The sequence below is a fragment of the Pyrgilauda ruficollis genome, unplaced genomic scaffold (assembly GCF_017590135.1).
Source record: "Pyrgilauda ruficollis isolate IOZ18807 unplaced genomic scaffold, ASM1759013v1 scaffold56, whole genome shotgun sequence".
Taxonomy (NCBI): Eukaryota; Metazoa; Chordata; class Aves; order Passeriformes; family Passeridae; genus Pyrgilauda; species Pyrgilauda ruficollis.
The window spans coordinates 4,754,403-5,031,262 of record NW_024527266.1 but is presented as its reverse complement, the minus strand read 5'-3'; the positions used below and the strand labels follow the sequence as shown (position 1 = coordinate 5,031,262).

The 276,860-nt window shown below is 49.5% G+C and overlaps 18 protein-coding genes across 27 annotated transcripts; 9 read left to right on the top strand and 9 right to left on the bottom strand.

Annotated features, from left to right (window-relative positions):
* Positions 1–19,522: 19,522 nt before the first annotated feature.
* On the top strand, positions 19,523–29,068 carry LOC121361070 (cytochrome P450 2D17). The gene is made up of 9 exons (XM_041481402.1): positions 19,523–19,918; positions 21,924–22,095; positions 22,822–22,974; positions 23,586–23,746; positions 23,880–24,053; positions 25,815–25,956; positions 26,529–26,716; positions 27,580–27,721; positions 27,850–29,068. The coding sequence occupies exons 1-9, from the start codon at positions 19,706–19,708 to the stop codon at positions 28,026–28,028; spliced, it is 1,524 nt and encodes a 507-aa protein (XP_041337336.1). The 5' UTR covers positions 19,523–19,705; the 3' UTR covers positions 28,029–29,068.
* A 594-nt stretch (positions 29,069–29,662) lies between these two features.
* NDUFA6 (NADH:ubiquinone oxidoreductase subunit A6) lies at positions 29,663–31,504 on the top strand. Of its 4 annotated transcripts, none has more exons than XM_041481412.1 (3): positions 29,663–29,845; positions 29,944–30,135; positions 31,091–31,322. In XM_041481412.1, exons 1-2 carry the CDS (start codon positions 29,719–29,721, stop codon positions 30,132–30,134), a joined length of 318 nt encoding a protein of 105 aa, XP_041337346.1. In that variant the 5' UTR covers positions 29,663–29,718; the 3' UTR covers position 30,135; positions 31,091–31,322. The 4 variants fall into 4 exon arrangements, with proteins under 4 accessions (XP_041337346.1, XP_041337345.1, XP_041337342.1 ...); XM_041481411.1 differs by lacking the exon at positions 31,091–31,322 and adding an exon at positions 30,256–30,369 and having other exon boundaries at positions 29,665–29,845; XM_041481408.1 differs by having other exon boundaries at positions 29,675–29,845; positions 30,020–30,135; positions 31,308–31,504.
* A 1,930-nt stretch (positions 31,505–33,434) lies between these two features.
* SMDT1 (single-pass membrane protein with aspartate rich tail 1) lies at positions 33,435–35,961 on the bottom strand. The gene is made up of 3 exons (XM_041481413.1): positions 35,739–35,961; positions 35,079–35,219; positions 33,435–33,733 (listed from the first exon to the last, which is right to left on the bottom strand). The coding sequence occupies exons 1-2, from the start codon at positions 35,892–35,894 to the stop codon at positions 35,082–35,084; spliced, it is 294 nt and encodes a 97-aa protein (XP_041337347.1). The 5' UTR covers positions 35,895–35,961; the 3' UTR covers positions 33,435–33,733; positions 35,079–35,081.
* A 210-nt stretch (positions 35,962–36,171) lies between these two features.
* On the bottom strand, positions 36,172–42,686 carry PHETA2 (PH domain containing endocytic trafficking adaptor 2). 2 transcript variants are annotated; one of them, XM_041481406.1, is made up of 3 exons: positions 42,552–42,686; positions 41,490–41,585; positions 36,172–40,972 (listed from the first exon to the last, which is right to left on the bottom strand). In XM_041481406.1, the coding sequence occupies exon 3, from the start codon at positions 40,962–40,964 to the stop codon at positions 40,164–40,166; it is 801 nt and encodes a 266-aa protein (XP_041337340.1). In that variant the 5' UTR covers positions 40,965–40,972; positions 41,490–41,585; positions 42,552–42,686; the 3' UTR covers positions 36,172–40,163. The 2 variants fall into 2 exon arrangements, with proteins under 2 accessions (XP_041337340.1, XP_041337341.1); XM_041481407.1 differs by lacking the exon at positions 41,490–41,585 and having other exon boundaries at positions 42,552–42,628.
* A 139-nt stretch (positions 42,687–42,825) lies between these two features.
* On the top strand, positions 42,826–48,762 carry NAGA (alpha-N-acetylgalactosaminidase). The gene is given in 10 exon segments (XM_041481403.1): positions 42,826–43,019; positions 43,022–43,067; positions 43,069–43,269; positions 44,228–44,402; positions 44,545–44,722; positions 45,000–45,094; positions 45,751–45,912; positions 46,373–46,570; positions 46,778–46,921; positions 47,181–48,762. Coding segments are annotated over 10 exon segments (1,440 nt in total). The 5' UTR covers positions 42,826–42,961; the 3' UTR covers positions 47,364–48,762.
* A 673-nt stretch (positions 48,763–49,435) lies between these two features.
* WBP2NL (WBP2 N-terminal like) lies at positions 49,436–59,117 on the bottom strand. Of its 2 annotated transcripts, XM_041481404.1 has the most exons (9): positions 59,005–59,117; positions 56,024–56,132; positions 55,324–55,459; positions 54,928–55,023; positions 53,758–53,850; positions 52,754–52,972; positions 52,256–52,384; positions 51,844–51,920; positions 49,436–50,987 (listed from the first exon to the last, which is right to left on the bottom strand). In XM_041481404.1, the coding sequence occupies exons 1-9, from the start codon at positions 59,061–59,063 to the stop codon at positions 50,940–50,942; spliced, it is 966 nt and encodes a 321-aa protein (XP_041337338.1). In that variant the 5' UTR covers positions 59,064–59,117; the 3' UTR covers positions 49,436–50,939. The 2 variants fall into 2 exon arrangements, with proteins under 2 accessions (XP_041337338.1, XP_041337339.1); XM_041481405.1 differs by lacking the exon at positions 54,928–55,023.
* A 1,846-nt stretch (positions 59,118–60,963) lies between these two features.
* SEPTIN3 (septin 3) lies at positions 60,964–67,957 on the bottom strand. Of its 2 annotated transcripts, XM_041481495.1 has the most exons (10): positions 67,772–67,957; positions 67,403–67,531; positions 66,597–66,678; positions 66,086–66,223; positions 65,606–65,723; positions 65,068–65,163; positions 64,153–64,252; positions 63,633–63,684; positions 62,278–62,402; positions 60,964–61,973 (listed from the first exon to the last, which is right to left on the bottom strand). In XM_041481495.1, the coding sequence occupies exons 1-10, from the start codon at positions 67,932–67,934 to the stop codon at positions 61,789–61,791; spliced, it is 1,188 nt and encodes a 395-aa protein (XP_041337429.1). In that variant the 5' UTR covers positions 67,935–67,957; the 3' UTR covers positions 60,964–61,788. The 2 variants fall into 2 exon arrangements, with proteins under 2 accessions (XP_041337429.1, XP_041337428.1); XM_041481494.1 differs by having other exon boundaries at positions 60,964–62,402.
* A 21,355-nt stretch (positions 67,958–89,312) lies between these two features.
* Positions 89,313–96,288, top strand: CENPM (centromere protein M). Its single transcript, XM_041481581.1, has 6 exons — positions 89,313–89,442; positions 89,597–89,676; positions 92,265–92,363; positions 93,393–93,472; positions 94,502–94,593; positions 95,350–96,288. Exons 1-6 carry the CDS (start codon positions 89,386–89,388, stop codon positions 95,473–95,475), a joined length of 534 nt encoding a protein of 177 aa, XP_041337515.1. The 5' UTR covers positions 89,313–89,385; the 3' UTR covers positions 95,476–96,288.
* An 11,912-nt stretch (positions 96,289–108,200) lies between these two features.
* TNFRSF13C (TNF receptor superfamily member 13C) lies at positions 108,201–110,785 on the top strand. Its single transcript, XM_041481695.1, has 3 exons — positions 108,201–108,402; positions 108,768–108,929; positions 110,472–110,785. The coding sequence occupies exons 1-3, from the start codon at positions 108,258–108,260 to the stop codon at positions 110,783–110,785; spliced, it is 621 nt and encodes a 206-aa protein (XP_041337629.1). The 5' UTR covers positions 108,201–108,257.
* Positions 110,786–132,405: 21,620 nt separating this feature from the next.
* On the top strand, positions 132,406–141,817 carry SHISA8 (shisa family member 8). Its single transcript, XM_041481639.1, has 4 exons — positions 132,406–133,051; positions 140,207–140,331; positions 140,435–140,575; positions 141,097–141,817. Exons 1-4 carry the CDS (start codon positions 132,504–132,506, stop codon positions 141,408–141,410), a joined length of 1,128 nt encoding a protein of 375 aa, XP_041337573.1. The 5' UTR covers positions 132,406–132,503; the 3' UTR covers positions 141,411–141,817.
* A 679-nt stretch (positions 141,818–142,496) lies between these two features.
* SREBF2 (sterol regulatory element binding transcription factor 2) lies at positions 142,497–167,378 on the bottom strand. The gene is made up of 19 exons (XM_041481478.1): positions 167,195–167,378; positions 162,582–162,968; positions 161,495–161,676; positions 160,204–160,344; positions 158,208–158,429; positions 157,001–157,115; positions 156,625–156,806; positions 155,647–155,839; positions 154,516–154,697; positions 153,540–153,813; positions 153,033–153,202; positions 152,667–152,835; positions 151,982–152,102; positions 150,398–150,507; positions 148,984–149,116; positions 148,307–148,475; positions 146,979–147,164; positions 145,990–146,101; positions 142,497–145,354 (listed from the first exon to the last, which is right to left on the bottom strand). Exons 1-19 carry the CDS (start codon positions 167,274–167,276, stop codon positions 145,134–145,136), a joined length of 3,351 nt encoding a protein of 1,116 aa, XP_041337412.1. The 5' UTR covers positions 167,277–167,378; the 3' UTR covers positions 142,497–145,133.
* Positions 167,379–167,827: 449 nt separating this feature from the next.
* CCDC134 (coiled-coil domain containing 134) lies at positions 167,828–175,643 on the bottom strand. Of its 4 annotated transcripts, none has more exons than XM_041481705.1 (7): positions 175,556–175,643; positions 171,419–171,536; positions 170,500–170,621; positions 170,206–170,290; positions 169,792–169,973; positions 169,478–169,549; positions 167,828–169,138 (listed from the first exon to the last, which is right to left on the bottom strand). In XM_041481705.1, the coding sequence occupies exons 2-7, from the start codon at positions 171,519–171,521 to the stop codon at positions 169,013–169,015; spliced, it is 690 nt and encodes a 229-aa protein (XP_041337639.1). In that variant the 5' UTR covers positions 171,522–171,536; positions 175,556–175,643; the 3' UTR covers positions 167,828–169,012. The 4 variants fall into 4 exon arrangements, with proteins under 4 accessions (XP_041337639.1, XP_041337640.1, XP_041337641.1 ...); XM_041481706.1 differs by having other exon boundaries at positions 175,493–175,612; XM_041481707.1 differs by lacking the exons at positions 171,419–171,536; positions 175,556–175,643 and adding an exon at positions 170,838–171,174 and having other exon boundaries at positions 169,833–169,973; positions 170,500–170,736.
* Positions 175,644–176,143: 500 nt separating this feature from the next.
* Positions 176,144–214,048, bottom strand: MEI1 (meiotic double-stranded break formation protein 1). Its single transcript, XM_041481573.1, has 31 exons — positions 213,896–214,048; positions 213,528–213,651; positions 211,128–211,178; positions 209,260–209,333; positions 208,388–208,496; positions 207,679–207,882; positions 206,356–206,486; positions 205,729–205,843; positions 204,819–204,935; positions 204,201–204,300; positions 201,577–201,711; positions 200,918–201,032; positions 199,264–199,382; positions 198,071–198,212; positions 196,594–196,705; positions 195,888–195,948; positions 194,561–194,658; positions 193,674–193,848; positions 193,424–193,571; positions 192,597–192,869; positions 189,403–189,568; positions 187,303–187,407; positions 185,511–185,621; positions 184,753–184,934; positions 182,305–182,386; positions 181,638–181,843; positions 180,838–180,919; positions 178,718–178,824; positions 177,763–177,894; positions 177,483–177,592; positions 176,144–176,245 (listed from the first exon to the last, which is right to left on the bottom strand). The coding sequence occupies exons 1-31, from the start codon at positions 214,010–214,012 to the stop codon at positions 176,200–176,202; spliced, it is 3,849 nt and encodes a 1,282-aa protein (XP_041337507.1). The 5' UTR covers positions 214,013–214,048; the 3' UTR covers positions 176,144–176,199.
* A 38-nt stretch (positions 214,049–214,086) lies between these two features.
* Positions 214,087–217,536, top strand: SNU13 (small nuclear ribonucleoprotein 13). The gene is made up of 3 exons (XM_041481491.1): positions 214,087–214,174; positions 214,980–215,100; positions 215,664–217,536. The coding sequence occupies exons 1-3, from the start codon at positions 214,172–214,174 to the stop codon at positions 215,924–215,926; spliced, it is 387 nt and encodes a 128-aa protein (XP_041337425.1). The 5' UTR covers positions 214,087–214,171; the 3' UTR covers positions 215,927–217,536.
* Positions 217,537–218,851: 1,315 nt separating this feature from the next.
* On the bottom strand, positions 218,852–232,575 carry XRCC6 (X-ray repair cross complementing 6). The gene is made up of 12 exons (XM_041481490.1): positions 232,447–232,575; positions 232,233–232,342; positions 231,995–232,133; positions 228,811–229,065; positions 227,767–227,950; positions 226,240–226,426; positions 224,893–225,061; positions 223,585–223,746; positions 222,555–222,684; positions 221,755–221,855; positions 220,065–220,178; positions 218,852–219,338 (listed from the first exon to the last, which is right to left on the bottom strand). The coding sequence occupies exons 1-12, from the start codon at positions 232,535–232,537 to the stop codon at positions 219,142–219,144; spliced, it is 1,839 nt and encodes a 612-aa protein (XP_041337424.1). The 5' UTR covers positions 232,538–232,575; the 3' UTR covers positions 218,852–219,141.
* A 246-nt stretch (positions 232,576–232,821) lies between these two features.
* DESI1 (desumoylating isopeptidase 1) lies at positions 232,822–249,022 on the top strand. Its single transcript, XM_041481449.1, has 6 exons — positions 232,822–233,127; positions 242,134–242,155; positions 243,088–243,157; positions 243,808–243,917; positions 244,654–244,776; positions 245,920–249,022. The coding sequence occupies exons 1-6, from the start codon at positions 232,854–232,856 to the stop codon at positions 246,011–246,013; spliced, it is 693 nt and encodes a 230-aa protein (XP_041337383.1). The 5' UTR covers positions 232,822–232,853; the 3' UTR covers positions 246,014–249,022.
* A 3,079-nt stretch (positions 249,023–252,101) lies between these two features.
* PMM1 (phosphomannomutase 1) lies at positions 252,102–263,351 on the top strand. Its single transcript, XM_041481652.1, has 8 exons — positions 252,102–252,312; positions 252,409–252,526; positions 253,392–253,468; positions 253,636–253,727; positions 255,940–256,039; positions 256,838–256,913; positions 259,576–259,691; positions 260,461–263,351. The coding sequence occupies exons 1-8, from the start codon at positions 252,244–252,246 to the stop codon at positions 260,581–260,583; spliced, it is 771 nt and encodes a 256-aa protein (XP_041337586.1). The 5' UTR covers positions 252,102–252,243; the 3' UTR covers positions 260,584–263,351.
* Positions 263,352–265,336: 1,985 nt separating this feature from the next.
* CSDC2 (cold shock domain containing C2) lies at positions 265,337–271,990 on the bottom strand. Its single transcript, XM_041481640.1, is given in 5 exon segments — positions 265,337–265,499; positions 265,768–265,890; positions 266,134–266,399; positions 271,833–271,868; positions 271,871–271,990. Coding segments are annotated over 5 exon segments (708 nt in total).
* Positions 271,991–276,860: the final 4,870 nt, after the last annotated feature.

Below are 276,860 nucleotides of genomic sequence, written 5' to 3'. Positions count from 1 at the left end.
GCTGTTATTGCATTGATTATCTGTTGCTGAAGAGTCAACTCTGTATGTAGCACTGTGACAGCAGAACAGCGTGTGCTGGAACTGCTGAATTTGACACTTTCACTTTGGCTCTTCAGGGTGGTGTCACAGCAGAGGCAGAAGGTTTTTGGGTTGCTGGGAGGGAGCCTTGGAGGTTTTCCATGTGGGAGCTTGTGGCAAGTATGGAGATTCAATATTTCCTCGTGCACCATGGCTGGAAAGTGGTGGCAGTTGTGCAGAGCAAATAAAGCAATGGTACCACAGTCAATTCCGTGGGAAGTATTTCACGGTGGGAAGTGCTTAAAATCCTTCGACTCAGTTGTGGCTTAATCCCCCCTGTGCTGTGGTCAGAGGTGAGGGGTGATCTCCAGTAGAGCAGGATTGTGCTTGGTGGTCAAGTCTTTACAGAAACCAGAGCTGTCATGATTCTAAACCCGAGCCAGGAGGAATTCAAACTGTGTAGTGGCTTCCTGGGAGAACTTGGAAATTATCCAGAAGAGTCATACAATCCTGTTGGAAATAAAAATTTCTTTTGGCTGAGAAAATACAAAGTGCTGAGTGGATTTTGAAAGCTGTTTTACGAAACATTTACCTCCTCCATCTTGCAAAAGCAATTAACAGCTCGACATTGTGGATACCCCAAACTGGAAAGAAAGAAAAGGTTTGGAAGTCTTGGCTAATTTGGAATTTGTGGAGCAGAAATGACCTGCAGCAGAACCTTAAAAGAGACTGTTTATAGATGAGAATGGCATCCGTTTGGGAATTACCTGTTTGGATGAGGAATGAACTAACGAGAGCTTGGATAAGGCAGCTCATTTTCAAAGTGTTTCTCCGTGCTGACTTGAAAGAGACTTACACCAGTGTGCTGGAATTGAATGTGATGGTTTAGCAGCCTTTCCAAGCTAACCAGAGTGAGTCAGCACTGCTGCATGGGGTCGAAGGAAAAGATGTTTTCATATCAAGAATAGGGAATGGATTCAGCATGAAAAGGATGTTGGTTGATATGACAAGGATAAAGGGAGCTCTGCAGGAGCTGGTGGAAGCCCCGGGATGTGTACAGAGCAGGTCTCGATACCAGGAGCTGCCCATCGATAGATTTGTTGTTTGTATGTATTGCATGTGAAATCCATGCTTGGGAATCCGAGGCGCAGACCGCTGTGGATCGTGCAGCACAGGAGAAAGCCAGCTCAGCTGCTCCTGCAGAGGGCAGTGGCCAGCCTCACTAACTGTACCACAGAGGTAGGAGAGCGAGTTTTACTTGGGGTTGTGACATGCTTGAACCTTTTGAATTGCTTAGAACAAGACAAACTGATGATGTTCAATGGTATTGAAATAAAAAACATTCAGGGGTTCAGGATGCAGGATCTGCTGAAGAATGGTGCACATCTAGTTCATGGAGTCCAGCTAATGGCAAGCTAAAGAAATGCTTTTTTGGTGGGACATGAGTGTAAAAAACAAAAAGTTTGTTGAGATATGGGCCACTGAATGACAGCTCTGGAATTTTGACTGTTTAAGGTGCAGTAATGTACATAAAAAGGAATATTAGGAAAGATATTACCTTAAACTGGCACAGTTACAGTGGGAACTGATTTGGGGGCTGATTTGGATATAAACTTTATAAACTATCATGCCTATTAGCTGAGTTATTATGTAAGGAATTACCTGTGCTGTCCCAAGTGCAGTGGGTGTCCTGGATGTGATAGAAATATTTAGTAGAAGGATACAGCATTGGTTTGTCTGATCTAGTCCCTGACTTACCAGAATGACTGAAAGAAGCAGTCCTCTATCTCAAAATGTAGAAAATTAAGTGTAAATATCATACTTTTGGAAGTGGAACAGGATATTTAGATGGTTGAGGATGAATAATTCACCATTGCTGTGGAATTTTTAAAATTAAAAGTTACATGAAAAGGAACAGGGCACAGCTAATCCAGGTTCAGTTACAGATCTAGAAAACACAAAGATATGGTTTTACTGACTTTGCTATGAGATGCTGAAAGAGTAGTTGTAGTCTTGGCTTTGGGTTAGAAATTCCTGTTGTGAAACAGGACGAGATTCTTGTCTGGCTGTGAAGTTCCAACAAACAAGTTTAGGTTTGGGTTTAGTTTTTCGTTTCACATTTTTTAAGATGGAACTCTGGCAGCTTATTAAAGTCAGAGAATTTAGTCAACAAAGGTAGAGGACAAAAGTAATTACTAGAAAATTGTGGGAGACCAGTAACACTCTGGTGCTTTCTCCTGGCATTGCTACAGGCCAGTGAGAGCTTGGCGAATGCACATCACTGAAAAATTGTCTCCATACGAATATCATGCACCATGAGCTCCCTACCTGACCTGTGCCATTCAGCCAGAAATTACTATGTAAAGCTCTGAAGGAGATTATGAGGTTTTTCCTTAGAGTGCAAAGGTCAGTGAAATAGTTGCTGTTATCGTCCCTACATGTGAATAATTGTTTGTTCTGTCTGTACTTCTAGCAGAATCCAAAAGGTTTACTCTGTAATCCAGCTGGAAAGTGAAGAGTGCTGCTTACAGAATCTTTTTGTAGGATTTAATTTCTTAAGTGGATCCCTCTTCCTGTTTAGTGTGTTTAGCCTGAACTGGAAGGAAAGCATCCCTTGTTTGTTGGCTTCTTCCACAGGGCAATACCGAGAGCTGAGATTGCTTCTCTTCCTCCTTCATCCTCCAGAGGTTTCTTGCAATTTATTGCTTAACTCAGTTTTACAGCTGTGGTTTCAAGGTTCTGGCCTTACCTGGCCAGCTTTAGAAATGCTGATATTTCTTAGCAGCCCCAGAGAGACTTAACTCCCATCCAAATAATTTGAAAAGGAAAAATAGTCTTCTAGCTCACAGCAAACCCCCTGTGAAATAAACGTTCCACTCTAGCTGGCCTTCAGGATTCACACTGACGTGTTCTCTGCATGATAAAAACGTCTTGCATGTGCTACTGAACATGAGCATGGTCCTGCAGGTTACCTGCAGATAGCACCTGTATTGCATTAGGGGCTTTTAGGTTGTAGCTACCCGTGCTGACAGACAAACTTGGGTTTCACAGTAGATTTGGAGGTAGGTGCTCCCTGGCTTTGAGATACAGCATGGCAGTGGTTTTCTGAGTTTTATTGAAATTGCTTATTTTCAGTGCCACATCTTTTAGTGGGGAGCAGCAAAGAATGGCAGAGAAATTCCCAGAGGAAAGAGCTGGGAGGTTTTTACACTGAAAATAAAAAGGTGGTGTTAGGGTATGTTGCGGTGTGATGTCATGGCTTGCCTCAGTTACCCAGGTCCTTCCCCAGGTGTCAGTCACCTCTCCTTTGACCCACCTTGACTCCTGCTGGGCACAGTCTATCATCCCATAAATTCCAGGGGAGCATCGAGTGATTGGCAGGTTCAAAGGATGCTCTCCATCCCCTGGGGGGTGATTGGCCCATCCAGGTGTCCCTGTCACCTGAGACCCCCTCCCCCCGTACCTGGTTGTGCTCCCTGTGTTCCCCCTCCTCCCCCAGGTTAAAAGGGTGAGCACACCATGCGCTGGGGGTTCTCGTGGAGCTGTTCCTGGATTCAGAGGCCATGCGGCCCAGAATAAAAGCTCTGGATTAAACCCTCCATCAGCACCCACTCCTTCCTTCACCATCACCTTAAAAGGTTTCTCCAGCTCAGGGAGGCCTGAGGAGTGACCCTCTTCTACCAACAAGCTCCAGCCGTAAGCACTGGAGCTCGGGACATGCCTGGACTCGTCCCCACGTGCTCAGCAGCAACTCACAGCGAGCCAGAGCTCTCTGGGGTGCAAAACACCACAGGTGCCGCTGTTCGGCTCTGCAGCAGGGACCAGGCAAGCCAAGGCAGTCCCGTTCAGTAGTACTGGTAAAATCCAATAAGGGTAAATTTGCATTGTGTAGCAAGAGTCCTCTGAGCTGAAGCCAGTTCATCAAAGAAATGTCACCACTTCTCATGGTTTTATTAAAAAATGAGAGTCTGTACACTTCACAGCATTTGTATGATAAAAACTTAATTGGACTTTCACCCAAGTTCTTGCCCACCGGAACTGGGTTTCCTCTCAGAAGAGAAATGGAATTATCAGATCCTTACAAATTGTAGATTATTTTGAGGACATTACTTTGAAGGCTGTTGGAATTACATCAACCTGGATTATGGGGCATAACAATATCTACTTGTGCACTTTTTCATCACCTTGGGTTTGAAGTAACTTGCATGCAAGACAGATCTCACAGTTCACATTTGTAGTCAGAAGAAATACAGACGAGCGAACAAATTACTGTTTAGTGTTGTACTGTGAAATTCAGAACTGGCAGGTGGCAATGGATTTCAAAGAGGCAAGAAAGCACCGTGTTGTAAGCAGAACAAGGACCAATTTAATGTTACACTCCTGGGTTTTGTAATATTTTGCTGCTTTGGAAACCAATGTGAGGAAGTCACTGTATAAAGTGGACGTTGCAGTCTCTCTGTTCACCTGGTGTTCTGTTGTGGCTGAAACTTCTGAGGAGGAACCACTACCTGTACAGGTGACAGATGGCAAAAATACAACTGCCCATTTGGGAATGAAGCCAAAGAGCTGCACTCTGCAAGAAAATAAGCCAGTAAAATAAATACTGCTGATAGAGACTTTTCCTGCAACCCAAAGCAGAGGCCATACAGAATGGCCCAATTTTGTAGCTTCTAAGCAGGTTTCCAGGGTTGTGTTTGACTCTGCTCCAAGTGGGAATCATTCTTGGCTTTACATGACAGGAAAGTTTGCCAGGAGAAGAAACAGTTTCCAGAGCTGTGAGATGGAAGTGGGCATTTGCAGCCTTAAAGAGGACAGCAAGGTTTGCAGGCCTCATGACTGACTCCAGCTGCACCACTCATTTCTACTAAAACCAGCAGCATCACGTTGCCACAGGAACACCAAAGACTTGGAAAAGATGCTGTTACAGCAGAAGTGTAAACATTCCTTATGACACATGTGAAAGGTGGACTTAGCAAACATCAAGTTTTTGTTCTGCTGCTTCAGAAGAGGGAAAGAAGGTGCATCTTTTTAACTGTGCAGACTTGTTGCTGTCTAGAGGATTAATGGATCAGAAGATACACAAATTATTATTAGGAACACTGCTCATCAGCAGCAGTGACTGTAAGACTGCCAGTAACTGGGAAAAATTCTGCTTTGGAGCACGGCCCTTTGGCCCCAACCACTGCCCCTCACCCACGTTGGATGGATTCACCCCTGAGCTGAGCATGGCAGTTCTGTGATCCAAAGTTCCTATTGAAAATAAGGAGAGGTGAGAAAACCTTCTACAAGTGGCCCAGTCATGTGCAAGAGTCATGGAGAAACAACAGGTCAGTAGAAGTCTGGGAAGGTTTTTTCCTGAGGCTCCTTCTAGGGAATGCTATGCCCTGAGATCACTGGAAAGGTGCTTGAGGGCCCCACTGGTGGAGGTGGCTGTTGCTAATGACCTTTTCTGTGGGGAGCTCTGTGTGTGAGTTTTGGAAGAGCAGTCCAGGTAGGTACCTTGCCAAATCCATTCTGTGCCATTTATTAGACATTTATTAGAGCAACAGGCCCTGAAATTTACCCTTTAACGTAGAAAACCCTTTTTGCATCCAAATGGTTGTTCCAAATAGGGGATAGTCTTTGTTGTGCTTTGGGGGGACTGTTGTCACCAGGGCTGGTTGGTCCCTCTTCATAAATGCATCAATATAAGTTTCTACCTCCAGTCAGTGGCATGCCACGGAAACTGGAACACAACAGCTGATGTTCATTTTCTAGGGTTTCATTTGACCTCTTTGAAAGAGCTGCTTGAGACAGACACCAGAAGTCTTTGCAACCTGTATTTACCATTTTTGCAGAGACAGAGAGACAGAGAGAGAATGAGATTTGCCCTTTATTTTTAATATTTATTTGAGTTACTTGGACTTTAGGAGTAGCAGATCAAAAACCTGAGCAACCTTTCCCAGTCTGCAGCTAAGTGTGCAGTGGTGCTTGGTGGAACTTCTTGTTCCTTACAATGCAAGAGAAAGAACAAGTCAGGGGCTTGTCTGAGCAGCCTCTTCATGTCTGTTAGCCACAACCCCCTGCAAAAAAGCCACAGCCTTTTTTTGGCCTACCTGTGTCTTCACTAGGTGCATTAAGGATATACCAACTGGTAGTTTTTAAGAGCATATGTTCTTACCTTTTTGATATGTAAGCCTGTACATATGTCTGGAAATACATAAGGGTTCAGAAGTGGAGAAAAAATGTTCACTGACCAACTTTGTTTTTTTGTTTTCCAAAACTGAAGAAATTTTCTGCAGTGTTTGCAAAGGCATACCTGCTCTAGATTAAAAAAAAAAAAAAAAAAAAAAAGAATTCAAACTGTGATCAGGAATGCCATCCAGCATCCATGACTATTATAAACAGGACACACATGACATATTTCCTTGTCATCTACATTGCTGTTTTAAAGCTCTCCAGAAATCCTGTTATAGAACAGACTGGAAGGCACCTTTCAAGGTCTTTGGTCCAACCTGATAGCTCTGTGAAGGTCAGCCTCAGAACTATACCAGCCTGCTCAAGGCTTTGGATAGTCAAGGTTTGAAACCTCCAGGGTAGACTCCACACTATCTCTGGGCCCGTGTTTCTATGCTGAGCTGTTCTTTTGGAGCAGCAATTTTTTGTATCTAGTCACAGTCCTGATTGTTGCAGCTTGTGATTTGCCATTTGGAGAAGAATCTGACTGCACCCTGCCTATAAAATCTGCAGTTCATGGTGGTATGACAGGTTAGGACATGACGTCAGGCTGCTTGAATCCCTGAAAATATTTAGCAGTGGTTTTAATCCCAAAATCCAGCACACCTGCAGGGCTTTGGTGCAACTGTCCAGAGCAGCTTGGGGAATTGGGGCAGCAGCGTGTGTTTATTGTGGATCCAGTTCCTGCAGGGAGCTGTGCCTCAATCCAATCCCTCCCTCCACAGCCAGGGCAGGGGGCTGTAGATCACTGCCTGCCTTCCGAAGCTCTTTCCTTTGGGAAAGAGGTACCAGAGCGTCAAAGACTCGAGTCTTCAAAGCTTTACTTCTGACTGCAATTCCCTGCTACTTCCCTGCTTGCTTTTTTCCTACTTTCCCGCAAACCTGATGCTGAGGTGAAGACCAAGGTCTTCATCCTGACTCCAGCCAAGCCTAGCCTGCTTTAGGGGAGCGGGACCGAAAGCCCTTTCCTTCTTACAGCCCCGAGTTTTCGCATCCTCCGCTGCCTCCCTGCCCAGCCGCCCCTTCCTCAGTCGCTGCCGCCTCGCAGCCCTCGGCGCTTCTGTCCTTGCCGAGCTCCTGGCGGCGGCCTTGAGCGCTGTCTGCTGCTGCCACCTTAAGGCTGTAAATTCGTACTCCAGCAAAACCCTGCCCGCCTTCCCCGGGGACAGAGGGCGGGGAGCTGGGGACCGCCAGGGGCCGTCTGTGGCAGCTGGAGGTGACACGAAGCCCTCCGGCCGCTCTCGCCGAGCCCGCTGCCTCCTCCACCGCCTCTCAGGGAAAGTGCCGCGGGGTTTCACGAAAGTTTTCGCGTGCACCTCCTGATTTAGTGGCTTGTGAGAAACCATCCTTTGTAATGTGAAGGGCAGAGTCGGAGCAGATGAGGCAGGAGATGAAAGTTTCTCTCTCAGAGGTTCTTACAGCCTGCCTTTGTGGCAGGGATGGCATTTTTGATTCTGAGCGCAAAGGTTATCCCAGGTATTAGGCTTTAGGTCAAAACTAAGTGAACACAAATCAAAAAGCTTTTGATTTTGAACTAGGCAATAAAGCGTCATTAAGTAAATGAAGCAATTGAGGATTTTTATGAGGTCTTTCCTTCTTTCTGGATATGAGCCAATATGTTTTATCCTGGAGTAGCACAGATGAGAAAGGAGCTGCAGAAAGGCTTTAACTCACATACACAGTGCCTGTGTTCAGCCCACAGAAGAATGAAGGTTTTTCACCTCCATCTGTGTCACGGCTTTGAAAATTTTCACCGTTTTTTTGGGTTTTTTTAAGCAACCCAACAGAAAGTTTTAAAGTGTTATTACCCCAAAAGTGTTGTATTGCATTAAATAGTTTATCTAGTTGTTGTTTTTGCACTAGATGTTTGGTAATTTGCACTGAATAGTATGTTTGTATCCTCTCTTATCAGATGGTCTTACCCCCCCAAGCCCTAGTGGTAACGATTTGTCCCAGGTTTACCCCTCCCTTTGCCCCTTCCTCACTTGTATCCCATTGTCTGTGGCCCCCTTCCTCTGCTCCCCTTCCCCTGAGCTTAAAAGCCCGTCTCTCTCTCTTTTTTCCCTGGGACACCACCTGAATCCTGAGGTGACTCCTCTCAAGGAATAAAATAGGAATTTTGTCCTGAGGAGGAGAGTGCCTCGCGTCTTTTACTTTTATCCTTGTAAAGGCTGCAAGGGGCCAAGGGTCCAGAGCTGGCTGGATTGGACCCAAACACCCAGGAGAGATTGGCCTTTACACAAAATCATTCCTTTTTCTTGGCTAGCTCAGCCCTGCATGTTGCTGGTTCTCAGGGACACCTCATTCTGAGCTGCAGGTGCCGGGCCACGCAGCCATTCCCAGGGAACCTGGGATGCAGCAGTTTTAGGAAGCTGCTGCTTCTGTGCAGGTGGGGAAGCTGGTTATGTCAAGGAGCTTGCTGTTTTGCCATCAGAAGGAAAGGAGCAGGCCCCAGCACATCCCAGGGTGCTTCCTTACCGCTCACCTACTGCATTACATTTCAGCATCAACCTGGTCTTTTGTTCAGCTTAAAAATCACAAAAATACTTTCTTAGTTTCCCTTGCAGCCACCATCTTTGATCCTTCCTCCTTCCTGTGGAAACCTCCTGAGTAAAAGAGAGCGAGTATTTTTGTTGACACAAAACCACAATTACAAATGAGCACAGAAAATCAGGCTTGTTACGTACGGTTGCTGTGAGAGTGTAGCAAGTACTGTTGGCAAAAGGAACCTGCAGATCATCTGGTGTGGAGCTCCAAAGGCAACTGACAAACTGAAAGCCCAGTAGTAAGGTCTTGCTTGCACTTCCGTAATTTCTATTTCACTCCATATGCTCCCACTGTTACTAATTCGTCTGTGAGCACAACTGCGCCAATATTTCAAATCAAAAGTTATTTGAGGGTTTTCTATTCCTACAGAAATACAAAATACACATTCTGAGTTCCAATGCACATTTGGATTTGTGAAGCATAAACTATCATTGGGAACATCACACAGAAATAAAATACAAACAACCCCCATTTCACTGTCAGTAACACACAGCAATCTTCTATTTCCAGCACACTGAGAAAAACTTCTAAATGCTGACTTGTATTCAAGTCATTGTTTTTCCTGACAGAAAGGGGTTTTTCAGATAAAACCATGGAAAATTGTTAATAAGAGCTTGATGCTGCATTATATGTGAAAATAATAAACTCTGTACTCTACCAAGCATACTATTCTCTCAGAAATTATTAACAGAGGGTTTAGATAATCAAAATTGTATGTTTGAATAGTTTCATTTTAGTGCATTAATATCATCTGATATTAATGATTAATGAGTGAAAAGATAGAGAATTATTGCTGAAACCTGAAATCTGATTTTCCTATGAGGAGAGAGAATCACCCAAGGTTATTCTGCCTGCTCCTGAGAACCATAAGCACAGGAGAAAAATGTCATTCTCTTTTTAGCCAGATTTGCTTCCCCTCTTTTTATTTTTTGATTCATAAATGACTGAACTGAGGACCTAACTGTGAAAAAGCAGCGTCCCTGACTGTCTTTCCAAGGCATGGAAACAGCTGCAGAATGCTCCCTGTGAAAAACTCCCTCTGCCAGAAGAAAAAGATCCTAACTAGACACTTCCTGGAACCAAAGAGAGTTTTCAGGTTAGTTCTTTATCTATTGTAATCTCCATTTGAGATCATTACCAACACATATCTTTGCTTTGTAATGATTCTGGTATCAGTGCTCATCAATGCCCTTTGCACCAGGATTTGTAGATTCTTTATCACAACTGAGTAAACAGCTCCACTAAACACATTATGCAAGCAGGGCAACGGAGCCAGCAGCCAGCTGAGTGCTACCCTCTAAGGCACAACCACTGAGGTTTAGGCTTATGCTTCAGGTTAGGCTTGTGAAAACCACAAAGCCCAGACCTTCAGGAATGTTTCAACTCCCAAATGCATGCAAAGTGGAGTACTTCATGTCATCTCATTGCATTTGATTACAATCACTTCATTTCAGAACTTTATTTCTTTAAATTGAATTTTGATTAATTATAAGTCTACTGTGCTCAGATTGTTTCACTTTCTTCTCTGATTTCAAGATGTCAGTGAGTGGCAATTCAGCAAGGTTTGGGCCATTTCCATGCATTTCGTGTCATCCCAGACCATTTCATTGTTTTCACTTTGTTTCAGAATTCTCTCTTTTATTTTTAGCATTTCACTTCATCCCTTTCTTCTCCTGTCCATTCATGTCATTCCCTGATTTCAGGATTTCAATCAGTATAATTTTCAATGAGTATAATTTTGGCAAGTTTTGCTTCTTACACTGCACCTAATTCCCCGAAATCAGGGGAAAAAAGGTAAACAAAGAGACAGGAGAAGAGATTGAGGGAATGAAATGCTAATAAAAAAAGAGAGAAAATTCTGAAAAAACTGAAAGCAGTAAAAGTGACTGGGATGACCTGAAGTGCAGGGAATTGGAGCAAAGCTTGCCCAGTTGAGCCTCATTGAAATCTTGAAACCAGAGAACAAAATCTAACAAACCCTCTGGAAATGAGATATGATGAAATAAAATGCAATTGAAAAAAAGCCAGAAAATTTGCAAATGGAGTGACTACAACCAAATGTACTGAGATGAAATGAGGTGCAGTGAAAACACTGAAACTTTCCAGAATTATTCCCATTGAAATCCCAAAATCTGAGAAGAAAGGTAAACAAAGACACAGCAGAAGAAATGGAAGAAATGAATTCCAAAAAAAAAGAGAGAAATTCTGAAGCAAAGTGCAAACAATAAAAGTGAATGGGACGACTTGTCCATTCAGCAGCAGGTTCACATTTCCCCTACACTTCTTTTCTGCACAGTGGTGCTACCTCCAAAGCATCGTTCATGCATCTTCTTAAACTGTGCAGCCAAAGCCTGGTAGCGAGGCCACAGTCCTAACAGATGGAAGCTCTGGTTTGATTCCCCGTCATGCTGAGCAATTCTTACAACTTTGTATTCTGACTTGGGGCAAGGTTCACTATCTGCTCAGGCTTTATAGAGAAAGTGGGGCAGAGCCTCTTCTTTCTATATTCTTTTCAAAAAACAATAGCTCTTACCAAACCTCGCAAGGTTCTTAAATCAGCCTCCATTTCCCACATGGTCTGAAACTTCCCAACATAATAAGCCTCTCTGAAGAGTGAAACACTCTGAAGTTTAGTCTCTAGATATTGAACAGACCAAGCATGAAATAATTATCAAAACTACTGTGTCCATGTTAACATTCACAGCATCTGGAATCCAAGACAGTAAAAAGCAAAAGAATTATAGTACAATGGAGAACCAAGTACATGCCTACCTGGTAAGCAGATAATCAGTTATGCCTCCAGACTTAGAACTTTTGATCTCTGCACCCAAATTCCATTCTGGGTTTCTACTGGACCTGCCTCAAGACATTTCATGTAACATCCCTTTGTTTATTCACATGGATACAGAAAGGAAAATGTTAGTCCACTCTCAAACTGCAATGTTTTCTAAAACTAAATTAGTGTCTTAAGCCACTTTGAGGCAAGACAGACTCCTTATATTTATATTACACTTCAGATGATACTTAGGTAAACAATATCTTAAAAGCAGAGTGTCATTGCTTTTAATATATAAAGCACTGAGTAAACAGCAAAACTAGAAGAATTTAACTGGAAGCTAGTCTCCAGTATTTGCTTGAAGAGTATAAAGAGAAGAAAGATTTATGAAATAACAGTTTTACTGGTAACAAATTTTTTCTGCATTGCTAAGTAGTGATACCTTGCATTTGAGGATGGACACCATGCATTTGAGGATGGTAAATCACCAATATAATCTAATGTTTGGAGAAATGCAGTTGCATTTATCATTCTGGTATCTGAGTGCAAAGAACATCCTAAACCCAGGAAAATTATCTGACACAACAACCACTCTCTGCTGTCCATGTTCCCAGAAATGTATCTGGTAGAAATATTAGCCTTTTTCCATCTTCTGCATGTTGGGTTCATGAACATTGCTGTGGGAAAGTTAGTGCTGGGAAACATTGTGCTCTTTCCTTAGAAAATACTAATATTTAGACCAGGTATTCAATATTTCCCAGACAGTCATGAGAAAGCCCAGCTCTGTGCCCTGGCAAGTCCATGTAGTTCTCCTGGCAACTTCAGAACCTTTAAATAGAAGAGTCTTACAGGATCACATTCATGGAAGAGGAAATTACTTGTGCCAGGCTAATTGAAGCCATAGAAAACAGAGAAAAAAGAACCTTAAAATGCATTCTGTATTGGTCCAGGTCTCAGAGAAAGTGTGTTCCAGCATCAATCTGCTGGTTTGCAAAACAAGTTTTCTATTGCTGTCTGCATTTTCCATTACATACATGAATTTGTAGGCTTCATATACAAATTTGTAGATAGGAAAGCTGTTAAAAGTTTACTATATTCTGGTACTAAATGACACAATTGAAATATGCACAAATCACAACCAGGGCATCTCCAACTCAAGAAGTTTAGGAAAAATATAAGCAAATGAAATTATTATTAACTGAACAGTGCCATAGCTCAGTGTCACAGGGCAAATCAATGGCAGAAACTAAACCAAGATGCTTTTGTTTGGCTTCCAAAAGATGGATTGAATGACACCATTCTGTCCAAAGGTGTCTGTTGATCTCACACTTTAGAAAAGCAGGATGAGTTTTTCCAGACAGACTTAAGTGCATCTCTTATGAAAAAAAAAAAACAATAATAAGAGGGTTTTAGCCAGTAGCTGTGTCCTGAATTCCCCAGGATGCTCTCATTACAGCAAAGAAAAACCCCAAGGTATCAGTATTAAACCAAAACTGAAAAGAATGGCAATATATTCACAGCTCTGGAGAAGCTTAAAAAGCAGGAAACCAAAACCAGCAGCGGAGAGAAATCAGCAGCCTATGGTATCGGGGGCGTAAGCCATGTTTTTCTGACAGTTTCACAAGAGAATGTGAGTCAAGGCAACTGCTGCCAGTCATTTTCCAAATGAGCAGGCATCTTCCCAGAGCTCAGACACATCACAGAGGTTTAATGGAATCTTCAGGAGGCATTTTGGACCAGTGCTGGAACCACAACCTGTGCAAAGCAGCCCCTTGATTCATTACCTCCCTGTAATGAATCAGAAATTGCACGTGCTGAGCTCTGTTTGGCTAGCTCAGATTGAAGTGACAGTGGGAGCATTTTAGCCTGTGAGAGAACTGAATTTGGCCATTAAAACCAAGCCAGCTTGCTTTGACCTCTGCTTAACCCCAGTCAACATGACAAGGATGCTGTGGTTAGGGCCCATAACCACAGCTCTGGGCTTGCTGAGCTGGTGGAGCCATTGCTGGGCAGCGTTACGTGTACATGTGAGCTCAGCCCTGGATCATCTCAAGCTCTGTGAAACGTCAAGTCAAAATAAAGCCATTCCGCTCTTGTCATTTTGATTTTTCAGCCCTTACTGTCCAAGGCTTTTCTAGGGGTGACTTCATCTCAGTGGCTGCTTTATTCATCCAGATGTTGATGCTTGCAGCAACTGCACAGCTCACTCTGCCAAACTGCTCACAGCATCCCTGGAGCCCGTCTCTTTGACATCTTCCAGCACCAGCACAGAGTTGTCTCTCTGAGGCGAAAGATGGGACCCAAGACATGCCTTGCTTTTGGTACCCAGCTCAGAGTCATTGCTCTTTCAGGGCAAGGGACATGGATGGGGAAGGGATGGCACAGGGGGTAATGGCATGGGCAGGATGGGTGAAAGAAGTAATGTTCAACTATAACTCACTTTGGTGATAAGTGAACTGCTGTGACTGCTATAGGAAAAAGGGTAGGAAGCCTTGGGGAATTTAAGGGAGAAAAGCCTGAAGAACAGATTTCCTTGCAATGTGGGAAGGCTGGCAGTAAGTCATAGTAACAGTATCTATGAAAGACTTGGCTATTTCAGTTCTGCTGATTGCTTTCTTATGAACAGGCTGTTAGCACAGTCCATCTTAAGGCTGTAGAAGTATTTCTAATGTTTAAAACCCCCATCTGAAGGTCAAGAAAGTCACAATGAACCAGCTGAGACTAAAATTTCCCGAGTTGGGGTGAGGCTTCAGGCTAAATTTGTTTGGGAACATTCAGCCAAAAGTTTGTTCATGCCTTTCTAACGGCTGACATCGTTCTTAGAAATCCATTGTTTATCTGACCTTCTCCTAACCCGTTAGGAATCGTTCTGGTGCTATTTTCCTTTCTCAGTTGAATGCTTTGAAGCATTACACACCAAATTTGGCAGTAGGCAGCTTGCTGTTAGGAAGACACATTGCAGCAGCTCTCTAAAACTGTGCTCAAACTTGGCTCTGCTACAAGCACTTGAAAACCCAGTTTGCGTGCACCTGATGGAGCTCTCAGTTTTTCATCTAGAATTCCCCCGAGATGTCTGAGTGGAGCAGGTGGTGGTTATTGCCAGCTGCCAGGGGCTGCTAAGGGCAAATGACAAGTGTGAAGCTGGTCTCTGCCACGCACCCCTTGCCCCTTCCAGCACCAAAATGGTTGGGGAGAAACCATCTGAGGGAAGGCATAAGAGGCAAAAGAGAGACTGTGGGCAGAAAAAAGGAGGTGGAGGAAGGATCCAAATAAAGGCCTGGGTGGGACTAGGTGGGAGACCATGGTTTTTTGCCTTAGAAGAGGTCACCAAAGAGGAAAGGTTTCTGGGATCTTCACCAGCCCCAGCTCTGCTGTAGCCTGGGAGATGGATAGCCAGGGAATGAGAACAGCAGGCGTCACACTAACCAATGTTGTTGCAAGAGACTTTGCTTCTCCAGAATGAAAAATTGCTGAGGTTTGTGTCCATCTACATCTGAGGTGTTAATGGGAAAGCAGTCAGCCTGCTGGGATTTGGACAAAAAATTTCTTAAAGCACACGGAAATATTCATTCCGTGCTATGTGACCAGTGCTTCCTGGTTGGCTCCAGACTTGAAGCAAAGAGGGAGGGAAGGTGGAGCGTTTCTGTGGCCATTGTCAGGGTTTCACCCCACCGTTGTGGAGAGAGAAGTATGTGATGGTGGGTAATTACTGAAACAGCAGTTTTCATAACCAGGCACTAATCTGTGACCTCCGTGTCCAGGGTGCCAAAGCTGTGATCCCGCAGGAAGATCTGCAGAAGCTGCTTGCAGCCTCAGCTGGGAGCTGGGCATGTGCCATGGACAGCTGTGTGTGGCACCTTCTAGACTTGTACTCTTGGTTCCAACACTTAGAAGGTCATTTGCCTCCACTGGTGGCATCTCTGAGGGGTGCTTTGGGGACAAATGACTACCTGCTCCTCACCCATGCAGGCACTGATGACCACTGTGGAAAAGCCCATCTAAACCATCTTTGTGGGCAGGGTGTGAAGAGTAGGTGGCAAAATAGACTTTGAAGAAAAATGCTGTCATTAAATCTACATTAGTAAAGGATCATCATCTATTCTGTGCACTGAATAAAAGGAGGGTCCTTCAAAAAGGAGATATAGCATGTGATTATAATTAAATATGATCTTATGGAGAATATGGGCAAAAAGGCCCAACTAAAATTGCCTAAAAGAAATTTTTAAAAAGTCCAGCATTATCTTGCTTCTGGATGCTTTGTTTTGCAATATTAATAAGTTTTTTCATAAAGCTGCCTTTCTGTTTGTATTTCAGTGTTTTCACTCAAAGAATGGTGATGTCTGCATGCAACTTCTGTAATTCCACTCAGCTTGTCTCTTGCCATGGCGGGCGTTGTTCAGAGTGCTGTGACCTTCCCAAAGAAGCGTCTTGAAAAAGACCCCTTGGGGGCACAGGCACAGACGTGATTTCAGCTCTTCTGTGATCTGGGTGACCCAGAAGGACAGACGGGGTCTTTGTGTGGGGTTCCAAGGAGAGCCTTCATTGACCTTCTTCCCCACAGGGGTCCAGGGCCAAAGTGCCGCTCAGGCAGGGAAAGCGGGGGATAGATAGGGATCTTGAGGGGCGGAGCAGAACACCAGGACCAATGGGATGAGGGAACAGGGGTGGAGTGAGGGGCAAGGGCCAATGGGAGACATCCAATCTGCATGTCACAGCAAGGCATGCTGGGAGAAGCCTTTTGCCTCACCCTAAACTGAGGTTGTGCCCTGAGGGGTTTTCCCTCGAGGGAGGGCAGTGAACTCTTTCCATGTTCACCCACAGGCCTCCACAGTCTCTAAACTGACTGTGCACAGCCAAAGACATGCACCCAGCACAGCAGGGCAGCAGTTAGCTAAAATTAATATGTATGGATTTGGAGGATTTTTTCCCTGACTTGAAAATTGCTCAAAATATTACTTTATTGAAAAGAAATGCAAATGAACAGCTTTCATTCTTCAGAAGAATAATGACCCTTTTATTTTTGTCAGAAAGAGATTTGTTGTCTATTGTTTCTTTGCTGGCTTTGAAAACTGTTCTTTTGCAATTATGAAGCTATAGCACTTGTTCCAATCCTTTGCAGGACTGGCCATCCATGCTGCTAGCCAAAAGTGGAGGAGCTGTCAAGTTTGCAGGAAAGGATCGTTTACCAAGTGGCCTTTTGGAAAGATGTCAGTTGGGAAGTCAGTGTCAGCATAGGAGTTTTTTTCTTAAGCTGATGCATTTCTCAGGTTGCAGCTTTGTCCCTTTATGTCAAGGCTGAGTCAGACAAAGCAGAGTAGCTGGAGAGTTCTTATTCTGATGGCCTTCCATCAGAAGGGTGATGTTCATTAGAATTTAATCCACTTCCTGAACTCTGACCAACTATCCTTGTTAGAGCCCACAGGTGGATGATGGGAATCCAACAGCCTTTGGCTCTAGCCAGGGTAAGCAAAACTGAAAGGACCTAGGTGAATATTTTTCAGCAGAAGTTCACTAGGGTCAAGATTAAAATAAAGTGAAACAAGCAAGGTAACATCCTTTTACTGGTGGGGTGATGAGGAAATGTCCACTGGCATTCTTGAGACCACGTTTCCCATCTTTCCTCTGTCATCTGAATTCATGGGTCATGAAAATCGATGTGGGAGGAAGCCCTTGATCACCTTTTACCATTCAGCCATCTCCTGCTCAAGCCAGCCCACTGAGTAGGGAACTGTTGCAGCTCAGTCTCCTGAGACCTCGCACTAGAGCTGTTTGAAATGTGGAGGGTACTCAAAAGCCAACAAGCTCCCAGGCTACACCGCAAACAGAGTTCAGCTCTGGCAGCTCTCCCAGGCCAGACTTGCCCAGAGTGCTCTCTGTCCCGTCAGCCACGTTGTTAATAACATAAACTTTATCAGCCCCAGTAGAAAGACCTAAGGGACATCACTGGTGATCATCCACCAGCTGGACTCTGTACTGTTGTCACTGTCTGTACTCTGTCACTTCTTCCAGCCCCACAATCTGAACAATCATCCACCCACTTTATCAGCCACCCTGCCAGTCTGAATATCATGGATTTAGCCAAGAGGGTACTGTAGGAAATGGTGCTAAAAGCTTTACAGTGTCCAGGAGATAAATGAGACACACTGATCTCACGCTTTGAGGAGTTTGCCCTCGACGAGCAACCAGCTCTCCTGGGCCTCTTCACTCTCCAGGGCAGCTCCCTTTGGGATTCTGTCAAGGAGATCCCTGGATGAAAGGAAACCTGTTCTCCTGCAGGTAAGGGCAGTAATGCTGTTGGTACTGCTGATTTCTTGTAGGATTTAGTATTTCACAGTTTCATGGTTGCTGCAGGCAAACTCACTGTTGACTATCATATCCTGATTCAAGTCTTCCTATTTTGTGAACAGCAAACCCAGCAGAGCGTCTCCTCCTGTTGTCTTTTCAATCTCCAGTGTCATGAAGGTGTCTTGAGCACACTCGAGAAACCTCCAGATTGCGCCTGACCACGCAGCCCTTCAGTCAAGGCACACTGTGGGTTAGCCCAAAGGCCTGTGATTGCGTGGGATGGCTCTATTGACTTTGTCTCCTTTCCCAAGAAGTCTGTAGTGAGTGCCTGGCACAGCACTGCCCATAGCGCTTTGCCACCTTCTCCTTGTCCACAGGCTCTCAGATGGCCCACCACCTCTGCCATGGCCAAGTTCTGGGCACTCCTCTGCACAGCACACAACCTCTCCTCACTGTTTCCAGCCTGTCCTTCCTGAAGACACTGTGCCCTTTGGGGCAGCTCTCCAGGTGTGTGAACCACCCCGGCATGTCTCTGTAACTCAAAAGAAATCATAATTCTGCACTGGTCTGGGAGCTGGTAATTCCCTCAGTTGTTTCCCATTCTACATGTTTGTTTCAAACTACTTGAGACAAACCGTGAACCCTGAGTCATGATGCTTTCAAAACAGGACTCTGCTGTGGAGACTCCAGCAAGGTAAGGTCAGCACACAGATAATGAGCATGGAGGTGCCTCCCCTGGCAGGGGAAAGGCCATTGGAGGCCCTGGCCACACACCAGCGCTGCCTGCACAGATTTGCAGGTGCATTGCCTTGCAGCCTGAGCTCTCCATCACTGCTGCAGCAACTCTTCCATTAGGAGTCATTCCTCTGACCACGCTGAGATCACAGATCAAGCTGTGATGGGTTTACTGCTTCTTTTTATCTAGAGCTGACTGTCCTAAGGGCAAGGCTTATTTATCGCCGGTGGCAGGGATGCCAGGAGCACACAGCTGTGCTGCTTTAGGAAATACTTTGACTAACTCCATAACTGTGTTGGCATCACCGCTGCCCCAAAGGCTGCATATTGGAGGCACCTCGTAATAAGTGTGACTTCTTCCATGTACCTGAGCTGCCTTTTACAAAAGCCAAGGTCATTGTGCTGACTGACACTTGGAGTTTGATAAAAAAATTTAATCCTAGAAACAAATTATTTTTAAAATCTCAGGGGACTGTTTTAAGCTAATTTCTGTAGTACGTGCTTTCTGTAAGGGAATGTTTGATCTAACCTGGACTTCCTTAAGTTCCAATGGAACCCACCCTTAGCCTGCAAACAGAAACCTGTATGATCTGTGTTTAGGAACTGCTTCTTCCTTGACTTGCCCGTACCAACAAGAAAGTGACTCAAATTTAAACAACCTTTTTCCAAATCGCCCCATGAGAATGCAGCAAGACTGGCTGCTTGTGAACTTCTCCTTGTCTGTGAGAGAAGGCACCCAAACAGCCAGGGCTCAGCCAGCCCTGCCCCACTGAGGGCACTGTCAGCACCAGCCACCACTTCCAGCAGCAACAGAGCCCTCTGAGCTCCGGCCTTGGGGAATGAAGAGGGGGAGGAGGAAAGGAGGGGGGATGACCTTCATCACCACTCCCCGAAGGCTGAACTGAGCAGAGGAGGAGCTTAGAAGTAGAGCCAAGTTTCACAATCAAAAGCCAGCCAGTGCAGGGAGAAGGGAGCAGCAGAAAAAGGCAGTGTGGGGAAGAGGCAGCAGCAAGGAGAAAGGGGCAGCTGTCAGGGCAAGAAAGTGAGAGAGGAGAAGAGGAAAGGCAAAAGTTGGCAGTGACAGTCTCGGGTCAAAAGAGGAAGAACAAGGAGTAGACAGTTTACAAAATGGCATTGCTCCTGTGGCTGGGGTCCCAGCTGTCATCCATCTGGAGCAACATCTCTGTCCTGGGAGTTTTTCTTACAGTCTTTGCTTTACTGCTTGACTTCATGAAGCGCAGAAAGAAGTGGAGCCGTTACCCACCAGGCCCAACCTCGCTGCCGTTCGTCGGGACCATGTTCTCCATTGACTTCCAGAAGCCCCACCACTCCTTCAGCCAGGTGAGTGGCAGCCCCTGAACAAAACACTGCACATTCAATCCACCATGGGCCCGGGAGGGATGGGTCACACCCTGGCACCAGCTACAGTTACATAACACAGAGAACAGGAATTTCCATTTCCCCGGAAAAGCTCTAGATAGAGCTTTAGACTAACTAGCAAAAAAAGATAAAAGAATGTAAAAGTATGCACACAGGATGATAAACATAGCTAGAAACTGTGGATAAACACATAATGAGGAATGTGGTGGGCGTTTTGGCAAGGTATGTAACAAGAAACAAGAGCACATGACCAAAGAAAAAGTTCAAGGGAAGGTCACCTGTAATATTGAAGCACTCAGCGAGTCTGAATCCCAGAGACAGCTTTCAATGACCCTCTAGGACCATGAAAGGACTTCCAGTAGGAGGCAGATGCGTGCAGGTAAGTCCTAGGAAAAATGGTGTTTATTTAGTACTTGGGAAGCACACTGCTATGGATATGTATGATCATGATGGAATAAATACCCTGTTGTAAAGGGTATTTCATGACACCCATTCAGTGAGAGGAGTCCAGTGCTACAGTAAAGCATACCTGCTTTGCAATACTTCAAATTATGTTAGTTTATTTTTGGCCAACTTCAGTATCACTACGCTCTCCAAAGTCCAGGATGAAGCAAGTCACTGCTCAAGGACACTGAGCTGGCCCGCACAGCCCAAGAGATAATCGTGCACCAACACTTCCCAACCTCTATCTCCTCATCTCTGTCTGAGCTCAGTGGGAGACCACGGCTGTGCCCCCAGTGAGAGGCGCTGCTGCTGTAGAGCTGGCTGCCAGCCTGACCTGTGGCCAGGCCTGGAGACAAAGGAGCAGGCGTTGTACAAACAAGGGAGACAAATATCTGTGCGCTGGGAATGTGGCTGCAGGAATGACAGGCTTCCCTGGGAGCTAGTGAAGCACGCCTGCAGGCATGTGACAGTTTGAGTTAAAGAGACCAGCCTGTGGGATTTGCCCCTGCAGCAATGCCCAAAATCTCAGTAGGTTCCCATTCAAACTCAGGGCTTAGCTTTTCTGAAAGGGAAGGCAAGGCTTTCACAGCCTGCAGCATATAAACCAGGGGTGTTTTGTGCTTCAGCTTGCAAACTCTAAAGACCTCTTTTCTAGTTCAGCTGCCTGTCCAAAACCTGCCAAGTGGAGAAACTAATTTAGCATTTGTATGATTTGCTTGCATGTAGTCCAAAAGCTTACCATTTTCAAATCACATCACGTTAGAGTCATGCTGACCACAATCTTGACCAGTAATCATTTTTAATGATCTGTCTCTAGTGCCAGTGAAGTGCTAATGCCCTTTTCAACCCTACTGCAAATACAGTATTATGTACTTCAATTCCTTGCAATGGTACAGTACAGAAATAAAGAATCTTCACTTTTAAACAAAGAAAAAAAAAAAAACGGGAAAAGAAAGTAGAAGAAAACTGTGGGGTATTGCTGCTCTTGCACTGTCTTTAAACAATGTGCTTCTGAGCTTTGCTCAGTGCTCCTGACTAGCAGGGGAGCTTTGACCTGCCTTCACAGGAATCCATGTCCCATTAAAGGGCTTACATATCACCTTATTATCAATATTTCCTTCAGCAGAAGTAAACTAACTCAGAACTTGCTTAGTCTTTCAGATCAAAATAAATAGAAACATTAGGAAATAATTCATTATTGAGCATGCAGTCTTTAAAAGTCCCCAAAAAGGTTCTTGACAACATTAAAAGTACTTGCATAATGTTGATGACAACAGTTTGGCTAGGATAGGGGCATTCTAAATTTTTCCACTTACAGGGCATTGATCCCTGCTACAGCTGCTGCTTGGCACTGTTTGGAGCTGTTGCACTGCAAAGATAAAGGTCAAAGATCAGCTGTAGATCTCTGGATAAAAGTACCTCAAAGGTCACTCATTAGTAAATGCCCTCAGGAAGGATACGATGATAATTTCTGACGTTACACTCAGCTCATTTTCAGGAACATGCTTTTTTATCTTGGCAGCTCCAGAAGAAGTTTGGAAACATCTTCAGTCTCCAGAACTGCTGGACCAACGTGGTAGTGCTGAATGGGTACAAAACAATGAAGGAAGCCCTGGTCCACAAATCGGAGGATTTTGCTGACCGGCCGCCTTTTCCAATATACGAACATATGGGCTACGGAGAGAATTCTGAAGGCAAGTCCCATGGAAATGGACGTTCCTTGATGGCACCAGCATGAGAAGGATTGGGTAGAGGCAAGACTTTCTCAGTGCAGTGCACCTTTGTGTGTCCTTCTGGTCAACCTCCTTGCATGTCTGGCACCCTTTGGTGGTGACAAACTCAGATTTGATTAAATGGGGGCTCCCCTTAGTGGTTGTAGTACAGCTCCAGCAAGCACACACTTCTTCAGCTGTGTAAGGACACTGTAAGTGGTACAACCTTTCTGCCAACTCCCAACAGCCCCAAATTAGTGCTTATGGTGCTTATGTAAGACAAAATGCTGATGCAAAATGTCACTTGTAAGCTGTAGTAAAAAACCATGGTGACTTTCGTTCAAGACAGAGTATTTTCCTGCATCCTGCCCACATCACATCCTCAGCTGCTGTGTGGTGGCACAAGCTGCTACCCAGTTCACACAAGCTATGGGAACAGTGCTGAATGGTTTGGAGGGTTGATTCCTTTATCCTTAGCAGCCTTTTTGTTCCCATTGCATCCCCCTGTACCTTTGCCAGCCACACACAGGCAGTAGAAGGTGCAGTGATCCATTTCTGAATTGCTGTCTGAACAAGCTGCACAAGGTCAGACTGTTTCATCTATCCATACAGACCTGTGCCTCCAGACTCACAACTGCTGTTCTCTAGCAAAATTCACTTGATGTACAAGTCAGATATCTGACATTTCTTGCTCATCTACAATTCCAGGGATTATTGTAGCAAGATACGGGCACGTCTGGAAGGAGCTAAGGAGATTCACACTCTCTACGCTGAGGAACTTTGGGATGGGAAAGAAATCCCTGGAGGAGCGAGTGATAGAGGAAGCTGGATTTCTTTGTTCTGAAATCAAGTCTGAAGAAGGTTTGTGACATGCACAAGGATGGGGAAATCACAGAAAAGGCAATATGGTAATGCAGGGAGAAGCAATACTACAGCCACTCCTGTTTGCATGCAGTGCTCTCTTCCCATGCAAATGCAGTGTTTCCAGTCTATGTGCCCTCCTCGGAGCCACTTCTGCTTTACACAGTGGGGCTACCGTAACACTAATCCATTTGAAACAGTGAACAAATAGGAAATTCAGAATAGAGAGGTAAAATGGAATGATTGCCAGAGCTCAGTAACTCTAACTTGATGAAGTTTAGTGAAACATATTGATATTATCACATGCAATAAAAGTGCAGTTGGAAGTTCACAGCCTGTCATCTAGACGGAGAAAAAAGTGTTACGTGTCAAGTCACAGAACAACCCTGCAGCTCAGTTTTTCTTGGGAGTTTTCTTCTATAAACATAGATAACCAAATAGTAGTAAGAATGAGATGATCATCTTTTCATAGTGTGATGCTTTGAGTAGTTTGGGGGCTTTTTCTCCTGGTGTCATCGAGGTGGCATTTGTGTATTCTCATGGCTGACAGATGAGGTCCAGCAGTTTGGTGTTGCTGAGCTTCATGGCTTGGTCTCAATTTCCATTTCCAGGTAAATCTTTTGATATACACATTCTCATCAATAATGCTGTCTGCAACATGATCTGCAACATTGTCTTTGGAGACCGTTTTGACTATGATGATGAGACATTCAAGAAGCTGTCACCATTATTTCAAAATTCCTTGGATGAAGAAACTGGATTCCTGCCTCAGGTAAACCACAAGCTGTAAGAAGCTGCCCTCTATTGCTTGAGAGAATTGTGTTTTCATAATTTTTCTTTTGTTTTGCATCATGTAATATCTTCTCTCTCTTTCTTTGTCGCTCTCTTTGGTTCTCACACCCCAGCTTCTTAACGTGGTGCCCATTTTGGTGCGCGTCCCTGGAGTGGCACAGAAAGTCTTTCGAGCGCAAAAGGAGTTAATGGACTTCATAGATGTGGCCTTAGATAAGCATAGGAAGACCTGGGACCCTGCTTACACCCGAGATATCACGGATGTGTTTTTAAAGGAAATGGAGAAGGTAGGGTGACACTAGCAGACCCTCCAGGGTCAGGAGTAGTTTCTTTGCCTGTTCAAGCTTGTGAAGCTGACTTTCCTCCTAGAGCTGCACAAAACCTCTTACCAACTAATATCCTATTTTTTCATTCCACGTTGTATCTTGAGAAGAAAGGTATCCTTCATGCTGGAACCTCTTTCATTGTCTTAAGACACCATGTTGTCTGCTGATGTTCTTGCTTCCATTTTCTGCCTTCACATTTCCTTCAGAATCTAGGAACTTCCTTCTTTCCAGCCTACCAAAATTTGAAGGCTTTTAAAAGGCAATGATTGAGAATTCACTAATTGTCCTAAGTTTGTACCAGGGAACAAGTCAGCATGCAAGATTCTGTGTAATGTCAGTGCCTCAGTGACTGATGCCTCAAAATCAGTCACAAAACTGGAGCAACAGACTGACGTTTGGTGTCATTGTCCCATCCGTAGCCTGCCTTTAAACCAAGTTATGATTTGAAACTATTGTCTCCTTTGGGATATATAATTTTGAATTGTTTGCTAGATATCAGAGGAAGGCCTAAATCTGAACTTCACTGAAATTAAAAGGAGTCTTTCCTTGAAATCAGTCATGCACAAAGGTATTTTGGTCAGCCTATCCATCTGCCATATGTTTCTGCACATGGATTCACTAAATTTCAAGTGCCAGATGAGCAATATTAGCAAATTCTGCTTGCACATCGCTTCCACCATTGAAGTCCTCAGGCTGGGCTGCTGCTCTGCATAACAAACCCTGCCATGCTGTGGGGGTCGGGCACCTCCAGCCCATGGGCAGAGCAACGTGACCCACCTTACTGTGCGCTGAGCACTACAGCCTGGGGGTGGGTGCTGCCTCTTGTCTCTCTTGTGCTCACTACCATTACCTGATAGCCAGTCTGATAAATCCCTCTCCTGAGTTAACTTGGGTCAAGTCCGTCCCAAACTCCCTTGTCTGAGATCTTTTATTTGAATAACAGTTGAGTCTTAAATGCATTATTAATTGCTACCCATATTACAACAGCATCTAAATATACCGAATAACTTAACAGAAGCTAGTCCCAAGGAAAGGGAAGCATAAAGAGGATTAGAAAAGACAAGCAGATGAACTCATGCAGAGAGCTTGTCATATCTCATATGCTAACAAATTTGAGCTCAGTTAGCATTTGGATGAGAGACCACTTTTGCTAGAAGTGGTGTTGCAGATTAATAGGCAGCAATAATCCTTTAACCTGATAACCCTGATTTTTTTTTTTTTTTAATTGCAAGGAAATACCAGGGCAGGAGCAGCAAGAACCTGTAATGCATAGCTAGAGATAATGCCCTTAAAATAATGCCAATTTTTCATTTGCCACATCAATGCAGCTTCCTCTCTACTCTGTGGCTTTTATCATCTGATCAAACATGCATAACTGTGTTCCACCTCCTCTGTGGGAAGATGTTGCAGTGAGTGACAAGGGCCTGCTGTCTGTTTGAGCTGAAAGCACAAGGTGTTTGCTTCTGTCCTGAAGGCAGGGGTAGCATTCTTCTCTGAGTATATTGGTGGTGGTTGAGGACCTTCAGATACAGGCGGTAACAGGGTTACAAAGTACGTCACTCAAGCTCAGACTGTTGCTTGTGCTGTGCTCTACTCTCCCAACAAGAAAGAGGAACACATGCTAAAAAATGGATCTAGTGTTTCTCAGCACTTCTCTGGGCAGTGGTCTTATTGCCTAGCAAATTCCTCAGCTCCAGTCACCCACTTTTTTGCTCTCCACAGGGTAAGGAAGCTGAAGAGAAGGGTTTCCACTATAACAACCTTCGTCTGGTGGCCTTGGACTTGTTTACAGCTGGTTCTGAGACCACCTCCACCACTCTCCGGTGGGCATTGCTGTACATGATTCTCCACCCAGAAATACAGAGTAAGTCAGAAACTTACTTACAGAAGTGTAGCCTCTTTCCTTCAAGACTCATTTTTCCACAAGGATTTCACAATGAGGAACAGCTTTGGTGATTGTTGGTCTCGCAGAAACAGAGGAGAAACACTTCCCAAACAGCTGTTCTGGCAGGGGGGTTGCCACGATAACAAGACTGGAGTTCGAAGGGCAGGTTCACTCTCACCTTCATTTTGAGGGCTTCCCCTGGGGAATGGCCGTGGTCAGTGTACCCTCTTCCAGTATTTGCAATAGATGCTGATTGGTTAAATTCTCTAATGCTGCTTGACCAGGTATCCTTCAAGCTGCTTAGAGGAGGAGTAAGGTAGCATATCAAGTGGCAAGGCCTTTATTAAGGATGCTTTGAGCAAAGAACAGTTACACAGAGTCACCAGTCAACTGAGAAGCGCCTTCCAGTCTGGTTTCTGTTTCTGTCTCTAAGTGCCTGTCCTGTTCTCACCCAGTGCCTACAATCTCATGCAGCCAGTCTCCCATCAGCAAGTACCAGCTGCATCTGGTTCTCTAAGGGTCCTCTAATTCTTTATCTCTTCTGCTTTCAGGTAAGGTCCAGGCAGAGATTGATAACGTGATTGGCAGAGAGAGAGCCCCCACCATGACAGACCAAGCAAGCATGCCTTACACTAATGCTGTGATCCACGAAGTCCAGCGCTGTGGGGATATTGTTCCAATTGCGCTACCTCACAGGACATACCGGGACACCGAGTTGCAAGGCTTCTTTATTCCCAAGGTGACCAGATAAGCAACACAGCAGCCTCTCCTTGGTGCAGATGCCAGGCATGGGGTGGGGATGATCCCGTCCAACCCTGCAGTGTTGCACTTCCAGCCCCAATTTCAGTCACTGTTGAGCACTAAAATAGGACATTTTTAAGTGCTGAATCCAGGCAGACGGTCCTATCTGTGTTCTAGGCTTCCGCTTGTTGTAAGGGAATGCAACTGCAGTGGCAGCTCAGTGCAAAGGCTTCCTTTCCTCTCAATGAGCTGTAATATTCACTGCCTGTCAGAAGAAGCCTAACAGGCTCTCTGGAGGCACTCAACACCAGCTTACTGGCTTTCCTGAGATGGTAGCAGTTAAATTCTAACCTCTGAAGCTACTCAAATGCCATTGGCATTCAGACCAGTTCCTCTGTGACAAGCAGCTGCCCTGGCAGCAGTGGCAGAATTCAAGTCTGGGATATTTTTTGTAATTTTTTTGTAGCCGTGTGGTATCTCCTCTGATTTAGAACCTTGACAAGTGATTTGTGATTTTCCATGCTCCCTGCGAAAGCTGGCCTTTGAAGTCTGTCGGTCAGCTTCTTCTCTGCAGCTATAGAACAAGTCCAGGAGGATCTGAGAAGCAGAGGCTGTTTCCACTGTGGAACCGTGAAATTGGCATTTGCATGCAGCAGCCTTTGAAAGGCTACAAATTGCAAATATTCTGGTGCTTCCGAGTGTAGGGCCGGCACCAAATGCCATTGGAGAAGGGTCCTGCTTTACCTCTGCTTCAAATAAGATGCAGAAGTGGAAATGGTGCTGGTGGTTTGCAGACAGGGACTAGAGAGGGACAGGCACTGTTCTGTTGTGCCGAGATAATGCTGCTGTTCTCTTCTGCAGGGGACAACAGTCATCACCAACTTGTCTTCCGTGCTGAAGGATGAGACAGTCTGGGAGAAGGCAAACGAGTTTTACCCCGAACACTTCCTGGATGCAAAGGGGCAGTTTGTGAAACCAGAGGCCTTCCTGCCCTTCTCAGCAGGTAAATCTGAGGGGAGGGTCCAGCTGCAGGTCAGAAGCACAGCTGGAGGGTGATCTGCTCCCCCTGTGGCAATTCCAGCATCGATTATTGCCCTCTTTGACAGACACTTCCTCTTCCCTCTCCTGCAGGTCGCCGTGCCTGTCCGGGAGAACAGCTGGCCAGGATGGAGCTCTTTCTCTTCTTTACCACTCTCCTGCAGAAATTCACTTTCGTGCTCCCTGAAGACCAGCCCAGGCCACGGGTGGATGGTCACTTTGGAATCACAAACTCTCCACACCCATTCCTGCTGCGAGCTCTCCCAAGATAGGAGCACACCACTCCTTTCACTGACAGACCACCACCCCCCAAACTCTGTCAGGAACATTGCAGGTCTAGGCAGGATCATGCCAGGTTCAATCTCCAGGCTGTGCACAAGGCCACGTCTGAGTAAAGTGAGGATCTAGGCCAGTATCTTGTTGAGCTTAATTCTAGCTGTGTAAAGTAAGGATCTAGGCCAATATCTTGTTGAGCTTAATTCTAGCTATGGTTCTTGAATCAGACAAGAGAGCTTCAGCTTGAACAACAAGGTGACAATAAAATGTAGTTTCAGAGTAGTGCTTCTGGAAAATCTTACCGTCCAGGACATATGTGTCCCCTTCATTTCTTCCTGTTTATTACACACTTCTCTACGTTGAAAAAATATTGCATTGTCTTCATTTATAGCCTCAAAGAAAGTACGTTTTAATGCTGACAACCCTTATGTCACACTATGCCTCCAGCAGGAGTAAATACCAAGGAGTACATAAACAATCCATATGGTGTTTCAGCCACAGAAGAAGGTCATTTGTGAAATACAGAAATTTTGATAAATACATTTAAAGAGAAATCCTGGTGTTTAGATTTACTATCTCCTCCAATTAAAACTTTGTTTTATTCTTGGCATTACATCAAGTCAGCTCTTGGGCAGGTTTGGAACTCACAAAGGGATAGAGTTACACTGTTTGAAAGTGTGTGGCCATAGATTTCAGAGCTACCTTTCTCTTTCTTCCTGCAATATTCCTGACAAATTGTTTGCAAGTTGCAAAGGTATGTTGATTTTTAAATTAGCAATAGTTCCTTTACTACATCTAAAGAGACAATAGCACAAAGGAGTTCCTATGTATAATCCCCACTAAAAAAAATAATCTGAAATTAAGTGCACGTGTACAGTAATAATTTTGTGTAATATTAATTTTGGAAACTATGAAAGCTATTGCATGATGCAAATACTTACTTATGTTACTAAGATTTGAACTGCAGCGGGAACTGAACATTTACGCTTTTCATCAACAAAATAACTTGAAAGAATAAAAGTGATGTGAAATCTTCTTTCTGGCCCCTCCTCTTTGTGGTTGCCTCAGTCGTGCTGTGCTCCTGCCTCAGAGACTCACCTGACGTTTCTCTCCTCACATCCAGCACCTGCGTCTTTCAAGATCACTGTTCTGGTCCGTTCACTGACACCGAACTGCATTTGTTCGGATTTATAGGGGCCAGCACATTCGCCAGTGTGTTTAAAGAGAACTTAACTTCGGAGCGGTCCTGGGACCCGTGTGTGTGGATAAAAACTTGGGTATAGCTGAAGTAAGGGAGTGTCTTTTCTAGCATGCAAGAATGTACCGGGAGAAAGTCCAGCTGGCAGACCGAACAGCAGCCGATTGCGGCGATCCAGGGCAAAGGGAACAACTGGATCGCTCCAAAGCACAGCCCAGCCCTGCCCTGCCCGGCCCTGAGGGAGGAGCGGGCTCTGAGGGAGGAGCGGGCCCTGAGGGGCGCTGCGGACCCACGGCCTCAGGAGGCGGGGCCCGCCCAGCAGCTCCGCCCCTTGCAGCGCAGTGATTGGCGTTTCCTCCGACCAATCGGGTGGGAGGCGGCCGGCTCGGAAGGCTGGAGTGGCAGCTCGGCCGGCCAATAGGAGAAGTTGCCGTGCCCTGCGCGTTCCCGAGGGCGGTGGGGACGGCGGTGGCGGCGGCGGCATCAAGATGGCGGTGGCGGGCAAGGGAGTGGTGTCGGCCGCCGTGAAGCCGATCTTCAGCCGGGACCTGGGCGAGGCGAAGCGGCGCGTCAGGGAGCTGTACCGGGCTTGGTACCGCGAGGTGCCCAACACGGGTGGGTGAGGGACGCCGGGCCTGCCGCGCGGGCTCAAGGTCGGAACGGCCTTAATGACATTGGTGAAGCCGAACGAGTGACAGCGTCGCGATTTTTAGGGTTGAGTCGCACCTTGCCGGTGGAGCGAGGGCAGAGCGCCGTGGGTGACCGCAGTAGGTGTTGTGTTTCTCGTAGTGCACCTGTACCAGCTGGACATCACGGTGAAACAGGGGCGGAACAAGGTGCGGGAGATGTTCATGAAGAACGCTCACGTTACGGATCCACGCGTGATAGACATGCTGGTTATTAAGGTACACACAGTTCCTTCTGCTTTGTTGAAGCTGCAGAGAATGCCATGATTGGTGGCGAGTGTGATGGAGGAGAGGGACAACTTTGTACCAGCCTGACTGTGGAGTGGTTGTCTCTTGCAGTTGGATTGGTAATACCTATGTCAGCAAACCTGTGGAGAAGGGATCAGGTGGCTTTAGAATTCAGCAAGTGTATGTCAAGCAAAGCGACAATTAAAATACGAAGTTTGTTCCTTATTTTTCTTGCTTGCTTGTCTTTTTTTTTTTTTTTTTAACAACAGCAATCAAAGAGAAAATAGGTGCTGCTCTCTAGTTTACTATTAAAAATGAACTTTCTACCCTCTACAGTACTTCATTGGATTGGAAAATTATTTTCTTTACTGATTCTGAAACATGTATTACAGTGTCAGTGCTCGGTGAGAAGCTGTTTTTGGGTGGCAGAACACTCCAGCTCTGTAACACACCTGGTGAGACCTGTCTGCTTCAAAGCAATAATCAGCACCACAGCCTTCAAAATGTGTCTGAGCAGCAGTAACTGACCTCTGCAGTTCTAATGCATCAGAAAGCTTCCAAACAAGGACTGCCATACTCACCCGTTTTATTTCTTGCATTTCAAGACAATTACTCTGTCTTTACATGATGAAAAAATCTGATAACAAAATCTTTGTATGCTAGGTGACAATTCTAGGCAGTCTCATTTTGCTCTGTGCTACCATCCTATAAAACCCGTACAAAGAATGAAATAGTGAAGAAGTTGCACATCTCAGTGGCAGTGATACTGGTGCAAAACACTTGGCAGCAGTTAATTTTACAGCTGAAGTGTTGCTCTTCACCCAAATTCAGCAGAGGTGGTCAAAAGTTAGGAATGTTGTGTAGAATTTTATGGGAGATGCGGGTCAGGAGAGAAACAAAGCAGGTTTTAAGAAGGGGACAGTCTTTTTTTTTGCCTGTTTCACAGGGCTGGGAAGCTGTGCTGCAGAGAAATCCATGTAAGTGCCAAGGCAGGAACAGTATATTTGTGTCACAGTGCAGATGATGCATGCAGGCTGTAGGAGAACAGAACTGCTGATGCAGCTGTTATTTTTGTAGGTGTTTTTAAGTTCATTCACAGTACTGCGTGCTTAGTCTTGGGCTCTAACTGCCAACTAGTCTAAAGTTCTTTTGTGTGTGTGCAGGGGAAAATGGAGCTTCAAGAAACCATTCATGTCTGGAAGCAGAGGACTCACGTCATGAGGTACTTCCACGAGACAGAAACCCCGCAACCTAAAGACTTTCTGTCCAAATTTTATGCGGGCCACAATCCCTGAGGAACTGACTCTGTGTCTTCCTGCCTTATATTACAAATAAAGTTCTGTACAATAGAAAAAAAAAATCCATACAAAGAGATTCTCTAGCATCTTAGGAGCCTAATGGTGAATCCAGAGCATGTGCAAGTGATTGTGATCTGTCTGAAGAGCTGTCATTTCCTAGTTTTGCCAGTGTGTATTTTCAGCGGATGGCATTTATCCCATCACTTGCCCTGGGGTGTCTGCTGAATAACCACAACACAGCCTGGCTGTGGGTCTTTGTGCTTGGCCTGCAGCCCCATCTGTAGATGTTAGCTCTGTGAGGAAGAGGGCAGGCCTTCAGAAAAGCCGCTGTACTCACAGAAATGTTCTTGTGCTTGAGGGACACGTTTATTCATGCAGTGTCTTGCAATTGCATCCCATGACTTGTGTTGACCTTATGTTTTTTATTGGACGTTAGTCTCCTTTGTTTCTCACAGAGAAAATATCAAATCAAGTAGGCAAATAAATCCTTGTGCAATAAAACATCAGCAGAGTCAATTTCTCTGCTGTAAAATGAATTACCTGGAAAAGGGGGATTTGTACTGTTTTTTAGAATAGGAAAGCTCTGTAAGAGCTTCTGAAGCCTGTCAGGAGATGGTGTCCCACCATCACCTCATCCACTGAACCAGGGATTACTAGTTCCCTTTTGAGAGGGATAAGGAGAATTTATTCTCTCAGCAGAGAACAGGTTTTCAGCAAGTAACTGGGTACTGGAGCTCTTCCAGATGTGACCAGCACTGGATAGTTGTAGTGCACTCAAAATTATTTTTTTTCCAGCCTAAATAAACATCGTTTTATCCTGTAAGTGCTGGGGCTTTCTTTCCCATGAGGACTGTAACACAGCACTCCTCAGGGATGTGTGCATAGGTACCTTGGAGCTCCAGGCTTGGCATGTTTTTAAGGACAGGGCTGACGGAGTCAGGAGGGGCCCAGGAGGGACTGTGGGACAGCATTGAAAAGGATTTTGGCAGCATATAAAACAGAAGTAGGTAGATGTTTGGCTCCCAAGAGCAGATAAACTGGAACAACTGCTTCTCAGGTGGCTTTGGACAAGGAGGGGGCAACTCAAGTGCCTCAAGAACCTGACAGCTGCCTTTAGCTGCAGCTCTTGGGGTTACTCAGATTACAGGCTCCCTTTTCTCTCAGTAGCCATGCTGGAGAGTTATTGAGCAAACATTAAAAGCTGTGCCAAAGAATAAGGGAACAAATGTCGTTTTGGAACTATACACTGCTTCTAATTCAACAGCAACACCAATTAGGAAGGAAGAAGTGGGCAGTCAGGAGGCCAGATCTAGTGACCAGAAACCAAGAGACAGTGGGGCAGTGCTGGCTGAAGAAAAAGAAACAACTGACCAACCTCTCAAGGTTTCATTTTGAGAGAACAGCTGGTCTGCTGTGACTAAAGATACTCTTCCGTGCCATAACAGCAAATAAGACCTTTTAAGTCTATGACACAAGGATTTAAGTGCAAGAACAAACACTTTTATGAAAAGAGGAGTTGAAGTTCATACAGTGAAGAAAATAAATACCTTAGGACCCTTTCAGAAGGAAGTACTGAGCTACCTAGGAAATATTAGATACTTGGAGCCAGTGTTCAGAGATGAAATGCTATAAAACACACGAGCAAGTTCATTTGCAACTTGTGATCTCAGCCTTTACCAAAGCCACTCAAAGCTTTAACTCTGTGATGATAATACTGTCTTTCATCCTCACTGAGGTGAAGTTAATGACACAGACCCCATCAGATACAGCTGCTACGTTGTTGAACAGTGCCATTGTCAACGTGCACTCCATTCTTTAACAGGGCTGTGTTGTGGAGCTGCTGCTTCCCCTAGGATTCCACATGTCCTGTAGATCAGTACTGAGTTACTGAAAGGACTCAGAAGAGAAAATAAGCATGAGGATGTTCCCTACTGTAACAGACACCCAGAGATAGAAAGGTTAAGACAGAAAAAGAAAACCACGGGACCAAAGTTGCACATGTCAATCTCTTGATCTTTAATTAAAGTGTTTCCCATGTTGCTAATTAAAGGCATCCCAAGCAGTCTTTGATGAGGTGAGCATCAAGGTGTGTGCAAGGACGCAGGGCCTATCACGCACTTCCTTCAACCCTGATCTACAGATTTCCAGCATACAGAGATGTGCAGGACACTCACTGGCAAAAGGGGATACAAAGACCCCTGTCCCCTTTAGGAAGGACAAAACACAGGTGACAGATGTTGGAACCATTGTTTTGTCAATGGCTTTCTCCCTTCTGGTCTTCTGTTCCAGTGCTGCAAATAGAAGAACAAGCTGTTACAGATACACCACTGAGCTGCAGCCTGCATCCTCCTCCCAAAACTACACAAGATGGGGTTTACATAATGGGAGTTTCCAACAGGCCACTGCAGACTTTGCAGTATTTTAAGTCTTAGCTTTTAGCTGCACAGTGCATGCTGGAAAACCCCTTATCAACTGGAATACATCCACCAAATTGACTACAAATCTACATTATTTACAACAACTCTAAAACAGTTTCTTTGTTCTATAAAGAATCAAATACACCTAAACTCAAATCTTTACACAAAAACAAGCTAAACAGAATAACAGAAAAGGGTAGAAAGTGTAGCACAGTGCAGATAAAGGTGAATTATTTCCATTCTTCCTTTCTGCAATGAGTCTGAATGGTCTTACTACTCCAGAGATCAGTGTTGTAACACCCACCAGACAGTTTGTCCTGATGGGTTCTGGAATGCTCTTAAATTGTTCATCTATATCAGAATTTCAGACAGTACATGATTCTGTTTTAAAAGAGTCATTCTGTGAGTTAGGAGAAGACTTTTAAACAGATAAACAAGTAGAACAAAATAATGGAATAGTTTATGTTGGAAAAGACCTTCAAATTCATTGAGTCCCAGTTGCTAACCCAGCACTGCCAAGTCCACTGCTAAACCATGTCCTTAAGTGCCTCATCTGCACCTCCTCTAAACACCTCCAGGGCACCACTTCCCTGGGCAGCCTGCTCCAGTGCTGGACAACCCTTTCCCTAAAGAAATGTTTCCTAATATCCAATCTAAACCCCCCCTAACACAACCTGAGGCTATTTCCTCTTGTCCTGTTGCTTGTTATTTGGGAAAAGAGACTGAACCCCACCTGGCTGCAGCCTCCTTTCAGGTAGTTGTAGGGAGTGATAAGCTCTCCCCTGAGCCTTCTTTTCACCAGGCTGAACAGCCCGAGCTCCCTCAGCCACTCCTTGTAACAGGTGTGTTCAGACCCCTCAGCAGCTCTGCTGTCCTTTGGATGTGTAATGTAGGAACACTGAATTCTCTCTGTTGTCTGCAGTACAGACCCTCACTGACTACATTTTATTTCTGATTCAGCTGGCAAGATCTAGAACACCATCACTTTTTCCAGTCTCTAAGAAATGCATGGCGTGGAGATTGCACAGACACAGTGTGGCCTACTCTGGTAGGAAACAAAAAAGTTCATAGCCAAAGGCATATCCGTGTCCATGCGTTTAACTGCAAGTGTATATTTTAAGCTGTTGCTGGCTGTATTTCCTTGTCTGAGATTCTCCTCCCTGCCCCAAGCCAAACGGGAAGCACAATAATTAGACTGCTGGTGTAGTTAATGACATACCCTTTAATCATCGTCATCGTCATCCTCTGGGACAAAGATATCGTGTTCTTCAAGTAAGGCTGCAAAGTTCTTACTGATCTGAGTGCCAACATACAGGAAAGGGATCACGACGCTGAACACTCTGAGGAGGCCGAAGGGCGTCTGCAAGGAGTCGATTGTAAAAAGTGGGTCTTTACATCCAAGCAAGTCGCGCTTTGGCTGAACCGGCGCACTCCCGGCTCCACAGGCGCGCGGAGGGCCCGGGAAGCGGCCGGCAGAACGATCTGCGTTCCTAGTGCCAAGTCCCGGTCACCGCACCGTGCTTTGTTACCGTATTGCAGCGTTACAAACACTCCCGACAGCGAGCGGGCAGCCCGGGGCAGCGAACACCCGTGGCTTAGGGAGGGGGAGGCGGGTATTGATCTCCCCTTGCTTCGCAGCGCTGCCTCGCTCGGGGGGACGCGGGGGACGCGGGCCCGGCGAGGCCCTGACGCTCGGGGGGCCGCTCCCGTCTCCCTCCCGCTGCCGAGCGCTTCCGCATCCCCGCCCGCAGCCCCCCGCTCATTGGTCCCAGGCACTGTCACTCAGCCCCACCGCCCCGCCCACAGCAGCTGCGCCCGCACCGATTGGCCACCGCTGCCGGCCGTTGCTGCCGCCTCCGCCCGCTCGCCCCTCACTCACCTTAACCGGTTTGGGCAAAATGGCGCCGCTGCGGGTGACGGTTGCGCCCCGGGAGGGCACCAGCGGCACGGCCGGGGCCCGTCCCGGCTCGCCCCAGCCCGCACGCCCCGAGCGAGCCACGGTCGCCGCCAGGAGCCGCCCGGCAGCCGCTGCCATCGTCCCGCCTGCCCCGAGCCGCGGCCCAGCCCAGGCGTCAGCTGGGGTCTCGCGAGACTTGTGGGGAGGCGGCGATGTCTGCACTGCGCACGCGCGGGGCGAGGCCGCGCCCCCCTCGGGGCCTGAGGGCGTCTGTCGGTGGCCCGCGGGGAGAGAGGGCCCGGGCCGGCTCCCGCCTTCCCGATCAGCGGAAAACCGCGCCGGGCGGGAATGGGCAGGCCCTGCAGACACGCCAGCAGACACGCCAGGGGGCTTCACGGCTCCATTAACAACGGGCTACAAATCAAACCGGTTTATTCGGCTTCGCGGCATAAAATACAAACTCTAAAGAATGTAATGAGATGCGTAATACAAGTTCCGCGTGTAAAACAAACTCTAAAGAACGTAATGCAATGTATAATACAAACTCCGCGGGTAAAACAAACCGAACAATGTAATGCAATGTATAATACAAGTTCCGCGTGTAAAACAGAGGCGCATGCAAAACCATCTCCTAAAAAAAGGACCACGCCCTACCTAAAATAGAAGCGCTTGGAAAGGCAGGAGTCGCCCGTAGTGTTTTAATTGTGCGGAGAGAACACCAGGCTGGTGCTGCTGGTGGAAGATGCCCCCGTGCGTTGCCCTGGGGGTTTCTTTTCAGCAAAGGCAGCCGAGAGAGGAAACACGGAGGGGCGGCTCCCCCAGGCACGATCTGTGCAGTAGCTCCTGTAACACAGAACATCTCGTCTTGGCCACCATTGTCCGCCACGTGGCTAAGAGTGGCCACGGGTAAAACCTTCAGGTTACTCTTCACCTGGACTCCGTGGAAAACAGCACAGTTTTACCAAAAAAGATGTGCAGAAATTATATATCACTGGCTCAAACCTGAAATGCCAGCCTCAAAAAAATGTAAGGATTTAACAAACTATTTTAGCAGGATTGGGAGCCCTTCCTGGCACAGCTCACAAAGGCTATGTCAGAATTGCTCTTCCTCTTTAAATTTCTTTTAAATTTTAGCACCTTTCTCTCATCACTTGTGCACTAAAGAAAACTCTTAGAAGAGGATCTTACTTCAGTATTTTAAGACAAGTACCCATTCAGCTCCAGTGTTTAGCTCCCCCTTTGCCTAGGAACCTTTTTAGATAGACATTCTCTATTTTTAAAAACAAAAGGGGAAAGTGGAGGCAGGAGGTAACAGTCCAAACCTGAACGACTGGAGAAAAACCCTGGGTGGCAATCAGCCTTATATTGCTGCCAGGGACAATGAGCAGTGAAAACTCTCTGCCTTTGCTGTAATAATCTCTGCCTGCAGCAAGACAGACAGGCTGCTCCATGAGCCAGCTGAATGCTCAACCTCAGGAAGCTGAAATCCCGACCTCCTGCCCGGGGCTGCTTCAAAGGCACTGCCAGCACAACCAGCTCAGCTGGGCTGGCTGGGCAGCCTCCATCTCTGAGGAGGCAGTGCAGCACCCAGGGGCTTCCTGCCTAATGAACCAAGTGGCAGTGGTCATTTAAAACCTGTAGCCCCGTACGAATTTGGGCAAGGCTCCAACGTGGCTGCTACAACAGAGGGATGGTGAGGAAAACCTGATCGAGCACATCCAAAGTCACGCAGTGCTCTGGACACCTAGCAAAGGCCCAGGCATGGATGGCTGGGCTGAGCATAATGTGGATCAGGATTCAGCCATTTTCAGTCAGCACTGCAGAATAAACCACAAAATTACTCCAAAGGCGATCAGATGGAAAGCAGAGCGCAGTGCCTCATGCAGGATTTGGGATTTAGCTGGGATATGGGCTAACGCAAAGGTAGGTAGCGTGGAAATTGTGCTGTTTAATGGGACAGATTAAAGCATTAAATGTAAGCTCTTTAGTAGTGTTATGAGCACAATCCTGGCTTATTAAAACACACTAAGCTTCTTAAAAGTGAAACTGCCCTTAAATGAATAATACTGTCTCAGTTTCAGTTCTGACACAACTGGCTTTGTTAATTTATCTTCCTTTTCAAGCCACTCCCAATTCTTGGGTCTCATGTAGGAACTGCTACTACATTTTGATTTGTTTTGGAAGTTGAGTCTTTACTGTCAATCTGCCTTATGTTAATCTGAGACATCAGAAATATTGTCTCTGTATTACATTTTAAAAAATAACCACAGGAAAATGCTTGACAAATTTGACCTTGGTCCCAAAATACCCATGCTCAGAGCAAGGAGGCACCAGGTAGTGCAATTCCCTGATGCTGCTGCTCTGGCATGGGAAAAGGGACACATTTGCAGCCAGGAAAGCTGCAGTACTGAACTCTTCAAGCAGCAGGCTAGGGAGGCAGAAATGGCCCCTATGTCCAACCAACCAAGCTGCTGATGAAGCCAGGGCCTTGCCCCATGGCCACCTGCTCCCAATTTTTCTGAACTGTATTCACAGAAGCCAAACAAAAACAATCCTCCCAAACTTGAAGACCCTTGCTGTGAAGTAATACAACCACGAACTGCAGAGGACTGGATTGTGTTACTCACAAGTGAACGGTACATTCTCACTGCCCAAGGTCATTTGTAAGATCTAATTTAAGATCTGATTTCCTGCAATATACCATTGAGCCATAATTAGGCAGGAGGCTAGAAGCTCATCATCCAAAACTACCAGAGACATATTTTAAAAGGCACAAAGAGTTAACAGAATTAATTTGATTTCTGCAGTGGCTATCTCTACAGGCTATTGCAAAGTAGGAAGCTGAACGTGTTTAAGTCCAGAAAGGTTCCAGCCAGTCACGATCTGAAATGGGCTTTTGCTTTCTTAGCAAAGCTCTTTAATAAAAAAGGACAATAAAAACAGGTTTAATGTTTTTAGATGGAAGCATGCAACTAGATAAGGGAGATTTTTAAATCCCATCCCAAGGGTGTTCTAGTCCCTGGACTTGGCACCCACCTACTTGTACCGTGTGCCTTGTGGCCAAGGTTTCTGACCTACTGATGGACAAGTCTGTTTCCACAGTGAGGTGACAGGCGTGCCCTCCCCGCAGCCCTCCCAGCCCGCTGGGAGGATGGGATGTGCTGCAGGGATCAGCCAAGCAATGCTGACATGAAATCAGAGGGAAGCGCGGGCAGGCCAGGTACAGGCTTGGCAGAAGGCAGCAATATGGCTTTGACACTGGAGAGGTGAGCCCAGCCACTGCCAACGCCCCTAACTCACTCCCAACCTTCACTTCTCCTCCTGAGAACAGGCCTCTCTCGCTCCCCACCCTTCAAAGCCTCTGCTCCAACTGCACAGCACTGCTGGGAACTGGGCAGAGCCACAACGCTGAGAGAGGCCCTGCAGGAGGGTGGCTCTGGACAGCCCGATGAGCTGACTGAGCCCTACATGGCACTTTGCAGGGGCTGTGGTCTGAGCAAAGGCTGACAAATTTACTCCTGCCCAGGCAAAGAGGCTTTAGCATCCCTGTTTAGGAACGGGGAAACCTTGAGCCAGAGATATTAGCAGGCTTGGTTACTGCTTGACAGAGTCCAGACCAGCCCTGGGGAGCTCCTGGTGTCCTTGCTGTGGCTTCAGGCCATGCTCTGTGTCTCCATTTCAGGCTTGCTGCTGAGTATGAGCACACAGAGAGACAGTTGCAAGACCATGATATCCACATCCTGAAGGATTTAGCTGAAAGAAGGGTTAGTGCAGATGAAAGTAAAGAAGCAATGCAAAAGCCCCAGCTGCTGGCCAGCAACAGCTGCAGTGGCTCACATGTCCTGTAGTGAGAGAGGCACAAGGCTGGAGGCACGCGCCGGGGCCAGTGGCCTGTCAGAGGCACTTCGTAAGAGCCCAGCCTTATCTGCGGCAAAAGAACAAAGGCAGAAGGACTTTGGCACAAGACCACAGACAGTAATAAGCACTGACCAAAAGCAAACTTCCACACTGAGAAACAAAACAAACAAAAAAGTGGTGAAGAAGAGGTAGGGGATGAAACACCCAGAGCGTCCACCATGTCAGGACAGCAAGTGGCCAAGCCTGTTGGCTGAGGTTCATTGCATATGTGCTGATTTGGGCAGCACCTATTTCCAGCAGAGAGAGTTTAAATAAAGGTGGCTCCCCTGGTGTTACACTCTCTGGCTGTTTAAAGCCTCATAGAAATTAAATGTGAGGTTTAGAGGAGACTTGAGTCCCTCCTATGTGAAGCATACACACATCACACACTCAGCCACACATGAGGACGGGGGGCAAGCAGCGTCCCTCATTTCACTCTTCCTGCATGCAGGACAGGCTGCCGGGCATCAGCTGGCCAGTGACTTGTGTCCTGTGGTCCTGTGCCCCCAGTCACGGGTGTCCCCTCTTCTGCCTCTCCTGCCACTCCCGTCTCAGCACTGCGATCTCCTGCCCGTACCAGTTGTGCAGCTTGGAGAAGCAGATGGTTTCTGGTGGCACTGGGCTCTCCAGCATGGCTGGTGAGACGCCAGGTGCTGGGGATCCTGTGGCACTGCTGGCAGCCGAGCGCCGGCGTGGAGGCAGGGGTGGGGGCTTCGTTTGCCCCCCATCATGGTCAGTGCAGGTGGCTCCACTGGCGACACAACCACCACTACTCCATGTGGAGTAGCCATTCTCCAGGGTGGTGGGCTTCTCCTGGAGAGGCTGCAAGGCAGGGTTGGAGAGATGCCTCTTCCTGCCAGAGCACGAGGACCTCCGTGGAGACTTATGGCAAGCAGCCAAGCTCTTGCAGGCCTCCTCCAGCTGCTTCTCCAGCTCTCTTACCACGAGCCGCATGTAGTCGAAGCTGGCCCGTGACAGTGCCTTCACCCAGGCCTCCATGGCAGCCTGCCCGTCAGCCACCAGCACGTAAGCCCTGGCACCAGCATCGTCAAAGCGGATGGCAAAGGCGAACTCCTCAGCGGCCTCGCACAGCTCCACGGTGCAGCCCTCCAGGACCACCAGCCCCACGGGCTCCCGGCTCTCCCTCTCCTCGAAGTAGAAGAGGAGGTTGCCCTTGAGGACGAACCAGCGGCGCTGGTAGGAGGTGCCATGGTGGTGGTGCCGCTCCACCCGCTTGCGCAGAAAGCCGGTGTGGTCAGCAGGCGAGTCGCAGGTGGCGTAGTGGGCCACGCTCCGCTCATTCAGCTTCATCGCCCCACCTAGGAGCAGAGGAAGAGAGGGGGAAGAGGTTGTCTTGGTGTGAGGAGCATGTCACTAGCCCTACTAGAAGAGGCCTGATCCTGCTCCCAAGGAAAAGCAGCCCCCACTCCAGCAGCCACTGATACAGGACAGCATCTAACCCAGCACGTACCCCTAAAAGGGCAGGCTGGTTCCTCGCTGCTGCAAAGAGGAGGTCACTACCACAGCCTCACCACCCACACACCTGCCTTCCCTGCGAACGCCAACACCGCTGTTTCCTCTCTTATTCCACAAGTGACCTACTTTGCTGGTTTTTAATGGAGCACTTCAAAGAAATTTGCCTCTCTGCCTGCAAGGCACTAATTTTGCTCTCTATTAGAAGGCAGGATAAGGAGAGTGTTTCAGACCCAAGGGCTCTGGAACATCTGTCCCCTTTCCCTACTCCCTGTCTCCATGCACCCACCCCCACCAGCCCTCCTGGCAGCAGAACTCCCAGCTCCAGCAGGTTCACCAGCAGTGGGGTGCAAGGTGCCGTACCAGCTGTGCAGGTCAGACTGCAAACCCTCGCTGTCTTCCTTGGCCAGCCTGCTCCCTAGCCGAGGGTGTCTGAGGCTTCAACGTGATGAGCACCATCTTTGGTGGAGGAAAAGGATAAAGAAGGAGTTACGAGCCAGAACAGTTTGGGACTGACAGAGCTAAGAGCTGTGTCACTCCCACCTCAGAAATCCAGGGTCCTCAGTGCAGGCAAGCTGCACTGGAAACTGGGATAGCAAAACTGGGGGAACATGCACTTGCTTCAAAGCCTGAGCCCCATCCCAGCTCAGGCCAGTGCTCCTGTGGGTTTGTTTTCTGGCTCCTGGGTTTGTTTTCGGTTTATTAAAAGAAAAAAAAAATGTTTTGCAGAAGCTGTCACTGCCCCATTTGTGGAGGCCTTTTGGCAGGCGACTCAGCAAGTCAAGGAGGACAGAGCCTTGAAGGACACAGCCAGCACCTTTGTGGATTGTTCAATTGCAAAAAGGATTTCCAACCGCTAAAATTCCACACATAGAAATATGCAGAAAACAAACCACAGCCACCACTTCCAGAACAGATTTGGGCGCTAGGAGCTTCCCACTGCTGAGCAACATCCAGAATCCCTCCCGGAGCCCCTCTCCCCCATCAGGGCTTGTGAAGCACAGCTGAGGACATGGGGGCACGGACCCCAGCTGAAAAATGCCCAAGACACTGATCAGACACAAGGAAAGGCTGTTCCCTGGAGGTGTTCTGCCCTGGGGAGCTTCCAGCCTGGCACACTGAGGCTGCGGACAGCCGGGCGGCCCAGGCCGGCCCTGACGCGAGGGGGCTGCGGGGGTCCCGCGTGTGCCGCGCTGGGCTCTGCGTCTTTGTGTGCGGGCGCACGCCCGTGCGATGGGGCTGCGTGTGTGTCTTTGTGTGTGTCCGTGCCCCTCCGTGTGTGAGTTCGTCGTGTGCCGGCGACCCCCGCGGCCCCGCCGCCACTCCCGCCCCGCCGCCGCCCTGCCCCGGCGCCACCTGGCCCTTGCCCAGCGCCTCCCCTGCGACGGCGGGACCCCGGCCCCTGCCCGGCCCGGCTCGGCTCACCTCCGGCCGCTGCTGCTCGGCGGTGCGGGCCAGCCCGGCCCTGCCGCGGCCGGGCGGGGAAGGCTCCTGCGGCCGCCGGGGCCGTCCCGCCGCGCCGGCAGCACCGCCCCGCCGGCGGCCGGGGGGAGCGGGGGGGCCGGGCACACCGCAGCCAGAGCGGAGCCGCGTCCTCCCGCACCTTCGCTCAGCCCGACACCTCTGCGGGGTCGCAGCCTGGGGGGGATCTAAACCCCCCGCTCCCAGTCACTGCTGGGGCGCAGCAGGCACGGGGGCGGCAGTGGCAGGGTGCCGGCAACGGGGCTGCAGTGGGGCACAGTGCGGGCTGGGGGCAGTGCTGATGGGCACCGGCCAGGGGGTGCAGCAGCAGTGGGGTGCAACACGGACGGGGTGCAGCTGGGGCAGCGACATGAATGGGCAGGCACGGCTGTGGGCTGCAGGAGCGGCGGGGCGCGGTGGGTGCGGGCGGGAGGCGTGGGCGGTCAGTCAGCTGATGCAGACGGCATCATGTGAGCGGGGCCGGGCCGGGAGAGCCGCTCTGTGCCGCGGCGGCGGCGATGGAGGCGCTGGTACTGAGCGGGCTGGCCCTGGCCCTGGCCCTGGCGCTGCCCTCCGTGGCTCTGGAGAACGGGCTGGCGCGCACTCCCCCCATGGGCTGGATGTCCTGGGAGAGGTTCCGCTGCAACGTGGACTGCCAGGCGGATCCCCGCAACTGCATCAGGTCAGTGGATGGGGCTCGGTCAGGTCGAACTTCAGGCCCGGGATGGCTCTGGCACCGTCTGTATCCCTGGGACCCCGGGGTGGGTGGTGCATGGGGGGCGGGAGGCTCAGACGCGCCGGTGCGGGGCTGGAGAGCCCCCAGAGCCGAAGGATGTGGCCGGGCTTTTCGGGCAGTCGGGGAAACGCTTCCCCCTCGGTGAGGTCAATAAACGCGGATAGGGTTTAAATGGGAGCGCTGGAGACCCTCCTGTGGCCCGGACTGTAATAAACAGGGCTAGGAGACCAGCTCCTTTAAAAAGGCCTTTACTAAGAACAGCTCTTGGGTGGGGAAGCCGAGGGGTCGCGCACATCGCCGCTGCTCCCACAGGGTGACGCTCAGGAGGAGGAATGCAGCTTTGTCTCTCGGCAGAACTGAGACAATGTTGGCTCGTAGTTTAGGGCTGTCATACTATTAAAGTTATGGTGACAGGACAGAATCCGGCTCTGGTCAATGGTGGGTGATTCCCTGTGGTGCTGCCAGGTTAAAATCATAGTTTATGTGCTAGTTTGTTGTTTTTGAGACAGTCCATATAGTACCAACAGCCCCTCATTAAATTCAGTCTGGGTGTAAGTCCTTCTGGGAGCAGGGGAAGTGGTTCCCCACGGAAAGAGATACAAATACAGGGTAAGATAGTAACACTTAACTGTGGCAACCAAAGGCAAGTCCCAGAACTCTAACATTCAATATTCAACAACAGACCAACAGTTCAAATTAAGACCCTATCAACTTCATCAACATTAACTAACAATTACTACTCTGAAAAAGAGCTCCCTTCTCCAGGGTTTAATTTCTCACACGGACCAGCCCTCCAGAGCCCCCAGTTAACCCCCAATTCCCTCTGCTACCTCACCTGCTGAGGGTGCAGGTCACCTGTACAAGGGTCGCAGGGTCTCACCTGCCATGCCTCCTCAATCCACAGCGAGCAGCTCTTCTTCGAGATGGCAGACCGGCTGGCAGAGGATGGCTGGAGGGAGCTGGGCTACGAGTACATCAACATGGATGACTGCTGGTCTGCCAAGCAGCGGGATGCGGCCGGACAGCTGGTGCCCGACCCCAAGAGATTTCCCAGCGGAATTAAGGCTCTGGCTGACTATGTGAGTGCCTGCTGGGGGCCACTGGGGATCTCTGTCCCCATGCCAGTATGGTGGGAGAGCTGGGAAGGAAAAGAGGACTCTGGTACTTGGGAGACACCTTGGATCCCTTCATTTGCTCCTTGCAGCTCTGTTCTCCCCACAGGTCCATGCCAGGGGCCTGAAGCTGGGCATTTATGGTGACCTGGGCATCTTCACCTGTGGGGGCTACCCAGGCACCATGCTGGAAAATGTGAATCAGGATGCCCAGACCTTTGCAGCGTGGGGTGTGGACATGCTGAAGCTGGATGGGTGCTACTCGTCCGCAGAGGAGCAGGCAAAGGGTAAAAGTTCACCAGCCTCTGGCATTCCTCCCCTACTGCTTGGGTTGGGGCAGCTGGCCCTCTGCAGCAACACTGGGCCAGCCAGTTCTTCCCTTGTGCCTCCTATTGCAAATGTTGAGAAAAGAAGCGGGAGTTCGTGTGCCCTGGAGCTGGTGTAAGGAAGGAAGCCAGGCTAGCCTGGTATTCCCCTTGCTGGGTGGGCTGGGACAAAGGCTGCTACTGGGACATGGGCTGCTGCCAGCACCCCCTTCACTGGTTGATATCTTCTCTCCCTAAGGATATCCAGAAATGGCGAGGGCCTTGAATGCCACAGGCCGCCCCATTGTCTACTCCTGCAGCTGGCCAGCATATCAGGGGGGTCTTCCCCCCAAGGTAAGGGTTTTCCCATCTGTTGGCAAGTTCCCGTGTCCCCTGTGCCCTGGAGGAGCTCTTGCTGGAGCACCACAAGCCGGGTGTTACACCCCACTTAATTTTCCACCCCTGGGTGGTGCTGCAGGTCCCAGAGGGAATGTGGCCTTCCTGCCAGGCACCTGGGGACACTTGGGGGTCCCAATACAGCTAGGAGATGGGAGTTTGTGGGAAGAAGGCTCTGGAGTGTATCCTCTCTACGCTACTCAGATGGTGTGGGGTTGGTCCTGACAGTCTTCTTGTGAAACAATCTTGTCTGGTTTCAGTGCTTGAAATAGGATAATCTTCCTGGTATATGTTTCTTGAGAATTGCTTGCACTCACGTATTTCATCTTTCATTTTTTGAGTCAGTCCTGAGCTGCTCTCATTCTTGTAGCTGATAGGTTATCAGATTTCCCCATGGCCTCTGTGGTTGTTTTTGCCAGACATCCTATAGTACTGGGGTGTGCCCAGACATAGTGGGATATGACTCTGTCTTGCTTCCTTGCCCTTCTGCAGATTCCTCTGTCTGTTACACACTTGCTGGACAGCTCTCAGCAATTCAGCAGTGCTGCCCTGCCTCTCCCACCTTGCAGAACAGTTCTTTTTGCTCTCGTGCCTGACACTGTTCTCCTTGTCAGGTGAACTACACCATCCTGGCAGAGATCTGCAACCTGTGGCGTAACTATGATGACATCCAGGACTCCTGGGACAGTGTACTTTCCATCGTGGACTGGTTCTTCACAAACCAGGACGTGCTGCAGCCGGCAGCTGGCCCCGGTCACTGGAACGACCCAGACATGGTGTGGCTGGGTGATGGGTGCTTTGACCCTGTCTGGGGATGAGGATCTTCAGGGATCCCCTTCTAGGGGCAGAGCAAAGGAAGAGCTCCAGGAGCAGGAGCCCTGTTGCTGCAGAGGCAAAGCTGGTGTTGCCCTTGGCTAAGCTGTGGGAAAAACCAGAGTAATTGCAATGAACTGTTCACCACTTGAATTTACCTCTCAAGTTCTTCAGGTGTTCTTGTCCTTCCCTGCATGGCCCGAGGGCAAATAGTGGTGAAACAAGGGGTGTTAATGAGCGTATTTGAGTGTAAGTTGCTGGCAGGGATGAGATCTCCAGTGGCTGTGGTAGACTACTTAAGGGGAATGTGAGGTTTCCCTTGTGCATTCCGTCCCAGTAGGAAGCAGCATCACCACAGGTGACAAGCAGACAAGTTTCTAACCTTTTTCTGCTACTTCCATCTTTTCACCATCTCCCCTCCAGCTCATCATTGGAAACTTCGGCCTTAGCTACGAGCAGTCACGCTCCCAAATGGCTTTGTGGACAGTGATGGCAGCTCCGCTCCTCATGTCCACGGATCTCCGCACCATCTCCCCCAGTGCCAAAGAGATCCTGCAGAACCGCCTGATGATCCAGATCAACCAGGACCCCCTGGGAATCCAGGGGCGCAGGATTGTCAAGGTTAGGGGGAAAGCAGATGCCTTTGGGAGAGCAGACAGAAGTAGCACAGAATATCAGAATAAGGAGGGAGAGGGAAGCGATGCAGAGAAAGAGGAGCAAGAGAGCTGTGGGAATCGTGGGCCTGCTGGTGTAGCAGCCCCACAGGGCAAAGTCAGAAGTCACACTGCTCCTGGCAACTCTGCCTCACACACCTATCCCCACCCCTAGGAGAAATCCCACATCGAGGTGTTTCTGCGCCCACTGTCGCAGGCTGCCAGCGCCCTTGTGTTCTTCAGCCGGAGGACAGATACGCCCTTCCGCTACACCACCAGCCTGGCCAAGCTCCACTTCCCTGAGGATGCTGTGTATGAGGTGAGCCTCACTGACACACTGCATAGCACGGCAGTCCCATGGCACATGGGTCCCCCTCTTCCCAGATCTCTATGTGTTCTGGGAGGGTGAGAGGGGGTACTTTCACTCCATGCCTCTGGGCTGAAGGGGCAGCTGCCCGTTGGGTCACTCTTCTGTTGCCCACTGCTGTGCCCCGGCCCACTATGCCATGTCCGTGACCACAGCTGGACCCCAAGATGAAAGGTCTGGAATTGCTGGTAGCTCCATCTCTCTCTTTCAGGTACAAGACGTGTACGCCGGGAAGATCGTTGGGGCCCTAAGAACAGCAGACAACTTCTCAGTTGTTATTAACCCCTCGGGGGTGGTGATGTGGTATCTCCGTCCCACGGAACTCCCGCTACAACCCTGGCATGCTGTCAGACAGCAAGCCCCCGGTGAAGGTTTCCGCCCAGCCCTTCTGTGACAGGGCCCAGTGGATGGGGTGTGGAGCAGTGCCAGGGTGAGCCGTGAGACCCCAGGGCACGTGGCTCTTCACTGCACAAGTGCCTTTTGCTGCTGAGCCCAGCAATGCTGGGCACTGACCATCCCCTGCTACCAGCTTGATGGTGTCTGCTCCGTCTGCGTAAACCAGGAATTCTTGTTACCCACTGCCTAAGGGTGTGCAGAGCGTAGTGCCTCGGTGATTGCAAAGCCTTTTGAGATCCTCCTGTGGAAGATGCCATATAAGTAGAGTCCACCACCACTGAAGTTTGTCAGCTCTGACACCTGAGAACTTCATTGCTTTGAGCTGGGTACTACTGGCTGCTGCAGGGGCTGTTTGAACTACACGTGTAGAAAGGCTTTGGGTGCTTTAGTATCTCCTAGGGTTGTGACTTTCCCTTTTTCCCCAGATGTGTGATGGCATTAACCTCAAGGATCAGACTTGGTCACCTTCTTTCTTTTGCTATAATCAGCTTGGTTTAGGATGAGGAGCTGTCAGCTGGGCTGCATCCCTCCCACATATCCCCACCAGGACCAAGAGCTCTTGGAGGCATAATGGCGCTGTGCAGTGAGGCTTTTCTTGCAAGCCTGATCCTGCTGCCACGATTCTAGAGGCCAGCACTACTAGTGTGCATGCTAGCATTGTATTAAAGTCCCTCTGGTAGATGTTTACAGGAGAGCAAAAATCTCCATGAGCCATGCACAACCCCAGGAGCTGTGCTGTGGTACACACCAAAAACTGCAGAGCCATAGCACATTGTGTAGGAGTGCTGGCAGGAAGATGCTGATACTCAGCTGAGGTTGGGAGTTGGTCACAGGTGCCTCCAAGCTGAAAGTTGCATCTTTCTTTCTCTAGAAGAAAATTTCTGCTAAAAGGAGGATCAGATCCTACTTCAGCAGGCTGAAAACTCAGGGTGTCTCAGGAAAAGGCTTCTTCTCCCAAGGGCCCTTGCATCCACAACTCTTATCCTGAGGAGGAGCCTGCACTAATAAACTGGAAGTGAGTGTCAGGACACTCTAAAGCCCTCAACTGCTTCACCTTCATAGAGCAGACTACCCATGGAAGAGTTCTAGGTGACACAAGATTAAGCCTCAGAATGGGGAAATACCACATTTTAGATTAGGAAAAAAAAAAAAATCTCTATCTCTATTTCTGTTCAGCTGTGGGAGGTTTCCTGGTCATCTGTCCACTCTGCTTCCTGAAGGACCAAATGGTTGATTCTGGACCCTTCTAGAAACTTTCTCTGAGGTGTAGGGTCAAGATACTGAACACAATGCTTGCAGTTCTAATAAGGGAGGACTTGCCAACAAAACAAGGAGCTGGCTTTGTTCTTGGGGAGTGATTGAGGCAAATTGATTGAAATAAAAGGAAGTAGATCATAGACTGTTTCATGTGTTGCTAGCTATATCTGCTTGGTTAATGTAGGATTACAGGGTCATTACCTCAAAACAGGAACAACTATCCTAGGAAATAGATCTGGTTCCCTGTCAGAAACTGGACTGCTGCAGAGTAGGAAATGGCTTTCCAGTAGTTACATCATGTTCAGCAGGGCAGCAGTATTTCTTGGCACAAGGGGAAACAGATTTTACAGTCTATAGCCAAATGCCATTTTCCTTATTATATATTAATTTTTCCATTGCTGGAACAGAATTGCAGGTGAGGAATTTCTTTTAAAGACTTCAAAGGCTCCCCTCTGGTGTAATGTACACAGACGAGGTGCTACGAACGCAGCTGTGATGAGCAGCAGCGTGACACAGCCCCTGCTACAAGGAGTGATGGAACATGAACATGTGCCACTTCTGCATACCTGGGCAAAATCACAGGCACCAGCCACCCTTCCAGCCTTCCCAGGCAGCAAGGGAATAAGCCCCACCTTCTTCACTCCCCCCAGTTACTTGATTCCAGGTCCAGCTTAGCCACACACCAGGGAGAGGGATGTACTGACCCATAGGTGACCCAAGGGAACAGCAGCAGTGGTTGTAGTTCATTCCAGCCTTCTGTGCCGTATGCAAGAATTAAGGTCAACACAACACACACAACACTGAACTAGCAGATAAAGGTATCAACACTCCTGTATTAAAGTGCAATTCAAAAAGTTACAAACATTCATGGTTGATTTTTTTTTTTTAAATACGGAGTTGTTAGAATATCTCTAAGTCAGAAAAAGTGTTTATAGATGAGGAAACTTACTTCCCCCCATGTGGAACTGCTTTAGGAATTCATACTTTTAAGTTGTGCAAACCTGAATTGCAGGAGAGCCCTACCACAAAGGGGGGTGAGGCAAAACACTCCTTCCCCCTCCTTGTGAAGGTACAGAGGCTGTAGGAAGAAGTACAGTCACCCTATATGTAAAGAATCACAAGGGTCTCCACCAGACTAGAGACTCTTCAGAGCAGGTTTAATGGCACTATGTCCTAAGGAAAAAGGAAAGCTTGTGGCTGAGCAGCCAGAGTCTCTGCAAGAGAGCCAAGCACTAGTAACTCCCACCCAGACAGCAGTTCCCAGCCAAGGGCATTGCACCTGTAAGCAACCAGCTCTAGCATTACAGTGCCCACCTGCCCACACTGCTGTGTGTGCTGGGCACACACAGCCTGGCTCCAGCAGCTGAAGGAAAAGATGAAGGCCAGTTTTCCCCTGTGGAGGTAGCACACAGCACAGATTTGCTCAGCAGAGGGAGCCAGGGCTGCAGGACTTGTCTCCTGACAAGGCTACTGCCAGGTCATCTGCCTAATGTAACACATTTTGCTCCAAGACAGGCAGCCTCCTGTGCAGCACTTGACTCCATTATGCTCGAGGCATGGCTGCTTGACACAGGATCATTGCACAGATATGGAGCCTGCCTGGGCAGGGAAGAGACAGACTGATCCTCAGGCCTGCCAGTCTATGAGCTCACTGCCCTGAGGCACACCTTTGTTTGCTTCTCTATTCAATGGCTACAAAGACAGGGACCCATCCCCTTCCCTCTTTCATAGCCAAATGTTTCAGCATCTCTTCAAATGCACTTCCCAAGGTCACGACCCCTCAACTGTTAGTTCAGAATGCCACACACTTCCAACACAATACAGGATGTCCAAAATCCCATCTCAAACTGAACTGCCCTAGAATTTAAGGAAATTTAATACCTGTCTAGGACACCAGAGGATCTGTGCAGGGAACCTCATAGCTCTCCACACCTTTCCTCCTGGATGGTGCTTCAGAAGTCAAAAGTTTGGCATTCCAAGTTGTTTCACTCCAACAAGATCCCAGAGCCTTCATATTTTAGTCCTAGATTAGTCATGTGATACAGTTTAATAAGTCCATCTCTCTCTTCAAGCCAATGGCAGGGCAAAAGGTTAGTCCTTCGACCCCATGAGATAAAGCAAGTAAGTAGGAAAGTGCTGTTGTCCTGCCTCGTGTTGCCACTGACTCAGTGTTTAATGAGGGCAGGTGCTCAGCTGCCCAGCACTGTATCTATTGTAGAGAAACAGAGATCTAGAGATATGCTAACTTCAGGAGTACTAACAGCCAAGTTGTCTTCAGGGAGAGAGAATGTGGGAGGCTGGCTGCAATTTCCTTCTGCTAGTTGTTCTTCTTATCCTCAGGAGGTGCATAAGGAGGTGGCTGATCCTGGAAAGAGATACAGTAGAGTCAACAGCCATGCCTGTTTTAGGACCAGCTCTTTCCAGGCATTCCCAGGCTTGGCTCACCAGAAATGAGTGCCCTGCAGTGAGCTACAGACAGAACCAAGTTCTATGGTTTAAGCTGTCATTTCATCACACCATTCCTCTCTAGTATCAGCTATATTCCATGACAAATGCTGTCTCCGTAACATTTCTAGGAAAAGTCCCCTCAAAACCAGGTAACAAATGGTCTACTGCAAATGGACCATTTAATCCATTCTCCCTTCCCTTCCAGGGCTTTGTCCCTGTTGAAGCTCATAGCTCTGACCCAGCAGAGAGCAAACCCTGGGCTGAGGGCCAGCTTTGCTGCTCCATCAGTCTCCAGTCTGCCAGAGCCAAGCAAGGCAGCGAGGGGCACAGCCAGGCTGCCATGTACCAGATGGAGGCTACAGACAACCTACTGGCTGCCACTGACTGAACAGTAGGAAACCTAGCCCAGAAAGAAAGCAAAACAGAAACCCACATGCCATCACCCTCAAGTGACCTATTCTGCTTTAACTCTCCTCATTTTCAGGCCTAATGGATGCAGAGAGCTGTGTTTTCTATGTGGCCTGCAAGTCTGTTATGGCTTTAGGAGTAAGACAGGAAGTAAATGGCTGTTAATGAATCAATCTTAAGGCCTTCCTCCTTTCCTGACTGAAAAATTCACCAGTCTTCCTCATGGGAGCCTCCCTCCCATAAAAATGCATACTTTCTGTGCATGTTCAACATGAAGGTGCATTAGACTTTGTAAGAAAGCAAAGCACATCTCTGCTAGTGACAGAGGAGGGAGTAGGCACATGAAGACCAGGCATGGTACTCACCATGGGCATGTACACATTGTGTGGGTTGGCAGGGTTGTAATATGCACTGGAAGCTGCTTCCATGGCCTTGCTGCCTCCTGGAAAGGAAGGAGAAGAAGTCTCCTTAAATATCTGAGGCAATGGCCCTAGCCCCAGAGCCTTCTCCCCAGCTTCACCTCTTCCAAGGAGGCAACAAAGGCCCGAGGAGCCAAGAGGAACTGCAGCAAGCTGGATTAGAACTCAGAGCAGCTCAGCAAAGCTGGCTAGGGCTGACCACAAGCTGTGCAGTGCAAGGCAGAGCAGATCCCTACAGAAGACTTGGAGCTCTTGCAACAACAGCTTCTCCACCCCATGCTGTGCCCATGCCATCCTCAGCCCAAGCCCCCAGGCACCATTTGCAGCCAGACCCTGACAACCACCCAATCCCATTTACCTGGCATTCCTGGGCTCACCCAGGCTGGGGGAGCTGTGGGGGCTGAAGATCCTGCAGGAGGTGCCCCAGAGTAGGGTGGTGGGGGTGGCATGTACATGGGGTTCATGTTTGGAAGTGGTGGGTAAATACCTGAAAAAGACAACACCAGGCTGATGCTTTGGACACAGACCATGGGACAGAGAGCTCACAGGCCTGACAGCACATTAGCTGGGGACGAGAGCAGTGGTAAAGGAAGCTCTCCAGGCTTCCCAGGGATTTAATAATTTGCTAATGCCTGTCATGTCAGCAGGCAATAATTCTCTACCAAGCAGCAGCACAATTTGCAAACCACAACTTCACGTAGCTACAATTACAGCGACACATGGGTGTGATCAACAGCACGTGACAGGTTTCTGCAAGGACAAGGTTCCTCGATGGAGACAAAACTACAGCAACCCTCAGCGTACCACTGTCATTTCCTCACAGCTAGCATGAGACATCATTACACAGCTTCCAAACCTGGAGCCTGGGCGTAGGGATAGCCCATGGGCTGTGGAGCAGGTCCGTAGGCATTCACTGGGGGCGGTGCGTAGGGATAGGCTCCGCTGGGGGGCGGAGGGGCAGCGTAGCCTCCCGGCACAGGCGAGTAGCCCCCGGGGGCAGGCGGGCCCGGTGCATATCCTCCGGGAACAGGGGTGTATCCATAGCCAGGGTTCTGCAGAGGAACGCCACTGGAAGCTAAGGAACACACCTTTAGTTTAGTTTTAGTTCTTAAAACTGAATGTAGAGTATAAAATGAAAACAGTCCTGTTAACGCAGCACTGTTTCCCCTTATGTAGATTCACTATATAGTCCTGGCATAGTGCTGTGCCTGAAAGGCACTAGACACAGAGTGCTGAAGGAAACCAGCTGCAACAATACGACCTCACAGGTCCCAGTCCCACCACAGAGCTCCCACTGCTTGAAGGAAAGACCACTCTAAAGCAAGCAGCAGTACAGCATGTTTTCCTTTTTATAAATACACTTTCGTTCTGAAAACAAGTACGTTTTAAAACACCCATTTTTTTTAAAAAGAAAACTTCATCAGAAAAAGAGTTCTTGTTCCTCCATTTGAAAATTTAAAAATAATTTGTTTTTTAAAACTTATTTTTCCCCTCTCCAAATGTGCACGTTAGCTTTCCCCATCTTACTGCACTAGTTTAGAACTGAGAGTAGCTAAGTGAAGCAATTTTTCACCATCACATATTTCAACTTTTTTTTTCCAGTAGAAACAAGGTTCTGTACAAAAAGGTGGTCCACCTCAGAAGCCCAAACCCCACAACATTCTGACTGCACAAAGCACTAAGATGAAATAAAGAAAAAGGATTGAAAGGGAAACCAAAAGCTCCCCTGGAAAGAGAAAAAATACTTTGCTGTGGAAGAGGGCCTAGGGTTTCCCTCTTTCTATGGAGTTCAGAACGAGCACAATTTGCTTACTAGCTCAGCCAGCCATGGGGGAACCACAGGATCTGAAAATCCCTTACCACTAGAAGCAGCTTTCAACATCAGCTGTCCAAACTCAATGGCTCCTCCACTGTTGAAAGTTAGTTTAAATGTCCCCTGTCCTTCCCAGCCACCTAGGAGAGAGAATTAGAATTGAATCCAAGACAGCAAATTTGTTTATACTTCAATTATTATTTTCTTCTTTATTTCAAAACTATTTTGCATCATATTACCAGGAAGAAAGTGTTATGGCACTGCTATCAGAGGTACCCCAAAATAGTATCTCAAGAGGATCAGGAATTTATTGTTTTACCCTTTGAAAGGTATAATCATGTAGAAGCAGCCTACTCTAGATACAAGGCTGCTTTGTTCTTTCCTGAAAGGTTTAATGGAACCTAATAAAGAACAGTGTGAAGATGGAACATTTATTTCACTGAGGATATTAACTGAAAGCCCTCAGATGAAGTTTTGTTGATATCCTCGGTGAACTACAGACCAGGACCTGCAACTCAAGCTAGGATTTAAATCAAATGCAACATCTTTAATCTCACTGACACAGAGAAGCTCAGATTATTAAATGCTGATGTATAATAGCAATTTCTCAGGGAAAAAAATAAAGTAGGCACTGTCTTAAAAGGCAAGTAAGAGTGCTTTGTTTTCCTAGGGCTTTTAGGGATTTGGTGGTTTTTTTGGTGGAAGGTGCTTTGAGTTTTGGTGTTTTTAACAAAAAATATGTGTCATTTAAATATAAGATTTATCTTCCTTGTCTAACAATTAAATTAGTATCAAGAGAGATAGTTTCTTGGGGACACAGTAGAAATAAAGTATAGAAATATAACAAAAGAGTCCATCATGGATAAAGTCGATCACTTGGAGATTCACCTCTACAAAATCACTGTCTTAGTATGACTTCAGCCCAAGAAAGTGAGCCGATCCACAATTCCCAGACAACTCAGTCACTTTAAAATATTGTTATAAACAGGAAACAAAAAGAATAAACACTTCAGATGCCATGAAAACACACATGAAAAGGCTGAAGAGGGAAAAAATTTGAACCAAAAGCCATGTTCCCAATCCCTGTTTATCTTTTGCAATTCCCCATGTCTGGTCATAAACACCTCTGTTAAGTGTTACTGCGGCTTCATTATCAAATTGGGATCAAAGTTAAATCAGTGATGGACAGCAGACTCCCAGATCCATGCAAACCATACCCAAGGGGCTCCTGACGTCCCAAAGACCAACAGTGGTGGCTAATTCCAATTCTGTGTAACAACAGCATGCGCTGGTGCCTTGGTCATTTACCCACCCTTTCAGGTCAAAGAAAGGAGAAAAACAAGCACATTGGGAAAGTGAGTGAACACAATACACGAAGTTAAAGAATTACACAAAAGTCATCCTGGGCAAGTCAGTCCCTGGCCTGAGGGCAGGAATTAACGTGGCAGCAGTGCCCTAAAGTGCAGGAGAGGGGAGTTAGCCCAGTGTGGGCGCACCAGCTATACCATGACAGCTACTCTGCCATTCCTGTGCACATAAGCTGGTCTGGTGCTCAGCAAAAATGGCCTTGTGATGCTTGGGAAGAGTTCCATTTGCAAAGCACTGGCACGTACCTCCGGCCTCGGCCTGGATCTGTCCTTTGATGTAATTGGCAGAGAAAACAGGCTGCTCGATGGAGCACCCTTTCACCAAATAGAACGGCATCATGAAGGACAGCATAGGATCCTTGCCCTTGGTCACAAAGATCATCTGCAAGACAGCAGGGAATGCTTCTGAATGACTTGGATTCAACAGACAGAGTGATGATGGAGCTCTCACCGTATCAGCATTCAAAAAGAGGGTAACTTAACCTCTAGTATGAGTATGCATTGAATTATTTCACAGCTTTAACACTGGGGAGCCCCAACAGATTTGACGGCACATGGCTCACTCACCTGAGGCATGTACATTCCAAAATAATAAACCACTTAAAACACACCTGCACATTTATGGAGTTTTACTGTTCTGGTCTTTAAGGATAATCTAGGAGACTTTGCAAAGGAAGTGTCATTGACTGACACATTATGTGAAATATATTCTCTAGACAGTGATTTCCAGGACTGCATGTGCCTTTGTAGGTGACTGGGATTGTGGCATAGGTATCTATGAATAGGTATCTAGAACTATCCCATTTCCACCTTTCCTTCTCCTATGTAGTGCTGTCAGTGGCCCCTTCCACAATAAAAATCCTTTCTTCTGTCATCAACTACATTTCTGGTTTAAAGTTTACAAGCTCCTGTGAGAAAGAAGCAACCCTGCTGGCATCAGACTTACCCTGTAAGGGGTGAGATACAGCATTCCTTTTTTGGTGCCTTTGAAGATTTCAGGCTTGCCTGTCACGTCACTGAAGGAGAGCTCCACATCTTTGCACTGTTTGAGGACACTGCAGGAAGAAATCAGACAAATTGGAGAGACAAACTTGGTAACACATACCCTCATCACACAGGGCAGGGAATAGCACAGCAGAACTCTGAATATTATCCCAAAGTCCTGCTGTGGGCCCCGCGGTTTTGACTTTGAACAGAGAGGGATGATTTATGCAGACTGGAAGAATTCATCCTCTCATCTCAGACAAGCCCTGCTCCTCCTTCAACAAGGGCACCTTTAATATACAGGGAGGTTTCTATCTCCAAAGGTGTCACACTGAGGAATTCCTCTACACACGAAGACCCTCAGCCCAAAAATCAGGGCACAGACAGGGCTGAGGTGTCAGAAACCATCTCCTTGATGCCAAGGTGTAATCTCAGAGCAATTCTCCCTCCCCAGTCCATGCTCAAATCAAGTCCACTGCACTGGAAAACAGCACTGCTGTGACACCACACCCATTGCACACTGAGGAAGTGGCTGCACTGAAACCCTCACTGCTGACCCTGCCTCACGTGACTGAAGCAAGCTTTTGTAGTAAACAGCACCACGCTGAGGAATGAAGCAATGAGTCGGCAGTGCCAGCAATAAAGATATTATTGTTGGAGATCCACGGGAACATTAGCAGAGTTTCCTAATGACACAAACCCAAATGAGAACTGTGAATGCTGCAGGGTCAGGGGTATAGAGCTGCATGAAAAATTAAATATATTTTCAGAAAAAAAAAAGAGTCATCTTGGGAAAGCATGTCACTGAGTCTATGGTGCAGATCTAAACATACCACACAGTAGGAAAATCTGCAGAATAAACAAAAGAACCCTGAGGGTGATAAACCTTCAGCATGTTACAGTGGCAGAAGACTCCAAGGTGAGCATGAAAAAACAAAGTGACAAAACCCTAAACCAACACAATCCAACCACAATCCCTGAATGGGCTGGATCTAAAATAATCCTTATAAATTCTGCTCAGCATACTGCAGAAGTCAAATTCAGGAAACTGTACAATTATTTGGGGAAAGGAGGAATATTCAGGGCCACCATATGGAAAAACAACCAAATGCCCTATAGTCTCAGGTATTCTGCTCTTTAGGGAAGAGAAGAACACTGCAGATGTATGAATGAAGATGTTGAGAAGTCTAGCTTTGATGAGAAAAAACAACCTGACCAAGAAATTCTACTGGGACACTACTTCATAGCTGAGCTAGATGCAGATTCTCAGACTGGCTGGAAGGGACAGATTTATGAGACAGCAGAGCTCTTTCCATTTCCAAAATGCAAGTGGGAAACATATTCTAAGCTAAATACAACCAACTTTTTGACAGCTTTAATCTTACCAGAACACTCCCTCAATCATGTCTTGGAGCAGCATTGCACATAATTTTGCCTCACTGGGGAGAATTTCTATGCAGTCATTGTAATGTTTACTGCTTTGCAGCCACTCACACGAGCAAATACCACGCAGCCAGCACCACAGAGAGTAACGAGGCTGCTGAACCGGTCTGCACCTGCATGCCTGTCCAGGGCTGTCACGGGAGGCTGTGCCCCTGTGGAGCCACCTGTGACTGAGCAGCACCACAAACAATGTATGGTTTTATGATCTCAAGCCAATGTTAAGGCTTGGAAGGGATCTTAAAGATTATCTGGTCCCAGCCTCCCTGCCATGGCCATGGCCACCCTCCACTAGATCAGTTTGCTCAAGGCATTATCCAAGCCAGCTCTGAACACTGCCCAGGCTGGGGCATCCACAGCTCATCTGGGCAACCCATTCCAGTGCCTCACCACCCTCAGAGTAAAGAATTTCTTCCTAATGTCTAGCCTAAATTTCCCTTCTTTCAGCTTGTGCCCATTACTCCTTGTCCTAGCACTGCAGGCCCTGATGAAGAGCCCCCTGCCCCTGCAGGTCCTGTTCAGACACTGGAAGGTTGCAATAAGGTCTCCACACAATCTTCTCTTCTCCAGGCTGAACAGCCCCAACGTTCTCAGCCTGTCTTCATAGAGGAGTGCTTCATTCCTCTTACCAACTTCCTGGCCTCCTCTGGACTTGCAGGTGAGGTCACACCAGAGTGGAATACAGACGTAGAACCACCTCCCTTGACCTTCTGCCCACGCTGCTTTTGGTGCAGCCCAGGATTCAAGGAGAAATCTCCTTTAAACTGGCATGAGCTCAACACATCCGAGGGCCTTCCTGACTGAAGCATTAGGAGTCAGCTCCAAGCTCAACACAAGATGGAGCACATTTCTCGAGTGTAATTTTCCTATTGATCACCAGACTCAAACCAACTCCTCTGATCCTTTTACTTCGATCCTTTACTGGGCCTCGGGTTTCTAGGATTTCTCTTGCCAGGACGCTGGGAGCAGCCAGCAGGACCGAACTGAAGCCCCAGTCTGTTCAGCTGCTCTGTCCATCCCCGCCCGGGGCGAGGGCAGGCGTCGAGCAGCCGGTTGTGCTTCCATGGAGAGGCGCTTCTCCGCGCCGAGGAACTTTGAATTCAAGTGATCAAGACTCCTACCTTAAATAGTTGCTGCCTCTCTGGCGTCACTAAATGCATGACCTTAAAAAAACCCCAATTCCTTGACTTTTACGAGCGATGGTAGCCGCAGTCTGCACCCAGGACGCCCGCGGGAGCGGCTTTAAGGACCCCCGAGCTTCCGCGGTGAAGACGGGGCAGCCCTAGGGACTGCAGCCAGGCCTGCTCCCCACTGCCCCCAGCCCGCCCCCGCCCTGCCAGGGAGCCCTCAGCGAGGCAGAGCCCAGGCCGAGCCGGGCCAGCGCGGCCGGGCAGGAAACGGGCTCGCCCCAGCGGGACCTCCCACCACCGGGCCCCGCCGCCCGGCCCTGACGAGGGGACAGGGGGCGAGGAGGACCCGCCCGGCCCCGCGGCCCCCCGGTACCTCTCGGCATTGGGGATGACGACACCACCCTCCTGCGAGTGGTTCCTGTTCAGCGCCATCTTTGCCCCGCCGGCCCCGCCCCTGACCCGGTGACGGCAGTGACGTCACATCCAGCGTGGCCCCGCCCCGAGGACGCGTTCCCGCTGGCCCCGCCCCCCGCGGCGTCGGCGGCCGGCGGCGCGCGCGAGGCGGAAGTGAGAGGGAAGCGAGGCGGCGCTGGGTGCTTTAATGGCCGCCGCTGCCGGCGGGGACGCTCTGAGGGGCGGCCCGCCCGGCCCGCGCAACGAACCGCAGACACTGGTGCCTACGCGCCGCCCTGCTCGCTCCTCTGGCTCTCTCTGCTCAGTGCACCCACGCCTGTTCGCTGCCGTGGTTGCCTCGGTGGAGGTTGTCCAGGATTTGCCGTGCTCAGCAAAGTTTTTCTGGCGAACGGCTTTTCTGCTGAACAGCTTGAGAGCCTCCGAATGCGCCGAGTGGGCATCTCTGGTGTAAGGTTTAGACTCTGCCCCTCTGCAACACCCCTCGGGATATCTCAGGGGAACAGCGGACTTGCTGTGCCCATCCTGGAGCTCAGCTGGTGGCGCTCGATTCAGACTTTTCCCGGCTTGTCCATTCACAGAGGCTTCTTCCCAGCAGTATCTCCCGTTGTCGTGCCGCCTGGGATTTCTTTTCTTTTTTGTATTTGCCGTTTGTAGACTTCCTGGTAGGTGCACGGGATGTTGGTAGGATATTTGGCACAAGCAGATGGCAGTGAGGAGTACCTGAGCGTGTTTTTGTCACAAGCTTTTACGGATCCTTTAGATGTAGTCTGTGATCCGACAAGAAATTACAGAGCAGGGTGTAAAAACCACGTTATTACAAAGAGATAAAAGTTCCTAAACCTATAGGGCAAAACACACAACCTTGTCCTTGAAATCCACATTACAGGCAAAGGAAAGTCTCTCTCTTCTGTTGCATGGGTCTGCTTTGCTTTCTTTGGGCAGGGCAGCGTTGTGTCTCTGCCCTAATGCTTGGCTGGGCCCAAAAGTCATAAAGATTACTGTTCTCTAGCCCAGGGTGACAGCAATGGGATGTGGCTTCGTGCTTCAGCGCTGTGAGAAGCAGGGCCCTGGCAGTGTCTTTGATGAGGGTCACGTCTTCAATGTCCTTGGGCTGAGCAGGGCAGGATGGGTGGCAGCGTGGCAGGATGGGTTCTGCAAGGGTCCGTGGTACGGCTGCTGGCACCGGTGACAAGGCTCCTGTTCCCTGCAGGACTGAGGAGCCTGGTGCAGGGGGAAGGTGTGCCAGGCTGCACGCACACCCTGCACACAGGAACATCGGGAGCTGGGAACGTGGCTGGGGAGAGGACTAGGGAGTGCTGGAATGGCCCTCACGTCCTGGTGCTGCTGAGAATGGCTGATGTGTGTGGACAGGGGGGAGTGGGAGTGAAGAGAGCCTTTGCTTTGCAGTGACAGCACCAGAGAAAGCCACAAGACGGACAGATGCTCCTGACAGTTCTGCTAAGGCATGGAGAGCCCTATTGCAGCCCTGGCCCCCATGCAGCTCCGTCAACCAACATCAAGTTGGGCTGAAGTCCTCCTCTGCTCCTCATTTGCTGTTTTCCTCTCTCCAGTGCCAGCCTTTCCAACTCCCATCCCAAGCTCCTGCACTTCCCCTTGCTGGCAGTGCTGCCATGCCAGGCCATGGCATTCCACATGTGCGTTTTAAGTGTGGCTGGCAACTCTCCTGGAGGGGACAGCCCCTGCCAGCCACGTGACATGCAGAGACAAGCTCAGGACATGTCTGGTCTTCTCCCCTCCCTGACACTTTTGACCTCGCTCAGGGACACCCAGAAAACGGCTGACACACCAGCCAGACACAAGCACGTAGTCTTCAGTGAAGCTGTGCCTCTTTCTGCTCACAGGTCTTTACCTTCCCTCCCCATCCCCTCCAGGGAAAGGTAAAACAACAGCTTCTCAACAGGACACAAAAGCACATTGTTAAGAAGGTGTTAGAGCTTGGGAGAGGGAGGAAACAGCCTGAAGAAGAGGAATTTTCAAGTTCTTTGAGAAATGAAGGAGAGACTTAAAGGACCAGAGAAAGTGAGACAGGAAAAGAAAGGATGGGAAAAAGCTACAGAGGTCTAAAAGGGAATGAGGACAAAAGCACAGGAGTGGAGGAGGACATGGGACAGTAAGAGAGCAGAGGAACAGCACTGCTGCAGTAACAAATGCAGCCATTTGAGGAGAATGAGGAAGAGGTATCTCCTGTACCCCCACCCCAGCCCAGTGTTTCTCAATCCATGGCTGTTTGCTCTCCTCCAGGATCCCCAAGGTGCTGTGCCGAGCGGAGCTGTCCCTGGGGGAGGCCCCAGCAGGACCCCCTGTGGCAGTGTCCCTGTGCTCGCACAGCAGAGGGCCCATCTTGTGGGGAAGGCTTGGCCAGGACCTGCTCGGTGCTGGTGGAGAGAGACCACTGCACTGGGGGATTGCAGCAAGGGCATGCGGTGACCCCAGCAATGGGGCAAATGCACCCTCTGCAGCAGGAACACATTCTTTCCCCCTGGGTTTTGCTTCTTTTGGAAACTATATCCATTTTCCCCCAGTACTCTGATGCTTTTCAAACAGATGCTACAGGCCAAGAACTAATTCTGTCTCCTCCCACGAGTCACTTGCTCTGAACCACAAAACGTGCCAGTCTTCTCTCATCTACCCTATTCCAAGCTGCCATTTCCCCTTGGGAAGCCACAGCAAGAAAAGGGGATAAAATACCAGCCCACCATGCCCTCAGACCAACCAGCTGCCTTTACACCCATGGAGATCCAAGAGAAATCTCTGCTGACATCTCTTGAAACATGCATGCATTGACTCCACCATCTCTCCCAGAGTCTCTCCTTGCCATGTGTCCAAGTGATAAAAACAGGACTACAGCATGCCCCACACCTCCCCCCTCCAAAATCCATGCCCCTAGAAATCCTTCCCCCCCCAACACTATTTCCCCCAGGCAAGATACACAGCTGAGACACAGAAACGAGGGAAGGGAAGCTGACGGACAGTCCACTGTGCAAAAACAAACCGAGAATGGGGACACTCTGGGAAGGACGGGGGAGATGCCCCTGTCCCTCTCCGGCACACAGGGAGGCACACGCACGCCTGCACTCACACTTGCATCCTCTCCCTCCACGGAGCACATGCTGCAGAGACAGGCCCACGGCTGAGTCAAGGGTAGCAGGGGTGGGTTGTCTAGCCAGAGTCACCAGGTGACCGTGGAGGGGGAGGGTCTTTCACAGGTTACTCTCGTGGTTTTCCTCTGTCTCCACAGTCATGGGGGGCAGCCCTCCGTTGTCATTCAGCCGTTTGGCCCTGTAGGTCTCATAGTGGATGTTGTGGGTCACTTCTTTTAGGTCCTGAAGGTGGGTCCTGCAGGGGACAAAGTGGGTTGGGAAAGAGGACACGATAGCCAATATCAGCTCAGTAAGTATTATTCTTCTGATGATAATTTTATTCCCCAAAATAAATGGAAGATTTTTTCAATCAGTCAGTTTAGCTAATTATTGTTACCCCTCTTTCATGCATGGATAGCATGGGTGCCATCATACACAACTGAGAGCTAGAGCATCAGCATTTGAGAACACACAGGCAGGATGCAGGACATGGGTTGAAATTCCTGGCTGTGCTTGCCAGTGCCCTGCCCTTCTCTCACCTGTGCAACTGGCCCAGCCACTGGCCATCCTGGTGTGTCACAGCAGACTGGGGCTTATCTGAAGCAGTGGTGAGGCAAGGAAGCACCAGGAGGTGTATCAGGTTCATTGCAGAATACTGCTGTGAGCATCATCCCTAACCTCCATACACAGCCTGGGGGCTTGGATTGTTATAGGCTTTGTGATGATCATTTGGGTAGGATGTTTTTACTGAAAGACTTTGGAAAAGCACCTCTGCTGCAGAAGGTATTACAAAACAAAAATAGGAAAGTAGGGTGATGTCAAAGCATTGTACCTGGCCAAATGTCTCAATAGCACCATACCCACAAGTGGAATGAGCCACAGGGCTTTGGTTTTGAACTGTGTTTCTGTTATTTTCTTATTTTTTGTGTTGTTTTTATAGAGGCAAGAGAGGTCACTCTGGATCTACAGCACTCCTGCAGAATTTGTGCTGAGTCAACTTCATGAAACAGAGTAGAAATAAGACAGGACAATGAAAGCTAATTGAATAGCTTCCTTTTCACTTCCAGCTCATATGTTCCAGCACATCCTTCAACCTGGAAGGAAACACAATCTAGCATGTGGTAGTAACCTCTTAATTACTGACCTGTTGTCAGCAGCAATTAAAAGTTTTTGCAACCACAATGGGATTTTTTAAAACTCCCTTAATGGCAGTTTTTGCAACCTTGAGAGGGGTGGTAGTATCCTGCTTTTCCCCAGGCATCCAGCTCATACATGAAAACTAGCACCTACCTGACACAGTGGTCATGTCTCTAAGAGAGGCACTATAGTATCTACCCTTTAACTCAATCCAACCCTACACCATATAAGCTTTCACTGACTGAAATTTACTTTATTTCTCTTTTAATAGGGGCTATTTCATTCTGACTGGATCTCAGGAAGACTCCCAGCTCGTCAAGAGCACACTAGTGCATGACCATGACCTTACCTGATGACAAAATCTCGAAGTAGGGCAAATTCACAGTGATTGAGGTTTTCCACTGAAAAGAAAGCAAGCAATTATTACATTTGATCTTTTTCAACAGCCCCTTTGTGGTTATAGAGCATGGGACAGTCACTGCCATGGGGGCAGGTTCCAAGTACTTCAGGAAGGACAGGCAGTTGTCTGAACGCCACGCTGCTGAGCATTGAGGAGATACACTAAGACATGCTGAGCAGTCACACATTAATTTTCACTTGAAAACCAAGGCAACCTCAGGAGCTTAGCTTCACACACCATGGTGTTCAGAGTGGCTCCAGCTTCTGCCAGGTCGTGACAGTGGCACCATATTGACCATGGCAGTTCCCTCCTGGCACAACTATTTGAGAATTCTCCTTTTGCTTGGTTTCAAGCAGTTTGTCACAAATGGGATGGGAAGGGTAGCCACAGGACATGCTATCTGGACCCTTGTCTATTACTGTGATCTGCAGACAATGCTTCCAGCTCCCATAAGCAAGAGGTCTTTTACCTTCAATGATTCCCCAAGGTGTTTTCCTGCCCAGGACTCTTTTGCCATTCACTTGGTACTCCTTGTCACTGCCCACTACTGCAAAGGGCATGCTTTCCTGCTGGGGAGAGACACGTGGAAAGATCCATTGAACCCATTCCAGACACCAGCACCACCATGGTTCCCCATCCACCTTTCCACCTCTCAGCTCAACAAACACAAGGCCTTCTCCAAGGGAAGAGATTCTCCAGAGCAAAACTTCACTGGCTGTCCTTTTCACCCCTCAGTGCTATCCCTAGAATTCTGGACTCTTGCTTTCCTGGTGTCCTTGCACCCCAACAAGCTGCGTGGGTAGCTTGCAGCAGTGCCAAGGGGTCCAGAGCTGGGGCACAGCTTTTCTGCAGCATTTCTGAGGAGGGGGATGACCAGAGAAGAAGTACTTTAGCATAACCAACAGAGAGTCTATCAGCCCAGAGCTGCTCATATGGATAGTTTGAGGTGAATATTTCTTGACAGATTTGTAGTTCTTTACAATAGAAAGGGACTCAAATAATCCTTCCCCATAAGCCACATGAACATTCATCAAGTTTAATGGCTGAAATTATACTGAGGAAAGCCAGAAATGGAGTAAGTGTGCAGCTTTTCAGGGAAGTAGGACAGTAGGGGAAGGTATTGGGGACCCAGTTATCTCTGGGAGAAACTATCTGTTTCCAGAGCACAGAGTGCAGGAGACTCTGTGATTCACAGGGTTGTGCAGCTGTTCATAGGTTTACTCTGCTTTACAGATATCCCTGGAAAGAGACTGCAATTACCACAGGAATGGAGATTAAAAAGCAGTTTATTTCTTATGTGTGAGGGCAATAATGCTGAAGTGTGGAACAAAATGTGGTGCCCTCCTCATCCACCCTTCCCCTCCCACAATAAAATGTTTCCTACCCTGATTTTGTCATTCTCTGTTTTATCCTCCAAGTCCTCATCAAATTCTTTCTGGGGATAAAATTCGATCCCATTTACTTCTAGTTCCTTGCGCACCTAATGAGAAAGACATTTTGGAGCACAAAGCAGCACAAACCTGAAGGGAAGGCAGTTGGCAAGGCCAGGCAAACACATCTGGGACACCCTTCCAGTGGGCAGAAGCTGGAGGGATTGTCCCAAGGAAGTGCACAGTAAAGTGAGGACACAAGGCAGCAATGATGAGTCTTTCTTCCCAACCTCAGTTACTTGTCTGGCTCTCCAGTTCCCATGACAGAACATATCACAAGACATCACAAGGACACACACATTTCTTCCTTCTCTAACAGATGCCCTCAGAGATATTAACAGCTGCATCTTCAGGACTTAACCCAGCAACCCAGCACTGGACTTTGTGCACACCCTGGGGACTGCACTGCAATCCCAGGAAGAAGGATACCACTCATTTCTCCCACCTCCAAGCCAGGGCAGGGAAGGATCCCATCCAGAAGAGGAGACTCACTCTTTGTTTGAATTCAGTCTTCTCCTCCAAGGTCATGGTGTCAGCCTTAGCAATAACTGGGATGATGTTCACTACCTTGCTGAGATGTTTCATGAACTCCAGGTCCAAAGGCCGCAAGCTGCAGCCCAAGAAGGAACAAGAGGGAACAGGTCACTTTTTACTGTCCTTGCCTTTCATCCTAATGAGTGTCCAAGCACCAGGGCACCAGTGAACCCTCCCTTGTACATACCCTGCTTGCTGCCCCCACGTTCTCATCTTCTTCCCATCCATTCTGTCCTCTCCCAAAAAACACTGTGGCATTTCTCCTGCTCTTGTAAGCTTAGACCCTTTCAAGCCCCACAGCTCCCAAAGTTAAGCTAAACAGTGCCCAGTCCTGGTGGCAGGATCCCTGGATCCATGTCTGAGGTGCAGCAGTGTAGGGTATATATCTGGCACAGAGGTACCAAGGGCTGGAGGAAGGACAAGGGACTGTGTACATACGAGTGCCCCGTAGGGGAGATGAAGTAGAGGCAGCAGTGCACACGCGTGTCTGGAATTCGTTTCTTCCTTGCAATATTCACCTCCTCTTTCAAAAACTTTTCATATTGCTCATTGATGTATTTCTCAATAGGCTCCCAGCTGTTAAAGTGGGAAAGAGGGATGAATAGACAGGTACAAATCTCCTCGTGTTCCTGCCTACAGTGATCCCAGCTCTGACAGCAGCAAAGCAGTCTCAGGTAATAAAAACAAAATCCACCTGAAGCATCTCGCCATCAGCACAGGTGATTGAGAGATTCTGTAACTGGCCACAGAAATAAGCATTCACCAAGTAATATGTGCATACCCCCAATCACACAGACCCATGGTTTCACAGTCCCACAGCCCCATTATGGGCCCCCGAGTGCAGTAGGATCCCAGATGCTTTCAAGGGCCAAGCAGATGACAGTCACTCATACACCATCCTAACTTCAGCCCTTTCTGGGACACAAGGCCTTGACCTTGTAAAACTCACCAGTTCTCATTGTTGATCTGGTCCCCAAATCCTGGTGTGTCAATGACTGTCAGCTTCATTTTGACACCACCTTCTTCAATGACTGAGGGAAAAATTGCAAACAATCATACTCCTCCCTGGGGACCTGCTCTGATGTGAAACATGTCTTTGTGTCCCACAAGGGAACAACAGAGCTCTGCCCTCATCCCTGCCCAGCAAGCATAACCAGACCAGCTTGTGTCATGCCTCAACAGTTATGGCCCTCATTTCCATCTGTGATCCCAAATTTTGGTAATATCTACACAAAAGCCACCTTACACCAGTCTGTCACCAGAAAATGGATTTGTGCTTGGTCTGTGGCCCAAAGGTAGTACCTACCCTAACACAACTTCCCTCTAACACATCCTCCTGAATCTGAGATGATGCTCATTACCCTGCACCACCACAGGAGTTGTGCTGCTGCTCTGTGAGAAGGTGTGCACCACCAGGCTTGGGATGGGACACAACAATGCAACTTGTGTAGCTTATTAAATGTAACTGCAGGTGAAAATTACTTACAGCAAGGCTTAATCCACAACTGCAGACTAATGCCTTCAGTGATGAAGTCTCTCTATTTGTCTACCCCTCACTTTTGGCTGTGGCATCAGGGGCCTTTCAGATTAAGAAAAGCCTTGTTTGTCTCTGAGGCCATCTTAAACTGTCCTTTAGCTTCCTATGGAGAAAGGGCTGCCTAATACCAAAGAACTATTTGCGTGGACTGCTGGGATCTTCTGCAAAACTATGCTGAGGCATCAGTATTGCTTCCACCCCAGCAGCCTGGCTCTTACCATGCCCAATGGCTTTGATCTCCACTGTCTTGGGGATCTTCTCCTCCCGGTTCCAGCCTGAAGATTTGCGGCTCACCTGGGATTTGAAGAGGGTGTTTACCAGCGTCGACTTTCCCAGTCCACTCTGACCTGAGGATTGCAGAGAAGAAGCTTGTGAAAATTCCCACAGCAGGCCCAAGAAACACAGCCAGGCTGGCAGGGGAAGGGGCTGGAGGTGTCTCCTTGCCTTGTGCAGGCTCTGTTTTCCCTCAGAGCAACTTCTGTCTGCTCCCTCATGCCCTCCCAACAGGGCTTGCTCTCCCACCTGGCCTCAGTCCCTGGGACAGTCCCTGGCCATGGTTCCCAGTTCCTCAGCTGGTCTCTGCCTACCTACGACCATGATGTTGAAGTCGAAACCTGTCTTCATGGTTTTCTTGCGCATCTGCTCAATTATGGTGTCAATACCGATGTAGCCCAGCAAGCTGGTGTTGATGCCCACGGGCTTCATTGGTACGACTGGCTTTTGTCGTGGCTCTGGGACCAGCTCAGACATGGCTGCTTCGTTTTTGCCCTCCACTGATCCTGCATGGGGACAAAGATTGAAAAACCATCATTGAGGTGTAACAACAGCCTCCTTGCTGACCTGTCACAGGGGCTGAGGGCAGCATTGAGCAGCCTTTTCAAGGGCTATGGAGGTTAAGTGAATGTCAAGATCTTAGTCGTAACACTCATCATGGAGCAACATCTACTTGAGTTTCCAGCACACTCTGCTATGTCCCACTCCAGATGAGGAGGTGAAGTGGGGCTCATTGAGAATGCAGCGTAATGATGGCTCCCTCCAAACAGCAGGAGCAGGGGCAGCAAGGCCGGCTGGGCTGATAATCGGGTGCCCAATGCTCCAGGTGTGTCTCCTTATTTTTGTCTCCCAGTTCTCAACAGGATGACCAGTGTTTTGCCTCTCCAAGTTCACCATAAAATTTGTGATGGAACAGACTTTAAAAAAATCATGTGTCAAGTCCTAGCATTGAAACAGAGTTTGGGATGTACCATGAGGACTTGCATGCTTGGCCATTGCCACGGGTGGCTGCATTACTGACTGTGGTGCACAGGCTGAGCTCCTCAGAGGAAGACAGTGGTGGAAGTAAAGCATGGCCATAATCCTTGCGCTTGCCTCCCACCCACAGACCAATGTTTTTTGTCATGCTCAAGAAACTAATCATCATGATCAGAAAATTAATTATCTGCATCTTTCCCTCCTCATCTTGGCTTCCCTCCTCACTTCTTCCATGTAAAACAATTGGGTAAAAAGAAAACCCTGAGGGCTTTCCAGCCTCCCTGCCCCTTTTTTTGGTGATGGCACACATTGCTAGGGGCAGGCCTCACCCATTTATCTCTGTCTCATTAATGAGTAGCTCCCACCCGCTGGGAGGAAGCGGAGGTTGGGAGAGGACAGGACATGGAAGAAAAGCTCTAATTGGTGGGGAAGGCAGGCATGAGGGATGAATCTGGAAAGGAAGATGAAGGGGATAGGAATCAAATACCTTTCATATCCAAGCCAGCTGCAAACTAGAGGTTCTCCCACTCTAATTACTTGACTCCCCCGTGCTTTGTCTCATTAGAGGGTTATTTTTCCAGGACAGAGACAGAATGCATTTTTGCTTGGTAAGTACTTCATTTGTTTTGGATGCCACTTCAGTTCAAGTACCTCACACTAAATTATCCCTTTCCATCATTTTGGCAGAGTTTTTTTCTCCACTTATCAGCATCCACTGGCAGCAGAAAAGGACATGAGCAGCTAGGCAGGCGACTGCCATTTGGCGGTGACACATGCCCCTCTTCACAAGGAAAATGATTCAGAAGTCACTGGACTGGTGACATTGATGGCACCGTTGTGGGGCTCCTGTCACAGCTTAGTCAAGCCAGGCAGAGACAGACTGAGAAGAGGTCAGAGAGATTTTGTTCAAGGACAGGGCTAGACTGGAGCAGGCTCCATGGCTGAATGGGGACCCTGCCTGGCACTCCCACATAAAAGCTCCAGTGCTGACACAAGGGCTGCTCTACACAGCGAAGATTTTACATTTTTTATAAGCTATAATATCCCACTATCACGTGCTAAGGAAAGGCCTTGTGAAAGGGCCACCCTTGGCAGGGAGAAGGGTGCCTCTACCCAGCTCCTTTTCACTGCTTGGGAAGTCTTCTATATTAAACTGGGAGAAGGAGTTTTCCCGTGTGTGAGATGACAGTAGCACAGCCACTCATGTACAGCACTGTGGCTAGTATCTGAAGGCTCTTGTGCCACCTCTGTTCCACCTTGTCCACACAGGAGAGGTCAGTGGGAGGATGGCCCCCCTCCTGCCTTTCCCCGCTGAGTGAAGGCATCCTGGACTATCATCACCCTCTCCTGAAGTAGCGAGCAGCACCCTGGGGGAACCAGAGCACAAGATGGACCATTGCTTGAGTCAGACTGGCAATTTGGAGCCCCTCACACTGCCAGGCAGCTGCTGGAGGAGGCAGCCTGCCACACCAAGTGCTTCTCAGCTGCAATCCTCTCTCACACCCATCACAACTAGTATGTGCCTTTCCTGCTGACGAAACACCCCTTGAGGCTCCCGTTGTCTTTTTTCAGATTTATCAAAGCTGATGTGAGCCAGGAAAGCCCATCTCTCTGCTACAGCACAGGGGGCCAGGCCAGCCAGTTCTCCTGCACCCCAGCCTTCACTCCTCTCCCAGGCTGCCCCCATCACCTCTATCATGACTGTGCTGTGTCCCTTATGCTGCTGCAGCGTTCTCCATACACACCCCACACAGCCCTGCTGGGGTCCTACCTAGCCCTACGAGTGGGAGAAGAGAGAGAGAAATGGAATGATGAGGGAATTAGGGACAGGGGGCTGTGGGCCCAGTGAGGCACTTGGCTACTGGAGAAATGGGGGCAAATAAACCCCAAAGGTAGAAGGGAACAGGTCAAGATGGGAAGAAAGCCCAGCTGAGCAGCTGCATGGGATGGGTGCAGAACATGGGCCATGTGGGCTGTGACCCTTTCACTGCCTGGGGGGTAGCTTGTCCTCAGGGAATCTGTTGCCCTCTCCTTTATTCCTTCAACCCTTGTTCTTAAACAGGGAGGAGGAAGGAGGGAATTTGCTGTCAGCCTCAAGGTTCACTAAGAGGCTCATCATTCATCCCTCAATCTCACCAAGGAAAGCCTTGCCCAGAGCCAGTAGATGTTGCTAACTGCTGTGGACATCATAATACAAGACCATTCCTTTGCAAGCTTCATTGCTGGAGCCTGGAGCTTGCAGTGACTAGGGCAGATATTTCAGATCCAGGTTCTTGGGCAGCTATAGAAAACCCTGAGACCAGGAGAAAGCCACCTGCTTTTCTCCTCTAGGTCACTTGCCTTCTTCTCTGTGCGGGGTTCCTTCCCATACAGCCTCAGCAGGGAAACCCCCATTTTGCAGAAATTTGCCTGGGGTTCATCTTTCTGCACATGACTTTTCACTTTTTGCCTCCCAGAGATGAATTCAAGGACCCAGCTGAGGAACAGCCTGCTGGAGTTTGCAAAACCAGGACCAGAGCCATAAGAGGCACCCTGAGACATGAAACATGCCTGCCTGCTCTCCTGGGAGTGGCTCTGTTTTATGTGCACTACAGCTAATCGTGCTAGGAAGCCTCCTGAGCACACTGAGTGGCTGGTCAAGGGGTGGCATTCTGTGTCCTGGGCACATCCCCTAGCCCTCGCAGCTGTCCCCTGCAATGAATGAGCGAGAGGGCACTACAGCCAGTACAGCTGATAATGAACAGAGGTATAGCCAAGGTTAACCACCTGCATCTGCTGTTTGCAAGGCCCCCCTTTTCCCTGCTGCTTTGTTCTGTGTGCTAAGAGAAGCTACTTTAAGAGGGCTGTAGCTGGTGATATCCCCCAGCTGCCCAGATCTGGCAGGAGGTGGCCCTGGGCTGGGCACTTAGGGAATAATGTCTGGCTCACAGGAGATGCTCCATGTGACTGGACCAAGGGAAGGCACAGCTTTTGAGGGAGGGACAGGTAAAATGAGAATGAGTGCCCAGAGAGGTCCCCATGGTCCCAGCTAGCTCCTGCTTCTGACACCACTGAGCCACCCCAGAACCTCTTCCTGGAAGGCCAGCATATGTGGCCAGCAGCAGACACCACTAGTGCTCTACCACCCTTCATGCTCTGACGTTCCCAGGACCTGTGTGGGGACAGAGGTGGCCCTACAGGTCCCCTGGGAGCTCAGGTAGTGGGGACCAACATCTACTATGTCCTGATAACCCAGATACAGTCGCATCCCCTCCCCCTGCCTTCCCATCCTTTGTCTGGCAAGAGGGAGGGAGAGCTGCAAGCAGTGCTCACCACAAACCAGCTTCCAGCAAGGAAAAGCTATTTAACCCCCATGTAACACATGGATGGCCTTGCTGCAGCTCTCCTTTGGTCTAGCACAAGGCTGTCCCTCTGCAGGTGGACGCAGTGATCCTCACACACATCTGACCCCAGCCCCCTCCACCCATACGGTCTTGGACCCACAGTCCCACTCCCTGTAGACATGGAACAGGGAGGAGGGATGGGTTCAAAACCTAAAGGTAGCTGGCAGAAGCAGGCCCTCAAAGGGTGATGCCCAGTTCCTAGGAAAGCAAGCAAGCAGCTGCTTTAGCAGTACAGCCTCCCTGGAGCTCATGGCCATCAGGACCTGCTCCTTGCTTCTGATCTGCAGAGGTGCTGGACTGAGCATCTCTCCACCGAAAAAATACCTTTCCCTCCTCAGCTCCCATCATGACCCCAGGGCATTTCTTTCAGCTGTGCAGGGCAATGGCTGAGCCCTGCCGGATGTACTGCCTGACATCAGAGTACAGTACAAAACCATTCTTCTTACCAGATCTTTTTCCCGGGCTTGAAGATCATCCCAATCCTCTGGGCTGCCGCAGCCTTCCTGACAGCAACCTTTCTTTCCCTCAGCACTCTGCAAAGGGCTTGGGCAAGAGCCCGGCTGCAGTGAAATCTAGGGCAGCGTGTGCCGAAGCCTCTCTGGAGATGCAGAAGCTGGAGGTGAAGGAGCTGGGCACATCCCAGCCCAGCCACCACAGCCCCAGCCGTGGCCTTGGTGCTGCTCTCCAGCCGTACAATCCTTGTCCCGTGTCCCAGTTCACCCCTGGGTAGCACAGCTGTATCACAAGGCGAGAGGATGCTGAGCACCCCTGGACCATGGTAGCCACACCACCTCAGCTGCCTGTGCCCTGCCCGCATGCCTGCTGGCTCCTGTGCAGATGCCCAGGGAGAGGCACAGGACATCCCCACTGCCTGTCACTGGCAAGGGACAAGCCAGGTGCCGAGGAGTTTGTGGGCACTCCCTAGCTGGATTATCCCTTCCTTTCAAAGCAGTGCCTGGCACTAGCTACCCCCCATCAGCACCACGACCAGCCCTGCTCCCTCTCCTTCATACAAGGAAAAAAAAACAGAGGAAAGACAAAGCCAGGACCGATTTCCCCTGCTGCCCTCCGGGGCTATCCCTCCCCCCTTCCCAGAGCTGGGCAGCGTGGGGGCACGGCGGAGGATGCCTGCGCAAAAAGCCCCAGCGGTGTCCCTCTGGCGCTGCCCAGCCCTGCCAAGCCCGGAGCATCCTTCCTACCTTTGAACATGAAGCTTCCTTTGTCTCCGAATCCTCTCCCAAGGGGGTGGGTCTACCCCCACTTTTCTAGCCTGACGCTGATGAAGCAGCACGGTGGGCTACAAAGCTCCACTTGCTTTTACCTTTGTCTTTCTTCCCTGTGTCCTCTTCTCCCCCCTCTCTCCTTCCCTTCCTTCTCCAGTGGCTATTTCAGCAGAGCGGGGATGCTGGTGCTGCTCCTGCTGCCATCGTCATGTGACCTGAATATTAAACATCTCCGCAAAATCTCCCCCCGCGCACCCTCCCCCGGCTCCATCCCAGGCCCCCGGCTCCATCCCAGGCCCCCGGCAGCCTCCCGGACTTGCGGGGGGGGCATGGCCTCGGGTTTGGAGAGGTCGCTGCCGATGGGGCCCCCATGTCCTGGAGGGGCCCTGATTGCACACCCACACCCCACAGGCCTTTTCCTGCCCTTTTCCCTCCCAATTCCCCAACCTTTTCAGCACCTCCGCTTGTTCAGGGAGGGGCATATTTAACCCTTCACCGCTTAGTTCCGGCGGGGCTGAGAAAGGGTGCTCTTTGCCCCTAGGTGTTTCGTAGGATCAGGTGATTGCAAAATCTCCTTCGGCTTTCCCAGAGGGAGGAAACTGAGAATGTTTTGGTTCATCAAAAGCGATTTGCCCTTCAGCTTTGCTGTGAAGGTATGAGAAACCTTTTCTCCTCCAGCACCATGATTCCTGGCTGTCAGCCCAAGGCGCAGAGGCAGAGCCAGTGCTGTCCCCTCTGCGTGCGTGTGTACAAACGTGTGTGTGCCTGTGTGGGGAGAGCAGGGACAGATCCTCCCACTTGGACCAGGTTGGGATACACAGGTCACATCCCCATGTGCTCTGGCAGGCACCTCCATGTGCCCTGTGGATGTGCCTGTGCCTGGAGAGCCATGTGGATGCCTCTGGCTGCTTGTATCTTTGCATGGGGATGCCCTTTCCCTGCTTTGCATTTCCTTCTCCTGCTTCTGTGAGCCCTGGCCCCAACAGGAACTGTGTCCCTGTCATGCTGTGCTGGGGCACCAGCATCCAGGAATGCTCTGACCCTCCAGTCAGTGGGATGACAGGAGCACCATGTGTTCCTCCACCACAAGACAACCCCCCTGCGTGGGGGCCAGGCTGTGGGATGCCTGGCAGACTTGGCAAGGGTTTGGGGTTCCTCCTTTTGCAGTGCTCTGGAACAAAAAGAAAACTGCACCCACTGCAAGTTACAGGAACATGTAGAAGTAATTGTCAGCAGCTACCCCGGGCTAGGCTGAGCAGTGGACAGACTGGTTTCTGACAGACAGACAGACAGGCATTCTGTCACCCAGAAAATCTCCTGACACGGTGACCACAGTTGCCTGTCTCCCTGTTGGCTGCCAGGCTCACAAACACACGGCCTGTCCTCGCACCAGCTGCTGCCCACCCGTGATTCTGGTGTGGGTCAAGAGGAAATCACCCCAAGGGGAGGGAGCTCTCATCACCCTACCTCTCCTGAAGGATCCTGCCCCATGCTGGGCTCCATGTCATCGCCAAGTGACCCCTTGGTGCCTCCCTCCCTCCCTCCGCCCAGCCCATCCCGTCAGCGGAGACCCACCGGAGCGTGGTGGGGCGCAGGACACCCCCATCTTCGCCACCGGGGTGGCCTCGGTCCCGTCAGAGCTGCCGTGTCGCTGGGGCCCCTCGGCCGCCGGGGTGCCAGTGCCCGGGCCCCGCAGCCGCTCCCAGGGCAGCGGCCCGCCGCCCCCGGCAGCCCGGCGCAGCGTGACCGACAGGCAGCTCCGCTTCGTGCGGGCAGCCACGGCCCGGGGCATGTCCCGCCGCCGTGCGGGGCCCGGGCTGCGGCCGGGGCCGCTGGGGCTCCCTGGGGCGGACAGGCAGCTGCGAGGAAGGGCGATCTCCTCCTCCATGCGGCGGCAGAGGTGCGAGGGCAGGGCCGGGGGCGCCAGGCCGGGCTGGGGCCCAGGCTGTCCCTGCTGTCCCTGCGCTGTCTCGGGTGCAGGGCTCCCCGCGCCTGCTGTCATTCCCGTGCTTGAGCCCCCACCTCCAGCCTGCCCGGCCAGCCCGCCTCCAGCCGCGACAATGCGGCTCTTGTGGCTTGCATGGCTCGCTCCCACGCTGGGTGCCATGGCCACTGCTGCCCCTGCCCAGCACTTTCCTGACCTCTGCCACCAGCAGCCCCTCAGCATGGGCAGCTCCGCAACATGAGCCTGTGCCCTGCTCCATGGCAGGAGCTGGAGGAGTGATGCAGACCTGCCAGGTCAGGCCTGTGCTGCCTGCTTCTAAGGACACTGGGTGCGATTTAAAAAAAAAAAAAAAAAAAAAAAAAAAAAAAAAAAAAAAAATTTGAATTTTTGAAATGCTTTCCCTTCCTCTCTTAGTTTTTTTCCCCCTCAAATGGCATATTCCAGTGCAACAATTTATATCTCACCACGCAAGTTCAGTGATCACTTGTTGTTCATCCAAGTTGATGCTTATTCTTATTCTGATTTTCTTTTGCTTCTTCATTATCATCATTATTATGACTGTTTTTTACTTTTGCCAGCTTTGTGGCATTTTCAGGATCAAGAGGGATTCAGCTTGCCACTTTACACCTTCCTCACTGTAAGAGACTTTGAAGGGCAACACAGTAAAGAAGGGGGAAAGGAGAAAGGTGTTTTGGTGGGATGGGATGAGAATATGAATGGTTTGGTGGGCAAGTGGGAGAAAAGAAAAGGAGAGACAGGCACCCACAGTACCTAAGTGTGACAGGGACAATGATTGCTTGATCTCAGGTGACCAGGGCTGAGGGAAGTGGAGGAGGAATCACCATCCAATGACCCACATCAACTCATTGGAAATGCTGGTAGAAGGTAGAGCTCAGGACAGTGTGAGTTCCCTGCTTCCTTAAGGGCAAAGAGACAGAAAACATGAAAAAAACCAACCTGATACTGTGTAGTATTTCCAGCAATAAGTACCTTCTCTGATTCTTTATACAGTTTAATTCAGTATCTGTGACTATTTCTTTCTCCCCTGAGGTCTTTCTGGCTGCACAGATCCCACAGAAGAGAAACAATCTCAGTTTTCAGGCAGCATTTGCCTTTAATTATTCCCAGATAGCCCGGCAGTGTAGCTGGCACAGGAGCCAGGTAGATGGAGACCTACTTTGTTGTAAAGGAAACCTCACTGCAGACTGCTCCTTGCTGCCTGCCCAGTGCTAGAGGGAGGCAGCTCCCAGGGGGAACAACAGGAAAACAAAGCATCAGCCATGCAGTTTGTCACACACTTCCACTGGGCAAGCCTTTGACACTGCTGACAATAAAGTCCTTCATAGCCACGGAAAATACCTGGCTTAATGCTGAATGTGTCAGACCAAACAGCACAAAAAGTAAGCCAGAGGAGATAACAATTAATTTCTCTCTAATCCAACCCTCACCTGGTTGCTATCTTCTTTTGCTCAGTTTCTGTGTTGAGTCATGGGCAGAGTGGAGCTCAACACAGGCACGGCAGCATGCAGAGGAGAACACAGAGCAGGGGAGAGGGCACCCCTGTGACTGCAGGCCCCCCTTCCTCCAGTTTAACTTCTTCCTGACTGCTCCAAGCCCCTCCAGTGGAGAGGTTTTTATGCTACCCCACAGCTCAGCTGTGTTCGTTTACAGGGCAATCCCACCCATCAGGGAGTTGAGGTGAGGAAGCAGGTTTCTAAGCTGTGTTTGGAGATATGGCTGTGATGTGCCAGAGGGCAGGGAATGTGAGCCATGCAGCCGAGGGTGGCACATCATACCATGCAACCCAGCCCCTTGTCGTTTCCATTTCACAGCCCCAAGTCAGGAAAATGTATCTGTTTGAGACTATACCTGCTCTTTTGAGTCTTTGCTTGCCTGGGCAAGTATAACTTTGGGCACAGCAGTAATCCTATTAACTGCATTTCCCTGCTGAGTGAGATTCCCCAGTTAGGGTACTTGCATCACAGTCTCTGTTACGTGGCTGAATGAAAGGACTCTTGACTTGTCCTCTGTCTGAAACAGAGCCAGAAAGCTCCTGCTTGGGTGGCTGGTATTGGTGTGGAAAAGAACGGTGATGCAATTGCAGTCTGGGAGATGAAATGTCCCAGGAAGACCCAGGATATTTGCAGGATGTCCTGATCTATTCCTTAGAGCTAAAAATTAACTTGGATCCCCAGAGAATTACCAACTTTCAGGCTGCACCTGTGCTTTGAGCCTTTGCTTGCCAGGGCAAGCAAAACTTTGGGTGCAGAAGTAATCCCACTCACTGCATTTCCCTGCATAAATCACTCCCAGCAGTCCAATGAACGCTCCTTTTTTTCTTTGGGAATGGAGGAGAAAACTTCCTGCTCCCAGGTTCACAGGTGAGGCTGAGTGACACAAGCCAGGAGCTGTGGCATAGCTGGCCTGAGGAACCCCTGCTGCTGAAAGGAGCCACTGGGGACTAGAGCACAGAGCCATAACAATGGAAGGATGCTGTAGATGTGGGTTGCCAATATCTTGGCTGGTCCAGGTGACGGCACAGGATGCACAGACACGTGCACAGAGGATGGTGGCACCAGCTAACATACCTGGGATATGCAGGAGTGGGGCACACAGAATCCCTCTGTGCATTCACAGGTAGCACCATTGCACCTGCATGCATGCAAAGGGTGGATGTTGGGGTGGGAGGAGAGGAGACACAACCTCCTGCCACAGGCTCCTTGCTCTCTCAAACCTCCCTGTACACACTGGGCATTGCACTGGGCTGTCAGGGAGAGAGAGGATACCCCTCTCAGCCCCACTTTCACAGCTTCATACAGCACTTTGGTGGCTGGTCATCCCTGTGACAGTGCAGAAAGTCTATTAACATGGGATTTTGTGCCAGACCCACATTATATGGCTTGGGTCCAGGAAGAAAAGGTGGTACAATGGGCCCATTCAGATGGCAGGCTCAGTGTTCCCTCTCAGAGGCACACAGGGAGAAAAAGCGCTGAGGGATGCTTCACAGCTTTCATTGGGAAACAGTTAAGAAAGAGAGCCTATCCAAGCTGTAGGGCTCTGCAGTGCAGGGGACTGAACAAGTGCAAGTAGCTTCACAGACTATCCCATCTCCCTCCATGACAGAGGAGCAGAAGGTCAGGCAGATCAGGAGCAGCTGATGTGTTAAGTCTGGCAGCACCCCTGCATGGAGAGCGGCAGAACGTTCTCAGCTTGACACAGGACTTGAACCAACCTCTTTAATAAAGACCTTTAATTTGCATGTGGTGCATCTGGAATGGATGTTCTCCATCTCCCAAACAGACACAGAAGGGGTGTGCATTTAGCAAGGATAAAGGTGCTCAGTCTCTGAGGCTCACTGAGCCCTTGGTCCCTCTACACAGAGCTTCAGCAAGCTCACCATCAAGGGCGGTGCTGGGAAGAGCTCACCTGAAGCAACAATTTGTATTAAAACCCCATTTATTTTCCCCAAAATACCCCTTGGACTTAGACTGTGTTAGATTTAACCTAGGGAATAGGAGTACATGGTTCTGTACCCCTTTGCAAAACCTGGTATGTCTCCCACTGAAGATCCTGTCAAGATGCCAGGCAGCTCAAACTCAAGTGATTAACAAGGGATACTTCATTTGAGTGGTTCATCAGTCTTGGCCACAGGAAGGAGCAGAAGTCCTTGGCTGGCTGAAGAGCTGTGAGCACATGGGAAGCCCAGCCAGACAAATCTTGACTAAGAAACAAAGGGGCAGAATGGTGAGTGATGAGTACAAGACCCACATCAGCAGAGAGCAAAGTGATGACCAGCCCCACTTTTACCAGGGCAGGACTGCCATCCCTAGTGAGGATTGTGGTCTGTTGCCTACCCAGGAGAGATTCCTCTGGCTGCAACGGGCAGCTTGTCAGACCTCAGGCACCCCAAAGGCCAGGTTGTCCCGAATCATCAGCGTCTTCCGAAGGTCTCTCTCCATGATTGGCCTCTGTGTTCGCCACTTATGGGCTTCCTGGAGTCCTGGTTCAAAGTAGTAAATGCAAGCTCCAAAGCCCACCAGGATGAGAATGGAGATCATCAGATACACGGGCACAAACCAATCCAAGAAGTGGGGCATGGCTGCCAGAGAAAAGGAGAGAAAGCTCATGCAGTGGGAGCACCCAAAACACACCTCCACCACCCAAAACCACCTCCTCCACCAAGACTGATCATAGAACATCTGCCTCATCAGCAGTGCCCAGTCCCTCCTCACAGCCCTGCTGCCCCTGGTTCATACTTGGTTGCACATTAAGGCACCTCATCCACTGTGAGAGGTCAATGCTTTTGGGGTCATTGCTGGGACGCCTCCACAGAGTGTCAATCCTACTCCCTCCCCACAGAGAAGGTTGAGCTTGCTTGCCCCCAACCCTGCTGCCAGTGATTAAAGGTAGGCAGTGGGTAAATACAGCTGCTTCTCACCTCCTGCTTGAGGGAAAATCTGCTTCCCCTGACACTCCATTACCCCTTTGAATTCCTAGTCTGAGCTGGTCTGGCTCAGGACTGAGTCCTCCCTTACTGCACCTCTATTTCAGGTCCTGCTTTGCCAGGGCTCAGGGTCCTTGGTTCAGCACTAGTTTGCAAGCAGACCTGAGATCCCTCCACCACATCAGCCACTGTGCAGTGGGGGCACTCACCGGGAGCAGCCGATCTGCCTTGCCAAGAACTCCTGGACAGCCGGGTGCGAGGTGAGTCCGGAGCAGCGTTGCCCTGGGGAACACAAAACAACATCACACTTGATTGCTGCTGGCCCAGTGCTAAAAATGGGAGAGCAGGAAGGAGCAAACATCTCCTTGTTCAGATGTCAAGGCTGAATATTTCTGGAGGGGTGAATAAACGGGGTCCCAGCCCCATAACCTGCTGGTTCCCTGGCACATTATCTCCCCACCATTATGGCCCTGCTGATGCCATGCTTAGGGCATGCACCCTAACTTAGGGCCATTTAAATCTGTAATGGCATCACATTTGATCCCCCCCTTATTCCCATCCTTTGTGAGGGAGATAGCAACCCACATTGCAACCCATAAAGGTGCCTGGCCTGTTCAGCTCTGCTGCTTGCTCTGCACCGAAGTGACAGCCAAGGTGTGGATCATGCAGGGACAGAAAAGGGGATCAAAAAGCATTCCACACAAAAAGCATGGCTATGACTTCGCCATGCACCAGATCTTCTGGGTTTTCACAGCGAATGTGCTGCTTGTTAAAGGCTTTGGTGGATTAAACCTGGCACCCTCATGCTTTGGGAGAGGACAGTGGTGCCAGATTTGGGCACAAAAACACAGTCCTGAAAGGGGGCTTTCCGTAACTCTCACCCCTTGGTGGGAGTGATGAAATGCCCATTGACTTCAGTGGGGACACAGTGAAGTGCACCCTCATCAAACTCCTGCTCCTCCAGGCAGATGAAAGCTGTCACATCTGACCATCGCTCAAGTCATCCCTCTGCAATAACCATATATCCCCAAATTCCTTACCCAGGGCGGGTTAAGAGGAGGTTGGGGAGAACTCTGAGCATTTCCATCCTCTTCCCTGCTCCTGGCCCATAAGGTTGGTGCATTTTCCACACCAGGGGCTGGGCTTTTTTATTTTGTTTTTTTAATACCACAGCCATCAGCTGTTTCCAAAGTGCCCAGCAGCATTTATCTGCTGGACACCTCTTGTCCCAGGAGGGCCTGTAACAGCAAGTTTTTTGTCACAGGGTAAGATCTGAAACAAGTTGCAATTCTTATTACCATAAGAAGGAAACTGCAGGAAATGCCTGATTTCCTCCCACTTATTGGCATGAATCTGATCTGGGCACTGCTGCTGCCTCTTCATGGCTGCCTGTGCCTTCCTCAGGTGAACAACTGCTGAGGAAAGCTCCCACCATAACTTGCAGCAACATCACAGAGGTGTTGTGAGGAGTTGTGGGGCTTCCCTTAACGCACCTTAGGGGACTATGTAAGGAATTAGGCATGAACCCCTTCCGCAACAGGAGTTGGGTCTGAACTCTGGGCCAGAAACCCCTCAGCACAGCTTTCCTACACGCTCTGCAAAAGTAGCTCCTCTGCACCCCCTGCACCCCCCAGCTGCAGCTAAGGACATCCTGGGTATCTCGGGCTGCTGCAAACCCCTTTTTCAGAGGTGTCTCAGCAGCTGGTATCTGCCCCTGGCTGGCAACAGCAATGGGCAGGATTAGGGACACTGTGAAGGTGTGTTCAGCTTGGACCTCTTGGGCTGATGGGAGGAAAGCCAATAACCTCACTCCCTTCCCTGATCATCCATTTTCCAAATGTGTGAGTGAAGCTGCCATCCAAAAAAAGCACTGCAATAAAAAGCAGCCCTGCACACTTCCCAATTCTTCCTTCCTCCATCACTAGTAGAGCCAGCATTTCCTAGCTCCTCGCCAGCAACCTATTCTTCAGTCTACTTGCTATGCAGCTCTATCCTGCTGTGTCCCCATGCTGCTCACCCACCCTGCCCCCTCAGGAAGGATCCTCATCATGGCCAAGCTGAGTGCTGGATGAGGTGTCAGAGCCCCCCTTCCAGCCTCTGCAGGGCTGGCCTGCAGAAGCAACTTGCTTTTGTCAGGCAGGTGAGCAGATTTTGGCTGCAAATACTGAAAAGAGGGAGTTTCCTTTAAAGACGTCAGCTTCCTGGAGCAGTTCTGCAGATATAAAATGTGTCTTAACCTTGCTGGACCAGTTGATCTTCAGCACCTCATTTTGCAGTGGGACATCCATGTTCCCCCAAGGACACAAAAGAGTTCTTGGTCTTCCATCCAAAACCGTGTCTTATACAGATAAGGTGTATAGCATGGGTTTAAAAGAGGTGTCTGACCTCTTTTAAACCCGTGCTACACCTCACTCCAGCCTCTTGCCTTCAATGTCACCCGTGGATCCCCTATGCCACCTCCCACTGCCCCCGAGGTGCTGTGGGTACACTTGTGACAGGAGCCCCAGGGGCCACGTTGTTAGTGGCAGGGCACAAACTGCTTGGGGGAGGCTGGGAGCAGCCCACAGGAGAATCTGGGTACAGAACCCTCCCGTGTGCGTGGCTGGGAGCACAACTCATTTTGCAGCGTTACAAGCCGTGGGCTCACCTCGATCACAGGAGAGTCCCCCAGACCTGGGCACCCTGGGGCAGGCTGCAGCTTGGGGCACAGAGCTGCCGGTCACTGGGGACCCAGACATGACCTCGCTGCCATGCACCGCATCCCAAACAAGCACGGCTACATGCCCTGACACCTGTCACCTACCTTCTTCCACGGGCGCAGGGCGACGGGATGAGACTGCTCCCTCCGGCATCTGCCAGGTCGCAGCCGGGATGAGTCAGGCTCCTTTCCCGGCCAGGCAGTGCCAGGGAGAAGGGACCCCGCTCCGGGAGAGCTGAGCGACAGCGGGAGGCGACAGGCGCGGATGGGCGGGAGGCAGGCAGGGAGGGAGGGATGGCGGGAGCAGCTGCGGCGGGCGGGGGAAGGACAGGCAGCCAGCAGCGTGGCCTCATTGCCCAGCGGGACTCCCGGGGGCTTCCCCCACCGCCTCCCCGGCAGTGTCAGCCCCGCTCCAGCCTCCCCGGGACACCCCACCGCCGGCCTTCCCCCACACACGCAAGAACGACTGTCTGCAACGGGCTGCATCCCGGCGCGGAGAGGGGGGAGCATTTTAGCCGAGGTCGCTATGGCAACGAGCATCCCCAGCTCCCCCGCACATGGTACCCGGGTCAGAGCCACGAGGGAGCTGCCCGCGGGATGCTCTCCCTCCTCCCGCATCATCCGCAGCCCGGCTGCAGCCCCGGAGGAGGAGAAATGCTGGGGCACACGTGGGTGAGCTCGAGCTGATGGAGATGGACAGAATCTTCAGCCTCCACAGATTTACTGGCTGTGCAGCCCAAGGACTGGGGCTAGTGGTTTTTCATCAGTGGGTGGGAGGCAGAGAAAGAGAGAGGGGTTAGAGGCAAAGGGGGGTTAGTACTCCCTTCAGGGCTTTTATATAAAATTAAAACAATTAACACTTTGACCAAAAGAATCTTCCATCAGGAAACATAAAAACAATGCTGTCTGAAGTACTAGTCTTGCTTTCAGTGAAATACCTTTTTTCTGAATCCATACCTAGTTCTGTCATTGCTGCTGCTAAGAGATGTTTTGTTAAAACATTTTCAGCTTTTCAGCAGCACAAAAATAGGAACATGCAAACTGGGTTTTTGTATTTTTTTTTCATATTGAGGTTGTTTTGTTGTTTGGTTTTTTGGTTTTTTTTCTTTTTTTTCACAAAGGGAAATTTTCACCAAGACCCAGAAATTGTTTAACACAAAAGAGTTTTAGCAAAATCAATCAGACAACTGGCTCCAGCCTGAAGAGCTGCCTGCTCTCCTGCCTGTGCTGTCCAGCTCCACCCACTTAGTTTTTGACACTTACAGCCCTGCAAATGTGCCACAGTAGGTTATTGTAAAGGTTTTCAGGATTAATAGTATCCACTGAAATGCATGAGGCACGAATTTGTGTCTGCTACACTCCAGGAGCTGTGAGATTTGAGGTCTTAATTCCCAGTAGGTTGTCTTTCAGGCACAAAGGAGTTCATCCTCTCTTCAAGCCAAGCTGAGGATGGTGACAGAGCCCATGCACACTTGCCAGCTCCAAGGGTAATGCATGATAAGGATCTGTCATCTGGTCTGTGCCAGGGTTTCATCCACCAGTGCAGAGATGGAGCCGTGGGAGCTGACTGGTATGCTCTGTGACTTCCTCTTCATCCTCTTTAGGTCCTCCTGAGCCTCACTTCTTCTTGATGTAATTTCATAACAGCTTAGAAGCATTAAGTATAGGCCTTGCAAGCCCTCCGTACCTAGCAGGATATCTGCATGGAGGATCAGATCCATTAGGTTTAGCTAGCTGCTTCTTGGTTTGCCCCAGTAAGGTGGGCACTCCAGATGATTGCCAGAGTGGAGTCTGCAATCGTGCCTTAATTTTAGCCTCAATGAAATTTGGACATGACACCTTGACCATCAGCACAGTTACTGCTTCACTAATCTCACTGCAGGGGGCAGAAAACACAAGCCCCACAGCTTTGACCATACTAGGATAGAAACCTGTGGTTTGGATAAAAATATTTTTAAAAATAACTTTGGAAGGATATTGTTTATTGCATCCTCAGAGCAAACCTTTAGGGCAGGCAAAGACAGTCCATTTGAGATGGCAAAAGGCAAACCACTTTCCAGAGAAAATGAGAGCGAGATCAGTGGCACAAGGTAGGAGACTATCAATTTATCCAGGTGACTAGTCTGTGGTGAAGATGCAGGCACTCAGCAGAGCCTACCAGGCCAGGTATATTCATGCCACAACGTGTAAGCTCCTCCCACTGTCCCTAGCCAACTGTCCCGACTCTCTGTTCTAGGTCACCTCAGGGGCATATCAGAGCCAGTGTGTATTTGCCAGTCTTCAACTTATTCCCAGATTTAAGCTCGGGCTTAATGCCAGCATGCTGCTCATGCAGCCAAAACCCCAGAACAGCAATAGTTTTGACTCACGAGGTCATTTTTTCCTCTGGCTCACTTCCCTGCCATGCAAACACTGGGAGGACGTGACAAGGAATGGTGATCACGTCTTTCTGCAGCCACCACCACAGCAGCAGGCAAGGTCACGACATGGCAGCCTCTCTTGCTTCAAGCAGGAAACCCCCCAGATGAGTCTGAAGCACCCTTGGATGCAGCAAGAAAAAACCACAGGGCTTTGTGCTGCTGGAGCTGGGACATGCTTGAAGACCCTGTGCCTCTGACTCAGCTGCTTGCTGCCTGTGACCGGGCTCTCAGGTGCTGTCACATCCTTTGGTTTCCAACAAGAGCTAAAGCTGCGAGACAGCTCCAGGCATTGATGTGCCAGTGCAGCTCAATCTGCATGGAAACACTTCAGCTGCAGCTCAGCTTCCACCTCAGATGAGGCAGCTGTGTGCCACTCAGGTCTTCCAGGCATTAACTTGTGCATATCATCCTGCCTGGTGCCTTGGGGCCTTCCAGCCCCCTTCACCTGGCTTGGAGGAAGCCTCTGAATGTCTGTGCACACACTGAGCCCCTCAAAGCCATTCATCCCAGGACACCCGCCTATCACCAACCCCCTGACTCCCTCCATATCTCTGGGCAACCACAAATTCACCTGCAAGATCACGGTGAACATGGGGTCAGGTTTGATGTGAGAGGGCCACCCAGCCAGAGCAGAAATCATGAAACCTTTCTCAAAACCAAAGAAAAAAGTCTTGGCTGGAAGAAATGGACATGGTCAGGCAACCTCAGTCACATTCTTCCTGCTTGTAGCACGTCCATAAATCACAGCATAAACAATGTACTGAGCTCAGCTTAATCCCAGGCCTGCTTAAGTGTTATTCCAGTCTTTCTTAACAAGTTTTTCCACTGGGCTTTAGCGTCTTTTAGCCTTTCATCAGCATCATTCTGAGATGACCAGACTCAGGTCAACGCCTATCTTTAAAGCAACACCAGTCTCCCAATACTACTCTCCCGATGTAGGTAGAAGCATGGGAGAAGATGGAGTTTATCAAACTTGCCTTCCCCAAGGTCTGCAGTAGAGGACAAAACTTCAGCAAGGGCCACAGAAATGCTTCCCTGCTTAGCTGCAGGAGGTGAGGGAGCTACAGCAGGATGCAGAAGGCACATGGGATGCATGGCAGGGCATCAGCTGGGGATAGTCTGGTGGGAAAGCAGACTAACCCACCTTCTGGGTGCTACTGCAACTTAAAAAAAAAAAAACAAAACATTAGAGAAGCTTTGCTGAGTTGATCAAAAATGAAGGAAATGTGTATAGTGAGTTAAATTAAAGAGCAGAATGAAAAAGCTGACTTTGGATCTAAATATAGCTGTGAAGAGCTTTTGCCAAAGGAAGCAGAAGTTGCCAGCAACATATGTGAAAATGTCATTAATTTCTCTAATAATCTGCACTTGCTGCAAATGATATAATTTTTGTCTATTAGTGAGAGAACAAGTGCAATCAAATACACACGAGCTCTATTTTGCAGGCTTCCCAGGAGGGATGGCAAGAAGTCAGCTGGAGCAGTAATGCATGAGCAGGTGACATCTCCTAGAGCTCCTCCTGAATGGGGCTGTCAGGAGCTGGGAGCCGTCACTGAGACAGCTGGGACCATGCTGGGGTCAGTGCTCCTCTCCAGACCGTCTCCAAAACCTGTCTCCTGTGCTCCTCTGGCTGCTCAGAGAGAACCAAGGGAGAAATCAGAGAGAAAATATCTTGAGATGCAGCCACTGGATGAATCATACAGCAAATTGGCCATGGATACATGGATACATGAGGACAAGGTGTGCTTTTTAACATTTTCTGTACTGGCTGGTGCAGTCCTGCTGCAGGAGAAGCTACCCCACTCATGATGGCCAGGCCAAGTCTTGCTGATGTCAATTGTGGTTTTTTGGCAGCATCAGAACATCTTCATGTTGACTGCAATACACTTCTACCCATTTGTGGAATGGTTTGTGCTACCAGAGCAATGTACAATGGCCCACAGAGTAAAATCAGGAGCTCTCTCCTTCCATATCATGCCCTGCTCTTGTCCCTTCTGCTGACACTCTGGGCCAGTGTCCTGACACCCATCTCAGCTCTCCTGCACCACTCAGAAGAAGAGATCAACTTATTACTCCCACTTTGCAAACTGGAAATGGGGCAGCAAGAGGTGAAGCAACCTGACACAGTTACTCAGGGATATATGCAATACACCCTGGCTTCCAACACCAACCACATCTCATCCCTCTGCCCTCCTCTCCTTGCCAACCTACAGATCTAGGCAAGAGCTGCAGGCACAGTGCCAGCCTGAGTCTCCACTTCCTTACAATGCCCTCTACCATGAAAAATAATTTTCTAACTGTGGGATGAGTGGTAGCTCATCTGGATCTGCTGAATATCCATAGACACCAGCATGGTGAGAAGACAGAAGCCTACAGGAGCAGGGCACAGCAAGCGTGTCCCTGACCAGACCCTAAAGCCACCCAGGTCCTTCAGTGGGCCAGAGAATAAGTAATAGGGGACAGAAAGAGGGCAAACACCTTTTAGGTGGGTGCCAGAGCTTTTAACATATTTGCACACCTTCAGCAGCCCAAAAGGAACATTGTTCTATTTGCTCTCTACATCCCCCCAGCCTGGGAGCTGGCTCTTGTTATTTATTGCATCTGCTTGTCTCCCATCTTTAGGACACGTCTGCCCTGAATTCATCCTCCCTTCCCCCCACCAAACTCAAAAACAGCCAGAAATATCTTGCAATCTCTTCTGCTTCACCTGTAATTTGTCTCATGCTGGCAATGAGGGAAACCGTCTGCCTTTGTCAAGATCAAAAACGCCACAGTGGCCATGTGATGTCAGCTTTCGTTAACCCCGTCTCTCTCCCCTTCGCCCGCCTCTCCAGACTGTTGCAGAGTGGCAGACGTGTCTTCATTCTCCTGCAACCTTCTTTCTGCCCTGGCACATCTCCTGCCTTTTGGAGGTACCCTGGTTCAAAGGGCAGGGAGAGCCAGCACCAGCAGGCAGCAGAATGGGCTCTGGACCTCCTTCCACACCACAGTGGAGCCAAACTCAGGGTTGAGGCAAAGATCAGGAGATGCAGCAAGGTGGACACTAGGCCACTGAGGTACACTGGACCTCTGAGGTTTTACATAACTGCATGTCATCCTCCTGCTCTAACCTCGGAATGAGGAAAACTGAGCCTATCTCTGTCCCTGCAGTGCCTCTGCCCAGGCCCCTTCCTGCCTGTATCACAGGCAGGGGAGCACTGGGCTGGGGAGAGGCTGACCAGATTTGGGGGGTGAGGGGGAAGGCACCCAGGAAGGGGCAGGATGGAGGTCGAGCCTGCTGGAGCTGCTGCAAAACCTCATACAGGATAATTCAGTGTGCAAAGCCAGTTTCTACTGCCACACAGTGTTAGGGAAATTCCCTTCCCTAGCTATGTTATCAAGCAGTCTTTATATTATGAAAGTGTATTAACTATGTTAACATTTTCCCCTCATACTTGGTACTGGTGAGGCCACAGCTCAAATCCTGTATTCAGTTTTGGGGCCCTCACTACAAGAAAGACATGGGGGTGCTGGAGCATGTCCACAGAAGGGCAGAGAAGGAGCTGATGAAGTGTCCAGAGCACAAGTGTTGTGAGGAGCAGCTGAGGGAGCTGGGGTTTGTTTAGCTTGGAAAAAACGAGCCTCAGGAGCCTTATCACTCTCCACAGCTCCCTGGAGGGAGGCTGTAGCCAGGTGGGGGTTGGTGTCTGTTCCCAGGTAACAAGCAGTAGGATAAGTTGCTCCAGGAGTGGTTTCTACTGGATATTAGGAAACATTGCTGCACTGAAAGGGTGGTCAGGAAGTGGAACAGGCTGGCCAAGTGTGAGTTGGAGTTACCATCCCTGAAGTGTTTGAAAAGGTGTGGCATGTGGGGAAAAGGTTGTTTTGAACATGACAGTGTTGGGTTAATGGTTGGACTTGATGATCTTAGAAGTCTTCTCAATCTAACGATTCTATGATTCCATGTATTAGTGCACATTATAAATTGCAATGTAAGGAGGCAGTGGAATTTTACTGAAGTCTTTGCTGTTGTTCAGGCTTGAGTAAACAAACAGGCAACAGCTCATGGCAAGGGCCATGGAGCAGCACAGCCCTGGAAATGGGGCTCTGCTTCTCAGAAGCTAAAGGCTGTTCATGATCCCCCTGCACAGCCAAGGCAAGGCCAGTGTCCTCCCCTCAGCATCCCTCCGGTATTACCGGTGGGTGCCTCAGGCCCAGCTGATCCCTGGGATGTCTGGATGGCACAGGAGCAGTGCTGCTTTGCAGGGTTTTATGGTGCCTGGCTGTCCTTGGTGGTCTGTCACACCCGAGTGCTCAGAGGGGCCCCACGCTGCACCCCTGCATCACTGCAGTCCACAACCTCCTCCTGAGGGAACCGCATGGGCAGCACGGGTCTCTGGCAACCAGCAAAAACCCAGGGCAATGGCCTCAAGCACTGTCAGAGGAGATTTAGGCTGGATATTAGAAAAAGTTTCTTCATCCAGACAGTGGTCAGGCACAGCAACAGGCTCCCCAAGTGGTCACAGCACCAAGCCTGACAGAGTTCAAGGAGCATTTGGACGACACTGTCAGGCACATGGTGTGACCGCTGGGGCCTGTGCTGTGATCCCTGTGCAGGGCCAGGAGCTGGACGCGACGATCCCTGCGCGTCCCTCCCACGCGGGGACAGCCCGTGAGGCGATGGCCGCCAGCCCCGCAGCGCCCCCTGCCGCCCGTCGCTAACCGCGCCCGCCCCGCCCCGCCCCGCAGACCCCGGCCCCGCCCCGCAGGCCGCGGCCCCGCCGCTCCACGTCGGCGCGAGGCGGAGCGCGGCTGCCGTTTGAATTCCGGCGGGCCGGCGGCGCCGTCTCCCGCGGGGATGGCGGTGCTGCGGCCCTTCAACAAGCTCCCGCCGCTCAACTCCGGCGTCCTCCTGGTAGGTCCGGCGGTGGCGCCGCTCCGCGGCCCGGCCCCACCGTCCCTTCTCCTTCCCTTTCCCGGCGCGGCCCCGCTCCCTCTGCCGGGTCGGGCCTGGCTGGCCGGGGCCGGTATGCGAATGCGCGCTGGCCGCGCTCTCCCTCTGCCCGCAGCTCGTGGGCTCGGACGAGGCGCTGCAGCAGAAGCTGGCGGAGGCGATCCTGCAGGAGAACAAGGACTTCAACATCAGCATGTGAGTGAGTGAGCGAGCGAGCGAGCGGCGAAGAGCGGGATGCGCCGCCTGCGGCCCGGGCCCGCACGGGGCCGCTGCCGCCCGGTCCCGGCGGGGCACAGCCAGCGGCTGCGACGCGGACTCACGGAACGCTTCAGATTCGCGATGCGCCGAAATTGGTTAAAAGCGCGGGCTCCGTGCCCGTGGCAGGAGCTGGAGCTGTAGAGCACACGGTTCAGAGAGAGACTTCGCTCTTGCGAGCGCTAGAGAGCAGCAGTGCCCAGATGTGGCCGCATCTGCCCGGGCAAACCCCTCTGTGCTCAGGGCAGTTTGGGCGTGCTTGGAAACGGGGGAAGCATTTCCCACGTTCGTGCTCACAATGCGCATAGCCTTGCCTTTTACGTGTTGCACAGACGTTTGATTACTAAATTGGAAAGGTGTGAGAGCAAAACATTTTTTTCCCCCGCCCGAGAGACAGAAATTAAACATCCTGGGACAAAATGGGACAGGTAAAATGCTTGCAAGTACTTGCAGGAGAGCAAGTGTTTCTGAAAGATGTCCATTGCTTTGGATGCTCTTTGTAGCTGTTTTCTGGTTTGTATGCACATGTGTGCTTTTCCTCCTCGAGCTATTAAGATACACTTGGAATTCCAGCTTTAGCCACATGACATGTCCTGTCTTAAAAGCTTGATTAACTAACTTTTTACAATAAAATGTCCTTGACAGCTCTTTTGCCAAGACCAAATGAGTTTAGTCAGCTCTTCAGAAGGTGTTTGTGTTATTTCTCTGCTGTAATCCATGGCTATGCAGTAAAAGCAACCCAAGCTAATGTTCTGCTGGCTAATTAGAGTGACTGTAGTGCTCTGATTGTGGCATCCTGGATGTCTGTGCTAACTAATAGTAAATGAATTACCCCATTTTCTATGCGAAACCTGCAGCCTCTGCTGAGCTGTGGAGTGCCATAACTAGATGGCTGCTGGTACTGCAGCTGGGTAACTGCCCAAAGGCACAGAATCGTGTGCTTGTGCTGCAGAGCAGGATACATCCCTGTGTAAATATTGCTAAAAGCAAATATTTAGCAAATAAAGCAAAGCCAGTGGGGTTCTTTCCCCCACTGAGTTGCTTTGGGATTGTACACATTACAAACAAATACGGTATCTAACCTGACAGGTCTACCTGTCAGGTACAGCTGTTGGGTGAAGAATTACAGGGCTTGGGTTTTTGTGTCTCTTATTGCTGGGTGGGGGGAAGGCTTCTGCAGTGCATGTCTGGAGACTGCTGTCATCATCTAGTCCTGTTGGTTTAAATATAACAGGATTCCAAACAATGCAGTGCTTTTCTGGGTCACTTTTATCTTCCCCCTCAAGGAGATCTGATACTTTCATCAAAGAGTCTCTCTAAATTTCACCTTAACTTAATTAGCTGGTTTGTGTTTCAATTAATAAGCAGTGTGTCTTTCAAGCTCACTTTGCTCATCTCTTGTGTTAGTTTCAGAATGTTTTTGTTAAATCATATCTCCCATAAGCAGAAGAAACAAAACACCTTTATTTGGAGACTAGCAAACAAAACTACAAACTGTATAGGATTAATAGAAGGGAATGTGTGCCGTGGTCTGTGGCTGCTGGAGAACACTGTGAAGTCCTTGAGATTGAATTGCTAGAAGTAATATTCCCCAAGAAGTCCAGAATCAGTGTTTCTTCCTTGGCTTCCAGAGAGGAAGTAGATTGTGAGATTAACTGAACTTCTGGGATGTTTGTTTTCCCAGTTTAAACTAAGGTGATCTTCCAAAAATGCAGTGCTGATAATGTTCTTTCCTGTGGAAGATCCAGTTATGTACTGCTGAAACCTTTTTTGGTTGAATTTTTGGTTGGTATGCTTGTTTGGTTTTTGTTGTTGTTCACTGTTTGTGGTTGTTTGGCTTTTTTAGAGATGCAAAAATCCCCACCCTGTATTTCTTCCAACAGCTCCAATTAGCAGTGCTAGTAACGTGTAGAAGGATGCCCGAACTAATCTAGTAGCTTCTGACATAGCAAAAGGGTTAAAAGGGGGGGTAATGATCTAATAGAAGCTCTTCTTGAGTTATAACTTCATCTATAAAGCTGTTCTAGTGACAAATTTGTGGTTTAAGGTTCTTCTGTACCTGGAAAGGTCGCCTCTGCTGTGTGAGCATATGAGCAGTGTCTCTGGAACGTGACAGAAAAGCACTGATGCATTTTAACTGAAACTTGGCAGCAAAATATTCCAGTAAAGAATTGGGGTTTGCTTTGTTAGAAAGGACTCTTTGTAACAATTAAACTAAATGACTTGCCATAGAGATCTGCACAGAGAAAATGTTTCTGTGAGTCTTGTTATGCTCTAATAAGCGTCCCATTATAACCAGCCTTGTCTAGCAATTACCATTGTGCCTGTCAGCAACTATGAGTGGGCCTAAGATATGAGAGTACCACTTAAACAATCACAGTGCCTCTTCAATGCCCACGTATTTAGTAATTAGCAGGCTTCCTGGTAACTTGCTACAGGGTGAACTGCAGAGGTTGTGTGATTATGGGAAAGGTGGGTACTGTCTTACCAAGCTAGTTGGTTAAACTGGCAAATTTGTTATCTTTCAGTCACCTGGCTACATCCCTCCCCTTACCTTCTGAGAGGGATCATCTTCGACCCAGGATAGATCTGGTTGTGTTTATGATTGACATCAAGAGCAAGTACAGGTAAGAGAAGGCCAAAAAGATGAGAGGGGAGACTAATATTTTTTCTTGGTTTGATGGCTAAATCTGCATTTTTACTGTACTGGAATTGCTGAATAGTGGGTTTCAAACCCAAGACTTGCTGTGGTGGAAGAATTCAGTAATTTTTACAGTGGCTTTCTGGCCTCCAGCAGTGGATTAGGACTGAACTGCTCTGTCCAATAAACATGTCTGTTGTGCACTAAGTTGCCATAGCAGAGAAGGCAGAATTTATTTCTGGATCTGGATTGGTGACAATATGAACTGAGCTTTGGAAAGATGCTGTCTGTAGAATTAGATGGAGGTGCTGGTGTGCTGTGAAGTTCTGTATTATGCAGAAGTCTGATGTGCACTGGGCAGTGCTGCCCAATAACCAGCAAGTGGCTGTGTCCTCAGTTCACTGATACTCCTGGTCAGTGGGATCAGTACCATGGATATCTCTAGGCAAAAGAGAAAGGTCTGCAGGGATTGATCCCTTTTCTATCATGTGCTCGCCTTTGTAGAAATGATACTTGTTTCCCCAGGCCACAAGTAAAGACTTGCTAAGGCACAGAAGTCAGCATTTTATTGCTTACTTAACTTGTGACTGATGATCCTGGGCTCTCATTTACCAAAAATGACAGGCCCAGCTGCATACTTACAGCACAGATGGTGCTGCAGAAATGTGTGGGCAAGCGCTTCCTGAAAGAGCCGAAGTGGTGCTGAAGTTTCATTGGATATTAATGAATTCAGATGCTTAGTGTCTGTAAATCATGGAGGACACTGTTCAAACTAACTCTAACTGTTGAGTCTTGAGTAGAAAGGATATGTTATGGGTTATTAAACAGCTGTGGGTATTACAGAGGTCTCTGATGTCATGCTTTTAGCATAAAGCAGAACTTTGCGAGCTCACAAATCAGCAGATGTTAACATCATTGTTTTTCTAATTGTGCCTCTGAAAATTATTCCTGTTATCCTTATGCTGCACTGGTTTAACCTCCCTGTCCTACTGGATTGCCTGTACTTTTCTGACAGCTTGAAGAATGTCGAAACTTCCCTAGCCCATGTGGATGCCAGCTTCTTCCTGGGGAAAGTGTGCTTTCTTGTCACTGGGGGTAGGTATGGCACCTCTTCCTCCTCTTCAAGCAGCACAGCTCTTTCTTGGTTTTCTTAAAACAGGGCGCTGACTTAACTTGAAACAAACTAAAGGAAACCGGTGGCTTTGTTGCAACTTTGTTTAAATTATTTCTGAACTCCTCTGCCTTTTTTATTATTTTCCTAGATAAAACACAGTTCTCTCATGCTCACTTGCTCTCAGCTTTTTGTTTTTGTCAGTCAGACCTCTCTTCTCTGTCCCTAATCCCTGAATATGATTTGTGTCATTGATTTTTTTTGTGTGTGTGTGGCAGTCCAGAAGTCTGTTCTATCTGCTCTTGCAGATCTGCCTTAATGATAATCTTAATGAGCAGTGAGAAGCATATGATACTGTGGTAATAAAGTGAATCTAAATGGATGAGCTACAAAACTATCAAGTATAGTTTTAATACAGGGCTAGTATCCCTGCTGTGTACTGTCTGTCCATGTTGTGCCTCTAATCTTTGTCTCCCAGTGCTTTCCTGTGTACCCTCCCTGCTTCAGCTCTGAGGAGCTGGAGGGGCCAGACTGTACTGCTCAGTCTTGGAATATAGGTGCTGTGTCCCTGGAATTTGGGGGTCAGGAGGCCTAATTCTGAAGTAGAGGAGTCTTAGCATTGTCTTGTGTTATGGCTCTCTTGATGAAGTGAATTCCTTGGAGACCAAACCACTCTGATACCATATGAGTCAGGAGGACTTTTGGTAAGTGAGTGGAAGCTGATGGTGTGCTGATACCTTATGCAGAATGTTAATGGTACATGAAGAGTGATGTGGTGCTGTTCCTGCTGTTAGTATTATGAAAGACTTCTGTGCTAATTCTGTTTCAAAACTTGTACCATTCTGTTTGCACTGCTCACTTTTGCCTTACCTTCTATTATGCTCTCAAAATTAGCTAAATCCACTCCTCAACTCTGGATTGTTCTCTGGATGTGGAATTTCCTCAAACTTTTCTTCACTGATTGCTGATTATGAGGCTTGTAATGTGGGAAAATGTTTGTTTGTTTTTTTTAGTTGGCAGGGTGAATGCTTGCAGCATTGAGACAAATGCTATCTGTAAATTAGGAGAAGCCTACTGCAGTCCTGTGCTATTCTGTGAGCTGGAGGTAAGGTGCTTATTTGACATCTCAAGAGATTTCCGAATTCCACTGCTCTGTGGTTGTTAGAAACATCATTATTAGCATATTAGCAACAAATGCATGTAACAATAAATACATAGGCTGCTGGCCTTCATAAGTGTCAGAGATCAGACTCTGTCTACAAGAACAGTAGAGGTATAGGAGTCTGGCTGTCCTTGGAATGAGTCTTCTAGTAATCTGGTCCTTCCTGTGCTACTTCAAAACCTCATGAAGCCAAGCCTAAGCTAACAAAAACCATCTCTGATATGCAAAGCCTTGATACACTTGTTCCTTGCTGCATTTTCTCTTCCTGGGAGCCCCTGAGCTATTATTTGCCATGTGACTCCCTTGCCCATGTAATGTTTTGTGTCAGCCAAACTTTGTGGCTTCACTGACGATTTTGCCATCTGATATGCCACTCTTTCCAATTACCTGCTTGGTTTAAAACGTTGGAGGGAGAGTTTGGCATTCAGCAGCAGCACACTTCACTTTTCTGTGTACTTGTCACTGCATGCTCAGAGACTGTTTCCCTACCAGCAGGTAGAATCTGTGCCTTTGGCAAGCCCTTCAGCACTTCCAGCTGGCAGCACTGTACCTTCCTTAACATTAGGGAAGTAAATGGGCCTGTTTGGGGTTTTCTGCAGCTAGCCACTTGATGCCTGCTCTGGTTCTTTCTTTTATCAAAGCTTACCGTTGCTTTTCTTCTTTTGTACTGATTAAATAATTTCTCCATTTTGTTTCCAGTTGGAAGGCATTCGAGTGGCTACTGCTCAACGACTTGTGCGAATGTTAGGAATCTGTGCCGGTCACATACCGGGAGTTTCTGCCTTGTCCTTTGTCTCGCTGATGAGGAGGTCTGATGATAATTAGCTTCTCATTGTGATACTTCACACACATTCATCAGGTTTTTTTCACTTCAGGCATTCAAGCTGCTGCAGTTGGAATCACATTGGGAAGCTTTTTTTGAGTGACTTGTCATGGCCACTCATCCAGAACTGTTCCTAGTTGCTTACCTCTCAATAAAAGTTTGATTCCTATTGAGTGGATAACAGATAGGGAGGGGAGTTTGAATTGGGAATTCTGATCCATTATTACACCTGAATCCCATTTCATGATCAAGTTTGAGTCTTTTCCACTTGGCCAGTGGCCAGGAGCTACATGTTTTTCTGAGAGAATATTAGAAGAGCAGGCTACTGTCTCCAACGTACCAGAGAAGAGGCAGCAGGCTCCTTCTTGCAGTTGAAATGCAGCACCTTAGTCTAATGTGAAACCTTGCTGCCAGGTTTTGTCTGTCCACCAAGAGAAGAATGGGGAAGGAAGGCTGGCCTGGAGCTTCTAGATAGACTGCACTTGGCAGTTAATGATCCAGCTGTGTGAGCATCTGCCCAGCGAAGACTTGCTATTTCCATGTCCGCTACCTAATTGGGAAGGAAGGGACTAAAGAAGATAATCTATCTAGCACTTCAGCTTTCTTTTAGATCCTCAAAGAAAAAGACTCCACCTGTCAAGCCCAAAGACAGCTCCAGTAGTGCAGCCTCTGGGGCTGACCAGAGGTGAAACCCAGCAGCCAGGACCACGGCAGCACACAGAAAACAGGTTGTCTCAGCTGCTTTGGCATATGCTGTGTATAATCCCTTTACTAACAGGTTCTGACCAGCTGTAAGTTGTGCCTTGTGCTTACTGCAAGTCATTAAGGTTTGAGTGTTCTAATTTAATAAAAGAAGTAATATGTAATGGTTGTATGCTCTTTATTAGCAATGTGGCATGGGCTCTAAAACCCGCAAACGCTTGCCCCAGTTTGCCCTGGCAGGCTGGTCCTTGCTGGCAGCTCAAACTCCCAGTTAGGTGTTTTGCTGCACTCGTGGCTTCAACCATGTGGTGGTGGCAAAAGCTTTTCAAATACAGCCCTTTCTGTTCATTGAGTTGAGCCACCTGCCAGAATACAGTGCTTTTTGAAAGGCTGAGATGTTTCTTACCCAGCAATGAAGCCTAGAGAGAATGTGTTAAGCTCCCCTCTGGTTTAATTTATTTAATCCCTAATAGTCTGCTTTAATGTTCCTAGGTGCAGAGCTCTAGCTGTGTGCACTGTTTCGGTTAGCTTGTTTCTGACATCTGTCTGTGAGCAGGAAAAGCAGAAAGCAGCACTGCAGGCTTAATCAGCTGTGAGTGTTGGCAGTCCTTGCAAAGACAGCTCAGCAAGGCACAAAGCCTATATCCTTGCTCAGAGGACACACAAATCCCAGCTCCAGTTGTATTGTTGCTGATGGGGGAGGGCTAGGGTGTTTGTCAGCTGAAACAAAAGGAGCTAAACCATTCAGCTGTGTTATGATGCCCAAAAGGGCTGGACTCTGGCTAAAACCCAAAGGAGAAAGACATGTGCAAACTGTCGTGGCTGTGTAAGGAGGATTGGAAGCTTAATGGGCATGCCCTACTTTCAGCTAGCTTTGCCATCCTGAAGGTACTAACCAGCACTTGGCCACCAGAGAGGGGAAAATCATGCTGAGAAACAAGTTTCTGTGTTGGTTATGCTGTCTCAGCCTTGCTCTTGCTTTGAGTCCCTCAAAATAAAGGAGACCATGGCTTAGAATAGGCTGGTTTCAATTTGCTCTCGATGTGCAGGTGCAGTCTGTGGGAGGAAGGGAAGGGAAGTGGCATAAAATGAGCCACTCTTTTGTGTCCTCTGCAACTCCTATAAGGCAAGGAGACTTTTCCATATCCTAGGTTGCTCTCCAGTTCACTCTACTAACAGATGGACTCAGGTTAAATCCCTTGGTCTCAAGAGTAATTTCACTGTGCTTTTTTAACTAGTGAAAATGAAACTTTTTTTGGTCCACCCAGAATGCTTTGGAATAACCCACATCTGCTACTGTCCACTCCTGCACCTTCAAGCAGGGCTTTTTTTCCACTGTTATGTTTCAGATGTGGTATTTCTTTCCTTCTAGTACTTTCAAAGAAGAAAGATGCTGTTTTTACTTCCTACAGGTGGCTGAATCTCAGCTGGTACATAATAAAATCTAGTTCCTTAAGAGCAGCATCTTGCTTCACCTTGGGGCAAATATTTTTCTTACTCTTAGGAGAAAATATTTACTAGAACTGGCAGGGGAAGCAGAGCGTATCTAAGAATCTGACACTGTGTCTCAGGTCCATCATGTTTTACAACCCAAAGTAGTTGGGACACATCTAAAGCTACATCTTCAACTATGTAAATACCTCTAGGAGCTGTCAGCTATTAGTTTAGACAGGCCATAACACTGCCCTTACTACCAGAGGAGACAAGGCAGCTGAGGATATCTTTCATCTGGATGGAGTAGCCAGGGCTAATTTTTGAAAAAGGTCCTGTCAAAGTAGTACTTGGATTGGGATCAGAGGCATGGAAGACCTGAAGGCTAGTTACTCAGGCTCTGTTGTGTTCAAACCTCGTGAAAGAGCTTGCCAAGCTGACTGAAATCTTAACCAATAGAAACATTTTGAAGTTACTTTCTTTCTCTTCTTCTCTCTTGCTTCAGTTCCCTATCCCTGTGGAGATTTTCAAAGAGGAATCCCCCTCTCTGTGGTGAAAGTACCTGTTAGCGTTGCTGGTTTGACTCTTTCAGTTTGTGGATGTTTCTGTTTGTCAGTTATGTCAGCAAAATTAGAATAAAAGCAGTTTAATTAGTATATAAGAGCTCATACCAGTTGCACTGCTGTAAGCTTTGGTTTCACAGTGCTTTTTTGGGGGGATGGAAGTAAATGAGATTGTAACATGGCCTCCTCTGCTACGGCAGGTTGACCCACAGGACTTCATTTGCAATCCAGGCCCTTGAAGGAGATTTTGCATCCTCAGCTGCTAGCCAAACAGCTCACAGAGGTGATCTGTGAGAGATTTCGGCACAAATCGGCTTGCTTGGCATTACCTGGTGGGATTACAGCTCTCTGCTGTGCCAGGTTTTCTCACTGACTCTGTTGCACCAGCAGTTAAATCAGACCAACTTTTAAGCATGATAAAACATGATATATCTGTACCAATGGGAGAGAAAATCTGCGATTTGAAATGGCACCAGTAGGAAAAGATCTCTGTTCCTGGAATAAAGATCAGAGATAAATCCAGCTCTGGGGATATATCTGTCCCTTCCAAACCTTGAAACTGGCAGTAGAGTTTTAGATTCAAGGCCACCTCTCCTATTTGCTTTGGGGACTGGTTAAAACTGGATGTCTTTGCTTGCCAAGACCGGTAGTTTGAAGGGAGTGGCTGGCTCAGGTCAGCAGTGGTGCTTAGCAGCTGTGGTCAAGCTGCAAGAGCTCCTGGGTTGCTCTCATCATGAGCACTGTCCACAGCAGTGGTGGACAAGAAAGGACTCCTGCTCTGCTGCCTGGAGCTGACTGGCAGAGCTGTGGCAGAGGTCAGCTCTGCTCTGCTGCCAAAAGCAAGGAAGAGGCTTCGTCCTGTGGGGTTTCTAACTTGTCTTGATTGTGCAGGAGCACTGGCTGGCTTCCAGCTGCTCTGTTTCCATTCAGCTGGCCCAGATCCCCTGGCAGTCTCCTCTGCACTCTGAGTGTTCTCCACTCCCCACCCTAAGCCGGTGTGCAGTGTTGCTGTGGGCTGCTGAACCACTGCCACTTTCCATTCAGTGGCCAGCTGTCCTTCACTGGTGGGGAAAAGTGATTTATATGCAAGAGAAGGCAAGAGCTGGTACAGCCCAGAGGCAGGAGCCAAAACCACTGGATTCGTTTCACTTCTGTGGCTGATTTCTTGCATCACCCTGGGCACAGGAGTGAAAATTCACTGTGCCTCGCTTGCTCTGCTTCTACAGTACAACCTGCCTCCACTGGGGGTGTGTAATGAGGGCAAATTGACATTACTTTGGAGTCACAAATATCTGGAATTGAGAGAAAAAAAAACATTTTATTTCTCTTTAGCGGAGTTTGACTTTTACCTAAGTTCTGTGGGTGAGGGTTTCGTGGGGCCTGCTGGCCGGGCACCTCCTGAGATCAGCTGGTTTTGGGCTGCTCACATGCCTGACTCCGCTGCAGGGAGGCTGCCTGAAACTGGCTGCAATCCTTCTCACAAGGCATTGCGGCATGGTTAGGTTTTGGTGTGAACTGGAACGAAACCACCCTCTGAAATGCTGAAATTCCCTGCACAGTTCAATTATCCTTGAATTGGCCAGCGGGGAAATCAAAGTCTCTGGATCTGTTCCTCGCTGTTAAATATTAATACAGCACGGCGATACTAGGCAGGAAGGCATCCCCTCGGGTCAGCTCTGTGCAGGAGGGGCTGTCTTGGCTGTGAAGAACCGGTGTGCAAGAGAGGTCGGGCACGGGGGACTCTGGAGTGATGTGACATGCTCAGCTCCTTGGCAGCTGAGCAGCATGGGCTCCCAGCCCGTGCTGGGCCACGTTTCCTTTGCCACAGGCGCCTTCTGCGAGAGCTGCCACGTGCTGCCGTGTCGCATCCCTCGTTCCCCTGGAGCTGACGGTGTGCTGGGGCATTTTGAGAGCAGCCAGGAAAGGCACCGTGCCGTGTGCCCCGCCTCGCCGCCTCCTGTGCCGGGGGCAGGCAGCGGCGTGTGAAAGAGCCCGTGTTTTACATACGGCCAGGCAGCCGGCCCAGGTGCAGCTGCGGGCTGCTGCGACAGCTCTGTGTGTCACGGGAAGGAGCACCGAGCTGGGGCAAGGACAAAAACAACGAGAGAGAGCACCTCTCCTTGGGAAACACGGCTCCGGTGTGCAGGGTCTGCTCTAGCCTCTGGATCCCAACGCCCTCTTGGCTCTACAACAAGCTGTGCCAGGGCCAGCTGAAGCACCTGTGCTCAGGCATGCTGGAAAAAACTAAAAAGCCCAGCCAGCATTAAACAAGATAAGGAGGCTTTTCCTATTTTCTGGTCCTGCTATGTGCCCACCATGCAGTGACAAGGTGACAGTGCCATGCTGTGACTGCCTTGCTCCTGCCCTGTGCTCGGACTGTTGGAACACCTTGGGTGTTTGTTGAGGGCTGGCAGTCCTTGAGGCACTATCGTTGTCTGCACTGGTCCGCTCAAAGCTCTCCTGAACCTCTGTGCTGGCCACTCTCCTAGTTTTGACAGCAGCGTTGGCATTGCCCCAGTGTGAATATTAAATTTTTTTCCCCCACTGCTGTTTCTTTTTCTTGCTCTTCCAGAGATCACAGACGTGAAGCCAGGGCTGCATTTGCCTCAGCTGAGTAACAACCTGTGGCTCGTGTGGTGGTGATCTCTCTTTAAAGACAGGCGTCAGAATCAACTAATTAATCCTCATTCCCCTGTGGGACTGAGGGGTGACTCAGTGCCTCATGCTGTTAACTGAACAGCAGGGGATCAAAGGCATTGGAGCTGGGGAAGCCCTGGGATAGCGCAGTGTCACTCTGTGCCTGCACACCAGGCACCTGTAAAGGCTCAGTCTTGCACACTTATCTCCAGGACTTTTTTTAGCCATGCAGGGGATTGAAAACTCTGCAACCTTAGAGGCAAGGCTGGAGCTGCCCTCACCTTGCTCTGGAGGGAGTGTTTTCATTTCTTGAGTTTGCCTTTTTACTTCTTCATTACAGCCCAACTTGGCCACCCTGAGCAATTCTCCCTCCTGACCTACAGGTCCTGCACTGTGCCCACCGTGTATCTGTCTGGGTGAAAGGCAGGCTTAGGCACTGCTGACATTGAGCTGCGGTGGTGATGCATGTCCCTCTTGGGCATCGTGACCCCCAGCATGGCTTGGCAGCCCTGAAGAAGTGCAAACAAACCCCTACAGCTGGCCTTGGCTGCCCTGGCATCCATCGTGCTGCTGCGGGAGCTGCTCGCAGGGAAGGGAAGGGGAGCTGCTTGCACGCAGATGTTGTATAATACAGACCTAGCTCAAACACAAGTTTGCAGGCTGGGAAGCGTTTGCCCAGTCTAGGGGGAAGAGGAAGACCCTCTGGGACAAGGGCTGCTGCACTGCATCTTCTGCTCTGTGTTATAAAAGAGATGAAACATGAAGCGTGTGCTTTCTTCAAAACCTGGGTCTTACCCAGGTTGCATGTGGAGCATCACCTGTGAGAGTCCCCCTGAGTGTGCATGAGCTGTGGTTTGGCTGAGCTCAGCCACTGTATGGGACTAATACATAGTGATGGTGTCCTATAAATTATATAGTCGGAATGTTCACCATCTGCTCTGCGCTGGAAGCTGACTGTGATTGAGATCTTCCCCACTTCCCAAAGCTTGACTCTCTTGCCAAGCTTGAAATGTGTCTGTGTATCTCCTGTAAGTGGTTCTGATTGAATCAGGTAAAGAGGGAGTTTTTTTAGCAGGCTGCAATGTTCCCTGCACCCGAAGTGAGAGCGGCCAGCATCCCATTATAAGGCTATGAGTAAAACTGAGTCTGATTTCATGTTAATTAGGTTCTAAAGGGACTGAATCTTGATTGCAGTGGTCATATCAAAGATTTAAAATAGTAATGCAAAAAGCAAAGGAAACCCCACAGTGATTCATATAAGAAGGGGAAATAAAGACAGTCATGGAGGAAGAAGGAGTTTGAGGGGGCCTGAATTGCTCTGCTGCCCAGAAGCAGGAGGGGATTTGAATCAGATTATCCTCATTAGATGTCTCTTTAAAGCATCATCAAGCCAGATGAATGGTCTGGGGGAGAGCTTGCAGGCATGGTGGCTGTGATTATCACCAGGGATTTGCAGTCCTAGTTATCTAGCTTAGAGACAAGATTATTAGGGGGTATAAAGCTGTTCCTGCCCTCAGCCTCTAATGTGCATTTTTAGGCTGGGTGATGGGAAATTCTGTGTTCCTGCACAGCCCCTCGGAAGCCTGACTGCATCCTCCGGTGGTCTAGCCCTCTGCAGGGCTGGCCAGGAGATCTTCCAGGGGGATGGAGAGGTAGCCTTCCCTGGGGACTGTGCAAAGGGCAACAGCTCCCGTACAGGTGTTTACACTGTGACAGGAAGTGGGGAGGGGATCTTGGAAGGGGGGATTATATCCGCCTGCCTTGGCAGAACCGTTCGCTCCCCACAGCATCTCCCTTCTTGTGACAGCCTGTGCCAAAGCAACTCATCCTTCCTCCAGCTAGAGCCTTTGAAGCCCCAAAGGCTCAGAAGCTGGTGTGGCTGTTACAGAGGGAGTGCCTGCAAGCTGTGAGGAGGGCTCTCCCCTCAAAAGGGAATCAATGGACATTGCCCACAGGTTCCTTGGAGTTCATCCTCAGGGGTGATGAATACGGCACAGGGCTGCTGGCAGTCACTCTCCACCTCCTCAGCCCTGCAGCTGCAGCAGCTTCTCCTCCTCCCCTTTATCTCCTTCCCTACTCTGCGTGTTGCACTCCGGATTTCTTCTCTGGAGTTTGGCAGGATGGCCAAGGCATTGTGCCCAGATGCCAGCCAGGAGAGGAGGTGCACAGGCCAAATCCACCTGTCAGTTCTCTTATAATATTGTATCCTTAATACACTCATGGAAATTCATAGCATTACTCTGCACTCAAGCCTGTGCCAGTAAAATCACTCTGGCCTTTTTACACCAGGCTGGACCTAAAGGTCTGTGGGAAGCCAGAAGTTATTGCAGAGGTACTGGGGCAAGTGTGGCTTTGATTTTTGGCTCTGGAGTCATCTGCTGGAGCTTCACACCTTGAAAGTGCAGTGGTGGGGCTTCCCACTGTGAGTACTGGGGAGGTTTCTGCTGCGGCATAAAGGATGCCTGACCTGGCTGAACCCACCTGTTCTGAGGTTTTTCCTGTGGCAGCACATCACCCTCAGCCACTGCTTTCTGTTTTGGTGCTGGAGGCGCTGCATGGCCTGTCACGGCACGTGAGCACTCCCTATGAACAGCCACAGGCAAAACTGGGGGGGCACTTGTCCCCCTTTCCCAGTTGCCCAAGGGAGACAGAACAAGATGCCACTTCTCCTCAGGATGGGGGTGGGGGCAGCATCCCTGCTGCAAGGCAGAGTGGGCAGGGAGTTTGAGTACTGTTTGTTCACATTCAGGCAGAAGAGCCAGGCTCAGCTAACGCTCTGTTGCTCATGATGTGGGGGGAGCTTGCAAGAGCCAGGGCAGTGCCAGCGACCCAAACCTCACTAAGTCCCCCCCACACTCTGCAGAGCAGCAAAAGAAGCCAGTACAGCGGCTGGAAACACCCCTCACTCCTCCCCACCAGGGGAGATCAAGGGCTCAGCCCCTCCAGGGCAGGATCACACAAGGGAGGTTTTTCCCCTGTCCTCTGTGTTGCTGTGTCCCTCTTGGGCTCTGTGGATCAGGGAGGGGGAATGGGCAGAGGGAGTCTGAGCTCAGGAAGAGTTGACCCACCCTTCTGTAACCCCAGAGGGCTCTTCAACATGCAGCCCACTGAGAAGCCTAATTTGGGTCTTCAGCATTATCAAGGTCCCTTTGCAGAGGGAGGCAAGGACACTGCCCTTTTTTCTTCAGCCTTGCAGACAAGCAGAGCTCCGGGGACATATAAACAAGGAGCAGGGAGACAAATTCCATTCAACAGAGTGGGGCACTGCCCCACACCAAACACTCCATGCAGGTGGATGAACAGTGTTACAAACCCCCTTGATAGGAAGCAGAGCACCTACAGAGGACTCTGGGATTTAGAGTGACTGTGAATCTCTTGAAACCTTTGGTTTCCCATATTATTCCTAAAATCTTCCCAGATTTTGTCCCTAAGCCCACCTGGCTTTAGGAAGGATCCCAGTGGATCCTGAGGAGAAGGTTTATGCTGGAGCTGTAAGAAATCTGCTCCTAATAGCCATAGTGGTACTTTTTGGGAAGGGATGTTTCCCACCAGCCAGCAAAGGAGTGTTGGGAAGGCGTGCTGGGATGAGATGCTCAGTGGGCTTTGGAGTTGACTCCAGCCAAGGCATTCTGCTGGACCATCTGAGTGCGGGGCAGGTGTCAGGCTGTGCCGAGATGTTCCCGAGGCGCTGGGTGCATCCCATCAGAGGTTTGTCCTGAGGTAACTGGGTCTGCTCAGTAAACACCTCGCAGCTTCTCTGACTGACAAGCCTTTGGGTTTCCGGTGTGCACGAGCACAAGGTGAACTTTCGGGGGATATTTTCTGCTACACGCGGTTTTGCAAGTGCGTGCGTGAGTCACTTCACCTCCCCCTGACACCAGAGGAACCGCTCACACGAGTCCAGTCACTCATGTGTGCACGGGCCCTCGGAGGCCACTGCCAACCCTCCGTGCTCCTGGAGCACCAGCACTGCCCTGTCCCCCACAGGGATCCCAGGGATCTCAGCTGACCTCAGCCAAAGGCAGCCCTCCAGGTGTGGGATGGGAGCAAACGGGACTGGAAATCGAGTTGTCTGACTCTGAGATGAAGGCATAATTCTTGAATCGCTCATTTGATATCTTTTCTGGTTTATTTGTTTAATAAAAGGACTTAGCCAGAGACCCAGGCTCCTGGGGTTTTCATTTCTCTGCAGAGGAGATAAGAAAAGCGCATTTCCTTATCCAGTGAGTCATTTTTTCTGCTCTTTAATTATGCATTTGTGCGATTATCAAGCGTATTCAGCTCTGAGATGCAAACAGCTCGAACTACTCATCAAGCTTTAACTTTTGCTATTCCAAAAACAATCAAGCACAGTTATGAAGGGTAGGGGAGGCAAAGATGGGGGAGATGAAAAGGGGGACAACTGATGCCCAGAATCTGGGCCATGCTCATGAGCAGGCCCACATGTGAGTGCTGCTCAGGTAGTCAGCACTGGTTTTCTCCTTGAGTAAGCATTATTATGTGTAAATTCAGACATATCTTCTTGGGCCAGGAGGAGGTGGACAAGCTGGGACAAGGGCAGGGAAGACCTGTAGAACCTGATAAAGAGGAATGTGAAAATGGGGGAAATAGGGTAATGTCAGTGGCAGCAATGAGGCTGCAACCTCCTTGCATGTAACAGGACCTGGGAGCGCTTCGTTCACAGGAGGGTATGACAGCTGCCATCCCTGGGCTCCAAGTTTTCTTCAAGTTTTCTTTCCATGTACTGGAATGGGATCTGTCAGGTCCTGAGCTTTAATGTACATCCTGCCCTCCATGTTGAAAGCACTGTGTAGGTCACTTGCTTTGGGCTTTCCCCAGCGTGCATGTTTGACTGGGCTCACAGAATTAAGCTGTAAGTGTGGTAGAGCAGATGCTGGGAACCACTTCTCACCCTGCACTTTAGGCCAAGCATGGAGGAGAGACAGGAGGAAGAGGGGCATGGTGACAGTCCTGTGGTGGGACCCACAGAAATAGGGGCTGGGGGCCCCTGAGAGATGATTGACATGGGGAAAGTACAGTGGGGGATTTGAGAGGTGGGGAAAACTGGAATGAAGGAGAATCATACCTCTTTGGGAAAAGGAGACTAGCAAGAGGAAACACCCCAGGGCAAGAGGAACAGCAAAGCCTTTGGAGCAGGGAGGTGGTTTGGGGATAGGTATCCTGACAGAGCACCAGATGTTGTGTGGGGATCCTATATGCATGTCCTCAGCCCCACCAGCACACAAGACAAGGTATTTTCTTGGCCCTAGACCCTATACTTCTGAGAGCTGCCTACTGGGGACAGTGAAGATTCCAGGTGCCCTCTCCTTGCCAAGTCTCTCCACTGTGGAGCTCAGATGTGGACTGGAGTGAGCCTTTGCTTTTATTTTTCTCCCTGCTGTGGGTCATGGCTCTGCATCACAGCTTTCCATCCCTTCCCGCTGCTGGACACTTGACTCTCCAACTCCCATGCCTGCAGCCCAGCCCTGCTCCTCACCTGAGGTGTGTGAGAGGCAGAGGTTCAGCTGAAGTGGGACATGGAGGGACGTGCTGCTGTTTGACCCAGCCCCCAGCAGGTACGAGCAGGGTGAACGCAGCCTGCTCAGGGCAAGCAGCGAGGCAGAGGGTGCTGAGCTCTCGTGCCATTTGTGCTCAGGGCTGTGCTGAGAGAGGGAAGTGCTTGGCATGCCCCCACTTGACTAGGGAGTTTTATTTTGACTAAGATGGAGTGGGAATAGCTGAGCCACAGGCACAAGGATGGCCGGCCTCTCACAGCTCCTCAGTGCAGCCACAGCCCTCTCTCAGCCATTCCTGCTGGCACGGCACAGGGGTGAGGGAGCAAGTGCCTGGGCACACTGCCTGGAAGGAAAGTGAAATCATGGTAGGTATGGGACTGGTGGGCAGTGACCAGGTTTTTTGGGACTTTGTCTTGCCTGGAACCCTGCGGCGCCCATGGTGGGGCTGAGAATGTGTTGGGGCTGCTTTGACATTGCTATGATGCAAACTATCCCCTGGAAATGCTGCTGGCAGGGAGGGAGATGTGCTGTAGGGCAGCTCCTCCCCTGCAGAGCGTGGGGTAACAAAGAACGCACTTGGGCTGAGATCTAGCGTGGGGAGCTGGTGACTGCATCCTACTCCCAACTTCAGGAGGTGGGATGTGAGCCTGTGGGCTCAGCTTGTCCAACAGTCACTGGTGAGGGGCAGGCACATTCAGGGACCAAGTCCTCAGGCCTGTCTCAGAGGACCTCAGCTGCCAACTGGGGGCACCTGGTACTCGGTCACCTTGAGCCAGAGCACCCTTTGGATTTTTTCCTCCTCCCCTCCCAGCTTTGATCCAGGACACTGGGCAGTAGAGGCCTTACTAAGAGTCCAGATGCTGTAGCTGCTGGAAGGACATGACTCCAGCAGTAAAGCCCTATTAGGGATCTCCTGGGTAGGGCAGGTCAATTGTGGCTGGCTCCTTTCTTGCCCATGGAGTGAAGAAAAAGATGTGACTTTTGTTGAGTAGGAATGAAAGAGATCCACCTACAGCACTGAAATACATATTTTCAGGTCTCAAGCATCAGGCTTTGATGTGTGGGTATTGGTGGTGGAACATTTCACCTGCTCCTGATCAGGAATGCTTAAAGGATTTTTTAGTCCCTTCCAATGGCTTGAGGACCAGGCTTGCTTGGTGTGACCCGCTTTGCCCATGCCCTGCACATTTACTGAGCAAAACCAGATCTGAACCCTGGAGAATGAGACATGGTGCTGAGGAGCCACAGGTCTGGGTCTGTACTGGAGAGGATGGAGAGAGCAAGGTGCATTGGAGAGGATGGAGAGCACCGTCAGTAAGAGTGAAGAACATACAACAGCTGGCCTGCTTGCAGAGCAGTCACTGGCAGGATGTGTCCTCGGGGCAGTGGGAGCTTTTAAAAGGGGAAACATCAGTGCCCTTTCACTCTTTTCTCCTCTGGCCCTTTGCATTTTCAATCCAAGCCAGATCTGTGCCCCTGGGATGGAGTCTTGTAAAGACCTGTGCACAGGAAAGTCTCCCGTAGACACTGAGGGGGCTTTTCAGCGTAAGCAAAGGAGGGTGCAGGCTGGGGGACATGCCTGGGCTGGGGGCAACTCGCAGGTGGGCAGGGGAGGAGCGAGGATCAAGGACGTCAGGCTGGGACACAATACCCCTGGGTACGAGGTGCTGCGTGGCTGAGGCACACGGGGGGCTGCGGGGATTTCGGGAGCATATTTTGGAAGAGAGGGGTAGTTTGAGGGCACATTGCAAAGGCAGGCAGGGGTAGGGCTTGGTTGCTTGCTCTCCTCCTCCCTGGTGAAGATCCGCCCCAGGCCAAGCACAGCGATTGTGAGCCCCAAGGGAGACGACGCAGCTTGACAGACTGTATCTCCCTCTGCCACGGGGCCTGGGGCGCTGCGATTTCACACTCCGGCGGCCCTGTCACTGCTACGCCATGCAAGAGCTGGGCTCTCACTCCCACTCTGCCATGTCCTCATCAGGAAAAGCTGCCATTGCCTCCTCCTGCCTCTCCTTCGAGTGCTTCGACACCCTGACCAAGTCGTGCATCAAGTGCTCCGACCTGTTCCAGGAGAACACAAGTAAGGGGACAAGGGCAGCTGCAGTCTGAGCTCCCCAGGGCTGGGTGGTGGTTGGCCAAGGAGCCTGGGGATGGCTATGGAGGTGGCAATGGAGGATGGAGCACCACCTCCATCTAAAGCAGAGGGGAGCAGGGCAGCCAGTTCCAGTGAGAGGAACATGGTGTAGGGAGAAGTTGGATGATCCAGCCTAGGGATCTCATCAAGCAGGGGGATATTTTGTCACTGGTGGCAGGTGGGTTACAGTTAAGTGCCACACTTCCCTGGCACCGCAGCCCCCAGGCCAGCCAGGCAGGTGAAAAGTGTTGCTGGCTGCCCTCCTCCTTCAGCTTTCCCCTTCCTGACACTACCGGCATCTCACCCCACAGCAGAGCCCACCCTGGCACCCCCCCGGCCCAGCACCTTCCTGATCTTCGGGGTCCCGGTGGTGGTGGGGTTCGTCCTGGTTCTGGCTGCCGTCTGTGTCTTCCTGGCCTGCAAGGAGAGAAAACGACGGAGAAAGAGAAAGGCAGCAGATGAAGAGGACAAAGGTAGGAGACCTCTTCCTCTCTCTCCCACAACACCCTGAGGACGCTGGGGCAGATGGGATCACTTACTGCTGGCTCCACTGAGGCACAGCCCAGGCTAGCTCCTCCACCTCAACATCAGCTCCACAGGCATCCCATGGCATTTTGGGGCACCTGAATCATGGCCTGAGTGACAGTGCCCTGCATTCCCTGGGAACCTATGCCTGTATCTGACTGCCAGCACAACCCTGCCTTTGTTTGTTTAAAGCATGTCCTGGCACCATGTCCTCTCCACAGGGGACAGGTACGGAGCACTGGTAAGTAGGAGCTTTGTGAGCTCCCTGGTGAGAGCCCTCTCCCCCACTAGCCAGAGGAACATGGATGGAGTGGGAGTAGTGGGGGCAGTGGTGGACACCTGGGGATGGCTCCAGAGGCAGCCTCTCCCTGTGACACTGCCATGGGGGTCCTGTGTGGACCACCAGCTTGCTTCTTGTGCTCGAGATGCCCAGCATCCTCCAAGATGCATCCCAAAGACCTCATTGGGATGTCAGGACCAGCCCCATTGACAGTACACTACAGCACTGCACAGGGTTATCAGGTGTATCAAAATTAGGGCTGGGGTTTAAGGAATGGGGCTGAACATTTCCTAGCAGGGTACTTCCAGGAGAATAAGGCCACACTGCTCCATGATGGCCCATTTTGCTGGGGCGGCTCTTTCCTCCCTCGGGGGTCCCTGCACTGGCACTGATTCACCCTTGAACAATCTTCTCCAAAGTGGTCTTGCTTGGCTTCACCCCTCCCCATCCCCAGGTAGGGGGTATGGCTGTCCAGGACCTCCAGGAGGGGCTGCCACACAGGGCTGCTGGCATGCACCACTGCCCCACGACCCAGGTGGGTGTCCAGCCAGTGGGGCAGCTGGTCCTTGTGCCCTGGCTTGCCTGCACACTTCTGGCACTGCCGGATGGTGACTCAGACCAGGGGGACATTACCCGGGGCCTTTTTGCTCTGTGACAGCCCATGACGCACATGCCTAGAAAAAATACCAAAAGCGAAAGAGAAGGGAGAAATCCAGCGGTGAGAGAGATCTGGCCATTATAGAGGCACTACTCAGTCTCCTGTTGCGTACCCTGCTCCGCATCTCCCGTGTCCCCCAAGGCTGTACCACAGCAAGCCCAGTGCTGTGGCGCTGGATGTGTGGGAAGTGGCAGGAGGCTTGGGGCTGGAGGCACACGCCTGCATTCAAAGTGTGTAAACAAGTCTATTTTTAAGTGGGAGGCAGTCAGGGAGGGCAAGCTGCCATGGGCTGGGCTCTTCTGCTGCCAGCAGGGTTGAGCGAGAGGACTTGAAGTGGAAGTGCAAGTTTCGGCCCTTCCCTCTTGCCTTTTAGCGGGGGAAAAGCCCACTGGTTGTAAGCAGGATAAATTCTGCAGCAGAAGAGATGTGGGAACCTTGCAGACTCCTCCTGTTCCAGATCCATCTTCTGCCCTGGGGACAGGACAGTCTCCCTGGGACCTGCCTGACCCCACTCCATGAGCCCAGTAACCCCTTTTTCTTGTCCCTTCCCAGAAAACATAGACATTGCCAGCCCCCTGCCCAGCCAGGACTCTGCCATGCCAGAGGGAGAGGGTGCCCTGAACCCAGCCCCATGCCTGCATCTTGTTGGGAGCCTGAAGATGCCAGGGACACCCAGGAAAGCCAGGGCAAAGCAGAGGCCGTGCTGCCAGGGCGATGCTGATGGAGACATTGTCCTGCTCTCCGCTGTGTACCCCCGGCCTGAGGAATGCAACCACAGCTTCCCACTGCCTGCCACTGAGCTGGGGGCCACAGCGCTGGTCACCACCAAAACCACCCAGAACTGTGCCAGAGAGGAGAGAGTCTGAGGACAAGGGGAGAGCTGGAGAGCTCTGGCCAATCCCTGTGGACACTGACAGCCTGTTCCTGGATGAGTGAAGCCTTCCATGGGTGTGAGCTCCATGAGGACCAAGATCAGCCTTTTAAGATGACTGTCCTTTTTGTGCGAGCCCCAGGTTACACCTGTAAATGCTGGAGGAAGCCAAAGTGGATCATGCTGAGTTACAATGAACTGTCGACAGCTGCCATGGCTGAACCATTGGGAGGAGGCAGAGACACAGACTGTGAGGATGGCGTGTGGCAGGGACTGCTGTGCCCTTTGCAAGGCAGCTGTTGTGCCTGGACATGTCTCCTGCTGAATGGGTAACTGCTGGGAACATGGGGCTGGAAGACCAGAAATTCCAGGGGAAAAGGAAGCAGGGAGTTACTTTAGGACCAAATCCCACACAGCAGTAGCTCGATTTTTGCTACTGACCTCAATAAAAGTAGACTTGAGGCGGTATGAAGCAAGGCACACCCAGCATCTACTCCATTTAGAGTCCTGCTGCCCTGTCTTCTGCACTCTGTGATACCCAGGTCTTCCCACCCTCTGGGCTCTCTCACATGGTGGCAGGCATCCACCGGCACTCAAGGGAACCCCCTCCACAGCCAGGTACCCTGGGGATAGAAAAAAAGTTTGCCTTCCCAAGCAGTGAAGAGGGGGAAAAATCTGTCCTTGCTTTGATCTATACTCCCTGAAGTTAGGGAGGACCACGGGCAGGCAGTGGAGACAGCTAGTCCAGAGGAGCTCCCTGGACGTGTCATTACAGCCCCAGACAACCGTCACTTCAGCTCACTGTCGCTGCAGAAATACCGTGTGTCACTTGGGATGGATGCTTCCACACTGCACAAACGCAGTCAGGGAGTGATGTGAGCGTAGGCAGGATGACTTAATTTATGACAGTGTCCTCAAGGCTTTGCCTGTGTGCCAGAGCTGGCCAGCATTGCTGATCCCAGGCATTTCCCCGTAGGTGGGTTTCTTCACCCGCCTGTAAGTGCCTTTACTGCACAGGAAGGGCTCTGTCTGGGAAGTGAACTCGTTGGTCTGCGATTGCTGATTCTGAGTAATTACAGCAGCTCATGCCCCCTGGCTGAACAGAGACTCTGGGTTGGGTGAGAAGCCCCTGGAGAAGGTGATTAGTCACTTAGAAGTGCTTTGAGGGGTTATTTACATGAAGCACCATCTCTGGGTCTGCTCTTCCTTAGATGAGGTGGCTTCCTTGCCTGGGAGGTTTTGGACACTGAACAGAGCTGGACAAGCAAGGTTTGGGGGCACTGACACCAGGCACTAATGGCCACCGAGTGCCATATTCCCAGTAGGGTCAGTTGGAGGCACTGTGTGGAGGGGATGGCCCTCTGATGATGGGAAGGTGACTCCCTGCCCAAGCCTGAGTTCTCTCTGGGGCTGCAGGACAGGTGCTACTGTTGAAGGGTGACCACCTCTCTTCTCCCCTTTCTGCACTGCCGTCAGACTCATGGAATCTGTCACATAAGGGCAACCACAGGTGCTGCCACAGGAGCAAGGCCAAAATTACTCACCACAATTCCTCTCCCAGACCTTAACAGACTGGCAGAGGTGAACCCTCATCTGACTGAGGCTCCACATGATCTAGCATGGGATGGATCCCCATCTCAGCCTTGGGGCTGAGGATGGTGGAAGAGGTGGTTCACGTGCCCAGTGACCGTCTCCTGGGGCTCCAGACACCTGTGGCAGAAACTGGGGGCTCAAAGGCTGGTGTCCCAGCTACCCAAACAGCCTTGCTGCCCTTTGCAGAGGGGGTACTGCCACGGCATGAATCAGACATCTCCTCATCCTCATGCTCCACACCCAACCCTGTGAAGTAACTTCAAACGATCTGTGTGTATGTGGAGTGGGGAAAAGAGCTGAAGGTCGGGAGATGTTTTGTCACTAGAAGAACTGCTTCTGGGAGACAGAGCAACCTGTTTCAGGGGAGATGGGGGTGATAAAAAAATGGAGCAGAACTGTCAGGAGCCACCTCCACTTTCCTCCCAGTGACAGCAGCAGCCCAGCCCTGTGGATGCACTGCCCACCCCAGATGATCTGGGAATTTGAAAAAGAAACACCCATACAAATCCTATTGAAAAAGCTCCTCTTTCTGCTCAGGTAAGGACTTCTGTTCTCATTTCTGCTGGAGCTTAAGCCAGACACCTCCCTGCATGGGATGCCACTGGCATTTGCAGCACTCAGAGTGGCAATTGGATCCACACTGTATTCCTCAAGCAGGGAGTGCCCCTTGGATCTCCTCTCTGTCATGGCTTGTGAGGTGTCTTCCCTGCATCATGTCTGCCAGCTGTGGTGGGGCAGTGCTCCCCCTCTGCTCAGTCTGCCCAGGAGGGATCTGTAGCCTGCTCTGTGTGCTTCTCCATCCTTATGTACAGGGAAGAGGGTTCTCCGTTTTGTCTGCATGGGAAGCCAAGGGAATAGAGATTAAAAATATGGCAGTAAAAATTAAAGAATAAAGTGAATCCATCATCAATGCATGCTCAGAGGTCTGAATGGGGTCCCCATTTTCCTGGCTTTAGGGGTCTCCAGCATGATGGACCTTGGGGTACAGCAGGGATTTGAGCTGAAGAGGCTCCCCTGGCAGTGCCTTTATCAACACATTCCCTATACATGGCCACCTACATGGCCAGGAACCAGCCAAGCCTGACCACCTGCATTTCCCCACAGCCATGCCAGGAGCTGGCCATTAGGACGAAAGTCTTTTTTTGGGGGGTTGGGGTGGGGATGTTGCCTGTCTTGGACTTTCCATAGCAGTTTCTCACTTCCCTCTGTGAGGCAGGAGCTGTGCTTCCTCCTCAGCCTGGCACTGCCTGCACAACTGCCTTGAAAGGCTGGTGAAGCTGGGCTTCACTTGGGTGCATGCAGGGGCATGGGGTTTCAGAGGGAGCCAGGGGAAAGTCTGAGGAAACCCCTGGGCAAGAGAAAGCAATTGAGGCTAAAACCCTCCTGACTGCAAAATCACCTCAGTATCTCCCTAGACATTTCAACTCCACTGACCTTGTTTTGGAGTAGGTCCTGAGCGTATTTGAGCACCTGCAAGTCTCACCAAAAACTCTGGTGGTAAAGGAAAGAAGTCTTGGTGTGGCTCTGGACGTGGGTTTGTTTTTGTCCATGGTCCCAGAGTCAGGAGCCAGCTGGCCAACAGTGCACGGCAGTGTGAGGAGACGAACCTGGCCAAGGGTCTCCTGCAGCCACCAGTCGTGTCTGCCAAACCCTTCTCAACCCCATAGGCTTCCCAGACTCCAAAGTGAGGCTTTCCTCCCTCACTTGCTCCTCTCCACTCCCACTACTGGCTCACCCACCAGTTTAGTCTCCTGATAGTGCACCCACAGACCCAACTACTCCAGCCTAGAGCCCGCCCAGGCCCCCGCAGACCCAGCTTGCCCCTCCATGGGCAGGGTCTTGACAGCAGGCAGGGCAGGCAGGGCAAGGGGGCACCATTTCATCCCAGACACGAAGTAATGTCCCGATGGCAAACCTCCAACAGGGTCTGTCTGTCTCTGGCTGCAGCCTCTGATCCCCCCACCTGCTGCAAGGACGGGGCTGTGGGGCCGCCCCATCGTCTGCTCGCGGAACACGGATCTCATCCCATCCCACAGGGACCCTTCCCATCGCTCAGTTCCCAGCGCCAGCCATGGCACGGCGACACGCGGGTGCCCTGCAGTCCTCGGGGAGCACCCGTGGCAGGAGAAGAGAGGTCAGCAGTCCCGGGGCGCCTGCCACGAGGTGGCACTGACACCACACGCCGGCAGGGACAGGGACAGTGCCCCAAGGCTGCCGGGGGACCAGGCTTGTGGCCAGCCCCGCTTGGGCCAGACGGAAGGGTGACAGCTGGGTGTGACTGTCACACAGCCCAGCACCGTGGCCTCTGGGCTGCCCAGGAGAAATGGTCGCTGGTGACTGGACACCTGTGGGGCAGCCAGAGGCACAGAGAGCTGCTGCTCCATCCCACAACAGCACTGAGGACCTCGAACATCATCCTGCTCCCTGAGCAGCCCATTCCCAGTGGTATCAGACCTCTCTGAGCATTCTCCAGGACATGGACCTGCCACCCAGCACCTCCCTTCTCCATCCCCTCCCTGTCAGCCTCTGCCAAAAAGGAAAATACCGTGCTACCCACAAGCTCCCCAAGTGGAAAAGGCCAGGGAGAGAAAGGGCTGGCCAGCTCCCTGTGCGATGCTGTCAGGGGACCACAGCCTTCCTGATGCTGCTCATCAGCATCCCTCCCTAATTGCTACCCAGTGCCTAATGACAGTAATTAGGAAGAACGAAGCTGCCTGGGGACTGGAAGCGCTGACAGAGTTGGGGGAGACAGATGGTGTTCGCACTTAAAGAAAGATTGAAAAAAAAAAATTCCACTCAGCTTCGATCAGCCTCCTTTTCCTTTGCTTAGTGTCAGGATCACTTCGGTCCACAGGCACATCAGGGAGAGGCAGAGATGTTGCACTGGTCGTTTTCAAACACAATATCTACACACACACACACACACACACACCAACACACAAACACAACCCACAGAATCGCCGGTGTTTTATAGTGCCGAGGGAGCTGCGGGAGGGGGCACAGTGCCTGCCTGGGTACCTGGCACGGAGGGGATTTCCTCACTGCTTTTGTGGGCTGACGCTCTCCCCTGGGGCCGCCCCCACAGCTCCCGGCTTTGCTGGCTGTGATCAGTGAGCAGTTTCCCAGGGGTATAAAGTGAGGGAACAGCCCAAAACCACCTGAGCAGCTGTGGTGAGCAGACAGAAGCTCACCTGGCAGAAAGAGCTGGCCAAGGGACAGCCCCACATTTTCCCCATCACTGTGGAGTGGAGACACTACACTGGGCTTTCCAGGGAGCACCCAAAACGGGACCTCGGCAACCAGAGCAATTGGACAGGGACTGCAATGCACTCAGCTTTACTGCCTGGAGAAACCCCACCTGCAGAAAACCCCCTCCAAACCCTTTCACAAAGCCCCTTCCACCCGAATCCTGGGATGATGCCACCTGCCTCCAGAGCTACCTGCCAGACTGCAGCTGCACCTGGGCAGAGAGACGATACTGGGGTGTGAGGGAAACCCCCTTCCTGCCCCTTAGCAGCTGTCCCAAATGCTCTCAGGGTGCCCAGGACCTTCATTCCCCAGAGCACTCTGGGGATGCAGGGTCAGGGTTATGCTCGGTAGGGAAGATGCTCAGCCTCATGGAGGAGCATGCTCAGCCCTATGGCATCGGCCTGGCCCCACTCAGGGGATGCTCCAAGAAAAGGCCCAAGGCAGGCATAGGGCAAACCTGCACACCCCCTGGCCTTTGGAGGGTAACTTCCCCCTCTCCCGCAGCAAATGGGGTCATTTAAAACCCATTCTGCATCCTAGTCACAGCTAGCAAGGCAAGTAGAACCTTGCCGAGTGACACAAACCTCATGTGACACCTGAAGTGATCGGCGGTGACAGGCAGATTGTGCAGGAAGAGCCTCTGCACTCCTTTCGAGGTGCTGCTGTGACAGGGGCTGACCCCCCTCACTCCCAGGAACACCTCCAAGGAATGCAGGGCTCTCCTCCTGCTGGGAAGCTGGCATTCCCAAAGGGCTGTGGAAGTGGGCATGGGATGTGGAAGATCCCCAAAAGTAAGGATCCAGTTTTGGATCCCCCCCAAAAGGGTCATCTGGGCAGCAAGGTGGCTGGTGCCAGAGCTAGAGCACATGGCGCAGCGTGCCCTGCTCCAAGCTGCATTGCATCCTCCCCTCCTTCTCCTGCCTTATGTTGTTTCTTCATTTTTCCCTGTTTTTCTGAGCATGGGGCTGTGATGAGAGCCCAGGGTGCAGCCACGGGGGTGCAGAAGGAGGAGGACGCCAGCAGTGGGGTGCTATGGGGACAGAGCCCCATGTCCTTCATCTGCTGTCTCCAGTGTCAGCTGGCCACAGGTCCCTGGCTGCTGACAGGAGCTACTCTGAGCCTGGATCAATGGGCAAGTGTGGGGGTTTGGGTGACAGCCACGGGAGGCATGTGGGGAGAAGGGAGAGCAGGTGGGATTTCTCAGGAGATTCCCCCATCTTCCCTCACACACACACTCTGCTGTCCTGTAAGGTTTCAATGATGCAGATGTCTTTCTCATTTCCTTCCCTACGGGGGTTGCAGTCTGACTGGGTCCCACTACCCAGATGTCGCTTCCTGATTTGAGAAGTGCCGGCATTTTGTGGAGTGGCAAAACTCCAGGATGAAGGCACCTGCAGCCAAAAACTGTGGCCAAGACTGAGCTGAGGATGGCAATTTAAATAGGGTTTTATAGTGGGGGTGACACACAAAAGATCATCTTCCTCCTCCGCCAAAAATAATTGCCATTCTCATTCTGTGACAATAATAATATTTGGTAAGGCTGTTAATTCTTTGTGAAGTGAGGATAATTTTAAAGCTGGTGATTTAAATTCAGCACTGCAAAAGTTTTTTGGATAATTAAAAAAAAAAAAAGGCTCTTTTCCTAACTGAAATGTTTGCCTTCTCCATTAGCATTTCTAATGATGTCCAATAGTTTCCCATTAGCACATTTGCACATGATACTAAGTTGGAGGGGAGCATCAGTGTCCTAGAGGGTGGGAGGACTCTGCAAAGGGACATGGACAGACTGAATCCAACAATATGAGGCTTAACAAGACCAAGTGCTGGGTTCTGCACTTTGGCCACAAAAACCCCCTGGCAGCACTACAGGTTGGGGACTGAGTAGCCAGGCAGAAAGGGGCCTGGGGGTACTGATTGACATCTGGTGGAACATCCAGATGTCCAGGTGGCCAAGAAGGCAAATGGCATCCTGGCCTGTATCAGGAATAGTGTGGCCAGCAGGACTAGGGAAGTGATTCTTCCCCTGTACTTGGCACTGGTTAGGCCATAGCTTGAGTCCCGTGTCCAGTTCTGGGCCCCTTAATTTAAAAATGATACTGAGATGCTGGAGTGTGTCCAGAGTAGGGCAATGAAGCTGGAGAAGGGGATGGAGCACAAGTCCTGTGAGGAGCAGCTGAGGGAGCTGGGGGTGTTTAGCCTGGAGAGGAGAATGCTCAGGGGTGACATGGTCACTCTCTTCAAACACCTGAAAGAAGGCTGTGGCCAGGTGAGGGTCGGTCTCTTCTCCCAGGCAACCAGCAACAGAACAAGAAGATAAAATCTTAAGCTTCAGAGGAGGCTTAGGCTGGACATAGGAGGAATTTCTTCAGAAAAAAAGGTGACTGGGCATTGGAATGGGCTGCCCAGGGAGGTGGTGAAGTCACCATCCCTGGCAGTGTTTAAGGAAAGACTGGACGTGGCACTCAGTGCCATGGGCTGGCTGACACGGTGGTGCTTGGTCACAGATTGGACTCGATGATCTCAGAGGGCTTTTCCAACCTCATTGACTTGGTGATTCTGTGACAAGGACCTCAACCCTCACCGAAGGGATCCAGTCTCCTTTCCCTGGAGAAGAATGAGCACAGGAGGGAGGCTGCAGCTGGTCACCCTTGCTGGTTTCTCATGGCCACCACTGGCCTCCCTTGAGGGTGGTCCTAGTTTATTTGCAGTGTGAGCTGATAAAAACACTTCCTTCCCCAAATGAGAGGGAGCATCATTTTGGCACTGGACAATCCTGTGATGGACAGTCAGAAAGAACTGGAGCAGTGGATTGGGATGAGGTGCAAGGAGAGACCTGTTAACTCCCTCCCAAGCCCCTTTCAGAGCCACAGCCCCAGCCTCTCCTGCCCCCTTAATACACTCCTGACAAATTCCCTTTTGTCTTTCTTCCTGTCCCTCACCACTAATATCAAAATTAAATCTTTAAATGCTTCTGGGGTGACACATTTCCCAGTGTATTCCCAGGAGTGGTCTCTCTGGGTTTGCTCTTCAGCTCCTCAATTATTTATCTCTGCAAGGGAACAGGAAAACAAACTCAGCAAAGCAAACTTCATGCCCTGTAGTGACACATGAGTTATTAAAAAATATAATAAAAATTCCCCAGTGAGTCATTTAAGAGGCACTTAAGCAGCTCCAACCACAGAGACGATAGTCATGACTAACTATTTACAGCCAGCATTGGCTGGGGAGGGCCAGGGGCAGGACAGAATCTGGATCCCCTCATGGCATTTCCCAACAGGGATGTTTGGGGGAACCCTGCTTGTGGACAGTAAACACTAAATGTCCTCATTTACAGTTTAAGGTAATTGCAAGCTCCCTGTAAGCCTCATATGTTCTGGGATGGCAGAATGAGGTGATGCAGAGGATGTGGGGGATGTAGGGGACGTGGGAGGTTATAGAATCTGTCGTGGGATGCAGGGGATGAAAGAATGCAGGAGCATTTGAAGGATGCAGAGCAAGGTGGGGGATGTGGTAGAAGGTGAGGAGTATGGTCAGAGGTGAGGGATGCAGAGCACACAGAGGAATACAACAGACACAGGGATGAAGAAGATGGAGCAGAGGGGACTCAGCTGCAGGGACCTGCTGGGGCACATCCAGTTTTCCTGCTCCTGGCACAAAGAGCAGCAGTGGCAATGCAGGAGATGGCTAAATGCTCTGGAGGGAGTGCCTACAGCCCCGCATGGATGGGCTCCAGAAAAGAGAAACTGTGGGGGAACTGCTGGCCTTGGAGGTGTTAAAATGAGCTTTAGTTCATCCCTTGCTTTCAGCCCATATCCAGAGCCCTCCGCAGCTAAAATGCCCATGCCTAAACTGTGACATGCTTTGAGCCCAGGTTTATGCGCGCTGTCACAGGGACGGTGTTGAATCCTGTCTTGCTTCAAGGGATCCTGTGATCCAGCTTCCACTCAGGAAGCCCACGCAACAGGGTGTGTCCATGCGGGCCCCTGCTGTCCCCGCTCTGCCCAGGAGCCAGCACGCAGCAAACGCTCACTTGGGCAGCGCTTGACCCCTCGCTCCGCTGCCCCCGCGGCCCGGCGCGGCCGACTCGCTGCTCTCCTCGCATGCCGCTGGCACACCGGGCTCTGCTTCAGCTTGAACGCCGGGAAAAGCAAAGGGCATAATTTTAGGAGAAGCGTGTGAAATGTGTTCTGGCAGATCAGCCGAAGAGCTCTCCAGCGCAAGGAAAGCATTAACATTTGCAAAAGGTCCTTGCAACAAAGCTATAAATTCCCAGCAGGCAAATCCAGATGTGGGGATGTACGAGCCCTGGGATGCAGACAGGGATGGGACAGGTCCACTGGTTTGGGAATCATTCAGGAGTGTCCTGGGAAAGAAATGTTCCTGGGCAGGAATGTTACATTGCGGGGTTGAAATGGTGGAGGCAATCAGAGTGGGAGGGACCGCTGGCTCCTGGCTGGGATTGACAGCACAGAGATGTACAAGGGGATGGATTTAGGCTTGGTTGGGACAGGATCTCCCCTGGGTCTGAGCTCCTTTTCTCCATCAGCCCCTCTCCCCCACATGATGGATTTGCAGAGAAAGGATGGGAAAAAAATCCTGAAGCCTGCAGCCTGTGATTCATCCTTACTATATTTGCACATATTATTAGAAAGATGAAAATATAGCCAGAGCTGGAATTACAGATTTAGTAAGCAGGACTGCCTATTTCAGCACATACTGCTTCTCCCAATGACTGTAACTCTACAGGGGACCAATTTACACCCTCACTAGCATTAAGGCATTGCCCTACACAGTCTACTTATATATCTGGGTGGATATATTCAGCAAGTAAGTCCTTCAGGGACAGCAGTGTTTGGGTTCTGGTGCTGCCCACTCAGCATGCTGTGCAACTGGCTGGTGCCCATAAACCCCTGCCTCAACATTCAGTCTCCTGCTAATGCTCACCCAGATTTTGGGGATATATCATGAAACCCATAGGCAAAAGAGACTTGCTTGCTTGCTGCTTTGCAAGCCTTCTCCATCCCTGACAGGGACTTTGGGATGAGTGAAGAGGGAGAAAGCCAGAGCTTGCCAGCTCTTTGCTGTAACTCACCCCAAGCCCCCATCTTTTTATTAACAAATTATTAGCAAACCCCACAAGTTTGAACCCATGCTTGTCCCCATGCCTGGCCAGTGGGCTTTGTGCCCATCAGGTAGGGAAGGTGGCTGATACCTCCCTGTGACACCTGTCTGTGCTATCCCACGTGAGGAGATCTGGTGCCCTCTGTGAGCCTGGGCACAGCACTCTCCTGCATGGGATCTTCTTCCTTGCTGAATTGTTAAATGCAGTCAGGTGGATGAGTCAGCTGCTGTAGTCCACTTGCTTGGTTTGAGACGTTTTGGTTTGCTAATAAACCAGGTTGGTTCAATAGTTTTCTGCCTGCAAAATACATCTTTTCTGCCTGCAAAAGATGTTTTTATTAAACCTGCAAAAGGTTTAATAAAGCAGCAGGCAGCTATGTGACCTGAAGAAGACCAAATATAATACCAGGTACCAGGTGTGGTTGCTGGTCTCCAGCATCTTGCTAGCAAAAAGACTGTGTACTGAGCCCACTCCAAGTGCAAAAGCTCCCATGTGTGCCAGTGTGGAGGGACCAGGAAGACAGCACTGGCTCCCTGCTGCCAACCCAGAAAATCGTGTGTGTTTTCCCATGAGGTGGCAATGCAGTGTCTGGAGGAGCTCATGCCAGGGAGGTGAGGAGGACTCCAGGATCTGCCTGCTCTGGCTGCAGTGGGACACAGCTCCACAGAGATGTGACCCCAACAGGGTGAGCAGTGCAGTGACACATATTTTGGCAGCAGTGCAGTGACCTGCATGGCTGAGGTCTGCAGAGAAGATTTCCTTGTGTGATGTTTTCCTCCTTTTGCTGGAAGTAAGGGAGAAGCTCTGCTTCTGGGGTTTTTCTTGTTTGTTTGCTTGTTTTTTTTCTGATTGCTTCAGCCCCAAGAAAGGAAAGGGAAGTTGCCAGGGAGCTGACACTTGGGACAGTGTGTGACAGGATGCTCTGAGCAGAGGAGACCCCACTGTGGTTGTGTTGGCTGTGAGAGACACTGGAGACTCCACTTTTGGGATTGCAAAACACTGCATGACCCCCACCCGCTCACCAGAGAGGTGATGGCACCCCTATTTCTGTCCCTGGCCTCCTAGTGAACATGTGGGAGGTATTTTTATCCTCCTGCCAGCTCCCTTAGTCACCGGTGCTTGCTTTAAATGGGTCAACAGGGAATAAAGATGCGGCAGCCCTTGCTCCCTCGCTGTCTTGGAGCACATCTACTGGCAGCACTGACTCTTCCTCCTCTTGCACTCCCTCCTGGCCAAGCGTTATCGGAGACCCAGGAGAGTGCCCTGGCCCAGGCAGTGTCAGCTGCAATTAACTCCTCATTAAAGGCCAGTGGTGAGGCAGACCCCTGCAGAGCTGCTGCGTGCCAGGACAACAAGGGCTGTCTCCCAGGACGCTGGAGAAGCAGGTGGCTGCCCTGATGTGACAGAGGCAGTGTGTTGGGGTGGACGGATGCGCAGGGGAAAGGGGCAGCAGGAAAACTGCATTCATCCCACACAGCCCAGATGCGTGGGTACAGGGCAGCAGGGATGGCTTTGTGGCATTGGGGGCAAGTATGGCCCCTCTCTGCCATTTGGGAGAAGATGAGGTTCACTAGGAGAGTCCATAAAGTTTGCATCTGCTGCCAGCAAGGTCATGGAACAGATGTAACGCTCCGTGACATCATTTGACAGCAATGACCCCAAAGCCGTGGTGATCTGCCTGGACAGTGCCCCACTGCCGTGACTCCCAGTGCTCACTGCCTCACACGTCTGTGCACCTCGTGATCATTGTGCCAGCACCATGGCTCACAAACTCCCATTCGGTGACCATCCTGGGAACTGTAGCAAAACTTGAAGGGTTTAGAACCAGGGCTCTGCCTGAGCACTCCCCTGGCTCCAGCCCCACTGTGCTGGTGCAGCCCAGCTGATTCTGCGAGCAGTGGTCCCTCTTCCAGCAGCAAGGCCAGCTGGTCACCATTTAAGCCATTTTAAATGGTTTGTTCCTGAAGGGTGACAACAGAGCTTCACATCTGCTCCCTCTTGCCTGGTGTTTCAAGGGTGAGGTTTCCCCTGCAGTCGCCTTTGTGGCCAACTCCCAGCTTAGAGGGGACAGCGCTCGACTTCAAGGTGACCTCAAGAGATGAGCATGGGGTGAGTGCAGCACCCAGGGAGATTTGGGCCTAATCCTTGTGACATCTTATAGCCAGAGAGAGAGAAAAACAGCAGGAGACAAGCTGGGTGCGGGGAGGAGGGGGGCAGAGGGGGCAATGGCTGACAGAACCAGGCAGTCGCCTCCATCACATTTAAGGGAGTTCGTTTTCCTCCTGTCTGCTCAGATCTGTCCTCCTGCTGCACTTGCACAGAGCCACGCGGCTTGGCTGCCCTGGGGAAGAGGCAAAGGGAGGGGGACCTGCTCATCGGGAGATGTCCCAGAGAGGAGCCACAGCTCCAGGCACACTGTGCAGAAGGGACTGCTCACCCTGCTGTGAGCCAGATGGAGAGTGAGGGGCTGGCAGCCTGCCTGGGACCCCCAACACATGCAGGGGGAGTGGGGTGGGTGCCAGAAGCCCACCTCTCCCACTCCAGGGGGAAAGCAGGAAGAGACTGCAAAGCCCTCCCAGAATACCAGCAGCTCTCTCAGGGGACCCTGGCACAGTGTTACCCTCAGGCACCTCAGGGCAGGAGCCAGGCCTGCAGAAAGCCAAAAACTGGCATAAAGATTGTGAGAATAGAACAGAAAGAAGGAAAAAAGTGAAGGTTTGGAACTTTTCTTATTTCATCTCAGGCTCCTGAGCCTCTAGGCTACACTCATTTTACCTTTTCAAGTCTTTTCTCTGTGAGAAGGATGACTAGAAACCCACTAGAAACCTTGCTGATGAAGGCAGAGCCCCACGGGCACTTTGGTGGGTGGGGAACCTGGCAGGGCCTTTGGAGCCCCAGCCCCTTTGATTTCTAAAGCTACAGAGCCTGCCTGGCAGGTCAGGGAGGGGGAAGTGGCATGAGAGTGGCAGTGAGGGCAGCATGGCCTGCAGTGGCATCCGTCCCCTGAGGTAAAGCTGGTGCAACGGGGAAATGTCTCTGGCGATGATGTGGAAGACAGCAGAAGGGCCACTCAGGTGTTGCTAATTTTCAAGACCGAGCTTTTTTTGTCTTAGCAATTCTGTAGCTCAGCAAGGCATGACATTTCCCTGCCGCCACCAACCCGGCCACCCCTTCTCCCACAGGTCCTGCTGCCTGATGAGAGCAGGCTGGTGGTGGCCACTGTCACCACGCAGCCAGCAAGCTCCTATTCAGAGCTGAAGGACAATGTGGAAATGTGAGCTAAACATCTAAATGTGAGATCAATACTAAAACATCCCTTGCCCCTCCAAAGAGCCATTTGGTATCTCTGATGCTTGTACTACCTTCACACTGCAGGATGGTGCAAGTGTCTGGGCTTTTCTCCTTCTCCTGAAGTGTTGGAAGTACTTCACCTAGAGCAGCCTTGAGCTGTCAGTCTTCCCCATGAAACAGGGGCTCCAGCCTTCACTCAAGAGGGACAAACTGAGATAAGAGAGCTCCCATGTTTGCAAATCTTTATCACTCTACATCCTTCATGCCTCCCAAAATCAGAGGCCCAGGGTCTGGTCTCAGTCTCCTAGATGCCAAGGGAGCAGAAATCGGGAGATCTTCTGGCCATGCCATGCTCAGTGACACATCTGTGCTAACGTGGAATCTCTGGGGCAGGATGGGAAGCAGCTTCCTGGGCCAGCTTGGTTTCTGCCCAGGGTGTGGTTCCCTCTTCCCATGCCCCAGACAGGACCCTGGGGAAGGGGCCCTCTGGCTAAACTCTTCTCCCAGCTCCCAGCTCAGCACATGGCTTCCCTTTTCCAGTGGTGCCAGGACCATCTACCCCATGCCTGCCAGCCGCTCCATCCTTAAAAAAGATGGTGGGTGGGATTTTTTGCACCTAATTTGGACATGGCCCAAGCCTGCTAGGCTCTCCATGCTGCCATTGGTAGAGCAGAAACCCACTGCTGGTGGATGCCAAGAGTTTATTTTTCTCCTCATATTTGCAATTACCTCCACTGATTGTTACAAATATTGGCAAGCTTTAAAAATTATCAGGGCAGCCACATCCCTGCATTTACCCCTCTTGCTCCAGCAGCCAGAACCCATCTCCAGCCAGGGCAGGGCCATCATCATTCTCTGACTGCAAAAGGCTGATGGTACATCTTGAAATAGAGCATGAGGGGCAGAAAGCAAAGGATGAGGCCAAGAGCAGCACCAGAGGGCAACAACACAGCATGGCACAAGGGCTCTTGTGACAAGATGAATGCCCAGCGGTGAGAACCCCAGTTGGAGGACATCAGGGACATTGCCTCTGCAAGAACTATGAGACTGTGAACTGGTCCTCCAAGAGGAGCGATGAGTGAGGGTTAGTACCTGGGAGGCTCGAACACAGCTCTCCTCACTTGGTCACACGCCTTCCCTGCCCACAGTGTGAGCCAACTCACAGGAGTTTTCACAGCCCCCTCCGCCTGCACCCCGGTACTGCACTCAGACAGCTGCAGAAGAGAGAGCAGACCTGTCACATCCCCCACCCTGATCCCTCTCTGCTGCTTTTGGCATGGTTTTAATGGTACTTCTCTTGCTCCACTCTGAGGCCTGTCTATAGCCACATACATCTCTCTGTCTGGATTTTCAGTTTTTCTCCTGTTCTGCTTAATTGACTCCTGTTCCCGTCACTGTATATTATGCCCCTTACCCTGACCTTTGTGGAGCTGCAGGTAGTGACTGAGCCCCTCATCCAGCCTCAGCACTTTGCAAACCTCACACAGACCTTCCAAAATCATTTGTTGGGAGCTAATATCTTGCTTTTTTCCTTTTCCCTTCTTTTCCCCAAGACTGGCCACGGATCCTCCTGCATCTCTGGTCATAGGAGTTTTCAGTGTGCCCTGGTCCCTTGCTCCCCTTGGAGGAACTGGTGGGTGCACCCACCAGCTGTCCTTGTATTAGTCTCAAAGCTATTCACTAATTTACTCTTCTTGTGTGGAAAACACAGGACTTGTTTCACCTAAAGCCCTGCTGCTGGTGGCATCTGTCCTGTCCTTGGGCTGGGATTTGGGAGGCAGAAGGAAAATGACATCTCTGGTAGGAGCACCAAGGTGACTCCTGATTGCTGCAGCGAGGCTGCTGCTGGTGTGGCACAGGGACAGTTCCTATGTGGGAAAGAGGCACACTTGATTTTTAGTCTCCCAAAAGACAGAGGCTTATTGCACAACAAAATGTCATCAGGGTAGTGGTAGGAGACCTGAAGCAAATCCCTGCCACTAATAGGATTGGGCCATCTTCAGCAGGTCTCACTCGCAAAGGCGGATCATGCCAAAATGAAGCTGGCTTAAAAGCCCACAGGCTCCCAGCGGGCAAGGGAGCTCTGCTCACAGCCAGCCCTCTGATAGCAAAGCCCTCTCCTTCCTCTGTAATCCAGTGAAAAGAGACATCAAAGGACAAGTACATCCATCCTGGGACATTCTTGGGAAGCCAAGGGCACAGAGAGCCTGCAGTTTGCTGCTACAGAGGGGAAGAGGCAGCTTGGCACATACCAGTGCCTGTGGAAGGGCAGGTGGAGGAAGGTGATGGTCCCAAAGGCAGCACACAGCTCTGTGCAAAGGTGGTGCATGGGCATTGCACATCCACACCTCTGTGTTTTCTTTACCTTTCCACCCTTGTTCTCTTCCATTGGAAAAGCAAAACTGATTCTCTGGGCCTTCCCTGCCCTTCCCTGGTTTTAATTAAGGATCTTTCCTGCTCACAAGCCTTCCCTGGTATCTACCTGAAGCTCCTCTTTCTCAGGACACATCCCTGATTTTTTTTTCTCTCCTTAGCATCTCAAGAAAGGGCAGGAGCCCAGTGGACTGGGAGCCTTTTGTGGAGCCAGTCTTTGCTGGAAAAGGGTTGTCATGAGAGCAGGAGTGTGCTGAGCCCCTTCAAGTTTCTGCTGGAAGAGCCTGTCCTCCCGCACAGGGAAGAGATAGTAGAGGGGGAGGTGGATGTGTTCCTGCTGCCAGTGCTCCACCAGACATCCTCTGTTTCCATGTCAAAACGTTGGTCTTGTAGAAGCAAAGATTCCATCAACATTCATATCCCGCCACAACCACATGCACAGTTACATCCACCTGGCCCAAACCTGTGCTGTGTGGGGGTCGTGAGCCCCTACACGTCTCCTTGTTCCAGGGGATGAGGGGATGAGGAGGGAGAGCTGGTTTGCACAGAGGCATCCTGCCCTGCTGGCCATGCCGCGCTGCCCTGCGGGCTCTGAGCCGCCCGCAGCACCTGAGTGTACCTGGCAGCCGGCCGGCACCTGTGCCAGAGCCTGTGCTTGGCACGGCCGCCCTTCCCGAGGAGAGGCTGTGCCGCTGCTGCCGGTCTGACGCCGGGACAGCACGCAGCACGCTGCTCCCGGCCATATGGCCTCCTCCTGCAGACCCTGCCGAACAGGCACCCTCAATCCCCCATCCCAGCAAACCCCAGCAGCTCACTGCCACCACCACCGCAGGTACTCAAGCACGGGAGGGGAAGCACTGGGTCCCTTTTGCTGCCACGGTCTGGTTTTTATTGCTCCACAGTTGGCTAAAGCAGCCTGGGGCTGGCCCCGCTGCCTCCCATCCTCCCTGCAGCAGACCCCCTTCACACACAGCTGTTACACTGAGCCCTAAGGATGCCCTGCATTGCGATGGCTGCTCTCATCCTTTCTCTCTTTGGGCGTGTTTTGCCCTAAATGTGGTTTGAATCAGCGTGTTGCAGGAAGGGTGGTCAGGGGTGAGAGCGGAGGGGGTGGAGAGAGGGAGCATAGCCAGAGATGCCACTGCACTGCTAAGTAAACACTGCTTCCAGGTGTTTATATGGCTTTTTAATGCTTGAAAAACTTACTTGGAAGAGGAAAGGAGAAAATACTCGGGCTCCACTCAGGATAGTAGCAGGGACCTGCCGCAGAAGCCCAGCATAGAGGGAGGTTTGAGGCTGGGGTGCTCCAGCTCAGCCTGCAGGCACAAGTGAGGGGGCAGTTTTGGATCAACATCCCACTGACTGCACTGAAGCTCAGATGAGTGTAAACGGGGCTGCAAAGGCTCTGCAGCCATCCCCAACACAACATCCAGACTGCTCCAGCAAAACCCCTGGGCCAGTAAGCTGATGGGTACCAAGTGCCTGCAAAGGGAGAGCATTTACCAGCACTGTCTCCAAGTTTAATCCTAAATGCAAAGTCCGTATGCAGACAGCCTGGGGGCCTGGGGGTCACAGCTGACGCTCATGGACCTTTGTGCTGTATGTGGAGGCACGGCTGCCCTCTAACAGTGGCAGCTGAGGGAGCTTGGGCTTCCAGCCCAGATCCTGCTTGCCCATACTGCGACATAAATTAAAAATAAGCCCTTGCTTTGAGCTGATTTTCTCCTCATTCCTTTGCATGTCATTTGGATTTGAATCCAGCCATGTTTGGGAAGCTGGAAGCTAGCAAATATCAACTTTTGAATGTTTGCAGTTATGATGGTAATGGTAAAGCACATATGCTTCTGTATTGTCTATAAGCTGTTATGAGGCACAGTTGTTCTTTTACAGCCATTTTACAGCCAGAGCATCAAGCACAGGCAGGAGAATAAAACCCTTGTGCACATTGTGCTGGAGATAGGGTGGATGGTGGCTGCTCTGGGCTCAGCCACCTCATCTCTGTGCCTCCCCCAGTGCATTTAACTTTCCACTGCTTTAGTTTTCCAATGCCAGTAGTCCAAGATCTGCTTTGGTTTCCCTAATTCATTGAGCCTATGATAAGGTGAGGAGGGGAGTAGCATCTTATTGCCCACTAGGACAGCACTCGACCCCAGGGATCCCTAATCACAGTCCAGGGATCCCTTATCTCAGTCCTAGACAATGGGTCTGAGAAAACTCATAACTTATGAACAGGATGCTGATGGCCAAAGAAATTTCCCTCACAGAGACAAAGGGAAGGGGAGATTCTTCCCTGGCTCTAGTGCTGGCTGGAACAGAACCAGCTTCAGTAGCTAAAGTTTTGGAGAGAAGCACGTTTCTCTGGAGTATCCTGGGGAATGGTGGGAGGTGTGGGGGGGTGCACACGCCCCATGTACCCCCAGGGATAGTGGCAGGAGCTCTGCCTCTCCTCTGCCTCCAGGCAGGGGACAGTGTCAGAGCGCATGCTGGAAGCTCTTCCTGACAGCCTTCCTTTGCCTTCAGCTCTTCCTAGATGATGATGTCGGGTGTTAGCTGCTGATTTGCAAGCAGCAAAACCCACTCTGGCAGCACTCCTCAGCACACAAACATGAGGTGCTGGAGCCCTCCTATTGCAGCACAGCCCTTCAAGATGGGGCATCCATCCCACAGCAGCACCCTTTCCCTCATTCACCCCTTGGTCCTGAGTCCAGCTCGGTCCTACATGGTAAAAATCACTTTTTTGGGAGGTGAAAGTGTCTCTGATTCCCTGGGTGGGGGAGTGGGGGAGCTAACTGTGTAGCTTTGGGGCTCCAAACACTCACTGCCAGCTTTTCTCAGGAGCTGACTGCACCCCAAATCCTCCCACATTCAGGGAGGCTCCCAGGGCTTTACTTCACACTGATGATGGTGATGGCTCCCTCCTCCTCCTGCTCCTCGGGCAAGAGCCTGGCAGCTCTGCTAGGCTTGCACCCCCATGATCAGCAGGGATCTGGGTCTGTCGGGCTCTCTGGCTGTGACAGAGAGGATCTTCTCCAGATCACCGTGCCCTGCCAGAAACAATCTGTTTACAGTGTCAGTGCTCGGCGCATCCCTCCCCACTCGGTGCTGAGCCGCCCGAATATCCTATTTCTGCAGGCGCAGAGACACCCTTCTGTAGTCCGGGTGGCATTGTCACTACAGGGAATATTTCCGTGACATCCTCCAAGGCTGGTGGTCAAAGTCTAACGGAATTCTTCTCCCAAATCCCTGTCCCTAGAAGTGTCCGCGGATGTTGCAAGCATGTTCTTTGATTTTTCTCCGGAGGTCCCTGCTGACCTGAATTTTCCTGCTGGTCCTGCCGCTGCTTCCCAGCGATGTGAGGCTGTAGGTGCCGAGCTACAGGATTTCCCTCTCACAACCCCCTCCCTTTGGGGATGCAGCTAGAGGCTGGGTCACTTATTTGACAAAGATGAGCTGACGGCTCAGCGGGGCTGCGGGCTGCAGCCCCTGGTGCCAGCACTGCACGGAGCCAGCCCCGGCCGGCCCTGCGCGCCGGGGACGTGCCGGGTGGATGCTCCTCCGAACCATGCCTTTGGCTTTGGTTTCCTTCTGGGTTGATGCACGCAGCTAACGCCTGCGAGCGGCTCTTCCCCCCTCCTTCTCGCTCCCAGAGACCCTTTAAATCGGCTGCTTCACACTCAGTAAACATCCTCCCCCCCCGCCTTAAAACCGTTCCCTTTCTCCCAGGTCATGCCAGGCAACCATTTTCCAGCAAAATCCCCGATTTTGGCCAGTTTTTCGCTCTGCCCCTTAACAGTCTGTTAAACCCTGCGGGCTCTGCTCGCACACGCGTCGGGAGCAATCACCCGGTGCTTGGGAAACGATTGCTGGCGTTACCTGGGCAGCTGCAAACTTTGCTTGCACAGCTTCTCTCAAGGCCGATGCTGCTTTCGGCTATTAGTGGTAACGACCCCCTTGTCTGCAACTTCCAGACGATGGGGCCTTTCATCAGAGAGCCCTCCGAGACGCAGGGAAAGTGTGGCTTTTCCGCCTCACTAGATTTTTATCTCTTCCAGGAAGCTCTGGAGGCTACAAGCTACCTTACCTAATGGATCTCTATTAGGCTGAGGCACTTGGGACCGATGGACACGTCCCGGGCTCCAGCTGCTCTCCTCATCCATGCTTTCAATGTCTTTGACTTTTGCCAGACTCCAGATGGGAAGCAACCGGGGGCCTGCAGGGCTCAGGCTTGGTGAATAGGGAAAGGATATTTTATCGTCTAAATCCACCCCCCAGTAAAACACACGAGTGTTTCACCCTCGATGGGGTGGAAAGCTTTTTGTGCAAAGCTCCAGCCTGAAATATTGGACTGCCATGATGCACAGGCAGGATGATGATAGAGTGTTTCATCCCCTGTGAGACACTCAGCCCCTCCCTGTGGTGTGGCAGGTAAGGCATGGCTCCTGAGGACAGGCTGGTCCATGGGACTTCAGTGTTGGCCTGAAGGAGGCATCTGTCAGAGGGAGGTGAGCCTCCCCAACCCGTTTAATCCCACCTCCATCATTAAAATGTCTTTTTGTATCACCACTTGCCGGGGGGCTGGAGTCTCCTGTGCCAGCACTATGCAGCTCAAGGGCAGCCACATCCCCCAGGTTAGAGTACAAACAAGGCAAGACAGAACAACGCATTATTCATCCTTTCTCTCATGGAGCATGGAGGGAATATATGCCCAAGAACAGTGGTGATGCCAGATTTGCTGACCTTCCCTGCTACAGCACTTAGGTCTGTCTGGAGGTGATGAGACTGCAGCCACAGCTCCCATATGTCACTGCCCCTCACCCCAGCCACGCTGTTACAGGCTGTACAATGTGTTAGTGCTGGGCAAGGGGCCCAACGGCCCTCACTTTGCCCCATCCTGCTCTTATCGCAATGGCCCCAGAGCAGGAAAAGCAAATCATGCCCTTCTGGGAAGAGGAGCTGGCAGTGAGGATGAAGACCACCTTTAAGGGTGGCACCAGCCTGGGACCAGAGCAGTGGGTGCACATTCCCCAGAGAGTCTGAACTTCGAAGTCCAAATACAGGGCCAGCCAGTGGCTAGTTGAAAATCATCCCAGCTCTGTGGAGGGTGACTTTCTAGGGGTGCCCCAGTAGCCACCACTTTGCCCATCCTACAGCCCCCCTGTCGACAGCTCCCCTTGGGGGATGCTCTGACGTTCACAAGGGACTGGGACTGCTGCTCTTCCCCCTTCCCTAAGTCTTCCCCTTTCCTCGCTGAGGAGCTGCAGAAGGGCACCCCACCACTCCGGGGGCTTTATCCCCGCAGCATACACCTCTCCTGTACCACTGAGTATCCGCCTGCGGGCCCGCAGCTCCCGTCCGGGCGAGTGGGGGTGCCGCTCGGGGCTTGCTGGTGCTCGGGGGCAGGCGGGCAGCGCGGCACTGGTGCCACGCGTGTCCGGCCGCCCGCGGCGGCTGCCCGACGGGGAGGGCGGGTGTCCTGCCGCCCGGTGGCGGCAGGGAGCCTGGCAGAGGACTCGGTGAAGGACCTTCTCCGGTTTCCTCGGGAGGCTGTCAGGCGGCGGGGGAGCCGAGCCCCCTGCGCCTCGCTGGCCGCGCCGGCTCCCTCCCCCTCTCCCCCGCACTCCTCCTCCTCCTCCTGCTGCTGCTCCTCCTGCTCCTCCCGCCCTGGTGCGAAGGGCTTTTGCTGCTTTTCCATTCCCTCTCCTCCCTGTCTCCTCGGCGGAGCGCGGTGCCGGCAGGCGCGGGCAGAGGCGCGGGGATGGGGCGGCCGCCGGCGCCCGAGCCGCCCGCCCGCTCCCGCCGCCCGCCGCCGCGTCCCCTCCCCGGCCGGCGGGAGGCGGCGGCTCTCCCATGCCGCCCGCCTTGCCCCCTGCTCTGAATCTCTGCCTGTCGGCCGATCTGGGGAGAAACGGGGAAGGGGTACGTCCCCTCGCACTTTTATTTTTCACCCACTTCTTTTTTTCTACCCTTTTTTGCCTTCCCTCCATTACGCCCCCCTTCTCCCCAGCCCGTTTCTCCTCCATCGGGGCTCTTCGGCGGCCATGCGGCCGGTCCCGGGCGAGCGGCTCTAACTCGTCTCCTCGCCCGGATGGCCCCCCGGAGCCGCGGGCGCATGGAGCCGAGCTACGTCGTGGGTATCTGCTGCCTGGTGCTGCTGGAGCCGGGCCGGGTGTGGAGCGGCGAGCCCAGCACCGGGGGTCCCGGGGAGAGCGGGAACAGCAGCCAGGCTCCGCCGCCGGAGACCACGGTCCCGGCGCCCACCGGAGCGGCACCACCGGGAGGGGACCGCTGCCGCGGGTACTACGACGTGATGGGGCAGTGGGACCCCCCGTTCAACTGCAACGCCGGCATCTACCAGTACTGCTGCGGGACCTGCGGGTACCGCTTCTGCTGCCAGTTCAAGCCCGGGCGGCTGGACCAGAGTGGCTGCTCCAACTACGACACCCCCAACTGGGTCAACACGGGCCAGCCGCCTGCCCGGGTGGACGAGACCCCCGAGGACCCCACTCGTGACAAGACCAACATGATCGTCTACATCATCTGCGGTGTGGTGGCCATCATGGTGCTGGTGGGCATCTTCACCAAGCTGGGCCTGGAGAAGGCACAGGGTCCCCAGACAGAGATGACCGTCTCCAGGTAAAAGGGTCCAGTCCCCTCATCTTCCCTGTTTCATCTCCCCAAGGGTGGCAGCTCATGTTCCTAGCCGATTGCATAGACTGAGCCTTGGCTTCACCTTGGGACTGCCAAGAGGGTGAGGAGATCCCTAAAATCCCTGTCCAGCATGCTGAAACACCAGGGGGTGGGTTGGCTGGTAGGGGGGGCTGGCAGCCAGGACAGCCTCCACGAGAAGGGGTGGTTGTACACCCATCTCCTCTCAAAATGACCTGCTCTCTCTCTTGAGGAGGCATGTCCCTGGCTCAGAAATGCCATCCCACCAGGCAGTGGGGTGGGTGACTTGTGACCTATAGGATGTGGCTTTCCCCCCCCAACAAATGTGTGGTTCCCAATGTCCCAGGAAGGTGAGACCAGGTCTGACTCTGGACTGCAGTCCCCTTGATCTCAGCCTTGCTTGCAGTGCTGGGGAGACGAGGTGGCAATGACAGCTCCACTGTGGCTGCTGCGCCAACTCTGTGTGCATGTGTGCACACACGTGTGTGCGCGTGCTTGGGTGTGCCCTGGTGTCTGCTCTGTGCACCGGCGTGGGACGCCGCCCTTGCAGGGGGTGTCCACATTCTTATACCCCCCAGAGCACACCCTCCAGTGGAAAGTTGGGCAGCTTCTTCCTGGAGTGCATGCCCTGTGGCTCCAACCCCTGCTTTTCAGCCCACTCCTGGGGCTGAGCACAGGGCTGGTGGGGGGAAGGTCAAGGTGTCAGACACACTTGGGCACTGGAGACCCCATGCGTGTCCCCCAACTCCTGTGCTGCTGCTGTGGCTGTCGCTGCATCTTCCCCTCTCCCTCCTGCTGCCAGTACATGCTTCTCTCCCCATTTTGGGGCTCTACTTTGCATCTTCCCGGTGAGGACATCAAGCCTGGAGAGAAACCAATTTTCATGCCATTTGCCATTTTGTTAAGGGATTTTAGCTTTTAAAAAAAGGAAAAGCAGGGCTAGTGGAAATTATTTCATCAGAATGATCAGGCAACTGTCCTGATTGCAACCCCCATCACCATCACAATCTCTCCTTCCCCCGGAGCACCCTTTCCCCCCTGGCCATTTGGGACTTACGCAGCCACTGGGTGCTGCACCCCAAATCCAGACCCATCCTACTTCTTGCACCCACCCAGGGGAGCAGAGGCTGATTACCCCTAGTTGGATAAGGGTCATACTGAGCCATGGAGGAAGGTCACAGGACCCTCCTAAGACACAAGAAGCAGTTTTGGGGGGGATCCATGCTTTGCCCCCACCTTGGCAGGGAGCCTGGCTGTGTGCTGCTACGTGCCCACGCCTCCCCCCTGTGTTGCCTGAGGAAGTGCTGGCACTTTGACAGGATCAATACGGCCTCCGCCAGCCTCCTGATCCCCTTCCACTCGCCTGCCGCCGCGTCTTTTTTTGGTCATCCCCCCCACCTCCTGGGAAGGAGATACTGTGCTCAGGAAGGGGTCAGATCCTGGGACACTCAGACCCATGTCCTCATCTCCTGCCATTGGGTATTGCCTTTTCCCACCACCATGCTGGTGGGACTGCTGCCACTCACCAGGGGTTGTTTTCTGTGGGTAGCCTCAATTCTGTGCTGCTGGAGCCTGGTCCCCCTCCCTCTCTAAACTCATGCAAGCCTGAATTTTCCCACTGAGTTTGGAGAGATAGGTGCCTGTTCTCCATAAATCTTTTGGCACTAGCATACAGATGGGGAGAAGGCGAGTTTTTCTCATCCATCTTTGGGGTACAAATCAGAAGGGCACCTCCATCACTGCAGAAGTCAGGAGAAGTCTTGCCCTCTTCTGTGCCCTGTGTCCTTCAAAGCAAGTTGTGAGCAGCTGGTTCCTCAGGGATGGTGACTGGAAAGCTGTGGCAGGGCAGGAGTGGTGCATCAGGTGCAGAGCCCCAGGAACCAGGCAAGACACCAGGCTGACATGACTTCTGTGGTGTTGGGCTGATGGAGGCAGTGCCAAAGGCTGGGTACACAGCATCAGCATCCTAAAAGGGATACTGTCATCCCCATTCCACTGTGCCTGGACATCTGGGGGTATATGCTTCGTCTTGGTGCCTCTGAGACAGCAGGGCTATTTCTACCTGCCTTGCCACTGTACCCACGCATGGTCCAAGGCATGGGCAGTGCCACCTTGCCTCTCTCCTGGTGCCTCAGGTAGGAGCTTCTCATTTGCTCCTTGGGCACCGCATCATGGCCTTGGGCCAGCTCCCTGTTGCACGGTTGTCTTGATTTCCATTCCTGTCCCTCCCTCCTGCCGGGGTTTTTCCGCTCCTGGGGAGCACTTTGTGCTGCCCTGGACAGCTCCCATTGCTGCTGCTTGCAGGTTTCTCACTTGGGGGGTAAGGTCAACCACTTCTGCACCTCCAGATGTTGTTTGTCATGGTTCCGGTCCTGGTCCAAACCCAAGAAGAGTGACCAGAGTGACCAGATCAGGTGTCTCTGATGGAGACACCTGAGTCTGTGTCCAGCTTGTCCTGAGACCCCCAACACCTCGGCCATCTCCAGCATGTCTTTGTCTCCTCATGGATTTTGCTGCTGGTCCACCCAGCGAAGTGGGTGCCCAAGTGACTGCAGCTACCTGGTTTGTCCTCCCGTCCTCATCCGCCTTTCTCCTGCAGGACCTTATGGCAGCTCCTGCAATCCCCTCTCCTTCCTGCTCGGCTCATGCTTGGCATCTGTCCCCGGCACTCGCTTAGCCTGGCCAAACCCCGCATTGAGTCAGGAACACCTGCCTGTGTTTTTCTTCAGTCCCCAGATCTCCGAGGACGTTGGGTCCTTGGGGGCCTCCAGGATCTGTCTGTGCCCATTACAGTGAGAGCAAGCACGTGCCCCGGACCTCTCCCAGAAAACCTCCTGGGTGGGAATTGCAAATTTGTAGCTGGTGTGAACAACCCCATGGGAAGAACTGGGCAAGGAGCAGCCTCCTAGGGAGTAGTGGGGATTCTTGAGAGGAGCAAATCAGCTCTTAGGAGCAGGTGCCCTGGCAGCTGCAGTAGGTGAGTGCTCAACTCTGGCTTTTCACTCCTTGGGTCTCCCTGTGCTATTTGGGGTCCCCAAATTTGGCCCCACTGTGCCTCCAGCTGTGCTGAGTGTTTCTCTGGCAATGCTCAAGTCCAGGGCCATGCCTGCAGTTGGTGTTCATGGTAGCAGGTAGTGGTGAAGACCTAGAAAAGGTGTTTGCAGGCAGCATGGTGTGCTATCACGTGCTACCCTGGCTCTCGGGGGGACGAATAAGGATCCAGCTCCAGTAGGGAAGGAGACCTGGAGGTCTGTCCCTAGACTGAACATCATGTTCAGGGATGCCGATTTCCACTTTGCCCAAGCTCCAATACTCACCACTGCAACTCCCATTTTGCAAAGACACCTTGATAACCCCACGCCTTCCTGAGCATCCCTGAGTGTACCAGCCCCACTGGGCAGGAGTCCCACAGTGCTGCTCAGTTGCATGGATGGGCACCCCTGCCCTGAGCAGACACACTATAAGCTGTGGGAAATGTCTCCCTTGGGAGGTGAAGACGAGGCTCTCACTGGGCGCAGAGGTGGTCTGAACAGCCAGGATGCTCACCTGTGCCTCCTGCAATGCTGCACCTCTGATCCAAACATCATCACCCCAGTCATCCAGTGGCTGCCACCTTCTGTGTCCCCACCAAGGGTTCAGCTCATGGCAATGTCATTTCACCCCGTCAGTTCATTATCTCTCCTCTCTCCTGGAGGCTGTGCTCCTGTTTCCCCTCATTGCTCCCTGCCCCCTTGCCAGGACTGGCATACTCTCTCCTGCTGGGCTTGCCAGGTATGGGGCTTGGGCCTCCCAAAAGTGAGTCAGGCCCTGGGTTGGGCTGCCGTGCCAGGTCAGCATCCTGCTCCCACATAAGCACATCCCCTGGGGCTGGATCAGGAGCACTGAGTGCTTCATGCATGGCTTCTGCTACTAGGATCTCTTGGCCTCCATCATTATTGCTTCTGGATCTGCCTCTGTGCTTGGTCTCAGGTCTTGCTGGCTGGTTTGGGACATCTTTGTTGCACCCTTAAGCAGAAGTAGGCTTGCCATGGTGGTGGCTGCATGTCCCCCGAGTTGATGCTCAGGCAAGCTGGGTGGCAAGCCACCTGCACACATGGCCTCATGTCCTTTGCATCCATGGCCAGAGTGTAGATGGAGGCCTCAGTGGTTCCATTCATCAGGACTTTTTGCAAATGAGCAGTGCAGATCTATAGCTACATCTGCTCTGTAATCCCTTCCTCCATCTGCACTCCAGATCCATCTTGGTGCTGCAGACCACCAGGTGACCTAGGGAGATATGGCTTGACCTTCCTCAATCCCGCAGCCACAGGACCAGGCTGAGGCTCAAAATCCCCAAGGTTCAGTGAGACAACAGCTTCTCCATAGTATCACCTTCCATGTCCACCTTCCCTGCACTGCATCACCTGGGGATGAGCCAGGGAAGGGGTGCAGTTCCTGAGAGCCCTACTGGCAGCCCTGGCCAGAGGCACTACTCGTGGTGCAAGGGCAGGGTGAATCCAAGTGTTGCTGGTGCTGGGGACTCATGCGTGCTACTCACCTTAGCAAAACAGCTCATTAATTGCTGCTCGAGCCGTTGTTGTTAATTGTTATTGTCCACATGCCCTGAGCAGTCAGCACGGAGGGCACGTTTATGGGAAAGAGCATTGACAGATTTATGTGGAGAGAAGTCATAGACAAAGGACTGCTCAAGCTTCATAAATAGACCCGAGGAAAAGAAAAAATAATTTAAAAAATAGGTCAAATCGCATTGGACTTCCTGTTGAAACAAGCCTGTTTGAGCGCTGGCCCCAGGGACAGGCAAGAGCAGGCAGCGTCCAGTGGGGAGGGGCTGGTGAGCAGTGCACCCCAGGGAAGGTGGGAGTTGACAGGGCGGCAGCTCCCCAAGTTGACAGCCCACACCCATGGCCTCAGGGGACCTGCCTCCCCCTGCCCTGCCTAGGCACAGCCCCTGCTCGCCTAGGCTTGTGCCCAGAGATTCTCTGACTGCAGCATCCACGAACCCGGAACCCTGGTTGGGTCAGTCCGTTGCAGGAAGGTTCCTGGGAAGGTGCAGGTTTTGAATAGCTGCAGGATGGAGATGCCACAGTCTCCCCAGGTGGCGTGGTCAAGCATTTAACTACTCCTGCAGGAAAAACAAAGTTGTTTCTTCTGTTTAAACAGTATTTCCTGTTTCAGTTTGCACCTGTCACCTCTTGTCAGCTTGACGCTGTCCTTGTTGCATCCTCCCTTCAGATACTCACGTACATTGATAAGATCCCTGAAAATCTTCACTTCTCCAGGCTGAACAGTCTCAGCTCTCTCAGCCTCTCCTCATACAAAAGATGCTCCAGTCCCAACTTTGTGTCCCTTTCCTGGACTCTCTCCCGTACATCCATGCTTCTCCTGTATTGAGCTGGAGCCAGCACTCCAGAGGTGTGGCCTTACCAGTGCCGAGCAGAGAGGAAGGATCGCCTTCCTCAGACCTGCTGGCAACACTTTGCCTAATGCAGACCAGGAAACCATTCAGCGCCTTTGTCCCAAGGGCACTCTGCTGGCTCGTGGTCCACCAGGATCCCCAGGCCCTTTTCCGCCAAGCTGCCTTCCAGCTGGTCAGCTGCCAGGGTTTGTTCCTCGCTCGTTTCAATTTCTTCAGCTCTTTCAGGGTTCTCTTGGCCCATCTGGAGATTAAGTGATCCCAGAGGGTTTGCTACACAAAGCTTCCCAAGAATGATGTGAAATTAACCCACAGGGCGAGTGACCCTTCCTTGTAGCTTTGCTCTTGCCCCTGCCCTGTGATATTGACTGATTCCAAACTGGGAGGGAAAAGGCTCCCTCAGGTCTCCACAAGCATAAATATCCCCTAGGTACAATTCCTTGCTTTCTTCCTTGTTCTCACTGCTTTTCTTGGAAATTCTGAGCATCACGTTCACTAGGTTTTTGAGCACTCTGGTGCCATGAGCTGACACATCTACCAAGTCAGGATTATTCCCCTCTTCCTCTCCAATTTGCATTTATGCATGTTGAGTTTAATCTGCTGTTTTATCATCCAACCACTCGCTAACCGTCAGCTCACGGTGTGCGTCTGTGAGCCAGCCAGAGCCGTCGAGGTGCAAGGCATGCTGACAGTGAGCTGGGGATTAGCAAGCCAAAAAAAGCCCTGAATGGACACCCCTGCACTCTTGCAGTCATGCAGTCATGGTCTCTGCAGGGGGAATGGTGTGTCTTCTCATCACAAAGCCCTATGCCAGTAGGAGCATCCCATCCTGTTCTGAGACTTGCTGCCAAAGGCTGCAGTGGCACGTGGCTAGGTCCTGCTCCAGCACCGCCGCTGTGCCCCCTCTGTCACTGCTGTTGTACCCTCCTCTGGCACCACCAGCATTGGTGTACCTTGCTCCAGCATTGCTGGCGTGCCCTGCTCTGGCACTGCCAGTGTGCCCTGCTCCAGCACCGCTGCTGTGCCCCGCTCTGGCATGGCCAGAGTGCCCTGCTCTGGCACCACCAGCATGACTCGCTCTGGCATTGCCAGCACGCTGTGGTGGGACTGCAGAATCTCTGTCCATGAATGTTAAACGAAATAGGGCTCTATCTTATGTAATGGTGTTTAATATTTAATGTTGTTACTTACAAGGAGGGTGTTATGCACAGACAGCGCCTGCGCCAGAGGCTGCCACTAGTTTATTTCCTTCCCTGAAGGGACACAAGTGCTTCTCTAATCCCTTCCTTGGGGTCTTCTCTGTTTCGAAGGGACTTGAGTGGAGGTGTTTCTTCCTCTCCCCTGTTCCACCAGGCTCTCGCTCCAGGGGAGCATCCCAAAGGTGTTGCTCCAGCTTCCATCAGATCAGTTTGCCTCAGTTCATCATACCCTTGCAGCCTGCTGCAAGCCGTCCATCTTCCTCACCACTCTTACCCATTGATGCTCCTGGCTCCAGGAGGGCTCAGCCCCAGACAGATCCCAATTAGCTGTTAGACTTGTTAGGCCAGGCTGCAGAAGACTGGGGGCACTCTGGGTGCACTACTCCCAGTGGCTCTTTCCTAGCCCCAGGCTGCCTAGCTCTGCCTTCAGAGTGAAGTTCAGGGCTGGGACGAATTAGGGGTCCCAGGGGAGCAGGATATTGTTCTAACAGCCCTTCACCCCCTCTCCAGGACACTGACAGATCTGCTGAAGCAGCCAGGCCACAGCCCCTCTGAGAACATGGACAGCCTCATGGGGGGTGTGCAGGTCCCACTGAGTGAAGGGCTGGCCCGGGGGCCCCCCAGAAACAGCACAGGTAAGGCACTGGTGTGGTGGGGAAAATAAATTCCTTTGAGCAAATAAAGGCAGTGGGAGGGCACAGTCTATGGCTGAGCCCCCACCCATCTCTGCCCCTCCAGACAAGCCACCCTTGAACAACGCAGTGGCCATTGCCCCCTCACTGGGGCGGCCCCACAGCCATGGCAAGCGCCTGCCACTGGCCAGCAGCCTGGCCCTGTCAGCCCCGGACTACACTTCCTACACCACCCTCAAGGTTGGAGGTGAGTGCCGCTGCCATGGGGGGGGATGGTGGCTGGGGGTGTGCACCCTATTGACCCCAGAAACTAAGCGAGGAGGGGCACGGGGCTCACAAAGGGGCACAGGCAGGACAAGCATCCCAGTTTCCCAATGCTCCTGGAGTGGCTGCTGCTCACAGCAGAAACTCTGCAGCTCTCCACCAGCCAGCTGTGCTGCCCAGCCAGTCAGTGCCCAGGGTCCCCCACGGATCCACTGTGCTTCCCAGTCAACCAGCACCCAGGATCCCACACAGACCTGAAGCGCTGCCCACCCCATCAGGTTTCAGGATCCACATGGACACACTGCACTGCCCCGCAATCCTGGTTCCCCGGGATCTCCCAACAGCACTGCCCAGCCAGTTCATTGCCAGTATCCCCCCCCAGCACCCGGAATCCCTCCTACAGCCCCGTCCCAGCCTTCTCCACCACTGCACCCTCCCTAGTCCCCCCGTGCCAGCAGAAGGGAGTGTCCCTGCAGGGGTGACACTGCACGCCTGTCCCCACAGAGAGCGCCACCGAGGACTTCTACAGGCGGTTCGGGGGGCTGGAGCCACCCCCCGCCAGCACACTGCCCTTCCCAGCCGAGACCCCAGTGCTGGCCGAGGGCTGTCCCCTGACCAAGGCCAAGGGCCCCAAGGTGTCGGGGGCTCTGGCCTTCCCGGGGGGCTGGGAGGGGGGCCCCCATCGCGGCCCCCGCCGGCCGGGCCTGGCCACCCTGCGCCCTGAGGGGCCGCCCGAGGCCTTCGGCCCCTCCACCTCGCTGTACGGGCAGCACTCCCGGCACCTCGCCACCAACAGCAAGACCGAGGTCACCGTGTGACGGCCAGTGCCACCGGGGACTGGGGCTGCCCCTCACGCGGGAGCTGCTGCCATCGGGGGCAGCCCACCGCAGGAGAGCATCACAGGACTCACACGAACTGCGAGGCTGGCCAGAGCGGGAGACGCGCCGTCCCTCCTGGGCCAGGATGCGGACTGCCGGCTGCACTTCACCATCGAGGAGGCACTGGGGACTCATCCGGACGAGTTTCAGGCGTTCTCAGCCCACGTCCGGAAGAGGCTGAGCCGGGGACACACTGGCCGTACCCTGCTCAGGGGAAGGGGCCCAATGCTGGACAGATTGGGAACAGATCCTGCTGGGGCCAGGCACCCTCACCTGGCTCCTCCGACGAGGTGAGGGGAAGAACGATTGACTCAAAGCACCGCCCCCATGCTGCCTGCACAGCCCGAGCAGCCCCTTGCCCTCCCCAGCCTCCTCCCTTCCCCACTGCCCCAGCCTCCACCTTGTCAATAAATAACACATTAAAGTGTACGGCCTTGGCATGAATTGGCTGGCGAACTTCACACTGCTCACAAAACCTTCCCCGGGGCAGCAAGGCGCAAAGCCCACTCCCCCAAAGGGCCTGGGGAACCCCTCGCAATGGGGCACGTGGTGGGAACACAGCTTACAGGGCCCGCTGCAAAACCCTTCAAGCAGCTGCACAAAAAACAGATCTCCTCTGCCTGAAGTTTAATGGTTCTGACAGAGTTTTACCAGGGGGAGCAGAGAAACAAAGAGATGGAGCGAAAGGACATTGTTCTAAAGCAAGGTCAGGTAACAGACTTCCTCCCCCAGATAAGCTCCTAAAATTGCAGGCTTCTGGCCCAGCTCCACCTTGCTTGGCTCTGCTTGAGCCATCCTCTTGAGCTGCTTCCAGAGGAGCATGGAGACACCACACTTGCTCCTCCAAGGGACTTTCACTGCAAACAGTACAGTTCTGTTCTCTAGGTCATCCGGACAAAGGACTGACAGCTTCACGAGGCACCTGTGAGGTTTTATGTCTCTAAAGGACTTTTCAAGCTCACCTCTGCTTAAGAGCAGCTGCTGGGTGGGATGAATAGAGCTAAGAGAAAGAGGGCAGGTGGGAGGTGGTGGTAACATTCATCTTTATTAGGTAACAGATGCTCAGAAGCCCTGGAACAGGGTTTTCAGACAGCAGATATGTTCCCTGGGGAACTTCCCCACCACCAGTTGCATCGCATATCACAAAGCATCCCTACTCTGAACTCCATGTGGATAAATAGACTTTCTTCACATAATCCATAAAACAATTTCCTCCCACCCACAAACCAAAAAGTTACAGTATATACACACACATATAAAAAAAGTTGTAGGGACAGATGGACAGCAATTTTTTGAAGTGTAGAAAAAAAACAGGGCAAAGATCCCTCACTCTGGAGGGGGCAGAGACATACCAGCCATGCTAGGACCCTTGGTACTTCATGCTATTCACTACCTGGGTTTCAGCCCAACAGCTTCTCCCAGCTCCTGGCCCAGCCAGTACTCCCTGCGGCCCAGCCCCCAGGGCTCAGACTACCATTAGTGACAAAGTGAAACCTCAGCATCACTGCTTCCCAAAGCCTTACCTCCCTTTAGTAAAGCACAGAACTGCCCACACACTGCACGCAGACCTGGAGAAATGCAAGGTAACTTAGAGGCTGCCACAGGCAAGGAGTTTCTGTATTTTAGGAAAAAAAAACTCCTTGACAAGGAAAAGAGCATGAGAGCCACAGAAGAGGAAAAAAATCAGGAAGAGGCAATCTACTCCCCCCCAAACACGATCACTGGTAAGCTCATGAACTTGGCAATGAGCAGTCAAAATGTGTCCAAATCAAGAGCTGTTCTGCACACTTAGGATACCTGCTCAAAGCTGAAGTTGCTGCCACCAGAGCGTCCCCTACACTGATCAGACACTCTTGAGACCAACCTCTTCCCCTCAAACAATGAGCTCCCCCTCCAACCACCAACTCCAGGAAGCAAGGGACACCCCAGCCAGCAGGACAGTACCAGCTATTGCTGGGTGTCCACCAGCTATTCCCCGAATGAAGTGGGGGAGGTAGGCAAACACCTTCTGATCCCCATGCTTTTGTCCACAGCTACAGACCACAATCACTGGGAACAGGCTTTGCTGGGGGCAGGTTTCTCCTGGCCCCAGTTTCCATCTCCTTGAAGCTGGGCAACTCCAGGACTAGCACTACCGGTGTTCAATCACTGCAGCACAAGAAATGGCCCTCCCAGATGTCAAAAGGACCCTGTGCAAAGGGAAACCACAAGCCCCTAACTTTCTCCTCTCATTGTGAAGGAGCTCATGCCTCTCTGCAAGAGCTGGATACATGTAAAGGCTTCTTGCAAAACAGTCCAAGTTTGCAGGAGCTGGGCAGTACAGGCCTGATTGGGACAGGATGGGTTTGGATGGCTGCCTGTATCTAAACGCTTCGAGCTGCCAACATGGAGAACATGCCGGCCGTACACACGGAGGAACAGCAATGCCCACTTGCCAAATGCTGGTTTCCACATATCCACGTGCGAGAAGGCTACCACTCTGCACTTCTTTGGAGAGATGCAACAGGAAAGGTAGAGAGAAAGAGGGCAAACCGTTCTCTCCCTGCCCCAAATCCACCTCCCACTCCTGGAAAGTCACAGGCAATTCAACACCTGCAAGTCAAACTGCCTGGAATAGCAACGGTAACAAAGCTGGGAGACTTGCACCCTATACCAGTGCCTCCCAAATCCTGCAGGAGCTGTGGAGTAGTTAGAGAAGGTAAGGATAAACACCTGAAGACAAGTTCTGGGACTGAGAGTTGAGTAACATAAAAAAAAAACCTGTTTCTAAAAATTGTTTCTGCATCAACGAAAAGGCACCAGAGAAGCATTCACCCTTCATGCCAAGTGCAGGGCACAGCATATCCACCTCTGCTGCCACCCAGCACCAGATGACCAGGGATGCCAAGGTCTTTTATCAGGCTCTGCTTGTTGCATTTTGCCACAAATCCACCCCATGCTGAAAACTGGAGGCAGCTATCACAGGAAAAGATGCATGAAGCAGAAGGGAAGGGAAATCTGCTGCATTGTTCCCAATGTTTTTGTAAAGCCACAAACATTCCTATAAAAAAACCTGTATAAAAACCGTAGAGAAATTTTCCAGGCAGTACTGGCCCCAAGCGATAATCCCAGAGCACCTAGGTAAGTTGGGTCTAGGGGGCTTCAGTTTCCTGACACACAACTCAAGGAAAGCTGGTGCCTTTCCTTCTCTTTTGGGAACAGCCTTAGGTCCCAGCAGCCCCATGGGACAAGGCTTGAACAGATCTTCTGCCCTCCCCAGAGATTTCCTTTCTACAGAGGTGTTTGGAAAGGGAACAAAATACCCCTGAGGACAGACACGGGATGTGCCACTTCTCTATGCCGTGGGCTTGTGGGCTTCTCTCCCAAGCAGGGACAGGTGATTTGTGTTGGGGCAGCGCTTCTCAACAACCCCAGGCATAGTGACAGAAACCACAACTAGACAGATTCCTGCTGCAGTGCCTGAGAACAAGCAAGGAAGCTAGTAAAGCTAAACCTGGGGCAAGTTTAGAAAAAAATTCAAACCCAAAACCCTCCCTCCCTCTCCCACCCCATCCTGATCCCACCAGCACAGCCCTAACCTAGCACTTTTTCTAATCTCCAGAAGGGAAGTCCAGGCTGATGCTCAACCAGGCTGTCTTTGCACAAAGGGAAGCCAGGCCGGCGTTAGGAGGCAGCGATGGCCGTGCCCCCACTGAGCTTGACGATCATCTGCTGGCAGTCGTTGCAGGAGCGCTTGTCCCCCACCTTCTCCAGGGTGCGGGCAGCCTCGGCCAGCAGCACCGCTCGCTGGCCCGGCGAGGACAGGAAGGAGAGGGGGAGATGGCGGCAGGCCAACAGGATGGCCGTGGCTCGCTCCCTTTGGCCCGGCAACGTGTCCAATTCACCTACGGGCAAACAGTGAAGAAAGAACACTCGTAACAGAGCCACCACTGCATGAGAAAACCCCAGCACGCAGGCCCTCAACTGCCACCGCCGAGAACAGGCTTCTCTGGCTGGCATCCCCTGGCTGAGCCAGGAGCAGGGGGCACCTTGAGGGCCTTTAGGCTAGCAGAGGAGAACACTCTGAGCTAGAGTCAGGTAGAAACTGTCAGTCCTGTCTTCTACAGAGGCAGTTCCTTTCAGCTCACTTCCTAAGGCTCATCCAACATTGGCACGCATGCTTCCCGTTCCCTTAAATCCTTCATCTTTTGGCCCTTCCTTTTAGAATTCCCAGCTTCTGCCTTTGCACTGACTGCTCCAAACCCCAGACTGCCAAGTTTCGTGCACTTGTAGCTTTCATGATGGCAAATGTTTTCCAGTCTGTTCGCTGACACCTCCAGCCCAGGGCTCACAGCTCTCGTTAGCCGGCTTGTAGAGAACACGGCAGAAGCATTGCCTTGAGCCACAGGCTGATGGCAGCTCATTATCCTGACACAGCAGAAGACACTGCAGGTTTTATCTGTGTCCCCACACCTTGGCCAAGCACTGCCCCCTCCCAGTCCCACATGCAGTGGGTCGCTGCCTGGGCCCCAGGGCTGACCTTGTTTGCTGCTCTGGGGCGTGCGCCGCCTCAGGCTGTGCTCCAGCAGCTGGTGGGTGCGCGTAGGGCTGGCCCCTGCCATCAGGCGCACGGTGGCCTCGTGGAGGAAGACCTGGAAGGGAAGGCAGGATGGAAGATGAGAGGTGGGCCCGGCACAGGGACTATGGTGTGGCTGAACTGTCATCCCTCAGCCACCACATTTCAAGAGAAGAGCACTGACACCTTGACAAAAACAGAGACCCATTTCCACACTCCTCCCCCATCTTTCCACCTGTCTCTGGGGAATTTGCAGGTCAGGGCAACCGTGAGGAAGGGGAAAAAAAGTTGATACCTAACTGTGAGTGGCCTGGAAAGGGGGAGGATTGAGAGCAGGAAACAGGGTAGAAAAATCTGAAAGCAAAATTTGGCACTGTGGTCCAGGCAGGATTCTCAATCTATGCTGCCAGTGCAGTGCTTTGGTAACAGCATCAAACTTTGAAATCTAAAGTTTGGACACCAGGACAACTCTCGTGTCCGAGTATTAGACTCTACTTTCTCTACAGAGGCCTAAAACTGGATGAACTGAAGAGAAGCGGGGAAATAGCAAGAAAAGCACCTGGGGCTCTCCAGATGCAGAAGGCATTTGACCCTCCAGCTACTCAGCAGAGCCAACACGGCTGAGGAAGCTTCCCTCCACACTCCACAGAGGGACAGACACAGTCTTAATAGACAGGATGCCATGGCATTTGGCAATACATATGTGCTGATGGTTTTCTATCCAGAAACTAAAGCGGATACTTCTCCACATGCCCTGAACTCCCACGGGAGCCTCCCTCATCACCCACCAACAGAAAGTACAGAGGCTGGTAGTGGAAGAGCATCCCACCCTAAGTAGCCAAACCGTGCAAGCTCAGATACACCCTGTTTCCAAGGGCACCAGCTTCCCATCACCCCCAGGAAGGGACACAGACAAGCTGGAGGCGGAGCAGGCAGGAGAGGTGAGCCATCACCTTGCGGTAGGCGGGTCTGAAGCTGTGGGCCAGCTTGCGCAGGCTGCCCAGGTCGCGCTGGAAGCCCGTCAGCTCGGGGGCCGAGGCGTGGTAGGTCTCACCCAGCGCCTGGCTGGCGCTGGCCTGCTTCTGCCACAGGCTGGTGCGGAGGGACAGCAGCAGGTCACAGGCCAGAAGCTGGATCATCTGCAAGAGCCAAGATGCCCGGGCACACACTTTTAGTAACACAGCATTGGGTGAGTAACAAGCTACATGGCTGCTGACACAGCCATGGGAAGGCAACCACAGCACCTCCTAACCTCCTGCCCACCTGGGGGGCTCCCCTGCCCTCCTGCAATGCACCAAGAGGAGCAGGCTTTTGCATTTTGCCCAAGTGGCACCTCTCGACCAAGACAAGGAAATGAGGGCACATTCCATCAGTGTTATATGCCCTTGCCTGCACCTTTCACTGGGATCAATGCTAACAAATACAAACTGATCCCATGGGAACACAGCCTCCCGCAGAGGCTTTCCTGCCCAAAAAGTCACTCTAACTAGTGGGAAACAGCAAAGACAGTCGTGCCACCTGCAGAGAAAAAAGAGGCAGTCTCGGCACAGCCGACAGTGGCTGCCAAACCCTTTTCCCCATCTGCTGCTGCCCCCTAGCACGGCTCCCGGCTCTGGGAGGGCTCTCTGCCTGTGCTGCTGAACGGAGAGTGCCTCTGTACTGCACTGCAGAAACATTGCACAGTCACTGCCACAACATGCAATGCAACTACAATGCACTACAGCTGCCACCCAGCAACGACGAAAGGGACCAGAACCATGTCCCATATGCCATGGAGGGAAGCTCCAGTTTTATGTAATCCTGGAAAGAAGAAAAACAAGCCCCACACAAACTCAGAAGTAGCACAGCATAGTCACACTTCTGTGTCAGAGGATCAAGCATTCATGAGTGTGATCTGAAACAAGCAGGCAAATTTGACTTAGTGATACCCTGTTTTACAGGCATCACCAACTTGACCTGGAGGAGAGAGATAGATACTTTCCATCTCTGCAGGGCCAAATTCAAACTGGTCAAAGCACCAGAAAGGGGTGACAAGAGGAGCGAGAGCTGACACCATGCCCAGGGAGACAACACTGTACTTGGGGCTCTGCTCCCCCATGCAGCAGAAACAGAACAATGGCAATGCCCTTTTCAAGGATAAGGGAAGAAGCCTTCCCTCTAATCCCATGATACACAGAGTAAATGCAGAATGCAGCTACAACAGAGAAGTGACACACCTGCAGCAAGACCAACCTTACAACCAAGACAGACCATGTGTTATCCCAGGGCTTACAATGCTTACATTGTTGAGGACAGTGCTGGACGTGCTACTGCTCATGTTGAGGCTGTTCCACAAGTGACTGCTGGCCCTTTCACAGTGACTCAGGGAGCTCTGCTGTCCATCTGCCTTCCCAGACAGAGAAGCCTGCATAGCTTTACACATGTAGAAGGTAGCTTTCACCAGGGCATTCCTGAAAGAGAAAGCAGGTTGCTTTCAAGCAATACCATGTCATGCTGCTACAGCACTAGCTTTCACTCTCCCACCTTCAAGAGATATCATCACTCCTCAGACAGAAAAAAGATGGCAATTGTTCCTCACCTACACAGACAGAACAGAAAAATGAGAGAAAGCTGGCAAAGATTCTTTAGTGCAAAAGAACAGAGATGGTGACACCATCCTTTCCATCATCACGTGAGTTTTGGTTGATTTTAGAAGGTGGGAGACTGTGCAATTAGAACAAAGCCAAAAGACATCCCTAAAGAAACGACTATGACTGTGAATTCCAGTCCACAGCTTTACTATCAGTCTGCAAGCCTTGGCCTACACATGAACTACTGAGCACACTGGCACTTGCAGAGCACAAGAGACATGCAGCCCCAGAGCACAGGTAGGTGTGACCCTACAGGACAGCAACAGGGGAAGGAGTCACCCCTGTTTAGCAGGAGCAGCAGTTTGAGAAGTGTATGAGGCCTACGCACTCTGACGTCTCCAGGGACTTTGGCATGCGCTCCACTTCTGCAAAATGTGACCTCACAGCTGCATCATCCCCTCTGAGCCAAGCGACTGCCATAGCCACGGCTGCTGACCACCACCGGCACACCACGTCGGGACCTGCAAAACACAACCAGCAGCTGCAGCCCAGGAGAGCACACCTGGCTGCCTCACACTTGGAGAAGTGGACAGGTATCACAGGCCCTTGCCAGTGCCTTCTGCTGGGATTGATGCTAATGAGCCCAAACTGATCCCAGGGGAACTCAGCCACCCGTGTGAATGCTGAAATGTGCTGCAAGAACACAAAGGAACTTGGCAGCATGCAAACACCCTGCATCTGACTGCAAGCAGAGTTTGGGATGGCATGTTTGTATCTTGTCAACAAGAATGTATCCCACCATCTTGTCTAGAAATTTGTTGACTTCCTTCCAGACAATGATCTCCACTCACCACCCCAAAATAACAACTCCACTCATATATACACTCATGACTGGCACTGATAACTACTAAGACAGTGCACTGGGTTCCCTATAGAATTGCCTTCCTTATTTAACAGCCCCTCAGACTTCCCAAAGCTTGCTCAGGGCGAAAGGACATATGGTTCTGCTACTCTAACCTGCTTTTCAATTCTATGGCAATACTGGCCCAAGCACAGACTTCCCTTTAGAAAAAATTATTTCATTTTCCTACTATGTTTGCTCTATACATTTTAGGTACAGCAGTTAGTCTGTGTCTAAAGCTGCACCAGCATCCCAGTGAGCTGCCAGGTGCTGTCTGTACCAACACCAATCTAAACAAATACTGCAGCAGCCTGTTACCAACCCAGCCCAGATGAATGCATGGCTCAGAGGGATTCTGCAGCCCTTGCTATCCCACTCAATATACACTAAGGGACCAAAACAAGCCCTCCCAATATATGCCCAGAGCTTGCTTACAACAGAGGCTGCAGGTCTCTGGAGATTGAAGAATATATCTGACAGCTACCGTGAAAGTGGGGGCAACCCAGTGCAATAGGTAATTAAATGGAAAAAACCCCTTCCTGTACTTCAACTGCAATGCTGCTATGTTTGTTTATATGCTCCACCCTTCCTCTCACTTTGCATTGCTAGGAGCAAGCTCTCAGGCAAGGGCACAGGGTTCAGATTGGAAATAAAATATTGCCCAACAATACAAATAGCAGCACTCCCTGGCTGGGCACTCAGCATTACAACACAGAGCCAAATCTATAAGCCTTCTTAATCACTTTCTCCAGTCTGAGCTGTGGTACCACACTGGCATGCAATCAGGCCTCACTCAAGGACTGCATTTCTCCTTGACTAGAGTTTGAGAGGTAGTAGGGAGAGGAAATTTGTATTGGCAGTAAATCCTGCACCTGAAAGAGTTCAGTTCTGCCAGACTTACCCAGGGCAGACTTGAGTACAGAGTTGCTGGCAAAGGGTGGGGCTCCACTTCCCATTGAGTCCAAGAAGGAATTGAGCAATTTCAGGTACTCCATGGCACCGGAGAATTCACTGAAACAAGGAACAAGGCAGATCTTTGTTATGCTGTCAGACAGAAGATACCAAGGCACTTCTCGTCCACAAGTCATGTTTAAACAGTGCTGACCCATTAGGCCCACAGAACATTCAAGCTCTACAAGTCAGACAACACTGGTGGACTGAAGAGACCACCCCATGATCAGAAGTGCAGAGCAATGCTCTGAGAGGAACAGCTTCACATCTCTCCTTTCATGACCACCAGCACAGAACTAGATTTAAGCTCAAGTCTCACCTCAAACATAGACATGTGTTACAAGTTGATTATAGGCTCCTTTTCAACCACTGCCTCCAAAAGAGGTTGAACTACACTTCTCTGATTATTTGCAAATATGTAAGAGTGGAAGTGACAGTATGTTCTCAGCAGTGGTCAGAGAAAATAGCATATGCAGCAATGATCTAATTTAACTGGGACATGCTACAGATGAAGATCTTGACCTGCCATCCCTAGAGTGGGACCAAAAAAGCATGCTCTTGTACTAATCTAGTCCTTCCCCATGAGGAGATGGGACTCCCACAAGTATAGTGACAATCCACCTCCCTTATACAAATCCTGTTACCTTCTCTCAACAGCAGCACCTGATCATGAGCAATTAAACCAAACTGTTGCTCCTTCTCTGCCAGGAAACAGACGAGATTGGGGAAAAAAAACAAAGCTAGAGTACTTTTCCTACACAGGTAGGGAAACTGGATTATCTTCCCATCTGAGGCTTTTACCCACACTTTCTGGGGACAGGATCCTTACAGAGCTTCCCATATATGTATGTAACATTTGGCTGGCACCAGCATATCTGCAGATCAGCAAGAAACAGCGCTGAATTACTAGCACAGGCTGGGCTCCTGCTTCCTGTGGAGTCCAGGAGAAAGTTGGACTGGTTCAATACAAAAAGCTGCTGTTTCCTGCCTATTTTCTCCTTTCATATGGTCAAGCACCTTAGAGACAATGACAATTATGTTCAACATCATCTTTCCTCCTCTTGCCACATGTCTGTTTGGTTCTTTACTGCAGGTGAATGTCACACTCAGTAAGAAGAACACTCATGCACAAAGTAGCAAGCTGGTGGGGTCACTCTCTGATCTGCCAGACCTTCATGCTCTAAAACCCCTGGACATATATCCTGGTCCATAGAAGGGGGAGGTGCACTCTCATTTTAGTCCTCCTGAACATTAAACTTTGTCTTAGCAGAGAAAGTGCCATCCATTTAGTTGAGCAATCAACCAGCATTACCCCACCACTCCCAGGTTCACCTTTGACTTGAGAGGTTTTAATACAAAGAGGCAGAGCTTGCTCTGCTAAAAAACAGCGGTGGTCAGACCAGCATTGTCATTCCAAGCCTTTAACAAGGACTAACCAAGCAGTCTGCCCCACAGCACTTGGTCAGTGGTTACGAGCTCTGCCTCAGAGCCTGCTGCTGTGGCCAGCAGTGCCCAGTGGGCCACACATACTCACCACGACTCCTCCTCCTCTTGTCCTGCTACCTCTTTCCTAGTCTGAGGCTTCACAAGCGAATCCACTGCTCGCTCCAGCAGGTTCTCACAGAACGCCTGATGGACTTGTGCAATGGGATCCGCTAGAGAAGAAGGATAAACCAAACCATTTAACTCGCATATCGCCCTAGACACCTCCCAATACACTCAGAAAGAAGAATCAAAATGTAGGAAAGAGCATGAGGAAGAATAGTAGAGGGAAATTCTCAAGAAACTAATGGAATGATTTAGAGACTAAGTTTTAGGGCTTTTTTATTTTTCAATCCCCTTGTAAAGCTGCAGCCTTTGGCCAAAGATCCCTCTGGCACTTCAGCCCCTCAGCAGAACAGTAACGACATGCTCTGCAGAGGATAAACCCTGGTCACCCCAAAGTCACTCTCCAGACATTCAGGGCCACCTTTGGGTTGTGTTCCAGCAGATGAAGAGACAAGCAGTGTGACACAGGATACAAAGGGAGGCAAGCCAGACCCTGCAGGCTGAGGAGACATCTCAGCTCCTCATGCCCTCTCACCCATCAGAACCACAAGCAGGGTGTGGATAAAAGAACACACTCTCAAACATGACATCCACTTTTGTCCCAGACAAGAGTGGAGAGACTGCCTCAAAGCGCTGGGATGCCACACACTTGGGAAATGAGCGGCCCTCACCGGGATTCCTTTGCGTGCAGTACAGGCTCTCCTTGGCAGCAGACTTCACCATCCAGCTTCGCTCCACAAAAAACTTCTGTCCCAGGGGGTGGCACAGCCAACGCAACGAGTCAGGAATGGCGCTTCGTTCCGAGCTGCACAGGCTTTGAGCCTGGCTGAGAAAGTAGCTCTGGTGAAAGGAGAGGACAAGATTGAGAACAGTAAGGAAAGGGCAGCACCACCAAGGACAAAGATCGTATCATAATTGCAGGTCGTATTATAATTGTAGTGCTAGTAGATGCCCTCTCCAAGATAGAGCAATGCCAGCTTCCAGGCTTCCCTAGATCTCTGCTTGAGGGTGTGATCAGGGAAGATAACACAACTCACCGCCAGGAAACCAAGCTTGCCTCCACAGCGCGTTTTCAAGCCAACTGCAGCCGTCAGGTGGATTTCTGCCATTGTGCTGGGTGGGATTTTTTCTTCTGCACACTCAGCCAGATTCACAGCACACAAGGCCATGTGCAAGCCCGAGTAAGCTGAGCTGGAGGGAAGTTTACCTGTCCCAGCAGGAGAAGGAAAAGTGTTAATTTTTAATGAGTAGTACCAGCTACTAAATACTACCACAATTTTCAGGGCTACTATCCTAAAGAAACAACAAGAACCCGTTGATATGAGAAGCTTACACTGCTGCTCCTTCAGCTGTTCTTACAGAGTTCTTTTACTGCATGAACCTGTTGTGCTTTAGTAAGTGGCTCCTAAAATTTGTCAGGCTAATTTCTAACAGCAGTCCTCCCAGAGGAGAGAGGCTGTAGTGCTCTCCCTGTATGCTCCAGGATCAGCTGAGTCTCCCCATTCAGGAAAACCAGACAGCAGATCTGCCACCTCTGCTCCCACCTGTTATGTGGAGCTGATGGAGCTTGTGATACGCCAGGGCTGCATCCCGAGCGCTGGTCTTGGCCTCATCCTCGAATCCTGCAGTGGCCTCCCTTGCCCGCCACTGATGAGAAGTCCTCTTGAGCAACCACCGCACCAGCGCCAGCTTCTGCAGGCTATAGCGGATCACATTCCAGGACAGGCTGCAGGCCAAGTCCAGGCGGGAAGCTGGCAGTGCTCGTCCGAGTACCGACAGGCACGTCTGCAGGTTTGACGCAGCTGCAGCAAAATCACCCTGCAAATAACACAACGAAAGGTTCAGCAAGAAAAATCACTATCAGAGACACTTTGGGACCTCCTTGGCACCGGGAGCAAGACAAACTCATGTGCAAGTCAGGACAAGATCTTTAGCAGAGGGACATCAACACAGAAACTGAAAACATAACAGCAGTTTACACCAGCTTGAAATCTGGCCCTAAATGTACTTTCTACACATGGTTCTGATCCTGTACTCCCTGTGAGACACATCAGCACTAGATAAAAAGAGCTTCCTGCCTTGTCAAACACCATGGAAATTTCAGGGTCCCTCAACAATATGTTGTATATAATGTTATAATATAATATTATAATATAATGTTTCCTCAACAATAAAGAGGACTTCCAAGAGGCTGGAGGACAGCAGACAGACACAGCAGAGGCCAGATTCTGGACAAAACCCAATATGTTGCTGCCAAAAACTAATATAAGATGCAGTACCTAGCAACAAGGACAGAAATTAGGAGCCTCTTCCTCTGCTTCCTTGCCTCACTAACTTAGGCTGAGTAGGACAGTAACCTGCTCAGAACAACCTGGCAACAGCTTCTCCGAAATCACACAGGATGATCCACTCAAGGAATACAGTATCTTGCAAGCGCCAAGCCACTGCCTCATTGGGAAACATTTATCCACAATCCCATCTAAAAGATGCATTTGATGCAAAACAACGAGTCAACTTTACCCGTGCCAAATCCAGGTCCGCTTGCTTGCGGTGCCTCCAGAAGGTGACCGAGGACCTTGAGTGCAGCCGGGTCACCGGCTCTCCGTGCACAAGGAGCTTTATAAACACGCTCAGTACAATCACTCCGTTCACAAGCCACAGGATTAGGGTGGGCATCACCCAACCGAACCAACCAGCTGCATCTACAATGGATATCCCAAAAAAGAAAGTTAAAATCTAACCTGGACACCAAAACGCCGGCAGCACGATGAGTGCGCACTCCGAAGGATGTCTTGCTATGCTTGCCACACGTTTAATCAGCTTTTGCAAAGAGTGCAGTTCAGTCAGGAAACACCTATACCAACACCTCTCCATCCAAACTCCAACCCTCAACATTCCCAACTAAATGATTATTTTTACAAGACTGATGTACAAAAAAAATGAATCAGCACTTAAGTTTTCCAAGAGCTGTCTTCTGATTTTTCTGTAAGACACACTCACAGGTACTCAATACTCCAGGTACCATTTTCCAATCTTAGTTAAATTTACAAAGCAACACTGAGGAACCATATTTACCAGTCAGGAAAGCAACTGCATGCCTACAGCATCCCCCCACCCTCTCCTAAGCTGTACTTTTAACTATGAATTTTATGGAATGAGTGTATCAACAAGCCCAGTTGCAAGACTCCATAGAAACAGTGTAGTAATACTTTATGATTAAGTGACAAAAAATCAGTCAGTTACTTTAAAAACAAAGTGAACATGCCTCAAAGACTGGTGAAGACAGGAAGATGCCCCTTACCCTGAACTACTTTTCAAGGATCTATGCCAAAAACCCAAGCTGCTGGGCTACAAATAGGTGCCACCTCAACCTCACCACGCTGAGCCATGGCTGGTTATGCAAGAACAACACTGGATGTGAACTGGAGCCATATCCAAGCTGGCTCTCCTTCCATGCCCTGCCCTGCAGTCACTGCTCCTCACCACCCACTAAACAAAGGTCGCACAACTCCCTGAACACACAAACCCATCCTGCTGAACCACAGCGACTGTCCCCATCGTGACCGGCAGCCTTCACAGCTGCAGGTGGCTTTTAGGGACACGGTGTAAGGCAGGACATCCTCTGCAGCCCAAACCAGCCTGGCTCCTTACCTGACTCGATGGTCAGCACGTTCCTGCCGGAGCCGTGGCGCACCAGGCTGTCGGACTCGGCGCTTCCTCGGGCGTCCAGGAGGGATGTCAGGGGATTGAAGGAAAGGCAAAGGAATGTGAGAGCACACAGCAGTATTCGAGAGCGATCCACCATACCAAGTGCCACAGGAGGAGAGTCAGGCTCATCTTTAACCTTCAAGGGAATAGGAATGGAGAGGAAAAGGAGAAAAAACTCAATGTTTACCATTCTGGAGCACAAAGAATGTTTATGCCAAGGAAGGGGTAGGGAAGAAGGAGAAACAGAACATATATAAATTTGCTTTTGAGCTCCAGATGAGCCAGAACTCCAGTAAAGCTTTTCTTAGCTTAGTAAGATAAGGCTGAAATATTTGACTGCCTTCAACTTCCTTCTGTATCCAGTCATTTCGGGTATTAACTGTAACTGTATCCCTGGGTTAGGCTAGGATTAACCTTTGCTGCCCTTACTCTTTTCAACATCTCCCAGAAAACCCACTTCTGTGATATCCACAAAACAAACCCATAAGCCCAAGTTAGCTAACAGCTTTTTGTTACTCTGATTACTTATGGTCTCATTAACCACAACTGATGTCATCATCCATTCCCAAGTTCCCCTGCTTTACTCACTGGACATACATAGCCTGGAAAGCCATGGGCTCCTTGAGTAATGAACATGCACTCTAAGTCCACAGAGACTGTACAGGGGCTGAAGGATAAGCACAGTTCTTCCAGCAACTAAGGTAGGGCTCAGGTAATACAGCTCAGGAAATAGTCTCAGTAATTTAAAGAAAAATAAAACACAAACATGTGCCTTTCTGATCCTTACAAAGGATCTCTAAGTCCTGCAAATCTGCTTGTCAGATGTCTGCTGGTTCCACTCTTGAGAATAAGGATCTAAATTCTGGCTCTTAAACATCCTGAAGAAGATAGCTTGAATTTGACAGCTGAAGTCACAACTACCTTTGCATCATCAAGGAGAGGGCTTCCTGGCTCTGAATCAATGGAATAGGGAGAGAAGCCAGCCTGAGATCCTGAATCAGAGGCTGGAGGAGACATCAGCAGCACGTTCTGGTTGAAGTCATCAATCTTCAGGTCTACATCATTGTCAACCAGACTGCTCAGGTCAATGCCCTTCAACAGCTCTGAAAAAAATCAGAGTGCATTATGTACATGTTTCTCCATCCTGACTCCTGTCAGTAGCTCTCAGATTGGCTCAGTCATCTGGAGCAACACTGGCTACTATCAGTACAACTTCTGTGAAGGATAAGAAACTGCAAGATACATCCTACATCCAGGCTGACTGCCTCCCAGATGCTACAGAGCCTCCACAACTTACTGTTTTTTTGGTTAGCCAGCTTCAGAACCATGTTCTCCTGCCTCAGCTTATGGTTAGCTTGCTGCAGGTATTTAATGTAGTCAATGGCTTTTCTCAGGACTCCAGACTTGTGCATCTGTAAGGAATTAAATGTACAAAAAGCAGTTTATATTAAGAGTATCAAAGGATCGCTCCTGCCTGTAGGAATACCACAACCCTTTGTATCCTGTGGTGAAGAAAAGGGTATAAAGGACTCTCAGCAGCTGCAAAGGAGCCATTAGCAGAGCATGCTCTGTGGGCAAGGTATCAAAGATAGACAAGGATGAGGTCTCTCTAAGATCTTTTAAAAATAGTACAAGAGAAACAGATCAACACCCAAATTACAATGGAATTCACACCTAGGTTTCAGCCAGAAATAGTCCTTTGAAAGTGCCATAGTTTGTAAATGAAGTGGATCACTTCTGGGATAGAACAAGCTGCTGCCTGGTCACCAATAAATTCTGAGATAAGAATTTATTGCCTTACTCGCTTGGCCATCTCCATGCAAATCCTTGCTTCCAGCAGCAGTGGGCAAACTTATCTTCTAAACATAAGCCAGAAGTACTATGAAGCCACTGCACACTACCCATGTTTATAAAAGCTTTCACTTCCAGCAACAGGAGGTGACTTCACTAGTGCACTTATTTGTGCAGTAGTCACAGAAAGTATCAAGAATACTCCTGCCTGCCTCACCAGCATGAGGTAAAGCAAGCAGGAACAAACCCTGAATATGTGGTGCAAGAAAGCTTCCAATATTTGAGCAAACAGGAGTTTTTACAGCTCAATGTCTAAAGGAAATAAATTGGAAAGCTCTGTAAACCCTCATCCTTACTGCAGTCACATGGAAAAGAAAACTTAATTGAACCAAGATCTGGTTTAGCAGAGTAATCAAAACATCCACTTGGATATTCTACCTAGAGGGCCTATTTTAAGTTAGACCTAATTAATATAAGAACAAATGCCAGGTATAGCTTATTTTCAAGAAACAGCATAGCAAAATTAATATTTTACAGATGACCTTTCCTGAATACGATTATGGAACACAAGTGATCCCCACCAGTCTTACCCCAACACACGTGTGCATGCTACAAACAGCTGCATGTACCCAAATGCTTCAATTGGTAGAGCAAATGAGCACCTGAAGACAAGTATTTATGACACCACATTTGCATTTATCTCCCATCTTTACCTTGGCATCTGTCCCCATGACGAGATCCTTCAGCTCAATGATTTTGTCATTTATGGACGACCGGTAGCGCTTTTCAATGATGTTATGAGTTGTTCTCCTCTCTCCTTCTTTAGGTGGTTCAGGCTGCTTGACACCCCCAGGAACTTGTTTGATAGGCACCTTTTCTTGTCCCACCATCACTGGCATTGTGGTCAAAATGGTCCCATTGCTCCCCACAAGGGTCTACAAAGACCAGACATAACAAGTGTCAAGAGCAATCAGGCAATTTAGATAAGGTTTATGATGGCAAAAGAAGGAGTAAACAGGAATCAGGAAAAGTTGGTACAGCTCAGAAAATGAGTGAGATGCCAAATTCCTTCCATCTTTCTTAGCTGGCACAAGCATTGGCACAGCAACACAGGAAAAATCTGTCACTCTGGCTCCCACACTGGTCACTGTGGAATAGGAACATCTCTTGTTCTCCAAGCACATCAACACTTCTGCCAATACTACACTCTGTCATCCTCTTAAATAGATAAAGGGACTAAAGCTCCTCCTTGTTCCTACAATCTTTACACTCCAAGTGTCAAAATCCACCTTTTCTTTAGACAAATAGTCATGAAAACAACAACAGCCTACACTACTTCCAAAGAAACATGTAACGACAATGCTGGAAAAGGATCCAACTATGAAAAAACAACCTTTGGCTTGAGGAACGCAGTTCAAATCGATTTGAATTTCATTAAATGAAAAAAACCCTAACCCATAAGCTATAAAAATGTCTTAATATGAGGAATTAAGACTAATGAGTGATATACAGCAGAATGGAAAGCTCAGACTTGGGTATCTAGATGTAGGACAGACCATATGTATGTATGTACTCAGAAATAAAGAATTATGAATCCCACCAGAACAGCTGCACAGAGTGGCTCCTAGGACAGCTGTAATGAAAGAAAGTTCAGACTGCTTAATCCAGCAAAGCAAGATTTAGAAAGGCACATGTGTTCTCTGAAGCACACCAAGGATCAGGGAAGCAAGTAGCTATGGAGAGTAAGAGTTATTTCTGTCAAAAGACAAAACATAGTAACTAGCCTAGAGCAGCTAGCCATGAGAATAAACTAGTAATGAGCAATTTCAGAAACAATTTTGACTGAAATAATCTTCTAATTGGGATACCAGAAATTAATTCAGTTTCACTTCAAGGTGGAACTTGACAAATAAGTGAATTTAAATCCTATACCTTTCCCTGGCTAATATCCACCTAATTTCAATGTGTTCAAACATGCCTCAGATAGACACAACCTCATAAGCCTCAAATTGTGTGAAAACGTCATCTAAAAGCAAGCAGATTAATTGAAGATTTTAGCCTGGCTGCTAATAAGTATCTAAGAAGCCTACCATGCTATTGCAAAACAAGTCAAAATTTAGGTCCACACTGACAAGCTTATCTCCCCCAGTAAATACTGATACAAAGATATCTGTTCAGAACATACAAGATCATAATAAATGTTTCTTTTGGGGGTATAAATTACTAAGACTTGATTAGAAGTGGAGGCCATGAAGCACAATTGCCACCTCCAATGATTATGACAAATCCTCCCTGCAAATGCCCTCTGAAAAGTAGTTTAATTAGTTGTCACAATTAATATCCTACTATTAGACACTACTGAGGGGCAAAAGAAAGTTCCACAGGTACTCTGAGCAAGTTAGCTTTTGGCTTCAAGTTAAAAATGAGACTGGGATTTTAGGTCATATTCCTTGTAGTACCAGAAAAAGGTAAACAGAAATGTGCCCTTGATCTTTGCTTCCTGGCCATGGGAAGGCAGCCAAACAATACAATCTGTGTGTTTACCCTTGACAGAACCAGGGTATTACTCACCCTGGACGTGTGTACAACAGCCCTCAAAAACCCCCTCTTGTCTGTGCCACTGCAGGACTCTAAAGCACAAATCTCTTCCTTGTGTTAACAGGAAAGGACATCAGTGAGGAGAGGGATGGAAGGACAGCCACAGGGTACCTGCAGAGCTGTGGTCTGAATGGGAGCAGTGAGTGCTGTCAGTGCTGGGTTCTGTACTGCAGCCATAACAGGGTTGCCATCTGTCTTCAGGGTTGTCAAGACCAGGGAATCCGTTTTTATGATCTGAGGCTGGACAAGAACCTAGGTCGAAAAGAGTTACAGGTGAAGAGGAGAGCAGGCACATACTTCCCTGCTGATCTCAGTAGCCAGAGGTAAGCACTGACAGAGCTGTGATAGCTTTACAACTCAGTTGTTGGCAAAAGAGCAAGGTGAGTACTTCTTTGACTTGTACCCTGCGTCACCTGGATGCTTTCCATCAGCCCCAGTGCGAACTCTGAGCAGGAGACAGCGTGAACAGCACTGCATAGAGTGGGCAGAGGAACCATCTGGACAGTGGTTTTTAAATCAGTCACCAGAAGTAAACAAGTATATAAAAACACAAAAGAGCTGATGGAAAAGCTGCTTTCCCCTCTCCAGTTACACCTATAATTAGCTCTCTACATTAACTGTCTGAGTATTCAGTCTAACACAGCTAGGACAGTCTGCTGTGGCAAACACCCGTAGTAGCTTCTCCCTGCAATTTCACTGAAAGGATCTGTACCTTTAACATCAAGCAGATCAAAATCCACTGTAAGTTATTTTGCTCTTATTTCTTTCAAATACCTTGTTGACTGTCTGAGAACACCAGAGATGGCAGAGTACAACTGAACCATAGCAACTCTGTCATACTGAGCCTCATAGACAAACATTTTTCTTTAATGCAAAGATGCACAAGAGTGGGAAAAAAAAAAATCACATGGCATTCCTACAGTAAAACTATTAAAAAAAATGACAGAAGAATTAACACATTCCAGTATCAACCAGTCCTTATAAGATGTGGTAGAGGTGATGGACGTGCAAAGAAGTAGGCAAAAGTCAAAGAAAGTCTGTTCAAGTAAAGTTTCCAACTGGGTTTGGCAGTACCAAGTTCAAAAATAATTTTAGACTGCATTTAGTTACTGTTTTACTGAAAACAGTTGCTGAGCATTGCCTGGAAGTCACATCACATCTCACAACAGGGACTCTCACTCATGACCTGCATGAAGTAAAATGCTTCTGGGACACAGGCTGGCTAGAACCTCTCAGGATTCTAAACCTCTCAGGTTTAGAAACATTTGTGCAGAAGCAATCCCAGCCAGGATCGCCAGCCCTACAGCTTCACCACTTCTCCCGAGGCAAGCCAGGGGACCAGACCCACAAAAGCACTTTCCTGTTCTGCTGGATCCCCCCATCATTCCACACTTTTACTTACTGGAACTTGCTGAACCTGTGGTGCAGCAACAGTCTGGACCGTGGCTGGCGCTAAGGTCTGGATGGTGCCGTTGGCAGCCTGCGTCAGCACCCGCTGGGCCTGCACCGTCTGCACCTGCTGCTGGATCGTCACCGGCTGCACCTGGGAGGACGTCACCAGGCTCTGCACCTGAGGCTGGAGAACTGAAAAGCAGAAGAGATGTCAGAAATGGTCAAGAGACACACATCTCCCTCCTGGAGCCTGGAATGCTCTTAGCATCACTCCTCTTCTTCCCACTGCTTCTTAGTAGGCAGCATCATCTAACACATCCCTCATGTTGGGAAACTTCCAGCTGCTTTGGTGCCTTCTGCAAGAGGGCACTGCACCTAGAATAGCAGCTTTCCAGGAGGCACCTAAGAGAAAATAGAGCCAAAACCCTTTAGTCTGATAGCACAGGACTCTGCTTCAGTGGCATTATACAGGACATCCAACCTGCACCTTCCCACTCCTCCTGGTCTTGGTGGACCTTAGGTTCCTATCTGTCATGTAAAAAATCAAAACCTACTGAGGAGGATCAAGTCATCCAGCATTCACAAAGAAGACTGCTAAATATTCCTACAGGTGTCTTTGCTCAGTGTAAGTACTGAGCTCCAGGGTTTGGTAGATAAAATGTGCCTTCATTCCAGACTGCTGTGTGGGACAGACTGGATCTGCCCAGTGTACCCATCAGTGGGAGGACAGGGTTGCCAACAACGATGTTTTAAGACATCTTTTCTCAAGCCTCCCAAGAGCCATAGGGCAGAAGGCTAGGCCAGAGGAGAAGAGCAAGACAACAATTATGGTAAGAGATGGCACAAAAACATTTAAGATCTTGTTCCCGACAATTTCTCATGCTCCCCAACTCCAAAGCCACGCAGGTAGGAGAAGGGACACCCCACAGGCAGCATCACAAGAAAAGGATCATCAGGCTTGTCACAGCTGATGATGCACTTGGAATTTGAACACTGACACCATTTACTGCACATGCACCAAGCACATCCACAGCCTGGACATCCTGGAATCTCACGTGCACCAGGCACACCTGTAGCCTGAGCACCACAAGCACTACCTTGGAAGCTTGTGGCTGCATTCTGGTAGATGACTGGCTGCTGGATAATCCTGGTCTGGGGAGCAGAGCTGAACGTCGGCGTGATCATGACAGCCTGCTGCTGGAGCTGAGGCTGCACCGAGGGCCGCGGCTGCAGGACAGGGGCCGAGCGTGGAGGGGCTGGAGGCGTCGTCTGCGCTGCTTTCACCGGCACGCTCTGGAGCTGGGGGGATGCAGGGGCTGGCGGGAAGGTTTGGAGCTGCACCTGGCTGTAGGGCCGCTGCAACTGCGGCTCCAGGGTGCCACTGCTGCTGCCACCGCCGCCGCTGCCCTGGAAGGTGCTGCACAAGGGATCCGAAAACAGGTCTGGGAAGTCTCCTGCCTGGTTACTGACAAACTGCAGCATCTCTGTAAAACAGTAGAAAATTTGTTCAACGCTATTTCAGCACCTGCATACTTTGACACCTGCCATTTACATCATGGAATTATGGTGTGTGTGAACAGAAGGGAGCTCTGGGTCCTTCAAAACCTTCAGAGAACATCACACCAATGCAACACCTCCAGAGAGAGACCAGGACGTGGCCGGCAGCAAAGCACTGCTGCTGCTGTTCAGGGAAAAAAGTAAGACCCTCCCACAACACTTTTCCAGAAAACAAGACCCAAGCACAGACTAGAACTTAAAGCCATCTTCAATATATATCTAAAATATTAGTCTTGTTCCATCACTCCTTCAGTCTAACCCTTGCAGAAGGAAGAAACCAAGCACCTCCACAATTCCAGCACTAACCATTCTCCCACCCAACTTTTGGGAGCTTTCAAGTCCTCTATCTGTACTGCCCCACAGAGAATCTGGAAGAGACAGGATAAGAATTCATCTTATCTCTCTTTTACTTACCAGCATAACAAAAATTAAGGAAACACCATGAAAGGAAATACCACTTTATAAAACTGTAGCAGGATAAATCTATGCATGTGTTTAAAACATCAGAATAACTTTTCCTGTTGGTTTTATGCCTGCAATCACTGCACAACAGGTTTTTGCCATCCCACCTTCTCCAGGATTTTATGAACCCACACCAAGAAGCTCCTACTGCAACACAAAAGGCCTTCCCCCCGGAGGTGAACATTTCACAACCAAGAGATCATTGCTCATAAGCAGAGCTTCCTCTTCCCTCCATCTAATCCAATTTAATATCTTAAGACATATGAATGCTTTCCCTGATCTGTGTGCAGGCAGTGGCATGAGGAATCAGACATTCTTCCCCACCCCAGGACTTGCCCCTACTGCACTGGCTCTTCCATGGTTTTCTGAAAGTTCTATTTTTATTTTTTTTTCTGGAAACAGGAAAAGCGGGGACCCACAAACCTAAGAGAGATTATAACAAACTAATAAATATGGGTTTAGGAAGCAAAAAATAGATTTCTGATTTATAGGAAAAAATATGGCAAAGGGCTCCTTACACCAGGACCTTTCTCATTCACAAACCCCAAAGGATGCCACTGCTGTGATTTATGAAGTAGGTTTGAAGCAGTAAACTTTTGACAAGAAGTTTCCATGGATTATGTCCCAGCAATAAGAGGGCTATTAATTTGCTCAGCTCTCTGAAATGCCACCCACACATTATCCAATTAATTAATCTGACACTCCTTTGTCAGAGCAAAGGGATGAATCCTCCTCCAAGCCTCTTGCTCCCACAACACACATTTCGACATATTTCTGTGATACTACTACTGTTCCCTTTGGATAGCAACCCCTCCACACCCTGACACACATTTAAGCACTGGCCACGACCACTGCTCTCAAGAACTCGAGTTTTTTGGAGGGAGATGTGTCCCCCTGACAAGGTGACACTAAGTGGGGACACACAGCTCCCCCAGCAAGAGGCAGCAGCCACCCTCAGGGACCAGCTGGACCAAACCTTTGTCTCCACTCTTCACTAGGGGAATGAAAGATTTAGTTTTTCTACTGCACTGCCTTAACTGGATTTCACAAAACACTAGCAGAACAAAGAGGGCTGTTTCAAGATCAACATCTACATGGATATTAAGCAGCTCTTCACATTCCAGCTGACTTCAGGTAAGACCATCCCAAATAACCCTCACCATGATAAAACTGAGAATCCAGGCTAGTTCCCGAACTCTGCATTTGATAGTATTGCTATTTCACTGTCAGACAGCACCACTGCAAGTAGGGAATAAACATAAATCAGATGAGATTTGCTCTGGAAGAGTAAATAGAACAGCTTAAGAACAAAATTTCAAGTGCTGTGTTTTAAAGAATGTTGTGTTCAATGCAGCAGATTTAACAGATTATTTAAAAAACCACTCCTGCTCTCACACGTTAAATCACATCTTTATGACAGACTTAACTTTGACTAAATGCAAAAAGTCTAAAGCTTAATTTTTAAGAATTAAGAGTGCCAGGAAGTCTGGCAGTCTTAATTAAAACCCACCTCTTTTAAAGGGCTCAAGAGCTTTCCTAATAATAACACACAAAAAATTAAAAGCAAGAGAAACAGCCAACACCCAAAATCTAAATCTCTGCTTTTTAAAACACCTTCACCTACCCAGAAATCAGAGTATCTACACTGACTGTGAGAAACCTCAGGTGGTTCTGGAGCCATCAGTGATAAACCTGGTGTCACCAGAGCACCTGCACCCTCTGTGCCGGAGAGGTATCTAGGTCTCAGGCCCTAAAGCAGAGTGACCTTACCGCAGAAAAAAATCCCAGCCCAACCCAAGGCTAAAAAATGCCAACAAGGTATTACAAAACCAAAACAGCCCACCAAGGGCTTCTGTCGCTTTCATCAGCCCAGGGCCCGAATACCTGGCAGAAAGGCAAGGGCTGGGCTCCAGCTGCTTCTCCCAGGCAGTGGCTCAGCTCTCCAGCACAGGGGTTGCTCTTCCTCACACTCCTGGAGGTGCTGTGCTCTGAGAGACAGAAAGCAGCAGAGACCCCATCCTCAAGAGAAACACGCTCCCTGTCCTGAAGCCTGATGTGCTTCCACCTCCCACCAACTCCAACCTCGAGCTTGGATGTTGCCCAGCAGTGCTCTGCCAGCAGAAGATGCCCATGGCTGGTGGAGCAGCTTGTGCCGGGGCAAGAGGCAGAGCCTTTGGGCTCAGCACTGGGGCTACTCTTGTGCCCTGTCTGGAAGTGTGAACCCAGTGAGCACTGACATCCCAGAGCACATCTGCCACAAAAAGTCAAAATCCACGCAACAGGCAGTGAGGAGGCCACTCAGCCTGAAAAGGAGAGGAACACCCACAAGAGGATTTAAAAACCGAACAAAAATCCTTGCAGAATTTCAAAGCCTGGGATGAATCCATGCTGATGCACAAAAAAAAGCAGGATTGTCACGTATCTTCTCCCTGCCTTCCCCGGGAAAATCCACCCCTGGAGGTGGGGAGGAAAGTGAAGCTCGTTTTCCTGAGTTACTCATGGCTCTGAATCACACCTCCCAGGGCACACCTCAGTTCAGAGCCATTGCTGGGTTCATCAATTCGTCTCAGTTTCCGTATGGAGCCTGAGACCTCATTACGTGGCGCTCCAACAACAGCAAACACCTCCTTCAATGTGCACTATCAAACTTTATGAGCAACAACCGAGCCCAATGCACTGCCATAAGGTACATTCTTCTTTGGTAACAAAAAAAAAGGAGTATAAATTTCGTCCCAAGCTATGTGGCAAATCAGTATCAATTAGAAACCTAAAAATACTGGCAACATTTCATCTCCCAGCTGCTAAACAAGGATATTTTGGACACCCCCAAAACTGAGCTCTGTTTGGGATTACAGCCCAGCAGAGCAGTGAGCTAAGGCAGGAGCTCATCTCCACCAGCCTACAGCACAGACCACACCGAGAAATATCATTTTAAATGGGGTTTTCAGGAGCTGCTTGGTGTCGCCAAAAATACACATAAAACAGGCGTCACACGCAGGCGCTTCGTCTTGCTGCACTTCGGTGGCAAACAGGGGCTTTCTCACAGGTCTGTGCTGTGCCAGCGATGCAATAAAGTTTTAGGATGACAGGGAAAACGGGAAATTTAGGCAGTTAAAGCTGTTTCGATGCAGGAGGGCTCGGAGGCTCGGCCTCCCACGAGCACTAGTGGAGGCACAGCTTCAGCCATGGCTTAACACCTGCTTTAAAGGAGCCACGAGGAAACACCAGGGGAAGGCGCGGCAGGAGCAGGGGGACACGGTCAGCGCTCCGCCCGACCCCTTCCCGGGCCGGCCACGGGCGGAAGGCTGGGCTCGGACCCCCACATCCCCACCGCCTTCCCGCGGCCACGGCCTCCGCTCCAGGCGTGCGGCAGCGCCACGGAAGTCGCTCAGGAGCGCTCCCCTGTCAGGGCAGACACGCGTGGCCGCTCGCCAGGCGAGCGCTGCCCGGCGGGACGCGCTCCGCTCCCCCGCCTGTGCCCACCCGGGACGGGGATGCCCGCTCCCCGCGCCCGTGGGAAGCGCCCACACCCTGAGCACTCCAGAAGCCGATCCGAGGACCGACCACCCACGCCTCCTGCCCCAGCCGCCGCGGGCCCGCGCGGGGAGACCCGAGCGCTCCCCCCAACACGCGTGGGGAACCCACGCGCGCCGCCTCCACTCCACCCCCCGCTCCTTCCCGCGGCGCCTACCGTCGATGTCACCCAGGGTGAGCTCGTCGCCCAGCTCAGTCAGGGTGTCCATGCTCTCGGCGGCCAGCTCGCCGCCCTCCATCGCGCAGGGCCCGCCGCCGCCCCGGGCGCTCAAGCGGAGGCTGCTGCCGCTGCCGGCGGGCGCCGCCGACCCCGCGCCATCTTGGGCCGGCCCGCGGCCCCGCCCCCGCGGCCCGGGCGCGCGCGCCCCCCGCGGTTTGTTGTCAATGAGACCAGGGCGCCGCCGGCCAATCGGCGGCCGCGGCGGCGCGTGGTGTGATGGCGCGTCAGCGATCAGCAGCTGCGATTAGCATGGCCCGCCCCGCCCCCGAGCGCTGAATATTCATGAGGGGGCGGGGCACCGCCGCGCGTAGGAGCGGCACCGCCGCCACCGCCCCCGCCGCCCACGGGAAACGCGGGCGGGGCAGGGCGCGCGTCCCGGGATGCCGCCGGCATGCGCGGCGGAAAGGGCAGCTGCAAGGCGACGGCGGATAGAGCACGGGGCTTGTCCTCCCCTCCGCAGCGCCCACGGACCCTCAGCTCCTGAGGGGCCAGCCTCGACGCTCTCTGGCGTACACCCGCTCCCACCAGGAACGGGAGCAAGAGCCAGGATTCTTCTACTTAAAAAAATAATAATAATAAAGTTAATTTTATTCAAGAAAAACCAAATGCGCCCATTGCCACCCCCTCCCCTCATTGGAGGGACTTGGCTCTGCTGTTAAAAAATCCGGGACGTTTCCCTTTCCTCAGAGGCTGTGATGCTGCCAGCCCCATGCAGAGAACCGGCTCCTTGGGGAAGAGCCTGCTCTGGTGCGAGGCCACCGGCACAGGGGCGGAACCACAGGGTGGCTGTGTCCTGGGCCAGCCCCTCACCTCTGTCCCCAGGGCAGCCCAGACACCCCGCGGAGGGTTGCAGCCCCTCGAGTTGGCTCCTTCCCTACTTCGGCCCTGGTGGCTGTCCTCTGACAAGGGCCTTCGGGGACTCATTTAGAGAGGATGAGCCCCAAAAAGAAGGGATGGGGCGTGGGCTGCGGGACAGGCTCTCAGCGGCTGAGGGCTGGCTCCCCAGCATCTTCAGCATCACTTGCACTACAGGCACCCACTGGCTGCAAAGAGGCCAAGTACCGAAATTCCTCCTGTCCAAAAATTCATCGGGCATTTGCCTCTCTGCGGAAATGACCTGCGGTGGCCACGAGATGCCATCGGCCAGGAACAGCTGCCATCGGCATTTTCAGCTGCGCCTGGACAATGAAATGCACGTTGCTCGGTGAAACAGCTGCTGGGAAAAGGGAAGGTCTGATCTGGCAGAGGTAGCAGCTGTGCAGAGACCAGGTAGAACGCAGTGGGGGGTGCCAATGAGATCACCCGTTTAGCTAAAGGAAAAGCAAAACTGAGAGAAGCAGCATTGCTCATGAGGCTGTTTGGTGTGACACACTCCCCAGCCCACCCGTGTTGGAGGAGGCACCTTCAGCGTGGGGTGTGCTGCAGTGAGGAGGGATCCCCGGGCTCCACCAGAGGCGTGTCCCCCACACCCTACTTCCCCACAGGCAGCAACACCCTGACCAGGGGATGGCCCCAGTGCTGTCCTGTCTGTGCTTCACCTCTGTGGAAGGGGTATCCCACTTCAGCCCCTTTGGGCCAACCCACCAGCACCACCACGCAACCTCCACTGAACAAAAACGAAAGGCAACAAAACAAAACCCACAGCACAAATGGAAAGGGAACGGCCAGGCACCGGCCCAAAGCTGCCAAAAAGGGAGCAAGCCACTCTGTGTCCCGGTGGTGTCACCCCCACTGCAAGGCACAAGTCCCAGCGTGCTACAGCTCCGACTGTGAGCGGGAGATGCGTGGGCCCTTGCGGATCTCCTTCCGCTTCTCTTCCTTCTTCCTCCTCTTCTCCTCATCCCGCAGTGCCTTCTGAAAGGTGTCAGCGCTGGGGAAAAACTGTGGGTTGACAGCAAGGGATCAGCATTGGGGCGCACTCACAGCCTCCCAGAGACACAACCCCTCCAAACCCACCAAAGCCAAGGTACAAACCTCGCAGTCCAGGGAGCACAGATACAGCACGAGGCAGGTGGCCTCAGAAGGGAAGAGAGGGCACCAGGTGCCCAAAGTAGAGCACAGATGGGAAATTCAGTGTTTGTGTTTCAGCCATGCTTATTCAGTGACAGGGGCTTTTGGCCATTTCCCACAAGCCACCCATTCCATCCCCCAGCCAGCTACCTGGAGCTGTGACACAGATGGGGAAGCCCATGAGACAAGCTGGCAGCGTTGCCATCTTACCTCTGACTGGTCCGTTTTAAAGGGATTGCGGTAATCAGGCGATTTCTCACTGATTCCCAGCTCCTGAGCCATCTGCAGAGCAAAGGGGAGACCTCACTGGGGAGCGGTGCCTCCCACTCCCATCCCCCAACTGTGTGACCGGGGCTGCCTACTCTCCCACCAGTCCCATCTGTGCTTTATGCTCTTTCCCCATCCCTCAGCTCAAGGACAGCCCCCAGAAAAGGGGAGCCCCTGCCTTCCTTCTACCCCAAACCCTCACCTCCCCCAGCCCAGCAGCAGAGAGGGGTCCCGGCAGGGGGGACGAGGAGCCGTACCAGCCGCAGGACCTGGGAGTGGGGTCCCTGCTCGAACACACCCGTCAGGTTGCAGAAGCCGATGCCCCAGCGGATGAGGCTGTTCCAGTTGGAGTTGCGGTCGAAGTAGTGGTGCACAATCTTGGGGAAGCGCAGGACGACGTCCCCGAAGAAGGCAGTGTTCTCCACCACGTGGGAGTATGCTGTGGGGACAGCCACCAGCTCCATCAGCACAGGCTGAGGGCAAACCAATAGGCTCCCCAGTATGAACTGGTCAGAGAGGCAACAACAGTGTCCCCAGGAGTCAGGGAGCAGCCCAGGTCTGGTCTGGATACACGGGTTTTGTACCTACCCCAGCACTGATCCCAGGAAGAATGTCTGTGCTGCACCAGAGCACCAGAATAAGGAGGGGGGTAAAACCCAGAGAGGACCTACCATCCTTTATCTTCTCATCCTGAGGGAAGGGCCCATCAGGAGGCACATCAGCAGCGATGAGCACAGCACGGGAGTCCTCCAGCACCTGCCAAAATCCTTGGTTACTGCTTTGTCCTGTCAGCCCTGCCCTGCCCTGCACCCTGGAGGCGCTGCCACAGCTGCCCCACTTTGAAACCCCATGGCATCCTCCCTTCAGGTCCTAAGGCTCACCTGCCACACTCCAGAGAAGCCCCCAACCCTTCCCATTTCTGCCCACCCGTGTGGGCTCAGAGTGCAGCCTGCACTGTGGCTTACTTTGAAGAGTCCCTTGAGCATGATGTCAATGATTTTGTACTGCTGGTTGACGTCATTGAGCTCAATCAAGTTCTTCAGAGCATTCATCTGGTCCTTGCGCTTCACCTCAAACAGCTTCTTATCTGCGCCACTGTCAAGGGCACTGTCGACACTCTCCCACCACACTGCTGCTCTCCCCCCTCCACCAGGTCCCTGGCACCATCCCAGGCCTCCCATGAGGTGTCTGAGGGGCAGCACCTGAGCCAGGATGGAACAGAGATTTCCAGTGAACCCTTTGCCCAAACACCCCAGCAGGGCCCTTAACAATGCTAAGAGCTTGTGGGGAGCTCTCTACTTGCCAGTCCATGCTCTGACTGATGGGCTGGAGGAGGAACACAAACTGCCACCTTCCCCATGGGTCTCCACATACTCATGTTTTCATACTTTGCCTGTTCACCAGGGGATGCTGCTGTGGGAAAGAAGGGCTTGCATTAGCCCACCATCTCCTCAAGGGCAAAAAGTACTTGTGGCATAGAAGAGACCAAGTGCCACAAGCCCAGGAGTCCTCTTCCACCATCCCAGCTGGTGACCCCAAAGCACTGAGATGCAGGTGTGCTCTGCCTTCTGGCTGTGCATGCCACTCCCAAGAGCAGACTGGGAAATGTGCTCAGAGCCCAGCACAATGAAACAGAAAGAACAGCAGGCATCACTGCCATTTCTGCTCCTGCACCACGCCAGGCACTTGGTTAGCAAACCCAGGAGACTGGCTAAAGCCCATGTGGACAAAGCAGCAACTTCCCAGTGCTTCTGGATCCTCTCTTTTCCACTTCCTTGTGCCACTTTCCAAGGTCTCTGACCCCTTCCCTGTGCATGTGCTCCCTCCAGCCTCCATAGCCATTAGTGCATAGGTGGTCACAAGGGGCAAGGCTGCAGAGGATACAGATTTCCAAGCCAGAGTCTACTCTCTGTTTCTCCAGGTCTGTGAAGCTGCCCTGGGACAGCAGCAAGGCCAGCAGAAAGGGACAGATGATGAGAAAATCCATGTTGGCCACTGCAGCCTGGAAGAGAAAAGACCAACAAAACAAATGATCAGTGAGGAGACTTACCAAAAGGAGAAGTCACACAAGCCATTTGGGACCGATGGCACCCTGCTCTTGGCACCAGGGTCCTTGCCCATCTCCCCCTTGTCCCCATGAGGGGTCTGAGGGATACAGTGGCCAGAGCAAAGCCACATGGTGATGCTGCAGCCAGCCTGCTCTCTCCTGCAAGTGAAGCCCTGGTCTCCCTCTTCTCTCTACCTGCCTGCACTGCCAGCCCAGGCATCCGACCCAGCAGAAAATTTAAGTCCTACCCCTTCTTCCAAAAATAACAGCTAGGTTTTTGCCAGGTTTGTGAGGCAGAGCAGCCCAACAGCCACAACAGCAGGTCTGGAAGGAAGACAGGGAGGGAGGGGTTGAAGTCCATCTGTCCTTCAAGTCCCAGTGCAACCAGTTCAGCGAGCTCCCCTCACCACTTGGGTATTGGTACCTGGACCCTTTCCCTCACCACAAGCTGGGTGCCACCTGCGGGTCCCACACCAAAAAACAACGGTTGGGTGACCTGGTGGTAACTTCCCCTCTCCAAACAAGTCCCTTCCCAGGCAGTGTCTGAGGCTTTGCAGGGATGCTCTCGGGCAGAGCTGCTCCGGACCACAAATGTCCCTCAGACAAAATCAACGGCTGGAGAAAAAGGTCCTTGAGAATGAGGATCCTCTTGGACAGTCTATACGTGGAAAAGGAGAGCAATAGCTCAGCCCCAGGCAGCAGAACTCAGGGTGGACTGTCCTCAGGCACAAGGTTTCCGTGGAGAGCACAGGCCACTGGCAATTACAGAAGCAACAGTTCCTTCAGAGGCATCATCTGAGCCACCTCCTGCTCCTGAAGGAAAGGCAGATGTGTAAGGCCACCAGAGCTGACCTCACCCTATGATCCACTGCCCTCTTGAGTCCGAGTTTGCCTGCCCAGCCAACTTTGTCTCTGTAATGCCCTAACACTGAAACAAAGCCAAATCCCTTTTTGTTCTTTTCTTGTTGCTTTTCTTTTTTTTAAACAAATACAATTTCTTCAACTCCAAGCCCATGAAAAAGGCAGAGCAGGCAGCACCAGCAGTTCTCCCAGCCCTGCAAGGATAGCAACATCTCCCACCATGTACCTCCTGCAGAGACCAAGCCAAGCATCTTCACACCCCTGGCAAAGGCAGGGGAACTGTGTCAGACAAACATGAGAAACCCTCTGAAATATTTTGCTGTCGTGCTTTGTAAAAGGCTACACCCCTGGAAAGGAACAGACCAGAGTAAATACAACCAGCATTATTGAAGACATGGCTGCCCCTGGTGTGGGCTCAGCAACATGCCCCATGTTTCTGACACGGTGCAGAGCCAGGGCAGCAGCACAAATCCCCATGCCAGGTTTGGGGTCTGTCCCCTCTTCCCACTGTGGTGAGAGGCTTAAGCCATATTCCAGCCATCCTGAATGCCACAAAGCACACCAACAAGCCAAGGCTGTAAAGAAAATTCTCCAGCCCAAACAGATGTTCTGTTGGACCTACCAGCCTGGTCAGCTTCCAAGAGACTGCTTCACCCTGCCAAAAACCATGACCCAAGGACCCAGGCCTGGCTCAGTGAGGTGGTGCAGGTCTCCCCTCTGCAGAGCCCCACAGCTGCTCAATACCTCCCAACTCTCAGGGAGGAGGATGTGCAGCAGTGCAAAAGCACAAGGAGTGACTGCCCTGGGACCAGGCTCCTGTTTGCCCCTCGGATCAGACATAAGGATTAGGCTGGCTATTTGCCATGCTCATGGAGAACTGGAAAGAGAAACTGGAAGTAGCCAGTGGCCTCCAGACTAGGCTGGAAGGCAAAGAGCAGAAATGCTGCCACAACAGCTCAGCCATGCTGCCTGTGACAGTCCAGCATGCCTGGTTAGGACAGGGGCTGCAGGAACCCCATTTCCAACACTGGAGTTGGGTGGCCAGAGGATGTTCCAAAGGTGCAACAAGGGGGAAGATGAGCTGCAAAAAGCCCCGTTCCAGGCAGCAGCAGAGCAAAGCTCAGCTCTTGGCTGAAGCAGCTGCCGACCAGCCAGCTGCTGCAGCACACCACAGCCTGCCTGGCTGCTTCTGAGTCTCACAACAGTGATGGGCTTCTTCAGAGACACAGCAGCAGATGCTGGGGTGGGGATGGTCAATGTTTGCAATGCAAATGTATTCAGATCCTCTGACACCAGCCCTAAAGATTGTTCCCTGGGACAAGGTCAGAAGCAGAGGACTGGAGAACCACGCCACACTGGAAGCCCATCACCTTTTCATCTGATCTGCTGGCACTCATTCTCACATTGGAGCCATTCATTTGCCATTGTCCATCAGGGCTGAAACACACCGGTGAAAATGAAGCAGGGCCCAACTTGTTTCTCTCACCCACATGGGACCACCTCAGATTTATTTCCTTTCACTGCCCTGGCAATTTCACCCCATTTTAACAGCAGAGGACATTCCTTCCTCTCCAGGCCACACTATGTAACAGCAGAGATGCCAAAGCTCCTTGCAGATGTTCCTCCATGCTTTCCCCACAAACTCTCTCTCATGTTTTCACACCTGCTGAGGGATGAGATGAGACACAAACACTGCAGAGCTGCTCCTCTCTTCCCTCCCTGCTCCTCCCTGAATTGATTTCTGCCAGAGACATCTCTGCCTGGTGCTCCCAGAGCAGTCCAGGGAGCCAGAGCCTGGCGTGATGCTACAGATGGAAAGGAGTTTCCACCAACACTGCCTTGCAGCCCTGGCCACCTGGCTGTTTCAGCAGCAAGCCCACCAGTCTGTCTCACTGTCTACCAACCTCTTAATTTAGATGTGTTTTTCCAAAGACATGACAACAGATGCCATGTAATAGATGGTTAGTACTTCCCATTAAAATGTTTTCAATTACTTTATAAATTTTCCTGCAGGAGCCCCATCTGAACCAAGCATCCCTGAGATTTATTCATTTAATGAGCTTGCAAGGCAGAGCCACGCTGCAATGCTTTGGTTCCCAGGAGAAACTTTTGCATTACCCCCCCCACTACCGCTCTGCAGGCACTGAAATGTAGGGGGAAAAGCACCATCCTTCACCAGGAGCATGCTGTGGCAAAACAAGGAATGAAAACTCCTTGCCCCATGAACCCATTCCAGAGGTGCTCCTCCAACAACCAGATGAAGATTAATCTTTTGTTACAGGTGAACCAAAAGCTTCAGAAGTGAAACACCTCTGCTCGGACTCCTCTAGGAGGACATATCTATATGGGGCTTACAGGACCAGCTGCTCCAGTTGAAACAGTACTGGCCATTTACACCTGCTCGTCTCCAAAGCCTCCCAACCACCAAGCCCAGAAGCTCGCGTACCACACGGTTTGGCAGCCCCGATTTCCTGCTGTGATTTCCAGCAGGAACGGGTCCATTCCAGCCCACCCTCGCGCCTCCCGTCGTGCCGGAGGGGTTCAAGAAGCACCCTGCGGAGCTCGGGCGGCCGCTGGCACGGGAGATGAGGATTCTCCCGCCAGCTCCGCCGAAAGTAAAGGCAATCACACAGGGACGGTGCAAAGGGGACGAGCCGAACCTACCCCGGCCGCGCTGCGGGAAACCCACCCGGAGCCGTGTCAAGTGGACGCAGCAGGCGGCACACGGGAGGACGCGAACCCTCGGGGGGGACTCAGCTGCCAGGAGCCGCGGCGCCCCGCTCCTCCCGCGGCTCCAGCGCGGGGCGAGCAGGCGGCGATGGCAGCCAGAGCCCGCCGGGCACAGCCCTTTAACCCAGGGTCCAGGAGGGTGGCCCGGGGCCGCACTGCCCACCCCGCTCATCGGCTACCCCCGCTTCCCGGGAGGGCGCGCCCGTCCCGGGTCTCGCTCGGGGAGCACCGGCCACCTCCGCCCCGTCCCCCGGTGTCCCCGGAGCGGCCCCAGGGCTGCTCCCGCCATTCCCTCCCGCCGCGCCACGGCAGGGAGCTCCCCCCGGCCCCGCTGGAACTCCCGGGGCGGGGATGGCTCCCGGGCGGCGCGGCCGGTCCCCCACCTGCGGGCCGGGTGCCGGGTGCCGAGGCCGGCGCTCACGCCCGCCGCGCTGCCATGCTGCCGCCGCTGCTGCCGCCGCCACCGCCGCTCCGCCCCGCCGTGTCACTTCCTGAGCCCCCGCCCCGCCCCGGCACCGGCACCGGCGGGCACTTGGAGGGTCTGGAGGCAGCAGGGCAGCAGGACTTGGAGGGTCTGGGGCTGTAGTCGAAGGGGTCACTCGTGACCTGGAAGAAGCCTCCTCATCCCTATGGGACACGTAGCGCATCTGCTCCCCCCGGGATCCTGGCTGAGCCCCCACCGCCCCTTCCAGCGCAGAGCGAAGGGACCATCCCGCAGCCCTATCAGCCAAGGCGAGTGAGCAGAGCACCTCTTCCACGGCATGCCTGTACGACATCGTTTCCCAGGCAGGTCTGTATTTTGATAGATGAAGGGCATCAACCAAGCCTTATCCCGCACAGAAAGGGAAACTGAGCCGTTTCAGTAACAGAACCTTTTAATTTCAACAAACCTTTTTCTCAAAATGAGCAACAAGTAACTTCCTTTGTCCATCTTCTCCCTACTACTCACTGGGAACGAATGGCAGGTTGGGGTTTCCTGCTAAATTCTTGCTTGTTTCCTCTGCTCTTTGCACTGTATCTTCTCATTTCAATCTCCAATGTGTGACAGGGACACCACCACGCTTCCCAGACATCTGTCATTGACAGCATGAGTGGAAACCAAAGGAAAGGCACGCATGCTATGGGAATTCCCACATTTGACATATCACTGACAGGAGGTTTTCATTACTAAACCAACTCTCCCCAAGCCATGGAACCTCACTCCCAACATACATGAGAAACACCAGTGTAGGTAAACCTGAAGAAAAGTCAAAGCTCCATTTTGACCAAAGGATTTTGTCTTCCATGTCCATGACTATCTTATTCACATAGTCCCACTGCTCCACTTCAGGTGCATCTAAGATCCTTCCTAACCACCAAGATTAGAAGGTTACTTAATACATGAAATAAGAACAAAACCTCCCATCCAAATTCCTTCATCCCTCTACAGAGAAGCAAAATGGAATGCAGAGACACTTAATGGGGTTCGATGGTCTCCACCAGGACAACCTGCCCTCTGATTGTTCCACAACAGAGCAGTAATATCACACTGGGAGTAAGCATGAGGACAAGCTACTCCGACAGGACAAACACCTCACGCACCACGTACCCTACACATGGCTGATGACACTGCCCCACAGTGAAGGAAGTCCCCACACCCACAGGAGATCACTGCCATGGCCACTTCCATCACTGCTACACGTCTGAGGCAATGCAGCGCGATGAAAACAGGAAGGCAAAAAAAGTTTGAGGAAAAAAACAAATACTTTATCAGGTTCCCTCTTTCTCCACAAGGCATCTGGGAGTGGCCTCTGCCTCCATTGCCAGAAAAGAGGATTTAGTTCAGAGTGGCAGACTAGGCCCAAACAGAATAAAATCGGGTAATTCCACTCACTGATTCCCAAATGCTCTCTGCATTTTGAAAGTGCCTGAGTCACATCTGGGTTTCCACTACTTCATGGGCATACTGGCACTAGATGGCATGCAAACAGAGATTAACTCATTGCTCATCCTCCAGGGAAATCAATACAGGGATTGTTACTGCTTTGAAGCCAGAGACTCCCAAGCCTGCTCCCCTTTCATCAGACCACCTCTGCTTTATAGATTAATGCAAGCCCAGCACACAGAGCCTTCTTCAATCCCAATTGTCTCCTCATTTCCAAAATGTCTTCTCAGATTAGGACATGATTAAGTCTTTCATCCCACAGTTAGCCAAGTGTAGAAACCACTCAGAGTTTTTCAATTTTGTTTGGAACAAGAGAAGGAGCAGCAAATTAAGTATCCCTTCTACCTCTGTTACACCTGTCACACGCATTAGCTATCAAAGGATACACAATGTCCTGATGCTTTACACACATGGTCCTCTGTCCCAAGAGCTGATCCAGCAAGGTCTGAATGATCCCTGACTGTTCTGGCTCCACCTGGTAATGACTATTCTGAATCTGAGAGGTAAGGGGAAAAAAAGAAGATTTCCAGAACAACATGAAACTGTTGGGCTTGTTCCTTCATACTCCCTCCTTCATCTCCATACAGACCAATGAGATCTTCAAAGGCCAAAGCAAACACCTAGGGATTCCCTTCCCATTTTCCTAAGCAGTCACTGCTCTCTTACCTGACAAAGGAAGAGGTGAAGAGCATGAGACGTGGCCTCAGGCAGCTCTGCTATGTTGGCTTCTGCTGCCTCCTGAATAATCTGGCTAATTTCTTTTTGAGAAATAATATTGCTGCTCTGATATCTCACAAACTTGAACAAAGGAAAAAAACAGAGACATTAAACAGTGGAAGACCCACAGAGTGCCACAGTGACTCATCACTTGCAAATACCTCTTCTGTGCACCATTACTGCAGCACCTCAACCACAGACCTGATTTTTATACCACTTCTAATGGAACCAGTGCAAATATCTATGTTGATGGTGCTCTGATTTATAGCCAGACTTATTTTGGTTTAAGCTGGGAAGGAACTAAAATAAATGAGGTAACCTTTTAAAATTGAAATAAGAACAGCAAATACTCAGAGACCCATCTTATATTTGGAGGCGAAAGGTTCCCTTTAATAACCCCTTCCTGTCATTCACTGCCATGAGGGCTATATCTTCAGTATTTCTGCTGGGTAGGATCACATTCCCCCTCTAGCCCACAGACCCCACGTACAGCAGGGTAGAATATTGCACTAACTCCCTGCCCTGAAAAGACAGGTTTGTAAGGTCAAGACAGGAGACAAGCTGTGATGCCAAGCAGCCAGCTTGCTCCCTGACCCCGGTAACAGCAGTTGCAGGTTCTCTGCAAGTTTCCCCTCTCCTCCCCAGGGATCCTAGATGATATAAATAAATGTTACCAACACCAGAAGAACGGGAGGTGCTCCCTAACAACAGTCAGTTTCTGCAGGGTGTGGAAGTTTGCTTGAAAGTATCATTATTAATACCGGGCAGGAATGCAGTTCCAGGCAAAGCCACAGCAGTATCAGAGACTGTGTTGCATAGCAGGTTAACTGCCAATAACCAGCCCACGTGCATGGTGCCAACATGCTGGGAAAGATGGGGAACAGCCCACCCTTCTGCTGCTCACCAAAGTCATCAGCCTGAGAACTTCTGGCTGCAGAAAGGACTTCTGGCCCCCACTGAGCAGTGTGAAGAGCAGGAATCGGTGCCATGGCTGCGAAGCAACGTGCAGAGCTGGGAGAGAAGGAGAAGCCAATCAAAGACAGCTGTAAAATTGCCAAAGTGTCAGGCTGAACCCAGCTAAGGACAGTCTTCAATACTGATCCCAAGTTTTCTCTCCTAGACCCCATGCTGTGAAACGCTAAAGGGATATTTCTCACTGTTCTTATTTACTTTTTATCTGTCACTCTCTAGGCAAGAGTTCAGTCAAGAGGACAAAAGCTTAACAGCTTTTCAAGCAGAAAATACATATTGTCCATCTTTGTGCTGGTACAGGAAGAGAAACCTTCTCCTGGGGTGTATGTCATAAAACAGTGAGAAAATATCTTTAGCCTGGGGTTTTAAAAATAATACCCTCCAGTTTCAATATGAGGACAACTCTCCTGACCTCAGTTTTTATTTAGCTGCAGAATACCCTCTGGGTAATGAAGAAAGCCCTATAACAGAAGCTGAACAAACTGAGGCTGGATCTGCATCAGACAGTGGACTATGGGGACCAGCCAGGGTGATGGTAGGAATGCAGTCAGTAGAGAAAATGTTCTTATAAAAGAACAAACACGATAACATAACATGTATTAGGTAAGGCCAGAAGTCTATGATGGCATGAAGTCTTTCACTGAATGCTGAAACTAAAATGTTATCACCTTATTACCAGGTCAGGAGCATGGACAAATAGATCAGCTGATATAACTTGTTATACCATAGCAACTCACCAGAGTGTTGAAAAGGTCTCTTTTCTACTGGCAGTCACATAACCTCCCTATTGCCACTACAAGAATCTTTTCTATAGGAAAACAACACTGAAAAATAATGTAAAATATTTTGGGGATATCTTTCATGTGGGGAAATGAGAAAGTACCAGCACTGTGCATGAGTCTGCTCTGCACATTTGGAAATATCTCTGGATCAAAAGAGGGTTTTAGAAAGCCTCAAGTGTGTCAACTCCTAAAGGCAGAGTCCAGAACAGACTCTTTCCAGTGCTCTTGCATCTTTCAGCCAAATGAAGCTATGACCCTCATTCTGCTTGGAATAAGGAGACTCTTGTTATTGATGTTATGAACTTCAGCACTACAGCAGCCAAAGTGACAAGTTCAGCTGTTGCTGCAGCAGCATTTAATTAGTTTAATCCCAAATCAGCAGAGCCTCCCCATAACGTTTTTTCTTTAAATTCAGCCTTTTAATAGCCTCCCTTCAGCTACTGGCTGTCATTCATCTGCAGTATTACATCTTTACCCAACCACTTCCTCTCTCCCACCAGTGTCCCTTTTGCCTGGTGTTCATTCACTCCATTCCCTTCTCTATTAGTATTTAAACAACTGAAGTGAACAGGTCAGGATACAGAGAAGTTTCTGGTTTAAGAACGGAGCCAGCACCTGGATTTGTGGCAGGAGGCTGACAAAAAGCAGAGAGGTCTATTCTTCCCCCCCAGCAATGTACAATGTACATTGTACAAACGTACAATGCAGTCATATTATGTTATACTGAAAGCATGGTATACATTAGGTCTGACATGCACTCTGGAAACCAAGGTTGGAATTCACCCCTGGAAATCCAGAATTTCCATCTTCCATTCCCTAAGGCTGCCTAATATCCTGTTCTCCCTTCCCTTCCTTCAGGGCCAATCTATGACCAACACTGTCCTTTTGTAAGACACATCACATTCAGATCCTCCCTCCCATATGCCTGTGGTCTAAAGGTTTGCTACCATTGGCCTGAAGGTCAAAGACTATTCCTATACTCCTTCCATTCCCAAACCTTTCCCTCTTCCAGTGTTGGAGAATTACTTTTTGCCTTCTGGAAAGCATCTTGGTGTCCAGAGCCAAAGTGAAGGTTCATGCCTGCAGGGGAGCCAGGCACTGTGATCCCATCCCACAAAGCACAATATTAACTTTAGGCACACAAATAATTTTTCTTGTTTGGCATAAACTGATTATTAAATTTTCTCCAGAGTGCTACTAGATAGAGAACAAAGACCTCAAAATCACTGCGGGAGGGGAACTAGGAGAAGAAAGAACATGAAGACTTTACCAACATCCTGGTTCTTCACATACAGGTATTCCACTAAGGTTTCTAGGCAGGCAACCACTGCCTGAGAGAGCAGCAAGTCTTTCTGGAATACCAAGAGAAAGAAAAAAAAAATCCCAGTCAACAGCTATTACAAGAGGAAAATTCATAAAGTGCCAGGATCAGAAGAGTATGCAGCACAGGAAAATAACACCTTTCATCTCCTTCAAGGAATGCAATGTACTGCAAATTATCTGTCACATCAAGGAGCCAGACAGAGGTACGACTACTTATTTTGAGACTAAAAATAATAAGTAACAGCCTCCAAAGAATGAAGATAGGAGCCCAACACAGCTTAAGAGTTAAATGTAAACTGATGTACTACCCCTGGAGGCCAGCATCACTTCAGCAAGTTAATTGTATGCTGATGCACTCACTACTCCCAAAAGCACCTTGTCAGGGGCATGTGGGATGGACTGGGATTTGTTATACATTTCCCACATCTTTCCCTATGGATGTGGCATCCCTGCAGAGAAAGAGATGGGAAGACAGAAATCGTCATTAGTACACAGAATTTCAGCTACCCAGCTGAGCAGCAGGGAGCACCGCACAGCTTGATTTACCTTCTTTCTCACTGCACTGTGCTGCAGCAAGAGCATTTTCCCTTCTCCTCATCACACGTCTCTAAGGAGTGGAAAATGCAGGCAGCAGAAAAAACAAGCAGGCAGCCCCTTTGATTCTGCAGCAGGATGGTTTCTCCTCAGGTTAATGTTCCTGCTTGAAGCCCAACACTACTGATGTTCCAAAAGTAATATTTTATATACCTGCAACTGGACATGCACCAGAAGGTTCTGCAGACTGACAACAAGCGAGGAGACCTGCTGCATGGCAAGGGGGTGCAGAGCAGTGTCCTGCAGTGATGATGGCTGTGGTTGAGTGGCACTTGGGGCTGTGTTTTGGCCAACAATCACCAGCAGGGAGGAGGAGAAGTTCTGTCGCAGGACAGCTCTCAGGAACTGCATGATGCTCACTAGACAGGGAGATGCTTATTAGTGTGTGTCAGTGTTTTTCTCTGCTCTACCCTCTATGTTGGTGCCTGTGCAATAGCATGGGAGAGGGTGATGAGAGAATATGTGAGCTTAATAGCCCACCAGAGTTGTCTGGCAGCTGCTGACAGCTGTAGACAGGAATGACAACATGAGTTTCTTTGCTCATCTCCTTCTTTGAGACACTAACACAGTTCACACACAGTTCCAGATGTCACTACCAACCTCCAAGGAAGATCTGTCCAAACACAGAAGAACTTCAGAACTTCCCTTTTGCCATTCCTCACCACCAGTTACACAATTACAAAGTCATACGGACCAAAGTTTCCAGATTCCCTCCAGCACCCTCACCATTCCATTCCATAGTCACCAATACTCCCTTGCTGCTTGTATCATGGTACTAGTGGCAGTTTCCAGACAAATCCCTTCAAGAGATGCAAAATACCTAACAGCAGGATTGGCTTCTTATTCCTGAAAATGACTGCATTCAGGACTTCTGTAAGGTCTACAGAGAGTGTCTGGTGAACCTAGAAGAGAATTAAATAGAAGAGAAACGGTTTGGAGCAGATAGGCAGCTCCATCTGTACTTCTAGTTCTTAGACAGTACCCTTGATGACCACTGAAAACCAAGGGAACAGCAACAGGGTTTCAGGAGGCTGACACAGAAGGGAGAAATACATCATTGGACCCTCACTCACCATTAGCCTGAACTGCACAGCTTCCAAACCACAGCCTACCTTGTCTGTCTTGTTCTCACTACTCCCTGCAGGACCTCTGGCATGTGGCTGTCAGCCTGCCAAGCACATGAAGTGGCAGAGACAGCCACCACCAAGGTGGCTCTACCTTAGCCACAGAGCCAGGCAGCCAAAAACCAGCAGTGGCCAGAAGCTGTCCTTGCCTGCTGGAGCTGGGGCCTGCCAAGAGTCCAGGGACAGAACTATTGCATGGGTGAAAGAGGCAGTGGAGCTCAGGGACTCAGGAACTAGGTGAAATAGGAAGGGTTGGCTTGAGAGGAAAATCTGCAATACATTGTTTCCTTCACAGAACAGCCATTTAAGAGCAAGGCATGAAGCCTCAGAGAACACCATAAGGGTTCAAACTCTTCAAAAAGCCAGAGGGTTGATATGGGAAGGCAGGCACAAGGATCACAGGGCTGATTCCTTTAAATACTCCTCTGAAGAGAGAAATATTCCACAGAGAACTAGGAGTAGCTCCTGCAAGATGGTGACAGTGGCTGCTCATCTTAGAACTGACAAGCTAAAGCCTCTAATAGTGTACCATCCATGAGCCCTGTTTATTCACAGGGTAAAGGCAGCAGCAGTAACACAGTTAAGATGTAAGTTGGCTATGGCCAGACAAGTCCTCACTATTAACATCAGCCTGAGATGAATGCGGCCATTTCTTGAAGCCACTGTTCTCCTCTGAAAAACTGCAGGCTCAGGGAGACAGCCTGTCATCAGCTCACATTCACGGCCACAAAGGTGCTCTTATGAGAATCTCCAGAGTGCTTTGTGCAGCTCCAGCTACAGTGAACAGCAGAAAAAAACAAGAGAAGTGACTCTTCTGCTTCTTCCCCTTCAACAGAAGATTAGAAACACTGACAATTAGAAATGCTGAAGATTAGAAACATTGAAGCAGTCTTGAACCGCTTCAATTTCCCAGCTGTAGCTGCAGTTTCTGTCCTCAACTCTGGTGCAAAACACATTTCTGGGTTGTATATCCCAGCACATCAAGCCAGTAGTATTGATAAAATCAAGCAACAGGCTTATAAACTGCTAAATGATTGCACTTCAAGGATCAATAGGAGCTGAGAGCGCCACTCCCAGAAGATGAAGCTCAATACTTGACACTTGACACTAAAATGTCGTTTGGGACTGGCACAGCACCAGACACAGCCCTGACTTGGAAACTGAGAAGGCAGGCTGTACTTAGCAGCTCACAGAGCAGGGCCAGGCTGCATTCCCACAGCTGACAGTCTGTACAAGTACCATGCTCTAAGCCCTAAGCAGAGGCTGCATGCTGACAAAGTAAAGGGTGCAGACTTGGTCTGGGCTGGTCTTCTAGAAAACATCTTCCCTCAGCATTAGAAATCCAACCCTTGCTTTTCTGTGCACATGCATGCATGTCCTTAATGTGATTTTATCACCTGCAAACAGGTGCTCCAGCTCCCAAAGAGCATATACTCTGCTGGGCATAACTGCAAGAGCAGAGCTCACAACTCGTGACATGCCCTCTAACTCCGTATCAAGAGAGGTCTGGGCAGATACTTCAAAAGGAAACATTTTCCCTTGTATTGGCATTGGAAAATGCTTCCTTCAAAGTTGTAATTCCATTAATAGCTGACAACTCCAGCTTAGATGTCTTGTTGGACTGCAAAGCATCAAATACAATGACAGCTGCCCACATTTGTAAGAGGTTGCTAATATTGAACACTTACTTGCCAATAATAGGTTCTATCTCACTATTGATCATTTTAGTAACAAAAAAGCTGTTTACAACATGAGAGCTGTGCCTTTCACCACAAGTCTTCCCTTGAGAAAGGCTTTAAAATATATTTTGCTCTGCCCTGAAGAGGAAAGTGATTAGGATCAGGAAGGCTGGGTATGCACTTCTCCCCACAGGATTTGCACCCCTCTTTTTAACTCTTCAATTATTCATGTCTCAGACCTTCAGGGACATGCTAGCTTCCAGCCCTGCTGGAGGGGTGCAGCAGGGAATAACTTGTGGACAATAACAAAAGAGAAATCAACACAATCAGATTACAGACCAAAGCAAAACACTTTCATATATATATATGTCTGTATGTAGGTATGTATATTTACAAACATATTTATTTTTAAGGTTTATCCATGTGCTGACTCTGAACACAAGAGTGGTTTAGAGTGGTTCTAACCTCAGTATTGTAGCGATGCTGATAAAGCAAAAGGGATGCCACCAGCAGCCATCCAGAGCACAGCAAGGCATCCTCAGATGAGAGGTAGGCAGGTCTGGAAGGAGGGGACCACAGCCAGGTGCATTCCAAAACCTTCTGCAGGAGTTCTAGCAAGGACACGTTGGAGAGCAGCACAGCCACTGCTGCATGAGAGAAACAGAATCAGAGAGGGTGATGGGATGGCACAGGTTAAACCAGCTTGACAAGCATAACAGAAGTGCAGAAGTGCAGAGCACACCCCTGCTGCAGTGAGGCAGCCCAGCTGCCACAGCTCATCTGAGTAAGGCTGTCCAGCTACTGGTATTCATCTCCCAAGCACAAGTGCACAAGCAACTGCTCAGCCAGCTAATCAACTAACAACACAGCAGGAAAGTCAGTTAGATCTTTTCCCTACTATTGTTTAATTATTTGAACTATGACAATATCAGGATATTTCAAGCTAGGCATCAAAGGCCCACTGCTGTGTTTATGAACAAAAAAAATACAGTTATTCTGTCTTTCAGCAGCCAATTCTTTAATCATGAGAAGGCAGCAAAACCAAATCAAACTCCTCAACCTAAAAAACCTCATCCAAAGTATGAAATGGTCTTTAATTACAATGCTGTGTCTGGATGGGGAAACATCCACCTTACCTGCTCAGACAGTTAGAATACAGTCTCTGATTGTCAAGCTACGACCTCACTGAAATTAACTTAGCAATCAATACAATCTTCCCTCACCTCTCTGTTGACTACAAGGTGTTGTTTGATGAAGGCTCCAGTACAGAAAATTCAAGGATGGCTGCAGGAGGTCAGTGTCCCTTGGCCTGCATTTCCCACAGAGATTACAGACTGGAAACAGAAGAACAGGTGTAACAAGGACACCAAGTTAACAGAGCACTTCAGCAAATGAAAGAAGTCAGTCAGTGGGGAGGGAATTCAGACAAAGTGAAAATAAACAGAGCATGGCACAGACAAAGCAACAGGTGTCTGCTCTACAGTGTTTGCTTTAGAGTGGACAGTGCAGTGGAGGATGAGTGCAGAGGTGGGAGAGGAATTGAAAAAGGTATATTAGAGTGCATATATCACATGGGGCAGTAATGAATCCAAGAGAAATGGACTTTAGGTTATCTGTTTCCACAGAAAAAAAAACTGCAGTGTGAGTTATCTGTTTGCACAGTGTGAGTTTGATTCTAGTACTAGAACAAGCATAAACAACCATGTGACTGTCTCTCATGGTGACCAGACTGGGGAAAGCCATGGAGAGCTGTGCTCCTCCACTCTCACCAACTCCGCTCACCCTTGGAGTAAATGTCATGTCTGTTGTAAGCACCAAACACTTAGCAACAACATCTAGTAAGAGTTAGGGACGGAAATCCAGGACTGCAGGGCTCAGCAAAACTGTCACTGGAGATCTTTTGGAGAGCTTACAATTACAAGACTAAGCAATTCTCAAAAAACACGCATCAACACAGCCCTTCCATCTAAGAGGCCTCATTAGAGAAGAGTGTCTTGCACATCCACCCCTAGAGAACACAGTCAGGAGGCTAAGGCAGGAATAAATGGGGTGGCTGGGGTAGGGAGAGAGTTGTGTGGAAAAATACAAAGCAGAAAGCAAGGGCAAAAGAGGCTTGTGACTCCTGGGAGAAGCTGAGCTGTGTTCTAAAATCACAGCAGCTTAAAAGGCTGGGATAAAGAGGCTGTGGTTCTTCCACCCCCCCCAGTTCCCTTGGCTAATGAATGTCTGAGAAATGCCACTTCTTTACAAGGGCAACACAGGCAGCCCTGAGATATGAAACATTTCAAATTGAAGGGGACAGTCCTTCAAAGTCTGCTGCAGAGACCAATTTGTCAGAGCAGGGAAGAGATGAGAGGATGGATCAGCTGAACTTTCCTCCTCGTATCTATTCTTTTTTCACAGCCTACATGAACCTCCAATAGCCAAGTAAGAAGGCAGAAGTCACCAAGTAAGGATCACCAGACAAGGCAGCAGGTCATGGTATGGTGAGCAAACAGAGCCTGTTCTTCTGTCTTTGGGGTGGAGTGGGCAAGCCCTGCAGGTGGTTGGAAGCCATATACTCTGGATTCACATTCCAAGGAAAGCCCAGTTTCACTAGATTGCTGGTTCTTGATAGCTGATTAACAGGAATGATTGTGCCTGGACCCCACCAGGCTGTTACAGCAAGGATGGACAGGGATTATTCAGGAAGCACAGCAGCCATGCAGTCATGTGCCAAACCAATGACAGTCACTGACCCTGAAATCATGTCATGGTCAAGGGAATACTTTAGCCACCTTGTGAGGTTTCAGACAAAAAATTTATTGTAAAAGCAAGAGGAAGAGAACCCGGGTTTTGTTAACTGAATTAGTTACCACAACTCTTTACAATGCTCTGGCTATGAAAGCATCTCAAAGCAACCATTACTATAATGCAAGGGCAATCTTCTCTCAAAGGACAAGAAGCAAGCCCCTAATCATCATATGGAACAATTAACAAACACTTCCCTGGGAGAAGATGGATGCACATACTCACCCTGGTGAAGCAGCTTGAAGTCAGTGCTGTCCAGCTCCCTTATGCCTTTGCTCCGCAGCTGCACCAGGAAAAGAAGGCTCAGCAAAACAGGCAGGTTCCTGTTAGCTAAGAAGGGCACAGACAGCTTAGCTTGTCAGTGAATTCCAAACTGTTGTACCTTAAAGTGTGCCAGGAATTGTTAATTTTCTGGCTCTGGAATAAGGACACACACACACACATGGCCCCAACTTTATTCTCATCTCTACAGTCCCCTCTGGATCAGGTCCCTTTTCTGTCACTCTGGCTTCGCCTGAGTCACACCTGAATCCTGCCAACACCATGTTAGGAGCAACTAAAGAAGGGGGGAAAAAGAGGCTAGGGTCATTCACACCCATCATGAGCTATGTAGGGAGCATGTTCCTCACACTTTGAAACTGATACTGCTCATAAGCTAGAAGTCATCAGCCCTTTCTAGACTGCTCCCTTCCTGCCCACTTGACCATCACTGTTACTTTTGACAGCAGCCCAGCTGCACAGCATTTGTTCTCCTCCATCTTTTGAGAATCCCATCCCACAAGGAAGGGCAGAGACAGAAGTGAAAACCTCACACATCAAGCCTGTATGTAAGGAAAATGGGGCTATTTAGACCACCCACCCCACAGAGCAATCCTCTCCCTACTATTCCCTTTTTTGCAGTGCTGTAAACGAGTTAAGACTTTGTATATGTACAGCAAGCAACTATCATCTCCAGTGAACATTTTCACAAAGGCACATGAGTTTTCAGTTTTGAGGAGAAAACATTTATGGGTGTCTTTAATCTTAACATATTCCTGATGGAGTCCAACTTTTGGGCCTCCTTCTTGTCTAAAAGCAGGCTACTGTTTGAATAGGGATGCAGATCCCCTGGACTTAACTGCCCCAGGCCTCACAGAGATGCCTGTGTGCTGGGAGACAAGGAAGTCTGTCTCCAGAGTACATCTGGTGTTTGACTATCTGGATGGGTTGCCAGGATGCCACTTAACAAGTTCAAGATGCAATACAAAAAAGAGCTACACATATTAGCAGCAGCAGAAGGGCTCAAATCTTGCAAAAGATCCTATAGCTCAGTGTCCTACCTCCATCACCAGTGGTTTGGAGGAATAGGTCTGACTCCCTACAGGAAACGGATACTTTGCCTCCCCACAGCTCCTGGCATCCCTAGATCAGCGACAGAGGGACATAAAAGTTCAAATGTGCGCAACTCCAAACAAGATCAGACCTAGCAGATCTTGTAGCCTCATGCTCTACCACGCTCCTGCTTTCAATGCCCCTCCTCCAGCCTACTGACTTTGCTGGAGGTAAGGTAAAAACACTTTCCTTCTTGTTGTCTCCATCCCAACTGCTGCACAACAAAACACTTTAAACAGAGCAAAGCTGTTAAAAGCATCAGTGGATCCCTCAGGAACAAGTAAAAGTTGTGCTAACTCTCTATCCTGAAGGAGCCAAGGACATCCTAGCACTGCTCCCTCTTTCAGTTGAATCTCACAGACTGGTTTGCACAGCACCTTTCTTGGTGGGATAACAGTTCCAACATCACAGACAAGGCTAGTAAGGAAAACAGGGATTTCCCCCAGTCACAGCCTTGCTCCCTCTGAGAGACTTAACAGAGTTATAAGATCTGATGATACCACAGTGCCTGTTTGGGGATCAATATCATGAATGATTCAATCCTTGCTCCTGGTTTCTTGTCCTAGGAACTGTGTATACTCAGGCACACCCAGCTGTTTTGCACAAAGAGGAGGTAAAAAGGAGGATCTCTTTCAGCCACCACTTGGGCCCCTATTCAAGCAGGAAGATTTACCAGCACAGCTCTCCATTTGAACACTGACAGCAGTATACAAGAACCTTGCCTTGGTTTAACAATCACAGTTTGAAGCCAGAACAACCTAAATTAGAAAAAAGACTCTCACTTCAAAATGAATCTCTGAAAAAGGAAACTACATTAGTACAGTTCTGTCCATAAATTTCCTCATGCAGGTAAGTACTGAAGCTACATCAGCAGTTCAAAACCACTTTATCCCAGACTGTGTCCCTATAACTAGTTGATGTTACAGTAAGACCAAGTCACAGAGGTGGGGTCACCTTGTAGGGTGGCTGAGCTGCTCTCTACCAGCAGCTGCTGCAGAATCTGTAAAAATCGGCTCCGAAGGAGGTCACAGACAAGGACATCCTCATTTCTTTCCAGAAAGGTCCTTAGAGTCATCAACACCTTCCAAGCCACTTCCACAGAACTTGAGCAGACTAGGTCCTGGAAAGGAAGAAACAAACCCATTACCTTTCCACCCTGGTTAGGCAGAAGTCACCACTATTTAATACCATTATGCTAATCTGGTGCCTTGGGAAACAGCCTAATAAAGCACCATTAAGATTAAGTATGTCCTGATTAAATAGAGAACTGAACAAAGCAGGACTCATGTCTGTTAGGCACCTCTGAGTAACATCCCATTTAAAAAATTATTTGGCTCTGTAAGTGTAAGGATAACATAGATTTAAGGTCACAGTTTTAGACAAGTGAGACCTAACCAAGAGAACAGAATCTCTGGCACCTCTGTTCTCCTTGTTGTTTTGAAAAATCAGCTTGCATATTAAAGATGCTTGCCTAAAATCAAGCTTATGAGTCAGTCCATAGTTCCTAACTTTCAAAAGGCTGGCAGCCTTGTATGTGCAGTAGTAACATAACTAAACTGCATGAAACATATGTAAGCTGGGCAAGCAATCAATCACAGGAAAGGGGAGAGTCATGTACACAGCTCACAAGCCTGCCTCTTGACTACAGAGCTTTGTCTGGATTCTCTGATCTGAATCCCACAGCCAGTACACTTAATTTGGGCATAGTCTTCATGTTGAGGTACATAACATTAAATTCACTTGCACAGCATGTACAGAGGCAGTTGTATAAATACCAGACTGAAACTGCCTGGTAGTGCTGACATAATATGACCATCTCAACATATATTAGGTCAGCACTACCTTTCCTCTCTTCCTGCAATCGTCCTGGCTACTGCATTGCAATGGTAGAGTTGAAGAGGTAAACAGGACACTGGTCTCAGCAACTGAGCCTACAGCCTGCCTGGACAGCCTGCTGCCTGCCCCAGCTGCCTTCCCCTATCACACAGCAGTAATGCATCCAGACTTTGATGATGCAGAGATAATGGCTGTGGGACCCCGTACCCAAGGAAAGTAAAAAAGGAAAGAACAGGCTGGCTGTGCCAGGAAAAGCTCTCTAGTTCTGAGCTGAATCCCTGCCTCTGCAGAGACTTTCACAAATAAAGGGCAGGGTGATGTCTGCTCAGTCATCTCTGCTGACATAGGTCTGCTTCATATGACATTCAGGAATGCAATCTAACATCTCTGTTCTCTGAGAGAGCACCTCAGACCTGGAGCATGGAGAAGACAAGTGGGACAGTGTGTCATCATGTCTATATTCACCACCAGATGAACACACAGAGTACAAAATGACATGAACCAATGGCCACAGCCTTTCTGGCCCTGGCAAATGCACCATTGTGTTAATCGGTTCCTTCCTACCCAGAAGCTCAAGGTCTCAGATGAAGTCACTAACCATCTGTTATATCTAATCCAGGCAATTATTTAAAACAGATAAGCAAAGAAGTCATCCTTGGAAGGACACTCATTTTTGTTTCACTGTACCATGCAGAGGCCTTTCCACTCTACTAGGGCATTCTGAGGCTTAGGTTATTCATCTCATAAGTTTTCTTCACATCTGACAGTATATTCATCCCTGCATATTGCACTGTTTTATTAGTCCATCTAAATCCAGAGTGATTATGCTCTTCCACCACTGAAAGGTGAATTGTCAAAGCCTATGACTTATTACAACTCACTTTAAAGACTGGAACAGAGTTAAATGAATTTATTTTTCCAAGAGCATACGGCAAGGCAGAAAAGGGAAAGCAGGAATGTTGTACCATTCAGGGAAGGGAGACACTGTTTATGTTTTGCTCATTGACAGAGTTGCTTCAGTTTAGGGAGTGATAGGTTCCAGAACTACTGCCAGGTAGTTCTGCCAGGTAACAGTGTGGACAAGCCTCATGGGACACTTCACCTCCTTAATTTGTCCTGATATGTAAACTCATTGCTCACTTTTACTAATGCTCTGCAATGGTATCAAATGCCTGGATGTTGTCACCTACTCTGCAATATCATCCCAACTGTGAAAGACTGCCCTATGTGAGAGCCCTCCTGGCACTCAGTAACATCAGATATTAAAATTTAGACATAGCCTCTTAGATCAGAACAAACATGTTCTGTAATGCCCAGTGGATGCCCACTCAGAGTCAAGCCTTGCTTCCTCCTATTTCTTTACCATCTGCTGACATGGGTTTGCTTTCTCAATGATAGTTAGTTTTCATTTCTCTAACAGACTGGAGAAGAAATATCATAGCTCTTAGCTTTTGCCCTTACAGGCAAATCTCATGTTTTTTCTGTGGAAAAGTTAGCAAATATTTACTATGTGACTGGCTCAGTCATGGGGCAAGAGGCCACTGGTTGGGAGGGTGACAAGAAGGTGAGAACAGTGGAAGGAGGAAAGGCCTCTAAGCAGCCATCAGGACACGATTGTGACATGATTACATGGGTTAATAGAGATCATTGCACCAGCTAAAGGCAAGCACACTAGCCTGCTACTTCAAGGCCCCTTTCTCTCTTTGATTAATTTTCCCTGTCACAAGACTTTTATTTTATCTTTTAAGAGCAATAAAACATGTTATTTGCAGTCGTGAAAACTCAAGAGTACTTCAAAATTCTCTGACAAGAGTCTCCAGTTAAAATGAGACAAAATGAAAACCTGAAACAGAAAGCTGTGCCCTCAAGACCTGTTCTCTGCACACTGCTTTTTCAAAGTTCTTGTTCATTATACCCTTCTCATCTGTGAGTAGCAAAGCTTTGCTCCCAAATTTGCAAAACAGCTTCTTCAAAGGCTGGCACTGAAGAATCTGAAGTACCCAGCTGTGTATCTGGGTAGAGAAAGGAATGGGATTTTTCATGACATCAGCATAACTTTTCAGATCCCTGTCCAGCCAGCTCTCAGAGGATCCCTTCCTGTTACAGCAGATGGATGACAGAGAAAGAGATAACACACATACAAGGTTCCATTTTCCACATAAGACTTCCCTGGCAGATGGAAATCTGTGTAGACACACACGGCCCCTTCTATCAAAATCCTTGGTTTCATAACATCACTAAAACCTTTAAGAACCAAAAAGCCCCCCAAAATCAGGGCCAAGATAGCAGCCCGTCCTTTGAAAGCCACATACCAGTAAAATAAGCAAAATGCTGGAATTGCTCTTCAGAATGGGAAGCAATGGGTTAGCACTGTTCAGCTGATCAGATGAGCCAAAATCAGCTTCTTCAACCTCAGTCTGCTTACAGTCTTCCCAGGAAAACCAGAGCTGGAGGACTTGGTGTCCAAATCTCCCCATGAGTTCAGGGTAGCGCAGGAAGAATTTCAGCAGGAGAGGACAATGGACATAGACCAAGCTCAGATCTGGAAGATTATCCAGGATCCTTCTTATGGTAGACAAAGATCTCTGGTAAAGAAGGAAAGGAGAAGTGGGACAGAGAACAAAATCACTAATACTGCATATAAAGCATCTGAAGTGATGAGACTTTACTGCAAGAAACAGTCACACTGCCTTTTCAGACAATCAAACACATCAGTTAAACATCATTTTGTGAAGCCCATTTGCATCACAAAGACTAAGAAACCTGTAGGCTTTATACAGAGCTCAAAGCTGTGCAGCAGCAAAAAGCCCTATGGGAACACTAGAAAGCCTGCTGCAGAGGCTGGAGATGTGTTTGGGAGACCAGGCCATGAAATTCATTATATTCTGTATGTGAATTCACAGCCTATCCAACGCAGTTACACTTCCCACACATACACAAGTTTACTCTGTCATATCTATATTCCCCTGTGTATTTTCATAGCTCACTTTCCAGAGTGTAGATGCACTGCACAATCTTCACTCATTCACTGCTCACCACCTATGCCAAAATACTTTCTACAAGTAGGTTGGTGTGAGTGGGGAGAAACCTTAGTTTCAATAAAAAGGCTTAAAGAGGTAGGAATGAAATCTTCTTTTACCATGTCCAGGGCTTTGCCTTTGTCCTGACAGACAGCAAGGAGGTAAAGTGCAGCTCTGAGTATGTGTGGAGGGGGACAGTCTCCATGGTCCTGTGCTGACAGGAGAAAATTTCTTACAGCTAGAAATAATTCTGCATCTGGAACAAACCTGCATTGAAGGAGATTGGAGTGGAAACAGTAACAACAGATATGCTTTACCTACCAATACATGGTATGTAATGGCCACTTGCTTTGTTTAGTCTTGGCTCACCTGTCCCCGAAGGTGTAGGCAAAGTATAAGAGTAGCACGAAACACTGCTGGTGGCTGCAAAGAGACTGATCCAAAAAGAAAGGCTCAGGGGTTTCAGACAGGAGGAGAAGGCTTTCAGCAATGGTGTAGTTTAACTGAGGCAGACCCTTCTGCAGGAGCTCAGACATCTCCTGCTCTAGAAATAAAAACATAAGCAGGCAGGAAATGATAAGCAATGTCTATGGATCAACTCCACAGTCTGCATACACCAAGCAAACCTCTGGGATTTGGCATCAATACTGGTGCGAGACCTGATTTAACAGAGCTGGCTTTAAGGATGAAAAGACACTTTAAGGATGAAAAAACATAATCTGTTTGAGATTCTGAGCCCTTTGCTGATGGTGCCTGTATGGTGACCAACCACTGCTAATGGGAAAAGTGGCTTTTCTGATGTAGAAACTTTCATCTCATTTGTTTGGGACTTATCTATTATGAAAAGTTACAGTGCAGACAGGAAAGCTTTACAGAGTATGCCAGAAGGAAAAAATTACCTTAATCTGCAGATATGCCACTTGACTGTGGCAAGTAATTTTGCTTCAATTAAGCATGCACAGCTAGGCTAATAAATGCCCCCATGTAAAAATAACCATAGGCAGATGAAATGCATTCTTTCAGACAGGGTTCCAAACTCTTCAAAAGGCATTTTCTGAGTGTTTTCTGTTTTCTGTTGGTCCTTGCTGGACCAGCTTAAAAACCAGCTGGGGAAAAAAAATCTCTCAATCAAGCTTTGTGTGTCCTCCCTTCCCTCCTCCTTTGTCCTTTTCTATTTTTTTTTCACCTGTTGCCTAAACAAAGGGTGGCAGGGCCTCAAACTAAATGAAACAATTTTTCTCTTTCCCCAAACTTGCCCTCCTGAGAAGAAGTTCTTGTCTTCTCTGTGGCTGAATAAAGGTTCAAGCATAAGCTGCAGAGGAAGCTGGAACAGGTGTGATTCAGGACAGGATTACTGTGAAGAAGAGCAGAAAAAGACAGTAAAAGAGGCTAGAAATATCCTCTTCCTACTTCTGATACCACACACTGTCTGCCAGAATCTCATTTTACTGAATGATCACATACAAGTACCTGCCCCATCACAAGAAGACTCTAGGAGCCAACCTAGGCTTCCAGGAAAATGATGAGTTCCCAATGGACTGTCAGCTCACAGATGTGGTGGGTGTGTGCAGTGACAACAGTGAACATGTCCATACCTTGGGCCAATGTGAATACAGTGGGGTACTCATAACCATCACACCTTGCCTACACAGGCAGTCCTGTAAGGAGCCCCAACACTGCAGAGAATGGGAGGTGTTTCAGGGTAGCTCACAATATATGATTCCACTGGCAAACAACACTTAAGATTTTTTAGCATTGACATTGCCAAGGATAAACACTGAAGAATGCCAAAATATTAACTAAAAGGGTGAGAACAGCTATTTCCAGATATTTCTCTCTCTCCAACCATTTCCTTACAGAACAGGACATAAGCAGACATCTGTAACACACTATCCTTGGCACAGCACAGTGCTCTATTCAGAAACTTAGATCACTTCCACCACACACCCTTCATAGGCACAAACACCCCCACTTGAAGTTCCACACTAGTAAACTGGACTAGGAGTGCTGTGTGTTTTGTTTACTTTTTAAATGAGGTACAGTCACAGGAAAGAGGAGGTAAAACATCTCTGCAGACCCACAGAGAGTCTCCTCAAATACTCCTCAACCTAGAAATCATAGCCTCTACTATAGGAAACCTTTTGCAATGCTTGCTACTGAAGTTATTCCTCCTTCCTCCGTTTCTAATATGTTATCACACCACGAGGAACAGCAACAGTGGTAGTAAATGCTTAGGAAGCCAGAGCTCAGATGGAACTGATGCTACTGGTACTTCTCTTCAGAACACCCACTGATCTGACTACTCCAAAGTCAGACTGCTTTATCTCTATCTGTGCAACTCACGACAGAGCACAGAATTCTCACAATGCCGTGTAAATCCATCCGCCCCCTACCAAACTGCTTCTCCCTTCTCCCACATCAAGCTCTTCCATTGTCAGTAACCATTTATATTTTTCAGTAAGACACAACCATTCTTGAGTCTTTCAGCCTCTCATCTTGCCTAATCAGGTGTATTAGATAAGGTATGATCTACTTTCCCATCTGGAAATTTTTGGTTCACTTACAGGGCACACATCACAATACCTCTGTACAGAGCAAAATCTGGCCTTCAGCTCCAGTGTCAGTCGGATGAAGGACGAGGATGCTAGACAGATAGCGAGACAGAGATGTCAAAGGAGCACAGAGCATGTATGATAAGAAAAAGAGTAGGCAGATCCCATAACCACCCCCACACATCTCCATACAATCCTGGTGAAGAGGGCAGGCCATCTCAGTAAGAATACATATAGGCTGCCTCTTAGGAAGTAAACTACTCCAAGTTTGGGTGTGAGGAGAGTATCTGAGATTCATTTTCTCAGGAGAAGTGAAGATTTGCCTGTTTCACATGTTTAGAACAGAGGAATTCTCTATATCACATCTCTGATGTGTGAAGAATAAGGCATACATAGACTAAACCAGCATTTCTACACAGTGAAATCCCACCAACAATTCCAGCATAATCCCTGTCTACAGGAACAGCCAATTCAACTCTGAATTATTCCAGAGGGAAGGATAAAGCTGACACGACATTCTTATCCAAAATAAAACCTGTCCCATCATCATTGCCAGACCAAATAACTTTTCCATCCTGCTGAACATGACTACGCACTCTATCCTTACTCATATAAACTTGTAATAGAATCCTCCACATAAAGTCTCAATGTTAGGCTCATTGCCTCAGTAATATGCAGTAGCAGCAAGTTCCACCAGTTAAGAGCACAGAAAGCATGATTCCACAATACCCTCATACCCAGCTTCTTGGAGAACTTATTCTGCATGCTTGGCACCACTGTAAAGAGGGTAGTGAGTGTTGAGATGAAAACCTCCGTCACTGATGGGCTGACAGCCCTTTCCAGATAGCTCTGTGGAAAGACAAATACACAGGTGCACAAGATGCTATAAACACTGAAGGCAGCTTCCTTCCTTCCTCCTGCCTGCCCAGAAAGTCAGGTTTCTAAATCCAAACAAATGGGGTAGCAGTTCTTTTAGCAAAATGCCTGGCAGCAGAGCAGGCTCACAGAGCACTTTGAACACAACTAACACTCCCCCTGCCAGCTGTGCTGGTAACTCTGCCCTACATCCCACCTGACAAGAAACTTCTCCTGGATTCCAGCAGGCAACCAGTCAAAACTTAATGCACAGTGACTGTCACTACTGCCCACACTGCCCTAGAAGTTACTGCTCTTACAGGTCAGATGGCTAATTCTCCTGTACAACATAGGATACATGTTTAAGTGCAGCTGACCTCAGCAACACTTCACACCTGTGCTTCAGTGTTTCACTGAGCAGTGGCAAACACAGGCATTTGAGCTCTCTACAGAATCCAGCCCTGAACTGTTTAGAACAGAATGACTCAACTCACTCTTGTTGAAGGTCACTGGACAATTTTCTCAGTCCATTAATTTTTACCCAAGTTCAATGAGCAAGAAACAGCACACTGACTCCAGCTTTGCCAAACTGGACATGCACTGCACCCTCCTGTCAGGGAGGAGAACAGCAGTGCCACTGCAGCTGCCTACCAAAAGATTGGTTAAGAAAACACCAACCAAAACATCTCCAAGCTCCTAACAAGTGCAAGAATCCATACAACTGTACCTGTCACAAAGCACAAACAAACTTTACTAAATGTTAGGAACCACAACAGAAGTCCCATTGCTATGACAATTCTGCTTGAAGTGTCTTAGGGACAGGCCTGTATGGAGCACAAAAGCACTCAAGAGTCTCCACAGCTACTTTTTAAATCATGTCACAGCCTTACTGTGGCACAATGCTTAATACTGCCCATGCAGACTGGGCAGCCTCATCAGTACCTTCTGGGAAGAAGCATAGAAATTAAATTGCAGGTGCAAACCATAGCAGCTGTCTGGGACACAGGCAAGTTTTGAAAAAGTGGCAGAAAGGGAAACAACAGTTCAGGCACACTTCATTTTCTGACATGTCCAGAGCTGCAATGGATCCCACAGCACGGTAGGGTTTGCATAGTGTGAAGAAAGACATTGACATCCACATGGAAACTCTATGAATTTCTGCACCCTCTGAGAGCATACACTACCTTTTCATGAACTATGTAATTCCATATTTGGCTCTGGAAAAGTGGCAAATGCCAAGTTCTCAGTTGACTTGACATGCCCTCTTTCCCAAAAAAACATTTGTGCAACCCACTCTTGGTGCTTGAAAGCACCTTTCCAGGTACCCACTGAACAGACCAAGTTCAAAAGAAATCCTACCATGACCATGGGGATGCAGAGGCTGTCACAAATCCTCAACAGGAACTCAGAGAAGTTGCTTAGTGTGTCTTTGCTCTCAGAGTTGGGGGCAGTGAAAGCATTCTCCTGGGCCATGAAGTCACCCTGGAATTCCACAGCTAACCTACAAACACACAGTGGATAAAAAGTGGAAACCTCCTCACTCTGTAAAGAAAGCCAGGAGATACTACATTTTAATCACAATTTTCACCATGAAGGACCACAAACACTCAATGGGTTGGAAACAGAGGAATCTGGCAATCACACTCAGTTACCTCTTGAGTGAAGCTATCAAAAGTCATCAAGGTTGCACAACAGTACACATTGGGAAAGGAAGACTTAGTTTCTGTGAAGAAAGCATGTGCTGTGAGAAGCTCTGGTGTGGCAAGACTGGTTTTCAGCCATACCAGAATGCCTGATGCACAACACAGCAAACCTTGTGAAAATCAGCCAAGGGACCATTTACCTGATATAAAAACCATGACAGAACCTGAGTACCCTCTAACACGACCCCGAGACTCTGGGTCAGTGCAGAAAGGTATGTCTGATTCTGACTGAATTATCTCAGCCAACCCAAGTGATGCAAGGCAAAAACTAATTTGGCCAGAATTACCCCAAAAGCTGATCCTGATTCATCCTGATTCATATTCAAACTCATCTACCACTGTTTGATATACAGCTAAGGATGCCAAATAGCTCTGATCCAACAAAAGAGGTAAAGTTGGTGCCCATAAACCCACTTCCAGTAACAGGTCACAGACACGAACAAATCCAAGGCCAGCATCTGGAGCAGATTTACATTTGTTAAATGGTTAATCCCCTTTGGCAGTGAAACCACATAGCACAGGAATCTGGTTTCACACATACCTTCCAATAGTTCTTACATTATCAGTAGTTTTGGTGAATTTTCAAGCAGTCCCTCAAAGCCCAAAGATGTGAAATAAACTGACAGGTCCCAGGCAAATTTCATGGGAGACATATTCAGGTATCACAAAAATTTTCACTATTAATACATACCCCTGACTCTGCTGTTTCACTGACCAATGCTATGCACCGAATTCACCTGTGATATTTCTGTGGTGGGGCTGGGTGGAGGAACATAATCACAAGAACAGAAGAGTGGACAGACATGGAAACACACCACCCACCCACACACCTTCCTGACTTGTCCTCACCTGCAAGCATTTCTGAAACTTTCCAGGGTATTGAGCAAGAACTGACCCTGTCTCTGAGGAACTCTACCAAGATTTCTGTTTGCCGAGTGACTCTGAGACACTGAGAATAGAAGATCGCCCTGTTAAAGGAGAGAAGTCTTTAAAATCTTACATCCACTTTCAGAAAAAAATAGCTTTCTCCTCTGACACCAGCAGCAGGAGGAACAACAGATTTCACTTCACTCCTTCACATAACAATTTTTTTTACTACTGTGCTTTCCCCAGAGAGGGCAGAGTTAAACACCTTGTGTGCTCCTCCAAGGGAGGACAGAGTTACAGAGCTATTAATTCTGCACTGCCATGTCTTTAGAGCCTGTATTACCATGATTTGATCTAATTTGAGTTTTAAGCATTTCAGCTAATGGAGCTTTAAATCCTTCTGAGAAAACTTTGTACTTCTAAAAATTTTCTTTCTTTCAAATACTTTTGAGACAACACAGAATAGTTCTTTTCCTTGCTTAGCAATGAAATCTTAGAAGTTCTACTTTGGCTCAGAGTTTTAAGCAGCTATCCATGTACTAATTCTTGTTCCCACACAGCATCCCACTGAGTTAAGCCTGAAGCCAACTGAAGCGTCAGAGTTAATCATTTGCTCAAAGTGGGAACAACTTGGAACTCAAAATCTGCCTTTAAGCCTTAACCTGTTGTGGTGGTCTTCTCCATAATACCAGAGGAGGGCACAGCTACACACTGGTGCCTGGCAGTTCAGAACTCCTTCTCCATTTCATGCTGAGATACCTTGGCAGAGGTATCAGCATTTCCCCTTTTCTCCCTTTAAACACAGCTTGCATATCCTCACTAGCTAATTTCCTTCCTGTGAAATTCCTAATTCTGAAAGGGACACCTAGCTCTGTGTGTGTGGAAACTGACTGGCCAACATCTGCCTATAGGACAGAAAGCACTTCTGCCTTCTTCAGGCAGAGAAGGCCAATATCTGGTACCACAGAACTTGGGTCTAAAAGTAGTTCATCATGAATTTGGAGTTTTGCTGCTCCTTTGAGTATTGAGGTGTTCTTCCCACTACTGGCATGAAATCTAAACCTACATGGCTCTAAACCTACAGCAAGAAGGCTCAACCCTTGTCTTTTCATTAGCCATCTGCACCTGGGGCTCTTCTCAGAAGTGCAGAGGTCCCAGCAGCACACCACACTAACTACGGATACCAGGAACAGGAAAGGATTTATAGTTCAAATAGTGGCTAACGACTCCCTTGTGAGGGATCACAGTGCATACATGATGACACTCTTGATCTGAATGGAGAACAAGAAATGTTCATTGCTGAAAAAATAGATTGACCAATGCAGCCTACAAGGTGAGGGTGGGAAGATGGAGAAGTTCAAACGGCTTTGGAGTACTGGACACATAAAGAGAGTAGCATGCTCAAGTAGTGCCCCACAGAACTTCACTGATTTAGAAGGATTCATTCACCAGCATCCCTCTTCATCTGCTTCAAAGTCTGGTACCATCTCAAGGCAAGAGGATCAGAAGAAATAGCAGAGAAGCAAACAGCCACGGGGGAAGTAAGCAAGGGGATGGAACCTATACAAAACATCGACATAAGAAGATCATCCCTGTCCTGCTCAGTCCCACCAACAAGCAACAGCTTCTGACTTACTGCATGCCTCTTATTACTCTGTGGTGGGGAAAGGTCAGCACATCGCTTCAGCACTGCCTCCAGAAGCTTCTGCAGTTCTTCATATGGGACTGGAGGGGAGCTCAGATGATCCTTCCTTAACAAGCGAAGACAAAGACAAGATGCACAGTCCCTGCAGGGGACATTCCACTAGGAAGGCAACACCATCAGAAATAACTGCTCTTCTGATGGAAATATGCCACTGCCACTTCTCTCCAGCAAAGCATAGTAAGGTCACAATATTTGAATAGTGCCTTCACCCACACATAAGCCCAAACACACCCTCAGTACTCTGTCTGCTCCCACTACAGTCAGGAAGCCGATGACTGTCCAGAGCCTTACGTTTATTATTCTTATCAATCTGGATGGGGCACAGAGCGACAAATCCACAGCAGCTGCTGTACAAGCCTGCCTGGAACACTAGGTCCTTGCTGCAATGACTTGCTGCCTGCCACAGCTTCATTGCTCTGGCAGCTTTCCTGAGGTGGGTGGGAAGCTGGCTCTGCTGTACCCACGCCTGCCTCAGCCACAAGTCCCACTGCAGAGCACGTTCACCCACACAGCCACAGGGGAACTGCAAAGCCCAAGATGGTATCAACAAATCTATCTGAAGAAAAGTCTGGAAATACATTCCTGCCTACCTCAGGAAAGCGGCCACAGCTTTCACAGCCTCCACCGCCACCTCCAGCACTGGGCAGTTCACTGTCTCCATCAAAACATCAATGGCTTCTATGCATACACCTCGGTTTGTGAACAATTTGATTTCCACTGGTTGCCTGTGAAGACAAAACAAAATAAGCACGGAGAATGTTGTCAGAGTTAGGTAACTGCAGTGCCCTTCCCTCATTTCAGCAAACGGACAGCAGAGCCATTAGATTGCAGCCATGTTTTTTCAGTATTGAGAGCCAGTTGCCCTCAAGGAGGTATTCTCACACTTGAGCAGGCAGAGGGTTTGCTATAAAGAGGAAATTTCAGCCAGTCTAAAGCACTACTATGATAAAACATCCACAGCCTGGATAACTGTGTGACTACTCCAGAACACAGTCAGGAAAAGCACAAGAAAAACAAGCTTTGCAAAATATAGTGATCTCTGTGCCTAGGACTCTATATTCAGGCCATCTGCTCTGGCATTTGTGAGTTCATCTAGCAACTTATATTTTTAAGTATACAAGCAAACATCACCATCCTAGAGGATAATGCCATGAGAATAGCTTCTCTCACTGCACTCCTAATGCCAGATGCCACCAGGGCAGGAACCTTCACAAACTTGAAAAAATAAACAGGAAAATAAACACAATCCAATTGCTTTGACAATCCTTCTCGACAGCGAGCATTTTGGTCATCTGTGGCCCAACACCTTTGACCAAACCATTCAGCATGAGAGCATAGAGGGACAACAGGCCATTAATCCCATTATTGGAGAGAGCTGTGTAAATGGCAGACTGTGCTCATTTGGCTCCTGGCAAGTCAGGTACAGTTAGAAGGGCAGGGAGAAGACAGGCAGTTAAAGCCTGCCAGAGGGTCCCTCCAAAGTGAAGCAAGAAAAGCAGCACAGCATAACAGGAGCCAGATTTGGGAGCCAAAACTATTCCCTGTTATTCAATTTTCACAGTCATGCCTGACTGAAGAAATCCAGGAGCACATGCTCTCATGCACAAATGGGAAAGCAGAGTGAACTTCAGTGGAAATTACACCAGTAGCCCAGTTACATGGCAAAAAAGGAACAGAGGAAGAACCACTCTTTTTAGTCACTCAGTGGGATGGAACCCATCTTCGCAGCCACCTCACATTCTGCTGTGAGAAAAAGCTGTGAGGTGGGCATGGCAAGGAAAAGGACTTGTGGAACTCAGGCATCAGGAGTGATGCAAGTGATGCAATGAACTTCCAAGTTGCTTCTACTCACACTGGGTAATTCTATTAATTACCTGTATTCTATTAATTCTATTAATCCTCTGTATTTTCTTTTTTTAATCACTGACCTTCTGAAGTAAAACACATCAGGAAGAAAAAAGTCTTCACTGACTCATGCAGGGAAGAAGGGATGGAGGAGTATTGCTGACTCATTCAAGATGCACAAACCTACTTTCAAGATGGTGCACTGTGATATCTTCGGGGCCTGGGGGGAAAGTGTGAAGGGCAGCACTCTTGCAGCTTTCTGCAACCTCTCATCTTTGGGCCCCAAACTGCACCTGCCACTTTGATTGTGCTGGAGAGACAAGGGTCACTCCAGGGAGAGCTACCCAACACTCCTGACATACTGCCAAGAGGAGCAGTACATCCTGCATGGACCTCACCAGAATGTGAGGTTCACTTACACAAGAGAATCCAGCTGCAAGCTAAAACCAGGACAAGAGGTTCCAGCACAAGATCCTTTTCCCCACTATGAGATAATTTTAAATAAAACGTGATTTCTAAGGCAAAGCTCAGAGAAACAGAATGGGTGTACAAGAAAATTAGAGCAACTGCACAGAGTGTTCTCTTTGTTTTACAAGCATAAATACTGTAATTAGTGTTCCCCATATCCTGGTTTCTCTTTTTGACAGATCCCACACTGGCATCACCACACTGTTCTAGCACTGCTGCTTTTTCTTCTCCTTTTTACCCTGCCATTTGCTACAAAATTGACTATGACATTTCCAAAATTCTGCTCAAGGGCTCTCTTGGGGGATCTAAGTGGCAAAAACGAGACTCTGTCACTAGCATGACAGGATAGGAACAAGATCATAAAGGCAAGAACAGGAAGCACAGAAGAAAAACAAGCCAGTGTATATTATTTCTTAGCAGAAAACAAGAGGAAAAAAGTGACAGAAGACATTAATATTTCAGCCTAGAATTTGTTTTTGCAGCTTGAATATAGCTCAGATGATGATAGAAGACCAGAGGCCATGGAATTTGCATGCTTTGTTTTGTCACAAAGGCACACTTAGCAGGAGCTGGCCTGCTCACATATGTCTGGACCTTCCTGGTCTTCTCTCTACAGCTGAAAAAAAGATTTCACCTCCCTGATGGGCAAGGAAGCAGGAAGAGGAAGATTTAGTGGTGGATGTAAGCACAAACAGGACAAGCTGGGAGGTTCGGAAACAACCATCAGGCCCTTCTTTGCCAAGAATAAAGGAGATAAGAAAGTTCAGCACCATCTTTTAAATACAAAAACTCTTGTGTATAGATATCTGGTTTGAGAAGAAAATCTTAAAAGCAAAAGCCTCACAGTCTCCATTTTGGGGTACCAAACTCTGCCTGCAAGCCTGACAGGGTACTCCCTTACCGTTTCAGTATTTCTGTGAAGAGCAGGAGCCCTTGTTTGTGCAACTCCACATTGTTCAGCAGCAGGACACCTCGGAGACTCCTCACCAGAGATTCAATGCCTGTACTCATTCAAGAGAAGTCACAGAGAGGCTTTTAACATTCCAGATTCCAGAATGGAAGCAAAATAAATTTTTAAAAGAAAGAAAGATTTGAACAATTGTTCTTCTGAGCTACCGACAGAAACAACTGTCCAAAACTGTTGACTGTTCACTCAGCTCCCTCATAACATGCCTCAACCTTCACTGCCGGAGATAAGTCTTAAGGAACAGAAGGAATTTAACCATTCTTCCTAAATCTACTCTTGGCATACCCACAGAAAGACTTAATAGTAACTCACAGAGTGTCAGTCATGACAACTGGTTATAATAATGAATTAGTGCTCATCAGAAACTCATTACAGCTATGACACTATAAATTCAAACTATGTTGGACATCACAAACATGTCTGATAGGTACTTTTTATTTTCAGTCCTTCATCCATCCTGACTGGGAATTGTGATTGTGTGTAAAGTGCTGGAATTCAGCTAGAGGCACAAGAATTACTGCAGTCACTCTGCCAGAAAGGTTGATGACTCACCATAGACAGTGTGACACTTGGAGAAGAAAAGGCGCTCTTCAGTCAGGAGGAGCAGGCAGCAGTATACTGACCAGATGAGGATTTCACTTTTGCACAAGAGACACTCAAAGAGGAATTCTGCAAACACACACATAAACAAGGCCACCCCGGTAAGAAGCAGGCTGCTCACAGCATGGCACAGTTGCTCCTAGAACAGAGCAGAGGAAGGAGGAGGAAACGAGGAAACATAGCAACAGCCACAGGGAGAACGGCTGTACCATGAAATGGCAGGAATGGAGAACACAGTAGATGCTCAGGGGTATGCTAGTCTTCAAAAAGAGGTGACTGGAGAGCAGAGACCCATGGGCAGGAATCTTCCCAGCAAAAACTCAGTGGGAAGGAGCTGAATTGTGGATCTAGCCTTTGGCACAAATGAAAAGCCACAAAGCAAGCTTTATCACAGATGCAGTGACCTTTTTTTCCTCATGACTTTTACATTTCCCAAAGAATTTATATCATGAAAGTATTTCTGTCTTTTGGGATTACAGAGAAATAATAAACCATCTCCCATAGCTGCATTCTAAAACTAAATCCTAAACCAAAATCTGAGCAAACTTACAATATTTAGTGGAATGAGATAGAACCCAGTTTGTTTAAACTTGTACCTAAGGTCCTGCAAGAAGGATCTTGACCTCAAGTACTTGGCCAAATTCTCTCAGTGGAAACTCCATTCTGCCTGGTGACACCTGCTTCTGAACTTTCAGTTGAAAACATACCCTCCCCTTCTACTCCTAAAATCACCTGGTATAAAATGGCCACCACGTTATGGCACCAGTGGATTTCATGGAGACAGCCTGATTCCTAAACCAAACAGCCAGGGGCAGCTTTGATGCTGGGGAATGAACAATAAGATGCTACTGCATTTGTTTACCTGGAACATCTGCATGGATAAAAGCAGGAGCATATCTGCTAGGAGAGTGAACCAGCACTGCAGCCATACAGTGAGAACTTGCTGCCTGTAACATCTCATCTCTGGTCAACAAGAGCTGTTGGGAAGCAAGAGTCAAAAGGAGAAAGGAAGTCAGCTACACGGCTGTCAGTAGGAAACAGTTTGTTCTACGTTTTAAAATTTAAAACATAAATTAAAGTCTCTCTTTTGGCATTTATTTCACAGATTAAATCTGCTAAGGTAAGATAAAACACTGAACCAAAGAGACTCAAAAAAGCACATGAGAACTACAACAGAGTAGATCATGAGTAAGAATAGTTCTGCCCCCAGGCTTAGTCATGCTGGTGCTGCATGTGCTGTATCAGACCTCAAGTGTAAATGAGTAAGATCAGCTAAGGCCAGGAGTAAAATTTTCCCCATTCCAGGATGCAGGAATGAACAAGAAGGTGAAAAACAGAGGTATCCCCATTTCTCAGTGCAGCCTCTATTGCTGCTGTTGGTAACAGAACACTCTGCTTTTCTATATATACAGTGCCTTAGATAAATGTTCATTACAGGCCAGCAAATTATTTATGGGTACCAACAATTCACTACTACTTCATCAATCACCTTTTTGAGAACAAGTGGCAGTGGATTTTCCCCTTCTAAAAAGTCGGGGTTCTCAGTCTCCTCCTCTGTCTTTGCATTATTCATAAGAATGGATACAAAATGATCAGATTTCAGCAGCTCCTTTAGCAAACCTGCAAAAGGAAAGCAAGAATGAGCACCACACTGAGCAGCACAGTGAGGATTATAATAACACACAAGTATTTACAGACTAAGACTAGTTGCCAACTTCCTCCCCTCTCCTGGAGGGCCTCAACTCCAATTTAGGGAGCTTCTTCTCATTGTGTCCCCAGATACTGCCATGACCCCCATGTCTTGCAACCCTTTGTTGCTGATATTTTTGCTGGTCTGATCTGCTCTTTGTTCCTTCTCAGAGTCAGATATGTACAGGGGTGCATCTCATGAACTCCCTACTTGCATTATCTTCTGTTAGTAACCACACCTTAAACTGTTTCTTGGGAGAACTCTTGACCTGCATTCCTCTCCAAGCAGTCAGTTACCCCCAGTGACATTTTCCCTAAAACACTTGCTAGAGAACAGGCATTTATCTTCCCCTTTTATTTCCACAGGCTCTTACAGAAACAGCTGTGTTCAGCTAAAGGATACCTACACTCCAAAAAACTCCCTCAGTATAACAGTATAGATCACTGCTACAGGTAATGATGAAAATCATCAGTATACATCAGTACAAATTCACAGGGGCATCATCTGAGCTACAGAATTCTACTTTCAAAGGAATCATAATCTATTTCTAGTAGTTGAGTAGATAAGCTGAGGAGCAATCCAGTTTCTGCTTGCCTCCTTCTAGAAAAACTAATTCCCTGGATGGTTTACAAACAAGCAATGTCAGAAAGGCTGAAATTGTGCTCCCCAGCAACAGCTGAAACATGCACTTGGAAGGATAACTGTAAGAAAGTGCCACTTCCACATTAGCTCTATATCTAATTAACATGATGCCCCACATCTAAAGACTGGATTTTTTACATCCCACTCCATCCCAACTGCTCTACAAAAGCCACCTGCCCATGCACAGTATTTGCATTCAGACATTTTGAGGGATGATGAGGCCATTGCACAAGCTCTGAAGAGACTGATTAGTCAGTGCTGGGCAAATGTGAGGCATCAGGGAACACAGGGGCCTGGGGGTGCTCAGCAGCAGGTCTGGGCCACTTCATTGGAGTAACAGAAAGGACTGATGGCTTTGGACAAACAGCATAAAGATCCTCTATGGAACAACCCACATTACAGCATCTAAATCAGCCAAGGATTTCCTCCTCATTCTAAGCCTTCTCTTGCACTTCGCAGCTTCTCTCAGCAATGCCTCACCCAAGCAATTAACCTGCAGCTCCTTTGTCTGTGCACACCCCAGAGTATTCAAGAAGACACCACACAGTCTTTCTTCAAAGTGTCCTGAGAGCCGTTCTGTGCCAACAGGAGAGGAGTACAGCTTGCCATACAAGTAGCAGACAGCAGCTTTTATCCCTTCATTTGGGTATGTCAAGCCCATCAGCAGATGATCCATTAAATTATCTAGTATGAGGAACAGGAACAGCAAACATTCACTGACATTTTAAAAGCACCAACCAATTTCCCTTGAAAACTTGCAAAAGCCTACTGGCCAGACTGGTGTATGCAGGTTAATGAATGCCACAACCAGGTGTTGTGCTCAGCACCGTCTGTCCCTCTGAGCAGAGTAATGAACAGCTAGCAAAGCCACCATCCCAGCTCCCTCTACAAACAGTTCAGCTTGCTCACCAGACCCCCAAGCATTGGATCAAGATAAAAAAAAAACCTAAATGTATGTTGGCTGTGAGGCAGACCCAAAACCCCAGTTTGCAGAGGCTGCTTTTGCCTGCCTAAAAGCATGATAACAAGCTGCTATGAAGGTTCTGGCCTGTATCCCAGGAGGCCTGAATGCCTCTCTGACTTCTGGACAGGCTTCTTGGTGACCATCATGAACTTGTCTTGGGGACAGAGGAGTGCATGCATGAGTGTGTACTAGGTCTGTGAACACCACCCTTCAGTGGGACATGACATATGTGCTTTACCACCAGTATTTCAGCAAAGCCTGGAATGGCATCTGCCAGCTTGCCCAAGAGAGAAAATGTGGGCAGGCTGCTTCTCATGGTAGCTGCTTTGCACAGCTGCAGAGGAGACAGAGAAGGAAAAATTTCACTGATGAGGACACAGTCCAAAGGCAGAAACGCACCCAAACCAGGAAGTTCTCAGTGATGCAAAGTATTGCAGAACAGGATCTTTTCCAAAGATGGGCCCTCTTCACCACTTGGGATAAAACACAGGAAAATCCTAAATACCACAATAAGTCTCCAAAATGTCTTTAAATGAATTCAAGGAATTGCTTGCTTGTTGTTCCTTTTCCTCTTTCCCCCCTCCACCTCTTAAGTGAGCAGATTAATTTCTCACCACTTTTGCTACTTCTGTTTTTTCTGTATCCCGTGGGACCATCATAAACTTAGGAACAAAGACAGTGAGAGCCCACAGCACAGGTTGGGAAAGCTCCTCATATAACTGAACAGTGAAATAGGAAAAGAAGTATCTGAGGAAACCACACAGCTTCATAAGAGTATCATGAAGCCCTATGGCTGCAAGGCATCATGAGAACAATATAAAAACTCCATGGCAGACAGTAACACTGCCAATGTCACAGCTGGGGAACTGGCATTAGGACATCCTAGGTCAGATGGGAGGGGGTTTTGAGCAACCTGGTCTAGTGAAAGGTGTCCCTGCCCATGCCAGGAGGGTTGGAATTAGATGATTTTTAAGGTTCCTTCCAACTCAAACCATCCCATGATTCTGTGATCCCACTGCTACATCCCAGTCTTGCAGGGCCACTCCTCAACCTCTGAAAGACTGGAAGGAAGGGGAAGAGAACTCATCTTCACTGACCTCCTTCTGACTTTCATCCAAAATGCAGTATAAGTATTGTTCTGACTTCAGCTCCACAACAAGCCTCACCAGAACTAGGCAGAAAAAACAGGATCAGTAATACACACACAAGAGCACTCACAATCCATCTTCCATGGGGCTTTAGCAAAGCAGTGAGCAAAGAGCTTAGAAATGAAATGAGCACAGATGTGCTGAGAGAGCAGGGTTACAGCAGCATTCCCAGCACTATTACTTCTGATAGCCCAGCTCAAGCTCTCTGAGGCATCATTCCAGCAGTCCTGCTTCAGCTGCACTACAAAACATGCATGGAAATGAGCTGTAGGCGACAAACGGAGCCTCAGGACAGCAAGTAAACATAAGGAATCAGGAAAGGAAGGGGGAAAAAAACCTAGCTTAAAAGCTTAAAAAATTATGGTAATTGAATAGACCAGGCTTCCTACTGTATGAAAACTGGCCTTTAAAAATGTATCCTTCCAGAGAAGATACCAGAACTGAAATTGCTGAGGATCCTTAGATTCACACTCAGAGCTCCTCCTTCAGCTGCTGCTGTCCCTAAGGCAAGTGAAGTCTACCAGGCACTCCTCCCCACTGCAGATTTCCCACACACCTTACCAGAAAGCAAGGTGCCAGTCACCAGAGTGATGCTGGTCACCTCCTCAGCCCCAAGCAAGTGCTGTTATTATTGTAAGAACTCTGCCAGCTCTGTACTAATAAGAGGAATCAGCAAGAAATTATGTTTTCCAGGCAGTGGCAACACATCACCTGGGGTTTCCCTAACCAAATCACAAGAGAGTTGCCTGATGCTGGCAGGCTGCCTGTGCCTCCACACATATACCAACAGGCCAGTTGCAGCAAGCAAAGTTCCTCCTCCAGTACTTCTAGAACTGGCACCTGAATGTTCAGCCAATAAAATTTTGGCAAGAGCCCCTTTACTGAGACACTGCACACATTTCTGTACAGGGTTTGGTAAGGCTGTCTTGGATGTAGCTTGCTGTCATGGCATGACTCATTTGGAAAACCTACACTTTTGATTCGTATCCTAGGAAAGCATTCTAAAAAGAAATACCAGAGACTTTTGGGCTTACCATTTCTTGGTATATCCAAGGCAATGCTAGACCTGCTTCAGCTACACATCTCAGCAGAAGCATGTCTGAGACAGGTGATTTATAGATGGTTTAATAGCCCTGTCTTGCCCCAAACTCTCAGAAACTTAAAACACTTTCAAGACTTAGGCAACACTAATTTAAAATTGCTCTGTTAGAGAGCATCCATCTCTCAACAGACTGGTAACTTACAGAAGGACTTCTCTACTTTTCAACTTCATTTCAAGCAAGTGTCTGGAAACTAAAATCCCTCTGGAAGAAGTTTGTAATAGTCCTTTCATGGCTGGTCATGAAATGCATCATTGCACTGCTGGTATCTCTAGACTCAGCAGAGGTGCCCAGGGTTGACTGGACTGCAGAGATTCCTTTGTCAGCCCTGCAGAAATTTCCCTCAGTTTTCAAATAAGGGACTGCTCACAAAGAGGAATCTACAGCCGGTACAGAAAGCAGCAGATCCCACAGACTTCCATTTGTTTTGACAATTTGGTCAGGTCCAATGATGCCAAGGTTGAGACACTGTTACCCATCTGATATTAAACTCATGACACACACAGAACCTGTGAGAGAAATGCTAAATATTTTAAAATGCACGCACTCCCCTGCCCCCCAGTATTGGAGCAGACCACTCATTTTTGTTGCATGGATACCGATGGTCTTCCCTGCTGAAGCTGTGGCGCAGCCGAGCATGTCACTATAGGTATCACACAAGACAGACTGTCCCCTTCACAAACTGCCAGTAATTGAGACGTGGCATTTGTCTCTCACCTTCAGCTAACAGGTTCAGGGCACTGCTGTCTTCCACAGAATGCAACATCCCTACAAGACAAACCACAACAGGTCATGGAACTCATTCCTGCTTCTGATCGCCAGTGCTGCAATTCCTTCTTGTTAAAAGGAGCTGATTTTTTTTTTTTTCAGAACTGTTGTGTTTTCCCTGCTTCCCATAACACCAGCCTGACTTTGTCAGACGAGGGTGGATACTCTCCAGGTGTATGGCAAAAGGTGCCTCCATAAGCAGGACAGAGGCACATAAGACACTCGGTTCTCTTGCAAATTTTTTGTGCGCTTTATAGTTGAAGTCAATGGCTCCACCTATGTCAGGGAATATGTAACTGCTGCCACCACCACATCTCACTGTGTGTATCCAGTATTACACATCTGAAACAACACCCCAGAATGACAGAAGTGTATTTTGTGCTCTGTGTCCTCCATTCTTACCAGTTACTATGAAGTCTTCTCCCTCCACAGTACTGAAAACCCTGAAACCAAACCTGAACACCAGGTTTAAATCATCCTGAAACTATTCCAACATTAAATTCAACCTGAAGGCGTCACTTCACAAGTTAATTTTACAATGAGAGCATAATACTGGACATATCAAAATAAACCACTGTCTCACTCTACTACACCCCAGCAGACAAGAAACTCCACCTCCCAGCCCCTTCCAACCTACAGCACCAGGCATATGTTCAGATCCCCACTTCTGCCACACTATATCACTTGTTTCAATACATCCAGTCTAACTACCTTCCCTCTGAAGGTTCCATGATGTCCCAGAATTTTGACCAACTAAAGCAATGTTATGACAGGTGAAGAAATTACTTATTTTATGCCTCATCTGCCCAATCCTTAGTAATCTCTAGAAAAGATTTGTATACAGCATTATTGAACATTACAATATTAGCTGCATTAAATTCAGGCTTATCTGAAACACAACACCTCATACGTAACACTCCGCACCCCACCTCTCTTAACTCTCTTTCTTCTGCCTGTGCTTAATCAAATATTCTCTCTCCAAATGTATTTTCCTGAATTCACTATTAATACTTCCACCACAGCACTGCTCAAACTGCTGGGGAGGTCCCCCTTACACTCTTGCACCAATTAATCCTTGGTTCATCCAAGCTCTACTGAAAATGAACACGACATTGTTTGTAGCCCCAAGCTTAGGATTCCAACTGCTCTAAGAGTTACACCAAGTACAATAAAACCCAAAGCTATCCTCAAACTATCCAGTCATAAAGAGAATTCCCTTCTGAGAGAATTATTAAAGCAGACAAGAGCATTGAAATGCAAGCACAGCATGCCTGTCTTCTGAGGTATTTTGTGTTAGGGCCATACAGTGCAGGGTTGAATTGGCCACAATCACCACTTTTTCCACTACTCTGAAGGATTATGTGTGCACACACTATTTTAAAAAATGGTGCAATTAAAAGAATAAAAACTGCATAAAGTTCTGTTTCTAATAAAGCTGCTTCCAAAATGTGCCCAACACAATTTATGGGCAATCAACTGTTTGAACAATTCAGTGTGTCAAGGCAAGGATAGGGTCTTGGAGGTTACTTTTCCCCAAAGAACAAGAATTATCTGTGAGGTGGAAATGAGATGGTGGAATTGAAGGAATCTGGTATATCTGCACTTTGAAGGCACTCTTATTTCTACCCTCCACCCTTCCCTTCCTGCCTTGCTGTTTCTTCATTTAGACCACTATTTCTTCTCCATCAATATTTTTGATGTTTCAAAGATATTTCCCTGCTACGCAAACAGAAACCAGTAAGAGAAGTTCAAGATCACAGAGACTTACTGGAAAGACACTTTCTGACATCCTGCTCTACACTGTTTTGCTGAGGCTGACTCACCAGAAAGCAGCAGGTTTTAGTTATACAGCAACAAAGATTTCTACAAATGTAAAGTGATGGTGTAAAAAAATCCTACTACACAGATCTGTGGTTTGCACATTCAATATTAAATCCTGCAACACCTTTTTAGGCTCACACTTTGATTTCTGTATGAATCTTCATATGACTCCAGAGACATGAGACCAGAATGGAGAGCATTCAGGGAAGAGTAAAATGCCAGGCACTCCCTATTCTCCAGAAGGACTTTACAGATACGTCAAGATACTTTGAAAAATCGCAAGAGATTTATGAACAGGCCGATCCTGCACCTTGGGGAATGAGAAAATTAATTCATCTATTCTAAATCAGTGACAGGCAGTTTTCTGCAGGGAGTAATTACACAACGGTGGAAGGATGGAGGCAGGCACCTCAACGTTCTTTTGCCTTTTTGTTTTTTTGGCTTGAAATGTGGGGAAGCTTCACATGTATTCAACAAAAGGTAGCTACCTCCTCCCTGCTGCTGCACCAGCCTCAGCAGAGCTCTTACCAAAGAGAGTTCCTATCAAATGCATGCACACCCTCTCGTCTGGCGCCAGCAGCTGGACGACAGGCAGCGCCTGCCAGGCCAGGGCATCCTGCAGGCGGGCCAGGACGTGCTTCTTGCGCACCAGCTGCGGATCAAACACAGCGGCCCGTTAGGCCCTGGGCCCGAGCCCCGCGCTGCTCCCACCACCCTGAGGGGAAAAAGGCCACCAGGGCCCGGCTGCCGAGGCGACAGGGCTGGCCAAGGGCCACACCGGCCAGGCGCGGCCCCAAACTGAGCGCCGGAGCGCGGCAGCCCAGCCGGCGGGCCCGCTGAGGGGGGCTCGGCGGCCCAGCCGCACACGGGAAGGGCGGCGGGGCGGCGCTGCCCACCGAGGCGCTGCCGTCGCCCAGGGTCTCCACGGCGCAGGCGAGGCAGAGCGGCGGGCGGAGCGGCAGCGCCCAGCGCGGCCCGTGATCGCCGCACGCCACCGCCGCCCCCGCCGCCATCGGCGCTGCCGGGGCTGCCGAGCGGCTCCGCCCGCCGTGGGGGAAGCGGCTCCGCCCCGGGGCCGCCCCGGCGCCGCCTCCCTTCCGGCGGCCGCAGCAGCGCTCCCGCCTCTTCCCTCACAGCGCGCTCGGGCCCACAGCAGCGACCGCGCCGCGGCCATGGTGAGTGGCGTCGGGCCCGGTCTCTTCTTCCTCCTCCTTCTTTCTCCTCTTCCTCCTCATCCCATTCTTCCTTCTCCTCTTCCTACTCCTCTTCCTCCTGCCTACTCCTACCAGCCTGGGGTAGAGGGAGGCCGCTCTCCGGCTGCGCGGCGGGCGGCACGTGGAGGCCGTGCGGGCGGGAGCGCGGCCGCTTGCAGGCTGGAGGCCCGGGGGGCTGGCGGTCCTGGGACACCCGGTAACGGGGGACTCTGTGTCTGGGGTCACCCCCGGCCGTGCTGGGAGCCGGAGAGGCCGCGGTTCTGCCAGCGCCAGTCGCTAGCACCGCTGGTGACCTCGCTGCTGGGCCACCCCGCTGCCCGTGTTAACGTTAGAAGCTATTTGTGGTTTGCAGAAATAACCCTGATGCGTGCTCTTCTGGTGATTTCTCTAAAATTTTTGTTAGTCTGTTAATTGACACTGTTAAGGTGCACCGAAATGTTTCATTTTGTGTAGTGTTTGTGGCATAAAACGCCTGAAGACTGCCCCATGAGTGAACTGCTGCTGGTTTGCAGGGTGTAGATTGTGAGTAGATACACTATTTATTTGATGTAAAGCATATCTTTCTTACTTTCCCCCTTTACTTTGATACAAGAAGAATACTTACTCTTTTAGGAGTAAAATGCAATGGTGTTTCTTCTGTATGGGCAGAGCAGATTAGACACGACTTCAGGAATCATTGTATGTGGTGGACATGATGCCTGTGCAGTGTTGATCGGACCAAAGCCTCCTTTGCTGCTATTGTAATGTTCTTCACTTTTTCCTTTAGAGTGAGGCAGAAGTGAATCCCAAAGCTTACCCGCTGGCTGATGCACAGCTCACCAAAACGCTGCTGGATCTTGTGCAGCAATCCTGCAACTATAAGCAGCTACGCAAGGGAGCCAATGAAGGTGAGACTTGCATGTTGAAAAGCGTGTACAAGTCACAACAAGGATTTTGTGAGATGCTAGGGGTAGAGATTGTCTTTTCTCTTTAGCTGTGAATCAGTCATTTTATATAGATCTGGTTATTGCAGGTGTGTGTCTCCTTTCTCCTCTTTCAAGCCTGCTTTAACAAGATTCAGGGATAGAACTAAGCTGTAATCTTTTTGACTTTTGTATGCAGTTCTGGTAGATTCCCCGACTGTGTTCCTGGTAAATAGTTTGTAATCATGCATACTTCAGTGGTGTGGCACTGGGGTTACCAGATACCTAACCAGTTCAGAACCATAAAGGCTTGGGTTTGAAGGTACCTCTAGTGCAACCCCCCTTCACAGTTACCTGGGGCTTCACCTAGTCAAACTTGTAAACAAGTCCCACAGTTCCTAAGGATAGAAACTCAGCAATCTCTTAGAGCCCATGTTCCATGCACTAGATCTTCTTCCCACTGAAGCCACTTTCAGCATCTCCTGAAGTTGTTTTACATTAGATGTGCTTTCCAGGAAGACCTAGACTGACTCCAGTTTCTTTTACAGCCACCAAAACACTGAACAGAGGCATAGCAGAGTTCATTGTGATGGCAGCAGATGCAGAGCCCTTGGAGATCATCCTGCACCTCCCACTTCTCTGCGAGGACAAGAACGTACCGTACGTGTTTGTGCGCTCCAAGCAAGCCCTGGGCCGGGCATGCGGCGTTTCCCGGCCTGTCATCGCCTGCTCCATCACCATCAAGGAGGGATCACAGCTAAAGCCTCAGATCCAGTCTGTACAGCAAGCTATAGAAAGACTGTTGGTCTAAGTGCCCATGAGTGTGTGTGTGAAATAGAAAAGTGCAAATTAGGGGAAATTAATGTTTTGCTTCAGTTGAGATTATAGTTTTGATATCAATGTTTCATTTCAAAATGCCATATTTTTGTTTAATAATGGCTTAATTCTTAGTGTTTCCACCTTCTATCCCCCCACTTTTCTATTAGCCACTCCAACATTTTCATTCTCATTGTATTACTTCTTGAAAAGTGACTGTTCAACTGTGTTTCCTGTTTTATGTTTAGAAGGAGGACAGAAAAAAAAGTCCCCCCCCTTGTCTTCCTGTCTGCCTGCTCAGGGCTTTTTTATCCCACCCATCAGCTTTCTCTGTGGTGCAGTATTTCTGCTTAGCTTGAGCCTCCAGCAGGTGTGAGTTACTCTGTGTTTCTGAACGGTTTAGGCTGAGGAAAAGGTTCCCTGTGTTCAGGCTGCTGGAGTCTGTAGGTGATGGAGCAGGCAGGCAGCAGCTACTGTGTAGCAGCAGATGAAGCCAAGATCAGCACAGCCCTTATTCTTGAAACCAGACAAGAGACTTCTATAAGAGATGCACAGCAAGCAGAAATCTTATGGCAGTACACAAGGGGAACTCTCTTAACTTGATTATTTTTAAATACTGACTTTTTAAGAAAAAATAAAAATGCTGCCGGGCTAAATACAATTGTGATTCCCTTGGTGAAGTATTTGCAACTAACTGGAGTGTTTCTGCTTGTCAAGCTAAACTGCTCACAGGCTGCCTAAAGGCTATTGCAGTGCAGCAATTTATTCTCCTTCAGTTTCCTTTGTATGGACTGTTACCACTGAGGCTGGGCTCCCTAGAAAAGTTAAGTACAAAATACATGGCAGAGAGCAGCCTGTTGTGGCTGATGAGTACCCTACACCTGGCTGTTAATTGTAAAAAGTGCCATGCTTTTTAGGTACTGCACTCTAGTCACCTGACTGAAGACGAACCCTTTTAAGTCATGGCCAAGGAAACAGAGAACAAGTAGGTTTTCAGATAAAGTAATATGTGTCTCAAGAAGAGAATGCTGAATCATCTCATGTCCTGGAAAAGCAGCATGGAGCACCAACAGCAGTCTGGATTAGTGGTGTTTTTATGGATATAGTTTTAGTTAAATACATATTGTATAATAAATGCACTTCTGCTCTGATCAGAAAAGTTTAAACTCCTGTGTTGGAATATCAAACCTGTTTTCTATTGCAGGATGCCAAAGCAAAATAGTGTGGAAACTCCATTAGGTGCAATAGCAGAATGGAAAATAAATTTTCCTGTAATGTTTCCACAGAGGCACTAACTTCTTACCTCTCGTAAGTACATCCCAAGCAGATGAAGTGAGCTCATGAAAGACTGAAGACATCATGTTTGTATATTTTTGTAAATGGCTGATACCAGTAATCCTTGCTGAGATGAACTTGATCCAAATACTTCAGAATCCTTTTTATTTGTGTGAGGTTTAGAAGGGCTCCTGTTCCCTTCTACTGATGCTGACTGTTGAGCTAGTTGTGTTTAGAACTACAGCTTTGCCAAGGATTTGCCCTATTGTACCAAGACAGATGATGTAAGAGAAAGCACACAAGGAGCAGAAATAAAGGATACTTGAGCAAGCAAAACTGTCTTTTTCTGCTCTGAAGCACCCCATCATCTTGCCTTTTAAATTTCTGCTTCATGTGATAGCCTGTATTAAAGAGAGGAAAAAAAAAAAAAGCCAGGAGGCAGATCTAATAACCTAGAACAAAAATGCCACAATCATCCAAAGCCTGGCACATTGTGTGCCTGAGGGTCAGCAAGCCAAGAGAGATGTTAACAAGGGTATTTGCAGAATTCAATACACAGACAGGAGAGTCTCACTATTCCACTCTTCAAGCCTTGCTAAAACAAGCATTTACAGTAACTTCATTGCCCAAGGGCAAAGTAAATTGAGTGCTTAGGCAAATCTTTATTATAATTAACTAATCCAGGCTGATTGGAAGTGTAACAGGTAATGTAGTTTCAGTACTGCAGAGCTCAGTGCAGGCTAGCTGCTCTCTGGAGGAACTGAGGTAGAAGTGAGCAGCATGCTGGCACAGCTAGGACAGTCACAGTGCCAGAAGGGTGGTCACAGCTGGCTCCACACGTGCCACTCCACAGCCTGGTGATAGGACAGTTTGTGAGCCACACACAGGAATCTCTGGACACTAAAAACACTATGCAGACCAAAATGGACACCTCAGGTATCCAATGTTTGTGTCCCATAAAAAGAGATTAACTAAACAATTAGTAATTTCCCAAAACAAATGCAACAACTGTTTATTGGTTTTAGTCTTGCACTGCAAGACAGGTGGGGCATGCCAGAGATGGAAGTCTAAAACCCAAAAAATCCAGCTGCAGCCTTCTTAAGTATGACTAAAAAAATAAAAAATACTGTATGTAACAAGGGCTCTCTCTACAACTTGCTATTCTTCTATTTTAAAAGCACAATAGTCTGACTCATATTCACTTAGAGAGGTGGAAAAGCTCTATGCCATCTCAGTAATTTAATTGGGATAAATGCTTGCAGCCTTCCGGGGAACACGATTTATTTTCCATTTTTAAACCAGCTTCTGCTATTACCATTTAAAAATGGAACACCTGTGTGTGCAGATTTGTTAAGTGCCCACTTTTTGCCCAAGGGATTGGATACTGCTTCCCAGAAATTATTTTTTTCTTTTAAGATCTGCTGGTAATATTTGTAACAGTGATGGCAGAAAAGAACCCAATTTGATTACTAGAACTGATACTGGCTGCTCTGGAGGGTAATACATATTTATACCCTCTGTTAGGACACAGACTCAATCTGCTGCTCGAATTCATGAGGTGCCATCAACACAGGTCACTGTGTTTTCTTACCCTGAAGTGAGTTCTGCTGTCTTCATGATGGAGAGACGGACAGCACAGTTGGTGTTGCAAAGGAAAAGGTCCAAACTTTTATTAAGAAACCAGCAAGGCACAACTCTGTCCATGTGCAATGGGTGACCCGAGTTCACAGGGAATTTAGTTCTGTCTTTAGCTACTGTCAACAGAATCCAACTTTGCAGAGATGATTCACGACTAAGTAAAAAGTTTCTCTGCTGCTAGACAGAGAAACCTTTAGTTGCCATCTCTTTCATAGCGAGATTAAATACACACAGCACCCACATAAGACAATCAAGATTCTAAACAGACAGAAGTAAACCAGGGCCTTCCTCTCCAGCTTAGTGCTCATTGAAGTATTCAGTTAAAGCATCCACGAGCTCCTGCTTCTTGCTTCCACACCTCAACCCCAAAAACCTACATGCATCCTTCAGGACAGGTACGGTGAGCTTGCCTAGAGTGCCCTTCTGCACATGACTCTGCAGCTCATCTTTTGAGACTTCTACCTTGGGCCTCTTCTCAGTTTGACCATCAGAAGCTAGAAAGACACATTTTAGATCACAAAGATTTTAAAAATTAGAAAGACATCAATGTTTCTTACACATACCATTGCTAATGGCCATTAGCACATGGTGCTTTAACAGCCACACACTCACAGACCTAGTTTCCATGTTTGAAGAAACAGGTGTCACTATGTAAGCCATGCAGTATTTCATTGATAGGAGTGATCTTAGCTGAAGTATGAAACTGTGTGTTCTGATGAAAACACCACCCTCCAAATGAAACTTAAGGGATTCTAGTTGAGACAGCAGAATGCAATGATTCCACAAGGAGCTCAGCTAACTGATACTCACTTTATGCAGTCTTTCACAGACTCCCAAATTACACATGGACTTCAGCATTGCTTACACATTTAAAAGTCTCACCAACACAAACTGAAAGCATGAGTGATTTTACTACTCTGTTGTAAAACAGAAAGTTACTAAAATTTTATTTATTTACATATATATATTCTGCAGTAATTTACCCACATTACATCCTATACCTCACTCTGCAGCTTGTCACTCCAGTAACTCCTCAACTGGATACCACAATGTTCTCTACTCAGTAGAATAGAATCAATACTGGATGTAATACTTCATTGTGGAGACTGGTAGAGTTGTTGCACAAGCAGCTTCTTTAAACTATGAGACAAACTGAAAACACAGAAGCTTCTAAACAGAATACAGACATTATATTTTGAGTCTGCACCACCACTACTTACCTTGTTTTCTCTTTACAGCTTTCACATCAGGACTGTAGTCAGGGGGATAAACCAGCTGCTTAAACTCGTCCACCAGGCTGCCCAGCCTGTGGCTCATCTGTTCAGACTTTGGCACTGGCAAAAGATAAAGATTTGCCCTCTTAGAAACAGTGTGATCACAAGAAAGTCTGCAAGGCCATCCCTGTTGCCAGATAAACTACCAGCTCACCTGGTAGGAAAAATACAATGCTCATTCTACAAAACCATTAGTGTATGGAACCACACAATACTTTATTTTGTAGGATTATGTTAAACATTCACCAAGAAGGGACTTAAAAAACATGAACCAGATTAGGTATACCAACACCACTCTGTATTGGGATGAAACACCAGTTCATCAAGCTCTCAGCTGTAACTTTAGGGTCTACAACCACCAAAGAGACCCCTGGGACAGAAGAAAGTGTGCACCAAGGGGAACTAACACATGTTAATGATTTTGGGGAAATGATTACCACACGTATGTTTCTTCTGAGAAAACCTACATAAACAGTTTTTTCTGTACTAGAGATGCACGATTTTGGTGGAGATATCCCCTCATGCATCCAGCACTGTGATAAAGAACACCTGCTTCTTAAAGCTGCATTGGTGCTAACAAGTCTTGACTGTTTTTCAGTAACATCACCAGACACAACTGTGCTTCTGTAATAACGAGTCCACAAGTGTCCTGCAAGCATGCAAAAATGCAAATACTTGTGTTATGATACAAGTATTTAAATTTCTTCCAAATGAGAAATTTACAGCTCTTGGTAAGAGTTTGGACATCTGGAATGCTGCATCCAGTTCTAGGCTCCCCAGTACAGGAGAGATATGGAACTCCTGGAATGGCTCCAGCAGAGGACAGCAAAGATGATTAAAGGACTGGAACAGCTTCCTTATGAGGAAAGTCTGAAGGAACTGTTCAGCCTCCAGAAGAGATGGCTGAGAGGGGAACCTCACTAAGCATCTGAAGGAAAGGTGTCAAGAGTGTAGTGCCAGGCTCCTGGTGGTGCCAAGCAACAGGACAAGAGGCAATGTGCAGAAACTGAAGCACAGGAAGAGCCATCAGAACATGAGGTAAAGCTTTACTGGGAAGGTGACTGAGCACTGAAACAGGTCACCCACAGAGGTTGTAGAGTATCCCTTGCTGGAAAAACAATTGAAGACCTACCTGGAACTAACCCTGTGCAATGTGCTGTAGGATAACCCTGCCTGAGCAGGGGGGCTGGACCAGATGACCCAGTGTGGTCCCTCCCCTCCTGACCCACTCTGTGATTACACAGGACACTCACATATAAACTCTCCCAGTCACTAGGTGGCAGCCCTGACCCCAACAGAATAATTCATTCAGTCCATTTATCACACTGAAATATTAATGAGAACCTTGAGGAGAGGAATTTCAGAGAAAACATTTCTCACCATATGAAAAAGGTGATTCAATTTTAATTTTGGATGGTAAAGTGAGCATTTTTTTCTTTACCTTAAAAGTGACAGCAATAGAAAATAAGGTTTCAGTATTTCAGAATGGACACATCCAGAATCCTAAACAGTGAAACTGCACACAACTGAAATATTTCTTAAAAGACAGTTGGGTTTGTAGCAGCACATATTTGACTTGTAACAAAGTCATGAGCCCCCTACCCTGCCTCCCTTCACACCCGCCAATAGCTCTCACTTGTAAGATCTTCAGCCTGCTCTGGTTCCATCATATCCAGCGCCAAAGCCTCCAAATTCCTGAAGTGCTGCTGCAAAACTGGGTTCTCAAAGCTGTCAGCCCTGTCAAGAATCCCCCAGAATGTCAATGCATGCTGCCAAGAAGACAGACAAAACATTTAAGATCTACCACTAACTTATGTCAGAATAAAACTTCCCTCTTTCCCACACAACAATCCATTGCATCAGAACTGCTTTTCCTCTTTGCAATTTACCTGCTGAATCACTCTCCTGTCATGTATCAACCACATAGGAATGCTGTGTGAGAGTTAGAAATGAAGAGAGTTCAAAAGGAGATAGGGGCATTATACTTTAATAACAGTTATGGTGGCTTCCAGGTATCTAGGAAAAAATCTCCCATCAAAGTACTTCATAGCATTTATCCCAGCTATAATGAAAAAAAGGCCTAACTCTTCTTTCTAAAGTGCTCTAATTTAAATTATCTGGGTCTGATCTGCTGTAGAGTGGCAGAACCACAATAAAATGTGATACCTCTGCAACAAATGACAACAGCCCAGAGAACAAGAGCAATTCTACAAAGAACTCCAGAACGTGCTACATAAAGCATTGTGGTGCCTGGGTATCCAGAATGATTAAGAATAAAGTTTGCACAAAGCTACTGCAAAGAGAAGCAATTTCTATCAAAATACATCAAAATCTGATCTCAGGAACACCACAGCCGAACAACATGTGCAGTAGAGCAAGAAATGGTTGTGCTTTCTTCCCTGTGCCACCCCCTGCACCCTATTTATCTCCAGGTACCTGTATTTGAACCGCAGCTTCTGAATTATTTCCTTCATTTTGTCTACCTGCTCTTGGCTGGCTGGCACATTTTCTGTAACATCAACATTACGTTTGTCATCTGCATAGGGTAGAAAAATCAGGTGGAAACCTGCACAGAAGAGAGGGAGGAAGACAACAGTTACACAGAAGCATGGTCTCAAAATAATTTATGGGGAAAACCAAGATGGTTATTATCTAGGTCTGATGACTCCAAACTAACCTCCTGTTTTGTTGTTAACAACAGCAATCCATAATACTTCCAAGTGTCTACAGCACCACACTCAATCCCAATCTCAATGTCTGTAACCAACATCACTAATGGCTTTGTGAAAGACATTCAGACTAAATTCATAGCTATGAGTTGGATACCAGTGACTTGCTTTATATGCAGGAGATCAACTAGTCCACCTCTCCCACTGGGTCTGAGCTCGAGAAAGATTTGTTTGAAAATCAAGATATTGCCCACATTATTCTGAAACACTTTACTTTGTACACAAGCAGTGTTACTTCCCTACTTTACATTCTTCCAGAAGATGTTTTTGCACTTAAAGAGGTGAGAAAATGCAAAACAGCAAGAACCTGCTCCCTAATCATTCCCCACTCGTCTGATGTGGCATGAGGCTCACTATATGTGAGATTATTTATTTAATACTTTACAATCTACTCAAGGATACAACATAATTCAAGAAAAGATATTCTGTCTAGTCTTCAAACAGGAAAAAAAGGCTTTTCATTTCTACATCAGTTATTTGAATCTGATGAAAAGAGGTAGAAGGCAGGAAAAACACTCTAGCCAGGTCATAACTGAGCAGCACTGATGCAACTGGGGCTTTAAAAATAGATTCAACACCAGATGCTTACACTGACAAAACTGAAGAAAAGGAATGTTGGAAAGCATTTTCCCCAGTTTTAAGGGGAGGTAGCACTAAGAACATTTTCCCTCAATCCATGACACCATTACGCTGACTAAATCCAATCATACAGGGAAAGGCAGCATCTCTTCCCATACCTGGAGGGGCTATCTGCACTTTCTGCTCATCCAGCTCTTCCTCCTGAGGAAGCAGGGCCACAAAGCGAGGAGGGATGTTCCGGCGAGGGGTGTATCTGCACAGCATCATCATCTCCCTCTCCAAGCACTTCATCAGTAGGGCATTAAACAGTGTTGTACTCCCTGCAAAGGAAAGAGGGGATTGGTTAGACTGACAGCTTGCTTTGCTCCTTTCTTCTGGAATATAACCCTAGACATTACAGTGTCAAAACCTGTGACTTTCTTTGAAATGTTTGCATTATTGTGGAGGCAAAAAGCAAATTTTGGAAGGGAGAAGACTCAAAGTGGACAATGTTAGTGAGTCTCTCCTGACCAGCAGTGAGAGTTCTGGTGGAAGAAGTGAAATCACTACCATCTGAGAGATTGAATACTGTGAAATTTTATCTACCAAGTCTATTTTTGTTTGGTAGGACATCACAATAGAAGCGGATCATAGACCTTTTGTGAAAGTAACACACTAAGAATTCAGACTTCAGTACTCCTCCTGAGGCACATGTTTGTCTCAGGTATATTTCACCAGGCATGGTGGCCAGGGAAAGACTGACATATAAAGAACATGGTTGAGCCAGGAAACTGCAGTTAGAGAAGCAAGCATAAGTGCTTTTCTTTAGTCAGACACTGCAAAGCCTTTGGTCATAACTCAGCCCTCTTCATCCACTGCTAGACTGAGGAGCTAAAGGTTTTTTCTTACTACTGCAGATTTGGATATATTTCTAGATAAACAGACGTATGTATACATATAAAAAGACAAAAAAGCAGTTCTAAATGTCCTTGCCTTCTGTCTTTACAAGCCCATAAAGCACTGTTAATTCAACTATACTTCCTGAGTATCATGTTTCCACTCCCAGCTGATATGGACTTAAACCAGCAATTATCTCCCCAGGTTTGGGATTTAGGTCTTTCTTTTTTTGTTGTTGGTTGCTTTGGTTTGGGCTTTTTTAACCATCTTTACCTTCCTGTCAGGTACTAGGATCCTTCACTTTCATGAATGGCTAAAACAAGTACTTTGGGACTACATCTGCATGGTTTAATTGGCTGCTTGTCATGATGGATAAACATGAAGCACAATTGGCTGCTCTGCTATAGAAGAAAACAAGAAATAGCTGCAGCTGAGAGGGGCAATAACAGTCAATTCAGTTCTTCTTAACATTAGCAAGTTTTTAAGTTAGACAAAGCTTTTACACTCAATGATCCCCACTCAAACACACGGTGGATCAGCAGGTTACACTAATGCAAGGTGATAAATCTCCTCTTGCCATCTTTGCTTACCTCTCACCAGGGACTCCTCAGGATAGATGAACTGGGAGGGCCTGACATGATGGTGCTGCTTTAGCATTGAAAGTGGTTTGAAGCCAATCAGAAACAAACCTGGAGAATCAAACTGTTTTACTTCTTCTGTCTCCTCTTTCTCCAGCACAATCTGTCGGTTTCCATATGTCTAAACCAGGGAAGAGCAGATGAGAGGGCTGCCAGCATAAAAAAAAATGAGGACCAGGAGGCAGGACAGGGCAGGAAGTGCAGGAAGAGGATGCAATTGCTGTGTTCCACTACTTAAAAGAAAGTTACAGACAAGACAGTGTAAACTCTCATGAGTAGTGCACACAAGTGACAGACAAATTTTACCTGAACATAAGTAAAATGCACTTTTCTAAGAAAATGGCTAAGCCCTGATACAGAGAAGCTGTCACATCTCATCTCTGGAATTCTTCAGAGCTGTCCCAAAAAAGCCCTGAGCAACCTGATCTGGTTTTGCTCTGGGCCAGGTTATACCAGACTTTCAGAGGTCCTGTCCAACTGTAAACTTGCTTCAGCAGATGTATGTCAGCTACCTGCTCCTGACAGAAATAGTGACTGAGAAACAATGTTTCTGTAGCACCATTCATGCATCACAAAATCAAAACCATATTATAGTCCAGCTGCTGAAGGTAAACCTCAGGGCTTAATGCTCAGCTTTCTGTTTATCTCCTATACTTTATTTCAAGAAACTAATATCCACTATAAATAGACTTAATACTTCATTTTAAGACAACAACTTTAAGAAGAGACAAAGCACACTTGTGACAGAATACCTAGCAACTACATAACCTGTTTTGAAATAAAGCTGTGCTTGATCACAACGTGACACTCAATTTACATCAGCCAAACTATCAAGCAGGAAGGCAAAACAAAGAAAAAGTTATACAAAAAACTCCAAAGGAAAGATGCCTTTTGTTTGGAAAGCAGCTCCCAATCTCCTGTGATTCACACTTGTATGTTTATAAAAATGGACCAGATCTGTTCCTAACGAATCCAAAGCTGACAGCAGTGCCAGTGGCACGGGGTCACACAAGGTCAGGCTCTGACAGCCTCGTTCTCCCTTACAGAAAGAAATGACCTGTGTTCCTGACAGCACTTCCACCAGCACTCTGCCTTCCCATGACAGTCAGGCCAGGGAGACAACCCATTCTCACCCTGCAGAGCTCACAACACGACCAGCCTGTCCCCAGCTGCATACAGATGCAAATATTTCTGTATCTCATCTTCAAAGTGCAATACAAACAAAAGCAGCAAGGGAATTGGCACCTCCCTCACACACCACAGAGACAAGAAAAAGCAGGTACATAATCAAAAAGTTACCTGAGCCCTTTTAGTGTCACTGGGCAGGAGCAAGCTGCCTGTTTTTCCACTAAACATCCTTGTTTTGGTTTTAACTGGTTCATTAGTTTCCCGATAAAGCTTCACTGGATATGGTTTATAAGCTTTTTGAATAAGGTTGTAAACACCAACAGAAAGAGCCACATCTTTGCCCAGATGCAGATTTAGCCTGTGTAAAAAAAGCAGATACAGACTTGAGATTCCTGAAAAATCACTACTGCAGAAGAAAATCACCTCCTCATGTAAGTTATTTCCTTTGATCTTCTCCTGTTCTCCTCTCCCAAAATCACATGTATCTTTGGAAACACACTATCACTTGAGTCGTAATTTCACTTGAATAAAAATATTCTTGCAATATCATCATTTCTCATCATAAAAGTTATCTAAACACAAGCAATTTACCATATTTCTTTGACCTTTTTTTCACTGAAGGGCAGCTATGCTCAAACAGAGAACAGGACAAGTTCCCATCTGGGTACCCCAATTATGCTTATTGTAATGTCCATGAATTCTCATAGCTGTTTAAGCAGAAGGCAAAATTCTCCCCAAAAAACCCACTAAGACAAACAATACCAAGATTTAAGAAAAAATATAAATCAGACATTAGAGAAAAAATTAGATGTGAAAGTTTAAAAATAGAGTCAATCTTCAAGTTATGAGAGCAGAAGAGTGAGTTACTACAAATGCAACTTCCTCTCTTGTAAAAGGTATCACTGGTATGGGATTCTTCCTCCCCAGCTATTGGAAAACTTAAGGAACATTCCCAGAAAAGAAAATAAAGCTGCAAGCAGGAGCAAGAATGCCAGTGACAACAGCTCAGGTTGGGATACTTTATTAATATTTACTGGGGAAAAAAAAATTAGGCCTTGAAGTTCATTCCCTTCCTGTGCTTCCACATCATTCTGCTATGAACTCACTCCCTAAAAAAACAACTGTTATGGAGCATGTGGTTCCAAAAATACTTTCTATCTGCTTTGTCAAGATCCCTTTAATCTTTCTTAAGTATCTCTAATCTTTTAGTAGGAGATTAGAAATATCAAGGCTGTGTGAATCCATGCCAAGTACCTAGACAGACTGACAACATATAACTATTTAATAACAGGAAAAAATACCTGGCATTCACATTCAGATGAATTTTTTTCTAGTTAGTATTGGCAAGAAAAGCCAAATTTCAATCAGATTTCACTGTACACTATTTCTTATGTTGCAGCTTTTTAGATAAGTATTTGGCAATTATGTACTTCTTAACAAATCATAATTTCTGGTCAAGCTCAATACAGCAGATATCACACAGAGGAAACAAGAGGTCCACTCTGCTCCTCTCATCCACAAATATCCTTGGAAACCACAGAAGAAACACCAATCTTGGACTGAAGAATTAAGACTGAGGTATGTAAGCACTTCAAAGTGCCTTTAAAGACCAATCATTCCAGAAGAGGAAAGTGAGATGCAGTCTGAAAATAACATCAGGTGCCCCTGCTGAATGATGCACCACAACTAAGCACAAACCTGACCAAAGCCCGTTTCTTCGTCTCCTTTGCTCGTACTTTCTTCATGAGATGTTCCAGTTTCTCTGACTCTTTAGGCTGGACCCCAAGGTCCTCATCGTCTGCTACATTTATAATATCCCTGTAGAACACAGATATATCAAACCCTCCAGGCTTCTTCAAGTGCATCAAGTCCAAGATGATACCTAGAAACAACGGAAGAGATAAGAGCACGGTAAGAAACTGCTTTTTTCTTGCATCAGCATGTATCTCAGCACTCTCAGATTTCTCTATCTACACAAATAATTTACGTAAAAATAAGCTCCAAACTGTCATCTGCACCAGATGTGAAATATTCTGGAGAAAGGGGCGATTCTAGGGCAAGAGGCAAAACACAGTCTTTAACTTCAGTCAAAACAATGCAGAATAGAAAATGTTTCCTCTCTAATTAAGAATCTGGACAGCGATGAATATGAAATGGCTCTGATAAGCTCCTATAAAATATAATCTTACCTCAGGCATAGAGGGGAGTAACAAGTTCAGAAAATCCCCTTTCCTTTAATTACAGGGGCTAATGGATTAAGGAAGCCTCACAGCTTCTAGATCCAGGACGCTTCCTGATTTCCAAAAACACTGGTTACCTCAGCTACACAGTTGAACTAATGCTGTCTACTCTCTGAGCTCAGGCTGATGTCCTTCAGCTAATTCAAAATGGAACCATTAAAGTAATTTTCCTTTTGTGTTAACTTGGTGTTAGCATTCCCTTCCTGGAAAATGGTACAATAACAAAAAACGTTTATTTTCTTGGGCCTGTCATGTCCCCATTTATGCTATCAAACTAGAAAGAGATCCTGGAAAACAAGTGCTAGCTACTGAATACCAGATCAGAAAACATATATTCTAATTCAGATCAGATACCAAATTTCTAGCTCAGGAACTTTCAGAAACATTCCCCAGTTCTGATGATTTTACATCTTTTTCCATCACAAACCAGCAACGCAGTTAACATCTGCTGCAAAGATCCATCACGTTTACTGCGCGTAAAATGAAAAGGGCAAACAATGACCTGTGTCTCTCAGATCACCAGCTCTGGTCCTGGCCAGCTTGGCTTTAGCACTGTCATTGGCATGAGGGTCATCCTCGTTGGTGAAGAGCATGATCCTCTTGTGGCTCAGCCTGACTCGGACGTCACTGAAGAGATTGGAGCAGGCCCAGAGCGCTTCACCCAGGGAATAGTCGGCGCTGTGGCCAAAGCTCTCCCGGAAAAGCGCCCGTCCTTCGTCTCCCCTGTACTGGTCCAGCTCCAGAACACGCTTCGCACCTGCAGGGGCGACAGCAGTCACAGGTGTGGAAACCCAGAGCACCGGGAATATTTCTCTGTCTGCTCTGGGGTGCCCTGACCCCCAGGGGGGCACTGACTTTGACCCTCATTCATGGAGAAAGTCTCCTAGACTTCAAGATAGGCTAGAATCCACAAAAGTGTGAAATAGATTATAGAGAGTAGTGTAGGGGTATCACTTGGTGAGAAATTTAGGTTTTGGGATTTTTAGTGTGTTGTGGATGGAAGCAAGATGGAGGGCACAGGGTGTCATCCTGGGTTTCTTCTTCATGCTTCTTCTTCCTTCTTCTCCATAGCTTTTTTGGGTGGCATTTTGTAATTGGACTGAAAAGTCTGCGTTGCGGGCTCTTTGGGATCAGTTATTGGGTTAAAAGGGAAAATAATCTAGGTGTCAGTTCTTAATTGGATAGTTTAGTCTTAAAAGACCTTGTAACAAGAGATTGTTGGCCATTTTGTGCCTTCTAATGAAAAGCTGCCAAACTCACAGTAATGAGACTGTTTTACTGATAAGGAATAATAAATATTTGAGTGCCAACATGAACTACCCTCTCAAGTGCCTTCAATCCAGACCCAGAGAAACCAGCAACTGGGACCCCCACACACAAGCACTAGGAATACTGACAGAAGCACCGTGAGCTCTTCCAAGTATGCACCAAGGAATTCCTTGCAGCTGACATCCAAGGAATGCTCCCAAGCACCTCTCTGGCAACGTCCTTCCAACACCTGGCTGAGAAAACTGTCCAGCATGGCCTAACATCTGCAATATCACAAGCCAGTCACCAATGAAAGCAGCAGCTAGGGCAAGGGGACACAAAAAGCCCTGGCACCAATGTGGCCTCTTTCTGTGGGGAAGGGATCAAAAACAGACAGGGATCAAAGTATTGCAAACCCCCTCCACTGAATGCCAAGTGCTCAGCAGCAAACTGCACCTGCTGCAGAGGCACAGCAGACTGCTGCACCATCACAGAAAAGAGAGGAGCCTGAAATGCATCCTGCATCTCCACAGCGTGCTGGGAAGGTGGAGAACTCCTCCTCCTCCTCCTTCCTCACCCCTCATGTCAGAGAGAATGCACACAGAGGTGAGATGAAGCCCACAGATCACCACGCTGAGCACAGCAACATTCAGCTCAGGTGTCCACAGCCTTGCTGCTGCTCTGAGGATTTCTTCAACCCAGCTAGGACTCCTTTTCCCACATGTCTTACAGCAGGTTCTGTTCTCTCCTGTTACTCTACAGTGGGAGACAAGCTTTCATTTTTCAGGCACTGCATTCTGCAGAGCTTCTTCCTTTGTCCTTCACTTAAGCTCTATAGCACTTAAAAAATTTCATTTGAAAATGCTTTCCTCTGCTTTTACTATTTTATTTTCAACTCCTCTCAACTCCTCATCTGTCCTTTAATGTAAATCTTCATAATAATGTACTCCACAATAATCACCTATAGCATCTCCTCCTTCCCCAGGGGCAGCAAATACACAATTCTGTTCCTTTTGAACTGAGCTTTCATATTTTCTAGCTTCTGTACTGCCTTGGTATATAACTCTGAATTTCATATTAAGTGTTAGCAAGTTCTCTTCCCAGGGCAGTCAGACAAAGCAATCCTTTTCCAGCCTGGGAACCAAGGACACTGTTGCAGCTTCAGGCCCAAAAAGTGTAAACAACAGCAAACTGAGGAGAGCAATCTGGGAGGATGGGACTTCATAACCTGAAGCTGTAATTGGAAAATTAACCCCAATATGTAAATGGACCAAAACTTATAAAAGTGTGAAACCTCGTGACTGAGCGTCTCTCTAGGGTGGAGCCACGGCCAGGCTCTTGTACTGCCCAAGGTGAATCTTTTGAAGGCCTTTTAATAAATACCTACTTTATTCCTTGAACTCTGTCTAGCCTCTGCTCCAGGTAGCCTGAGAAGGCATCAGAACAACACCCACCTTTGACCTGTGCTGTTTTCATCCTCATGGTGAGGATACTGCCTCTAACATGGGAGAAAGGACAAGCAGGGAAGAAGGAGGAAAATGAAAAAGCAAGACCTGTAAGGCACTGTGTGCCAGAAAAGGGAGAAGAACCTAGGGCAGTCCTATCATGCCTCTATTGTAATAAATAATAATATTACAATAATAATACTGTAAAAAATTCTGACAATAGGATAAGGCTCAATTATTTCAGGAGAAGCCCCTCTCTCGTTAAACCTGCACCCCCTAGTAAGGAAAATAAAATCAAACATCCTTATGATAAAGGCTACGATGAAAAGTTGCAGACAAAATTCCCCCAGAAGACTCTCAACTGTCAGACAATCTGTCAGCACTAGCATGTATTCTTTGCACTTCTCCTACTGCCTTTCCAATTCAGCAAGCAGCACTTGTTATCAAGCAGATGGTATGCAATCTTAAGAAAATGAAAGAGCAAAATTCATGAATTGCAGAACTTATTATGGAAATAAGAAATGGAACACCCCAAACAGGCTACCAGATTGAACCACCTGTTCTAGATGACACTGCTTGAGCAGGAGAGCTGGACAAGATGACTTCCAAAATCCCATCCAACCTCAGCCAGTCTGTGATATTCTCCATCAGCTGAAATCTGTGGTGCCTTAACATGGACACACACTTTTCTGATGGACATTCAAGAGTTCTGCTGAGATACTCTAAGGTCTAGCAGACAGCAAGTGAAGCCACCACATTAAAATATAAGAAAAGGCATAGGAAAGGATCTGAACCAACTCTAAGAGAAGACGCTAGGCTCTCATGAATTTTCTAAGCTTTCAATAAATATCTAAATCTATCCCCACCACCAACAGTAGATTTCAGTAAGAACTTACCTGATAGCTCTCTGATTTTAGAGAGAACAGTTATTGACAACACTACTACACCAATTTCCTAACTCCATCTTTCTACAAAACCTTCATACCACTTTACCTGGATTGTCCAGCTCCTGGAGAACATAAATGTGCTTGAAATCTGCCGCATTCTTGTTGTTTTCTGTACCATAGAACACAACACTTAACAGGTCCCTGTCACTGCTGATAATTTTGCTGGTATACACATTCCGGATGCACTGAAAAAAAACGCACCCAGGTCAAAACTGCAAGAAAATAGTTTTCAGAAAGGAGTGTGAAAGTCTTGCCTTAGCAGTTAGCAGTTTATCCATCCCTACCTGGATGGTCATGTCGAAAGGAGTCTCTGCGTCCCCGTCGGACTCGAACATGGCCCTGGACGCATCCACCAAGAAGATGAGGCTGTCCCGGCCCGAGAACCTCTGCTCCGCTACCGAACGGGGGGAAACAGTTTTAGCAGCGGCCCCTCCGCCCGCGGAGCCTGCAAAGCGGGCAGTGGGCCCCGATCTGCCCTCCGTGAGGAGGGGCCCTTACCGACCGCCTCAGCCCCTTCCTCCTGTTCCTGCGGCTCCTCCTCCTCCTCCTCCGGCCCCTCGCCCCGGTAGAAGGACCCCCAGCCCGCCATGGCCCGCGCCGCACGGCCCCGCTCACGCTCAGCCAACAGCCGACTGCCGGCTCGCCCCGCCCCCGCAACGACTCTGACCAATGGCGAGAGAGGGAATGAGCCGGGCCCCGCCCCTCCCAGGGCATTTGCCCCTCCCCCCCGCGCGGATTGGCTGCAGTGGGGTAGCGAAGGGCGGGAGTTCCTCACGCCCTGCTCGCGGCTCCGAGCCTCAGCCAATGACAGCGGGACTTGTCCGTCCCCGCCCCCCCGGCTGTAGCTCCGCCCCGGCACTGTCGCGCAGTGACGGAGCGGCCCGGCAGGCGCGGGGAGGCCGCGCATGCGCCCGGGCAGGGTCGCCCCTTCCTGCCCGTCTGTCACCTCACGGCTGCTGCCGCTGCGCCGGCGACCGGCACCGGGGCCGCCTTTTCTTCCCGTTTCCCTCCGTCTCCAGGAGGGAAGGGCCGTTCAACCTTGTTTGCAAGGGCTCCGGCTGCCGCCCGGCGGCCGCGCCCGCGTCCCCATGGAGGAGCCGCTGGCGCTGCACCCCGTGAAGCTCTATGTGTACGACCTGTCCAAGGGCATGGCCCGGCGCCTCAGCCACCTCATGCTGGGTAAGAGCGCGGCGGGGGAGCCGGGGCCAGCCCGGCCGCCGCCTCCCGGGGGGCTCGCGTTCCGCCGCCGACCACCGCGGCCCGGCTTTGCCGCGCCGGAAAACGGGGCCGAAGTCCCCGCCTGCTGTCCCGGGGGTGGCGATCCCCGCCCGGTATCGTTCTCCTGCGGGAGCGGCCCGCCGGGGAAGGCTCCCTGAGGGCGCGCCGGCCGGGCGCAGCGCGGCTTGGGATGTGCGGGGCTTGCCCGGCGGCTCGGTGCTTGGGAACACAGCGGCGTTTGGCCGTGGGATTCCCGACCCCGCTGTCTTCAGGACGAGCTTTGTCAGCGCGGCACATCCAGCTGCTCTGGGTCCAGCCTGTTCTCCCCCCGCCCGTTGCCGCGGCGCGGGTGGTGTTCACTGACGGCGCAGCGAGGGTTCCTTGGGCCTGCAGGGACGGACAGCCCGGCTCCCCGGCTGCTGCGCTGCCGCGGCCGGAGGGCTGAGCTGGAGAAAGGCGCCTGCTGTTTATAAGGTTATTGAGTTCGAGCGGCTCCATGTTGTGGCGGGGCCGGGCTGGGCTGGTGATGTGCAGCTATCTGTCCTCCCTCTCCTTCAGAGAGTTTGTAGGAGCCTGCTGTGTCTTGTCGAGATTGTGTGCGTTTCCAACCGAACGTGAAAGTTGGGATGGAAAGGAAACAGGTTTTGCTTAAAGTTTTGGAAGCATGAATTAGGAATGCAACAAGAGAGTGTTTTATACCTGTTATGGAGCAGATTCTGACCCGTGTCAGACCAGCAGTCTGTGTGGGATGAGACTTCTCAACAGACTCAGTGTCTGAACAGATGGCTCTGTGTAATCTTGTTTTACAGTTTGTTGGCATTCGCTTTGCTCATCTGCCCTACGAGGAGATTCTTGTGATCTCCTGCAAGCTTAAAATGAAAGTCCAAACCTTAGCATGAGCTTTCCTGCAGGTCAACGATAGGTTTGCAGAGTTGAGAAGAAAATAGTACAGGGATCATGTGTGTTGTGCTCTGTTAGTCATTTAGCAGCAACCGTTTTGGGAGATGTGTGTTTCCTGCACTGGATAACCTCAAAACTTTTTATGTGGTCAGAATTGCTTCTATTGCAGCCCTTAGGGAAGTAGCTTTTCACCTATCAGGTGAAATAACCATGTTTTATCATGTGCTAAGAGTTATAAATCTTGAGGTTACATGGGTGCACGATTTACTGTGTTTGAGTTGAGTAGAATTTAACTACTCTTATATCAAAGTGTTGGTCCTAGTAAAGACTGTAATAGAGATAGGTTGCCACTATAATTGTCTCCATGCCAGTCTTCACACAGATCAAGCAAAGGCTTTTTAGCCCCCTTCTTACCCACAAAGTCAGTCTTGGGATCTTGTAGCTTTCTGAATTCCCACGTAAAAACACATAGCACGTGACTTCATTTTGATGCTTTCTAATCTATTCAGACAACAACTTGAAAACTTTGTGCTTGTGATATAGTTTGGTGGTAAATTTGGGGAATCTGAGCAGCGAAAAGGAAAGCTTAAAAACCTGAATGCTTCTTGGTGGTAGGGGAAGTGCTGCTCGCTAGTACTGCCTGGTGACTGTTCAGATGTGTTCATGGAACGTGGCCAAGTAGGCCCGCGTGGTCACAGTGACAGTGCAGACTGCAGAACATTTGAGATTGTAGATCCTGTGACATGATTGTCCGTAAAACAAATCATTCTTTCTTCCTTCCTTCCTTCAAACTGTGTCTTCTGTGCATTCACACTCGGCTCTGTTTCAGATGATTTTGGAAACCTCCCCAAGAGCCAAGTGATTAAGAGAATACTCCTCTTACCTCATGCATAGACCCTTTTTTCCCTGAAGAACAACAGAAAACCCTCTCTTTATTTCTCTGTATATCAACTCTGAGATGGTCAATATAAATTCTTTCATTAGTGATGTTCAGAAAGTATAGGTCATCAGGGAAAGTCATAAAAATTAAAGAGGAGGCCATTTCTTAAAGGATTTACACTTGGCATCTCTACTTAGAGTATTCTTTTCATCAATGCCAAGTTTGAAACAATGCTTTTGCTTTGAGTGGTAATCCTGTAATAGTGCCTAAATTGAAATACATTGTTTTAGAACGGAAAAAAATAAATACAGTCAGTGATTGTGCTAAAATAAATTTCTGTCAGGCTTGAAAACAGCAGCTCAGGTTCCCTTGCCGGAGGGGGATGAATCCTGAGTTCTGAGACTGAGCACTGCGAGAGCATCACTGCACTGTGTCTTCTGTTGTGCTAGCAGGGTCCTGAGGTACTGGGGACTGTGTCAGCACAGCCTTCAGGGATCAGCTCTCACTGCCGAGAGTTATACTGACTTTTTCAGTACCAATTCTCTCTGTTGTCATTTAATGATGAATCTGGAAGGCAGAGATGTTTAGCACAGTTCATAGCAGGCTTTAGAATGACTTCGTCTCGTCCCTCGGACAGTCTTTGTTTTTCTTGGCAAGCTTACTCTTTCTCTACCCAGACTACTTTTATTCTTCTTACTTTTCTGTAAGCTTCCTGTAATTTAGTGACTATTTCTGTTCTGAAGTATACATAACCAAAAATTGTAGTTCAGTTGCCTTTGGTATCAGAAACAGCACATTTAATTTTTACGTTGCTTTACTTTGCATCTTCTCAGTAGCTACTGTTGGTCCTCTCTCCCCCACTCTCAGTCTGTGACTACATTTGTCTGTTCAAATTCATGTTATAATAATAAGAAATGTTGACCTGAATGCAGTAAGCTTTCTGTTGCCAAGACAGAAAACATAATCCACCTGATTCTGTGGAGGATAAAGAGGAAAAGAGAATAGTTCAGCTTGCAGTGCTGGTTTTGAAATAGACGTCCAAAGGCAGAGAAGTCTTTAAGGAAGATTAAAATCCTATTGCATGATAGGCTTAAAGAAAAATATCTACCAGCTCAAAGTTCTCCTGTCCTGTAACTGAGGTTACTGCTTTTGTGACTCACAGGGTGAGCTGGGAGCTTGGTTAACCACAGCAGCTTTGGCTCAGTGTAATATAAATTAACGTTGAGTGGACTGGGAGTATGTTTTGGTTGACATTTTTAAGTGGTGCATTCAGCTGTAGGGACTTAACAGCCCAGAGGGAATTGGAGCGAAAGGTAACTGCTGAAAGGAGGTGCCTTCTGCTTGGTTCCATTTTCCCAGGCCAGCACATTTCTCTGCTTCTCCTCCATCTGTTCTGGACAGTTTTGAATTGCTTCAGCATGATATTCTAGCAGCTTTGCTCCCAGCGTTTGCTGGGGATTTCATGGAAATGGTGTGTGTTACCCTCCCCCAATACAGCCTCCTTCTGGGTCTCTCTAGGCACCTCAAGGAGAAGGGAATTGAAGCAGGCTCCTCCCTCTCTGTTAGTTTTTTTTTTGTTTTTTTTGCTTTGGTTGAGCACGCTGGGTAGCGCATAGAAGAAAGTGCTTGACTAAGTGCTTGCCTAATTAGAGTAATTTTCAATTCAAAAAAGGCAGGAATCTTAATGGATTGTCCTAGGGAAATTACAACAATATGCAAAGCAGTGCACTGCTAGAAACACCCATGTTGGTTGACCAAATTGTATTACTTCCAATTCCACAGGAGACCAGTTCACTACTTTTATTTATAGAGTCTTTTATGATCTTCTGGAGTTTGCATATCCATTGCAGAGCACAAATATATTGTTAAACATACTGATCTTCCTATTATTTCTTTACAGCTCAAAAGCAGGCATAGATCTTGCACTGAGGGTTGGATGGTCTAAACTCCAAATAGGGTAAACTAAGGGCCCATCTGCACAGACAGTTCCTTCCCTCGTGTCTCAGAGCTCTTCTGCCCTTCAGTATAATAATTTTGATTAATATACAAATGCCACTTTCATTTGGTATTTAAAAGGCACAGGAATAATCAACATTGTTTGGCCCTCAAGATTAATAAATTACTGTGATGATAAAAAAGATTGGTGAGCATCTAATCTCCCTTGTGCTTGGCCTTCCAGACAAATCTAAGCATGGAAGTAATCCAGTTTGATTGTATTCTAAAATTATATGGGCTTGCTTCTTCTTTCAAAATACTTCTGTATCTAAACAATTACACTCTCCTGAATTGATTTTACAAGAAACTAATCTAACTGCTTCATTCTCCATGTTCCTGTGACTGAGCTGAGGGTCCTGGAACTGTTTATGTTCTGTTTTTCTCATAGGTTTCTGGCTCATGTAAACACCATTACAGTGTTTGAGCTACGCATGTTATAAAGAAAACAGCAAATACAGAAACTTGTTTACTTGCTAGATGATACTCTGCCTTATTGAAACAGATTGAATCTTTGAGATCCCTAAGCACACAGATTTATGCTGAACTGGCATGTCCCCCCCAGGTTCTAGTGAGTATTTTCAGGAACGAGCCACAGAAGCACATCAGCAAGGGAAAAAATAAAAAAGTAAATAAACAAACAAAACCATCCCCAAACAAAAAACGTAGTGATCATGTTTCCAAAGACTGACAGGCTATCCCCCTAAACTCTCACAAATATAACACCGTAGCTTTTCATGTCCATGTTCATGGTCTGTGATGAAAACAAGGTACCTTGACTTGCATTAGCTTGGAATGGATGCACATCAAACTAAGCTGATTTGCTTCACATTTACTTCAGGCTGAGCTGGCACATAGTTAATTTCTCTGGGAGGGTTGATACCTGATAGCCTGGCCATATGCAGTAAATGTTGTGTGATTATATGTGTACATCTAAATTTGCAATGACCTTTCCTGTTCAACAGCCCCTGACCCTTGCAATACTCAAACTAGTTAGCATCTTGCTGTTTCCCTGTTTTACCTGGATAACAAAATCACAGAATAGGTAAGTTTGAAGGGACCACAGTGGGTTATCTGGTCCAACCTCCCTGCCCAAGCAGGGTCATCTCAGGCACATTGCACAGGTTTGTGTCCAGATGGTTCCTGAGTATCTTCAGTGAGAAAAACTCCACAACCTCTCTGGGCAATTATTCCAGCTTGTCATCACCTGTACAGTAAAGAAGCTCTTCTCATGTTCAGCTGGCTCTTCCTGTGCCTCAGTTTCTGCCCATTGCCTCTTGTCCTATTCCTTGTCACCACTGAGAAGAGCCTGTATCCATCCTCTTGATAACCCTCCCTTCAGATACAGTAAGTGCCCAGAAGAGCATCATCCCATCAGGACATTCCTGTTCTGCATTATGAGCATGTGCATGCTTTGGATTAGCTTTACTGTAGGTATTGAGTGAAGGGTAATGCCTGCAGTTTAATGCTGCAAGGGCTTTTGCAGCTCTGATGGAAATTACTGGAGAATCTCTATATAGTAATAGACAGCCTCGGGTTATGAGTAAATGGCTTGGTTTTGGTGGCAGTACCAGCACACAGCTCTACCCACATTGCAGTGACCACAGGAGTTTGGAGTGTTGTGGCAAGGAGTGGAAGAACAGGAAACATGATGATATCTGCCAGTATTCTGGATAGTGTTTGCAACCCCTTCTTACAGTCCACTCAATTGACTATGGGATGTCAGCTCTATTGCACTGTAGGATTATTTGGGGAAGTTCATGGCAACCTTGAGCTTCTGGCTTTTAAGCTGGACAGTACTGCCAGAAACAGCTTTATTGGAAAGTGTTGCTGCAAGGCCCAGTGACAGCTTGTGTCTTAGCACTCACAGCAATGCTGTAGCCCTGCTTGGTCATGCTGTTGGGGCTGTTGTGTGTATCAAGCCTTCAGGGTATCTGGGCAAAACATTTTGTGTGTAGTGAGCAATGTTGAGCAGAAGGCAAAACATAACTCCTTTAGTGCAGGCTGCCCTGATTGCTCTGCCTGAGCTCACCAGGGGTGGCAGTGGTGGTGAGCTGTCACCTGTTCTGTGCAGTGTCTGAGTCTGCGACAGAGGGCAAGAGGAGTCATAGAGGAGGGCCCCCACCAGAGGCAGAACTTCAGGAGGAAGATGATTGTGTCCATGAATGTCTGTACATAACCTCTTACATGACAGACAAGCAACACTGAGATTCTTGCTGAGCAGCAGGAAAGGGAGCTGCCCGAGTTCCTCAGAAACTGGTTGATTTATTCCTCTGTGGCTCAGTTTGAGTTGAAATGACAACAGCCATCTGTGGAGCCTGTGGAACTGCAGCAGCCTAAAAAGTTCTCAATCTTGGATGTCTCTGTTTGAAGCATATGTGGCCAATAATGGCAGGTTTCTTAGGCATGAGATTCCTCCAGCAGTGTTATCACTGAAGACACTTGCACTGCCTCTCACCAGACACAGTCCATCAGTGGAAGAAAGGGATTATATTTTGTCTGCTGCAGGCTGGAGAGCTACCACAGATGCCTCATTGTCAGCAGTGCTGCAGATCTGGTGTGTGTTTTCCACAATGCCAGCTTGGTTAATGACTTCTAGGAGCCAAGGAAAAATAGTGGGTCTGCAGCTTCATTAAGATTTTCAAATCAGTGTTGGCACAAGCCGACCAAGCTGAGCCGCAGCGGACAGACCTGCCTTGTGAAGATAGGCAGCTTCACTTGCCAAAAGCTGTTCTGTTACTGCCCTGGCAGCTGCTGCCTTTGGACTGCTACAGACTTCATGTGTAGCAGTAAAGATTGGACTGCAGTCAAAAGCAAAGTCCAGTTCCTAAATTCTGCTTGGGTTTTGTACATACAGTCAGACAACTACGTTGTTGAAAAGGGACCTCTAGAAGTTCTGCTCAACGTAGAGCCAACAAGAGCAAATTCTTCAGGGCCCTGGAGAGAGTTCTAAGTATCTTCAAGGATTGAAATCCCATATGCTTTCTGGACTCCTGCCCCAGTGTTTGACCACCTTCATGATAAGTGTTTTCCCTGCTTCCTCCTGAATTGTGAATTTCCCATTTTCCAGCTAGCATTCACTGTGCGTATCTGAGTAGAGCAAGGGTCCCCTTTCATCCATACCTCTTGGGTACTTGTAGACAGGAATACAGACTCTGGGCTTTCTCTTCTTGAGGATGGACACACCACTTTTCTCAGCTCTTCTGCAGTACAGTAAGTGCTCCAGCCTGGTATGTCAGTGTCTTTTGTATTGTGGGGATCCAGAAGTGGACACAGCACTCCAGATGTGGTCTCACAAGTGTGAAATTGAAGGACAGAGTCACTTCCCTTGAGCTGTGGGCTGAAACCTTGCTAGAGCAGCCCATTGTGTAGCCTTTGCTGCAGTGATATTTTCAGGTAGGTGTTGTAATTGCAGGAGCAGGTCCTGGTAGCACCTGTGACATTGTCAATATCCACTCTAGCTCTTTCACCTGCATTCAGAATCTAGGTACAAAGTGGCAGCTCTCTGGAAAGTCTTTTGTTATTGTTTGCTGCGGGTGTGTGTGAAAGTAAATACTAAGATGTTCTCTTTCAATTTAGCATGCAAAGAATAGGCACAATTCTAATATGTGCTGCCTTTGAAATGGTTTGTTTCTCTGGTCTGAAGGATAAAGTTCAAGTTTCTAGTGAAAAAGTTATTTATCATGAGCAAATGTGTAATAATTTGTTAATAGATACACAGAATGCTAACTAGCAAAGCCAAAGGGTGGAGCCAAGCAGAGGCCTGTGCTGCTGAGCCTGCAGGGCCAGCGGGCTGCAGAGCTGGCAGGGTGTGAGGTGAAACCTCTCATGGGGAGCACGTGGAACAAAGGCCAGAGGATCACGAAGCACAACAGTGGGACATGCTAAAGGGCCAGCAGATGCTTCTGAGATACTGCAACACAGCCTTCTGGTTCTGTCATTATTGCCGCTCTCTTTTGGCCTTCATCCTCCAAGCCTACGTTTCTGTGCGATGGGCTGACAGGGAATGTGATTGCTGCCTGGCTGTGACCCATGGGAGTGACAGATCAGTCCACCTGCTTCAAAACTATGTGTGCTCACTTCAGCTGATGGCTCTGTTGTCACAACAGCCTTTTCCCTGCCTCTGCTCTTCCATGACCCTCATCTGAAGCAGGTACCTATTTTACTTCAGACCTGAGTGGAAAAAAATGTGTTAGTGATTGCTTTTTCTTGTGGCAGAGGAGTACTCAGTCTGGTGCTTGGGTTCAAGAGAATACCAAATGTTGGTATGCACGCAGTTTTTCTGCTCTAAATCTGCTTTTTGGAGGTTCTGCAGCTTGTTCAGGAAATAAAGTTATAGCACATCTCCCACAGCATGCACTGGCTCCCTACAAGCTCCCAAAGGGAGGGTACCAGGGACCAAGCCTTTCAGTTATGATAGATAAAATACTGCCTGGATAGATAATTTACTGCCTGGAGCAGTAAAAGGTGACCTTTTAGAAACAGGTTTAATCTTGAGATCCTGCCATGAACAACAGAGAGGTTTAGGTCTCCTGCTTCTAGGGAACTGGAAACACATTTTAAAAGGGACCCTTTTTCTGAGACCCAATTATATTATCAGTGTAGTGGTGCCTGAAGCCAGTCTGAGTTCTGGAAAACACACAGCTTTATGACTTGTGTACATTTCAGCGCTGTACTTTTCTACCTCCTTCCCACTTAAACTAATTTTTAAGGGTGGGGGTGGGAGGGAAAAGAGGAAATAGTGAAATACTTTATAGAGGCTACCACCGTTGGTCATATGTTTATGTCAGACCTGTCATCAGTTACTGAGAAAGAGAACTGAATACACTCTGCTGGCCAGCTGCCTGCAGTTATCAAATCTGTCAAATTCAACTCTTCTGCTCCTGACTGAAGACTCAAATTTTAGGAAAATGTTTTCTTTCTTGGTCTGTAGAAAAACACCTAAGGAAGGTAAGCACCAGCAGGATAGGATGGCATTGCTACCTCTGCCTGTCAGGAGGGAAGAAGTACAATGGATGTGGGGATTGAGTAGTTAATTTGAAAGATATTCTGGATTTTTTAGAAGCAACTCTGGATTAAATCTTTGGTGTTGCTGTCATGGTGAAATAATAAGCGTGGTTCCTAAGTGATTGACAGAAAGTAGGCTGAAATCTGGAAAATACATTGCTAATAACTCTTCTTTTCTCTGCATACAGGGAAACAGCTGGATGGCATCTGGTAAGTGACTAGATTTAAATTGCATAATGTGGGTAAAATGCTGGTGTAGGAAGTATTTTCAATATGCAGTTATATATGCTTCAGAGCTTAAGAACATTTTGTGGTGGAAGAGAGACCATGACACTTTTTGTTCCTGAATACAGACTGGCAGGAAGATGATGTACAGTCAGGTGCTACTAAAACCACCCTGTGGTTTAGCTCAGTGGACCCCATGGAATGGGGTGTTCTTAGTAGCTGTTGTGTTTTTGTGCACCTGTGTACTTTTTCAAGGGTAAGGTGGTGTCCTTGTCCCAAGCACTTTGTCTTATAATTCCAGGCATGACTAAACATGATAGTAAAAGAGTAGGTGGGAAGAAGGTGTTACAGAATCAAGTCTTCTGCCTATAAGAGCAGTATCTATACTCAGTCACAAAAAACACCCTTTAATTTTCTATAATTCATACCAAGAATTTTGATATCACGTGAAGAAGGCTTGTTTGCTGGTTTTTTAAAGGCAAGAAAACCCTTAAACCCTTGTTCATCCATTTTCCTCTCCTCTGATCCATCTCCAGTGGCTCTTTGACCAGATTCTCAGCCAGTGAGAAGTGTCTGTCAGTGTGGTAGCAGGGCTGGTTCTGTCTCTGAGAGCTGACCTCACCCTCAGCCCGTTAGCTGAGAGAGGCTCATGCCTGGGCTCTTAGCTAAACCTGTTCTTTCCTAACTGCTTGCAGAATTACAGTAGGCTTGATAATCATTGCTTCCATATCCTTTCATGTCCCAGCAGATCCTGTTCCCACTCACAGAAACACATTGACCTTTTCTTTCAGTTATTCCCTTCATTATATCCTTGAGCTCATAAATTTATCAGTGATTTATGTGCTAGGCTATTTACTTTTTTCCTTTATTTCAACTTTCTTTTTTTTTTCTTCTTCTTTTTTTGTTCTCTGTGGCAGGCACACCTCCATAATAGTCCATAAGGATGAATTCTTCTATGGCAGTGGAGGGATCTCCAGCTGTGCACCCGTAAGTTAAACTTAATTTTCTGATCATTTTTTGTAAGGTTACCTGATCAGAATTGCTTGTGTTACTGTTTTTTAGTAAAGCAGCAAAAGACTTCTGAATTCAGACAGATGCTGAAGCCAGCTGCTTGTATGGTTTCCCAGAGTACTGAGGGTGAAGGGAACATGGACAGTGGGTTGAAGCCCAACTCAGTTCAGGCTGGGGGGGTTGCTTCTTCTGGTAGAGTCTATCTATCCAGAACACCCTTTGCAGCTGCTTTGCCAGAGTGACACCTTGTCCAATTCTGTATCATTAAGTGTTACATGCAGACTTTTTAAGAGTGAAAAAAAGCCCCAAACCGTGGTGTTTTCTCAGACCTTTCTGTTCTTAGAGAGGTAAAATGGGTGGGCTGTGCTTCTAAAGCAGAATTTTGCCATAACTTAGGGCTTTCAGCCCGAAGAGCCAAATTTACCAGCTGAAATGGAAGTTTCATGTTCCTTCTCATTCTCTTGAGTGCAGAACAAGGGAGGCTAGCAGGGCTTTTTGCTTGATAAACACACCAAAAGTTCCTTCTTTTGTGCCTGGAGGAACCATAATAGCTTCATTCAGTAGAGTCCTCCAAGAGAATTCGGCCTGATCATTTGACAGTACCTTCTGGCTGTTCATTTTCACAGGGAGGGACACTTCTTGGCCCTCCAGACACAGTTGTTGATCTGGGCAACACTGAAGTCACTGAAGAAATTTTTCTGGAATATCTTTCCTCTTTGGGGGAATCTGCATTCCGGTAAGTAAGAGCCTGTACTGGAAAACCTGTATATCAAAGAGCTGCAGAATGGAGGAAGGTGTAATGAAAGCAATCCAGCTCCCAGAGCTTCTGTCTCATTTGCTGCTCTCAAATATGGACTGGACTGATGCACCAGTACACACAAGGAGCTACCTTCTATGCTGGGAAAGCATTCTTCTGGGAAGTCTTTAATGCTGTTTTTTGTAAAATCGAATAATGCCTGAAATGTTTTTGAGAGAGTCACCAGAGAAAATTAAATCTCTCAGTAAATAGCAGTTTCCCCTGTGAGTCATAGGTAGTCACTGTAGTAAAGCTGCCAATTTTCACACGAGTAGAAGCAAGGTCTTGACTGTTAAAGAGTCTACTCTGCTTCTCACAAGAGTAGGAAACCACAATATTTAGTGTTCTGGCTGTCTTTCAGAGTCAATAATTCCTGTGATTTCTCGTTACTGCTACTGTGGTTTTAATTGAAGAAACCTGACCTCACCTATTCTCCCAAAAATGGTTGCATTAAAGTCAGGGATGTGGAGAGATGTCATTTTCCACCCTGATTCAATTGAATTTGAGGGTGCATTGATGTCTGTATTTTACCTATTTACCTTAGAATTCTTTGGGGTGGGGGGAGGAAGTGCTAATGTAAAATGTGCTTCATTAAGGGTACAAGACTTTTTTCTGTTTGTATGATTTATTGCTGAATCTGTGGGATTTTTTGTTTCAATTTCTTTCTGTGACACAGAGGAGAGTCTTATAACCTCTTTGAACATAACTGCAACACCTTCAGTAATGAAGTGGCACAGTTTCTGACAGGAAAAAAAATCCCTTCCTATATCACTGACCTTCCATCTGAAGTTCTTTCCACGTGAGTATGGATGCCCCTCCTCTCTGTAGCTGCTCCATGCTAATGTTTAAACATTTGACAGAGCCAGCAGTACCAGTTTCTGATGGATCTGTCTGAGAGCCAGCATAAGATTAAGGAGAGGATGCAATTTTCTTTACATCAACACTTGCAACACTGTATGACAAGTGCTAACTGGCCCTGGTGTTCAGAGAAGAGAGGAGAAGGATGTTCTTCTGCCTTTAACTTAAACTAGCTCTTTTGTGATGGTCTCTTATATATAGAAAGTTTCAGAAAACAGTGCAAGGGTTTTTTCCTTCTTAGACAACCAGTATCTGTTAAAAGTCATTTCTCTAAGCACCATAATTGCAGAGGTGTCACTTTGCTTGTGAAGAGGCAGAGGAGATGCAATTTTAAAATTAATGATGCAGTTTTAAAGCTAGGATTGGGTGGAGAAAGAGAATATGAAGAAAAAGGAAATTAAGAATTTCCTGCTTGATAATTCATTTTGGGGGGTTTTTTTTGTTGTTTTTTTTTTTTTTTTAAACTCTCAGCTAGTGAGGATCCCAGTAGGATAATGTGAGCTCTATCATTTAAGTCTTACTTCTGATAATAGTGGTGTAGCACATTATTTGTGAGACATGGGTCTTCTACCCTGGACTCTTAGCACTTCAGATCTCTCAAAATCAGATAAAGTCTGTAACAGAGTGAGTCTTACTGAAAGACAAGCCAGGTGCTACAGATTGCAACAGAAATTTTTCTGGCAGTGTTGAACCATTGTCTTTTAAGTAAGCTAGAGGCTATTCTTTTGGCAGGCCTCAGTAGTGGTGTACTTAATGGAACACTGCAGTTGCATAACAGGGATTTTGTTTGCACACTTAAATAGAATGAATTACTGAGAGCTGGTTTCAGACAGTGTTACATTAGCAGTCTAGGCATGTTAGGACTCAGAACTACCTTATCTGATGATTATATGATATAAAATCGTGTTTAAGTTTCTTAGTTATTGAACAGTAAACTAGTAGGTTAAATTAGTTTGCTTTGGTTTGTAGTGGAAGTCTTTTCTTCACATTTGCTTCTAGAATGCTGGTTTGAGTGCACTTCAGTGGTAAATGGGAGTTGTTGACCAAGTAAACTATTTGAGATGTTTATTTCTTTACTTCTCAGACCTTTTGGACAAGCTTTAAGGCCCCTCCTGGACTCCATCCAGATCCAGCCACCCGGAGGCAATACCTTCAGCAGACATAATGGACAGAGCTAACAGGAGTGACCCAGTGTGCCCAGCCTCACCAGGCCTCTTCCTTTTTAAACATGAATCTGCCAGATTTCTATTTTATAATTTCTCATGAGAATTAACTCTAAAGAAGTTACAAGACAAGTTTTAAAATTTCCTGGGGAGAGAATTTATCAGGGTGCATGTAAGACAACGCTACCAAAAATATTGCCATAATTTCTAATAGTATTATACTAATTTATAAAGGCTGTCTTGTCCAAGTAGGCTGACACTTTCTACGTAACTCCTGTGCTGGTAAGTGGAAATTCATTCCATGAGCATTCAATGGCCCGTTACACAACCTGAAGTAAATAAGGGGATGTCCTGGCCATCCCTTGCAGACTTGCATCTGTCTTGTCACTGCCTCTCTTAGGGGGGTATTTGCTGAAGTCTAGCAAAAAAAGCAGAGCAAGTATTGGTAGCCTAGGAAGTGAAGGTGTCCCAGGATTAGTCTGCATATTTCACTGACATTTGCTCAAGGGAAGAGCTGAACTCATCTGATTAGAATTTGCAGTGGTACAAGTGTATGGGAAAGGTGATGATGCTGAACCATGTGGCAGTGTCACACTCAGAAGCTGAAATTCAGTGGTACGTGCTGTGGTGGGAGGGAACCTGGAGCTGAAGGTTACCAAGAGCCTTGTAATGCCAGATCCAAGAGTTATGGGAAATAACCAGCTGAAAGAACAGAATCTCATGAGCAGAAGTGGTAGAGACAAATATCAGGTGAAAATAAAATGAAGTGAAATGTTTCCTTTTTTCACACATAAGCTTATTAGCAGATAGTCAGAACCTTGTTAATGCATAAGAACTGTTTTCTTGTTGTTTTTTTTTTTTTCCTTGCAAAGCCAGAGTTACAGTACAGTAAGGCAGGAGTAGCATGGCAACTGCATGATAATACCAGCTGGACCAATTCTGCCTTCAATATCCAATTGCAGACACAGTAGGAGTTCCAACAAAGTGCTGCCCTTTCCAAAGCAGTCAAGCACATCAGGGCTTTCCTTAAGAGAAATAAGTGCTAGGTCTCCCCAAACGTAAAGAAAATGAGGAAGAGTAAAATTAAGCTTTTCTCTGGAACAACTGAGTTTCTTGGGGTACATGCAGAAGCAGTCCTGTGCTTAGATTAACCTTTGATTATAGCAATACTGCATCTTCTAGTTTAAGATTTTTAGAGCTTTGCATTTACTTGCAGTGGGAAAGAACAGGGGAATGAAAAAATAGGCACAATGTTCTCTTTTCATGCAAATATATGTACACTACTTTCCTGAACAATTTCGTAGCAGTTACATGTAGGAAGGAATATAAGAAAGACATGAGACAAACCCCAGAACACTGCTGATGCTCTATAAATGGGGATTGCACATCCCAGATGCTGCCAAAAAAGCATCTATGCAAATGTACAGCCATTTGTCCAGTGCTTTGTTGTGAAAAGTATTGCTGCCATTCAGTCCTGCATCTCAAACTTCCTGCACTGGAAACTTCTTATATAGCTAAAGGAGATGTCTTTCCTCTGCTGGGTTCTTTCTCCCAGAATAATGCAGATTGATAAATTTCTCACACTGTTATTCTGTGTGGGCTATAACAGTTTGTATTTTTGAGGGGTTGGAATAGAGGAAAACTGCAATTTAGTCACTGTCAAATACTCTGTTGTCCTGCACCTTGTGGAGCCAGTGCACAGATGGGAATAGGATATGGTGAGGCCATTCTGCTGTTTCATGTTTACCTGCTCTCAGTGCACAGCAGTGGCCCCTGCAGCCCAGATGCTTCTTTTCCTTGTCATTCTCAGCTTGTGCCATCACCTCCTCCTTAAGCATTTCATTTGATGGACTGGACTCAGAGGAACTGTGTAGCAGTTACTATAGATGGCTTTATACAAAAGCTTTCAATCTTTCTCCCTCCAAATGTCCTGGTTGCAGAAAACATTCTATGAAAGTCAGTTATGAATGCCTTTTGATGCTCCTGGAGGGAGGATTGGTGTTTGGTTTTACTAGGCCATAGCTTAGTTTTCCTGTCCAGTATATGTATTATCTCCAGTCTTTTCCCATACATGTTTGTGAAGAGTAACCAGCCCTTCATCTGAATACACACATGACTGTGCCACAAAATGCTGTAGATCATGTTAGAGATCTTGGAGCTTCCTCAGCTGAGCAGGTCCACTCAAGCTCACACTGCAGCCCAGCATCCTGCTGTGCTCATTTGGTACCTGCAAGCAGCACAGCTGTGCTTGCTTGCCCTTCAGGAAACTATCACTTCAGGCACAGCTGCCTGTGATGGAAGCAGTGCTGCCATGGCTTCTGCCTCACACACTTACACAATGAGGATATGCCCTGTATGTCCACCACTTTGGATGGCCTGAGCCTAGTTTCTGCTTGGCTGCCTACTTCAGGACTTTTTGCATCCTCTCAGGGCAGGAAAGAAAAGGAAGACATTCACCCTGTGCATTTTTGCAGTCTGCCTTTTCCCCTCCTGAGCAGAGCCCCTTTGCAGAGATAATGCTCCTTCTTTAAGGTCACTGGGTAAAATTTCACTCAGCCATATATTGTTTGCAATAGTCAAAGAGCTCCTGGGCTCGGGACCTACTCTTGTGTTTTGTGGCAAAAGAACTGTAAGAGGGAATCCTCTTTGCTTGGTCTTACTGGGTAATGAGACCCCTGTTCCCTGCAGGACTCTTAGGAAACCTGTTTTCTCCAAAGATGGTTATGTGTAAATTGCAGGACTGTGCCCTCAATGTTCCACCCAGCTGAAAACAAACTAGACTGAGAAGTGTATGTAAATGTATATAGGTGATGAACTTCAGCCAGCTGTTTGACAAAGGGGCAGGGAAACTGAAATCCTGAAAGGGAACAGAATCCTTTTGCCCACACTTACTATTCCGTCTTGTATTGCTGAGGTTCCCCCGTGCCATTTAAAAAAAATGTTAATAATGTCTTTAGGCAGAAAGTGATGTTTTGATTTACTTGTGGGGTTTTTTTCTATTACAATAAAAATGAATACAACACATTTTTCTGGTTGAATGCATGTGCCCACACAGCTGCCCAGCCAATGCAGCTGCCCAGCAGTCATTATCTTCACTCTGGTGCCACCTGGGAAGTGCAGCATGAGAAATTGTCCAAGCAGTTTGTGCCAGGTGCTGCTGCTGGAAATAGTGGTGGCAACTGCCCTTTGCTCTAACTGGCCAAAGGCAATATTCTTATTTAAATCTGGGAAATCTTTTCTTCTGTAAGTACTTTAAACCATACTCCTGCAGCTTGACACAGCTTGGATGAGGTGAATGAAGATGTTCTGTCAGCACAGGTTTTGTTCAGCCTTTGGTCATCTAAGTCTACGAGTAAAAAATGTCTAATGTCTGCTATTGAAGAAGAGGCCAAACAGAGTTTTAACGTGGAAAAAAGTATTTTCCTGACTGCCTTGATGCTACTTTCAAAAGGGAAAAAAAGGGGAGAGGGGGGAAAAAGCAGTAGAGTAAGAAGTAGACTTCATGACTGCGTTCCTCTGGAGCTTCAGAGGGTATATTGGGGAGGATTATATAGCACTGCCTAAAATACCTGGCTCTGGGGAAGAAATTCATTCTGCTTGGTTCAGCCTTCTGCATGCTTATTGATGGCATCCAAATGACAAACCACACAGTTTGCTGTTTGTGTAAGAGTCTGTGTCAGTGCAGTACAGAAGAGGATTGTAACAGAAGGGGATTGTAACAGAGATGTGTGATTGTGGTTATTTTGGCTGGGTTTTTCAGATGTGGTGCTAGTTTGCTACCAAGTACTAGTACTGGCCCCACAGAAAATACCTGGAAACAGGTATTCTAAATTTTTTTTGTTTTGTTTTACTTTTTAAAGATTAAATTTTAAAACTAAAAGGAAAACCTTGACCTTAATGGCAGCTCTAGACAGAGTGTAAGCCAATGCTCACAATTGCTTGCCTTCTAAACCTCAAACAAAATTTCCTGGCCTTTCCTGTGGTAACAGAGATTTTATTCCTGACAACAGCTGCCGCCTATCCGAGCGGCAATCAAGCGAATGTACCAGGAGTGGTTGGAGTGTGAAGTATTAAATAACCAGAACAGCCACGGTGGCCCTGATCTCAGAGCTGACCCAGCTGAGGGAACAGCCACAGCTGTGGACAGCTGTGCACTAAAGCACAAGGCACATTTATGCTCCCAGGGAAACCAAATTGTCCCAGGTCCTCGCCAGCTGATACCAAATGGCTGCCAAGGCGCTTCCTGGGAGAGGCGTTTTGACATGAAGACTCCCTAAAGCAGCACGAGAAGCTGAGAAAGCACAGCAGGTAATTCAGGTTTCAGGAAGTTCTTGTGGGTAGCGTGAACCCAATAGTACTGCAGGAGTGTGAAAATGTGAGCGCTGTCCAGTACTTGAGCAGACCTCCCAGTTCTGGAAAGTGCCCCGAGGTGGCACTGCTGCCTTGCAGCGCAGGGATGCACCTGAGCGTGGGGAGAGCGGCTCCCGCTTTTGGGATGCCCATGGTAACGTCAGTGCAAGAGGCACGAGGGAGGTCTCCCAGACAAGAAAGCCGCAGGTAGGAGCAGCCAGGAGACAAGACCATGGAGAGCCCAGTGCTGCTACAGTAGGTTTTCTAACTCCACACCGCTTCCACCCAGACATGGGAAGTGTCCTCCTCATACCACGTCATGATTTATGGAAAATAAAGGTTTGCATTCCTGAAACCCCAGGAGTTCAAGGTGTGTCTGACCCCACAGCTGTTCTTTGAGAGCCCTGGGCGTTAGCTCACGGCTCTGCTGTGTGGAAAAACAGTTCCTTGGCTTCTGGCACTCAAGCACCCAAATGCAGGAAGGCATCTCTACTCACCCGTCAGCATGCCATGGTCGGCACACTTGGATGGATTCGTATTCTGGAGTAAGTGTCCACACATTAACTGATGATAAATTTGTAACCACACCCCAACAAGTCCTACAAATGAGCGTAACCTAAACTCAGCTCAAAACTCGGCACCCCACTGCATACAAAGTAGCTGGGTGCTACTTTGAAACCATTCTGGGAGCTTCCCTGCATCTGAGAAAAGGGTCCACCTTCCCAGAGGTGGGAGTCCTTAACCAGGTCTGATCCAGAGGCCACAGATTCTACAGAAATATCAGTGCTGGGGTGAGTAACACGTGTAATACCCATCCAAGATTCCTGACTCGCTGTGTTGTGGAGGCAGCTCAGAGAAACAGTATGGAAACAGCTGTCCTGGTGGACTGAAGGAATGTCTCCCCCACAAAGTAGCTGAGGGTACTTTGGTAAACCTTGTCTGAGACAATGGCACAGAGGTGAATTATTAACATTGTTTCTGTGCATACCCCTGCCACTGAGTGGGAGCAGGAAAATCATAAACTGCAAACAAGAAAAAGCAATCTGTGAAGCCACCTGAATGCTTCCTTTTGAGAGGAATCTGGTGGGGAACTGGGAAAAGGAATTGCACGATATCCCGGAGCAAATTATACTGAGGCAAAAAACAATCAGACTGTAAAAGAATAAATCTCTCCCCAGTTCCAACCTAGCACACTGAGCTGTTGGGGGAAAGAATGCAAGCTAATTTTTGAACAGAAAGCATTGGATGCTCCACATAAGCTGGTTTTGATTTTGGAAAATAATTCAGGAATTATTGTAAGAGACCGGGGGGTGGGGAGGAGGAGGGGTATGGGGCCGGCTGTCAGCATCAGGCCACCATAGTACAGCACTGTATGAATATGGTCTGACCAGATGGTCTAATTAAATCCTAAATGACTCGTGGGGTAAATGGTAGGCGGGTCAAAGCAAAAGCTACTGGCTTTGTGCAGAGAGTATTTTCATTTCCCCAGTGAAAATATTAACAGCATCCCATTGGAAAAGCAAGGTGAGGCACTGACTAGGAAAGTGCGTGCTGCTCCTGTCCCCTTCTCTAGGACACGGAAACCCTCGGAGGAGCTGAACTCAGGAGGCAGCACAATCCAGAGCCCCTCGGTTCCGGGGGCACTGCAGTAATAACAGCGAATGTGAAGAGCGCCACACGCGCACCCTCCCCCAAACTCCAGGCTCTGAAATGATTTAGGGAAGGAGCCGACGCCGTTCAAGACCGCACCTTAGTGCATCCTTTAGGGGCCGTGGAGCCGCGGGGGAGCGGGCGAGCGGTGCCGGCCCCGCGGCACGTTCCGCCCGCGCGGCCCCGGGGGCGGGCAGCCGCCATCAGCTCCCGCGGTCCCGCCCCGCCCGCACAGCCCGGCCGGGATGGCGGCGGCGCGGGGCCGGGTGCTCTGTCTCTTCGACGTGGACGGGACCCTGACGCCGGCCCGGCAGGTAGCGAGGCGCGGGGGCGCGGGGCTCGGGGGGGCTCGGCCAGCGAGGCGGAGCTCGTCCCGCCGGCTGCGGCCTCACCCGCTGCTTCCCCGCCAGAAAATCGAGCCGGAGGTGGACGCGTTCCTGCGGGAGCTGCGGGAGAGGGTGCACATCGGCGTGGTGGGAGGCTCCGACTATGCCAAGATAGCCGAGCAGCTGGGGGAAGGGGACGAAGGTGAGCGCGGCGGACGAGGTCTCCCGGGGGTCAGCTGTGCCCTAAATCCAACCCCGAGGCTGCCCTTGGAGAGGCTGGCCGTGCCCAGGCGGGAGCTGCTGCTTGCCTCCCTCTCCCCGTGTGTGGAGGGCAGGCAGGGATGCTCCAATCCATGCTGCCGGCTCCAGTCCAGGGCTGCCGGCTCGTTTCGTACAAGCTGCCTCAGAGCTCTGACAGCTTCACGCCCCGCCGGCAATTTTCGCCTCCCTGCTGCTCCGTGCTGGGGTCCCCGCAGGTTCCTCCTCACCTTCCAACGGGGGCATCGGGTAGAGGAAGGAGTGGGAGGGCAAGGAGGCAGCGAGTGCCTCCTCCACCGTGTTCTCCGGCATGGATGACAAGCGCCACTGGGCTCCAAGCTCTGCCTTCCACTTCGTTAGTGAAGGGAGGCCGAGAAATTCCCGGCTGAGGCTGATTGCTGAGTCGCCAGTGCTGCGTGTCTGGGTTGGAGGGGGGGCTGGAGTTAGATAACCAGTAACCACATCACCCCAGCAGCCTGGCAGTGGGGAGGGCACAGCAGCGAGCGGAGTAGCACGAATGTAGTTGAAAGCCAAACGTTTGTGAGCCTTTATCTTCGTCCTGCAACTGATTCAGCCCGTGACCTCAGTCAGGTCGTTTCCCCCTGCATGCGTCACCTCCCCAGCCGTGAGCAGAAGATAATCATCCACTTCGCGGAAAGCGAGGAGTGTAGGATGGCCAGTGGCCCTTTGCAGAGGACAGGAGCTGTGGAAGGAAACAAGAAGATGGCTCACTCAGTCCTGATCCCAGTCCTTTTTGCCCCTTTTCCCAGGCAGTAGTAATGTTTCCTCTTTTTTCCCTCCCCTCTCAGTCATTGATAAGTTTGACTACGTCTTCGCAGAGAACGGCACAGTGCAGTACAAGAACGGGCAGCTGGTCTCCAAGCAGGTGAGTCCAGCTCCCTTTGCAGCCATGGCTCTCCTGCCCTGTGCACTGTGGGGAGCAGCACCTGCCCTACCCAGGCAGAGGGGCAGCCTCTTCTCCCCAGTTGCTACCTCTTCCAGGTGGGCTTCATGGGAAGTCAAGCATCATCACTTGCCCTTCTCTTTCTGCAGGCCATTCAGGACCACTTGGGGGAGGAGCTGCTGCAGGATCTGATCAACTTCTGTCTCAACTACATGGCGCTGCTGAAGCTGCCCAAGAAACGGTAACAGCTCAAGCGTACACGAGTGGCAGTCATGACACTGATTTCTATGGAGCTGAGCTCCAGATCTCTCCTAAAAAGAGCTGATCTACAGAGCTTGTCTTGCTCCAGGTTTTATCTTAGCGCCCAGAGGCACTGTGTAGGATTGCTGTCTCCCTGAGCTGGGCACCTTGGGCAAATAATGGAGGAATGGAATGTGTTTGTTCTGAACAGTCTGCACTGTGTTTTAGCATAATGCCTGCTCTTTTGCCCCTTGGATTTTCCTCCTTGGGAAGCAGGGTGCAGCCACCGTGTGTATCTCATTTAGGACAATGGTGCCAGCTTGTTACTGGTCAGGGCATCAGGCATCACTGGTAATATATGTTTCCAACCAGGCAAACAATGGATCTTAAGATGGGAAGTCCAGCCCCTGAGCACACGTTTTCACACTGTTTCTAACCCAGTGTTGCTCTAACCCTGCTCTGCTCCCTACCCTGTGTTCCTCTCTGCTCTTCCCCTTGAGATCCAGCAGCCAGAGGGTGAGCTAGGCTGGTACACCTTTGCTGAAGGAAGGCCAGGCCACTGCCAGGACAAGAAAGGGTAGTCTTCCACTGGATCAGCTCACTGTTAGCACAGAAAGAGACAGAGAGAACTGATGGCATGAAGGTGGAAGGGGGGAGCAGGAGGGCCTCTTTCAGATGCAGCCTGCAGTTAAACCAGCCTGGCTGCAGGGTCAAACCTCAGCTCAGACCACAGTTTCAAGAACATGTGAGCCACCCAGGGCTGTTGGGGGCAGCAGCTCTGCCCTCCCCTTGCCATGGCTGATTTTTTTCCTGCTCTCCCCCTGTGTATGTACAGTGAACACAAACAGGTGAAATTAATCTGATAAAAGTTGCTAAACTGTCATCCAGATTATTTGTTTGTTATGAGTCACCACGTGGCAGTACAAGGACCAGAGAGGGGGGCTAGGGTGGCTCCTTGCAACAGCACTGCTGGCAGAACAGGCCCCCAAAAGCACAGGCTGGGACCCAGAGCCCTCAGGGCTGTTTGGTTGCCTCATTGCTGTCTGGTTACCCAACAGCCTTGGTGGAGTTTCAGCTCCCAGGTAGCTCTGTGGATTTAGCCTTATGGGATTTCTAGCAAAGCAAGGACTTTAACCCACATTCCTGAGTCCTGACCTGGGATGTGAGCCACCAAACCCTTGGTGCCACAAAGATGCTGCTCCTGGGCTGCAGGCATGGCTGCCTGTGTGTCCATTCCATGATGTTCCTCACTGTGTCAGGAGATAGGAGGGGGAGAGCTTTTCCTCCAGACTCAGGGTGGTAAGCACTTTATCACAGAGAAACAGCAGGCAGGGCTGGGAGGGACAATGAGCTCAGGGGTCCTCAGCTGGACAGGGGAGGGGATCTTCCTCTCCAGCACAAGAATTTCCATCTGTTTTCACACTGTCAGGGCTGCCACCCCCTGTTGTTTCTGCCCTACCAGTACTGGTATAGCAGTCTGACCCCTCAATAAGCAAACAGAAGTAGCTGGGTTTTTACCAGGCACAAAAGAAGGGAGCAGTTTTCTGCCAGCTCAGTGCTTTCAACCACCCCACCGAGGAAGCGGCCGAGAAGTGACCCCAGCACAAGGTGAGGGTGGCAAGCAGGAACTGGATCCTGTCTGTGCAGGCTTAGATAAGAGCTGCAGTCAAAGGTGCAGGGGTCAAGAGGGAGATACAAAGACCCTGATTTGTGTCCCTTGAGGAGGCACTGATTGCTCCTCCGCCTGCTGCCTGACGTCAACAGCGAGTTACACTGACCTGGGCCATCGCAGTGCCCCAAGGTACTGCCAGCTTCACCCAGCCCACACAGCATGTCTTAAGAGCCTCGTGGGGTAGAGGTGCCACAGCCTCATCAGGCAGCTGGTCCAGGCCAGGGAATAGCTGTCTTTGCAGTTATCACAACATTAGAAAATGTTATCTGTCATCTCCCCTAAGCTCGTTGCTTCCAGCCTATCCCCAGGGCATGGAGGGACTGTTTATTTCTCTTATCTCTCTGTAAAACTTTGAGCTCCCTGGAACCTTAAGCAGTTGTTGGTGCCTGACCTGTGCCTGTTGTGAATCACTCAGGAATGGGCATGGCTTCTCTCCTTCCCTCCTGCACGTTCCTGCAGAGCCTCGCTCAGCAGCCATTCTCCTGGAAAGGTTGTTTTTCTCTCCCTGCCCCAGTAACCTTGTGCCTTTGCCCACCCGCAGAGGGACCTTCATTGAGTTTCGCAATGGAATGTTGAACATCTCCCCCATTGGCCGCAGCTGCACCCCAGAGGAGCGAATCGAGTTCTCCGAGCTGGACAAGGTACAAGGGCCAGACCTGGGCTCAGCCTCCCCCTGGCTGGTTTTGCACGACCCCAGATCTCAGGTCTTACGTGCTCGCCCGCTTCCCAAGGAGAAGGGAGGTCCAGCTTCAGCTGTGCATATGCAACAAGGGGGAGACAGGACTAGGAGCCAGGAAACCCAAGGGAAGACAAAAATGAGTGGAAGAAACTTGATTTCATTAGGGACCACCAACACAAGGGGGTGGCCAGCAGGATTCCCTGTGCTGTGGGAGAGCCCCAGGGAATGAGGCAGTTCTTTAACAGTGTGTTTCCTCATTTGCAGTACCCAAAGATGGCCCAGCAGCTGTATTCTCTCTCCCACTTCCCCAGCCCCAACAGAGCTGGAACTAATGGGCTTTCCAAACTGGGAGGGTCATGGCAGGTCTGCTGGGCAGGTCTCCAGAGGATTTGGCCCATGCTCATCCAGTTTCTGCCGGGGGAAGCTATCTTGGGGTTGAGGGATCAGCTGGTCTTTGCAAGACTTTTTAAGCAAAACTGGAGGGTTTGGGTTATGAACTGAGCTATGGGAAACTGAAACAGTTGCATTTCATTGCCAAGGAAGATCTGGGATCTGCTCCTCCCCAGTGGAGTGAGCTGGTGGCCTGCCTGGGCACTGGGCAGGACTGGTGGCAGCTGGCTAAATGGCATGGCACTGGGGCCCAAGGCAGCTGGGGAGGGAGCAGAGCTGCCCAGCAGACAGGTCACGGTGGTTTCTGGGAGACTGTCAACATCTAATTGTTCAAACCCTCTTTTCTTCCCTTTCCCCTGATCCTCCACAGAAAGAGCGGATACGGGAGAAGTTTGTGGCAGCCTTGCAGAGGGAATTTGCTGGCAAAGGTTTGCGTTTCTCTCGAGGTGAGCAGGGAGGGTTCCTTGGCTTTGCCTTTATCATGTTTCCCATAAAATTCTGTGAAAGGGAGCAGGAATCCCAACTGTTCCCTCTGAGTGTCTGGAAACCCTGGGAAGAGCAGATTTTAGTCCTGGAGAGCTGCCACAGGGGAGTCATGTTTGCATGCGTGACGTCTGCATCCATGCAGAGAGTAAGCCATGCTGCAGACTTCCCTCCCTGGGAATCGGCCAGCCAGCCAGGTTTCCATCCTGTGGCATTATCCCTGCCTTAATCTCAGCTAGTGGAGCCCACTGCTGCCCAATGGATCTGTTCTGGCTCAAGCCTCAGCAGCACGGCAGCCAGCAGAGCCCCAGGCACATGCAGGCTTCTCTAGGAATGGGACAGGAGACTAATGCATGTCTTGGCTCGGGGGTTTTTTTGGGACAGTTAGCTGCAAGGGAAGTATTTTTTTTCCTGAAGGGAGATCTGACAAGGAGTAGGGAGATTGCAGCTCCCTTTGTAGGGCCACTTCTTGGGATGGTCTGACAGCCAGCTTACCAAAGGTGCGGAGCTGAAGGAGGAGCTTGAGCAATCCTGGGTATCTGGCCAGGATAGGGAGAAAAATGAGGGTGTGTAAGTTGTGGGGGTGATGCTGGGAGAGGATCCTCTGCAGGGGTGTGACACAGGAAGGTCAAGGGCAAGGGGGTGGTGAGGCTGAGGCAGTGGGTGGCACCCCAGGCCCTCTGATCCTCCAAGAGTTTTTCTCTGAGAGCTTTCACTTGCCTTCAGCATCCTGCCAGGGGCATCCTGTGCTGCCCACAGCACTGGCACGCACCATTTGTCAGAGCAGAGAAAGACAAGGTGCCTGCTGCTGTGTGCCCTCGGGCTTTGGGGAGCTGCCACAAAGAGCCCAGACCTGTTGTATAAAGATGTGAAGGGGAGCTGTGGGCCCCCCGCTCCTCCACAAAGAAAATGTGGGGTGTCTCAGGTCAGGTGTCTGAATAAAGGGCATGCAGAAACACAGCTCTTCTGCCAGGCTGGCTCCATGTGCCTTGTGGCTGTGGAGGATTCAAGGCCCAGAGGTGGTGGGAGGTCTCCCTGCAGCCCCCCAGGCCCCTGCTGTACTTAGAGGAGTAACAGTGCTGGCTGGTTCACACCACCCCTTCACTCTTTGATTTCTTACCTGCTCCAGCTGATACCAGGAGCCCCTTCCTGCTGCCCAGCTCTGTTTAGAGGGCTAGAATACAGTGAAAGGCAGTGGTTTTTACAGGTAAATGGCTTGGGATGCAAAAAAAAGAGGATGTCACCAAGTTTAGCTCCTGCTCTGATGCTGGATCCTGCTGCAAGCCTCTCCTGGGCTCACAGAGCACTTGCTCCCATCCTTATCACAGTGCCCTGTCCAGTTTCTCTGCTGCAAGGTGGACATATAGGCTCCATCTTCTCAGGCTCCAAGGAGGCTTGGTTCAGGATCCCCAAACCAACAGGGACACTCCAAACAGCCAGGAAGGAGAGGTGCATGGCATCAGGACTTGCATGTTTGAGCAACCTGGGGTGTCAGTGCCTCTTCTTCAGCAGGAACTGACCCTGTGATTATCTGTCTAGTCACCCTCTTCCTTAGAGAGGTGGGGTTATCATTTAAGAAAGAGAGTGTGAAATTCCAGGATTTCTTGTGGATGCTCCAGTCGGTTGCCTGGAGAAGACAAGCTGACTGGCAGGATGTCACACAAACCAGCTCGAATCCCTGTACCTCTGGCTCTGAGTGAGACCCAAGCATGCATGTGCCCTAAGCTGCAGGCTTTATTTTGGGAAGAGCTTGTCTCCTGTCGTGGTGCTGGGACAAGTGTCTCTCTGCAGCCTGTGGACACGGTGGGGAACTTGAGAGGATGGGGAAGCTGCTGCCTCCAAGCACCCCCAAAAAGCAGCACAGTGCTGGGCTAAACTCTGCCTGCTCTAAAAGCAAGGGCTGGGACATTTGTTAGCCCTGGGTGGCTGTGGGTGTCCATGTCCATACACATGTTCTCTGGGAAAGCTCCCTTGCCACTCTGTGTTGGTCAGATGTGACTTGGTGCCTCTCCAGATGTTGGCAACCCTCACTAAATTCTTGTGTCAAGAGTCACAGGTCAGGGTCGTGCCCTGATTATGTCAGTGAGTTGGTGGTACCTCCACGGCAAGGTCCTTGGTCCTTGATCAGTGTGCAGAGACAGCATGCAGGAGACCCCAGTTCCTGCACAGTTAAGGAGCATCAGAAGAGTGATTTTAAAAGGGCCAGTGATGTCTAGCAGGAGCCTAGGAGAGAGTTTGGTGCCAGTCTCCAAGGTCATTGTCCCCTGTTGGGACACAGAACGTGCTGGTGCTATCTGCAAGGCATGACCCAAAATCTCCCCACCAAGAGATGCCTCTCTTGGGAAGAACCCTCTGGTTCCTGCTTGCCTGCAGGAAAGCTGTGCTAATGTCACCCCAGCCATGCTGATGTCACTGCAGCCTGTTGTCATAGGAACAGCCTCTGCCACTATCCTAGCCATGTGCCAAGAGAAACACCAAGGCAGAGCTGGAGTTTGTGGCTGCTGTTTGAGGTGGGGGCTCCCCCCAGACATCCAGCCCCCTCCCATCCTCCTGCCCATCCCAGGGTGGGGGGACACCCTGCCAGCTCCCAGCAAGGTTGCCTGATGCCCTCCCTTCTCCTGGCAGGTGGCATGATCAGCTTTGACGTGTTCCCAGAGGGCTGGGACAAGCGCTACTGCCTCAATGTGCTCGACGATGAGAGATTTGACACCATCCACTTCTTTGGGAACGAGACAACCCCTGTGAGTATGCCCCACTCACCCCACACTGGCTGCTTTCTCTCCTGCTGCTCCATCACGGGTCCTGTGGGTCCCATGGTCCCACTGGTGCCAACACAGACCTTTAGTGATGTGAGGGGGGAGGATGCTGCCTTGTGCTGTGGGTGTGCTCTCATGATGGCTCTGCTGGCTCGTGGGGAAACCACCTTGGATTCACTGTGCTGGGAAGCAGGTCCACCTCAGCATTGCTTCCCTTGCCCCAGCACCCTCGGGAGGGCAGCAGCCACTGCTGTGGCCTGCATGACCCAGAACACAAGCCCCCAGCACTTGGGAGAGGACTCCTCAACAGCAGGATCAGCTTCACCTTCCCTTTAGAGCAGTGGAGGATGAAGCTTCCTTACTGCTGTGGATCAGCTTGGTCATCCACTCAGCTCTTCCCAGATGTTGGCAGCCTCTGCTCCCCAGATATGCCCATCCCACCTTCTGCTAGCCCCTCCACAGGCAGGGAAGGGGTTAACCCAGGCTCCTGGGCAAGCTTTGCCGATCTGGGACCTTCCCCATCTTTTCTATGCTCCTCCCCTGGCACTGAAGAGGGAGGCAAGAGGGACGGAGCAGAGCTCCCGGCCCAGCCTCTTCTGCCCCCGTGGGCCAGCAAAGCCCTGCCTGCCCCTGCCTGCCCAGCCTCTGCCTCCCAGCCCAGCATCCCACACGACAGAGCAAAATGTGGATTCATGGATGACTTTGTTCCGGCAAGACCCTGCTAATGCTGTCCCTGTTTTCTGTTCCCCTGCAGGGAGGGAACGATTATGAAATCTATGATGATCCCCGCACTGTAGGACACAGTGTCCAGTCCCCGCAGGACACGGTCCAGCGATGCCGTGAAATCTTCTTTCCAGAAAGAGCAAACGAGTGCTGACTGCCCGCTCCCTGCAGCCCTGCCCCGGTCCCACCCTCTCCCCCCACCAGGAAAAGCACCTTCATTTGTGGAATCTGCTCAGGGTAGACCAAAAAAACACTTGACAGAGCTGGTCAGGATGTAACACGTGAGTGTGGGTGGGTGGCAGGAGGGGGCCTTGGCTGAGCAGCCCCTCAGCGCTCCCCGTGTGGGGCCGGGGGTCACGGCACCAGACCCTCCTTGTCTCCAGAGAAACTTCTCTCTTGACAGTTCAGGTGTGCTGGGCGGTGATGCAGAGGCTTTTGTGGTCAGAAAGGGCAAAAGAGTGAGTGTGTGTCCATCCTGCACTCCCTCTCCTCTCGTCTTCTCCTTTTCCACTCACTTTCTCGTAACACTTGTGCATGAGGGAATGTGTGGCTGACCTTTCTCTGCCCCTTGCACCTTGGCCAGAGAGGCTGGGGCTGCTGAGGCTCTTGGCAGAACTGCTCTGAGGCAGGAGGCCAGGAAGGCTGTTTGCTCCAAGCCTGTGGTAGGAAGGAGTAGCTGAGTTCCCAGCTTGTTTCACTGTTGTGCTTTCTAATGGAGAGGTCACCGTGTCCTTCCCCTCAGTGCCACAGTGTGCCAGTCCCTCCCTGCAGATGACCTGGGAATGATAGTTTTAACATGGCTGGGCTGCTGCTCTGAGCTTTGCTCAGGTGCATAAAGAAACCAATTCTCTTTAGCTTACAAAAAACACCTAGGGTTTATTTTCTATACTATTCTCTATTTTCAAGTCAGACCTTGCTTGGCACTGCTGGAGGATCCTGGCACTTCATGCTATGGAACAGTTTGGGGTAGAAGGATTTCCAGAGGTCTTCCCACTCCTGCATCTATTGAGCATCACAGAATCACAGAATTGTTAGGGTTGCAAGGGACCTCTGGAAATCATCTAGCCAACCCTCCTGCCAAGGCAGGGTCACCTTGAGCAGGTGACAGGAATGTGTCTGGGTGGGTTTTGAATGTCTCCAGAAAGGGAGACTCCCCAGTCTCCCTGGGCAGCCTGTTCCAGTGCTCTGCCGCCCTCAATGTAAAGTTCTTCCTCATGTTGAAGTGGAGCCTTGTGTTTTAGTTTATGGCCATTGCTCATCATCCTGTTGGTGGGCACCGCCAAGGAGAATCTGGCACATGCTCTTGGCATCTGCCTTTGAGCATTCATGAGATCCTCTCTCTGTCTCCTCTTCTCTGGACTAAACAGGTCCAGCTCCCAGAGGTGTCCTTATAAAACCTTTCCCAGGGCATTCATAACAGACCAAGTCCCCTTCCCTCCCCAGTGCTCAGCTTTCCATCCTGCTGCCAGGGGCATTTTCAGCAGGGCCAACACCGGCCGTACCTGGTTCATAGAGCTACTGGAGGTACCTGCTCAGCAGTGCCCTCCAAGCTTGCTCTTCCCCCCATCTCATCCCACACACCCAGTTCACAAGCTCACCTTTAGGGAGGCAGGATGTCCAGTGCAATTGTCATATGTCCTCTCCCTGGATCTTTGTGGGTTGCAAACCCATATTTCTCCTTCATCCTTTGACCTTGTCCCTCACATTGTCCTTTTATTCCCGGCAGTTGCATTGTGGTGTGTGGCCACAATGGTGACACTTGTCACAACTTGGTGCTCAAAAGGAGCTCAGGGATCCCCTCCAGGGAGATGTCCTGCTTGTAGCTCCCCAAGGTACGCAGATGTGGTGTTTGTGGAGCTGGAGAATGTTGGAGGTTTCTGCAAACCATCCCCCATTGTTTCCCAGGAACCTTTCTTACCTCATCCCTGCTGGTTATGGCACTGCCCCATCTCTTGGTCCTGTTTTCTCTCTCCTTTTTCTTCTGTTTCTGGTTTCCTCATTGTGGCTCTCCATTTTCCACTGGCAGCTGGACTGCAGAGAGGAGTTTCTCAGCTGCCTACCACCACCTACCAAGGCACCACCATCCTCCTCAGGCAAGAGACACTGGTGCTTTTAGACCCAGGGCAGGGCTGGATCCCCACATTGCCATGGGCAAAGTCCCTGGTGGCCCTTGGCACTGCTGCCTGGCCACAGGAGCAGGGATACTGCATGACCAGTGCTGGTGGGGTGCTGTCTCCTCCACCTGACTGCACCTCCTAACTGCAGCACATTTTCATGAGCACAGCAGTCTGCCTGGCATCCAGAAATCCCCAGCAAATCCACAAATTCCTCTTTCTACCCAGGGAAGATTTCTTTGTGGGACAACAGGACCTGTTGGAGAAGCTTGTGTGCAGGATACCCTTTTCACAGGTCACACGTTTTGGCCCTCCACTGCAACCTTCATGGAGGAATTGTGTTTTGTGATTCCTTCCTCTCTGTTTCACTGTGGATCAGGATATGTGTGAGTCTTGGGGAGTTTATTTTTCCTGTGAGTCTGTTCATAGCCAGCAGGACTTCTGATGAGCTTAGTGATGAGTGAAGAGCAGGGTCTGGCCCTGATGGCGTGGGGCACCGTGGTGGCCTTGGGGGCTGAGGTGACGTGCACCTTTGAAGTGAAAGGCATTTCATGCCTGTCCCTGAGGCCCCTTTGCCATGATGCTCCTCTCGTGGTGGGTGCCCACAGCATCACTGGGGTTTCTCCCCATGGGTGTGAGCAAGCAGACGTGGCAGGCCCTACCTGGGACTGTCCTGCTGTTTGGATCCGTATCAGTGTGAGATGGGCAGCTCCTGTCTGGCTGATGAAACTGTTAAATGAGAAATATATTTAAATACATAGATGTGTATATTAAAAAATTAAAATCAATCCTATTAAAGCCACAACACGCAGCAGCTGGATGCAGTGTGTGCTTTGTGCTGGGCTGTGCTGGGTGAAGGGCAGCCAGACAACAGGCAGGACACACTTCACAGTCCCCACAGCAATGGGGGACCAGCCCCACTCCTGGTCACCACAGGTGAGCAGCAGCCTCCTGTCCCAGGCCCACAGTGTGGAGCATCTCCAGCCCCCTCGGTGACATACTGTGGGTGAGTCCTTTCTGATGTCTGGATAAACTCCTGGGTGCTCCAGGTGCTTTACCTAATAGAGTCACTGTGACACATGCACACAGGACAAAGAGCCAGGATGGGCAGGGCTCATGGGAAAGTCACTTTTAATGGTTTATTGCCAATGTTACAAAGGTTGACACATGGTCAGACAGGCGGGAACCACACCAGAGTTGTAAAAACACCAACAAGTCTAGGGTTTTAGTTTATTTAAAAAAAAAAAAATCCAACAGTTTGCCTTGGCCAAGCTGACTGCATGTCCTGGGGATGCCTGGAGCCTGAGCCACCGTTGCCACAGCCTCTGGGAGAGCCAGGCTTTGGGTTGGCAGTGAGATGGGCCGGAGGGTCCTGGGGCAATCCCCACACCAGCGTGGTCCTCCTGAATCCGCAGGGCCCAGCTGTCCTGCGTGGCACCAGCCTTGCTCTGCTCCTCTTCCCCACTTAGCCCTGTCGCCAACAGCAGCAGCAAAAAAGGTGGCAAACACCCTGCTCCATCCATGCTGAGCACCAGCAGTGCCAGCAGCTCCACGGAGCTGCCTGTCCCCTCCTGCCCTGCTGGGGAGGACCTGCTGGCACCCCACTGTCCCCAGCCTGCTGTGAACCCCTTAAGATGCTGGTAATTCCTGGAGCATCGGCATTGTTTCCCTGGGGTGAGCTCAAGACCAGCCCAGTGCATGTTGTCCGTGTCCCAGTGCCCTCTGCCCCGTTGCTCCCTGGGGCTGTGGGAGCCCACCTGGCCAGGGTATGGCAGAAAAGACCAAAACCAAAGTTTGTGCTTTGTATACAAGACCCTGCCTACACCGAGGGGCTGGGGAGGAGGTGGCTGTGCTCGCCCCATGGCCGAGGCTGCTCAGACCCTCAGCCCCTCACCGCCCCAGCAAGCTACAGACATGCACACACACACACATACGTGGGAAGGGGGTCCCCAGGGGGCTGGAGGGCAAGAGAAGGAGGAGAAAGTGTCTGTCTCCCCAAAACCGTATCAGCACTGAGCCAAGAAAAGTGCATTACTGCCCAGCAGCAGTGGGGAGCACAGAGGTGCCAAGTGCCCCGTGCCCAGGTGCAGCACCCCAGGCACAGCAGCACCGAATGCCCCGGGTGCCCTGCCAGCAGCTGTCTGCCTCTTAAAACCAAATTTTTGCTTTCTGTAAGCCAGTCACCTCCCCGTGGCACAGCTGACCTGAGATCTTGTGATGGAGGGATGTGGCTCAGGTGGGTGCTGTGAGCTGCCAGCGATGGGGATGGGTCTCAGCCCCCAGACCCCGCACAGTGATATGCCACCTCACACCACCCTGTTTTGTCCCTGCACCAGGGCATGCCCACTGCTGCTGTCCCACTGTGGACTGAGTGGGGTGCCCATCTTGCCAGAGTGGAGTTCAGGAGGGTGAGCCGAGCCACCCAGCCTCTCCCCACCCCCTCCTGCTCTCAGCACCTGCTTCAGCCCAGTAGAGCTGGAGGGCTGGGGCTAGGACTGGTTCCTCTATTCCCCATGGCCTCAGGGGCAAGGAATGGAACATGGGGCTCGGTGCTGCCCCTGGAGCTGGGGGACAGTCAGGGAGGGCTCCACTTCCCCCGTCCCCCTCGACAGACACTTACAAACACACACAGAGAAAGGAAACCGTAACCTTATAAAAGACACTGAACGCAAACGCCTGCATGTTTGGGGGCAGCCCCGGCCCCGCCGCCGCCTCGGCTCCCCCCACACCCCTTGCGAGCGGCTGGGCAGGCTTGCTCCATGGGGCTGAGTGGCTGGCGGCCCCCCTGGGCGCCTAGGAGCCGATGATCTGGCCAGACCATGTCTCGTGCTTCGTGTGGGGCGCCAGGTTGGTGAGGACCACCTCCACTGCCTGGAACTTCTGGTTCTTGGGAGGGATGGGGCAGACCTTGTACGTCACCTCGTCCCCCTCCACTGGGACATACTCTCCCTCGATGCTGCAGGAGAGGAAAGGAGAGGTGGTGGTGGTGGTGCCACAGCCAAGAGATGGACCCCTGCCCCAGACCACCCAAAACAAAGGAAGGCACCTGACCCACCAGCTGTGCCTTGGAAAAGAAAACCCACTGGTGATGGAGGGTACAGGACAAGCAGAGACCCATGTCCACCCCATGGAGATATCCACACCCCAGCCCACAAGTCTCCAGCTCCATGCTGATGGCATGGCTTCCTTGGGGCCTTCCAGCACCGCACAGCCCTGGGACTTACTCAGACACATGCACGAAAATGTCCTCGGTGCCATTCTCTGGGGTGATAAACCCGTGGCCCTGGGAGCGAGAGAACTGCTTGCAGACACCCTTGAAGATGGGGCCAGCAGAGGCACGCGCTGTCCTACAGGAGGAAAGGGAAGATTTTTCACTGGTGGCACTTGCCCAGGTGGAGGCACAGGGAGGGATTTTTGCTACGAACACGACAGTTCCAGCCGAGTGCGTGGCACCCACCCACAGCACTCTGGGCAGGGCTGCAGCGGTGCTGGGCACCGCGGTGGCAAAGTGCACCAGGTGCAAAGGGCTCTGCAGGCACTGCAGGTGACCACGGCTCCACTGGACAGTCCCAAACCCAGCAGGTACTTACGCCGAGTAGGTCCTGGTCCTCTTGGTGGGGAGGGGGCTGGGCAGGTCCCGAAGCAGGAGGTTGCCCCGCTCCCAGATGCGGCTGCCCTCCCGCTGGAAGGGGAAGGTGGGCCACACCGGCGACTTGGGGGAGTGCAGGGGTGGCACTGCCGGCGGGGCGCTGGGCTCCGATGACATGGTGGGGTCGGTGGGCTCCTCCGTTTTGGGACTGGGCGGGTGGGCAGCAGGAGAAAGGATGCCCAGGCGTGTGGGCCTACTGCTGGTGACCTGGGGAGCAAAAGGGGCTGGGGATTACAGGACCTTCTGTGAGGTTTTTGGCACAATTTTCTGTCAGGAATTGTCCCTCGGCTCTCAGCCATTTGTGGGAGCAGGGAGCTCCCACATGCTGCCAGCCTTCAGCCTGGTTGGACACCAACCTCCAGCACTGGGAATTGCCCCAGGAAGCCTGTCCCAGCTTGGAGTCACCTGGGACATTCCAGAAAATCAATCCCAAGGGAAGAACTTGGTTTGTCCAACCTTTCAGTTGCCAGGATAATCCCACATATTTGAGATGAAGTCACTAAAAAGCACACCCTGGGAAAAGAAGCAGTGGAGCTTGGGCTGCCAAAGGCAGGGACCATTTTGGGAAGGATGCCCATGCAGTGCCAGCATGCCTGGGCCTCCAGTCCCAGGCTCTGAGAATTTCCCCCATCCTGGGATTGGTAATTTAAAAAGTGAAGAAAAAAGGCTGAGACAACAGGTCAGTACGTCAAGGTCAGGGGTCTGAGGTCTTCTCAGCACAGGAGGTTGCTTCAGCCCCACAGGATTTAGGACACAACCCCAACCCCAGCCAGCAGCTGCTGCCCATCCAGGCACAGTCCTACAGAAAGAAGGGACACCAGGAGACTGTAGTGAGGCTGCCAGCAGCCCTCATGTCCCTCAGGCACCTCAGTCCAGCCACTACACAAGCACAACCTCCTGCCATCATCAGGCTCCAGTTTCTGAAGGCTTCATGCCATTTGCAAGCAGTTAAAGCCCTAAGGGGCAGAAACCCTGCAGATGGAGCAATCGCAATTGTGGGCACTCTTGTCCTTACTGAAGCACCCAGCATGAAATTGGAGGGGTTGTGCATTTTTAAGACTCCCAGATGCTCTGATGTGTGATCAGCCCTGCAGCTGCTTGCTGAGAAAGGCCTTGCTCTGTTGATTTTTATTCCAATAATTTGCTGCATCTGACGCTGGTGCTTTTGTCCCAGGGTGCCACACGCCAGGGGCTGCTTGAGGGCACCCCTCTTTGGGTGCACTGGGTGGGGGCTCACCCATTTCCATTGCTCCTCAGGAGTTTCCATCACTTGGAGATGAGGAGCCCAATATTCCACGGATTCCATCCCCTTCCCCAGCACCCCCATCAGCCCTTTTCCACCCCACTGGGGCATGCAGCATCTTTTAGAACAACACCTGCACACACCAGAAAACAGAGAGAATATTTAATTTCTTTTCTGACTCACTGTGGCCTTTTGAGACACGAAGGCCCTGGGGGGATGCACAAAAGGGGGTCACCTCCACTCTGAAATTAGCAGGCACCAAGGACATGGGAAAAGATTTCTAGAGCACTGAAGTGTCAAGGAGGCACCAGGCAATTCCTGTTCCCCTCACCCACCTCCACCTTCTTCTTCTGCCAGGGGCTGTGCCTGCCACTGGGCCCCCACAGCTGCCAGTCCAGCTTGGATTCTGCCATGGGATGCTGCCCACACGGGCCTGAGCCAGCCTCCAAACAGCTACCCCCTCTCAGCCCTGCAGAGCTTCACCCCCAGGCCCAGGCAGTAAAGGCCACACTAGAGTCGGATTCCAAGGCACAAGCCACCACGTTCCTCCTGCCCTCTGAGACAACTTCCAGTTGTGGCTGCAAACCCCTACAAACCATCTTTGCTGGCTCCCCACCCACCCCCACACCAACCCCTCCTGTGCTTCAGTGGCTGCTCTCTTCCATGCAGCAACTGGAGCATGCACATCTGCCTTTGCCCCCATCCCACCCCACACAGGGGCTGCTCAGCTCCTGCTTCCATGCCCAGTTCAGCATCTATTTCCCCCAAGCCCTGGCTCAGCATCTCCTTCTCCCATTCCCAGGCTCAGGCTCAGATCTCCTTCCTCCATGCCTAAGGAGCTCAGCGAGGCTCAGGGAGCAGCCAAACGAGACACCCCAAAGCCAGACCAGACACCGAACTGCTTCCCAGCTCCCATCTGTGCCCCCACTTGCCTGCCCTGCCTGGGCTGGTGAGCAGCCTGGCCACTTCAGGGCACCAAAAAGTGATGTGATCCCCATATATTTCTGTAGGGTTTGTCACCTTCCCAGGAGGTGTCAGGATTGGAGGAGTGGGATGATTTGAGGGAAATGGCCCTCAGTTGTCTGCCACATCATGAAGCTGTCACTATGAAAATGGCCTCACCACAGTGGTGCACCTCCTCTGTGCGGCTTTCTCTGACAGAGGAGGCCTTTCTGTTCCCCCACCAGTTTAGGGACAATGGAGGGTATTTAACCCGAATAAGGATGCTTGGAGCAAACTATTAGTATGCTGAGGGAGTTGGTTGGAATCCACAAGGGGCTGGAAAAATGGAAGTTTCCCAGAGGCAAAATTAAAACAAGAAGCAAGGGGGTGTGCAGGAGGGGGAGTTTGCACGGACAAAACGGTGTGCGCTGGTGAAGTGGCAACCACAAAGGGGGGTGCCCCGGGTTCACCCAGGGACCAGCCCAGGCCCAGGTGCCCTGGAAGGCTCCCTCTTTTGGGGAATGAGTGGTGGGGAAGAACGGGAACATGCTGAGGCAGAGGCACTGCTGAGGAGGCAGACAGTCTGCTCCTGAGAGCTGAGGGCAGCAGCAGAGGGTGCCCTCCTGGGCTGCTGTTCGCCCCCAGGAGCTGAGCTTGCTCCTTGTGGGAGAACAAGTGAAGTGCAATCCCCCACAGGCACCCTGAGGGCTCTCCGGATGTCCCATGGGGATGTTGGAGGGGGCCCTGGTGTAGTGTGGCAGCTCACTGGGATAAACACAGGCACAGGGCACAGCAAGGCTGTAGGATGCCCATCCTTGGTGGATGCACTGCCTGGACATTTCACGGAGCTGCCTGCTCTATCTCCTGCGTGGAGCAGGGGCTGGAGCAGAGATCCCTGTCCTGGAGCCAGGCCGAGGCTGTCTCGCTCAGCCCCTCTTCAGCACCTGGATCAAGCATCCCAGATTTGCTGGTCAGCCTTGGTGCCCAGCAGCTGAATTCCTGGCTTTGGCAGTGCTGGTGAAGCTGAGGCTGCGTAGGAGCTTTGGCACATGGGGGTCTCCAGGGCTGTGTCCTACCTCCCATTTCTTTTAAATCCCTGCTGCAAACAAAGGGACTGAGGAAACTAAACTCAGGGCAACAGCAGGCTGAAAGAAGAGCGGGAACACAAGGATATCTTCACCAGTGTCTCCTCTCCTCCCAGCCCAAAATCAGATCAGGGAAAACCTCTACTGTCCTCCTTCCCTCCCTGCTCTCCACCCCACCATCCTCTCCCCAACCATCTCTCCACAATGCAGCCCCAGCAGGGGACGAGGAGGGAGTACCTCGGCACAAGAGGCATTTTCACCCTCTCCTCAATCTCCTGTGGTCACAGTAATCTCTGCTGAGGACGAGAGCATCTCTCCCCACCTCAGGTCTCTCCCGGCCTGGCTGACACCTCCCCACGACACTATGTCCACCCCACGCACGTATACAGCGCATGGACGGATGAAATCCGGGTCACTTGAGGAAGCAAGCGGAGAGACTGCTGCAGCCCGGCTCTGCCGCGGGGCATGGGAAGCCTTTCCAGAGTAAACACCCTCCACCGCCACTGCTGGACCTCCACCTCGCTCCTCCCTGTCTCCTCTTGGTGGCTTTGCTCAGAGGGTCTCCCGGGGTGACAGTCCTCCGAGCCAAGGAGGAAAGTGGCTGCAAGCCCAGGGCTTCCTGAAAGGATGCTCTTTATAAAAAACACCTCCTTCCCTGTCCACCTTCTCTCCTCCCAAAAAAAACCATCTCAAAGCCAAACGCCAGAGCCCTCTGGTGACAGGGTCTTCTTTGGCAGCAGAAGCCAGCTTTGCTTTTATATTTTTGGGAGGGCAGGCTCCTGAGCAAGCGGAGCTGACAGTCAGGAGCCTTTGCAGGTGGAGGCAGGAAACCCAGGCCAATTAAGGCAGACAGGCAGTAGACACATCAGCTTTTATCTCGAGATCCAAGTCCCCCATTCATCAGCAGCGACTGAAAGGTCTGCGGTTTATCAAATAAAATCACTGTCTCCCTCCCCTTCTTTAAAGCCAAACACATTGACTTGGGTGCTGGCTGTGACCTTGTTTAACTAAACAGCCTTTCAAGGCCCCCTGGAAGAGGGGAAAGAGCCTTTTGAAGAGGCAGCAGCCTCTGTCTGCCACTCCCCGTTCATTAGTGGCAGCGGAAAAAAAAACCCCTCACGCTCCCTCGCCCGGGCGGGGGAATACATATTTAATTAGCTTAATCGCCCTCGGTGAGCCGGCCCTCCCGTGCGGCGTTTCTTTGTGCTCCTTCCCGTGCGCTGAGCCCCCGGCATGCCCAGGATGGATTGGCGGATGGGTGGCCGCTTTGCTGGCGGCCCTCACGCTCCGGCTCTGGACGTGGCCCTTCGGCCAGCCAGGCCGTCGCCTTTGTGGGTAGTTCCCTTTCACGGCGCCGCTTCTCTTTGTAAATCCCCAGCTCGGATGCTGCCTGACACCACACTCGGCTCTCCCGAGTGCCACTGGTACCCCGGCCCCAGCCAAGGAGCTGGAGGTTATTTTCCCTCTGCTACCTTTTGCAGCAATCTCCTGCACGGGCTCTTCCATGCCACTCTCCATGACGTTTTCTCCATCCCTTGCAACTGCCAAGGGCCCAGTTCAAGAGTCAGGTTTGCTACCCCCTCTAAACCCACCCCAGTAGAAGAAAAGGTCTCTGTATGGCAAAAAGACACCCCATCCCCACAGACAGCTGCCAGCAGCCATCTCCTCACCCGTGGAGCACAGAAAGCAATGCTCTGGCCCGCTGCCATTCTCGGGGAGGCTGATGCCCCCCCAGACTCAGCTTGTCTAGACACAGGCTGAAACAGAGAAGAGCTACACCCCTCCAGACGCATGAGCGTGTCCCCAGAGCTCAATGCAAAAACAAAAATCCCATTTTTCAGCTGCTGGACATATTCACCTGCCAAGGGACCCGACAACAACACGGTGGCCAGCAGCCATCCCAGGGGGGCTGCCATGAAGGGCAGGAACCGGCTGGGGAACCACGATGGCTCCAGGCAGGGGTTTCCGAGAGCAGAGCAGGGCCACTGCAACGCTGGCTGGGCTGTGTTTCTCCATCCTTCCTTCCTCGGAGAAGGCTCACAGCCTTGGTGTCTGGCAGATTTTTATAAATGCTGTCTCTGTCTGATGCTAATGAAAGCCTCTCAGCTCCCCCCTCTCCCGTTTTTGGTCACCAGATCATGTTAAGAGTTAAATACCAAGCAAAGCCATTTTTTCACCTACCCTGCCTATTACAAACCCTTTGACGAGACAAATTACTATAGGAAAAATAAAACTAGGCGGTTTTTGGGCAATGCACACTGACAACATCCCCTCCCCAGCTAAGCCAATCACACTCCCAACTCCAGGGATCTTTGCTGAGATAGTCTCGCCTACGATACAGCCTGCTTAGCGCTAAAATATGAATGTCACCTTTATGGACTGATTATTAAAAGCTCCCTTAGTCCGTGCTGGGCTGCCCAGTTCTCAGAGAGGCCATGAGGAAAAGCAAGCAGGCTGACAAATGCAAAGGACAAGCAAAGGGAGAAACCATCATGGAGGCTTGATTTACCTTTTAAGCATGTATGCATAATCATCATTCCCAAACACCAAATTTGTGAGATTTATTTACTTTCTTGAGATTTATTTTTTTTTAATTAGCATAGTATCTGTTCAAAGACATGGCACAGACATCTTCGTCTGTGTCCTTCCTTCCTCCTTTGTGGATCTAACTTGCCATCTGCAGGAATAGTGCAGCCAGTCCAAAGAAATCCCAATTCCAGCCCCCATCACTATCAGCCTACTTTAATAAGTCAGATTTTTCACAAATTGCCTCCCGCTCACCCGGCAATCCGGGAGCTGGATCCCAGCTGAGCTCAGCCCTCCGTGGCAAAACCCGGGATTATTTGCCCCCAAGCCAAAGCCGACGTGCAACATTGCCGCCGCCACCCCCAGGGGAGTTATTGTTCCTGAGGCTGGTGGGGAATAACCAAACCGGAGGAGGGAAGTCACGCTTCACCCTCGCACCTCTCCAAAAGGAAAAAGCAGGTTTCAAAGAAAAAGGTGGTCCGTGAAGTTTAATCTCCATCTACAACAGCCCTGGCGCGCTGCATGGCCATTGTGCCTCCCCTTACTCACCTCCCTAGCAGCGAAGGGCTCCCTGGCGCTGCGCTCCGCAGAGCATCGGTGCTCGGAGGGGCCGGACGCTCCTCCGCTCCCTTGCGAGGAGCAGCGGTGTCGCCTGCAGCCCGGCTGCGGGGGGCTGTCAGGGCTGGCTGCCCGCCGGCTGATGGATGTGCGGTGTCTGATGAGCGGATGGCTGATGTGCGCCTCGAACACACACACGCATCCGCACGCCTTCCCCTGACGTCAGGGCCGGGCCAGGGGGAGCGGGCAGGTGGGAGGGATCAGCCTGGTCATTTCTGAGCTAGCTAGGCTTAAAGGAGAAAGTCTGTACGGGGGGCCGGAGGTGACGAGGGTGGGCCCCGGGGGGCTGCATCGCTCCGGTTGCGCAAAGTGACGCACATCGGTGGCACAGCCGGACGCAGTGGGGCAGCCCCACGGGCTGTAGGGACAGCAGGATGGGGTGTGCACTGCAGGCAGGGATGCAGACAGGGTCCCTCACAATGGGTGAAACCTCTCCCCTGTCACCCCAAGTCTCACTGGTGCCCTGCAGCCGCTCTTCCCGCCTGCCCGAGCACCCCTGGGTACTACAGTCACCGCCGGCGCAGTCGGAGAGAACAGGAGGCACATGCCACAAACCCACCTTACTGCCCCATTCCCTCCGGGCTCACAGCCGGCCATCACAAACCCATGTGCTTTCTAAGGGGCTCATTTCTATCAGCACACTGTGTCAAAAGATCTTTCCTTTCTGTTTTCCCTTGTGCTTGTGTCACCGTGCTCAGGGGAGCCACCTCTGCGGGCAGAGGCCGTGCCCTAAATTGGCCTGAGACTTTCTCTAGTCGGGGTGTAGGGCAGTGGCACAAGGGCAGAATCCTTTGCTGATTCCATGGGGGAATAGGGCGAGGAGTAATGGGGTTTAAATTACAAAGAGCAAGATTGATGTTAGACATTAGGAAACACTTTCTAACAGAACAGACAGTTAATTACTCAAGTAGATTGCCTGGCCAATCACCAGGGTCTCCATCACTGCAGGCTGGTAAGAACAGGCTGGGTAGGCACAACTCAGGGGGGATTTAGATGATATCAGCCTCATTTTGGAGTGGAAAGGTAGTCGATATCAGCACTTTACCAAGCAAGTCCTTGTGATCCTGGAATAAAATTTACAACAACCCAGAACAACCATGGTGCAGTGTCAGTGCTGCAGGGAGCTGTTACGTGACATGGGGTGGTCATGGGTGATGTGGGGTGGTCATGGGTTGCTTTTGTTTCCTTAAATTCTTTCCTTGATACATTCTAAGTAGCTGAACATGGTGATGCTAACTAGACCTGTTCCACAAACAACCCTCAGGACTGCAGGGTGGCGCACAAGTTGTGTGGGAACCACGAGGCATGGCACAGAGCCAGGAGAGAGGGTTACAACTGCTCCACCTGGCTGTATCCATCCATCCATCCATCCATCCATCCATCCATCCATCCATCCATCCATCCATCCATCCCGGTACTTGGCCTTGATATGGGGCTGTCCCAAGGGCTTTGACAGAGGGATGAGATCACAAACCACTTGTCTCTCTTCTGTCAATGAATTATAATGCAGAAAAAAGCTCCATAGGCAGAAGAGAACAGCCCATGGCAAGGCCACCAAGAAGCACTGAAAATCCAAGTGCCAGTGGGTTCTGCCATTGCCCATCATGCTCTGTTTGTGGCTTTTCAAGTAGTTTTCCAGGACAGAACAGGAGCCCCACTCATGCCCTACAGACACTACAAGTCTTATCTCTCCAGTCTACCCTTTGCAAAAGAAGGGGAGGAGGCCCTAGCCAGCTCTCAGTCTCCACGCTGAGTTTATCCTGAGATGGCTTCTCCTTTCTTGGGGGACAACTTTGGCTCTCCCACATAAAGGATCTTGAAGGAAAATGCACAGGAACTTGAAGTATGTTTGGCTGGAAGGTGACTCTGGGCATGTGCTGCAGCGGAGGAGGCAGAGATTCTAAAGCAGGCATGCTTTAAAAATGATAAAAGGAGAAGAGGGGAAGCTTTGATCAAACAGAGAGTGGGAGTGGGGGTGCCAGAGATGCCTGCAGAGATGGAAGCAAAGGCAGGAGCGAGGAGGACTTTTTATGTGAGAAGATACATAATTCCTTTGGAGTCAATCAAAGGAGGGCCAGAACTGTTGAGATGCAAATTACCAGTCACCTCCCCTAACATTCCTGAGACAGTTTTCTCCAAGAGCCATGGGCATGTGGGGACAGAGGAAATCTTAAACCAAGTAATTTGGGGGCTCCTTTCATTTTCCTCAAAGGTTCCAATCCTTTGGGTAACTTCAAATATTATTTTCCAGTTTCCTGTACAATCAAGAGAATGAGAAATGTCTGGTGTTTTCTCTGAGGGACAGAAAAACTCTTCTGCAACCCCTGGATTCCAGCAGCTAAAGCTTAAAAAAACCCCAACCCAGCAACTAAGAACTCTGAAATACTGGAAAAGCCCCAGTACTGCTGAGAGAGATTCTAGAGACTTTATGGCTATGTGTATAAAGGTACGTACAGACACTGTGGATTTCTGGGTATTCACCATATCAGTATTACTGGGAGGAGACAACTCAGCAAAACCAAGCTGTTCACATCCTCTCCAACAGCAAGACACTTCAGCAGCAGCAATAAATATAGAGTAACTCTGAGCACTACCATTAGCTGAGTTGAGGCAACACCTATATTTTACAGAGCATAATTTGGCTTTTGTTTATATTTTTACATTGAAGACAGCACTTATGAAATATGGAATTCCTCCAGGGAGAAAACCTAGGTGGAACAGAGCAACATCTGTCATGCGTAGACAGCCCAGGCATGCACCACTTGGGATTGGGGAGGGGCTACCTGAAGAAAGTGAGACTGGAAACAATTTCCCACAGCCTGGGATGTTACTGGTGGAGGCTGAAACGCTCATCCAGACTCAGCTGTGGGGTTACTGTAGCCTGGTACCAGAGTCAGTGAAGCTCATCCGACACTGCCATCACCAGCTTTCTCTGCACACACTTCAATTCAGTTTCCCCAGCGTGAAATCAAAGTACCTGTAAGTTTCAGCAAAACACACAGCTGCAGAGAGAAGAGGAGTCTCACTGTCCTTACTGAAGAGTGGCCCACAGCATTCAATCCCTGTTGGCAATCAGAGAGCTGATACAGGAGAGAGGTTCTGCACATCTTGCTTGGTGCCAGCACTTCACAGCACATGAAAGACCTCACTCATAGAACCCAAGACAGTATGAAGCAAGGGCTTGCAGACCTGCTACTCACACAGCTGCTTTTTGGGGGCTGTGGATAAGGCTGAAGGAAGATGTGTGTGCTTTGTACTGGGCACCCAAAAGCCCCCGATGGGGCACAGTTATTGGAAGCATGGCAAATGTTAGCTCAAGAATGGGCTAGAAATGGAAGCATGATATGATTCTGTCCAAATTCACTGCTCTCCATCTCCCATGTTCTCCCAGGTATTTCAGTCTACTATTCCCTGAGCACATGCCCCTACTTAACCCTACAATGTATTCTTATATTCAAGCACCCAGAGTGATCACCTTGCCAAAACCAACAGTGCCCGAGTTCTTTTTCCTTGTGTGATACCAAAGCTATTTCTTGCCCTGCCGTCAGGACAGGGTTGAGAACAATTCGCTCTTCTGAGCAAAGTAGCTACAGAACCTGCAAAAGCTGCACTAGATAAAGGTCAAACCTTGCACTGCCAGACCTGCGTGAGGCCAGGACAGAGCAGCAAGGGATGCAGCATGTGTGCCAGCAAAACTGTGCTGTGCCGAGATTAGCGCAGCCGTGAGTGGAGTGCAGGAGAAAGGAGCCTTTGTGAGGCTCCCTGAAGTAGGACAAGAAGAGCAAGAAATGCTGGGGGATTTGGGCTGAGGTGTTCTGATAGAGTGGTGTCTGCTGTGCTGGCAGCAGAGCTCCTTGCTGAGACAGTAGATGCTGCTCCAAGAAAAATGCTGCTCTCCCCAGGAGACAGGAGAAATCTTGTTTCCGAGCCCCCTATTTAATACTAACATGCCAAACATGGGCACATCAGCCATGTTTATTTAAAAAAACAACAACTCCACAACCTAACAGACCCTGATGAAACAGAGTAATTGAGAAGAAATCAACACCTCCTTGTCCAAGACAGGCCCCTTCTTAATGAGGCATAACCAGGGTATTTCCAACCTTGTTTCCCCCTCCCTTTCCAAGACAGCTCAACATTTAATGATTTCTTACCTAAACTGCTCGTTACTGTCCCACCACGCGCTGCTGGGGAGTGTGGGGGATGACACACTTAGCCTTAGCATCAAAGCCATGATGCTGACAGTGCAGTTTT

Bases quoted from the DNA above. Each gene is read 5' to 3' on its own strand.
- LOC121361070 (XM_041481402.1), top strand. From the start codon at position 19,706: ATGGCATTGCTCCTGTGGCTGGGGTCCCAGCTGTCATCCATCTGGAGC. The intron at 22,096-22,821 runs GCAAGTCCCATG...CTACAATTCCAG, and splicing joins CTACGGAGAGAATTCTGAAG to GGATTATTGTAGCAAGATAC. The intron at 23,747-23,879 runs GTAAACCACAAG...CTCACACCCCAG, and splicing joins AAACTGGATTCCTGCCTCAG to CTTCTTAACGTGGTGCCCAT.
- NDUFA6 (XM_041481408.1), top strand. From the start codon at position 29,719: ATGGCGGTGGCGGGCAAGGGAGTGGTGTCGGCCGCCGTGAAGCCGATC. The intron at 29,846-30,019 runs GTGGGTGAGGGA...TGTTTCTCGTAG, and splicing joins CCGCGAGGTGCCCAACACGG to TGCACCTGTACCAGCTGGAC. The intron at 30,136-31,307 runs GTACACACAGTT...GTGTGTGTGCAG, and splicing joins TAGACATGCTGGTTATTAAG to GGGAAAATGGAGCTTCAAGA.
- SMDT1 (XM_041481413.1), bottom strand. From the start codon at position 35,894: ATGGCAGCGGCTGCCGGGCGGCTCCTGGCGGCGACCGTGGCTCGCTCG. The intron at 35,220-35,738 runs GTGAGTGAGGGG...GACTCCTTGCAG, and splicing joins TTTTGCCCAAACCGGTTAAG to ACGCCCTTCGGCCTCCTCAG.
- PHETA2 (XM_041481406.1), bottom strand. From the start codon at position 40,964: ATGAAGCTGAATGAGCGGAGCGTGGCCCACTACGCCACCTGCGACTCG.
- WBP2NL (XM_041481404.1), bottom strand. From the start codon at position 59,063: ATGGCGCTGAACAGGAACCACTCGCAGGAGGGTGGTGTCGTCATCCCC. The intron at 56,133-59,004 runs GTACCGGGGGGC...TTCTTCCTGCAG, and splicing joins GTCATCCCCAATGCCGAGAG to TGTCCTCAAACAGTGCAAAG. The intron at 52,385-52,753 runs GTTTGGAAGCTG...TGTCTTTTTCAG, and splicing joins TCCCTACGCCCAGGCTCCAG to GTATTTACCCACCACTTCCA.
- SEPTIN3 (XM_041481495.1), bottom strand. From the start codon at position 67,934: ATGTCTGAGCTGGTCCCAGAGCCACGACAAAAGCCAGTCGTACCAATG. The intron at 66,224-66,596 runs GTGAGTTTTACA...CCACTTTAACAG, and splicing joins CAGATCAACAATGAGAACTG to CTGGGAGCCTATTGAGAAAT. The intron at 61,974-62,277 runs GTAACCTGTGAA...TGGGGGAAATAG, and splicing joins GACAGAGGAAAACCACGAGA to TGTTGGGGGGGGAAGGATTT.
- CENPM (XM_041481581.1), top strand. From the start codon at position 89,386: ATGGCGGTGCTGCGGCCCTTCAACAAGCTCCCGCCGCTCAACTCCGGC. The intron at 89,443-89,596 runs GTAGGTCCGGCG...CTCTGCCCGCAG, and splicing joins TCAACTCCGGCGTCCTCCTG to CTCGTGGGCTCGGACGAGGC. The intron at 92,364-93,392 runs GTAAGAGAAGGC...CTTTTCTGACAG, and splicing joins GACATCAAGAGCAAGTACAG to CTTGAAGAATGTCGAAACTT.
- TNFRSF13C (XM_041481695.1), top strand. From the start codon at position 108,258: ATGCAAGAGCTGGGCTCTCACTCCCACTCTGCCATGTCCTCATCAGGA. The intron at 108,403-108,767 runs GTAAGGGGACAA...CTCACCCCACAG, and splicing joins CCTGTTCCAGGAGAACACAA to CAGAGCCCACCCTGGCACCC. The intron at 108,930-110,471 runs GTAGGAGACCTC...GTCCCTTCCCAG, and splicing joins AGCAGATGAAGAGGACAAAG to AAAACATAGACATTGCCAGC.
- SHISA8 (XM_041481639.1), top strand. From the start codon at position 132,504: ATGGCCCCCCGGAGCCGCGGGCGCATGGAGCCGAGCTACGTCGTGGGT. The intron at 140,332-140,434 runs GTAAGGCACTGG...CTGCCCCTCCAG, and splicing joins GCCCCCCAGAAACAGCACAG to ACAAGCCACCCTTGAACAAC. The intron at 140,576-141,096 runs GTGAGTGCCGCT...CTGTCCCCACAG, and splicing joins CACCACCCTCAAGGTTGGAG to AGAGCGCCACCGAGGACTTC.
- SREBF2 (XM_041481478.1), bottom strand. From the start codon at position 167,276: ATGGAGGGCGGCGAGCTGGCCGCCGAGAGCATGGACACCCTGACTGAG. The intron at 161,677-162,581 runs GTAGTGCTTGTG...TCTGCTTTTCAG, and splicing joins TGCAGCCACAAGCTTCCAAG to TTCTCCAGCCTCAGGTGCAG. The intron at 157,116-158,207 runs GTAAAGATGGGA...AATTCCTTACAG, and splicing joins TCATGGGGACAGATGCCAAG to ATGCACAAGTCTGGAGTCCT.
- CCDC134 (XM_041481704.1), bottom strand. From the start codon at position 170,912: ATGAGTATGTGGAGACCCATGGGGAAGGTGGCAGTTTGTGTTCCTCCT. The intron at 170,737-170,837 runs GCAAGTAGAGAG...ATCCTGGCTCAG, and splicing joins ATCAGTCAGAGCATGGACTG to GTGCTGCCCCTCAGACACCT. The intron at 170,291-170,499 runs GTAAGCCACAGT...GGATTTTGGCAG, and splicing joins TGCTCAAGGGACTCTTCAAA to GTGCTGGAGGACTCCCGTGC.
- MEI1 (XM_041481573.1), bottom strand. From the start codon at position 214,012: ATGGCGGCGGGGGCGGCGGTGGCGTGCGGCGATCACGGGCCGCGCTGG. The intron at 201,033-201,576 runs GTAGGCAGGAAT...TCGCTTGTTAAG, and splicing joins GCTGTGGCCGCTTTCCTGAG to GAAGGATCATCTGAGCTCCC. The intron at 193,572-193,673 runs GTGAGCCAAGAC...CCTTCAATGCAG, and splicing joins GCCTACACCTTCGGGGACAG to GTTTGTTCCAGATGCAGAAT.
- SNU13 (XM_041481491.1), top strand. The intron at 215,101-215,663 runs GTGAGACTTGCA...TTTCTTTTACAG, and splicing joins ACGCAAGGGAGCCAATGAAG to CCACCAAAACACTGAACAGA.
- XRCC6 (XM_041481490.1), bottom strand. From the start codon at position 232,537: ATGGCGGGCTGGGGGTCCTTCTACCGGGGCGAGGGGCCGGAGGAGGAG. The intron at 232,343-232,446 runs GTAAGGGCCCCT...CCCGTTCGGTAG, and splicing joins GGAAGGGGCTGAGGCGGTCG to CGGAGCAGAGGTTCTCGGGC. The intron at 227,951-228,810 runs GTCATTGTTTGC...CGTTGTTTCTAG, and splicing joins TGGTGATCTGAGAGACACAG to GTATCATCTTGGACTTGATG.
- DESI1 (XM_041481449.1), top strand. From the start codon at position 232,854: ATGCGCCCGGGCAGGGTCGCCCCTTCCTGCCCGTCTGTCACCTCACGG. The intron at 243,158-243,807 runs GTAAGTTAAACT...TCATTTTCACAG, and splicing joins GGATCTCCAGCTGTGCACCC to GGAGGGACACTTCTTGGCCC. The intron at 243,918-244,653 runs GTAAGTAAGAGC...TCTGTGACACAG, and splicing joins TTGGGGGAATCTGCATTCCG to AGGAGAGTCTTATAACCTCT.
- PMM1 (XM_041481652.1), top strand. From the start codon at position 252,244: ATGGCGGCGGCGCGGGGCCGGGTGCTCTGTCTCTTCGACGTGGACGGG. The intron at 253,469-253,635 runs GTGAGTCCAGCT...CTCTTTCTGCAG, and splicing joins GGCAGCTGGTCTCCAAGCAG to GCCATTCAGGACCACTTGGG. The intron at 259,692-260,460 runs GTGAGTATGCCC...GTTCCCCTGCAG, and splicing joins TTGGGAACGAGACAACCCCT to GGAGGGAACGATTATGAAAT.